At 37.1% G+C, this 228,049-nt stretch overlaps 2 protein-coding genes across 5 annotated transcripts; one reads left to right on the forward strand and one right to left on the reverse strand.

Annotated features, from left to right (window-relative positions):
- The first annotated feature begins 4,996 nt into the window (after positions 1-4,996).
- On the forward strand, positions 4,997-52,396 carry LOC120527740. Of its 2 annotated transcripts, XM_039751502.1 has the most exons (9): positions 4,997-5,045; positions 27,663-27,906; positions 29,018-29,112; positions 37,063-37,182; positions 38,247-38,360; positions 46,325-46,369; positions 47,002-47,274; positions 48,554-48,605; positions 51,157-52,395. In XM_039751502.1, the coding sequence occupies exons 3-8, from the start codon at positions 29,037-29,039 to the stop codon at positions 48,592-48,594; spliced, it is 669 nt and encodes a 222-aa protein (XP_039607436.1). In that variant the 5' UTR covers positions 4,997-5,045; positions 27,663-27,906; positions 29,018-29,036; the 3' UTR covers positions 48,595-48,605; positions 51,157-52,395. The 2 variants fall into 2 exon arrangements, with proteins under 2 accessions (XP_039607436.1, XP_039607437.1); XM_039751503.1 differs by lacking the exon at positions 46,325-46,369 and having other exon boundaries at positions 51,157-52,396.
- A 9,954-nt stretch (positions 52,397-62,350) lies between these two features.
- On the reverse strand, positions 62,351-215,511 carry bod1l1 (biorientation of chromosomes in cell division 1-like 1). 3 transcript variants are annotated; one of them, XM_039751506.1, is made up of 45 exons: positions 215,236-215,511; positions 214,940-215,064; positions 207,581-207,771; positions 205,532-206,077; positions 203,432-203,581; positions 193,541-193,707; positions 185,170-185,293; positions 184,346-184,439; positions 177,817-177,898; positions 169,304-171,896; positions 169,028-169,107; positions 168,441-168,540; positions 166,550-166,623; positions 165,511-165,571; positions 158,170-158,222; positions 157,745-157,802; positions 154,396-154,463; positions 146,520-146,580; positions 146,312-146,358; positions 127,054-127,120; positions 126,884-126,942; positions 126,718-126,796; positions 126,500-126,531; positions 125,605-125,686; positions 113,139-113,197; positions 106,380-106,455; positions 106,227-106,276; positions 105,395-105,485; positions 105,213-105,271; positions 102,241-102,325; positions 101,497-101,552; positions 98,793-98,862; positions 98,661-98,707; positions 91,978-92,050; positions 91,723-91,787; positions 90,953-91,037; positions 85,229-85,284; positions 83,995-84,073; positions 83,686-83,738; positions 81,478-81,550; positions 81,334-81,398; positions 81,046-81,124; positions 79,284-79,437; positions 67,752-67,865; positions 62,351-62,840 (listed from the first exon to the last, which is right to left on the reverse strand). In XM_039751506.1, the coding sequence occupies exons 1-45, from the start codon at positions 215,350-215,352 to the stop codon at positions 62,717-62,719; spliced, it is 6,723 nt and encodes a 2,240-aa protein (XP_039607440.1). In that variant the 5' UTR covers positions 215,353-215,511; the 3' UTR covers positions 62,351-62,716. The 3 variants fall into 3 exon arrangements, with proteins under 3 accessions (XP_039607440.1, XP_039607439.1, XP_039607438.1); XM_039751505.1 differs by having other exon boundaries at positions 127,054-127,117; positions 169,028-169,110; positions 215,236-215,510; XM_039751504.1 differs by having other exon boundaries at positions 169,028-169,110; positions 215,236-215,510.
- Between the last annotated feature and the right edge of the window lie 12,538 nt (positions 215,512-228,049).

The following is a 228,049-nucleotide window of genomic DNA, read 5'->3' on the forward strand; positions in this document are numbered from 1 at the left end:
CACAGGTTGAGTTTGGCATAACTTTGTTTGGTGGATGCCGCAGGGACTGTGAAGCCCTACTCCCTGGGGTTTACGACTCACCCAGAAGTTCTTCTGGACCACGCTAACGGCCACCGGAAGTACTTCCAAGTGTTGGATAAAAGAAGCCTACTGTCACTGCTATGGGAAACAAAGTTGGGAGGTAAATGACAAGGCTTGCTGGAGGAGGAGTGGAGGTGGAAGGACACAGAGATGGAGATAAAGGCAAAGAGGAAGAAAGAAGAAAAGGCTTGCTTTATTATTATGTGTGGTTGTAACTGTACTCTGCAGGTGGCAAATGATTTAAGAAGCGTTTCCCACAGAAAAATAAAAACTTATGTTGCTGAATTTGTGGCTGTCTATATGTGTCAGTTTTCGGGAGCTGGTGCACCCCCTGCAGGCCACATGATGAACAAATGATAACAGTTTTGTGAAATACTAATGGCTTCACGATTTTAAAAGGACTCTTGATGCATACAATCATCCAGGCTAAGGTTTTCTTCATATGTTAGTATCCTGCCTACTATAAATTAAATATTTCTGTTTTATCCACATATTAGGGACATTTTAATATCTATATTCGTATCCTGCCTAATATAAATTAAATATTCTCTTTTGTCCATCTATTAAAAACATCTTTAAAGCCTGAACCAATTTTATATTCAAAGAACCCTTCCCGGAATGAAACAATTCTTTGCCAAGCGATAGGTCCATGATGAATCATGCAGCCCAGTAAAGTGCCATTAGAGAACCATTATTTTTAAAAGTGTAGTTTTTTTTTACACTTTTTTCAGTAAACCCTTGACATGGGTACATGTGAAAAGCTCACGAAGAAATCCATTGCCGGATGCTAGGACTTGCATGCCTAGCGCCAACTACCATGTTGAAAGTCACAAAGGCCGCTCATTTGCCCATCCTAATGACAGCTGAACACTAACTGATCCTAGAAATGCTAGCCTGCCCGGTTTATACCACACACTGTTATCATGTGATGCATGACTTGTTTGAATGTTGAATTTGTGTGAAGTTGGGGAGTGAACCTAATAAGTTAGCAACTTGGTGTATAATTGCTGCCTCTATTATTATCTATCACTCATTTCAGCCCATGAAATGTATCTTTTTATGAACATTAGGCCATGGACAAGAAATATGTCAGTTTAACAAAATGAGGAATAACAGCTTATTTCTAAAACAACACACTTTTGCTTCTTTACTTTTGATTGAATTGTTTCATAGAGTTCAAAACTGGACTTCTTTAAAAATAAGAACTCTACAGATATTCAGAAAGGTGAATATAAGACTAATGTTAATAGGGATGTTTGTAAATAATAGAAGAATTTTAAGGAAGTGTATTGGTTTCTTTTGCCACCTCCAAAAGTATTCAGTGTGTACAGTACATTTGATTATTAACTTTAATGCAACATCCAGATTTGCCATCAAAGTCTTTACAATCTCATGAGAAATACAATGATTTGACTGTAATTAAAAATAAATTTTATTTATGTTATTTAAAGGTGATTCAATAGAAAAATCAGCTAGGGTGAAAATCAAGAGGAACTTTATGTCATTATCTGTGGTGGGGATCCTAATGCGTGGTGTGCCTACCTGAGCACACAAATTTTAGTCCTTTGATTTTTATCCTGCACGCTGGCTCCCATCATGGCCCCATAGTGATGTCCAGCCTACAATCCACTAAGGATGTCTATGGTAAACCTGCTAACTTCCAACACACCTCTGAGTCAGAAAGATCATTTGTCCAGTGACCAGAAAGGGTACATATAAAACGAAAGAAATCCCAGTGCTAGTGTGTATAATTGACTTCTGAGTATTGAGTTTTCATACTATACAGTAGACATTTTAACTTGAAATCAAGTGCCATTTTAAGGTGTTAATTAAATGCACAACTTTAAAAAAACTACTCCCATATTTTGGTTGTTCATTAAAATGGCAGCTAATCTCCTGGGATGGTTGAAGTTTTGTGTTTTTCATGCATTAATTTCTGTTGGGATACTTGAGTTATTATTACCACACTTATTTTAATTTCACCTGCTTGTTGTCTGGTACAAATTTTTGTAATCGATATTTAACCCACTTCCTATTGTCCAAATGACTGGATATTTTGCACACTTCCGATGACAATACATGAATCAATAATCAGTTTCACTAATTAATCAATGAATCCATGTTAATTAAGAAATGAAATTTTCATATGAAGAATAGTTAAAGATTTCACCAATAGATGGCGCTCGTATAGGATAGAAATATTAAAGGAAGTGTTAAAATATTGATTACAAAATTATACTAAAACAAACCCAAGACTAAAAAGTAATGATATTCTTACTTGTATGTCATTTCTGGTATTAGAAAACATGATCAGCTCTCCTGCTGTACTCCGTTCTCCTGTTTCCATACCACATGCTCAGTTATGCTTTCAGTTCCTGAAACCTGCGTGGAAAAAAACGCTGACAGCACAGTATTATATGCCTCTTCTGAAAGTGCAACACAATATCATTTGTTTAAGTTTAGGACAATTGTCAAATAAAAAATAATTCAAACTTGTATATCGCCAAAGGACAGTTGACATAAATAAAATAAAGTCAATAACTAAAAAGTATACATAACATGCGACATATATATGTGCAGTGCATACATATTATAGTGTAGTATACGTATACAAGTATTATATACACACCGTTTGTTATATTACAATATTTGTTCTTATGATTGACCGTAGAGCAGCCTTACATCTTGTGGGAAGAAACTGTCCCTGAATCTACTTGTGCGAGTGTCAGTGGTCCTGTATCATCTGCCAGGAGGGAGGAATCAGAAAAGACAATGGTACAGGATGGCTAAGGTGTTTAATTATACTATTAGCAGTCAATTTGAAAGAAATTTAAAGGGACATTAGGGAAAGGATTTACAAAAGTATTTATTGTATCAAAAATGTATATATTTTATATTTAATCAATCACATTTTAATTTATTGAAATCCTTTCCCAATGCACCTCAAAAATGACTGAAGAACACAGTTCAGAGCAACACTTAGATTATGTTGCACAGTATTTGAAAGTACCATTCATATTAAAAAGTAATTGTTCCCAGAAAATAACATGTGTAACATGATCCATTATCGTCTTGGCATATCAACATTTGGAATAAACATAACCCTTATCAAGAGTAGATTAGATTTGTGATGCAAATTAGTTTCATTCAAAAGCAGACTTGTCCACACAGATACACAGAAGCAGAACTAAAGATTAAAATCCGAAAAAATCTACAGTGCGCCGGGGAAAAAACGCAGGTTTAGAAAGTGGAAATTCCTAAAACTGAAAAGTTTTATAGAAGCTTACTATGGATCAGTAGAACTCCGTTCTTCAAACAAACGTATCTACGGTTATAATCTGCCCCTAATGCTTTTATATATATATATATATATATATATATATATATATATATATATATATATATATATATATATATATATATATATATATATATACTGTATGTGAGTGTTGTCAATGCATATACTATATATATGCAGTATAGGTACTGTACACTGTATACAGAATATATGAGAAACGGAAATGGCAGGTAAAGAGTCCATCCGAAAGACAGAAGGCAGTCAGAAAAGGGTGGGGCGACACTTTACAGAATCGCACGTGACGTTTATCATCTTAGAAAGTAAATACTTTTTAAAATGTATTACAGTCATGGATTTTCCGATTAACTTTTAAAAAAAAAAAAAACACAATAATATCACGTTGAAACTTTTACTGTTTTGGACATAACGAGTTAACAGCCTCGCATTCATTTGTGGGTTCACTTGCCGTCATTGACATGGGTGAAAACAGCAATATGTTTTAGGGTAATTGGCAGCTGCAGATTGGCGCGACATAGTTAAGTTTGCCCAGTGCCAGTTCAGTTATTTAGAGATGGGCGGCTTAAATTGACTCCGCATTCGGATTGTAATGGAAACAGGTGTTATGAATGCGGTTCAGTTAGTATGGCAATGACCTCCAATCATGAAGTAACTGGACTCGATTCTTTTCAGTCGGGCGACTCTCAATTCATTGTAGTGCTTCCAGAACACGAAGTCTTGGCCACATCATGCAGCTTTATGCCAGTGGAGCGAAATGAGAATTCCGTCGGCTGAACAGACTCGTTGGCCTTTTGACTGCGGGCTTCTCTCCTTCGAGCCTATACGTGGTTACTGTAGCTGCTCACTGATTATGAAGAATTTCTGCGCGTTGTTTTACGTGAGGTTTCTTCCAGTTCTCAAATAGTCCTTCCCAAGTGCTTGAAAAAGTCAAATGCCGCCGCCCCTCGCAAGTGGACCGGGGTGAACGACACCGCTATGCTTAGTATTGGTTCGTGCTTTGAATGGCATGTTGCTTGGATACAATCCGGGCATAGCTGCGACATTGAATTCTGTTAAGTGGAATACATATGAAGCACATTGGGATTCCAACTTACACTCACATCCCTTAAACTCAGACCTGATCTATCTAAATCGGCCGTGCCTGTATCCTTTGGAGTGCCTCTTCGACCAGGGTATACTCGGCGAGCTTGTAATGTGCTAGTCCGCTTTAACAAATGGAGCTGAGGGATCAGAAAATGTGCTGTTGTTGAATTCATGTTTTAACTTTATGTTCTCCTGCCCATCAACACTTTTTACATTCACAAACAGAATATCGTTATGTGCAAGTCACCTCATTATTGTAGCTAGCAACTCATTTATAATGAATACAGGTTTGAGAGTGCTTTGTAGCACCTTCTCCATTTTTGTTTCAACTAGTATTTATTTGCGTTTACCTTTTTTATTGTCATATTTTGCTTTACTGTCGTGTTGGCTGCGTTCTTTCATTGTGGATTTCGGTGAATTTTTCAAGCAAAACGTCTTATTATGAAAAATGACTCATCAATCTCAAAAACATCCTGCCTGCCGATTGTGTTAACTTCCCTCTTCTGCTGTAGGTCGCTAAAATGGGAAGCTCAGCACTGATTCATTCGGGCAGGAGCTACGTGAGGTAAGACAACTGTTTGAACCTTCTTTTGTTAAAAGCTGTCATTAAAAATACGGGGTTAAATCGAACTGTCACAGGTCATGATCACATATGCAAGGTTGTTTTGTGTTGCCGCAGAGATGTTTGATACTTCAGCGCTCGTATTAGAAGGTTTCTTCGCTTTCTCAAGTTCTTGAGCTGAGTCACAGCAGACGGCTGATTTTAAAAGTTCCTGGTTCAGGCTGAATGTTCGCGCATGTTTCAAATATTTTATGTTATGCGCAGTTTGTACAAGACACAGATGTCGTGACTGAATTAGCCTTATTAAAACGAGCCAACACTGAATCATTTAACTGCGTAGACCAACAAAAACGGCAGGTATGATATAAAAGGTAGGCTATACGAAAAGTCTTACCAAAATAAAAATGCCAGGAATGAAGAACCTTATTCTGGTCATACTTTACAACAGGTCGATATTCTGCCATTGATTTGTCATCTGCCCAGGGTGCTACCCTGTATATGTAAGCTTTCTCTTTTTTGAGTAGCCTGTGGCTCCATCCACCACCTATATGAGACATGGAAGAATTGAGACAACACCTAGCAATATATACATTTGTTCAATCATTAAGAAACAACAATAGAAATTCATCTGCCTATTTAAGAGCCTTTAATTCTAGCCAGTGCCTGGGGTCTGGTGCCTATTGAATACAATTTAAGGCAGAAGACCTGCCCAGGATATTGTTACTCTTGCTCACACACTCTCACTTGTGTTCACTCCTACATGACCAATTTAAAGTTGGATCTTTGGCTTTCAGTGTTTGTCAGCACACAGATGGTGAGTTGGTTAGGATTTTAAAATTCAATCTCCTGAAACTGTGAGCTAGCACTACTAACCATTACACCACCAAGCTGCCTATAATAATAATAATAATAATACTAATAATAGTAGTAGTAGGGTGGCACAGTGGTAAGCACTGCAACAAAAAGAACAGACTTCATGTACTGTGTGCTCCCTGTGTTAAGTTTACATGTTCTCTGTGTGTCAGCGTTTCTTCACAGCAGGTGTACTAGTTTCTGCCAAGAATTCTAAGAAATTCTGACTTGGTGAATTGGCATTGTTAAATTGGTCCACAGCGTGTGTGTGTCTATGTGTTCACCCAATAATGGGATGGTGCCCAGAACCCTTTGCTCGCTAGATGGATAGGCTGCAGCGGCCCTGTGACCCAGCTCTGGGTAACCAAGTTAGGAAAATGGATGGATAATAATATTATTATAGCTAGTAGCAGTATGTTAAGGCCTATGAATTGGCAGTGCTCGTTCAATTGGTATTGTAATGCCTGTTTTGCAATAATTATTCATCTGTCTTCTTTTAGTCATCAGTGCAACTTATCAATCCATTCATCAATTTTAATAATTTTCTGAACCTGCTTAATTAAAAAAATCTGTCAAAACAAGATGACAGTGAAGTCCAAAATAAGGTAGACAAATTAAACATATGTTATTACATTCACTGTATTAACAGTTCTGTGCTTTTTGGAAGTCCAAAGAGACTTATATGCCACTGGTTCCCAGATGGGTTTATCTTCTAACCAGTTTCACAAGGGTCAGTCTATCTCTGGTTGAACTTGTTGTTTAATTAGCTGTTTTTTTTTTTTTTTTGTGTGTGTGTGTTTTTTGGACACCTCGATGGCCAGCAGGAAGGCATGGTGGGCCAGCTGCCTGGGTGTCTTCGCACAGCAGGTGGGCGGTGGTGGGAGTTGCAGTGTGACACAATATGGTTTGTACTTCATGTCATCATAAGTGGTGGTCCTCCCAGGCAAACGCTGTGGAAGGCGTATCAGGTACACAAATATGTTCGGGAACCCCGATCAGCTGGGGACCAATCAGCCGATGCTGGTCCCTCACTTTTGTTTCTGACCGCCATCTCCAGATCACTTGCATCAAATTCCAAGTCCGGTTCAACGATAATGTGTGAAACATCCATGGAGTATTTTAATTTGCACATTCGCTTTAGTCTCTCGCCAGATGTCAATGTCATTTTAGAGGATGTTTGCTCTTCGCTACTCATGAACATGCAGGGAATCGAGGTTAAATCAGCAAAGGCTTCTTAACTTTCCTTCTAGCAAAGAGAGCTGAACTAAAAGGTAAGGGCAAGTTTTGTTGCAGTTTACAGATGATTACCGTTCTCTACCCCTGAATTTCGACAAAGGTCAACACCAGCCCAGGAAAATAAAGAAAAACTCCTGACAATGATAACGATGCCAAAAATCTTAAAAACCAAGATAAAACATGTTATTCCCATGTAATATACATCAATGCTTGTAACCTACCAGTATACATATAGCCAGTGGCGTAGCGTAGTGGGGGCGGCAGGGGCGGCACTGTTAGGGGGTGGCAAAGAATTACTGTATATTTTAGTCTTTTAAATTGAAATACCTAAATAAGGGGGCGGCTGACACCCACGCTACGCCATTGCATATAGCAAATGCAGTTGTGTAATTTGTGTATTGACACCAAAACATAAAAAATGGCAAATAACAGATTGTTCAGAATGCAATTAAAAGCAGAAGTTGATTGGAAAAATGAAGATGTAGCCATGGGTTTCCTTAGGACTACATTCCAGAACCACTGTTATATGTCATTTCTTACTAGACACTAGCTCACTATTCCTCATTATATGCTGCTCTGTTTAACTTTGCTCTTACTTTGCTTATGTTGTCATGATGGTATATTTTTTTACCTAAATAGAAGATTGTAGAATGTTGTGAAACCTTGAGAGCTTCTAGCATAGTAACAATACTGAGCGAGTCACTGTACAGTTTGAAAAAGAAGTATGTAACACGAAGCATCTAATGACCAGTTTCCTCTTCTCAATATGATTTCTTCTGCTTATTCTCCAGATATCCAACATTAGAGCACTTACATATTCAAATTCTCAGATAATGCATTGCATTTTCTTAGATTTTTTTTCATTCGTCTTCCAACATTTTGTTTTAACAGTTGTTGAATTAAGCAGTTATAGAAAATGGATGGATGGATGGATTTAAAGATGGAAGAAGAAGAAAAATAGCTACCTGAGCATAACATATCAATTTAGTTTAGTTCCTCTGGTACAGTGTACGTAACCCTTGTATTTATAGTAATAGTAGCTGTTATCATCAGTGATATCATTGTCAAGGTGGCATAGTGGTGCAACAATTCAAGCCACTGCTTCACGATTGCAGATTTCTGGATTCAAATCCTTACCCTGAGCATTGTCTGTATGGCATTCTTTATGACTACTTTGATTTTTGTCATATTTGCCATCTCTAAATTAGCAAGAGGTGAGTCAGTGTAGGCAAGTGCATTGGTATGTCTGGGTGGTTTCCTGGCCTGCACCCATTGCTGATGGAATAAGCTATCACCCTATTACTCCAAACTACAGCAAGCAGGTTTGATAATGGATAGACATTATTATTATTATTATTATTATTAGGGGGCTCCTCCCCCTGCTCACTTTGCTCGCCTACCCCCAGGTTTGGTTTACTGGATATACAATTTAAAGAGATTGTTATTTCCATGGGAATTGTTACATATGCATTATTTTCACTTTTACTTTAAAACTTTTGTAAAAACAATACTTGTCCTTTATTTCCGGCCCTGGGCGTGGTTATATCCCTTTCTCACAGGACGTATAATGCTGCTCATGTTGTGAAGAGGGGGTGGCTGAACACACGCTAAGAAGATGCCGTCGGATCAGCCGCTTCCTTGCTGCAGCTGTTGCTGGCGAGCAGCGTGTTCGGTTTGTCACTCTGTGCATCGATCATGTAAAAGCCTGTACAGAAGCTGGTTTTTTTTGCCACTTTGCGTCTCTGCCGCTCACGTTGTGAAGGAGGGATTTGGGCTGAACGCATGCTAAGGAGATGTGGTCGGATCATCTGCTGGCTTGCTGCTGCTGGGGAGCTGTGTGTTCTGCTTGTCGTTGTTTTAAGGGCTGGAGCACATGAAGCGTGTCTGCCAAAAGCATTCCAACAACTGCTAAGTTAGATGTCCGTGAACTTGTTTTAAATGTTGTCTCACTGACTTGTCTCGCGGGACGTCAGATTGTCTTCTGAGAAGATCACGTCTCGTCTCCCTCCCTCCCAAGATATATATATTTTTTTCTTTCTATAATAGAGAGATTATTTTGGCAGTATGGTGGCGCAGCTGTGTGAAGGTAGACAGGTCTCTGAGTTTGGGTACAGATTTTCTCTGAGAACTACATTGTTTCTCCCACAGGCCAAAAACTTGCATGTTATGTCAAATGGTAACCTAAAATTGGCAAATAATGTGGTAAACAGGGATATTTTGGTCAGTAAAGATGTACTAATTATATTTAGTTTGGGCTGTCAATGTCATTAACAGGTCTAAGCGATGGATGGATGCTTTAATTTTAGAAATTAATTATAGTTTTCTTGTCCTGTCATTAACTTAAATTGACAAAAGTGGTGTATGCAAATTTTTAAGTGATACTTGTTAGGTTTTGTAAATTTGTGAATTGTACATGGCTAACATTTTGTTTTGAACTTATCACTTGAGGAAATCGATTATGTACCTTTGTTCTATAACTCTTGTTCCCAAACAGACTCCAGACTGATGTTACTTGATTATGTTGACCTATTTTGTAAGTCACTTTGGATAAAAGCATCTGCTAGGCAAAATAAATGTAAATGAACCTGATCTTGCGATTAAGTAATATTTCTCATTTTAGTGTAATTAATAGGCAAGGGAATGCCTTTAAGAGCAATCTCTTACATTATATCAGTGCTTGTTCTATATACTGTCCACTTGTTTTTTTCTGTATTTACATTCTAATTTTGCCATTCTGAATCAGAATTGAGGAGGTGTTTTCATGATTTACATGTTCAGTTTTAGGTTAGACCAGCAGTCTTACATTGTTATCTTCAAGAAGAAGGAAGAAGAGTGATATATTTTTTTTAATCTGCGTAAAAGCAAAAACGCTAATTTATTTGGTCTCCAAGACATATAATCTACAGTGTGGTGATTCATTAACTGAAGCATCTTTTCCTATCTGTCAGGAGAAGAAGAATGCCAGCTGCGAAGCCTATGAAAATGCATACACCTAATCTACTCCAGTATTCTAAAAAGTACAGATTGACACATGCCAGAGTACAGCCATGTTCTCTAGCTCTAATCAGTTCTGCCACTTCGTTCATGTCACAAACGTGCCTGCTAGTCATTTTTGTTTGAAAGATTAAATCCTTTTTGTTAAAAGAATGATGGGACACAAAATTATTTTTTGATATACAGTACAGTACATGATGTTGGAATGCTTTGAAACAGGAGAGGCAAAGAACACTGAAAGATGTTGCTGTTTGCTTGCTCAGTTCTAGTTTTTATCGTCTTGGCTTTATGTTAAAGAAGTGATGTGTGGTACTTTGACATATATTATAGTTCTTATATGTAAATTGTTTTCATGGTGCTACAGATATTATAAGAACCTTAAATAATCTGACAAAAGAGAGGAGACCATTCAGTCCATTAGTCTTGCTTGTTTAGCTAATAGCCAAGCTGTGCCACTATCTCATCAGATTTGCCATAAAGGATGTTGAGATTTCTACTTCAACTTCACGTCTGGGTAGTTTTGATCCAAATACCCACAAGTATAATTTCGAGTAAAGTGCTTCCTGGCTTCAGTTTAAATGCACTCCCCCTTAATTCCCACTGGTTCTGCTTGATCTACAGTACTTTATCAAATAACACTGAGGATTAGGACTCCTCGCAGTATCCTGTTTGCAAAACTAAACAGGCTTGATTCCCTTAGTCATATGAGAGTAGGACATGTCCTTAAGTCCTGAGATGCACTTGGTTACTGTCCTCTGCACAGCTTCAAGTGGTGCTTCAACTTTTTATAGTGTCACTCCAGATACGGTCTTGCTAATGTATTTTAAAGTCTGAGCATAACGCCCCTCGTTTTATATTCAACAGTTTTTACACTATAATCTAACACTTAATTTGCTGTGTTAAATGCTTTTGTGCATTGTTTAGATGATGAAAACATTATGCCAACATAAACCTTTAAATCCTTTTCAGAGGTTGCTTCCTGTAGACAGTGTCTTTTGCCTTTGTATTTGTAATTGATATTCATTTTGCCCACATGTAGCATTTTGCATTTTTCTGCATCAAACTGCATTTTCTAAGTGCTCGCCCAGTTACGAAGCTTGTCCAAGTCTTTCTAAATTGTTTTTGTCCAGTGTCTGTGATTCTTTCAAATTTAGTATCATTTTTGAAGTTCACAAGTCTACTAAAGAATAAATTCCCTTCCCAGTGTACTTTATAGATACATAGAAATGCCTGAACTATGAGTTGAGATATATACATTTTTAGGAGCTTAACGGTTATGGAAGAGAACAATCCAAAGCAATGCAAGATGACAAAACAGTTAAAGAAAACATCTTAGTGATGCGTAACAGGCTAGACTGTTGTGTGGCTTAAGCAAATACTGTATGCATAAGTATTTGGCTGCCTGGGTTTCTTTGTACGTCAGTACTTTACAAAGTGGGAAGTTGGAGTCAGTAAACATATTTCTTAATAGTTTTTGCAATACATAAGATTTGCTGAGTGTGTTGTTCTGTATTAATACTCTGTTTCACTTGCTGTGGTTGATAAAATAAGACTAGTGTTAGTATTTTGAATTCTTGACTGCGCTAGTTGCCACATTAGAGTACTTTTTGCATTTGACCCCAAAATCTTGAAGATGGGTGACTACATTTGTATTTGTTACTGCATTAGAGTTTTCAGAATTGATTCATCTTTCTTGGGGTACAACATAATTAAATAGTAGTATAATAATAATTACTGACAATGGAGCAGATACAGTCACTGCCCTGTAGTGATTCACAAGAAATGCAACAAGAATGGCCACATAATAAACGTGATCCTCTACTGCCTTCTTTTTGGCAGTAATGGAAAGGGAACCCACAGATGTCCACCTGTGGACCGACGTGTAAAAAGTGGTCACTTATTTCAAAGACTACTGGAAAGAATGTTGAAAAAATGCCTTAAGCAATCTAGTGAAACTTATTACTCTTATGAAAATGTGGGACAAAACTTCTAAACCCCTGTAAATGCTTTACTGTCAGAGAGAGAGTCCTATTGACTTTTTAGATCTAAATAACTTTCTTATTGTGTGTGTATATTAGTAAGTATATACGTTAAGTGTTTCAAATGTAGAGGCAGAAAACTTTAAAAGGAGGTCATGGAAATATGTACTAATAAATAAATGTGGGGATTATGGGTTTAAGTTACCAATGATTTTCACTTCAGATTCTAAGTATTGGGAAAAAAAATATCAGTTGCATATAGTTTCTCCTGACATGTGTTCAACAAGTATCTTTCCACCACCATACTGCATTTCCCAGCAACATTTTGAAATGGAATTCTCAAATGATCAGACATAATTTAATTTCATAACAGAACTGATGCTTGATTTATTGATTTCCTGCCTGTGGATGACATCAACTTAATGATTTATGAAAACTTGAACTGAACCCATAGGTTAGTGTGGTTACTCAAAATGGTGTTTTTCAAAACCGGAGTACTGTATAGGTTTTGAAAACTTTGAATTATGCAAGAGTCAATTTAGCTGATCTTTGAAACACTTCATGAACTGATAAATCTGTCAATAAAAGAACCGTCTTGACATTGAAATCAGAGGCAGGGCAAAGCAGAGCTTAAAATGGAAACGCAGTCAGTGCCAGCTACTATATATATCTTTTGCAATTTTTAAAGAGCAAAACAAACTGAAAGTTGAAGCATAAGTTATAAGTGGAATTCTTGCTTTCCTTAATTTTATTTAGTCACGTCAATACAAGATTTAGTCTACTTTTTTTTTTTTTTTTGCAAGGTTTATACAATAAAGGTATGCGGCTCTCATCCTTATATAATGGGGACAGTATTGGCTTCATGATTTAATGAGAACAACCTAAAACACAAAATAAATAATCAAAAAACTGATTTCCTAGAATCTAGTTATAGTAAGGTAATGACAGAAAAATCGCGCTACAAACATCAGGATCCTGACACAAATAGTATTTATTTTCAGTGTATAAATCTGTCAATCAACACATCAAATTCTCCAGTCCACACATTTTCAGATGTAGTTCATTTTTCAATACACAAAAGAGTGGAAAGTGCTGTCACAGAATAGAATGCCTTCCTGAGAGCTTCACTTACTGTGGATTAAACCACATCAGCTATGGAAATAACCACAACACTGTAGGTGCTCAGTGGTGTAGAGTGTATCCGTCCATTCATCCATTTTCCAAAACTGATCTATCTTAAGCATGAGCCCTTGATTTCTGATGGCTTATGCTGCTTTAGTGGTATGTTGGTGTCCCTAGGTGTTCTCTACATACCTTAGTTAGGAAATAATGTTGGATTAGAGCTGCTATAGTAATGTTCAGTGAGCTTCCACCTTCATTTTGTACTTCAGGATTGTGGAAAGAAAACTAAATGTCAGGAGAGTCTTGGCTTTGAAGCATTCGTACACCTGGGTGTGTTAGGAGGGAAAGCTAGGGAAGTCTGCCACTTATCACCAGAGTACTGAGAAATCATGAGATGTAACTGAAAACCATTAAGTCATTTTTGTTAATTTGTCCATTCACATTGTGAAAGGATCAGACTCCACACACTTAAAAAGGTTTGGGGCAGCCACCCGTATATTACTGTATCCCTAGCTGCAATGGGTTTGGTTTTGTGGACAGAATTGTCTCTGTTGGAGTCCAGACATGAACTGTTTAAAGTTTGGAAAGATGGTGGTTTTAACTGATAAAAACCGGATGTGACGTAGGGGAACCGGAAGTGACCTCCTTCTGATGTCCTCCTACGTGCCGGAACCGGAAGTAATGTTAGCCTGGGTGTTGAAACCGGAAGTGGCGTCAGCCTGGGCACCAGAACTGGAAGTGACGTCTTCAGTGATGAGTCAGACAGGTTTTCCCGTGGCTGGTCTGCAGAGATAACAGGAGAACGTTTAGTGCACCCCGCCACCTCCTGGCCTGACATGGAATTACCTTTGCTTGGTCCATACAACGTCCTCCTACTCGCACTTGCATGACAACATCCCATTTCTCACAACACCATCCTGGTGATATCATCTTCGAAGTTCACTATGCATGTCACACATTGTCAAATAGACAATGTTTGCGCTTATCAGAAATGTAATGGGAAACTCCCTGCACTCAGATTTAGAACAATGGACAAAAGTTATATAAAAACAACTAAAATGAAAAAGTAAAAAATTAGATTTTTATTTTATTTTGATTTCTGTTGTTAGAAATCTGGCACGTCCAGAAAAATGCTTTCTTACAAATATGTAATTATGTATCACAAACTGTATATGTAACCTGCGGCATACAAGTAAAGAGTGCATATCAAAAGAATATTCATTTTCAACTTGGGATTAACCAGTCTTAACAATATTTCATAACAATATAAAATAATATAAAGATAAAGTAAGCAAAGGTCACACAGTAATTGTAGTCTCGCCCCCTTTTGTGATCTTTTCCTGGTTTGGATTTGTCAGTTTCTTGTTGCTGCAGAGTCTAGAAGAACAAACAAGAAAAACAACAGAAACTGACCATGAGCCCTAACTTTTCTGAAATATATCAAAGTACATGTCACAGAGGCACAGTCAGAACGATTTCAACCTTACCTTGCCAATATAAAATCAATTTCTTTAATCATATTTTCTTTTCTGGTTATCTAAGATTTCTTTAAGATTATTTATTTAAAGTTGATTTTAATAAAATAAAATGTTTTTTGAAAATGACAATAAATAGCTGTTGCCTGAGAGGAAAATATTAAATGTAATTAACCAGCTTTTTTTCTTTTTTTTTAATTTACGTGATGGTTGTGGTTGCTTTAATGATTTCCAGAAATTATTTACATGCACACTGCACAACTCCTTAAATCCACGTAATCCAAATTAGGGATGTGCCAGAACCTATCCTGCAGAACTCAGTCAAGGAATAAAACAAGAGTGGAGAGGAATCCAGTCCACAACAGGACCTACACATGCGCATACACACACTCACCCACTCATTCCATTTAGAACCTCCAGTTAACCTAACCTGCATAAATTTGGGAATGTAGGGATAAAACCAAAGCCACCAGAGAAATCCACAAGCATTCCAAAAGAGAACAAACCAACTCCACAAAGGCAGTGCCAGGGCATAACATTTGAACCCAGGATGCTCAATCAGTAAGGTAATAGATTATCTTTACTTCTAAGACATGCCTACTCAAATGAGCCTATTTATCTTAAGCTTTGTGGTTTGTCATTGTGGGGTCCTATCCTTCATTTCAAACTCTTTTTATCATGTAGACCTAAACGGAATGCTCCATATCCCACCTATAGCCCTTGTATGCATGTTCTTACTAACCTGGTCATTGTCAGGATTGACTGCTATTGTAGTTAAATGCTTCACTCTGCATCTTATGTCTATAACCCCAGGCAGTTAGACCGAGTTCCTGAACAGACAGAAGAGGAAAGTTACACATTTTAATCATACATACTGTAGACTACAAAATCCTTAGCTGTAACCTTGTTAAGGGTTTATGTGGCCACATAACCAGGTAACTCTGTGTGTGTTAATCCTGATGTTTAACTGAAATAAGGGTTTTAGAAGCCAGGTTTCTGTGAATAACCTGATTATTAAAGCACATATGAAAAGAATGCATGTTATCAAACTGCCATCACTGTTCTTCTGAACCTTTACACAAGTTCTCAAAGGACCTTGTTCAAGAGTTTGTTCAGGAGTGCCATGGCTGAGGTATTTACAGTAAAGTGAATCTATTTAGCATAAATGTTACTTTTCATTTTCACCTGCCATTTACCTCATGCTTGCACACTTTTCTGGGTGTTTTGGTTTCCTTCATTATCTAAAGATGTGTTTGTTAGGTTAGTTGAGAACTTTAGACTGACCATGTGTGGGTGAGTATTGCTATGTGTAGTGAACTGGTTTCTGTTTTGTGCTTGATGCAGCGGTCCTGTTTTGGAAGTTGGGTTTGGAAAGGGGATGACTGGGTGGAAAGACTATTTTCTTTCATTGACATTACACTATGATTGACTAAATGTTTCCATTTCAATGGGTCTATTTAATATGGAATTTAAGATTATTTAATAAGGATTAAAAATGCAAGATTACTTAATGTTTATAAACCTGTTTTAGGAAAAGCATTGTTCACAAAAGTGACAACTGTGTATGCTTTTCATTAAAAAAAAATTTCACCAAAGCACAGAATTACCACATCTGACCGGTAACCATAGGACCACTTCTCTATGGAGTTCCCAGAATATAAACACTACTTCCTCATTATGTAAACTCTTTTCAAGATTGCAGCTGATATGAGTCTTTTTTTTGTGTATGGCCTTTTTTTTTGCACTTATTATTTTCATCTTATTCTGATTAGTGAACTTATGTTATTGTAAAATGTCAAGTTTATTTTTTAGTTCTAGGTGTCTATGAAAGTGATCAGAACTTGAAATCTTTTGGCTGTTCTCTTGCTAAAAATGTTTGCAATTTTGATCTCTCTATGGAGAGGATATCATGTCCAAAGCTTCATCACATTGCACATTGTGCATTATGGTATAGAGGTCAAGGTATAGACTTTTAAAATGCAAGGTAATCACGTTTAATTTGTGAGGCATGATTGAGAAAGGCTCTTAAATTCCTCTTGTACCGATTCATCAATCCATTTACTGAACCGAATCATGGAGAGTTGGCATCCATCTGGAATTTCAGTGGAAGAAAGGCAAGAAGTAACTTCGATGTGAGGCTGGTGGACCACAAAGGACACTCAGAGACACACACACATATACATATACACACACCCAAGCCATGACTCTGTTGTGGTTTACATATGAAGCTGCAGGCTTGGATCATTTCCTGCTGGTTCCTTTCTTGTTGTCATCACTTTAGTACAGGTTTATCTTTGTCTCTTCTTTATTTGTCAGTTCATTCTTTTCTAAAGGTTCTAATATATTTTTGGTGATGATGGGAAGTATGCATCTTGAGGGGGTAGTTTTTATAATTTATAAATATTTTGTGTCTTGATCAAAAATTACAAAGACTTCATTCCCTTTATCAATATTATTGTATGGTATGGTAATGATGTAGCTGGAATATTTGCTGTGCTATATTTGCTGAGTAAATAGTTGTATGAAAAAATAACTGCTAATAAAAAAAAAATAATGTTTATGGAATTTTTACTTTTCCTTTGTTTTTTTTCTCTTCTTTAATAATCATTTACATTAAATTTCAAAAGATCAGTATAAAATGTAACTATAAATAATATTACATTATCAAACTTGTTTTATCCAATTCATGATTGAATTGCCTAACCTGGCAATGCTATGCATCAGGCGATTGTTGGGCACACTTGTGCTTTACCCAATTCAGATATACATGGACTGGAGTGAATTCGAGCAGTAGTGTGGGTAAGGCATGAACCAACCCTACACTGGGTGACTAGCTCATCACAAGTTACTCACACACACAGAGGGCCAACTTAGAATTGGCAATAAAAATAATCTGCACATCTTTGGGGTTATGGAAGGAAAAGCCACCATAAGAACATGCAGACTCCTCACAGAAAATGATCAGATGCAGAATTCCAACACAAGACACTGAAAGAGTGAGATAGCAGTGCTAACCACTGTGCCACCATGCCTGCCTCATGCTAATTAGAAATACAATTACTAGATAACTGTGCCTGTTACAAGTCATGTGGTAGTTAGCGTTGCCATTTCACAGCTGTGTTAGTCACATTCCAATCTCTTTACCCCATCAAAATAAGCAAATAAATAAATAAAATACATAAATGAAAATAATCTGTATATTTTTGGAATTTGTTATATAAATATAGTTGAAACTGAATGTCTGTGATTTACTTAAAAACATATTCTGCATTACACAAATACTGATCAAAAACAGCAATTTGCAGAATTATTGTTCATAAATGTGTTGTAAGGTATGTTTATTCCCTGCTTATGCCAGTGATATGCTAAATTTGTTTTTGGTACACTATATTACTCCCCAAGAGGAAATTGTCTTTTTGTTTAAAATCTGCATTTTTAAATGCTCTGTCCACACTAGTGTTTTGTCATAATTTATTAAATTATCTCTGCCCTGACTTAAACGACTGGCTATAATATACACATTGCCTACACCATTAACACTGAAACTGTGGTTACCGGGTTGCCTCATATGCACATATGCAGCAAATTGTACAAAACGTAATTTAGATGTGTACAAGTAAACACAATATACATTATAAAAATAAAACTCCTCAGTGTTTACCATGTTGCAATATACCTGTAGTTTTCTGCTGTGAAGTGTGACCAATCAAGGAATTAGATATAACTGGCAGGATCCAATCAGAGAAGGAGGAGGAGGAGATTGCACATTGTCACACCCACCACACAACAAACCACTTCAGTTGGAATCCGGCTACATAATAATCACAAACAAATGAGAGTGAGATTAGAGTCTGTGTATTAAAAACTCTAAATTTTCACCCATCCACATCTGAACCGGAGGGGCACCAATGTATTGGGGAGGCGTATGTGTAGGCTAGTCGAGGATTGTTTAAACTAGGGAATGGGGGGGCAGGGAGTTTAGGACAGGCCAGATTTAGATCTATACATGGAAGAACAAACAATGGTGTAGAAATAAAAATGCATAGTAATGTAAATTTTAAGCAAACACGTAAAGATAGAAGGATTAACACTTTAAAAATAGCTTGCCTTAATGCTAGAAGTATCAAAAATAAGGTAAGTGAGTTGGAGTTGTATGTAGCAGAGCACAATTATGATATTATAGCAATAACGGAAACCTGGCTAAATAACAAAGATGGGGATGAGTGTAACATAGAGGGATACACATTTTTTAGGAAGGATAGAGAGAACAGAAAAGGAGGTGGGGTTGCTGTTTATGCCAAACAGGAATTAAATGTAAGTCATCTTCAGTTGGATGATGAGCCCCATCTTAGTGAGGACATGTGGCTTCGCCTGGAAAATATTAGGGAAAAAGGTCTCATTTTAGGAGTGTGTTATAGACCACCCAATTCAGACAGTAATTTCAACACACATCTTTTAGTAATATCAAAAAGGCAAGTTTACAGGGGATATTATAGTCATGGGGACTTTAATTATCCAAATATTAACTGGGATAACCTTACAGATGGAGGAGCACAAGAGCAGGAGTTTTTAGAAGTAATCAGCGACTGTTTTTAACACAGCATGTTAAAGCACCAACAAGGGGTGAAGCCTATCTGGATTTAGTATTCTGTAATAATCAGGATAGAATTGAGGGTGTAGAGGTGATTGAACCACTAGGGTCAAGTGACCATAATGTAATACAATTCTCAGTATTTTGTAAGAGTACAGATGCAAAGACTAAAATTGTTAAGTTGAACTTTAGTAGGGCTAATTTTGAGCAGATGCGACAAAGTCTAAGTAGGATAGACTGGGATAAGCTTTTAAATGTGGAGACAGTCGAGGAGCAGTGGAACAGGTTTAAAAATGTTTTACATGTAATGCAGGACAGATACATACCTAAATTTGGAAGTAATAGGAAACTAAAAAAAACTCCACGATGGATTAATAAAGATTTAAAAAAGAAGTTGCAAAGGAAAAAACTGCTGTATAAGGCATATAAGACTAATGACTGCAAAGAGAACCGTAGCGCGTATGAGAAATGAGGGCAACCATTAAGAAGGATATCAGAGAGGCTAAAAGACAGTTGGAGAGGAATATAGCAGATAAGGTGAAAGAAGACCCCAAGAGATTCTTTCAGTATTTTAGTAGTAAAAGAACAGTTAAGGAGGAGGTCAAGTTCATCAGGAATAGTAAAGGGGAATTAAAAGATACAGACAATGAAATAGCAGATGCCCTAAACTTACATTTTTCTGAGGTGTTTACAAGTGAGCAAGTGGATAACCTGCCAGAGGTAAACACAACTACTAAGGAGGTACTGAGGGATTTGGAAATTGTAGAGGGAGAAGTGCTGCTCAGATTAAATAAGATGAAATCAAACAAATCACCAGGCCCAGATAATATTTATCCTCGTGTTCTTAAGGAGGCTAGTGAGTACATATATAAACCCTTGACACATATTTTTAGGAAGTCACTGTGCACTGGAGAGATTCCAAAGGACTGGAAAATGGCAAATATCATCCCATTATATAAAAAGGGTGACAGGGCAGATCCAAGCAACTATAGGCCAGTAAGCTTAACAAGCATCACAGGAAAATTAATGGAAGGAATTATTAAGGATAAGATTGAGCAACACATGACAAGGACAGGAGTTATTCTGAACAGTCAGCATGGGTTCAGAAGGGGAGGTCGTGTTTTACTAACATGTTGGAATTCTATGAGGAGGCAACAAAAGGATACGATCAAAGTGGAGCTTATGATATTATTTATCTGGACTTTCAGAAAGCATTTGATAAGGTGCCACATGAGAGGTTGGGCATCAAGTTAAAAGAAGTGGGAATTCAGGGTGATGTTTTTAGATGGGTGCAGAATTGGCTCAGACACAGGAAGCAGAGGGTGATGGTGCGAGGAACCTCATCAGAACTGGCGATGTTAAGAGTGGTGTTCCACAGGGGTCAGTGCTAGGGCCGCTGCTATTTTTAATATATATAAATGATTTAGATAGGAATATAAGTAACAAGCTGGTTAAGTTTGCAGATGATACCAAGATAGGTGGATTAGCAGATAATTTGGAATCCGTTATATCATTACAGAAGGACTTGGATAGCATACAGGCTTGGGCAGATTTGTGGCAGATGAAATTTAATGTCAGTAAATGTAAAGTATTACACATAGGAAGTAAAAATATTAGGTTTGAATACACAATGGGCGGTCGAAAAATCGAGAGTACACCTTATGAGAAGGATTTAGGAGTCATAGTGGACTCCAAGCTATCAACTTCCAAACAGTGTTCAGAAGCCATTAAGAAGGCTAACAGAATGTTAGGATATATAGCACGATGTGTGGAGTACAAGTCCAAGGAGGTTCTGCTCAACCTTTATAATGCACTGGTGAGGCCTCATCTTGAGTACTGTGTGCAGTTTTGGTCTCCAGGCTACAAAAGGACATAGCAGCACTAGAAAAGGTCCAGATAAGAGCAACTAGGCTGATTCCAGGTCTACAGGGGTTGAATTATGAGGAAAGATTAAAAGAGCTGAGCCTTTACAGTTTAAGCAAAAGAAGATTAAGAGGTGACATGATTGAAGTGTTTAAAATTCTGAAGGGAATTAGTACAGTGGATCGAGACTTGTATTTTAAAATGAGCTCATCAAGAACACGGGGACACAGTTGGAAAATTGTTAAGGGTAAATTTCGCACAAACATTAGGAAGTTTTTCTTTACACAAAGAACGATAGACACTTGGAATAAGTTACCAAGTAGTGTGGTAGACAGTAAGACGTTAGGGACTTTCAAAACTCGACTTGATGTTTTCTTGGAGGAAACAAGTGGATAGGACTGGCGAGCTTTGTTGGGCTGAATGGCCTGTTCTCGTCTAGATTGTTCTAATTCTAATTCTAATTCTAATTCTACAACAGCAACCCGGCATTTTCAGATGTATAACATCTGAATGTCTTAAGAAGTCTCCATTTTAGGGAAAAAAAACACAGAATTAGTGTGGGGGAAAAAGACGAAAAATATTTTTTTACAGAAAAATATAGTAGCGTGGACGTATCATAATTTCATAGCTTGTGTTAGAGACATGCATAATGTGCACAGAGATGGTTCGCTACTTTTCAAAACTGATTATGGGAGAACCTGTGCTACGATGTTATAAATGAACACAGGAAAATGCAAACTCAATCCTCAGAAAATACTAAACTATACAAAAAAAATACTGCCGACCAGTAAGACATGAATAATTGTAACATATATTTTTGAAGAACAAACTTATAAAATTCATTCTGTCAGTAACAGTTGTCGTTTTACAAAGTGCTATTCATAATCTCAATCCAGATTTTTCTTCTTACATCATTTTTGTTGATACACTGCGTAGAAAGTATTTTTGTTAATTATTAACTACTGTTACTGACATTTTAGTACTGGCTAAAGAAAATACTCTGTCTCTTTTTGGGATTCACCTCTGTGTATATTCATTTGAAATTCTCTATCACATCTGATTTATCTATATAAATAAAATAGGATGTCTATTTATTTGTTCACCTGTCACACAAAAACAAATGAACTTTTTTTTTTGCACAAAATTTTGCATGTGCATTGCCATTGGTAAACTTAAACCTAAACTGTAGACAATATGCTATATCGAGAAAAGGGACGGAATGCAAAAACCAGTGCTGAAATGAAGAGTACAGATCCCATTAGGCAGCAGGAGTGTACTGGGGCTTATGGTGGGATACCTTTAACATACACAATGTTCTGTAGCGTAGTCTCATCAAAGACCTCTGGTAGTGTTTTCCTCTTAACTAAATTAAATAACAGTTTCATTTATTTGCATGATTATAGCTTTTGTTTAAGACTTTTCCTTTTTGTCTCATCATGGGATGGTTTTAGCCATGTTGAACTTCCAAAACACAGTTGTCCCCCATTTGTTTAGTAAGGGGTAATGCTGGGTTCTTTGGTTACTATCTTATAAATTAAGGTTTAATTTATTTAGAATAGGCTAAAACATGAAATCACAATGAGTCTATCTTTTTTTGTCACTTCTTTTTCTGTAGATGAATATGAAAATAACAGTTATGTCTGGTTCATTTCTTATTAATTAATGTTCAATTTATTTACTACCCATTCATAAATCCATTTTCTAACCTGCTTATCCAGTTCAGCATCTAAGGGAGCCAGTGCCAATCCTGTCAGCATAAGGTGCAAGGCAAGAAGCAACCCTGAGTAGGGCACCGAACAGACTGGGAAAATGCAAGCACACCCCTACAGAACATTCACTCATACTGGAACTGCCTCACCTGCATGCAGATATCTCACTGGCTGAAATTTCAGCCCACTGTCCCAGTATGACACCCTAATTCCTATAATAACATTAATAATAAAGATATCTTTCTTTTGAATGTATTTGGATTTTTATATTGATACATGAGATACTTTAAGGGAAAATGTACTTTTAATTGTTGCTTTCCATTGTTTCTAGCAATCCAGACACAGTCCTTAACAGAGAATTCCAGAACATGTCTTTTACACTTTAACATTTTACAGTGTATGGATGCTAACTAATTTACCATATTCTTAACATTTGTACAGTAATACAATTGGCCCTGCTCCTACTACTACTAGTAATAATTCCCAATTAAGCCAGAAATCTAACACAGCAAGTTGTAGATCTGAAAATTGGACACCTTCTGAAATGTACCTGTTCTCCCATTGTTGGCATAGTAATTCATTGCAGACTGAGTTGCACTGGCAGACCAAATTCATGAAGATCTATCTCTTTAAAAACAATAGCTCGAGACTTGTAAGTGCAGGTGTGGATCAGCAGAATGTGACAATGTGGGTTCTGGCTCCACACTCCCATTGCTATTGGAAGCACTTGAACCCAACACCTTTGGTAATGTTACCGTTGAGCTAGTCAATGGAGGCAAATAATTCGAGCAAGGGGTGGTGCAAAAAGTGCAACAGTGCTTTTATTAAAAACAGTCCATCAAAACAAAAGTGTCCACAAATAAATAGTGCAGTGCTTTCAAGTTCAAATAAATAATCCTTAAAATGAAAACGTGGAGGTTAAAACACTAGAAAAAAACACAATCCTTTAAAACCAGAGGTAAAATCTTCTTTAGGAAGCAGCCTTTTAAAAACTAACAAATCCGGTGCTCTTCTATGTTAGCGTCTCACCTGCTTCTCCCAATTGGGCTTTGCAGCAGGCGAGACGCTCTCTGCAGCTGCCCTCTTGTAACACTCACACGAGACTGGAGACCCCCTGATCTCTGGTATGGCGTTATTTCAGTGCCACTATTCTGAGCACACGTAAAAAAATATTGAGCGCGTAAAAAAAGATTGCAAGTGCAAGTGTTGCATTTTGAAGAGAAATTTATTTTGAGCGTACAAAAGCTGAATTTGAGTGAACAAAATTCATTGCTGCGCAAAAATGTATTTCAGTGTTTGCACTTATCCATATACACACACACAATAGCACCCCCTCTCGCTCAGTTTTTTCATTTGCGCTTGCTCGCAATGTGTTGCTTGCGCTCACAACATTCTCTGCTGCGAGCGCTCAACTCTCTGTACACCGTTATAAGTGTGCCACAAAACCAACCAATCACAGACTTGGTTTCAAAAATTCTGATTGGCTCTTACGGTCTCCAATCAGCTCGCTAGCTGCTGCATTCCGGAAACAGTCAGTTGGCATGGTTGTATAATGCAACTACATTATACTACACCAACGATACAAATAATATATTTTAAAATAAAATAATTAAAGATATTATCCGCAAATTGGGGTTTAATTGAGTTTAGCTGGATTTAGCTACATTTCGGACTGTTTCCGGAATGCAGCAGCTAGCGAGCTGATTGGAGACCGTAAGAGCCAATCAGAATTTTTGAAACCAAGTCTGTGATTGGTTGGTTTTGTGGCACACTTATAACGGTGTACAGAGAGTTGAGCGCTTGCAGCAGAGAATTTTGTGAGCGCAAGCAACACATTGCGAGCAAGCGCAAATGAAAAAACTGAGCGAGAGGGGATGCTATTGTGTGTGTGTATATGGATAAGTGCAAACACTGAAATACATTTTTTGCACGCAGCAATGAATTTTGTTCACTCAAATTCAGCTTTTGTACGCTCAAAATAAATTTCTCCTCAAAATGCAACACTTGCACTTGCAATATTTTTTTACGTGCGCTCAGAATAGTGGCACTGAAATAACGCCATACTCTGGCTTCAGTTGGCACTCATCCCAGTCTCCGAGAACTTGGTTTCCTACAACGGCCAGGTCGCCCACGTTGGGGATTCCAGCACCAAGTCTCCCGACTTCCACTGCCTTTCAATGGCCTCTCTGCGGCCAGTCGCCTTCCATTGGTCACTCCCGCTACCTGATCGCTCAGCGGGAGCGACATCCAACTCAACCCCAGGCCCTCGCAGCTGCCCGTGAGCGCTCGTTCGCTCGCCCTTCGCGGCTCTCACTCTCACCGACCTGCTCCCTCGATCGCTCCCTGTAACCTCCGTCCTCTTTCCTTTCATTCTTTTCTTTCGATCTCCCCAAAACCGACTCGCGCTTCTTTTAAAATGACGAGGGCCACAGCAGCTGCAGCATTAGCCACGGGACAATCACGAATGTGGGCAGTTCCTCACCTGTGCACTAGGTGAGAAACGCCCACCCTACGGAATGCCCCGCGGCCCACTATGGCCCAATGTCCCCTCGCTAAGTCGCTAGCGCGGCGATCATTTATTTAAAACTAATGGCTTTTGCTCAACGAGCTGTGGACCCATAACACCACACAGGGATGGAGGTACTTTCAAGGGTGCCTTCCTTGCCTGGCACACTTATTCACGCATTTCCGCTTGACCTTACCTGTAGTTCAGTGCATGTAGGAAATAGATTAATTAGCATTGTATGCAAAGTTGTGTAAAGGGAAATAAAAACTCTGAGTCATTTAGCAATAAGGAAGTCATTCATATAGATGTATAAGGAAACTTGGAAACTCCGCCTTTTGGCCACAGAATAGGATAAGGATGTAAGATGGTTTGGTGAATTACTGTTTTTACAGTATGGACAAGTGTTCATGTGTTATTATTACAGTTTGCTTTACATCTTGGCAATATACACTGATATTTGATGGGTGTCTACATTGCTACTCTTTTTGTATGTAGAGGACTATTCTTCCAAGCTGTTCAAACTGTTATATTGTGCTAATAAAACCAAAAGTTTAGTCTCTTTTCTCCATTCTTCCATCTCTTTGACCATTTAGTGTGTATTGTTAACCCAGTTACCACAATAAAATGTCACAGGAAGGTGGATCACATCTTGACAACTAAAAGTTGGAGGGCTCAGACAAACTCCATTGCCCCAAGCTAGAGTCTGCAGTCAACCTAACTTAAATATTTTTGGCATGTGAGAGCTGGAACACCAAGAGATAAGTGAGACAGTCAGAGGAGGACATGAACTCCACACTGACATTATCTAAACCAGGCTGTGATTCTTTGAATGTATGACAAACTACAGGTAATATATTTAAAGCAGCAATAGGAAGTAAGATGGACATCAAATACGGTGGTTTATTCTAATAATAATAATGAACATTACCTTTAGTAATGTTAGTCTTTGTTAGATGTGTTTCCAAATAATTACTTAAAGTAAGAATTCATAACATCATTGCCATTGTTTTTTCCACTCTAGCTGATGTCACTTGCAGTGTTCTCTTCTGTACCATCCACAGCTTGTTCATATAAAGAATTATTAAAAATTGGGTTTAGACATCTTTCAGTTATATATTTTAGAAAACAACATGTTCCTTGTACCTTCATCAATAAACTTTAACTGTATTCTTCTATTTCTTTTCTGAACATTCTCATCCTATGTAAGGTCACAACCCAGTTGCACTGGGCAGAAGGCAGGAACAAACAATGACAGATACTATTCTGTTCATTATAATTTATGGCAGATAAAAATAGTAATAATAATATGCTCTACCTGTGACATATAAAAGAATGTTCTATGTCATTTTTTGGCATTATCTCCACAACATGCCTTTTTCCAATCAGTGCTCTAGAGCTTACGATCCTACGCTAACAAAATGTTTGCACTGTTCCCCAGACTATGACTCCACAGCATCCATCACCTCAGAATCTCTGCTGAAACTCTTCCTATGCAGATGGATCTTTAGACTTGAAAGTAAAAGATTGGTACTGGGGAGCCCAGTCAGGATAAATAGGTGGGCATCTAACGAGTTGATATTTCCCATTCTGGATAGCAGCCACTGCAGTGTGGGATGTGTAAGCAGGAGCACAGTCATCATGAAAGAGGAGCCCACAGGTCTTTCACACCCTTTAGTTTTTAGAATATCCTGTACAAAATCAAAATACATGCTGCAACTTTATGGATATTCATGATTGGGTTTGACAAAGCTACATACTGTATAAGATGCTAAGTTACACTATGTAGGCAGAATGTTGATAAACCCTCTTAAAATACAGTGATAGATTATTACATTTAAGCTAAATTTTACATTAATATATACAGTACATGACAACTGACATGAAAAAACAGAACTAACATGTCTTTTTAACTTATTTAAAGAATCTTCAGAATTCATATATCTTTTGTTTTGTTTGTTGTACTCTTGTTCTTACATTCAATGGTTTCCATTGCATGATACAATTTGGAAGCTCTGTTTATGATTCCTATTAGTAGGTTAAAGTAAAGCAATATAACCACAGAAATGCTGGTTTTATAAAAGTGCACACGTCACAGAACTGAATATAATTACTAAATATCGTGAAACTAGTCAATTGTTAGCCCAAAGTGGTTTCAATTGAATTTCAAATTTTACTTTGTCCAGACAAGAAAAAAAATGTATATTTCACGACAGGTGCAATATGTGAAAATACATACTAGTTGCATAGTGACGAGTAAATTGTCTCATTGTTTGAAAACTATTTTGTTTTACAGAGGCAAAGATTTCGGCTTCATTCTGCAAGCTGAGTTTTCCTATTTGATGACCCCTGAGGTTTTTTATTCAGAAAATTTCAGCCACACCCTGAGGGCAACTTTAGAGAATTTCGGGTTTCTTCACTTCCCAGCCTTATTATCAGCAACATTCAACGCATTGCCATTCAAACAACTCAACATATGGCTGTGTGGCTCCATCTCTGAGCACCTGACAACACTTTGCAGTGTTGAATATATGAGTCAAGTATCCTTTTTTTTTTTTTTGGCCAATCACTATAATGTACTGTACATCAATGTGAAGGTATAGAAAAAACATATTTAATTTCCATTTTAATGCAAATGCTGTTTAATGATTTTCCTTGAAAACAAGTAACCTTGTGCTGTTTTATTATATTCTCATATTCTATTAATGGTTGTATTCTATTTAAAAAGTTAGATGGCTTATCTGGGGGTCAAATCTAATTTAGCTTTTTTGTTTTACCTCGTATTACTTTGTATTTCTGTTTTTTCTTTGCTTTTTTCTGTATTGATTTTAAAGTAAATGGCTGTATCTATTACAGCACTGTTATTTGGTTGCTTGAGTAGGATGCCATTGCGATGTTCTGCTTTTCGAAAAAAAAAAAAATATATATATATATATATATAAATCTATGCTCACTTGTGCTCAGTTAGGCCTTGACTCTCAGCGAACCGATATTAGGTAAAGGGAATTTAGAAAATGTATAGAGGGAACTGATTTCATGCCATTTCAGACTGAAATATTATGAAGCAATAAGGCCATTAGACTAAAATTATTCCTTACACAAAACTTATGATGTTATTCAAAGAATACTTACAAGATTTTTTTTTTTATATACGTAAAAAAATATTTTATGGTCGTCACTTTCTAACCTTCAGATGACAATGGCATGCCTGGAAGTACAACATGTCATGAAATTTCTGCCTAAAAATTAAAAAATTTACAAATCTAGTAAAAAGTAAACCCTTACAAGGTATTATGTATTCTTTCAGTTATCAAACTTTTAAAAAGTTTAATTTCTAAATACACAACCAATTTACTCGTTTTGTAAAAATATTTATTTTCTTTAATAACCATTTTGCTAGGATTTAAAAAGTTGATTGAATGGAAAAAAAATGTAGCGATAAATCGTTTACATGACATTTTGAAAAGCAATATAATACAGAGTTTTTTAAATGCTTGCTTAGACTACCTTAGTTTTCTTTCTAAAGGGGATAACACTGAGACTTACTATAAGAGAAGATATGAAGAAGACTACGGTTTCATTCTGGCAATATTAATTAAATTACTACTTTAAAAGTTATCACTAAAAATTTCCTTAAAAACACTATCAAAGAGTGGAAAGGCGGCATATAATGCTCAGTGGCTGTCTAGTAAAAATGGCAAATAAGGAACAGTTTTCTTTTCCTGATTCATCACTTAATTCAACAGGTAAATAATTACTTTTTTGGTATATACTTGAATGGTAAAATTATTCTGAAACAACACATTACAAATAGGTTGAATATAATGCATTATTGTTATTGGGTTAGTTCAAGGGAATGTAATTCTTAAGAATTCCCCATTTTCCATGATGAAAAACCCTATGACTTTTTTTTTTTATATTTAAAAAGACTTTTGTTTGAAAGTAAGGTGGGAAATTTTAGATGAAATAATTTATATTGTTGTTAGATTTGGCTCCTATTTGGAAATGTTTACTTTCAGTCCCAGCATAGCTTACTATGGTTACAAGACATTATGATAGAAAATGTTATGTTCTTGTAATTTTCTTCTGCTAGTATGGAAGGTCATTTGTGCCAAAATTAACTGAAATCCAACCAGTTAATTACATTGAAATGCAATACATTTGCAAGTTGGACATTTGATTTTGGTGTAATATTATCGTGTCATAATTAGAACATCAACCAAATGATCAATGCTTCTCACTATGGTATGCAATTTCATTGTCAGTTTAAAATGCAACACAAAAGTGTATTGTATTGTAATTCATGTTCATAGACCACCAAGTCATAACTAAACGCATAGAAGACGTATTGTATTTCACTTAGCAGCAGCTCCATGCGTAATGCATTACGATCTATAAACCACGTTTTAAGTGTCCCAAAACTAAAAGTAATCAGATGACCAATTGGCGACAGAAGTTGGCACAAGGGGCTTCAACAGTTGGGGAAAGAGACATTCCTCGTCTAAAACTTGTGTTCTGGCGGTGGGCTTAAGTTTAGTCAATGTGGACTGTGGAGTGGTTAACTGGAATGGCGAAAAGAATGTTTTGGGTCTCACTGAAAAAGTTTAGTCTTGTGTTAAGATTCCTAAAGTTGTTTTCTTTTTATACATATTAAGCAATGTTTTTAAATTTTAGAGGTGTGAGTTCTTAGCGATTTTAACTAAATACTGAATATAGTGGATACTTATTAGCATCACTGAGCTTAGTTTCTCCATAGCTTTTTATACATACCCTCTTGATAACTAGATATTATATAATTTTCCCCTTCTTTCAACACACAAGAGAATGAAACGGTCATTTAGATCATCAGGTTCCACCTGTTTAATGGCTCCTAGTACAACACACTCATGACTGGAACACCTCTGCTCCCAACTGTTGAAGCCCCTTGCCCCACTTTTTGCCGTTGATTGGTCATTTGATTATATTTAGTTTTGGTGTGATTAAAGTGTAGTCTCAATTTAAAGCAGCTGCAAAGAGAAATGCGATATGGCTGATTTTGTCTTAGTTATGACACATAATGTGGACATAAATTAAAATACAATGTTCTATTGTATTGCATTTTAAACTGACATGAAAATTGTGTGCCAAAGTTAAAATCAATCAATCATTTGGTTGATATATTTATATTTTTAGTTATGATACGATAAAACCATGCCAAAATGAAATGTCCCACTTACATAAGTACTGCATTTCAGCACAGTTAACATGTTGGATCGCATTTAATTTTGGCACGACTAACCTTGTGTTGCTAATCAGACCTCTTCCAACTTACTTTACAGAACTATAATGCTCAAATTAAGGCCCCATTTCCTCACCACAATAATTTCCAGAAGATCTATGGACAAATTGAAAGTGTTTTTTTTTTTATTATTTTTTAATTGTTGTTAGGAAATCAAAAACATTTTCAAGTGGTTGCTACTGCTGCTTCATGAATCAACAGTCTTCTTCTCAAATCCAACACATTTCTCTTTGTGTCTTTCTGGGTTTTTCATCGAGCACTCGGTTCTCCCACCCCATAGACAATTTTGGTAGTTTGATTTGTGCTTCTAAATTAGACCTGTGCGAGTGTACATGATTGGGCCTTGCAATGGACTTGCATGTTGCACATGGCTGGTTGTAGCCTTATACCTGATGCTGCTGGACAAGACTCCAAGTACCCCTGCAATGCTGAATTTAGTTAAGTAGGTATGACAATGTTGCATTACGCCATGTGAGCCATTCATCCCAACATGGCTTATCAATTCCTAGTCATCTACTGAACCATGTTTAAATGTAAGGGGAGATTTGAAGCTATTGCACTACTTGCTAACTAGATACATATATCTACAATGACATGAGTTTAGTTTTTTCAAAATGGGAGAAACATTTTTCTTCATCAACTTTCATTTCTGTGCCATCATCCATATTAAAGTCTAAAGATACAGCTGACACTTATTTTCTAATTCATGTAAAAATGAATGCACTTACATCATGTCCAATTCTATTATTCTGCAAACATTTAACTCAAAATTATCTGTATCTACATATATAAAATGCCAAGGGTTGCCTGTCTGTTACACAAAAGCTTGCAACCCCCTGGGCCTTCAGGCTTGATATCAGTCTCATTTGGCAGCTTGTGCCACGATAAGCATAACACAACCCTTGAATTGCACGTGTGGGTTACTTCACCCATTAGACTGAGCTTTGTGACTTTCTCACGGCAGGCAGCAATGCGACCATGCACTTCACGGCAAACAGCAACACAGATGAGTGTCATGACTGACATCCTTCTCATGGCAGGCAGCCTTGTGGATGCATTCTTCATCACAAGAAGTGACACACACACACACTGTTTCTGATAGGAAAAGCACCACGACGAGCTCTGGTGACAGTGAAACACATTGCACAGGCCAAGTGATCATTTTCAGTTCAAGCACCAGTCATAAACTCCAAAAGCAACAGGAAATCTTACATGACCAAAGAACCGAAGGCGCTGAAGTATTGGATGGCAGTGAAGGTCACTGTAGCAGCCTCAGCGGAGTGGCCTGGGGAGCTGCGTTTCATGAGACATGCATGCACGACCTTTCTTCGAGGACCAGAGGTCCAAGAGTTACCAGGTTCAGTAGTAAAATGATCAAAATCACAGGTTGATATCCAAGGTATTATACTTTTACCTGATGCTTTTTTGCACACATTTTCTGTGTGTGTCTCTTTTTGTTTGTGTTATGTTCTACTGTCAAATGTGACCTTTTGTCTTTTGTTTTTCCTGCCTTCCCTGTAATGTATGGAGGAATATTTCGGACAAAATTAAATAAATAAATAAATGCGCAAATAAATAAAAGTACTGTGAAATGTGAGCATAAATAAATATATGTCATGAAATGAATGCCTAAATAAATAAATATGTCATGAAATGAGAGCATAAATAAATAAATGTGTCACGAAATATGTTTTTTGTTGCTTATTTATTTATTTATTTCATTTTGTCTGTAACATTCCTCCAAACCATCATGAAATACGACTTGAAATAAAACTGCCACTTTCACTCATCAAAGTTGAGAGGGTGGGCTCTAACACGCCCTCTAGTTATTGATTGGTGAATCGATAGCTCAAGAATTAATTAGAAAAATGTTTACTACTGCTGATGAAATGGATTCTGCCGAAGATATTACGCATTTCCTAGAGAGAACTGAAGATTTATCGGAAGAAATTGCAATTGCAATTACTTTTATTAATTTGCGCATTTCTTTATTTATTTATTTAATTTTGTCTGAAATATTCCTCCATAGTAATGTGCTGTTTTGGGTTCATTTTGGTTACTTGGTTTACTTTAGTGTTTTGCTTCATGTTTATCAATAGCTAGCTAAAATACCAAGAGTTGCCGGGGAAGAAAATAAAGTGTTGTTTTTTTTAATTGTTTGAGAAAAATATAATAAAAAAAAACACAACTTTAAAAATAAATTAACAAACAATGAAGACTCACTAATGTGCTTGTCTTTTGCGGTCTTGTATGTATGGTATCATCCAGTTGACACTCAGAACCGGCTGACTCTATTTAATTTCAAAAGCAACAGGGGTGCAGTGGCGCTCAAACATAAAGAATGCTGGCTCGCCCTCTGGTGGTCATTCAGAGTATCAACTGGTTAATAACATGCATACAAGACCGTTAAGATCACCCCCCACCTTATCAAGAAGGGGGTGGGTTTGGGCCGATTTCATCATACAGTATTTTTAGTCGACCAATGAGAAACACCGTGTATCAAGTTTCATGAAAATCACTCCAGCCATTTGGAAGTGATGCTGGAACATACATACATACACACATTGACTTATATATATATATACACAGTAGATGTAATTAAGCCATGGAATAATTTCTTTAATTAGGCAACTGCCATTAGGCAATGAAGTCAGGGTACTGCATGTGAGGGCCATATATATTGGGTCTGTCACTTTTCCAACACAGCGGCATTATTTAACTTTCAGTCCATAATGTTTTTGTTCACCTCCTTGAAAATGTGTTTATTTATTGTGCTTTGGTTATGTTGTTCTCTTATTTTCTAATTGTTATTTAGTTTTCCACATTAGATTCTGGACTTGCTTGGTTGTTTTTTGATTTTTGTTTGTATTTTATTATCTTTTTTTAGTTTTCTTTGTAATTTGTGTACCCATTTGTATTGCTTCTTTTTAGAAATTATTAGTTTACTGTATTTCCATTTTCGTTTTAAATAATATAATTTCTTATAAAAAAATTTAAGATTTAGTTCAGCATTTTGTTCTTAATTCCTTTTCCTTCTGTATCATTTTTGCTTTGATATAACAATTCTTAATCCTTTTTTAACCTCCTTTTCCATTTTAATTTTGCATTTATTTTATTTTATTATATTTTTGCCCCTTGTGATTTTGATTCCCTTTTAAATATTTGGTATTAGTCCTGAATTTAACTTTCTGTCTTTTAACACTTTCCCTTTTTTTTTTATTTAGTACTTTTATTTAATTAAATACATTTCAACAAATATATTACTTGAGTGACCTGGGGCCTCATGTATAACGCCGTGCGTAGAACTGGCACTATAACATGGCGTAAGCACAAAAGCCGAAATGTGCTTACGCACAGAAAAATCCAGATGCAGGAATCTGTGCGTACTCCAACTTCCACGTTCTTCCGCTACATAAATCCCGATCAGCGTGAAAACTAACGCTCATGCACGTGCTTTATGTAACGCCCCTACTCCTCCCAGAATTACGCCTCTTTGAATATGCAAATCAATATAAATCGCCCTTAAGCGCAGCCTTCTGTGAAAAGACAATGGGAAAAGCACGGGGAAAATATAAGAATTTCAGCGAATACCAAGTGGAGGCAAAGGAAAAACATACTATTTGTGTAATTAAACCGTGGTATTATCAACAAAAGGAAGTTGATCGCGTGACATAGCGTGTTGGAGAAACTTGAAAGCTCACATTCACAAAATCGCATAGTGCCGGAAATAAAAAAGAAGTCACATATCAAAGTCGCCATGAAAAGTCGAGTTGTAGCCCACTGTCTGAGTGTCATATGAAAGCTTATTAGGGTACAGAGAAAAAAGGCACACAGTGGGGAAAAAGCACGAAATGTCAACTTCAATCTCAACATTTCCACTTTAATCACATAGTTTATTTTGTCATTAAAGTAGAACATCATAAACTTCATCTTAAAATCGTTTAATTAACCAGTTTCTCAAATCACATCGTAATTAAAGTAGCACGTTAAATGCTTTGTTTTGCATTTGATCTTCTATGTGCCTATGTGTGTGAATCACTACTTGCTTCTTAAACCGGCTCTCTTCCTCCAACTGGACACAGAATCCATGACATTCGTGATATTACAGCTCTCTGAATAACTCAAACACTGAGATGTATACGTGATGTCATTTTCATGATAATAGGAGTTAAAGCACGTTATTAAACATGTGTTTCACTTCGATGAAATAATTTTTTGCAGCAGTACATCAGGGGCGGCTCTAGGCTTGTGGTGGCACTGGGCAGAGGAAGAATCGGTGGCTCCTTCGCCCGCCCGTCAGTAAGGTAGCTTATGCATGGTGGATGGCCTCGTCCGTTGCAGACACTGCTTAGCTGCCTCGTGCTCATGACACAAGCATTTAACTTTTGCCGAAATTTGTCGCTGCGTTTTTAGCTGTGCTGTTATTTTCTCTTTCTGTTTTATATTTAATATATATTGGCGTAGCCGTCACTGCAGTCAGTGCTTTTCTTTCCCCAAGTAACCGATCGCCATACAATCAGCTCTGCAATAGAAGTTAAGCCATCTGTAAGCTTAGCGCCGATTCTTCAAAACGTTTAAAGAACATTGAAATATCTTTGTAGTACATGTTTAATTATTCTATCCTTAACGACACTCCCAGTGAAGAATATAGATTATTTAAATGAAGTTAAAGTTTTATCTGTATAATTTAATAAACATATTTTGCTGCATTTCATCTTAAAAATGATATCGTCATCATATGTAAATACGCGCTTTATAAAGTGGCTCAGGTTGTGCGATATTATAATTAGTGCAAGTTAACAGTGGGGTGATTGTATTTATAAGTACAAACAGTTCTACAAGGTGCAATTGATTGAGTGCATTTAAAGTTCTTGGGATGAAACTGTTTCTGAACCGCGAGGTCCGTACAGGAAAGGCTTTAAAACGTTTTGCAGTGGCTGAGACAGCATGTCCATGAAGCTGTATACCGATAATTCTCTTTCCGATCAGTTGCTGCTGTGATTCACACTCAGATACAGTGATATAAATACTCCGAGTTGTGCAGTGAGAGTAATATGGAAAAAGATGATCAGCTGTGGCAACTCCTAACGGGAGGAGCTGAAAGAAGAAGAAGAAGAAAAATAAGAAGAGGAAGGTGCAGTGAGAGTAACAACGCTAAATCAGTTATGGTATTTGGAATACTATGGCTGTTCCCTGGACCATTATATTGTTACAAGTTAATTACAATCAGATGCGTTACACTAATAAACAATATGCAGTTAGTTTCGGTGTATTTATAAAGCCGCGTCATGAAAATAAGGTGTAACCACACAGGAACAGTAGCACTGCTTTGACGCTGGGTGCCGCCAGTCTGCAAAACTGAGCGGAGAACTTGCGTACGACAAGGTATGTGGTACCGTGGAAAAATGCGTGGCTTTACGCCAAGTGTAGGTTTTATACATCGCGATTTGAACGTGGAAAAGTTCTTACGCAACATTTCTGTGCGTACGCACCGTTTATACATGAGGCCCCTGGGTATTACTCCACAGTTTTGTTATTTTTTTGTATTTTTGGTTTCAGATCACAATAGTTTGTGAGTTTACTTTAGGCTTCCATTTTTTGTACTCTCTAAGAGAAAGCTACAGTAAATTAGGCATGCATCTTCGCTAACTTTGCAGAGTTGGTGAGTAAAACATGTGCTTCCTAGGCCAAAGGAATACTACCAGACATATCACATTTGATTTTTAGGTTCTGGGTGTATTTCATTGCATTCTCACCTTAGACTTTATATAACCATTTTTAGACTTTAAGAGGATTCTAGATGTGACAATTACATCAGTCAAGATTACCTACTGACTCTGTAAACCGAAAATCTGCATCTCTTTTAAAACTTGGCATTCAAGGTGTGCAAATTTCTAACAAAATAAAACAGTGTTTCTAAAATCCATCCATCCATCCTCTTATCCGAGATAAGGTCACGGGGGGCAGCAGCTTGAGCAGAGATGCCCAGACTTCCCTCTCCCTGGCCACTTCTTCTAGCTCTTCCAGGGGAATCCAGAGTCGTTCCAGGCCAGCCGAGAGATAGTCCAACCAGCGTGTCCTGGGTCTTCCCTGGGGCCTCCTCTCCGGTTAGATATGCCCGGAACACCTCACCAGGGAGACTCCAGGAGACATCCTGATCAGATGCCCAAGCCACCTCATCGGACTCCTCTTGATGTGGAGAGCTTCTCACCCTGTCTTTAAGGGAAAGCCCAGACACCCTGCAGAGGAAACTCATTTCAGCCGCTTGTATTCGCGATCTCGTTCTTTTGGTCACTACTGTTTCTAAAATATATTCTTTTATTATATATTATTACACTGCCATGAAAGAAGTGAGATACATTTGGTCATGGGTGCTAAATGCAATCAATATAGGCTTTTCTGTTTTTATTTTATACAGACAGTTGCAGTAGCAATACAGATAAAAATAAAATTACACAGGAGCTGCTAATCATACTCAAGATGGCGGAATGCATCCTAAAGAACTTATGTCAGAAGAAAGAGTTTCCCCTTCAGGAAGGTAAAATGTTTTGTCTTGTTCATGTCTCCAAAGCATATAGTAAACATATATGTTAAACTTAGGAGGTTGTCATCAGGGCCACGTTGATTGATACAAGTTCAACTATTTTCTAAGTAAATTACGGGTACTAAATAAAACATAGATTTTATTTGTTTCTTATTGTGCTTAGGCAGCTTACTGTGCTGGTTGCATTCCACGATGAAAAGGCCATGAATAGATCATTTAAAAAAGGACTAGAACAAATCAAAACTGGTGTTAAGCTTCTCAAATGTGTTTCTTATGTCAGAAGTATAAACAATTTCTGTTATATGCTTAAACAAACAAACTACAGCTTTAAATTAAAAAAATAACTTCCATGCATCAATCTATTTTTTATAAAATGATTAGTTAATTTCAGAGCCTATGCCTGCAGCACTGGACTCATAGCAGAAGGAAACCCTCAACAGAGGGGGCACATTCTTTGGCACCCAACCACTTAGCAGTCAACCAAACCTGCCTATCTTTGGGATGAAATTGAAGATCCAAATATCTGTAGAAAAACAACATTTCTGATATTAGAGGTTTTTGGAGCCTAAACCGTTTATTCCTAATGCTGCAAAGCTGTCAAGATATCAAAACTAAAAATCTTGAATGATATGATTTGGTGGATTCACTGCGTTATGCTCTATTTTCTGCAATGACAACAATTGAATTTTTTTTCTGTTTGTGTCATCAAGTTTCAAGAACACTTTTATCTATAAATGACCTGCTTGTCCATTTTGAATTTGACAATTAAAAATACACACCACCGATGGATACACTGAGTCACAGTTTGTGATGAACACTCCAAAAGCCATTAATATGGATTTTTTTTATATTTCACCTTAGGCATTAAAGGTATATTTAATTCATAATCTGTTTATTAGAAAATTGCAATATTTGTCCTTCAATAAGTGATTGACCATTTTGATATATTTGTTTAAAACAACAAAATCCTTCTGTTAAAACATCCATTATATGGTATTGGGCTACTTTTGCTTGGTTACAATAGGATTAAGTGCTAACTTTTTCCCTTTATTTTACAGATGGTAGACTTTCTTTTTGTGAAGAAAATGGAACTCCATCAGTTCAGAACATTTTATATCTTATTACGATGATTAAAAATATAATAAGTAGCATCAATGTGTGTCTATCAAAAGGTATGATTTAAAGTATGATTACATTCAATGGATAATTCTTAGTATATGCTTGCCTTTACTTTCACTGTGTGTTTTAGTCAAAGATGCATAAAGGTCTTAAGTGCAAATGATATAAAATTAAATATTTATTGTAATCTACAACATAGTTGCTTTGAAACCATTTGTCATATTATTCAGTTTCAGTGACAATTTTTCACTTTCATTCTGATCGAACACACTGTAAAATGCATAACAATTGTAAAGGGGCTGAATCGGATTAGTTAAAAACAATCACTCTAGAACTGATGACAAACCAACATTTTCAGTTTGCAACTGGAGTTTTTTTGAATATTAGGATACAAAGCTCTACATGCACCATATGCTTTGGCACATAGTTTTCTACGCCGATTCAGTTTGTATGCTAGCAGTTAGACTGTATATACGGTATAGTAAAATGGTACAGTCTTACTTGTATTTTTAATGTTTTTTAATAAATGCCACAGTTTGGATGGGCAGTAAAGTTTATTCATTTTATCTTGAGCTCTGCATTATACTGATGGGGCTTTAGATGCAAATGTTTGTCTATTTTTTCACATAATACACCTGTCTGGGCCCTGCGGTGGGCTAATTTCCTGCCTTGCTCTCTGTGTTGTTTGGGATTGGCTCCAGCAGACCCCCATGACCCTGTAGTTAGGATATAGCGGGTTGGATAATGGATAATTGGACATCTGTCTGGACCAGACAGGACCAGGGACTCAGAATCATTTCAGGTGGCTGCAGGTTTGTGTTTCTGCCAGTTTCTAAATTAGAGGCAGATAATTGCTGCTGAAGTAGCACATCATTTTTTCACATGTGTATTAAGATTTAGAACCCCTGAATGTTCCTTTTGCTTTTAAATAAGTAGGTTGCATCTGTATTTCTTAACCAAGGTTCAATTATCACATATTAAACATGCTAATAACACCTGTATGAGTTCATCATTAAGTATTATATAACAAAAAATAAATAAATTAAAAGGAAATACAGAAAAAGGTACTGAGCTTGTGCTTTGATTTTTAGGAAAGGAAAATCTACCATCATTACAAAAATAAAATACTTCCAAAATACAATTATAAAAGATGTATTAGTATCAATATGAATACAGTATATTTTGAAAAAGTTATAAAATCCTTGAAACCTAAACATATTACAATGTCTTGACTGGCACCCTTGTCCAGGGTTTGTTCCTGCTTTGCGTCCTGTGCTAGCTGGGATAGGCTCCAGCACCCCCTGTGACTCTGTTCAGGATTAGGGGGTCAAGGGGGTTAAAAAATGACTGAAAGTGAAATGTTTTTTAAAAAAGAAGATTACGGTTATTTTTGTATATTGCAAATTTTCCACAATATAAAATTATATTCTTAATATTTTTAAATACTAGGAATAATATATTGCACAATATATTCTAGAGTTCATATTTCAAGATACTTGACTTATTTATACATTGCAGTAAATTTTAAAGACCAAGCATTCCAAATATCATCATACATTATAAACTTATTATCAACGGAGTACAAGTAACTAATAAAGCTGTACATTGATGCCTATGTATGATACCGACTGAAGAGTTCAGTTTGGTATTTTATATATTAGTTTGCCACGTGAAACTGAATTTTGTACTGAAGCATATTTTATAAATTAAAATAAAAACCTCTGACTACTACTTTATAATGTAGTTTATTAATACTATGGTGGCATTATAAAGAAAAGCCTTAAAATTTAACAAATACATCAATTTTTCAAAATATAAAAAATACTTTGCTATGAGAATCATTAATTTTAAAAGGAGACCTGCTGTGCACTTCACTTTTCCCCCTACAATGTCCGTCATCCTATGGAACACGAAGGAGGTAAATGGCCCTAAAGACATGGATTCACCTTGAAAAGCCATCACCCAACTCCGTTATTGATGTTATTGAATATTGATAGCCAGTTGTGAATTACTGCTTCTGTTCTGTAGACAACAAGTCAATAATAACTGAAAAGGCACACTTACGATTGCTTAAATTCTTTCAATATGTGGATGTTTATTTATTTTGCAAATTCTGTCTTCTGCCTCTGGATTGACAGTGCACGTGTGAACTTAGAAAGTACACGCACATAGCATGCAATCATGTGTCAAGAACTAAACAGACGTTACAGGCATACATCCATCCATCCATCTTCCTAACCCACATATCCAGGGTTGGGTCGCGGGGCAGCTAGAGCCTATGCCAGCAAACATTGGGCGCAAGGCAGGAACAATACCTGGATGGGGTGCCAGTCCATCCAGTCCAAGGCCAACACACACAGGCTAGGGACAATTTAGCAATGCCAGTTCACCCAAGTTTAATCAGGTTGAAGTTTAGTATGTTTAGTAGAGATGATTAAGCATAGGCAAAAGGGTTTTGCAGAACTGTCATTCCCACCTCACAGTACCACGGTCTCTCTGTGTATTTACAGACAGAATGATATCAGTGAGTGTCAGTGAATTTTCTCAAATCAAATATGTTGTGCTAAGCTCTTTTATTACTATATCTCCAGCAACAGCAAGTCATCATACATTAAAAATTTGATAATGAGTTTGTGGTGCTTCAGTCTGCACTCTACTTTTTCCTTTTTTTATCATTCATCCACACAACACACCATGGAAAATGTGACATGGCTTTTATTAAAAATACAATGCATTGTAATCAGTTCACTGCAGATTTATTGTCATTTGTGACAAGTACAATGAAGCTCTTAAGTGTTCTTTTGACTATGCTGCCAGTCGGCATGAATCTTGTTGTGTATGCTATGTATAATGACAGCATAGACTGTAATGGGTGAAAGGTTGGTGCTATTTAGATAAAAAGATAAGACACAAATGATCTGCCATGGGTTTGGACACTAAGTATATTGCATGTCTCGTACATGATATACTTGGAAATTTGCTATAATCTATTAAGTGAAATATACTTTATGTTTCTTTGTTACAATCTATTAAAGGAAATATGTTTCTTTATATTTCAGCTGTAATATTAAAAATATATACTGTATTTGAACTATATATGCACTATATTATACTGACAGATATAGCCACATAATTTTTGGATATATAGGAATATGCTTAACTTTTTTAGGGGTGAAGCCATATAATTAAATTATTCATTAATAGTGAAAATTGACTTTAAGTTACCAAAACAGAGCATTGTGAGACCGCAGAACCCGAATTTGAGACCCCCAGGTCTAACTGCACAAAAATAATGATTTGGGGTTAATAAATTATTGCACAGAAAACCTAACAAACCTGGTATTTCATTATTACTAATTCAGCATTTCTCAACCTTTAAGTATTTGCGACCCAAGTTTTCATAACAGTTTTAATTGCGCTTCTCTAACTTTTTTTGAAAGGATCTCACTAATACCAATTTGTTCTTTTTTAATTAATGATATATCACAGATACATATTTTATTATATCTACTTACCTTTTATCGACATTTATCTAACTCTATATTTATTTTTCTATTATCAAAATGTAGTTTAAGTTACTTTGTTTTGGTTTCAATAGATGTATTTTTCATATTTTTGATTCTTGTTTTGTTTTTTTCACATCTTCACGCCCCGCAGTTTGTGAACCACTATACTAATTTATCCAGACACTCTAGATCAGGGGTCTCCAAACTTTCAGCCTGAGGGCCGCATTAACTATCAAACAGCAGTTTGGGGGCCGACTACACACTCGAGGTCCAAATAAAAAAGAATCAAAACATAGATGTTGTTTTTATTTACTTATTTAATATTATTTTATTCAGTTATTATTTAATAACACATTGATACACTACACATGAACACCTGTATTAGTGGGAATGGTGAAATTGTTTCCTGGATACCAAAATAGCAGACATTTCTGGCTTTAGATTTGATGTCCCTAACATCAACAGTGACCTGAGATTATCATCAGACAAGTTTGTTCTCAAATTGTTCTCCACGTATTTCATTCTTGAAAATGTTTGTTCACACAGGTATGTTGTTCCAAAGATTGAAAGGTACCTTGATGCAAAAGTTTTGACATTAGGAAAGTCTTCCTTAGGCAAAAACTGGTAAAAACCCACCAGTCCTTCTTTGAACTTGTCCCTAAGGAAGTCATTTGCTTGCAACTCAATGACCTCCAGCTGCAGTTCATCTGGGCAACTGGCCACATCTGCTTCAAATGGGTTTTAAAACGTTCTCACTTCTTCTGCCTTCAAATCCAAGTCAGAAAACCGCTCCTGAAACTGCAGCTAGAGGTCTTTGATGATCTCGCATGCAAATGACGTGGGGAACTCAGCCGTTGCTTCAGCCATGAAGACCTTGCACTGCTGAAAGTGCGTCAAGCCGTTGGCCTGTACTTGTTCCAAAAACAAAACAAGTTTAGATCTGAAGGCCTTTAGGTGGGTGTATAGATCAGAAAATAGATTTTTCTCTCCTTGTAGTTTTAGGTTCAGAAAATTTAAATGAGTAGTTATGTCTGCAACAAAGGCCAATTTCCATACCCACTCTTCATCAGATAGTAATGGCTGTGGCTTGCCTTTACTTTCCAGGAAGTCACCTATTTCCTTTCTTAATTCAAATACTCTGCTCATAACTTTCTCACAACTTAGCCATCTTACTGCTGTGTAATATGGTAAATCTTGCGATTCTGTGTCAGTATCTTTCAACATGTCTCTGAACTGTCTATGGTTGAGCCCATGTGACCTTATTAAATTCACCATCTTCACCACAGGATTCAGTACACTGCTAATGTCCACATATTTAGCACACAACGCTTGCTGGTGAATAATACAGTGCAGGAACATTGGTTGTGGAATGTGTTTCTCATTACACATCTGCTTCACTTGTCCAACCAAGCCTTTCTTTATGCCACTCATGTTCTTACCTCCATCAACAGTCAGGCAACTGAGGTTAGTCCAGTCCAAGTTATAATCAGCAAATGTTTTTTTCAATTCGTTGAATATATCCTTTCCGGTAACAGTGCCATACATGCTGTGTAGGGAAGCCAGCTCTTGTGTTATGTTCATGTCTTCATCCACACCTCTAATGAACACAAGCAGTTGAAAGGTGCAACAGCTGTCCAGCGATTCATCCATTGCAATTGAAAATGGCGAAACTTGCTTGCATTTTTCACTATTTGAGTTACAATGTTTTCACCCATGTCTGCAATACAGCGGGCAATGGTATTTGCACCCAAAGCTACATTTTTAAATTGTTTCGACTTTTCTGGGCAAAGTTCCTCAGCCACCTCCAACAAACATTCCTTCACTACTTCACTATCTGTAAACGGTTTGCCACTTTTAGCCAGGACGTAGGCAACTTTATAACTGGCCTTAGTTAAGGATTCATTTTCATTTGAGGATTTACTGAACAATGCCCTCTGAGATGTGATTTGATAATTTAGAAATTTTTTCGGCACGAACTTTACCTTCCAACTGTGCATATTTCTCCTGATGTTTGCTTCGATGATGACGGCGCAGGTTGTATTCTTTCATCACAGCCACGGTTTCGTTGCAAATCACACACAATGCTTTCTCGCCGGATTTGATGAAGTATTTCAAACTCCATTCTTCTTGAAATTACCGACACTCATCGTCTATTTTTCTTTTCCTCTTCTCGGCCATCGTTGGGCACTAAAATAAAGTGACTTCAACATGAATAAATAGTGAAACTGAAAGTATCTTGCACACAATATCGCTCAAAAAACCTGATTATGCGAACTAATTTTGTCGCAATTATAGCTGCAAATGACCCAAAACAATTTTTAAAAATCTTACGATTTCTTAAGTTAAACTTACCTGAATATAGTCTGTAAATATATCCACTTATGGTAGAGAGATTGTTGCTTTTAATGTTTCCTCTTCAGAATATTCGGAAAATTCTTGTTAAACTAACGACATTCCCAATACTTTATACACACTGGTAAGTAATTATGCGAAGGAAATTATCACTAAATAAAATAGAGTGCAACATGTTTCGCAATTAGACGCTAACTGACACCAACACCTCCTCATCGCAGCAGTCAACTGCAACTGGCAAACTGTTATCAAAAAAATCAAGTCTTGAACAAGCAGCAAACCATTTAAAAACTCTGCCACTAGATGGCGTTGTATCATCTCATTGACTGTGAACAGAAGTAGAAAAAGTAAGCAGTGAATAAGGTTTTGCAATGTAGTGATCGGTTGAAAAACATAACACACTACTGCGCACTTCTATTTTAATTCGGTAAAAATGTAACGTCCACGTAAGCGGCGGCTGATCTTGGCAGGATACACGTAAAATTCCGTAATTTTTTTCCGTAGATAAAAAAGTCTCCATGGGCCGGATGAGAGGGCCGTAAGTTTGGAGACCCCTGCTCTAGATAATTTGTGAATGACAATGTGAAACCATTTTCTTAAACTAGTAATAGTTTTTAGATTTTGTTAAAATAGTTATAGAAACTCAAGTATGTTTAAAACATTTTTTGTGACCATTTATTAAAAACAACCATTTTCAAAAAATAAAATAAAAACAAATACTGAATAAAATGAAAGAAGAATAAAAAAAAGTCTCCAATTCTATTTCTCTAAATGTTGTTAGCAAAGGATGGCAAATTAAATTTGCCTGAGTTTCACATTAACAACTACCCCTGTCCTTCCCATGTAATTGATGGCTCTGCTGACAACAGTATCTTGTCGGAGACAAGGATGTTTAAAGCAAGAAGACAGGCAGGCAACAATGGATTAGATGGGTGTGCAGTTCAAAAGCAGAAGGAACAAAAGTGAAGACTCCACTGCTTTTGCCATTGTAAGAGGCACAGGATCTGTCTGGACTAATCTCTGTGTATATACATATAAAATACAACGCCTGTCTGCCTGTCTACTTTTCATGAAAGAACTACTTAACAGATTTAGATCAGGTTTTTTCTAGAATTTGCTTGAACATTCTGGTTGATTTTGCGACTTCTCTCATCAATCACGCTAAATATCATAGTTTGCTTGCAGTACCAATTTATTTCTTTCTATCCGAGACAGAGGCTGCAGGTCAAGGTGATGGGGAAGCATGACGTCTAGGGGGGATTAGCGGGGGGGAGTCAATCTACCTCTGCATTTTGGAGTGTACCTTGCCTTCACTTAGCTAGCAATACCTTTTTGTTTATTGATTTTTAAAGCTTGTCCTGTTTCACTACTACGCAGGTGGAGCCACAGGGGATGGCTAGTGTATTATAAGTGGAACCTCCACTGATGTTTTGACAAAATAAGGTGCAAGTGTACTGAGCTAAAGACCACCAAACCAAACATGTGAAGTGAATGGATACAAACCATCAAGTCTATGAATTCCATTTGCTGATTTTTACATTAGAAGGGCAAGGATATGGTGAATCTGCCAGGAATCAGCACATCCATCCTATTGGGCAAAGTGAAGACGTGTGGTAATGGTGTAATGGTGTGGGATGTTCTTTCATGGCACATAGTGTGTCCCTTGACATAAGTAAAGCATCAATATTTAAACACTGTGCCAATGAGGCGAAACTGTTCATGGCAGAAGGATATCAGTCAGCATTTGAACTTTTCAGGAGAATAATGGTCCATTCTTCAATGGAATACAAAGGTTTCAGGAACAAGTCAGAGAAATCGCCCTACTGCTGTGGCCTTGTAGCTAATCACCAGATCCCAAACAAATGCACACTTATGGAGTGAGGTATTCCAGGTCGAGATCCATCATCACCTTGTTTGCATTACCTAAAGTACTCATTGGTGTCAACATGGACAAACATTTCCTGTTCTGCACTCTCAGCACATGTTGATCGTATGTCTCAAAAAATTTTTTCTGTTCTGAGTGTAAATGGCATGAACATTCTTCTATGTGGTGCACCTAATAAAGTGGCACATGTACAGTATAGTTTTATATTAGTGCACCAAGAATTTAAATATTCATTAATGAAGAGTATAAACTAATATTTTTTTTTTCTTTCTAGATATAAATGCATGTATACCCAATACCTCAATACTACAAAATCAGGGTAAGATGAGAGACAGGTCCCACTCGGGCCGTTCATTTTTAATCTCACTTCATCCAGTTTAATGTGAAGATATGCTAAACCTCTCCTAGAAACATTAGGTGCAAGACACAATCAAGCTATGGACAGGGTTCCAGTATACATTGTAGAATGTCTCTTTTCTCTTTAACCCACAATGGAACAAGTGCCATTACAGCTTATATATTACAACTCACTGGCAAACCAGATGACTGCATGAGACGACTGATCTTTAAATAGTGTGTGAGGTCAAACATGGCCAATCGGCGTTGTGCATTCTCTCTCAACCGAGGACAAGACAAGTCTTATATGAATTTAGAAGCTCTTTCAGTCTGCAGGTTTATATCCTCAGTCTAAACACAAAATGACTGAAAGGCGTAAAAAATGACAGCTAACCTTTGATACTTTCTACCTACAGATGTATTTATACCTGAGATATCTGTCTGATGGCACAATCTGAGGGTGAAATTTGTTCAATAACCTACCATTCGGTATATTGTACATATACCCCGGTTGTGACATTTATATTCATATAGTTAGCTGACACCTAGAAATTGTACAAAATGCTTACCATATATCAGTCGATAATTACGTTTTTTTCCATCTCCTTGTAAAAGATGCCAGCAACAAATTTCTGTATTCAGTGATTGGAAATCTTACTGATGTAGACTGGAAGCACTTCATCAGAATTCTTGGTCTAAGTGATTCAGAGATAGAAAGCATCAAGCAAAAATACGTGCTGGATGTGAAAGAACAGAAATATCAAATGCTACAGGCAATCAAACGAAAGAATGGACAAAACCTTTCAGAGTCCAAAATCAAGGAGGCATTGAACATTCTCAAGCTTACAGATGTGCTGTCCTGTACGGAAGCTGGAAGTCATGTATCAGGTAATACCCACCTCATCTCACAGTGTGTGCATTAGCGTAATTGTTCTGTAGAAAGCTACTGCACAGAGATGTGTGATAAACAAAAAGTGGTAATATCAAATCGTGCATCCAATCATTTTCAGACCCGAACTTTTCTTTGTCTAGCTTATTATTTCTGGGGCCCACATCTGCCATAACAGATTCCCAACAGTCTATTACATAAGTTCAATTTAAATATCACAGCACATTCTGTACACTCACCTTGGACAATCCAGATGAGCAGTCAGGATAGAAGCGAGGAAATTGGGGTGGTGAGTGGTTACCCCTACTGCCTTAAAACTCCAGGAAGCAGGCAATAGATTCCAGCTAGTCACTACCTGTGAAAACCTTAAACTTTGATAAATGGAATTATACAAAATGGGAGAGCTTGGAAAATCCCAATCCCTATAAATATAGGAACTTCCTGCAAAATAGAGCAAACATACACAAAGTGGGAATGTCATGTATAAGTTAGAACTGGGTTCAAATTTTGAATTTTGCACTTCACATATAAAGGTTGCATATCCTGCCCCAATGGTCAGGCTTCTTCTTACAATCTGAAGAGGCCTGGTTACTTGGCAACTCTCAGCAGGCCCTGTAAATCTACAAGTGTGTGTGCAATAGTGTAACTGCAGAGACTCATGTTTCTCACAACCAAGACATACAGAAATTTCTTTCACATTATAATACGAACTCGTCACGGGGAACGCGGCAATCCAGTCCTCTGGCCACTGTGGTGAGTGATTCAGTAGTTTGTGAATCATAACTAGGGCACTTTAGAGAACTGATATTGGTTTATGTTATCATCTTTTAATGATGACATTTTGCACCCGTCCAAGCCATAACGACATGGAAGTTTCTCTTACTTTAATGAATCTGAATCTTTATGACTGCGGGAGATATCCCTAAGTAGATGCTTTAGGTAGTTTCCTAGCAAGCCTTGGTTTCCAAAAACATCAAAGAAAATGAAGATCAAAAATCAGATGGGCCTCTTAAAATCAATTATGAGAAGTCCCAGAAACTAAGATATTAACATTTGGAACACAACTATTTATTATTAATTTGATTAAATTAGATAAACCCAAGGGAAAATTTAGATGCATGTAGTAGTAGAAACATAAAAAAACAAAAAAAAGGTACAGACTCAGATGAATAATATTATCAGTTAATCAATCAATAATGTACATTTCAATCTTAATTATGTAATATCAACCATATAATTCATGTTTAAAACAGCAACATATATTTTTTCTTCATTCAGCTCCAGCTGCTTTAGGATCATCAAGAGGAGAAATCTCTTAACAGTGGCAAAGGTAAGGTTAACAAGATTATTTCCAAAATGCTTTTCAGCATCTTGATTATAATATACGTAAACTGTGACTGCTTGTGTGTATTTTTCTCTGTTATGAAGTTACGTCTCAGTTGAATCAGTCATACACTTCATATGGACAACTTTAATAAATGGCTGTACTCAGAACATGCAATACAATACAAGTTATTCAAGGAGTGCCACAATGGGCTTTAACAGGTCCTGTCTTTTGAGAGCACCCTAGCCATGACTCTCTAAGAAGATAAGGAAATACTCCCATCCCCACAAAAAAAAAAAAAAAAAAAACCCTTGTAGGGAAAAAAATGAAACAAACCGTGGGAAAGGTAGTTCAAAGAGAGACCCCTTTCCAGGTAGGTTGGGCGTGCAGTGGGTGTCAAAAAGAAGGGGGTCAATACAATACGATACACAGAACACAAGTAATCCTCAATACAATAATACAATAGTAATATTACAAGTACATAGGAAAATTCAATAGTAAATAATATAACATAATACGATTTGGATTTGTTCAGAGTCCTGGAGACCTCGGCCTTCAAGCTGCCTACCCCTATTGGCCATTCCACAGCTGAGTCAGTGCTGGGCTGGCCAATCTGATGAAAGGACCTTTTTACCCGGCGATTCCAGTGCTCCCCCATCAGAGATGACTTTTCCTTAGGCAGGCAAAACAACTTGACAGTAGGGTGGTGCCACATTTGAGTACAGAGATGCAGTCTGCACAGTTAATCAGCAGCTCTAGTCAGGATATGCTAAACTGAAGTAGTGAGTCTTCAGCCGGGATTTAAAAGCTGAGACCGAAGGGGCATCTCTTATAGTAGCAGGCAGACCATTCCACAGTTTAGGGGCCCTGTAACTAAAAGCTCGACCTCCTATTGTTATTTTATTATTCCCTGGAATCATAAGCAGACCAACATCTTGAGATCTTAATGTGCGCTCTGGTTTGTAAGTCATGATAAGTTCAGATAAGTAAGCTGGACCTTGGCCATTTAAGGCTTTATATGTAAAAAGGAGCAGTTATCAAACAAGAAAATGAAATTAACCATGAAATGAATACAAATAGTGCAACTGTATCAATAATCAGATATAGATATGCTGGCTTGAGCACTAGTCTGTCTGCTGTCATGGGTTAAGTATGAATGTAAAATATAAGATTTTGAATTTGTTTATATATGCATAATGTTTTTTCCACTGTTATTCTAAAAATCTAAAAAATAGTATAAATAAACAAAAATTCATATTCAACAAGAAGGTGAATCCAAAAGCTTGTTGGTGTTATGTTCAACCTAGTGGCTAGATGTATTCTGTGTGAGATGCTGCCAACTTAGTTAGTTCAGTCTACTCTGCGTTAGGATCCAATTCTGGGCAGATCCCATAAACACGGGGAAAGTGTTACATTACAGTTGGCCCCAGGCACCATCTGGAAGTAATGGAATGCAGTATTGTTTAGTAACAAAGTAGAAATAATTTAATGTACTTGAGTATGTTTAGAGAACATTTTAACATTGTCTGCTTTCACTTTTACTTCACTACATTTTAAATGCAAATGGCTACTTATAGTCCGATATATTTTGATAATATTACTGTAACATTAAACCCAAAAACAAAAAGGTGATGCAAAAATACACACAATTGCAAATCCACTTTGCTATAGCCTGCGATACAGGGCATGGCTTGCTGTTGGTGGTTATTATTATTATATAAGTTATTCCATAGCTGATGCTACCACCTTCATACATTGTCCTCACAGCAGCCTGCTAAATGTGGTGGGGCTGATTAGCAGTTCTGCAGCAAGCTGTACACAAGTGTGCACGTGCGGTGGTTCACTTACCTTGTCATGTGTGTTGTTCACATGTCGTCTTTCATTATCTTGGGAACAGTGACTCTTAAACTGATCACGAGCTAGTTGGAAAAGCCAAAGAAAAACTGAAAGGCCATTCCTTTGAATGTGAAACAAGAAGTGATAGTCTATATAAAGCATTTATCAAATGTTACAAAATGAAAGGCAATGCCTTATTAGGGTTTGTTTTGATAACTAATGTTACTATTAAACTAATTCTGTCAATATTCATGTAGTTCAGTCTTATTTGAATAAGAATGAAGGCCATTTTGTGTTCCAGGGAATGCTTGTATCTACACAGTTGTTTCAGAAAGTTCATTTTGTTGTGTTGTAGCCTTGTGCTGGAATCATTTATTTGTCCTCTCATCAAGCAACACTCCCTACCCAAGAATGACAAAGCAAAGCAGGGTTATAGAAATGTTTGCAAATTTATTAAAAATAACAAATGGAACATTTTCTGTTCATGTTCCTATATTTTGTGAGCATCATGTAAATGCAGTAGATGTGCACCTGAGTCCAAGTGTGGCATATGACTGTTAATCCCAAACATGTCCTAAGTCCCGAAGTCATTTTTGCGATTAGATCACCTAACAAAAAAGAAACTGTTCTCAAACTACATTAACCAGTTAACCATTAACCAATTTCTGATCTATCGATGTTTCTAGAAATTAAGTTTTCTTTTTATTTTTCTTCTTAACAGACCCTGATCATCACCATTCAAGTTTTCAAGAATATAAATGAGCAAAAGTATGCCAATGAACAGCATAATTTTGCTTATCTCATTCCTCTCTGAAATATAAGGAAAAAACGGAACAGGAATCTCTATTTCAAACTATTACCTTAAGACCTTCAGAACAATTGTTTTTAGTTTTTTAGTGATAAGGTACCAAGTGGCTTTTTATTTCAGATTATCTACTCAATCCTTAACAACTACTAAATATGAATTTTGAGCAAGCTAAAATCTGTCTTGTTTCTGCTCAGATCTCATATTCACTGATAAATCTGATAAATTCTAAATATTTTGTCAAAGAGACAGAAACATACCATTATTATTATATAAAGTATTAGCTATTTTTAATAAGTTTAATATTCACAGGCTGAGCAAAGTGACATAAGGGCATTATGTTTCAACAGACCTGAAACAATATTTATGTTAGATAGAGGAGTCAGTACAGAATGATTTGTTTAAAAATGCAGTATCCTTACCAATTATAATTACATATTTTAGGATTCACCTGTATAATCATGATTTAATTTTTTTAAATACAGTAACATTGATAGAATCCTAATGAAACCCTAAGAAATCTTTAACTGACCCCTAACTGAACAAGCTCAATGAACTCCGTGACCTACTCTTATTTGTTTAACTTCTTACTTTCTTATGTTCAAAGATGGTGAGGTCATTTTGAAAAAGAAAGTAAAACATCCTTCTTGCATATAATTCATTAATGAGAGTGTAATATGCATTTTTTTCTCCTTTTTGTTATCATATGAATTTCAAATTGCAAGGACGCATCATTACTTGATTTCTTCAGGACTTTACAGAAACAATTCATATTTGCACACTTCAGATGGAGCTGTCCAAATGTAAGCCTCCTAAACCACCGCTGTATTTGGGAAGAAGACAGAATATGTAAGTTAAAAGGGGTATAAAACAAAACCGCAGACATAATACTTCACCTAAAATAGCTTGGTATGACAACAGTTATGTTTGGAGGAGTTTTTGTATATTTTTCATCCAGGCTCATAAGCATGAACTGCCAGCATTTTAACAGCTGATAAGATAATTCAGACACTTCATGTTATAAACTGTATCATAAACGTATGTAATATATTTCTGTATTGTATAAATGATCGACTGTATTATTTGACATATTCGTTTATTATATTTCTAACAAATTACTATTAATAAACTAACTTATGCTGAACAAAGTATTCAGTTTACTTCATTTTAATGCTTACTTATCATAATACCACCAGTGTACGGTCAAGTTAGCACATTCCCACAATGCATTTATGCCTCCCAAACCTTTCAACACTGATGGCTGCTGTGGATGATGCACTGTAAGCTTTCATTTGACAAGCCAGCTCATCCATAAATTTTCTTAACCTGCAGACTTCCCACATGTAAACTGCAGACTTATTTTACTGGCTACATCTGTACTTTTTCCATGTAATTGACGGCTCAATCTGAAGGTGTTAGTGGATTGTGTTGGGTGTGTAATGACTCAAAAAAGACCCTCTCTCTGGGTGAAAAGAAAAAAGATCTGCCCTGTAAGCTGGAGAAGTTGTTGTAAGGGTGTGAATTCTCATTTTGAGGACATAACTGGAGTCTCTAGATGATGATAATATTAATAATACATTTTTATTTAAGGCACCTTTATGACACTTAAGATCACCTCTCACAATAAAACTGACCATTAATAAAATCTGCAGTAATAAAATGATGGTAAATATTTAAAAAAATAAGTAAACATTACGCCAGTAAGTAAACATGAATGCACAGTGTAATTGACATGAAAAGTTATGACATAATAAAATTGTTTTCATGTTAAATATTGTAATTAGCACATTACTTACTTCAGAACTACAATTATGCATGGTCTTCGGATTTTGTGAGATGATTTCACTGTAAAGCTTGCAATATGGAGATGAAAAGATTAAAATCATGTGAATTAAACACAATCGAAGTGAGAAGTATTCTATCGATCAAAGTGGCTACAGCTATGAAGGTCAAAGAATTGTGGGAAATTGAGGTACAAAACCCTATCCATTGACCCACACTATTTGTATTTTGAAAATGAAAATTCAATGAGCTGCAGGTGGCACCAGTGCTTATTTGCATTTTACTTTTCATTTTTGCAGCTTCATTGCTGTTCAAGCTGAAAATGAAATTGCAAATGGTGTTTAAATTGATGAATTCATGAATTAATTAATGAATTAAATTGAGAATGAAATTGCAAAAGATAAAATTTACATTTTATAATTTTAATTTTCATTTAAATTTCCTTTTTTTGCAGGAAATAACTCTCAGTAGACTGTTAACTTCAGCCATGTAGAGTCATCTGTTTGCTGACAGTTTAACACTGAGGTTGTTAACCAAAAGGGCTTTATTAGTGAGAGAACTATCCATCCATCCATCCATTTTCTAACCCGCTGAATCCGAATACAGGGTCACGGGGGTCTGCTGGAGCCAATCCCAGCCAACACAGGGCACAAGACAGGAACCAATCCTGGGCAGGGTGCCAACCCACCGCAGGACACACACAAACACACCCACACACCAAGCCCAATTTAAAATCGCCAATCCACCTAACCTGCATGTCTTTGGATTGTGGGAGGAAACCGAGCGCCGGAGGAAACCCATGCAGACACGGGGAGAACATGCAAACTCCACGCAGGGAGGACCTGGGAAGCGAACCCGGGTCTCCTAACTGCGAGGCAGCAGCGCTACCACTGCGCCACCGTGCCACCCGTGAGAGAACTAATGTTAGTAAAACCAAGTTTGAGGCAGTTCAAATGCATCTAGGCAACTGACTTGATAAAGTGGCATAACACATTCTTAATTGAATTTTCTCAAGTTGTGACCCTTTACAGACAAAAAAAGAGTAAATAGACTTACCCCCATCCTCACTGTAGCGGAAATTATGGTGAGATCCTTGATGAAAACAGTCTGATGGTCGATGAATCTCTTCATGAGGCAGGTTTACTAAAGTTCTTCTGGTGAATACCTCAAATGAGGAGTCATCCATGACAGGTTAAAGCTTTCCATGATTTAAGAATGATTTGTCATCTGCTATACAAAAGCCGCAGGTTACGCCAGCTACTGTAACATGGAAAGCTATCACTGTAGCAAATAGTTCTTTACTCCATCAGAGCAGAATAAAATATTTTCAGCAATCTACAAACAGATGTTATTTCTCAGTGTAATGTCCATCTGTTCAATGCTGAGATTAAAAACAAATAAAAACAAACAATCAGCATTCAGTGAGCAGTGGTGACCGCAACACCCCAGTGTTCACTCATGCTCATGCTAGACCAGTCACTTGATTGGCACAGGATATTGGAATACTGCTGCTGGTCACGTGAATCCATTCTTAGGAGAATGGTACCCATTTCCAAATTGGACTTTTTAAGCATGATATTGTTTAATGTCAAAAGGCTATGGGAACCTTGAAATGGTATCATGAAATTACTACTAAATTCTAATTTACACAGTGCGCTTTCTAGATGCCAGATCTCAATCAATGCCAGCATATATTCAGAACAGACATTAACCAACAGCTAATCTGCAAGAACTATGGGAAAACTAGAGATGACAGGGGCCAACAGCTCTGTGCTTGATGGTCATTGAACGTGCGGCACTAAAATTCCAGCTGCACTAACAGTATATGAGGATCAACACTCTATTAGGTAGGTGCACCTAATAAAGCTATAACCATAGTTTCTAAGAGATGGCATTTGTTGAACATCATGAAGATAATAAAATGATAATAACTACAAGTACAAAGGACAGTCAAAATGACTAAGTAAACAATCATAAAATGAAACACATAATGCATCAATAAATATCAAAGGCAGGCTACACTAAAATAATGCGTCTATCAACCTTCTTATTTTAAAATGTTAGGACTGACTGGATATCCATTTTATTTGCTGGTTGACCTTTCTAAACCAGTGGTTCTCAAACTCAGTCCTGGAATCCCTGCGTAGCTACAGGTTTTTTTTTCAACTAGTGGAGCCCTGGCCATGATCTGAACCCTGGACTCAAGAGCTACAAGGCAGTAGTATTAATTAAGGAAAGCCCTAGGTCTTCTAAAACAGTATATATTAATGCCTTGTGCACTAAGGGATTTTTAGCATTGCTGCACCTAAAACACATACCCCAAAGTAAATGGCTTTCACTCTGCTTACATAATAAAGGAATTGCAAATGATGGAACAGCAGCAAGTACAACACTTCAAATTTTTAAAAGAAAGTATTTACATCATTAAGAACTTTTGTTTACACCAATATTGACTAAATAAATCATCATAAAATTGGGGTTTATGATATAACTCCGGGAAACGATTTTCTTTTGTGTTCCAATCTGCCAGCTATTATTGCACCAAGTACCCCATTTGAAAACATTTAGCCTCTGGCACCTACAGGTGCTGGTCATAAAATTAGAATATCGAGACAAGGTTGATTTATTTCAGTAATTCCATTCAAAAAGTGAAACTTGTATATTACATTCATTCATTACACACAGACTGATGTATTTCAAATGTTTATTTCTTTTAATTTTGATGATTATAACTGACAACTAATGAAAGTCCCAAATTCAGTATCTCGGAAAATTAGAATATTGTGAAAAGGTTCAATATTGAAGACCCCTGGTGCCACACTCTAATCAGTTAATTAACTCAAAACACCTGCAAAAGCCTTTAAATGGTCTCTCAGTCTAGTTCTGTAGGCTACACAATCATGGGGAAGACTGCTGACTTAACAGTTGTCCAAAAGACGACCATTGACACCTTGCACAAGGAGGGCAAGACACAAAAGGTCATTGCTAAAGAGGCTGGCTGTTCACAGAGCTCTGTGTCCAAGCACATTAATAGAGAGGCGAAGGAAGGACAAGATGTCGTAGAAAAAAGTGTACAAGCAATAGGGATAACCACACCCTGGAGAGGATTGTGATATAAAACCCATTCAAAACTGTGGGGGAGATTCACAAAGAGTGGACTGCAGCTGGAGTCAGTGCTTCAAGAACCACCACGCACAGACGTATGCAAGACATGGGTTTCAGCTGTCGCATTCCTTGTCTGTGTGTAATGAATGAATCTAATACACAAGTTTCACTTTTTGAATGGAATTACTGAAATAAATCAACTTTGTCATGATATTCTAATTTTATGACCGGCACCTGTAAACAATCTCACAAAACAAGTACTGCAGAAGCAGTTAAAATTTTAAATTATTTTAGAAAGAAAAAATAATATGTAAATAAAATACATAAATACATATATATATAAATAAACACTGTGGAAACCATGGGTGTTCCAGCTGCCCCCACCCCAACACACACAGGCAGAGACATGAGTTCAGCACAACACCTGTGTAGTGCACCTCCCTTGCTCCCCACAACAGCACAGTTGCACCAAATACACAGTCCTTCTTCTCTTTGTTGTCCGCCTCCACTCCGCCTCTTGGCAAACTTCGTCCCTCTTCCTCCCAACTCTGGCTCCCCGAAAGGGGTGAGGCGGCTCCTTTCAAGCAGATCCTGGGGGTGTTTCAGATGGCTCATTAATCAGAACTGGAATCACCCCCAAGGTGTGGTACAGTACTGTATATGCCTCCTGTAGGGCTCTGCAGCACCCCACAGAAACCAATAGGGCTGTGCCACACTCCAACTTCCAGCATGCCCTGCTGGAATCCATGTTGCCACGGCTGCCCAGGAGGGCTACCATCTAGCTTCCTGGGGAGGTAGTGCCCTGCCAATACTCTCTCCCTCCATCCTTCCATCCAGCTGGCATCCCAGCTAGGTACTGGCCATGGCCGCCAGTCACAACACACATACACTATATAGCACTCTAAAGCAACAAATACATTTGTAACTATATACTGTACATGTAATGATGTACTAATCTAAACCATTAAAATGGTTTTGCACTAGATTTTTTTTTTGTGCTGAAATTCCTCCTTCTCCTGCACACTGTTGCAGTTGTCCCACAGAAGTTAAGTGTGATTTTAAATTTTTTCTTGCATCTCACATCTAGAATAAACTAAGTACACATGTTTTCATACCTGCTTCTATTAGTGCTGATAAGAATTTGGAGGGATTTACTGACAATTCTGACAGCTCTGGGCAAATGGCACAAAACAGGCAGAGTTAGACATACAGATAAACTGTATTTACCTAAACCAGAGTTTCTCTGTCACTTTTGAGGTCACAAGTTGCAGTGGCTGGGTCACAAGCACATGAGGCTTGTTTACAGAATTATCCCCCTACAGACTCCACTGACACCGAAGGGAACAACAGACCTGTCAAGGATTTTTTTTTATCCTGATTCTATTAGTGCTCAGGTCTGACTTCCCAGGTTTCAGCGGTGATAGCGATTAAAAATAAATAAATTAAACAGCACAGTTGATCCCTTTGGTGGGGGAGTGCATGTGCGGCAGAGGAATTATACTTTGAACAAGACACCAGCTGAAACACCTTTTTTGCGCTCATTTGCTCATGACACAGTAACATTCGATCTAATGGGAGTCCTCCCATGAAACTGTACACAAGTACAGTGTAACACAATTTACAGTTATGCTAAGAAACAGTGCCTGTACTCTAAATTAAAACTGAAACAGAACTGCTCAGTAAATTAATATAAGGAGAATGTTTGGCAGACAGTGTTTGGGTATGGTAATTGAACAGATGACGAATGAACTGAAAAACTACATGTTGCAATGCTTTAAAGTTATACTAAAAGCAGTACTTACAAATCAAGTACTTCAAACAAGTCTCTCAATAGAGTCAAAACTGTGCTCAGAATCCTACTCAAGCTTTGCATACAATAAAGCATAAAAATAAGCATTCATAGAATCCATTTATTTTGTGCTTTATATGCACAGCTAGGACATGCAATATGAATGACCAATCACAGACAACTATACAACACTAACAGGGGCTAGCTCAAGCTATCCAATGGTAATGAGCATTTCACTATATGTGCCTTGACATAGATGAGATCTTTGATAAAAGCAGATTCACTCAGTTGTGACATGCTGCTCACCTCGGAATACAATATGTGTGTACATCATATATTTTGATAATGGAAGAGAGCAGACAACATTGAAACCTATGATTTATTTGGAAAGTAACACCCATGGGTATGTAAAAATATCATTATTACTTTTAAAAGACTTGTGGATTTCCAGCAATGTACGCACACAACAGTGAAATATGGCTGCACCCCGCTGGCGGAACACAGTGCATAAGTGATTAACCCTGATTTTTTTATCTTTAGTGATTATACATTTTTATGTTCACTTTCTTCCATGTTTTACAATTTTTGCTATATTCTTAATGAGACAAAAACACACATATACAGTATGTTTAATTACAGAAAGCAGACAAACTGCGTCTGAATGCTGGTTACTAGTTTAAAGAGTAATCATAAAATGTCATTGTCATTTGCTTTTCAAAAAAACAAAACTTAAAGGTGAATCAACTCATGACAACAAGAACTCATCACACATCATCAGGCAGCAACAAAGCAGCCAGTACTGGTACATTTTTTCCCCACTTCTCCTCACCCATTAAACCATTTGGAATATTCACAAAACTGATACATTTCCATTCAGGTAACTTCAAAAGATACATTTTAAGATGGATATTAATCCATCTTGTTAACAGACAGATATTAAAATTTATTCAAGGAATTCGCAAGAGACTTCACAAATGTTAATTACATCAAAAGTTTCAATTACAGAATATTAATCCGAAGGAAACCGGAGCGAACTGAAATATTAGGAAAGTTGCAAGACACTTTGAGCAAGGTGATGAAGCTTCAAAAAAATATGAAAAATGTTTATCGTTCAAATCATATCACAATAGTTTTAATAAAAAAGCAAATATTGTTCTTGACATACCCCCTTACATATTATTTGTGTCACTCCCTCTATTGTGGAAGCATAAAATGCTCCATACAAGAATTTGCTATATATGACTGAGTGCATAATTATGCAAATATAAGCGTTTAAAGCCTACATGACACCAAAGCATTAACAACTTCATAATAAACATGTGCGACATACTATTTAGAAATTAATCAGACAAGTAAAAATGTATGGAGACGGACTAAAGATTCACTGACCAAGCAACACTTACTAGGTTACAATGCTAGCAAAAAGTTTACTCTACAGTGCCCATCATTAATACTGGCAAAATAAATAAAAGCAAAATGGGCTGTGAAAAGACATTTTTGTTTATCCTCTATTTTTAATTTAAAATATTAACAAAAACATTACCTTAAATTGAGGAGAAATAACTGAAAGGAAAAACAAACTCTTACTGTACACAAAATAATATTTCTCAGATATACAGTGCACAAATACACAGGTTAAAATTACAAATTAAACAATTCAGATGTTCTAGCAAGCCTCTGATGAAGACATCATCAGCTCCTGCTTGTTTCAGGGGCTTGTCCACTTACATTTTGTTTTCAGCATATGGAAGGCAAGCTCAATTGGATTGAAATCAGGTAAATAGCTTAGCCATTCAAGAATTGTCAGGTTTTTAGCTTTGAAAAACATCTGTGTTGCCTTAGCTGTATGTTTGGGATCACTGTTAGGATGAAGCACAACCCAGTGAATTTGGAGGGATTTACTGGAACTTGAACAGGTTAAGATATTTCTATACACCTCAGAATTCATTTGCAACTGGCATTAGCACTTACATTATCAATGAAGTTAATTGTGCCAGTACCTTTGGCAGCCATACATGTCCAAGCTATTATCATCCCCAACCACTACCACATTTAACAGATGAGGTGGTCATGCTTTTGATCTTGGGTAGTTCCTTTTCAATTCCACTTTGCTCTTGCCATCACTATGATACAGGCTTATTTCATCTGTCCACAAGACCTTTTCCCAGAATTCTGCAATCTCTTTCAAGTCCCTTTTCACAAAATGAAATCTGTCCATTCTCTGTACTTCTGTTCAAAAACTTGAACGGGTAGCAGTCTCCGACACATACACGTCTGACTCCTGAATAATGTTTGGGATCTGTCAGACAGGCATTTGTAGCTTTTTCTTTACCATAGTGTGGGTTCCTCTGTCATCGGCAGCGGAGGCCTTTCTTGGCCAACCAGTCCTTTTGCGATTACTAAGCTTTCCAGTGCATTCTTTCTTTTTAATAATATTCCAGACAGTTGATTTAGGTAATACTAAGGTTTTACTGATGTCTCTAATGGTTTTATTTTTGTTTTTCAGCTTCACAATGGCTTCTTTGACTTTCATTGGCAATGCACTGGTCCTCACGTTGAACAATGGCAACTAGAGACTCCAAACAGTAGAAGTTGTCATTTGTACATGCAGTGACCAAAATGTATGCAAATACCCTTACATAAAAATCTTCAATGAGCTCTTTAATCACATCTGAACTGTTTGATTTGTAACTTTAAGCAGTGAAGCAGTGGGTTAAATCAAGGAAAAATGCGTCTTTGTCCCAAATATTATGGAGGGCACTGTATGTCCCATAATTACTAACACCCCTTTATTTAATACCCTGTACAGAACTCTTCTGTCCACATAATAGCCAAGTCTTCTCCTATAATGCTTATTGAGTCTGGAGAGCATATGGCAAGGGATCGGAGATTCAAGGGCTCTCACCTCTTCAGCTTAAATAATTTTTGAGCAGTGCATAGGGAGCTAATGTCTTTCTTGTCCTTGGTCACAATCATTTTGCTGTTTTGTCACGTAGCTTCACATGGCCAAATTCAATTGGGCATATTACTGCAGACCAGTCATAAAGTGTCATATCATGTATCAGTTTCAATGTCCATGTCAACGTCTGATGACAATGTTCTGTTTCATTTTCTTATAAAACTGCCTGTACGCCACTTCATTTGCCATTCTCTTTTTTCATTAGTGGCTCCGTTCCACTCATGAATATCGATGAGCTACCTTAAGAGTTACCATAAAGTCCCAGAAAGCACAGAAATATTAATCTTAATTTGCAGCATGATGTTATTTTATCCAGTAGATGGCAGTAGAATACTGTCCTGAGAGTTATTCAGGCTTAACACTGTAAAGCATATCACTGCATGTCAGCCTGAGTGTGACTTAAAGTTCGCCTTATTTGCACAGAATTCCCAGTTAACCTTAATTGCGCAGTCATGCTCAGGATTAACATCAAGGAGGCTAATAAAGATATAAAAAATAATATCTTACATCATGGTCAGTGGAGAGGAGAAAAGCTAAAAAACATAAGCTGCACAATCACAATTAATATCAAATTAACTTAAACTAAATATTATGATCAGCAAGTTAGTAAACAGCTGCATTAAGAGTGGTGTATTGCCACTCACTAACAAGTGCTATACAAAGAAAGGAAACTTTAATGAGTTTACAGCATACAGGTGAAGTAGAATTATTTCCTATACTGCTACATTGCTTGCTGTTTTGATGCTTAAAATAATCAGTTTCACCTTAAAGGAAAGCACTAAGCGTAAAAGTTTAGAAAGTCCTCTTCTCTTCTTCAAACAGGCTATTCTTCATGGAGACTTTGGCTTTAGCTAAAGCTCACTTCTTTGTTGTGAACAGCTGGGCTTAGTAAAAGTAGTAACGTGTGTGCTTAGCTTATGTCTGAACAGCAAAGTAAGGGTAACTCAAAATGCTACTGATACTTCATAAATCTCAATCTTATGTAACTCATAAAACCTGATAATCTTGAATATCCAAATGAATCTATTAATTAGATGTAACATACAGTTCATAAAACACTCCGGAGAAATACAAAACGCACAATAAAATTACTTTTCTTTAGTACATTAAGACAGAAAAAGACTGCTTTAATGATATATGCATGATAAACACTGAAAGAAAAAAAGACTAGTTCACAAGTTATTCTTTTTTACATGTAAAAATTAATCAAAGGCCAAAGAAAACACTGTGTACATAATTTTATAAAATTTTGTCAAACTAATGAAGCATGGTAAAAATGTAAAATTATATGCACACATACAAAACAAATATTTTCGGCTAAAAATGTCTTGCACAGTACCATTTAAAGTATGAACATGTCTATCCTGTGTATAATACAATACTGAATGTGTAATTTATACATGTACATGTATGTATGTATGTATGTATGTATATATATATATATATATATATATATATATATATATATATGTGTGTACAGATTTAACATCACACATTTAAAAATGTTTATAATAACAGCACCATTAAATGTGTATAGTCACAACAGCATATAGTAAGTATATTAAAAAAAAAATCACTGAAATAGGTAAATGTACAAGGGTTAACAACAATAATGATGCAGATTACAGTAAACAACACAAGTGCATGTTGATAGCTTAAATCAGAATTTAAACAATATTTACATTTACAGAAAAATGTATATAAAAATATCACATATGGTTTGTAAAATTGATAAAAGTATTACAACTTAAATATCATTCACATCAAATATATTTAAAAACGTCTCTCAAATCAAAATTTAATCGGGACAACAATTCAATCACTATCATTACTTTTAAACTTTATCGCTTTGCTTTTTTGGCAGGTGTTTCTTCAAGTTTTGGAGCTCCTCTTCCTCTGGGCATAGTAGGACTGATTTCATTTTTCCGCCACTGCTTATTTGATTGACTAGACTGTACTCTTGATCTGAGGGAAAAATTTAAAAAAAAAAAAATTACATTTTTTTAGGCCAAAACACCTAATAATGTGGTATGTTTTGCAAAACCTAAAACTGAAGTGAAACATCTGCCCATTCACTGAAACACAAAGAGGAAGCATACCTCCTGCACCTTTTTAGAAAGTCTTTCAAAACTGCATATATTCATTACATTGAGTAACATTAAAGTATAACATAAATGATAGACTGTGCTCACCAAAATGGATAAAATGCAGACCTGAATTACACAAAATTAACAAATACAAAAATATACAGTAGTGCTAAAAAAAATAAAAGGACACTTTTTAACCAGAGTATAGCATCAAGTCAATGAAATTTCTGGGCTATTAATCTGGTCAGTTACAGTGCATCCGGAAAGTATTCACATGCACTCTGTCAGAGCTCCAGAGGTCCTCTGTGAGCAGAGGAGAAACTTCCAGAAGGACAACCATCTCTGCAGCAATCCACCAATCAGGCCTGTATGGTAGAGTGGCCAGACAGAAGCCACTCCTTAGTAAAAGGCACATGGCAGCCCACCTGGAGTTTGCCAAAAGGCACCTGAAGGACTCACAGACCATGAGAAACAAAATTCTCTGGTCTGATGAGACAAAGATTGAACTCTTTGGTGTGAATGCCAGGCATCACGTTTGGAGGAAACCAGGCACCGCTCATCACCAGTGGCCCAGCCAGAGCCCAGACTTGAATCTGATTGAACATCTCTGGAGAGATCTTAAAATGGCTGTGCACCGACACTTTCCATCCAACCTGATGGAGCTTGAGAGGTGCTGCAAAGAGGAATGGGCGAAACTGGCCAGGGATAGGTGTGCCAAGCTTGTGGCATCATATTCAAAAAGACTTGAGGCTGTAATTGCTGCCAAAGGTGCATCGACAAAGTATTGAGCAAAGGCTGTGAATACTTATGTACATGTGCTTTCTCAGTTTTTTTATTTTTAATAAATTTGCAAAAACCTCAAGTAAACTTTTTTCACATTGTCATTATGGGGTGTTGTGTGTAGAATTCTGAAAAAAATAAATTTAATCCATTTTGGAATAAGGCTGTAACATAACAAAATCTGGAAAAAGTGATGCGCTGTGAATACTTTCCGGATGCACTGTAAGTACCAGAGTGGATTGTTAATCAGTTTCAGCTACTTTGGTGTTAATGAAATTAACAACAGGTGCACTAGAGGAACAACAATGAGACAAACCCCAAAACAGGAATGGTTTAAAAGGTGGAGGCCATTGACATTTTTCCCTCCTCGTCTTTTCTGACTGTTTTTTCACTAGTTTTGCATTTGGCTATGGTCAGTGTCACTACTGGTAGCATGAGGCGATACCTGGACCCTACAGAGGTTACACAAGTAGTACAACTACGTCCTCTAGTGGGCCCTGTGCTCACTGCCTTACACCGTAGAGCTCGATTGGCATTTGCCACAGAACACTAGAATTGGCAGGTGCACCACTGGCACCCTGTGCTTTTCACAGATGAAAGTAGGTTCACCCTGAGCACATATGACACACATGAAAGGATCTGGAAAACATTGTTCACCATGATTGGTTTGGTGGTAGGTTAGTGATGGTCTGGGGAGGCATATCCATGAACGGACACACAGAACTCTACAGGCTAGACAACGGGACCTTGACTGCCATTAGGTATCGGGATGAAATCCTTGGATCCATTGTCAGACTCTATGCTGGTGCAGGGGATCCTGGGTTCCTCCTGGTGCATGACAATGCCCAGCCTCATGTGGCGAGAGTATGCAGGCAGTTCCTGGAGGAAAAAGGAATTAATACCATTGACTGGCCCACATGCTCACCTAAACTAAATCCAATAGAACACCTCTGGAACATTATGTTTCGGTCCATCCGATGCTGCCAGGTTGCACCTCAGACTGTCCAGGATCTCAGTGATGCCCTGGTCAAGATCTGGAGGAGATCCCCAGGACACCATCCATTGTCTCATTAGGAGCATGCCCCGACATTGTCAGGAATGCATACAAGCATGTGGGGGCCATACAAACTACTTTTAATCAATTGAATTTCGGCAAAATGGACTAGCCTGCTGCATCATTTTTTCACTTTGATTTTCGGGGTGTCTTTGAATTCAGCCTTCTGTTAAGTTGATAATTTTCATTTCCATCAAATGATGCGGAATCCTTTTGTTCTTAACACATTACTCATTCCATATCAGTATAGATATCCATCATGATTTTTTCCCATTGAGATCTGATGTGTTTTCAAAGTGTTCTTAACTGGCTTTGGATTAGTAAACAATATTTTAAAAACTGAAATATATGGAAATGTATTAGAGCTGCTGATTAATCGACGTTAATATATGTGATTAAAGCATTAAAAATCTTTGCAATTTAATTTAATGATGCAACACCTAAATGTGTTGATTTAATCTGGTCAATTTGACAATGCTTCACACTTAATGAAACTGTGTCTATTAATAGTGCTTGACCATTTTCTGTGCTGTTTCTTGATAATGGTCTTCATTCGAATCTCATATTGGAACATAAAATACAGCATACCATAGTGAATCAATAAGGAACATGATTAAACCCATATTTTCATAAACATCATTTTGCACATTGTTTCATATACAGTTGTGTTCAGAATAATAGCAGTGTGTTTAAAAAAGTGAATAAAGCTCAAAATCCTTATAATAGCTTTTATTTCCAGACATGTAAATGCATTGGGAACACTGCATATTTTTCCAAATCAAAACATGATGAAAAGTTTGCCAAATTTGTGTTATTCCTTTACAGAAAGTGAAGAAAATAAAATATTAGCCTTTTCAAAAAAAATATCAGTGTCTGCATTCTTCTTTACAAACTCAAATATTCACTGTATAAACTGAAAAATGTTTCAAGATTTTGCTTTCCTTTGAATTACTGAACTAATATTTAGTTGAATAACCACGGTTTCTGAGAACTGCTGCACATCTGTGTTGCATGGAGTCGACTAACTTCTGGCACCTGTGTCCAGGTATTCCAGCCCAGGATGATCGAACTACATTTACAATTCTCCTGCATTTCTTGGTTTTTCCTCAGAAAGAGCATTTTTGATGTCACCCCAGAGGGTTTCTGTTGGATAAAAGGGGGATTGGGCTGGCCACTCCTAAACGTTAATCTTGTTGGTCTGGAACCAAGATGTTGCTTGTTTACTGGCGTGTTTGGGGTTGTTGTCTTGTTGAAACACCCACTTCAAGGGCATTTCTTCTTTGGCATAAGGCAACGTGACCTATTCAAACTGATCCATGATCCCTGGTATGCGATAAATAGGCCCAACATAACAGTATGAAAAAGATCCCCATATCATGATGCTTGTGCTACCATGCTTCACAGTGTACTGTGGCTTGAATTCAGTGTTTGGGGGTTGTATGACAAACTGCCTGCAGCCCCTAGACCCAAAAAGAACAATCTTGCTTTTATCAGTCCACAAAATGTTGCACCATTTCTCTTTAGGCCAGTCAATGTGTTTTTTAGCAAATTGTAACCTCTTTAGCAACAATGGAACTTTGCGGGGGTTTCTTGCTGATAGCTTGGCTTCACATAGGCATCTTCTAATTGTAACAGTACTCACAGGCAACTTTAGACCTTGTTTGATCTTCCTGGAGCTGATCATTGGCTGAGTCTTTGCCATTTTGGCTATTCTTTGATCCATTCGAATGGTAGATTTCAGTTTTCTTCCACGTCTTTCAGGTTTTGGTTGACACTTTAAAACATTTGTGATAATTTTAGCTTAGCAGCCTATAATGTTCTGCACTTCTTTATATGTTTTTCCCTCTCCAATCAACTTTTTAATCAAAGTACGCTGTTCTTCTGAACAGTGTCTGGAACGACCCATTTCACTCAAATTTTCAGACAGAAATTCACTATAACCAGCATGCACAACATTTGCTGCCTTTCTTAAATAAGGACTGTAATTGACACTTGTTTTTTCACAGAATAAATGACCTCACTAATTCAACTCCACACTGCTATTATTTTGAACATGCCCCTTTCAGTTAATGATTCAATTACACAGAATCAGCAGCATGCATGTCATGACTGTTGGGTTTATTGGTTTATTACTCTACTACACCTACTAGTAAATGATTTGCTATGTAGAAAAATAATTTTTACCAAAAAAAGTGATTGATCACGTTAGTGATGTCGGACTGCTATTATTTTGAATATCGCACAGTATAGTGGAATGTCCAGAACAAGACACTGCTTGAAGTCTGCTAATGCAAGTTTGCCCATGAAATGTATGAATCTGTTGAGATATAGGTCTGAATGGTACAAGACATAATGTCAGGTGGTCAACCCTATCCCTGGAGACGAAAACGGATTTCACTGAGATTTTACTGGATACACAACAAGGGATATCTGACCAGAAGGGGCACAGTGCAGGTGCTACACAAGTCTCAGCAGCTAAACAGCAGAGGACACAGAGTGGAATTGCTCACACTCTCCTCAGTGCCAACATAGAATGTTGTTGCTTAATTAATTGAATATTACCTACTATACCTAACATTATAACTTACATTAGCCTCTATGGTTGGATGATGGATGGATATACTGTAACCAACAACACTAAGCAGGAATCAGTGCAAATTGCTCATACTAATATTCCATCCTTACTTTACCTAAGAGGTACAACTAAATCCAATATTTTTCAGTTTTGTATGTATCATTTTAAAAACTTGGCAGTCTTGACATATTATATATAGTCAATGTTACCTGAACTTAAAAAAAGTAAGAAAACACAACATGAAGCATGCGATAAGAATTGTAATCAAACACTATAAGTGTAAGAAGGCTTATACTAGTTGAAATGTAACAGAGTAAACAATATTTAAAGCAAGCAAACAAAAAAATTGGACATTGAAAAAATCAAAATTATTTTCCTACTGTGCACTTGCAGGTGAGACAGAAGATGAAGCAGAAAGCTTTCTTTTCCGAGTGGGTGTTGACTCTGGGCTCACCAACTTTCTCATATCCTTTGCAGATTTACCAGGCTTTTGTCTAAGGGGCAGAAAGTTGTATTAGATTCATCTAACTTTGCAATTTCTGTGCTGGCCATATGTAGTACAGGGTTGAAGAAGTCTAAACATATTTCAGCACAATCTGGTGCAAGGTACAAACCAGACTCAGGGAAAATTCCAGTTCAACACAGGACAAACCCATTTATTCAATGACAAAGGGACAATTAAAATTTGCCAATCAATCTGACTGCATATCTTTGGATTGTGGGGTGTAAGAAAAATATAATGTATTTTAAAAGTGTAAAATTACTTTAATTCGCTTTATAAACTATGATACTACAGGAAAGTTGTTCGCAGTGTTTCATATTGAAAGCCACCTTTGCAAAATATGGCAAACTGATTATAGCAAAAAGTCACTTAAAATAAATTACTGTGTTTATGTATTTGGCATGATGACAGAATGCAGTGTTTAGCATTTACTAAATAGATTTTACATTCTAGGCTCGAGTTTGGAGCCCATTTCTTTTCTGTGTGGAGTTTGCAAGCTCTCTCTGTCTCTGCATTGGTTTTGCTCCAACATTTCAAAGATGTGCATGCCAGGTTGAAAATCTCTTTTATAGTGGACCTCTACAGCTGTGACTATTGGTGTTCACATAAGTGGGTTTTGTGATGGATCTCCTGTGATCCTGAATTGGATTAAACAGGTTTGTAAATGTCATATTATATACAGTGGGATGCAAAAGATTGGGCAACCTTGTTAATAGTCATTATTTTCCTGTATAAATCGTTGGTTGTTACGATAAAAAATGTCAGTTAAATATATCATATAGGAGACACACACAGTGATATTTGAGAAGTGAAATGAAGTTTATTGGATTTACAGAAAGCGTGCAATAATTGTTCAAACAAAATCAGGCAGGTGCATAAATTTGGGCACCGTTGTCATTTTATTGATTCCAAAACTTTTAGAACTAATTATTGGAACTCAAATTGGCTTGGTAAGCTCAGTGACCCCGACCTACATACACAGGTGAATCCTATAATGAGAAAGAGTATTTAAGGGGGTCAATTGTAAGTTTCCCTCCTCCTTTAATTTTCTCTGAAGAGTAGCAACATGGGGGTCACAAAACAACTCTCAAATGACCTGAAGACAAAGATTGTTCACCATCATGGTTTAGGGAAGGATACAGAAAGCTGTCCCAGAGATTTAAGCTGTCTGTTTCCACAGTTAGGAACATATTGAGGAAATGGAAGACCACAGGCTCAGTTCAAGTTAAGGCTCGAAGTGGCAGACCAAGAAAGATTTCGGATAGACAGAAGCGACGAATGGTGAGAACAGTCAGAGTCAACCCAGAGACCAGCACCAAAGACCTACAATATCATCTTGCAGCAGATGGAGTCACTGTGCATCGTTCAACCATTCAGCGCACTTTACACAAGGAGATGCTGTATGTGAGAGTGATGCAGAGGAAGCCTTTCCTCCGCCCACAGCACAAACAGAGCCGCTTGAGGTATGCTCAAGTACATTTGGACAAGCCAGCTTCATTTTGGAATAAGGTGCTGTGGACTGATGAAACTAAAATTGAGTTATTTGGGCATAACAAGGGGCGTTATGCATGGAGGAAAAAGAACACAGCATTCCAAGAAAAACACCTGCTACCTACAGTAAAATATGGTGGTGGTTCCATCATGCTGTGGGGCTGTGTGGCCAGTGCAGGGACTGGGAATCTTGTCAAAGTTGAGGGACGCATGGATTCCACTCAGTATCAGCAGATTCTGGAGACCAATGTCAGGGAATCAGTGACAAAGCTGAAGCTGCGCCGGGGCTGGATCTTTCAACAAGACAACGACCCGAAACACTAAGGCATTCATGCAGAGGAACAAGTACAACGTTCTGGAATGGCCATCTCAGTCCCCAGACCTGAATATAATTGAAAATCTGTGGTGTGAGTTAAAGAGAGCTGTCCATGCTCGGAAGCCATCAAACCTGAATGAACTAGAGATGTTTTGTAAAGAGGAATGGTCCAAAATACCTTCAACCACAATCCAGACTCTCATTGGAACCTACAGGAAGCGTTTAGAAGCTGTAATTTCTTCAAAAGGCGGATCTACTAAATATTGATTTCATTTCTTTTTTGTGGTGCCAAAATTTATACACCTGCCTGATTTTGTTTGAACAATTATTGCACACTTTCTGTAAATCCAATAAACTTCATTTCACTTCTCAAATATCACTGTGTGTGTCTCCTATATGATATATTTAACTGACATTTTTTATCGTAACAACCAACGATTTCTACAGGAAAATAATGACTATTAACAAGGTTGCCCAAACTTTTGCATCCCACTGTACTTACATGAACAAAAATATAATTCAAAACCAATGTTGCTACATTTGCTTCCAGTGATCCATAATAGGATTTTGGCCTTAAAGATATTGTAAGAGTAGACAAAAGACATGACTAGCCATATGGATATAATAAGAGTTGCATCATGTCCTGCAATGAGTCTTTTACATTCTATTTCCTCCCCCTCAATACTTTAACATTTTAATTACAGTTATAGAGAAAAGCCAAGCAAAATGACACCTTTTATTGACTAACTAAAAAGATTACAGTATGCAAGCTTTCGAGGCAACTCAGGCCCCTTCTTCAGGCAAGATGTTACAGTTATAGATATATATATTAAACACACACATATGTAAATATATGTATACATTCCTCCCCTCCATCAAATGTTTAACATCACACCCTTGATGTATTGTATTAGGATTGTACTATCATAAGGTTATCTGCTTCTCCAATGGGTACTGTTTAACCTGGGTTTATTCTTTTGGACCTGTTCAAGATTATATTCTAGGTTTACGGTATTTGGACTGTATTGCCAATAGATATTTTTAATTTATTCCTTCTACACTGCTGCTTGGGAGCTTGTTTTGTTCTGGACGTGCTCTGTTTCTAGTGGTCTAGCCTCACTTGGGGAGGCAAAATGTGGAAGGGATGGGGGTCTGAAGGAGTCGAGGAAGACAGCAAGCTATTTCTGATCTAGCTTTTTTATCCCCACAATTATAAGTGGCAACACAACAATTTCTGTAACTTCTAGCAGTATTGGAAATTGTGGTTAAAGCTATCATATGTAATAATTTACTGCCTTCATTTAAGACTATAAAATTACAACAAAAATTCTAAAACAATGCCTCTATGACCAAACAGTGAACTTTGTGAGCTAGATTGTCAAAGGTCTCAATAACAAATCAAAGAGGAAGAAAGTATTCTCCCACCTAATGGGTGTAAATGCCAAGATAGTATTTTTACAATAGACTCACTTAATCGGCAAGGATCAGTTTCATTTGCAAAGAGATTGGACTGGCCAAATATTCCACTCCAGCTATAGAAAGATAACTAGAGGTGTAGGAGTATTAATTCAAAGAACAATTTCATTTATGGTATCAGGTGTAGTATCTGATACTGAACAGCGAAATGTGATGGTGATGGGTGATTTATTTCATTGTAAAGTAATTTTGATAAATATCTATGCATCCAATGTGCATGATAGAGACTTCATCCAAAATGTATTTACATCCAGTCCTTACTTGAACACTCATAAAATTATAATGGCTGGAAACTTTGTGTTTTAAATCCAGACCAGCATAGGTCTTCAACTACTGGGGCGATAACATCTAGCACTGCAAAAATAATCATACAGTTTTAATTGATCAAAACATATTACAGCCATGAAGATTTCTAACTCCAAACTTAACAGCAAATTCCTTCTGCTCATCAGTACATCATTATATTCTGGAATTGATTATTTCTTTATAGATAACTTCTTGCCTACGATCAAATCTTGCAAGTACGATGTTATTGTTATCTCTGACCATGAAGCTCAAATTATTATGCCCCATATAGTCATCTCGCAGCTGTTGTCTTAACCCCCTGTTATTAGCTAATGAGAACTATACAGAATTTATATCCAAGAAAATTGATTTGTTTTTTTAGAAACAAATGCATCCTCAGAGGTTTTTGCAGGAATACTCTAGGAAACTCTGAAGGCATTTTTAAGAGAACAGATTATCTCATATCTCTCTCACAAAAATAAATTGTAAACTAAGAAGGCCTCAGAGTTCATCAGTAAAATTACCAGAATTGATCAAAAACACGTCAGGTGTCCAAATGAAGCACTTTTTAGGAAAAGACAGGTTTTGCAATCTGAACTTAATCTCTTGACAACAAAAGAAACAGAACAACTCATTTTTAATCACAACATCATTACTATGAACACAGAGAAGAGGCTAACAAGTTCTTAGTTAAAAAAACGACAAGCAGGAAGTTTGCAATGCAATATCAGTAATCACCAACACAGATGGAGATAAAATCATTGACCATAAAAATACAATGCACACATTTAAAGACTACAGTATTATAAGTCCTTATAGTCTACTCAGTTTAAAGAATATAAGACACAATCTAATGCATTTTTTGATAAAGTATGGATACCACAGTTAGATACCCTAAATGCAGAGGAATTGGATAAACCTCAGACACTACCAGAATTACTAGACACTATAAACTCACTTCAGAGTGGGAAAGCACCTGGTTGGTACCTGGCTGAATTTTATAAAACATTTTCAATTAAGTTAGCTCTACTTTTATTAGCAACATTTCCAGAAGCCAGAGACAATAAAATTCTACCTCAAACTTTTTGCCAAGCATTAATTACCATTTTTCCTAAGAAAAATAAGGACGTATTTCAATGTGCATAATACACACCAATATCACTTCTGAATAATGATGTTGTGATACTCTCCAAAGTTCTAACTAGAAGAATTGAGAAAGTGTTCCCTTCGGTAATGTCACAAAACTAAACCAGATTTGTTAAAGTTTGACACTTAGCTTCGAATCTTTGATGCCTATTTAATATAATATATTCACCTATGAAGTCCAATACTCCAGAGATCTTATGCTTGGATGCAGGAAAAACATTTGACATGGTTGAAAGGTACTACCTATTCACCACATTGCATACATTTGGGTTTTGCCTGAACATAAGTGCATGGATCATACTACTGTATACCAGTCAAGATGTTTTAGTTTGAAGTGGTCTGAAATAATGTTGTTAATACAAACTGAAATGTGATACTAGACAAGGATGCCCCCTGTCACCATGTACAATCGCCATAGACTATTCAATTTCAAAATGTATCAGATATAAAGGGAATTTATATATCACACCCATAAAATTCTGTGCCTGAAGCCCTAACTGTACTAGCATAATTTCAAAATATATCTGGACTCAAAATTAATTTGAACAGAAGTGTGGTTTTTCTGGGGAATTCCCCAGAAAACAACATTAGACTGGACACCTTCCCTTTTATCATTCATTTGGAATCAAAATATCCACACATTCAAAAGGTGACCCTACAACAACCTACATCAGAAGGTGGCATGGCTCTACCTAATTTTCAGTTTTGTTACTGGGTGTCAAATATACAAGCTACAAAAACCTGGAGATTGATGCAAATAGATAAACAAACACTATCTTGGTCTGCGGTAGAAATGAAATCCTGTAGTACTTCTATAAACTCCTTGCTTTGTACACCAGTAAATACAAGGTATCGTCAATAAACTAACAACCCAATTGTCTTTCACTGACTCAGAATATGGAACCAATGTAGGAAGCACTTCAACTTAAAGAAGCTTTTATCTATGGCTCCTCTACATGATAACCACCTTTTTCCACCCTCTCAAACTTGCAGTTTTTAATGTATGGAAAACGTACGGGATTAAATCATTTAGAGATTTGAATATAATGTCTTTGCATCCTACAAAAAATTATACTCCAAATTTAGCTTCCCATCAACACAATTTCTTTTATCTCCAAATTAGAAATTTTGCTAAACGAAATCTGCTCAATTTTCCCCACCTCCTACCTATTTCTATTCCAAAGAAACACTGATCATTCTTGAAGACTCAGACAGCTTTTCTATAATATTTAAAACCTTTTTAAAGTCCATTCCTTTCAAAGATCCCAGAGTACATTGCAGAAAGAATCTCTTACTCAAAATTTCAGAAAAGGATAGGAAGGCAGCCATACGCAGAACTCACTCTAGCTCTATACGAGCAAAATATTCAATTGTTCAACTTAAAATCTTTTATCGAGCACATCCATCTTGTTTAAAATTGTCCAAAATGTTTCCTGGGCAAGATCCAACCTGCAAACGTTGCAATCTTGAAAACAATCATTGAAAACTTTTTAAAAACCTGGCAGGATCTAATCAATAACATTTCAGAATAAGCACTTATATTGGGGAGAAGGACTCCTTCCTCACTTTACTAATCTCAAAGTTTTACTCTGGCTGTTGGCCCTCATCTCTTTCTCATGGGTGGGGAGTTGAAATTAATTTAGTTTTGTTAAGTTTGATTTTTTTGTATGGAATGTTACATGCTTTTAATAAATGCAATAAAATATTAAAACAATCAAATAAAAGAGTGTCAGAGGTTGGATGGATAAAGGACAGACAACAATGGAGCTGAATATCAATTACAAAGTATAAGAAAATCTCACAGAGCACTTTGTGGTGATTGTTTTTGAGTTGTTGCAGAGGGAAATTTCGCTTTGGTGTAGAGGATGGCCACAGCCTAACAATTATTATTAAATAAAAAACAAATGAGTAACAGATGCGTAATCTAAAATTATCATGTGGCTTCACAGTTGCTTATCTCTATTCTCAGTAGAATTTTGTTAAGTTTCATGAACTTGTAAAGTTGGAGTTTACAAAAGCATTAACCACAACTATACATATAGAAGTTATATGCAACTGTCAAAACTTAGCAAATTAAGGCTCAAACCTAAGCAAATCAGGAAACTGACAGACGAGATTCCACTGTGTTGGGATAAGATATTGGCCATGACTCGAACTAATGCCACCTAATTACATTATACTGTGACAAACCTGTAGCAGATTAACACAAAATATTAATTTGTCAAACAATTTAGCGGTAAGCAATCTAATACATTTTGAGAATTTGAAACTGCAGTTTTTTCTAACCAGAAAGACTGCTCTAACAATTTATTGACTTATTTGAGTTTGACACAAACCTAAATAACTAACTTATAAACATTTCCTGGTTCCTCCCTGTGTGGAAAGCACTTTGAGTACTGAGAAAGGCGCTATATAAATGTAATGAATTATTATTATTATTATTTCAGATGGATTCTACATGGCTAAAAATGGAGAAGCTCCAACAGGGGTTCAGCTGCTAGGGAGTAACTTGATTTTAATAAAAGCACAAATATTCCTGAATATTGGAAAGCAGTAATTGAAAATTATGCTTACACTTTTTTCTCCATCTTAGGGTTTTTGCAATGTTTTGGGACGATGCAAAGAAATTACAACAAGAACACTGTATATGTCCTGATGAAAATAAACTGCAATGGCTTTAAAGTCGAGATGGATAAGGTGCTTCAATGACGTAATTTTCATACTGTGATATACTGCTGATCAGTAAACAAGAGTATTGCAAACAGTAGGCTTCATATGTTTTAAAGTATTTCTTTTTGAGTGACTTGCTACGATACAATGACTGCTACCTTAGTTCACTGTTTGCTTCATGCTCCTAAATTATAGCTGAAGCCTCATGCTTCTAAATTACAGCTGAAGCCTCATGTTTAAAACCTTAACTTGGGTTCCACACTAAAATTTTGCATATGCTCAAAAGACATAAACAGTGTCACACACAGAAACCATGCGCATGCCATATACACATGTTCCTGCTGTCATCTCCTCCCTAGGTAAATAACGTACATACAGCTGGCCATCCAAATGATCTAAAAGAAAATGTGATTCATAAGACAAAGCCACCTTCTTCCATTGCTCCATGGTCTAGTTCTGATGTTCATGTGCCCATTTGTATGGTGGTTTTAGTAGTGGACTTGGATTCATCATGGGTACTCTGACTAGTCTATTGCAACGTAACCCCATACACAGCATGCTGCAACTGCACTTTGCAATCTGACACCATTCGAACATGCCCAGCATGCAATTTTTCACCAATTTGTGCTAAAGTAGCTCTTTTGGGGGAATCAGACCAGACGGGTTAACCTTTTCACCCCATGCACATCAATGAACCTGGGTTGATCATGACCCTTGTTGCTGGTTCACCAGTTGTCCTTTCTTGGAACACTTTTAAAACGTGCTAACCACTACATACTGTGAATGCTCCTCATCACAATTTGTCTCTTGCCAAAGTCACCCAGAACCTTATGCTTGTTCATTATATTTGCTTCCAAGACTTTACCTTCAATAACTGTCTGTTCACTTGCTGACTGATGTATCACACCCCTTGACAGGTGCCACTGTAACAAGATAATCAATGTTACTCACTTCACCTGTCAGTGGTTTTAATGTTGTTGCTGATCAGTGTAAATGGCTTCAAAAAAGCCTTTTTTGAAAATTCATAATCTAACCACAGTATAAATTTACCCATGTTTCTAAATCACATTTTCACTACAAACCATGGGAGAACACAGAAAATGAAATTTCAGTGAATGTGAACTTGAGGTATTACTGACTGTAGTAGGGAACATAAAAAAACATTCTTTTTGCTGGTCTGTCTGTGGAAGTCATAAATAAAAGAAAAAAGAATGGGAAAAAGTGCCAGCAGCTAAGTGCCATGATGCAGTGCTCAGACCACTGCCAGTACACAGCGTGAACTGACATAAGCTGTAAGCACAAAACAGAGATATTAAGAACATTCTTACTGAACTTGTGAAAAATAAAATCATTTAGTCAAGTAAATGTCAATGCTACAATACATACAAGTCTCTTTGCATACAAAGTATAACATCTTTTCTTTGAAATGCTATTGCATTAATGCCCTTAGGAGCAGGGTCTTGGTCATCCATGTGGTTTACCTTGGTCTATCTTAGGTGATGCAGGCAATTCATGTTCGGTGAGTGGTGTGAGGAGGCAGTCTGTGAAGGGGTACTCATTATAACCTGAACAACAGATGTTACAATTGGTGCCATTTGTTGTACGACATACAATGGCATGCAAAAGTTTAGGCACCTCAGCTTAAAATGTCTGTTATTGTTAATAGTTAAGTAAGCAGAAGATAAACTGATCACCCAAAGGCATAAAGTTAAAGATGACACAATTCTTTAATATTTTAAGCAAAATTACATTTTTATTTTCATCATTCAGAAGTACAAAATACCAAAAAAATAAAAAGGGTCTGAAGCAAAAGTTTTGGCACCCGACAGGGTCAATACTTAATAACACGCCCTTATAGCAAGTACCACAGCTTGTAAATGCTTTTTGCAGCCAGCTAAGAGGCTTTCAGTTCTTATTTTTTCCCATTCATCTTTGCAAAAGGCTTCTAATTCTGCAAGAAACTTAAGCTGTATTGCATGCACTGCTCCTCTGAGATATATCCACAGATTTTCAATAATGTTTAGGTCAGAGGACTGTGAAGTACATTGCAAAACCGTCAGCTTGTGCCTACATGTAAATTTTGAGGTGTGTTTCATAATTATCTTATTATTATTACCGTTTTTTTAACTTCAACTTTTTTTTCCCCAGATGGCGTGATGTTCAAAATTTTCTGCCATTTATTTGAATCTATTCTTCCCTCTACCAATGACATGTTCCGTGGGCCACTGGGTACAACACAAACCCAAAGCATGATCAATCCATCCCCATGCTTAATAGTTGGAGAGATGTTCTTTCGCTGAAATTCTGCACCCTTTTTTCCAAACATATCTTTGTACATTATGGCCAAAAATATTCCAATTTGACTTCATCAGTATACAAGAATGGTTTCCAAAATGCATCACGCTTGTTTAGATGTTCATTTGCATACTTCAGGCTCTGACGTTTGTGGCTACGATGAAGGAAATGTTTTCTTCTGCTGACTCTACCATGAAGGTCATACTTGTTCAGGTTCATTCATTCTCCTGCTTCGAAAGCATCAATTATTTTATTTTTCAGAGTGTTAGGCAGCTGCTTAGAGGAGCCCATAGCTGCTGATTGTTGGGACAAGAGTTGAGGATTCAGAGAATTTATATAGCTTTGCAATTTGCATCACCTGGGTTTCCTAATGATGGCAGTGAAAAAGCCATAGCGCTAACAAGCTAAATAAGGTCTGAGACCTTGGTAAAAATTATCTGAGACCTCAAATTTCTTGCATGGTGCTTCTTTCCTTTTTTAAATGTATAATTGTACAAAACAAAAACAATACATTAATCTTGCATAAAATGCTGAAAAGAAGTGTCATCTTTAACTTTATGCCTTTTCATGATCAGTTCATCATTTGCTTATTTAACAGACATTTTAAGCAAGGATGCCCAAACCTTTGCATGCCACTGTAACCGGCACTGGTAGCATACGCTCTTTTGGAGTATATCGGCAATAGCAGGCAATGTTTTCAGGGATCTTAATGATTTTCTGGCTCATGATGATGACTGACTTATAAGTCTTGGAGTTGTTGCTGAATTGAAGCCTTAATTATGGAGACCATCACTGCTAAATCACACAATCCATGTTTCATTACAAGTTTTAACAACTGGGTGAATGGCACTTTTCAGGATGAGCTGGCTGCCCAGTCAGGGAGCTCACAGTCATACCTAAGCCATCTTTTATGGAATGGTATAATGCTTTCCACATACGTTTAATTTCCTTTATGGTCAAGGTGAGCAGGCTGAGATCAGAAGGTAATTTGCAGTGATTGCTGATTTTTCTAATGTAATCAGTGTAATTGACTGCACATATATTGCGATAAAGGTCATGCTACAGAATTAATTTTCCTTTGTAAAGAGAAAGCACTTTCATTCAATATACAACTAATATGTGATTCTGAAATGTACCTGATTAAAGTTGCTGCAATGTGGGCAAGTTCAATACATAAATACTTTATTTTATCAAATAGCAGTGTGAAAAGCAGACTTTAGGGTCATTCTGTATGTGATGGATAGCTTCTTGGTAATGCTAGTACTGCCAAATATGTCATAAAACACACTGCACACCTATTTTGAATTAAGACACTTAACATTAAGCATATGATTCAGGCGTTACAACCAGCATTAAAGACAGCTGTACTGACAGAACATCTCAGTTAACTGAGATGTAAGAACACTGGAATGTGACTGACGCATTATTGAAATGTACAGTGAAATGAGATGTTCTGTTTACTTCAATGCCTTACTGGCTGGAGTTGCCTACATGCCAACCTGCCAACACCAAAAAAAAGTCTACATAGGAGTTATAGATGGTGTAAATTTTTGGTAATGTTAAGCCAATTTTCTTGTCAAGTTCATGTTTATAAATCACAACTTTTGCATAAGAAATTGCTTACACATGTTTCTGAGCAGACGTATGTTTTATACTTGTGGCCCCAGGTTCATGGACAACACTTTTTAGAATAAAAGTACTAAAAAATCGATACAGTTAGTATCAACTTACTTCTCAACGTCTAACTGGGAAGTAGAAATTGATGTTTTTTGTTTTTCCTCCTTATTCTTCTCTTCAAGATTATGCTCATGATCTACTTTCTTACATATATCTTCACTTTCTTGGGTTTCAGTTTTTTTTTCTTTTTTGAATGACTCTTGTTTTTCTAAAATAATAAAGAGGGTGAACATTTTTATGCATATACGTAATCCTTGTTTAAACTATTTTTTATTTAATAAATAAAAAGCATTTAATTGAAAATTAAAGTTAAGCCATGTTAAACAGAACACATTAAATTATGCATTCTACAATACTACTGCATAATAAATGCTCCCAAATAAACTAAATTTGAAAGCTATTAATTCATAAATTAAGGAAATTAATTATCAAACAAATTAAAATGTTTGCAGCTTTTGTGGAGAAAAAAAAAACAGTGAACAAACTTTAGAAATAGCTAAAGCTAGCCCATAAAAGCTTTGTTGGCACATAGTCTGCTGGTATAAAAAGGGCACAAAGATTGCTGAGAATGGCAAAGTGAATAACATGAAACATATTATTGCATTAAGCATTTTGGCTCATCTTTAAATAACATCCCCAATGTGAACACATCTTTGCTTGACAGTCTGAGCAGCTTAATCTGTGCTGACTTTGATCCACTGTCTGGCTTTCTCTCAAGAGGACCAGATGCAAGCTGAGGCAAAAAGGGAAGAAAGCCTGCCTTTGAATCCATCAGAATTTGCCAGATGCAAATATTACAAAAAAAGTATTTCCTTATGTCAGTTAAACAAGAAAGCAGCACAGATGCTCAGGGGAAATGCAGACTTTCCTGAAAAAATGGTAAGAGAATATGGAAGACAAATAGAGAATTTACCAGAAATCAATTAAACAGCGTCATATTATCTGCCAAAAAATCTTGCTTGATATGTCCTGTATCTGCCAGTACATACAGATGACAAGGCCCTCAGGTTAGTTAAGGATACAAAAGTACAGTAATCTTTGACTTTCGCAGTTTCACTCTATCGCGGATTTTAAATGTAAGCATATGCAAATATATATCACAGATTTTTTGCTGGTTCACGGATTTCTGCGGAAGATGGGTCTTTTAATTTATGGTACATGCTTCCTCAGTTTGTTTGCCCAGTTGATTTCATACAAGGGACGCTATTGGCGGATGGCTTAGAAGCTACCCAATCAGAGCATGTATTACATATTAAATAAAACTCCTCAATGATATAAGATATGCTTCCCGTGTGGTGCTTGATTGTTTGCTTTTCTCTGTCTCTCACTCTCTCTGCCTGACCGAGGGGGTATGAGCAGAGGGGCTGTTTGCACAGAGGCTGTTTGCCTAGAGGATACAGGCGCTCCTCTACAAAATGCCGCTTTATCGCCGTGCTTCGGCATACTTAAAAGCACGTATTGATTTTTTGATTGTTTGCTTTTATCTCGCTCTCTCTCTCTGACATTCTCTGCTCCTGACGGCGCTCCTTTGAAGAGAAGATATCTTTGCACTCTTTTAATTGTGAGAAAGAACTGTCATCTCTGTCTTGTCATGGAGCACAGTTTAAACTTTTGACTAAAGGGTGTTATTTCATGTCTAGAGGGCTCTAATAATGTTAACAGTGTGGGAGAGTTTATAAGGGCTTAAAATATATAAAAATAACCATACAAACATATGGTTTCTACTTCGCGGATTTTCATCTATCGCAGGGGGTTCTGGAATGCAGCCCCTGCGATCGAGGAGGGATTACTGCAGTACCAAAAAAAAAAAATGTACCAGCATTATCTCCTGAAGCTTTGGCAGGTCTTCCTCTTCGAGCTGGCTTCTTTTCAACTGATTTTTCTTTATCTTCATCCTGTAAAATGATATATTTTTACATGAAACCTGTTAATAAAATCTTAAATAAGGACTGAAGGCAACATTCTTTCTATAATTATAATTTTCACTTATTAGATCAGAGGACTCTGACAAAAATATAAAAAAAAACAAAAAAAGAGAATATTTTAGTTATGGTTATTATAAATATTTCACATTCCACATGTATATTAATGGTAAAATACTTACTGGTTTAACTTTTGCTTCTTCTGTGATATGGTCACACACTTTAATTGGGATCCCTAAATTAGAAACTACAAACAAACAATAAAAAGGACTACTACATAAAGCAAAGCAAACTATAAAAATGTAAATATTAAAGTATTTTCTTACCACGGTCTTCACGAGGGTACTTAGGTGGTCTTCCTCTTCGTTTTTTTCCTTCTTCCTTAACATGTGACTTTTCCTAAACCAGCCAATGGCCGAATAGCAATGATATAGCATCACATGGTAGCCAAATAAATCATTATTATACCTACCTGTGTATATCTGGCCACAGTAAAAATGATAAATGACTAAAATGATAAACAAAACTATAAAATTATCATATTAGAAAATTGTAAACAGTTAACATTTTTGATACAGCTATGAAAATAAATGAGAGTGATACACAGTAATATTACATAGCCAATTTAATCCACAGCCTTTCAAGGTATGGTCAACTTTTTAAGATGAAGATAGAATTCCATGTTCCTTTGACGGCTTTTTACTCAAGTCAGCTAATGGGTGAATTATTATCAATGACAGACCCAGGTTTGCTTCCTGGGTCCTCCCTGCATGGAGTTTGCATGTTCTACACCTGTGTCTGTGTGGGTTTCCTCCCATGGTCCAAAAACATGCAGGTTAGGTGCATTGGCGATTCTAAATTGTCCCTAGTGTGTGCTTGGTGTGTGTGCGCACCCTGTGGTGTTGGTTCCAGTAGACCCCCGTGACCCTGTAGTTAGGATATAGCGGGTTGGATAATGGATGGATGGATGGGACAGGACATCCTCCTCAATATATTTTTGGTTGCATATATGGTTTAGCATTGATGCAGCAGCAGGTGTGATGGCCACCTCTTCAGGCAATGCTGATATAAACTGGAAAGTATGAACAGCTTCATTGTGCTTTTGATCCATGCCATATTGTAACAGTACCTTTTTTCTATATGTACCATAAGGAAACTCCTTACAACTCACAGTGCATAAACAAGCACCAGATTATTTCATGACACCAAGAGTTAAGGCATTATCCTTCAACCAAGCCTATCACCATTTATTTTTCACATCTTGCTCTACTGCATGTATGTCTTCTCTAGCTTTAACCAAATTGAATTCTATCTTGAGCGGACACTGTCACTACATTCACGTGCTATAGGAGATTTTGAAGTGTTTACTTCTGAAGGTCCCCCTTCCCACTTTATTGTGTTTACATCAATTTCTGTTCATATTTTTGGAAGAAATGCATGCACTGTTTAGTTGAGGACAAACAGAGCTGCTAGGCTTGCACTTATTGAAAAATAAATATAATTATCAAGCAGTCGTTGTAATGTGGAGTCTAGTCTATATACCTTAAAAAGCCAAATATTTACTGAAAGCTGACAAGATAGGGCATTTAAAAAAATCATATTAAATAATGTCCTGCACTGCATGACATTTTAGGAAGAAAACAAACGCTGGAATAGTGGTGAATGCTTATCTGAAAACTCTCACAGTATAAGTGGCTCTATAAAGGAATTGCTCAGCCATACAGAGACAAAGATGTCACAGTTTGAAAGCAAAACTTATGAATGACTTCATAAACCCTCTGTAAAAATGTGCCTTATTGACGGTCCCAGGGATGATGAATGTGGGCGAAGGTTAGAATTGTTTAAAATTTACATTGTTAGGGCTGAATTTGTTTACTGTCACTGTAAATAAAAATAACACAATATGCCTTGCTTCAGAAAGTATGACCAACATAATAACGGTGCATGTTCAATCGATACCAATGCATATGTAGAGATCAAATATTGGCATGATGTATATGTTGGTGACCGACATATTTGGTCAAGTCCTAATAATGATCCTAGAAACCTGTAAGAAATAGGTGAAAAACATATGGCCTAATCTAATAAATTTATCTGAAAAAAAAATACTCCCTTTACAGGTGTCCAAGTTGCAAAATGTAACACAAGTTTTTAAGACTGAACTACGTCTGGCCAGAAGCATTTTTTTTTCCCTGAGACATCTTTTCCCAATGGGGAGGCAGACCCATTATGTAGCTGAGCAAACTCCATGAACCACATAAAAATTCTTAATGGAATGTTGGCTCATTGCAGGGCACACTCCTTTATAATGTGATAATTTCAACAGAGTAAGCAAGCAGTCTAACAGCAGTTTTTGTAGCAAGAGAGGAAATCCAGACTAAAAATGAAAAAAAAAAAAAAAACATGCGCACTTCACACAGAAAACCTCCTGCATAGGAAAAGGTTCAAGGTGAAAGCTCTATGATGTGAAGAAGCTTCAATGCCACTTTATCTCCAAGAATGATCTCATTTTTAGTGTGATAATTAATACTAACCTCTTCAGAGTCTCCGGACTCTGATTCACGTTTTCTTTTTCCAGATATTTTATCTGCAAGACAGAAAAGAAAACATATGGTTTTATAGATTGTTACTTAAAACCAACTGGAATTTGCACTAAGAAATGTTTACCATCTATAAATGTAGTTTCATGAGTATTACCAATGTGAAAGACTGAGAAAAAAGTATGTACTTATATAAAACCTACAGTATTTCTGAAACATTACCTTTAAAGAGCAAAACTATAAAGTAATGGAGGCCAAACCTAATAGAACTGACAAGAGTTCATTGCTGTTTTAATGACTCACTTGACTCTCTGGATAATGAGGGTGAGCTTGCTATATTTCCATGTTTAACACTTCTTTCTTCTGCAACAAGATTTTCTTCCTATGATGAAACAGTAGTTATTTCAGTAAATTACTATAATTTTAGATTCTTGGTTACAAACAGATGACAAGCATGATATAATGTTTCAAGTACTCCATACAAAGTTTGTTTTTCTAATATTGAATATGTTTTCACAATAACAATTTAAATGGTACTCCGTTACTAATACTGTACATGAATTATATTAGTTTGAATAGCTATTCATGCAAAAGCATGGGTTTATGCCTCAGCATTTCAAAAAGATATATTGTGTATTTTGAGTTAAAAAAAGCTCTCCAACTTGAATGAATCCTCTATCAGATAAGCTCCTAGCACTCAGACAACTGACATATGATGTGGAGTAAAACAGTCTAGAGAATTTCTTCTTATAAACTGGCCCAGCATTCTACAATCATGATGTTCTTATATTACATCCTCATTTGGTATTTAGAATTAGGTTAAAGCAATGTACCAATGTACAAAATCGTGACACAAATAAGTCTTACAACTAACGTGCAAAATTGTGGATACCATATAATTGTGGATACCATAATCAGATATAAACTAGAAAAATTCTTGTATGAAAAAACATACTAAATAAAAGCTAGCAAAGCACAATATTATGGGAATGTGCCCTTACTGTTTATATTGTACATTGCTTCTTCTGGAAATAATATTTTAGCAAGAAATCAGTGCATTTTGCACGTTTTGAGCATAAAAGTGGATAATGAATGAGTAAATTATATGACACAAGTTGCATGAGAATCTTTTTTTCATGGACGATTTTCACATTGTTTGCCATTGCCAGTACTGGTCACTATCGATCCCATTCCATTAGAATCTTTGTGTAGTTTCTCCACAAAAACATGAGATTAAAATTCTTCCTCAGGCCACCACTACAAACTACATATGGTAAATGATATATAAAGAAAAATATTTTTAGGTGGGGTAGTACTTTAAGGATGGCTCCTGTCTTGCTCCTAATTCTGTCAAGAGAGGCTCAGGTTATCCAAATCATGACTTGGGTTAGGCAGGACTAAGACGTTATAATATAAGAACTGACAGACAACAACAACACATGCCATTTAACAAAAAATAAGAAGGTAATTTAACTTAAAACATTGCAAAACCTTTGTTAAAGCTTGTAAAAATAGTTAAGTGTCAAAATAAATATACCTTATTTGTGTTTGCGTCAGAAAACTGTAACACAATCTGTTCCTTATTCATATTACCTTATTGGGAAAAAAAAATCATTAGACATCTCTCGTGCCACTATCACAAAAATACTTTTAAAATTCATTGCTTTGGTGACAGATTTGATAATACAAAGGCTGCATATATTTACTAGTTAAACAAATATATTTTCATGTTAAACATGGAAAACTATGAAGCTGTCTTCATCTTCATTCTATCTTCATTCATGAATTCACTATTTTCTTGCCACTGACACTATCTTATGCATCAATCATTCAGTCTTTTCTCTTCTGAACTTCAAGTGCGTCCATATTACTAAATAGTTTTAAAAAACATACATAAGAAAGAATCGTGTATATCTCATTAACATAATATACGTTTCAGTGTTTGCCTAATGAAAACAAGTAGCGAACAAACATTAAAAGAAAGACACGACCGTGGTAATTTATAATCTATTTCCTGTAGTAGAACGTGAATTACACTTGTATATCTTGAACATAATATCTTCAACAACATCCATTATTCTGACAAGCTAAAACAACACAAAATTAACACAAATTTTACACAAAAAACCTGTAGAAATTTAATTTAATTGGTTTAGCTAATGCTGCAGTTTATGTGGATGCAACTTTAACTGCTAAAACAAACACAATGTGGTAGAGTAAAGATGACTGATATGACTGATTACCAATACATTTTCTACCAACATTGCTAGTGTATTTAAGTATTAGGTTTTCCAAGAAGATTAAAGAAAAAAATCTGAACGAAAAGAAAAAATATTAGCTGTATAAAATCTTCACATGAACATGTTTTAATTTAACATTATACAAGTTAAATGACAGATGTTTCTTTTTAACCTAGAGTTATGTTTATCCCCAGTCAAAAACACTTACATTTTTTTAACAAGAAAAAATGTTATGTATGACAGACACATGCAAATATCAAAAAGACAACATAAATGTAACAAATGTTGCATTTAGAGAATAGAAGCATTTTCTTTCAATCACAATCACTTTACCATTTTTACCACATACCTACCTACATGCACAGTGAACCTTCACACAACCAAATTCACCAAGCATATGACAGTTGTCCAGTCATACAGTGACTTAAGCATCAGAGTAACTATCCATGTCAATGTCTGTTGACCAATACTCATTATCATCACTTTCACTTGATTTAAGTAATGATTCGGTTCCAGTTTGTTTTAAAACTGGCTTTACAGCTTCTTGTTTACTCAGAATTGTGTTTTGGATGAAGGGACACTCCATATAGGAAAACCTTGCAGTGGCAAAATGCAAAGAAATATTATGATTTTTTTTTTGCAGCATAATGTTATTTTATCCACTAGATATCAGCAGAGAGGTATCTGGGAATGTCCTGATAGTTATTTTAGCTTAACACTGTAAAAGCAGATCATTACCATCACCCTGAATTTGAGTTTAAACATAATTATGTACAACTCTGAGTTAAGCTATGGTTAACACCAAGGAGATTAATGATCAAAAAGCACAGAGACACATAACTATGTACAATTCTGACCTCACATTACGCTTGGGGTTAACACCAAGGAGGTAAATGATCCCAAAGAATAGAGACATCTGCTGTATTTCATTATCTCTCAAGTCTGCAAAGCAGCTGCCATGAGTACCAGTATCTTAATAGGGTTGACTGGTGAAATTCACGAAAGTGTTTATTGCAGTGAATTTGCTGGGTTCACAAGCAAACTTTGTTCATGGAATTATTTCCACTGTGTGGCTGGCATTGGCAAACTTTTTTTTCAAGAGCTACAATGAAGCCTTGTGAGGCCAGCATGACATCACAGAACTGTAGAAGCCATGTTGAATGGGTACGTTAGTACTTGATTGTGCATGCGCAGATGTACTTCACTTCATACTTTATGGTGCCACTACTCAATTAGTACTGCAACCGGATTTGTAGCTCGGATGTATTTAAAAGAAAACATGCACTATTTTCTTTTGAGGAGTACATTAGCTGACCATAATGAAAGTATAGTTAAAATACTGCATTCTTCTGCTTAAATTCACTGCCTGGTGTGTCTTCACTGATAGCTCCTTGCTATGTAAGCAGATCAAGTACCGACAGAGACAGCGCCCTAAGTAAATAACACTCATCACTTGCATCACCGGCACTGCAGGTGTGCTGGTATGTACTGGTAGGCATGAATTTACTGTTGGTATAATGCTGATGCCAGTACGCACACTTACTCACAACCACACTCCTCAACCTTAGACCCCAAAGATTAGAAAAATAAACACTAAGCACTGTGTAACCCGATCTCTGTATCGACACATCTAAAGCAAATAGCTGAAAAGAATCCAAACCGAAAGTTTATTAACATGCTTCTGTTACTGGATTGCACTGAACAAACTCTTTTCTGCTTGGCTGTGTGATTAAGCCCTGCAAAGGAGCGCATTTGCTTCTTGCCTTATACCCAGAACTACTGGCATAATTATAACCAAGATATTTTACATCAATAGAGATATTATTGCATTACGTAATTTGTTGATGTAAAAAATAAGCGGACTATGTCATACACATTACATTTAACGTGTTACCCTACTGCCCGAGAGTAAGCTGTTGAGCTTAGCATTGTACATTCACCCCATCAACATAAATTCAGTGAACTCTGAAATATTGAGACTGATTATTTCAGCCAGGAGAAGGAATAATATAATTGCCTGAGCATTTTCCTGAAGAAGCTGATCTTTGTGGCTGCTTGCATGTGCGACGCTAACAGAGTGCAGTGGACATATGCTGACTAAAAATTATTAACAGAAACCTGGTTACAAGGTTACATGGCCAAGTAACTGGGTTATTCCCAGAGAAATCTATGCATGTTAACCTGGTTTCTCAAAGGGTTTACATGGAATTTTAAAAACACTTTCCGTGACTAATTGGGTTATTAAAGTGCCTATAAACACACTAATTGGGTTATTAAAGTACCTATAAACACACTTATTGTGACACCTTTCAGCAGGTAATTAGGGTTTTGCCTACGAGCCTAAACATGTGAAATATAGAAGGGTGAGATGAAAGTCAGTCCATTGTTAAAATATGTATTGGCCTTGATGTGTCAAGTATGCATATGTATTATTGTTTAGAGCAGATGCTTGAGAATTGGATTCGCTTTTGCTTGATTTGATTGGCTTTGGCTAGCTCTAAATGCCTTGTTTTACAAGTAAACCCTGGTGTTTGCATGTAGCTAAAATATCAAAATATGAAACAGAAAAAAAAAGTATGAACTATATCAGTGATTAGCACTAAGGTTAGTACAAAACTCTTTGTCTATAAAACAATTTCAATTATAATTTACCTGGTATTATAAACTAATGTCAATAATTGGGATTAACTCAAAATTGAGTGTGAAAAGCATCATACAATACCAATAACTGAGATTAACTTTCCCTCGTATAATTGAGCATGAAAAACTTTGTGGACTACAGCTTGAATTGGTCAGTGAAAATTAATTTATTCGGATTGGAATATAAACTGCACAAATTTTTCTCTGTGTTATCAGTTCAGATAGTATAACTAAACAAAAACAATACAACATTAATCAATTGTATATCCGTTTAAACAATAATGTAATAACAGACAACCCAATTTCTGTATGGCTTTTTTGCAATGCTTTTTATTTTTACTTGAGCATTATCACTCTTATGGTGCCTTAAATCTTAAAATATACTCACGATTAAGGTCATCTGCGAATAATGCCAAACCTTAAATTTTTTACCAAAGTACATGAAAAATGCCACCCATGGACAGGCCAAATGCAAAAATTTAAAACAAAACAGGTTTTGGAAAACAAAATATTAATTTTAAAGTAATGAGTAAACTAATGCAATTTTTATTTTATAGATGTTAAAACACCAGCATTATTTAAAAAATGCATTACAGGTAGTCCCCAGGTTACGGACATCCGACCTACGACTTACGAACGGAGCCGCAGCTGCGACGCATGCACCTCAGTAGCTGCCGCTCGATCATCTTCGGCCTGGGGACGCTGCAAGCAGTTGCTGGACGGAGGCGATTTCACTGCCCACGCAGTGCAGTGTCCCTTGGGCGGCTCAAAGCGACAAGCAGTTTCACTGCCTGCCCACCACACATGGCTGCCCCATTTGTTCTTGGTGGGTGGCTGGGAATGTGAGGGGGTAGCATTGTAGTGTGCATCGGATGGCTGCCTATTGAATGGGGCCGATTCATTACCCGCCTTTGGCCACACCGTGTTCGGTGGGCAGACGCTGCAGGCAGCTTACTGTAGTGGAGGTGACTGTGAGGTGGGCAGGTGATGAACCGCCCGTCGAAGCCCCCATTCATTCTCAATAGCAAGCCTGCTTGTACGGTTACGTACATAGCAGGAAGTTGTCTCTTGTCAGTACATCAGACATGCTGACGACGTGTGCCTTCCTGCTATGATAGCGTGTACAGTGCTGTGCAGAAGAGCTCATCTTAATCTTTTGTCTTCACCTTTCAACAATGTCTCTGAAACACAAAACTGATACAAGTGTTCAGGGATACAGTGAAGAAGAGAAAAACCATCACCATTGAAAATAAAGTAGAAATAATAAAAAAAAAGAGAGAGGTGAAACTCCATCATTCATTGACAGAGCACTTGGTTACTGTCGGTCAACAATAGCATTTATTAAATTTATATACCTGTTCCAACTTACATACAAATTCAACTCAAGTACAAACACATAGTCCCTTTTCTCGTACGTGACCCGGGGACTGCCTGTATTATGAAAGCTTATAAAAAATGCTGAGTTATTTTGCACAGATATTGCCTTTTTAAGGTACTGTCTGATGCTGTATAACTTTGTGCATGTGTGTTCCAGTGGTGACAGCAAATAAGGAAGAAGAGAAGTTCTTGCATAGAGTGCAATCAAGTAAAAAGAACCGAATAAAAATTATAGGCCGCATTTGAGTATGCTTTAATAATATAATGACTTGTCTATGAACTACAGTGCATGCGGAGGCACAGAGCTAAGACAGGGATTTTACAGTACCTAACCAAGGCAATTTATGATGCACTTCCCTGGAATCAATTTTCTTTTATGCCCCAATCTTCCAGCTATCACTGTGCCAAGTATCCATATCCCATAGCACTGCAAACTTATACTGTTTGGCACAAGGTGTCGTGTTTTATGAAATAACATGTTACTTTAAAAAAAAAAAAAATTCAGTCTCTTGCACCTAATCTCTAAAAAAAAAAAAGTACCGCAGTAGAATTAAATGTGTAAAAAAAAATTATATACTGTACATATATACACACACTTTAAATATTACTCTGAAACAAAAAGTAAAACAATTTGTAACTATGTATAATTATGTACTCAATCAAAACTTTTTTCATGCCAATCCTTGAAGCAACACTAGACAAAGAAAAACATTACATTTTGTACAAAGAGGTTTTTGTACTGCAATTCACACAAAAAGATAGCATTTTCATTTATTACATTTGTTTGTGTTAATGATTTTTTTCTTGCATTTCATATCTGGATTAAACTAAGTACATGCATACATTTTCATACTAGCTTCTTTCAGTGCTGAGGCAATGCCTTTCTCTGTGAGCAGGGCAGGAAACAGCCCTTAACATGGCACACACATACACCTATACTATTCAGTGTCTAACCAACCTAAACATCAGCTGCACATGAATGAATTATAATTTTATAGCCTCACCTTTTGTTTCCTCTGAGATGGGACTTTTTGGAGGTCTTCCTCTCCGCCCAGGCTTCTTAATCTCCACTTTCTCAGCATTAGTATTCTAAATTAAGTGAAATATTTAAACATTACATTCTCAGTTTCATTGTCAAATTATTCTTTCAAGCTTTCAGTTAGCTTTACAGTGTCAAAAAAGTATTCACCCATTAGATGTTTTTCCTATTTTATTATTATAAAAAATTAAATTACACTGGTTTAATTTTGAATTTTTCACACTGATCAACAGAATAAGACTCTTTAATATCAAAGTGAAAACAGATCCCTGCAAAGTGGAATTTTAAGCTCTTTATAGGCACCGTACAATCAAGACGAAAAGGAAAAACATCTGTGGGCAAGGTGAGAACACTGTTATGAAAAAAACATCATGCTACACACTAACTCAATGTTTATTTGTGATATGTAATAACCAACTATGAAGCTTTACCTACAGTAAAAAGTAAAATTCTGCCAATGTTACTCATAAAAACAAAAACAAAATAGAAGGAGAACACTGCATTTAATTTAATCGTTTAGAATCATAGCCTAATCTTGTACATGCTATCAACAATGATTTAATCAGTGGATCAAAACATAATGATAAAGGCAGAGCAATGCACAAGACAAAAGAAATATACTCTTTCCAGCCACACAAGTCAAAGATGAAAAGTTTTTATAGAGACTCACAGACATCTAAAAACAAACCAACTTGATAAGAGACAGTAATTTTAGATTCCATTCACACATCTTGCCTCATTCGGTCCCTGACTTGTACTGTGTTCTTTTTTCTGATCAGCTTCATTATTTTGTTGGTTTCCTAATTGAATATAAGAAATACATGACAGTTAGAATGCAATATATTAGTACTATTTGTTTGTGATTTGTAATTATTCTTTTTATTTTTAAATAATATAACCAAAACATTAACACAACTACATGCCAGTTCCTAAAAAGCAGTTTCTGAACTGAGCTAAAACAAACAAAAAAAAAAACCAAAACAAACTTGCCTGCCTCTTTAAATTGAACTGCAGAATGTTGCCCATTCCGGAGTGTTTTGTCAGTTTTTTCCAAATTTTCCACCTAAACCAGCAAGTCATACACAATTAAAATACTTAAAAACAAATTGATAACAGAGTTTTATCACAAAGAAACAACTGAAACACTTCTGCACTACACTGAATAATGAGATATAATAAATAATAAAATAAAATATACTGTAATATAATGTCAATATACTTTTTTCTGTATGTCATTTATTAAAGTTCTGCTAAAAAAAAACACATCATCTACATGGCTAAATGTTGGAAACCAGAAACACATACTTGCAACTGTATATAGGAGTATTGAAAACCAGAAACACATATTTGCAATTGTATATATGAGTATGAGCAAGTGTGTTTGTGTGGCCTCCAATAGAATGGCATTTAGTATGATGCATAGAAAAGGCTCTTGCTATCTATAATCTTGTAACAGATGAACCAACTTCCAGAAAATGGATGGAAATCACAGTAATGACACATTAAAGAAGTCACAGAATATCCCTGCACAAAATTCAAAGACTTACAGGTCTCTCTAACCTCAGGTAAAGTCAGTTTTCTTTATTTCAAGATAAAAATAAACTGAATAAAAACTGAATTCATGGGAGAGTACTTTATCATCCAAAGTAACACCAATGCTCTGCTCTAATTTGTAAAGAAACGTGTGTACAACAGACAAGTCAAATGTAAAGCTCTTTGGACGACACAGGTTTCACTGAGCTTAGCATAAAGCTAATGCAGTGTTCAATAGTAAAAACAACATGTGGGTCGTAATGAGATGGTATGGGAAGATTTGCCATCATTGAAGGAACCGTTAATTCTTTACCACTTTACCAGAATATTCTTAAGGAGAATGTCCAGTCATCTCTGAATGGCCTCAAGCTGAAGTGTAACTGGGTTACACAACAGGATTATGACCCTAAACAAAAAAGTAAATCTACAACTAAATAGTCAAGAGGTTTTGGAGTGGCTTAGTGAAAGTCCCAAATCTGAAAAGAACAGCTCACTCTCAAAAACTTACGAATATATATGAATTAACGCAGTTCTACAAAGAAGAGTTGGTTACAATTCCTCAACACTGATGTTAATGACCAATATTATAGGATATATTTAGTACTGAAACTATGAGGAAAAATACTCTTTCATACAGAGGTTTTCTGGAAAACTTTATTTCTTGAATCTATACTGATAAAAGGCAAAGCCCGCCCTCCCTCCCTCCCTCACTCACTCACTCACTCATCACTAATTCTCCAACTTCCCGTGTGGGTGGAAGGCTGAAATTTGGCAGGTTCATTCCTTACAGCTTCCTTACAAAAGTTGGGCAGGTTTCATTTCGAAATTCTACGCGTAATGGTCATAACTGGAAGCAGTTTTTCTCCATTTACTGTAATGGAGATGAGCTTCAACGCCGTGGGGGAGTTTCGTGTGACATCATCACGCCTCCCACGTAATCACGCAGTACATAGAAAACCAGGAAGACCTCAAAAAAGCGCTCAAGAAAACATGCATTATATAATTGAGAAGGCAGAGAAACAATAAGAAGCGAGCGAGTGACATATACAACTATATTCATGAGTTCTGCTACTTCGGAAACAAAGCACGATGTAAACCTACACTTTAAATTAAGTTCATAGACAGACTGCCGCTGGCGTTTGTAATTTAGTGCCTGCCCATATAAGGCCGTCCGTCAGCGGCAATCCAATAGCAAACTGCCACGGGTAAATATTCACGGGTGAAGGACTGTGCTTATGGAGAGGAAGATGAGATGGTCAGGGTAGTGTTTGACACAAACTCAGCGAAACTGCGAGAGAAAGTTTTAAGTGCCAGGACTAAGGTAACATTAAATAAAGCTATGGACATAGCGAGATGGCACCAGCACAGCTGGGAACCTTCGATGCAAGTACACCGAGTGGCTCACGTGAACTGGCGCGTGCACAGATAAAAGCAACAGTTCCAAAGAGCTGAACAAAACCGAATTACACAATTGAAAAGGCAGCAAAAAATATGAAGCGTCTGATAAGCATATTCATAAATGCAGCTACTGTGGAAACAAAGCACACTGTGGAAAAAGTCAATGTCCGCTAAAGGAAGACAGTGTAAAAAACCCGTGCATGCAGTGTGTCAGGTCTCAGATAAAGAAGAAGACGAGCTGTTTATTGATGCAGTAAGAAACGAATCGATGAATGAAACCTGTCATCTTTACAACGATTGACAAACACGGAATGTAACTTGAACACAACACATCCTACAAATACGAACCTGATTGAAAGAAATAATGATAATCAAATCCTTGATGACAGCAACACTCATAACACTCACAAAACAAATACTGTATATTGACAGTCATGTTACGTTATTTTTAAAATGTTCCCTTTTCTTTTCTACCTTTTTAACACACTACTTCTCCGCTGCGATACGCGGGTATATATATATGTATATATATATGTCCCGCTCTACATACTCGAATAATGGATACTTTATTCGCCATCAATGATTGTTTTGGTAAAGCCATACTCAGTGTATTCATTAGCTGAACGGTAAAAAGTAAGAGCGAGGGGAGGATGACTCATTGAGGCATGCAGGCTGTAGTCTTGCGTCAACTCTATCTGAATTGCGCGATCACATTTGAAAAATATATCTTTTCAAGTTCTATTTAGTCCATATGTGTCAAACTCAAGGGCGCGGGCCACATCCGCCCGGCGTGTAATTATATCCGCCCGAGATCATTTTATATACTGTATTATTGTTATTAAAGCCGGGTATATGAAGCGCTGGTAACACAATAAACTACAGATCCCATAATGCAGCGCTTCAGCTGCCTTGCGAACACTTACCGCTTACTAGAGTTATTGCGCACTGAGTTTGCACGGCGCTTTGGTGACTTTGAAGAACAAAAAAAGTCTGTCTACATGCGGTTCGAACCTTGTGCATGTTTGGTAGCACATATCTGTGTGAGAAGCTCTTCTCAGTGATAAAGACTAACAAAACAGCACACAGGAGTCGCCTCACTGATGAGCACCTGCAATCCATCCTGAGAATCTCCACAACACAGAACCTCACACCAAACAGAAACAAACTTGTGGACAAAAAAAGATGCCAGGCGTCCAGCTCTAAAATGACATATGAGCAAAGACAACTGAATGATTTGATTTGTTATTGCACGTAAGAGCGGAGTCAACCGTTTTAACAAACAGCGTATTGCACTGATACGAAATAGCTGTGTGTGTATATATGTAGATATGTATGTATATGTATATATATGTTTATATATGTGTGTGTGTATGTATGTATATATATATATATATATGTATTTGTGTGTATATATGTGTGTGTATGTATGTATATGTGTGTATATATGTGTGTGTGTATATGTAGATATATATGTATGTATATATGTGTATATGTATAGATATGTATATATATATATGTTTATGTGTGTGTGTGTAAATATATATATATGACAACAACACTCATCACTCACAACAGTGACAAAACAATTACATTGACAATCAGGTTACGTTATTTTCAAAATGTTTCCTTTTCTTTTCATTGCTTCTTTAACACACTACTTCTCCGCTGCGAAGCGCGGGTATTTTGCTAGTAAACAATAAAAACAGCATTATGTATTCACTCATGTTCCTCTTCTTTAACATTGCATTTTGTCTAAAATTATGACTCCATTCATTGAGTAAAATATATAAAAACCAAAGTATGTTTGGAAATGGGTATATGTTTTTAACAGTACTAAGAAAGATGAAGATGAACTCATTTTTGTAAGCCAAATTTTTGCTTCCTTGAAACTTCATATGTGGTCCACTGTGGTCAAGGACTGTAGTTTTTTCTTTCCTTTTAGAGCATGTGTTCAAGAAGCAATAAAATGAATACATACATCCATCCATCCTCTTCCGCTTATCCGAGGTCGGGTCGCGGGGGTAGCAGATTAAGCAGAGAAGCCCAGACTTCCCTCTCCTCGGCCACTTCTTCCCGGAGAATCCCAAGGCATTCCCAGGCCAGCCGGGAGACATAGTCCCCCCAGTGTGTCCTGAGTCTTCCCTGGGGCCTCCTCCCGGTTGGACGTCCCGGAACACCTCACCAGGGAGGCGTCCAGGAGGCATCCTGATCAGATGCCCGAGCCACCTCATCTGACTCCTCTCGATGCGGAGGAGCAGCGGCTCTACTCTGAGCCCCTCCCGGATGACTGAGCTCCTCACCCTATCTTTAAGGGAAAGCCCAGACACCCTGCGGAGGAAACTCATTTCAGCCGCTTGTATTTGCGATCTCGTTCTTTCAGTCACTACCCATAGCTCATGACCATAGGTGAGGGTAGGAACGTAGATCGAAATTAATTAATTAACATTAAATTAAATTAATACATTTGAATTAAAAATCTAATATTTCCTAAAGCTGCTGCAAATACAATGCATTTTGGAATTCTCTTGTATCCATTTTGTTAACTACAGTACTTGTGCAAAATAGTTATCATTATTATTATGGTGTTACTGCAATCAGCATGAACAGGCAACAAACAGTCTGCAGTTTAACTATAAAAATAGAAAAGTTAAAACTTTAATATAAACCACAAGAGATCTATGCATTTGGTTATAGAGGAGCTTAGTGCATGTATTTATTTTTAAAAGAGATCAAGAAAGCAAAAAAATCGGAACTTACCAATCCTATAAAATGAAACTGATTGATATTGGTTCTAAAAAACCTAATTGGAGCTTCCCTGCTGTGTATGTTAATAAATTTGAGCTGAGTGAGTACAGATATTCAGTATGGGTCCAGTAAGGTATTGATGCTCTGGTCATAACTGGCACAGAGACCCTTAACTGCACAGGCTGGTTAGAAAACTGATGGATGGGTGAATAAAATGTGTTTACTCAGATCAACAGATGGACAAAAAGCAGTAAGAAAGTTTACAAACAAGTTGTAGCAAGGACCTTAACCTTTGCTGCACTGTAAATCATTGTTTGAGAAGACCATGTAAAAGCAAATTATCAAGATAATTTGTGCTTTAAAGACAAGAATCATGTTCACTATTTTGTGCCAATATGATGAATCCTGTCTGTGCATGCAGTAAAATTATTTTATTTTTTTTTTAAACATTAAACATTAAGTTAAACTCTAGTGTAATATCACTTACACTACTCTAAGAGCTGCCATTATCTTTACTGCTTGATAGTAAAGGTAGAAAACACAATATCAAGTTCAGCAATGTTGTTTCTAGAGGATTTTGTTAATTGACACATTGAAATTTGAAAAAAGTTGTATTAAGCTATTTGCATTTTATAATAGAAGTACTATTAAAAAAAAAAAAAAATAGTGGTCTGTCATTTCAAGCAATGTGAAGACTGACCAAAGTTGAAGGGAAATATAAACAATATACTTACAAATGAAAAAGTAATAACATGCACTTAAATCAGATATACTATATTACAGAATATCAAAAGAAGTAACCTCAATAACAAAGTTTGCTTATGGGAAACCAGCAAATAGCTAGTAATAAATACAGTATATGCTAAGTAAGTTAAAGTAGCAGGACAAGAAAATAGTAGTATAATAATTTCTTTGTACTTGTTTGACTGGCTTTATATTTACCAGTAATTATATGTGGGTTAGAATTAAAAGCATAACTCAGCAGTTATGAATTGTTAGAAAAAAGTCACTGAAATATGGGCTAGTAATAAAAGCTCTCAACTCCAGAGATATGGGTTCAAATTCTGACACAACCAATATCTATGTGGAGCCGACAAGCTCTCTTTGTTTGCATGGGATTTTCTTCATAACTGCTTAAACACAAGTCAAAAGCCATGTGTCTGCTTGCAATGGGTCCTTTTTTGCACAAAATACCTTTGAGACTGGCTCTGGCCTCATGCAAATCTGTATTAGACTAAGCAAAATGAGAAAATTATGATGGGTAGATGAATATAATATGGTGATGTCATTACAGAATTAAGCTTGTACAATTGTACAGTTTATTTAATTAAATATACATCATCAAGAGAGGTTGGGAACATATCATCAAAATTTAAATAAATTACATTTTTAAAATAGATTAAAATATCACAGTTTTTAGTGCTGCTGACCTTTATCTAATTTCCAGCCTAGTCACTGCGAAAAGTGACATTTCTAATTTTCTCAGTACTTACATGGTCTGGAATCCCTACCTTTTATTTTTTTCTCCAGCTGTCTGGAGTTTTTTTTTTTTTCTGTCCCCCCTGGCCATTGGACCTTACTCTTATTCGATGTTAATTAATGTTGATTTATTTTGTTTTCTTAATGTGCTATACAAATAAATGTTGTTGTTGTTACATGAACTTCTCTGAGTACTGCAGTTTCCTACCATGACAGAGACATGCATGTTGTCCAAACTGGCAAAAACAAATTGGCACAGTGTGAGTCTGGGTGTATATATGAGTAAGTGCACAGTGGCTGCTTCAGTGTCGAGTCCAACCATGTGCCCAAAGCTGTACAGCCCTAAGTCACACGTTCAAGAGATTCCGGACATTATTTTTGAAAAATTCAAGGAATTGATTTAATCAGTGGTAATATTTTCACCACTGTAAACAATGAATAATTTAAAGAAGATTACTAAAAAAGAAACATTTTAACAATTCATAATTTTAAAAGTAAACTTTTTTTTTATTACTTACATCTCCTAATCTGTCAACTGACTCCACTTCTTCCTTTGTTAATTTATCTATAAAATATAAACACACAAATGAATGTCCATGATTAAAACATTAAAAACAGCTTTAAAAAGTACAACTAAATTATGAACATACTTGTTTCTTTCAAGGGTGTGCTGCGATTTTTTGGTGGTCGCCCTCTGCGAGGCTTTTCAAATTCTTCTTCCTACATTCAAAGACAGCCAATTATTAAATTAAAACAATAAATTGCGAATTGAAAAAAAGAAAAATTGTAAGCATTATTACTACTATTCCTTTTAAATTAAAAGTCAAGGTGTCAACATCTTATGTAATTTTCATTAACATGACAATAAATTAATAATTTAGCAAAAAACTATAAATATATAAGAAATGTAATTGAAGAGTAAATGAATATTAATTCTCTTTTCTTTTTCTAATAGTTCAAACAATAGGGTTAAGCTTATTTTATTGCTAAAGTTTAAGTCATTTGTTACAAACTCCCAAAATATTACACTTCAAAAAAACAAAACAAACCATTCTGGATCAGAGTGAACTTTGCAGCCAACAGGTTTAGAGACAATCAATTCTGCCAAAACAACATCCCTGAAAAGCTGTGAGGAAGTAAAAGGGTAGCCACCTGGCCAACAATCTGACAAACCTGGCCAACAATCTGACAGAGTCAAAAGGTCACACTATGTCACAAAAAAAAAAAATATCAGCATTATTGATATACGGGACAATCACAGAAAGAACTTCTTCATCTTTTCCCAATTCAATGTGGAGCTGATGTGCTTGATCAACCCTCTGTATACAGCTTGGCCCTGCACCTCTTTCCTCTGTCAAACCATTTCCCCTCAAATCTTCTTACTTTATCCATTCATCTCCACTTTGGCTTTCCTCACTTTCACTTCCCCTGTATTTCCTTTCCCGTCACTCCTTTTTTTGTTTTTAATCCCATGACTCAAAACATCCATAACCAGTTGAAAGAGGTAAGGACTTAAAGATGATCCCTGGCGCAGACTTACTCTAACTGTGGTCTTGTCTGTTATCCCTATACTGTATTTAACTCAAGTCCTCACTACCTCAAACATATCTTGGACAATTCTCACATACTTCTCAGTAATCCTCTCTCCCCCATGTGCCTCCAGCCCTCTTAATATGGCATAAGCATTCTCCAAATCAGTGATGATGCCTTGTGCTGCAGGTTTGACAGGGTGAGTGGCAGTAAAAAAGCCATTCCTTAAAGGACAAAATAGCTGCTTGAAATACTGGCTGTGGACTACTGCAGAGTGAACTGGAAGTCTCCTCTTCACATTAGAAACTGAGACTTGCTATGTTTGACAACTGTTAAGCTGAGCTTGAAGCTGTTGTGTTATGAGGCACCCATCACGCAAGCTGGTGACCCTCAGAAACTTGTCTTCTGATTGGGTTGTGACTTTGGGTTTGCCTGATCTTTTTGTATCAGAGTTTCTTCCAGTTTCCAATTGCCTGTGGATTGTGTATGACACCATATTCACTGACAATTTCAATTTTTTATTGCAATTTCTCTAAATGAAAGGGCTGCAGCACTACGGGTAATAATGTTCTGTCATTTTCTTGCCATTATCACTGGAATATTGTCCAAGTAGTACTTCAAAGGGTATAGGAACACAGTCTGTTCCAACTCTGCTTTAAGTCAGACAGAGGGTTTTTAAGTAATCAACAGAGGTTGGGACACTTGGGTAAACTGTTTGCTTCAAATTGCAAGGCTTAATTTACTTTAATCGCTACAGAACATCTGCATGTTGTAACCCATTAGATGTTCCCTGAAGAAGGCCCTTTTGTAATATTCTGATATTTCCTTTACTTCAGTTTTTGCTAACCTAAACTCTAAATTTAAACTTCTGGCAGTTTACTGCTTACCTTTTCAACATTATAGATCATTCATTGCATTTTAAATGACTAAATTTGAAGACAAACTGGAAATATTGAGGCATTATAAAACTTTTGACCGGTAGAGTATATTCCATTAATTTTTTTATATGTAATACCATTCTCAGTACCACTTCTAATCTAATTCCTGGCCTGCTGGCTCAAGGAGGTGTGATGGGTGCATTTGAGTATACAGTGTATGCATTTTAGTGTATAAGCAATTCAAATATTTAATTTATTGGATGGGAGGGCTAAATTTGAAGCCTGTATACATCATTGCTATTGGTAATAAGTTAAAGTAAAACATAATTCAGCATTAACACTTTATTGTCTAGCTATGGAAAAAAATTTGAAGCTTGAACATGAACTGAACTGAAAAGTAATGCTAGTAATGAACAAGGTAAACAAAAGAAAACTGTTAACATATTATTGTTATTATTATTATTATAATGCTTTCTCCTGAGCAGTGTTACTGGGAGACTGGAACCTATCCCAGCAGGTATAGGGTGCAAGGTTGGTTGATATAAATACTCAAAATTTCCATTACTACTACTACTGAAAACCCATATCAGTTTAAAAGTTTCCTGTAAAACTATGTTTTGCATCAATTGTCAACAAAAGACCAAGTCAGTTACTAAGAAAAACAGAAATTGATCAGCAGGAATATTTTATTACTCATGGGCAATTGTATGTAACATGTTCAAAACTAAGCAGCTCCAGTGAACTACAGTAATATTATGCCCTGGCTAGAATAAAAAAAAAAAATAATAAAAAAAGTACAACACAAATATTGCACATAAAGTAACACCGCTATGTACAACACACAAGTCCTTTTCTTTTACTTTAGATACTGTAACATTATAAAAAAACATTACTCTATTATTGTAGCAAAAAATTTAAATATTAAACTTAAAAACTGTGTACTTACACTTTCTGACTTATGGTCTAATTTACGTCCTTCACTCTCTACCACAGTAATTTTGCCTAAAAAAAAAAAAAAAAAATAGTGTGGTGGTAAAATACCAGACTAAAGACTTATTAATGCATCTGTCCTAAATTACAAATAAACCAGAGATGGCAAAGTAGTAGGATTATAAAGAATACATTTTTAAATGTGCTTAACTTCCATGTTGATTTTAAATAAAAATGTGTTTTGATTTTATTTACATATTAACACATATCAATATGTACATTTTACATTTGCCTTTTTTAAACTAAAGCCTTATATAATTCAAACAAGCACCAGACAATATAGAGAAAGTGTGGTGTGTGCTAACAGTGGTGTGCACTACATACTTTCTCTTTAGAGAAACAGCCAAACTGATACATAGACCCTTCTCTTTTTTTGGGTAGTTTAATATATAGAAGGTTTTTGTGTTCTTGAAAATATACTGTACTTAATTTTACAATTCTAAATGAAATCTGTGGATCTAATCTTAACTAAATTAATTTATCTTAAGCTAATTTTCCACAAAGCTTGACTAATGCAGGTTTAGCTTAATTTATAGGTCAACAGTGATCCACCTAAACTTCCCCTTATAAGCAAGGATTGACTATACATTAGTTCATCTATTTCAAATGATTTAGACATAACAGTTTGTTTTGCAATTTAAGCCAGTTAAAAATAAATAATTAATATATGCAATTTGAGAAACACATTTTAGAACCTTACTAATTTCATCAGAAACTGTTCGTGGGTGTTTGGGTGGTCTTCCCTTGCGTGGTTTTGCTTCTTTTCCTTTTTCACATTCATCCTCCTATTTGTATAAAAAAAAAAATAAATTAAAACATTAATTCATTGTTTTATTTTAACAGTAATTTTCATATTTAAAGGCATGAAAATTTAAAATGTATGATCTTTACGGAAAGAGATGTTGCAAGTGCCAGCTAGAGTATATGACCTTATTAATATTTGTCTAAACAAAATTAACCAGGGACAGTGCAATTGTTCATGACCTTGAACACAAAGTCAATACATCCGATGAATTAATCCTTCTCAGTTTTCCATTATCAATGCAAACAGGTATGCCATTTCAAATAAGTTAAAAAATTCAAATAAAATGTGCATAAACATATAATATATGGTAGCCTTATCATCAATCCATGTCTTTTTCTTTTTATTGTTGTAGCTTTGCTGTATTCCATACATTTTGTGGCACTTTCCATAGAAATAGTATAAAAAAAAGTGCAAAACCCTGAATCTGCATTTTTTTTTAAGAAACGGATTGCCCTTCATATGCTTTATTTTATGTATTGTTTTTGATTACACATGTGCAGCCCCATATTCTTGAAATCACTTTTGAATTTACTAGACCATCTTTACACTTAAAATAATATATCTGAATTGTTTTGTTAGTACAGATATCAACATTGCAGATATTTGCATTCAGGCTCTTTAATATAAATTCAATCTGAGCAATGAGGAGGGCGATTTGTTGTGAGTGTAGAAGCTGACATATTTAACTACTGTAGTTATAACTGAAACTAGTTAAAAAGGTGGTAGTGATGCAGACAAATACTCATAGGCCCATCTGAACTGTAGACAGTTTTGATTGGAAAAGATACGTCTTCTGTATAAAATGGACCAAAGTATGCCCTACTATTTGAGAAGGGTGTGATCTTTTTACAAACTGCTACCAGTGTAATGTTTTATTTAGCCTATATACATCACCTACTATCCCGGAAGAGCTGGAAGAAGTGGCCGGGGAGAGGGAAGTCTGGGCCTCTCTGCTTAAGCTGCTGCCCCCGCAACCCGACCTCGGATAAGCGGAAGAGGATGGATGGATGGATGGACATCACCTACTATCAGTAAAATGGGTGTCTGCTTTTTATATTTATGTTTTGGAGTTGAGATGCCCTCTTGAGTATGCTAAAAGCCCCTCTTCAGTTCATGGTGTAGTATTTATATAAGTGGTTCAAATGAGTAATCAGCAGGCTCATATCCTGCAGTCTAAACATCGAAAAGTTAATCTACTTCAGTAATTCAATTCAAATAGTGAAACTCAAATATTATATAGATTCATTACACACACAGAAATATTTCAAACATTTATTTCTTTTCATATATGTTTGGTATAGAACAGTTAAACAGCTATGTGTATAGTTTACCATCATTCCTAGTAGAAACTGACCACAAACCTTTAATAGCCATAATCATGAACTTAAATGAAATGTCTCCAAGAATACAGAGACAAATGATGAACCTTCAACTCTAAGATTTTGAGCTGATTTATACTCTAGGCAAGTAGACTATGTTAGCTGATGCTCTGTCATGTGAATCAATGCAGCAAAATTAGAGTTCTACAAAAACTGATGATGACGTTCATGTTAACTTACTACTGGAAAACCTTCCGGTGTCAGACATTAAATCCAAAAAGATTATAGCAGAAGCAAAAAAAGAAAGAGTTACAAAAGGTAATTGAACATCTGGTTGATCTAAAGGTTTTTGCAAACAAGATTTTAACATCAGAAGTGAACTGAGTATTGTAAATGAACCGCTGTTAATACAATGTAAAATGGTTGTTCCTCAGTTTTTAAGGCAAGATATGCTTAGGAGAATACATGAACGGAGTACATATCGTTACGCAGTTAATGTAAAAACCAAGACTGCAAATTCAGATCTTTATTTAGTTTTGTTAAGTTACAAATCTTCCACTAAAGAAGATGGAATTTTACCACCTGAGATTTCAATGGGTATAAGTTAAGCACTACACTACCATATACTTTCAAGCCAAAGGAACACCGATAGAAGAAAAAACAGGAGCTCTTGAGAAACAGGCAAAAGAGAAATTATGATAAAATAGCCAATACATTGAAACCTTTAACAAAATATGATATGGTAAGAATCCAAGGGGTAAATACATGGAATCAAACAGGTACAGTTCAAGAGGAGACAAGTCCAAGGTCTTTTTACAATTCCAACAGAGTCTGGGCATATTCTCAGGAGGAATCGAAAAAGTCTTCTGAAAATAAAACAGCAACAACAAGAACAAAACAACGAGGAAGTTGTGTCTGAATTCAACAGCTAATTCAACAACTGAGGCAGATGATGCTAGTACAGTTCAGCAAACACCATTGTCAGTACTAAGAAGATCTACTCTAATTGTGAAAGCACCTGAATGACCAAATTGTTAAAACATTAAAAATGTAAAAACTTGTATTCAAAATGTGTGTAAGTAATGTTAATGTATATTAAGAGGAAGTGCTCAGATTTAGTATGTAATGGAATATACTGCACTTGTTTATCTGAAAGGAAAGGGGATATCTTGATAATGTAAATAAGCATGATAATTCTACAGAGGGCAGTAGAGTACACGTTATGAATAAACTATGTATATACAGAACCCATAGCAGTAGGGCAGTTGCCACCAGTACCTGCACAGAGTAGCATACAGTTGCAATGTTTTGTAATGGTTTAGAATTATAACAAAGTTCACTTAAAGAACCCACATTTTGTTCTTATTTAAGAAAACAAATAATCTCAATCATTAATCGTGCAAAGGTCTTCTATATGATACCTCATTTTTAAAGCCATTATAACCAGAATAGAAATATCTTATAGTTAAGTAAAAAGTAATTTCTTTATTATACTCTGTTGCTAAACTTTAATGAATATATAAAAAAACAAACCCAAAAATAACTTACATTTTGTGCAGGATCATTTTTCTGCTCTTTAATGTCTTTTTCATCCACAGGGAGACTATCTGGAATGTTAATGTAAAATATTTTAAATACACATCTTTATAACATTATACATAATTTATTTATACACACAACTACAAAGATTTGAGAAATAGAACATTTGGGATATCATAATCCCAATGGACCTTTATTTTGGTTCTTAGCAAAGCCAGAATGTTTGGGTGGTCTTCCTTTGCTAACTGCTTGTGCCTGTTCAATCCTTCCAGGTTTATGATCCTAAAATGCAAGGTAAAAGGAAAAACAATTTTAAAAATGTCTTTTCCTAAAAATAATTATCCAAAAACAAAAGATAAGCATAATGGAATAATTAAGTATCATGGTAAAACTAACAATGTGATATGTGTATTTTAGCCTGACTACTGTCATGAGCTGCCCAATTGGCAAAGTGATTTAATGAGCAGCAGCACTAACTGGATGGCAGAGTCTGAAAGAAAACTTCCAGTGAAAAAGTTCCAGAAGGCAAGGTACTGCTGAGAAGAAATGCTATACTTGTGCTAGAGTAAGGAGGCTGGGATGGCAAAATACATTTAAATTACTTAAATGATGTCTGAAAACTAGCTCAGTGTGGGTTGTGTGGGTGAGTATATCACTGCACTCTGCGATAAACTGGTGTTCAATCCAGGGCTGGTTACCTCCATTATGCTGCCATGACAGACCCAAGACCAAGGACTCTCAGGTTGGAACATGGACAGATTAATGACATAAAAAATGCAATTAGGACTTTGCAATCACTTAAAAATAAAATTAATATTATAAATAACTTATTAAAAGGTTACGAATATCAAAAACAGAATTCAGTTTTGGCCAATATGCTTTTAATGAAAAATCTTTTTTTCTCGGGGTTTCCTTGTAAATGGTATGCTACTGACATGCACATTAGTACATATTTTAAAGTAAATAACTGATGATACTGGAAAAAGTACTGGAAAACCTTGAAGGCAGACAGCACTTCCTTACATTTTCTGACTCATTAAAGAAAACTTCATTTTCTTTCTTCAAAGATTCATCTGCAAGAGAAGTAAAAATTCTTCCATTTCTTAAAGCAACATTACAAACACACACAAGAATATTCTCTGAAAGGCAGCTGATCCTCCTTTCCTTAGAACTTACGTATTAATTTTTCTGGAGTTGGGTGTTTTTTTGGCCTTCCCCTCCGTGCAGGCTTTTTCTCCTCAACACATCCTGCCTGAAATATAAATGTTACATTTCTTTATGTTCCACAGAATATATGAGATTCTGCACAGTGATTTAAATGAGGCAAGATATTATTCTAAAATGTAAACTAATCTCAAGTATCTTAAATAAATATTAGTGCTGTCAAATGATTAATCACATTTTTATAACTTGCCCAAATGAAGCAAAGGCAAAGACAGATGTTAATTCAAATAACACAGCTGCAACAAGACAGTACCATCTCAGGTAGTGATGGGAGACAATGACACCTGAAGTGTGTTCCATATGTCTGGTCTACTCCAGAATTTCATTTTGGTTACTTACTGTAACTGCAGAGAGATATTGGACTGTTTCCCGAGCACATGCGATTCCCGGCTTATTAGTGCGCTAGGAGGGATTGTGATCTTAGTCCAATTGTCAAGATAAGTATCATGACTAAAAACAACTAGTCTGTAAAAAGTTACAACTGGAGGATGGGGATAAGCATAGTGCTGGCTGTGGCATTTTTGCTGCCTTAGCTGAAATTGTAAACCACACCTCCAAACTCATTCAAGTTGCCCAATTGTATAATCATTTCTATGATGTAAAGAGTTTAAAAAAATGCATGATTACTGTGTTTTACCCTTTGATTTTGTATTTCCCATATAACAATTTGTATGTAACCTACACTGATTTCTTTATTTACATTAATGTATGATTTTCATGAGAATTATAGATATATGGTTCTTATAATGAATTTCATAATTCTTGATAAGTTATATCAAAGAAAACTAGCAGTTTACTACAGACATTGTCACATTTTTTATGTTACAGCCTTATGCTAAAATAGTTTAAATTTACTTTTCCCCCAAATCAAGCAGCACCCAATACCCCAAAAGGACAGTTTATAACCTAAAAAAGGAAAACGATACCAAGATCAAATATCTTAAGCAAAGACATCCACCATAAGGATAGTCAGCCAACCAAAATGTTTAATGTCACATGTCCTGGAACCCCATGTGTGCTTTTTACATTAATAAGGCTCATCTGTGGAACCAAAAGAAGCATGTGACCATTTAATCTGGATGCTGGAAAACCAAACCTATGAATAATATCTATCATTAAATCAAAACACCATCCAGCATAACATCCACACCTGATGCTGATAATTTTTCAGTAAGCTTTTCTAGGATTATATAAATCCAGAATTTGCAATTGATTTTATTTTCTGTTACAGTATATGCTCTTCTATTTGGTATTTCTTATACAGTAAAGCATCGATTATATGTCAGGGGTTGGGGACGAGGTCATGGCAGATAAGAGAAAAGAAGGATAACAGAACAGCTACTTTAAAAATGATACACAGTAGATTAGTTGAGCAAAAAAATATTAACAAAATATAGTATTAACAAAATTAATTAGTTTATATCAGAGGTCTCCAACCTTTTTTACTCTGAGAGCTACTTTTACAAAATGAAAATGGCCGAGAGCTCCTCAGGTTTTCTAATGTTTATTCTCATGGCTTATTTCAACCTCAACAAACTGAATAAGCTTGTTGTGCCCAAATATTTATAAAATTTCGGTGTCCACAACTCAAATTTTGCATTAAAACGTCACAAAAAATATTTTTACTCTGAGAGCTACTTTTACAAAATGAAAATGGCCGAGAGCTCCTCAGGTTTTCTAATGTTTATTCTCATGGCTTATTTCAACCTCAACAAACTGAATAAGCTTGTTGTGCCCAAATATTTATAAAATTTCGGTGTCCACAACTCAAATTTTGCATTAAAACGTCACAAAAAATATTGACTTCACCTGCAAGTGCGTTTTGTATGCCTGTATGCATTTTCTAGTGGATCTCACACTGTTGAATTAAAAATGAATGCTGTCAAAACAAAATAATGCAATTTCAAATCCACATATATGACTTACTCACGTGTCATTTTGTCACATGTCACTGTGTCACTTTATTCACAGGTCCAGTTGCATATGTGATGTGTTTTTTAGTTAGTCAGATGACTGGCACGGAGGTATATGGTGGAGTGGAGCGACTCAGGTTCACGGTCATGGAGTCATTTAAATGTTCGTCTGTCAGTCTTGTTCTGAACTTTGATTTCATGACATTCATGTCAGATTCACAGAGGTATGGAGACCCAAACAAAGCTGACATTTTCAGAGTTGCTTGATGAAGATTCTTATAGTTATCTGGCTCTACTAAGCTCCAGAAATGCTGAGAATGCTGTTGAGACTTTAACTGAACATTACTTTGAAGGTTCACTAATATATAATACCAGTAACGGCGCACTGCACGATAATGTGCCATAAATCCACTTGACTTGATCATTCCTAGTTTTCATCCTCTTTCTCTGTACGTTTATCATTTGTTTGCTCAGAGATTAATGCGCTTGCTGCTTCCAGAGCAGCTCTTCTTTTCTCTACCTTAGCGGCCTGCTTCTTCTCTTTCTTTCGTCGGCATCTTTTCACATTAAAACTGATTAAGTCAGAGTTTGTGTTGCAATTACTTAGTATGTTTTCTTTAATTTTTCACTTAAGCTGGCACTTAAGTGTTCAATCTGCCTGAAGAATGATTTAAGATATGAAGAGGTAGGGTAAGAGACAGCGAAGGTGGTAGGGATGAGAATGGCTCCCGTACGTATGCGCTGCACAGCTGCCCTGTTGGCCACTGCTGAGAGTTGATTCTACAATAAAATAAAAACAAAAAGAGGAATAACCTTAGAGGTCAATCATCACCCTGAAAGTGGACAGTAGACGTCACATAGTATATGTGTACCAAATTTCAGGTCAAACGGTTTGTGAGCTACAGGTAATTTAAAATCTTGGACAGACAAACGAACAGCCACAGTAACGCAGATATAAAATCCAATGTCTGTCTGTCTGTATGTCTGTCCGCTTTTCAAGATAGAACTACTTAACGGATTTCGATCGACGTTTTTTTCTATAATCTGCTTGAACATTCCAGTTGATTTTGCGACTTCTCTCATTTCGCTATGTATCATAGTTCGCTTGCGTTACCAATTTATTTGCGCAACTCCTGCCTTCCTCACTCACTTGCCAGCTTCGGGGCGTGTGCCTTAACTCCGTTTAGCTAGTGAACGAGAGAACAATTGAATTTAACTTTGTTTGATATTTAAAATAAAGTGTTACTGAGGTCTTCACGAGTTTGAGTCCAGATATTCTCTTAAGTGTCTGCCACACTGAAAAGAGAGATTGCAATTCAGATTGTGGATCATGATTTGGTGTTAAAAGGATCATATGATATGATTTTTTGGAAAGATCGCTCACCCCTAATTTGACTAATCAAGTTTTCAAATTTATGTAGGACTCATTAACCCTTTGACGAGCTACTTGGAAAGGGGTGGTGAGCTACCAGTAGCTCGAGAGTGACGTTTTGGCACTACATTACTGTCAGCGGTTTCCATTTTCAACATGTTTTTCAAATTTGTCAGCATCATGGTTTATATCATTACCTTTTGTTCTTCCTACTCCGTAAATTGAAGCAACAGTTGAAGTGCTTTTGCCATTTCGTAAATGTTTAACAATTTAAATTTTTTGTGACAATTCAAACCACGCGTTTATCGGCAATAGATAAACAAAAGTAAGATAACAAAAAGAGAAAAGCTGCGAAACACTAATAAAGTTTAAGGTATGTAACTGACACTGTGTTTTCAAAATGTTGCATGACAAATAGTGCTGGATAAAAAACACTATGTAGTGACAAAAAGAAGAGTTGCTCCAATGTGCATAGCTCGCAGCATATCGTGTGGCAGTAGTAATAGATACACGCTGGCGTGCACAATGTCTGTTTATTTATTTATTTGCCCTGACGGTTAATGGAGACTGATAGTTAATCGAGTGATCGATAATCAAAGTTTTACCGCACTTTAATAAATGCCATGCTTGTTTTACATTTCTATAATTTGCCTTCATATCTTGAGTGACTGAAGAAACTGTTAGGGCACCTATTTAGGTAAGATTGTCGCTTTCTTGCCAACAGGATTGTCAAGGCAGTTCCTTGATATTTACTGTAGAACAAGTACAGTAAAAAAAAGACGCTCTCGGTTAGAAGGTAGCCCTATAACCAAAGTAACAGTGTTTTTATTCATTATGAGGACACCTGTATTTTCACTAGTATAAAGTACAAGCATCTTGCATTCCTCTTATATGTACTTATGTGGAATATTGCAGGGCCACTGGAAATTGGAATTCCCTGGGACTTTGCCTGGATGGGACCTATATGTGAATGTTTGTGTAGCTGTGTCCTATGTGGAATAATGTCAGGTGACTGGCAATTAGCATTACCCAATTCTTTGTCTGGATTGGATATCTATGTGTATGTGTGTGTATCTGTGTGTGCATTAATTTTGAAAGTGCAAGAGTATGCCATGTGGCAACATACCTCATAAGTCTCACAAATTTCATGATAATCCCAGAATAATAAAGGCAGTATTCAGTAAATGCAGAAATCCATTTTCTTTGGTTTGTCTTTATATATTTTTATTTTGAATACTTATTTTTCATTGTCAATCTTGTTTCATCTTTTACTGTACAGACCATACCAGTATTTCTTAAACTATAGGTTGCGACCCAAATTGCTGATATTTGCACATGTTTGTGATGGGTCACCACATGATTGTGCAGTAACATCTGCATAGTTCACCCAAGTGCAGATTCTGTACTGAATGATTCGCCTCCCTCTCTGTAGGGTTGTATTTTTTGCAGTAGTATGCAAAAACAATGACACTGACAGCCTTCACCGCATTCCCTTTTATAACCAGTAAAACAATCAAAATGAGATTATTGACAACAAAAGCACAAATAAGAAAGGGGGAGAAATGGAGAATGACAGAAGGTCTAAATATACTGAATGCTACACAAGAATGTGACAATTTCCAAGGTGTTATGAAGAGCGAGTGAATAGGCTGGAGGTGTGCATTAATAATGTCATAGCAGTGTTGTATGCTAAATTCAATTTCAGTTGCCATGGACAACTGCTCAATGTTTGATTGCATATTCTCTATTCCTTCATAAACAGAGTCTAACTCTGTAGCAAAGGTGCAAAGAAGATATCACATGTTGGTGCTGATTGGGGTGCTTGGCTGATCAGGTATACATGAGCAAATGCAAGTGGATAAGTCAGGTGCCTCGTTCACAGGTCTGAGTGGGCAAAGCACCAGACCTGTGCCCAAACAGGAAGGATAAAAAGGAGCCTGCACGGCAGGAGAACATAACAACAGAAAGACATGGAGTTTAAAGGAAGGCCAGGGGAAAGGAATCAGGATTTGGAGGAATTAAATTTCAGTGCAGCGCCCTGTACACGCCGATGGACTGGCAACAGGGGCCTGAGTGGGACCAAATAGTTGTATAAGCCTGCTGGTTGACGTCTCCTCATGCTGCGGAAACTGAAGAAAGCAAGCTGTGGAAATACTGGATTTTAGAAAGCAGCACTGTGATTTGTGATTTTAGAAGAAAATGTTCGCCCTTAGATATTAACCTTATTTTAATGGAATATTATGCATTTTTTTACCACAATTTTCACTTGATTTTATGGAAATTTGATGCACTGCACTAATTGTACTTTATTTTTGGCTATATTTTAATAAAAGCACTACACAAACCCCTTGCTGAATGTGGGTATCCTCATTTCCCTGGCTCATACTGGTACATGACTTTCAACAGTTACGGGTTGAACAGGCTGCTGGCACTGACCAGTGCATGGAGCCAGCCCGGATCACCATAGTCAATAATATTAAACATTTCAAATTGGAATGTTCACTAAATTATTCAGGATTTATTCTATCACTTGTATAAACAAATAATGCATAATTTAGCTACTCTTTACATTTACATCTATTTAATTGTGAACTCATTTAGATCAATTTTTAGTTATATTAAAGGTGGAGCTCACTTAAAAAAAATAATGTTATTTAAGACAAGTAAATTGTATCTTTTTCTTTTCACTAATTTTTTCTTATCCGGTGAGATGAGTCAGGTGACTATGTTAAGTATTACTTGATACCATAATTTCAAAAATGATCACATCCTTGTGCTTCATCCTAAAAATGTATTTCTGTCAGCTTTACTTAGCTAAAACCAAGCAGTAACACTGGCAGTAATATACCTCAGAAATCCATTCCTTATTTTGAATAATTGTTGTTCCAACAATACCTTTGCTTTCCACTTTTCTCTTTAAGTAACACTGATATGAGAGAAATGCTTAAAGAAACAAAAATGTATACTGTTTTATTATTGTATGGCCACTTTTTAATCTGTAACTAATTATGATGATAATCCTTGTCTGTGATGCCAGTATGGTATCAGTTTTCTCATCCGGGTCATCAAGATTAAAACACTTAAGAATCCCAGGGCATATAAAATATAGTTGACTAATTTCTTGCTCAGTTCTTATGAACCCCAAAGATTATGCAAAAAGTAAACTAACGTATATCAACTCAAAAATCCAACTCAATTATTTTATTATTTTGAACAATACAGGTTTTGGAATACCTTTAACTGATTAAAATGGTCCTCAAGAAAAGAAACATCACAGTAAACTATACACTGTTAACCTATGAAATTGGGCCAACCTAAACTAGTATATTATTTTTAATTATATTGTGATACAAATTTTTGGCCATTAAGTCATGACACAACAACAAATAAGCACCTAAGAAAGAAGTGAGAAAAAAAATAACTTACACTTTCTGATTTTTGCACAGAAGCATCCTTTTCTTCCTTATCAGACTTTGGAGATTTGCCTTTAAAATTGTTAAAGTAAGCAGCATGAAAAACAGCACAGTAAGCAATCAAAAAGTCAGCACAGTAATAACAAATAAAAAGATTTATGGGGACACAACATTCTTAAAACATGAAGATTAAAGGCAACAAGATTAAATTATTTTTTGACATTACTAATAATGTCAACAATATTTCATTTCTTGATTAATTTACACTCTATACATTTTCAAATGACGGACTGATCTTTTTAAGTCTGCTACCACATGCTTGCTAAAGGATCTCCCTCTGCTCTCTAGCACCCAAGTTCTACTCAGCTGAGTTGGCAGCACATGTTTTGGGTAAAAACAAAACTCCTGTGAACTAATAAGCACATGAAATGCCTGTCATTATGTTTTGATTATAATATCAGTCATCACTTTTTTAGAGGAGCCAAGGAAATGTTTAAAGGAGAGAATGTTGCTGTCAGAAAGTTAATTTGTGATGTAATTATGTTTTAAGAAGTAGTGAAGACTGCAAACATATTTCACAGAAATATAACCAGGTACTGACTGAATTAATTTAATCATGAAGTAAATCATACTTACTATTTGTGCATGTATAATGCCTACAAAAGTACGAAGGACTCTGATTTAAAACAGCTGTGAATTTGTAAACACCAAGCACAAAAAGAGAAGCAACTCTGGATGAGTCTGTGTAAAATTCCCTACTTAAAATTCGAACTAAGCAAGATACCCCCAGTTGGTCTACTGCACATGTACAGCATTTTGTTTACTTCATGAACAGTATGCTTACTTGTTTGTGCTTTCTTGTTCAGTGTCTGATTATAAACCTGATAACTGTGTGTTGTGCATTGCTGACAATGTTAGTTCTCTTTCTCTTTTAATAATTAACATGTTCAGTGTACTTTGTTTATAACCAACATTTCCATTTTTAATAACATTTAGATCTTGTATAAGTAAATGCACATAAATAACTGTTTCTGTTTTGCGAATGTGCAAATTATTAGGATTACTCATTGTTAACACTTTAGAATGATGTGCTGTTCTGAGTGCAGAGAAATGTATTAAAATGTATGGCGTTTCTTCTTCTAACACTGTTCATCACGCTGAGTATGTATTTGGAAACTGTAATAGTGCCATCTGTTGATTGGTTTAAAGAATAGTTCTAGTTTAAAGAAAGTGATATTTTGGTGGTTGTAATTAAGTTTCCTGGGTAGTCTATAATGTTTCAGTTTTGACATTTTGATTGTTTATGCCTGTACGTATATATTTCTGTTTGGATACCACACACACACATATACAGTCATATGAAAAAAGTTTGGGAACCCCCCTTAATTCTTTGGATTTTTGTTTATCATTGGCTGAGCTTTCAAAATAGCAACTTCCATTTAATATATGACATGCCTTATGGAAACAGTAGTATTTCAGCAGTGACATTAAGTTTATTGGATTAACAGAAAATATGCATCATAACAAAATTAGACAGGTGCATAAATTTGGGCACCCCAACAGAGATATTACATCAATACTTAGTTGAGCCTCCTTTTGTAAATATAACAGCCTCTAGACACCTCCTATAGCCTTTGATGAGTGTCTGGATTATGGATGGAGGAATTTTTTACAATTCTTCCATACAAAACCTCTCCAGTTCAGTTAAATTTGATGACTGCCAAACATGGACAGCCTGCTTCAAATCATCCCAAAGATTTTCAATGATATTCAGGTCAGGGGACTGTGACGGCCATTCCAGAACACTGTACTTCTCCTTCTGCATGAATGCCTTTGTAGATTTCGAACTGTGTTTTGAGTCATTGTCTTGTTGGAATATCCAACCCCTGCGTAACTTCAACTTTGTGACTGATGCTTGAACATTATCCTGAAGAATTTGTTGATATTGGGTTCAATTCATCTAACCCTCGACAGTAACAAGGGCCCCAGTCACTGAACTAGCCACACAACCCCACAGCGTGTGCCTGTGGCCTTCCATTTCCTGATTATATTCCTTACAGTTGAAACTCAGTTTAAACCTCTGCGATAGCTTTTTGTAGCCTTCCACTAAACCATGATACTGAACAATCTTTGTTTTCAGATCTTTTGAGAGTTGCTTTGAGGATCTCATGCTGTCACTCTTCAGAGGAGAGTCAAAGGAAAGCACAACTTGCAATTGACCACCTTAAATACCTTTTCTCATGATTGGACACACCTGTCTATGAAGTTCAAGACTTAACAAGCTAATTGAACCAATTTGGTGTTGCAAGTAATCAGTACTGAGCAGTTACATGCATTCAAATCAGAAAAATTACAAGGGTACCAAAATTTTTGCACAGCCAGTTTTCACATTTGATTTAATTTCATACAACTAAATACTGCTTCACTTAAAATTTTTGTTCGGAAAAACACCCCAGCACTCGGATGTTCCTAGGAAAGAGATACCTCTATTATCTTTTTTGTTGAAAGTGGAGTAAATTATTATGCAGGATGACTGAGGATCTCAGAATTTGTCATATGACTGTATCTTTTATTATTATTACTTGAAATATGTGTTTAGACAAATATAGCACTGCATGTTGGCTACTGATTATGTATGGTGTCAAAATAAAATCACTTTTAAGACAATGCACTTGTTGTTTTTGCAAAATATAGCACACTTCTACATTATGCATGGAAGGAATGCATCTTTTTTTTTAAAATGGAGCTGTCTGTTGCTACATTTTATACCTTTAGACAAATATACATTAATTCAGTCACAACAATACTTGGCTAGTGGCAGATTTACATGTCATGGTGGCCTATGTGTATACGAAAAAAATGCGACCAAAAAAAATTTAATAATTTAACAGTCAATTTACTGGTAGCTGTGCAGCCAATCATTAAGCCTTAAAAAAGGGCCAGAAGCATTGACAATTATATGTTTTAAATCAGTAAAACTAATGCAGTAAACAATTATATTCTATCATCATTCACTAGATTAAATTATTTTAATTAGCGACTGATACACTGGGTTAGAAGCCATTAAACCCAACTATAATAAACAATTTATAACATTTTTCTTTTATTTATAGACCAATTCATCAAAATATAGCAAAGAGTTTAGTGGTAGAGTGTATCCTCTTTAATAAAACCCCTGTGTGCGTCTTCCGGTGAAGTGCGCATGTGCAGGGCCGCACATGTTCAGTCTCTCCCTGTGCAGAGAGAGAGAGAGAGAGACGCACAGGCGCGTGTGCGAGAGAGAGACACACACAAGAGAGAGACACACAGGCGTGTGAGAAAGACACACACACACACACACACAGGCGCACAAGAGAGACACACACACACACACACACAGGCGTGCGAGAGAGAGAGAGACACACACACCAGGCGCATGCGTGCATTGTTGTAAGGTTACTTTTCTTGGTTGTTAATTAAATTACGGATTTTTCAAATGTTCATTTTTTTTCCCTGTGCTTAAAACTCGTTAAAAAAGTGTTTTTAGCAAGCACACTTGCAGTGTTACTTTTCTCTGTTGTTCAAGGTTTTGTCAGTGTTATTCAATGTTTTTACATTTAGTTTACTATTACACTGTGCATTCTATGGTATAATTAACTATATTTGTGCTTAAAAACTTAAAAAAATATGTATTTACATACAGTTCGTACGGTCTGGAATGGATTAATTGTATTTAATTAATCATACATTTTACATACAGTCCTATGGAGGAAATTACTTCGGTTCACGACCAAATCAGGTTTCGACCAGGGTTTTGGAACAAATTATGGTTGTGAACCGAGGTTCCACTGTATAATAGGCTTAGTGTCTAGTTTTTTAATATTATAAAAACTAAATGAGGTCGAGAAGAATTTTTTAAAGTAAAAAAAAGGCAAAGCACACACACAGGTTTTTGTTATTTCCACTTTTATCCCATTATGGAGTTAGGTCAGAGATGGATTTTTGATTTGAGAGTGCAGTGATATGATTAATAACGTAATATTATTTTTTTTAACTAATTTTGTTATGAATTTCTAAGAGGAGATAAAATGATAGTATGATTAATAGCTTTTTGAAACATCCATCCATCCATCTTCTTCCACTTATCCGAGGTCGGGTACAGGGGCAGCAGCTTGAGCAGATAGGCCCAGACTTCCGTCTCCCCAGCCACTTCTTCTAGCTCTTCCGGGAGAATCCCAAGGCGTTCCCAGGCCAGCCAGGAGACACAGACCCTCCAGCGTGTCCTGGGTCTTCCCCAGGGCCTCCTCCCGGTTGGACGTGCCCGGAACACCTCACCAGGGAGGCGTCCAGGGGGCATCCTGATCAGATGCCCGAGCCACTTCACCTGACCCCTCTCAATGCGGAGGAGCAGTGACTCTACTCTGAGCCCCTCTCAGATGACTGAGCTTCTCACCCTATCTTTAAGGGAAAGCCCAGACACCCTGCGGATGAAACTCATTTCAGCTGCTTGTGTTCGCGATCTCGTTCTTTTGGTCACTACCCATAGCTCATGACCATAGGTGAGGGTAGTAAAGTAGATCGACTGGTAAATTGAGAGCTTTGCCTTACGGCTCAGCTCCTTTTTCACCACGACAGACCAATGCAGAGCCCGCATCACTGTGGATGCCGCACCAATCCGCCTGTCGATCTCATGCTCCGTTCTTCCCTCACTCGTAAACAAGACCCCGAGATACTTGAACTCCTCCACTTGGGGCAGGATCTCGCCTCCAACCCTGAGAGGGCACTCCACCCTTTTCCGGTTGAGGACCATGGTCTCGGATTTGGAGGTGCCGATTCCCATCCCAGCCATTTGACACTCAGTTGCGAACCGATTCAGAGGGATCTGAAGATCACGGCCTGATGAAGCAAACAGGACATCATCATCTGCAAAACGCAGTGACCCATTTCTGAGTCCACCAAACCGGACCCCTTCAACATCCTAGCTGTGCCTAGAAATTCTGTCCTTAAAAGTTCTGAATAGAATCGGTGACAAAGGGCAGCCCTGGCGGAGTCCAACTCTCACTGGAAACGGGTTCGACTTACTGCCGGCAAAGCTGAGCAAGCTCTGACACCAGTTGTACAGGGACCAAACAGCCCTTATCATGGGGTCCGGTACCCCATACTCCCAGAGCACCCCCCAGAAGATTCCCAGAGGGACACGAATGCCTTTTCCAAGTCCACAAAACACATTTAGACTGGTTGGGCAAACTCCCATGCACCCTTCAGGAGTCTGCTAAGGGTGTAGAGCTGTTCTGCGACCAGGACGAAAAGCACACTGTTCCTCCTGAATCCGAGGTTTGACTATCTGACGGACCCTCCTCTCCAGAACCCCCAAATAGACTTTTCCAGGGAGGCTGAGGAGTGTGATCCCTCTGTAGTTGGAAAACACCCTCCGGTCCCCCTTCTTAAAGAGGGAGATCACCACCTGCCAAACCAGAGGCACTGTCCCCGATGTCTATGCAATGTTGCAGAGACGTGTCAATCAAGACAGTCCTACAACATCCAGAGCCTTGAGGAACTCCAGGTGTATCTCATACATATAGTCAGCAGGACTAATTGCTGTATTTGTGTAATTCTTTTGGCTTTTGAAGGAAAACTAATGTAGAAGGGGCCTTGAGTTGCCTCGAAAGCTTGCATATTGTAATCTTTTTAGTTAGCCAATAAAAGGTGTCATTTTTCTTGACTTTTCACTACATTTATAATGGCTAACACGGTATAACATCATAGTACTATATGTCTTACAGAAGTTACAATTTATTATTGCTCATATCTTTGATGGTCAACTCAGGGCGGATGACAAAGCAGTTGTGATCCACTGGCTACTTTGAGTAGCTGTTTAAAGCTGATTCTCCAGCTAGGACTTTGGATATCTTTGGGTCCACGGTTCTTCAGGCTGATCCTTCAATTAGCTGTGAACAACTCAATCTCACTGAGATTGCACAGGCAGCGAACCAGCTAAGGGTAGGGAAGGCTGCAGTGATCTGTGGTATCCGGAATGAACTTCTCCAGGCTGGTGGTAAGGCTGTCCTCCTGGCATTGCATGCAATCTTTGTTTCCATTCATGTGACGGGTGTTATCCCAACTGACTGGAAAACGTAACTTGTCTTCCCTATCTGGTAAAGGAAGGATGATCACCAGGATTGCAGCAACTACAGAGGAATAACACTACTCTCAGTGCCGGGTAAGGTCCTTGCTACGGTCACCCTCATTAGGATCACCTGCTCACCTACCAGCGACCAGAGCAGTGTGGTTTTACACCTAAGAAGTCTACCATAGACTGCATCCTGGCACTGAGAGTTCTCAGATAGCAAACACGAATATCGGCAAGAGTTTCTTTCGTTGGACTCAGTGGGACATCCTGAGACTTCATGGGATCCCCTCAAGGTTGCTGGATATCATGGAGAGCCTGCACAGTGGTACTATGAGTGCTGTGCTGAGTGGAGGTAGAACCTCAGTGTTTTTCCCAGTTAATTCTGGGACTTGTCAAGGGTGTGTTGTTGTTCCTACTGTGTTCACTGCTTGCATGGACTGGGTGTTGGGCAAAGTCGTGGGGTCCAGCAGCAGTGGGGCGTCTGTTGGTAAAGAAAGATTCACTTATCTTCAGATTGCTGACGATGCTGTGATCTTCACAGAGCCAACAGAGGCTCTGATTGGGGCTCTCAAGAGACTGAGCAAGGAGTGTCTGGGCTTGTGAACGACCCCAATAAAAAACAAGATCCAGGCCTTTAATGACCTGTTAGGGACAGCCACCAGCAACCATGTGGAGAGGTTTATTTGTCTCGGCAGCAATATTCATGTCTCTGGTGACTCTTCCTATGAAGTCAGTAGACAGATTGGGAGGAGCATGGTGGTTCATGAAGTCACTGGAAAGGGGTGTGCAGCACTCCTAATATCTATGCAAAAGGACAAAAGTCCAAGTTTTTAGAGTCATGGTGCTTCCTGTCTTACTACATGGTTGCGAGACATGGACGCTATCTAGTTACCTGAGATGAAGACTGGACTCCTTCAGTACTGTGTCTCTTTGGAGAATCCTTGGGTCCTGATGGTTTGACTTTGTGTCGAATAAGCAGTTGCTCATGGAGTCCTGAAGGAGGCATATTACCTGCATTGTGGGGGAGCATCAGTTACGGCACTACGATCATGTGGCGCGATTCCCCAAGGGTGATCCACCTCACAGAATCTTAATCGTTAAGGACCCGAGCAGCTGGGCCAGGCCATGGGGACATCCACGTAACACCTGGCCACGTAACACCTGGATGCAGCAGAGAGATGGTAATTTCCGGTACCAGTGCATGCTCCCCAACCTGACCTGACAAAAGTCTTTGTACATATCCAGAATTAAAAAACTGACATCGACTAACACTGCTTATATTCAGTGACTCTTGAGATACAGCATACCATTTGCCAATGTACAACTCAAATACATATATGCCTTTTACTAAGTTTGCCATTTTTTGGGATTACACTCACAAACTTTAGTTTTCCTTCAAAAGCCAAAAGAATTATACCAATACAGCAATTAGTCCTGCTATGTGTATGTCTATGCAATTATGCATTTCTATTAACCCAGCAAATGAAGTATCAATAGTGAGATGTACCTAGTGCTCTGAAATACTGAAATGCTAAATATATTTTATTTTGGTATTCACAAATGGATTAGTTTATTTTACCACCATTGTTGATAAGCCAAACAACTGCTTAGTTCAAAACTTGTTATTACCTTTCCTTGATACAACTGTTGGAAGCATAGCCAGTGTGGTTCCCCCCACTCCTCAATTCCCACAGTCTTATATTTATAATTCTTCATGTTTGCAGGGTTACCCCCAATGACCCTGAACTGTACACTTTCGTTAGAAAATGGATTGATCCTTGGATGGACACATACAACTTGAATATGAAGAATCTAATCCTTTATCAGGACATTTTATTATATTGTTTCAAAAATCTATTAATCATGCTATCATTTTATCTCCTCTTAGAAATTCGTAACACAATTAGTTAAAAAAAAATTACATTACGTTATTAATCATATCACTGCACTCTCAAATCAAAAATCCATCTCTGAGCTAACTCCATAATGGGATAAAAGTGAAAATAACAAAAACCTGTGTGTGTGTGCTTTGACTTTTTTTAACTTTCATTTAAATGGAAGTTTGATAAAGGGGTCAAAAATATGCAATACAGTTATACACAGGTTATGTTTCTGCGATGTTCAAAAACATTGAGAAAAATTGATTTTAGAATGCATGAATATGTCTGCGAAAAATCTAAATTAACTGCCACATATTAAAATGACAATTTTAATCAGAAAATTATGTTTTTATTGTATTATGTAGAGCTCCTGGATGATTACATCCCAGAATATAACATTTTAGACCAAGCAGTTTCTGAGATATCCATTTTAAACCCTAAACCAATTTACAACAATAATTTCTGAAGGAAGACCTCATTTCTATACAAAAGTGACATAATATCTGTCTTGTTACAGGCTTATCTCAATATACTTCTAAAACAGTTTAACTTATGTCCAATGATAACTACCATAGAAACTGTTCATCTACCAGGATTTCTATTCTGAAGTCTGCTCTGTTTAGTCTTGGGACCAGGCCCATTGATTCGGAGTAACATGCATAATAACATATATTAATTATTTTAATAAACATAATTACACACACAAGTGCACAATGCATTAATACACTCTCACAGACTTATAGAAATTTATAAGTGAGGAGAGTTGACACAGTTTGTTTACCCTACCAGAACATATGCTTAATAATGAAGAGAAATAAAATGAACACACATTAACACACACACCACAATAGATCAGTAAAGGTTCACGTGAACAGAGACATTAAGCCACCACTATACAAATCTACCTATGCAGCTGGCTTATTTCATTTTACACAATGTGTTTAGTTTCAAAATTTTAAATTGTCCACTTGACTTAACTATCTATCTATCTATCTATCTATCTAATTTCCTGTTCATTTTAATCTACATTTATTTGTGCAAATAATAAATATATGTTACTGTACAGGAATACTATTGCATAATATAATTGGTTGTACTGTATTGCAAAATTTTCTGTTGAGTGATTTCCTGAAGTTCATTAACATGAAATTTACATGGAAGCATTGTATGGACCATTCATTCCATGTCAAAATTTTCTTTTTTTTGCTTTAAATAGCATTCCCACGGTTGCATGCTGAAACTTCCCTGCCTTAAACTGAAAGCATTTGCAGATGTGATGTCTGCTGTTTTTTTATCGTCATGTATTAATACAATACTGTAATATCACTAGGGATGCACCGAAATTTCGGCCGAAATAGCATTATCGGTTTCGGCCGAAACGTAAGAAAGCGCCGAATTGTCGCCACGCTCTCCCATCCTCCCGCCTCGCTCGCTGTCATTACGCATCAAACACGGAGTATGTCGGCGGTTTGGAAGCACTTCAAAGTTTCAGATGAGGACAGCAAAGTTGCAATATGCAACATTTGCTCTGCAAAAGTTTCAAGAGGGGGTTCAACAGCAAAGACATTTTCGACTACAGGTTTAATACACCACCTTAAGTCAAGACACGCAATTGAATTTGAGGAATACCGTCAAACAACGTTGGTTAAAACTAAGCCACCTAGCACATCAACACCCTCGGTTGCCACATTTTTCGAAAAAATTAAGAAATTTGCAAATGACAGTGCTAAAGCACGTGAAATAACAGAGAAAGTAATGGAATTCATTGCTTTAGATGACGAGCCGTTTTCAGTCGTGGAGGACATCGGATTTCGTAGGCTAATACACCACATTGAGCCTCGTTACACACTGCCAAGCAGACGGTATTTTGCAGAGACCTCTCTACCTGAAATGTATGACCATGTTGCAAAACATGTTCATGAGCTCATGACCACAGATATCTCTGCTCTAAGTTTTACCACAGACATATGGAGCTCTGACGTTAGTCCAACTAGCATGCTCAGTTTGACAGCGCAGTGGATAAACGCGGAGTTTAAATTGCAAAACATTCTGCTTCATGCACAGGAGTTTGTCGGCTCACACACTGCAGCAGCAATATCCGATGCTTTGGCTAACATGTTTGAAACTTGGAACAGACAAGTCTAAAGTGCATGTGATTGTGAGAGATAATGCACGGAACATGATAAAGGCTATGGATGACAGTGGATTAAAGAGCATACCTTGCATGGCACACACGCTGCAGTTGGCTGTGAATGAGGGAGTGCTTAGTCAGCGGAGCATATCAGAAATCACAGCAACTGGGAGAAAAATTGTGGGACATTTTAAGCATTCTCCGCTTGTTTATTCCAGACTACAAGATTTGCAAAAACAGTTTGGGATGCCAACAAAACGACTACAGCAAGATGTGGCCACTCGCTGGAACAGTACATACTATATGTTGCAAGGATTACTTGAACAGAAGCGGGTTTTAGCTGCATACATCATGACAGATCACGACCTGCCAGCAACTTTGAGTGCACATCAGTGGATGTTGGTGGAAAACATTGTCTCTCTTCTCGCCTCGTTCAACAGTTAACCAAGGAAATAAGCTCAGCTCAAGCGTCTGTTGCTGAAGTTATTCCACTGATCGCAGCACTGAAGCGCCTGCTTGGAAAAGAGGCGGAAACAGATCATGACGTAAAAACAGCTAAAAAAACTCTACTGGAGGCTGTTGACAAACGCTTCCAAGACATTGAGTCCAACCCTCTTTACGGCATTGCAACAATATTAGATCCACGCTTTAAAGACCATTACTTTGACGATGAGAAAAGGCAGGATGTACGCGAAATGGTGCAAACAGAGCTTACGGCTCTTGAAACCTCTGGTGAAGCACAAGCCGCGACGGGGAGAACAGAGCAAACTGTGCCTGAGAAACGGTCACGTACAAGTGATGAGGCGCACATTCCTTCGCTTTCTGATATGTTTGACGAAATTTTACAGGAAAGCGTCCCAACCCACAGCGGTGTAAGAGCAAGCGCAGCAACCTATCTAGCTGAACTACCCATTGGCAGAAGTGACAATCCACTTGAATACTGGCGCGCGAACAAAGATCGCTTTCCTTTGCTTGCATGGACTGCACGCAAGTACTTATCTGCCCCAAGCACCAGCACAGACAGTGAGAGATTATTCAGTGCAGCATCTCATGTTCTTGATGAGAACAGAAATCGTCTCTCCAGCCAGAAAGCTGAACAACTTTTGTTCATAAAGAGAAATCTGCCACTTTTGCTAAAATAAAAGCAGCCTAATTTGATGTTGTTTACAGTTAAATGTTTGATTTATTTATTCTGTTATTGCAATGTTGTTTTGCACAGTAATTTAAAATTGAAGTAAAACGTTTAATGCAGGTAATATTTTGCACAATTCGTAAAGGCACTAAAAGCTAGCACAGACTGAGTGATTTTATTCAGTGCAGTATGTTCTTCATGAGAAGAGGAACTGTGTCTTCAGCCAGAAAACTGAAAAACTTTTGTTCATAAAGATAAACCTGCTTCTTTTGCTTAAATTAAAAGCAGACCAATTTAGTGTGTATAGTTATGTTGTTTACAGTAAGAGGTTGGATTTATTTATTTTTCTTCTGTTTGTGCACTGTTGTTTGGTACAGTAATTTAAAATTGAAGTAAAAAAGCAGCTAGCATTTTTTTTGCACAATTTTGTTACAGAAAGAAATTTTATTTAGTTTTGTTATTGTTAAATAGCCTTATTACTGTTATTTATTATCAATAAAAGTTTGATTGCTTAATTAATTTGTAGTTTTAATACAAACAAAAAGAAAATATTTTAAACATGTTTTTTAATGAAGCCATTTTCGGTTTCGGTATCGGTTTTCGGCCAAGTGCATCCAAAAATTTCGGTTTCGTTTTCGGCCCAGAATTTTCATTTCGGTGCATCCCTAAATATCACCACTTCAAGCTTTTTCATAGGTGCCCATTACTGCCATAAATACACCCCTACACACTTTGTGGCTGCTGTAAATGTGAATTTAGTTTGGCCCTTAACAAATATATATTAACCACAATGAAAAATGACTGCCATATACAAGATTCTCATTTGTTTGTTTTAATTACATTAAGATGACCATTTTTAAGAGCATATTGTTAACATAGTATTAATTATAGTCATCTTAGGGAACACAGAATTTCACAGTAGGTTATAGGAACTGAGACAACATGAAGCCATAAATAAAGTTCTAATATTCACCAAAATAATCAATTATCAAAATATTATTTTTTTATTCTGTCCTAATAGTCAAACATGATATTAACATAAATTAAGATGTGCATTCTATACAAAATGTGAATATTTATATATATTTGCACAGAAATAAAATAAATACAATTTTACGTAGTTATGGGGAAATGGTGGAGATATGAAAAACTTCTTATTTGAAAACTTATTTTATTAAAAACACAACTTGTATGAAGAAAACAATAACAACAAAAATAAATACTTACTAATAACATTCTGGGCCTTGAGCTTTGGGGGTCTTCCTCTCCGGGGTGTCTTTATACATTCAGAAGCCTCTGTTGCAGACACCTGACAATTAACGGCAAGTTAAGCACACCATTGCAAACAACATGGAATTCTAAAGAACAGCTATTTCTCTATTACCCATTTGTGTGCTTATTTGTACGTAACAGGTTAAATAACTAGAGCATTCAAAAGTAACAAAATATTAAAAAGCAAAAAGAATTAATTCTATCCCATTTAATACAAACATGGTTGCTCATTCCACAACAATTTAAGAAATCCTGTTTTTTTAGGTGTAGGACATACATACATTCATACATAAATACATGCACACATAAATTGGGAACTAAGAACTTGCTTAATTAAGGCTGGAGTCAAATTTTAAAACAAAAGCTGGTTGAGGTGAAAACGTGCAGCCATAGGACGACACCCTGGACTGAAATTGAACCACTGTTTTAAGCCACATCTTTTTATTTCTCTAGCCTTGCATCCCAACATTATTAGTGCTGTTAAATAAACACTTGTCTAACAATGAGCCTAATATATATGATAAATAAACATAACAACTAGCCTATAAACATACGTTCAAGAAGTATAATTTATTGTAAGAAATATTGATTAACAATGAAATGCTAGAACATTAACTCAGCCACTTAAATATTTTGCCATATTGAAATTCTATACAAGTTCTCCAAAGAAAACTAAAGCAGCAACAAGTTAATAAAATTAACAATATAAACCTGTATTTTAAAAGTGAAAGTACTTAATTTATACACATAGAACTTTGTAACATATATTTACATATTATAAAATGTCACAACAAAAACATATTTCAAACTAATAATTAAACATTTAATTAGTAACAAAAAATGTATTCACCATTTCCAATTCTTTTTCATTTATGTATTTGCCTGAAAGAGAGAAAAAGATAGGTAAAAGATAGAAAGGTCCTGTATTTTACACGTCTGAAATAACTTTGCGTTCTTGTTTCATTATGAAAACTCATTCAGGTAACTGTTCTTCTAACATTTATTTGATCAACAACAGAATACTCTAATAAAATATGAAATTTTATTAAAAATAACGACTTTACGTACATTCTTCAAAACCTGAAGCAGACTGGAGTTTTGGTGTTCTGCCTCTGCGACCTTGTTTTTTTTCCTTCTTATCCTCTGCCTATTTTGAAGGAATTGCTTAGTAAATTTTATAACATTAATAAAATACACAAAAAATAAAAAGAATAAAAATAAATATGCAACATACCTCCGAGTTTTGACAGCTTGTTTGTTTGGTTGCATTTTCCACTTCCACATTCAGTTCAGCTTTATGGAATGGAAGAAGAAAGAAGAAAAAAAACACACATTTTTAACTTAAATATAAAGATTAGTGCTATATTTAGTTTTTCTATAGTAGGTAAAACTGTTCTTGCTTACAAAATTTCATCAATGATTGTGCTGCTGTTGAAGAGTTATCTGCACTGTTTGCAGTTTCTTCATCCTGCTGTACAAAAAAAAATAGAAAAAAAGATTACCTCTATTCCTGAAGATAAAAGGCAATCCTATAGCCAAAAATCACCAATTAATCTAGTGTAAGAGTCTTTCAAAGTAACAAATCATATCAAACTGAATTAACTGACCAGCCACTTCATTTCATATTGTACAGTATGTATGTCATTCCCATTTAATTCACTTTTCAATCTGTGACAATATCAACTATGCAGGTAATGGTTTTTAAAGCAGCAAGTAATGGACCTTGTTCATGTTTACAATTCAGAGGCAGAACAGAAAATGCTAAAGATTTATAGTAGTAGGTCTTGAATATAGCATAAAAGTGAAGGCTAGACATGCCAATACAGGTTCATCACAGACAGGGGTCTTTCTGGGCCTTTCAAGTATCACATGTGCCACAAGTGCATAAATGATATGAACACCAGAAGAAAAAAAAAAAAATCAGAGAAGGGGCTTATGGTCAAAAAAAAAGACTGTTTATAAAAGAACCTGATGGAGGCCAATGCTGCTTGCTTGTAATTAAAGAAGGAATACATATAGTCAACCAAGAGTACAACAATGATGCCACAACGGGCTTATCAGAACATTTAATCTGTCATGCTTTGTAACAAACAGAATAAGGTAGTCGATAGTCCAAAATTGTTCTATTTGTTTAAGTGAAAATCAAGATGGTACAGATATAATGTGAATATTGCTGCAGTTCAGCTTATCTGTTCATGGCAGAAATATACCCATCTACATATAGGCTTCTTCAGCATAACACTGCTTCATGGGGGGGAAAAAAATACTTCAGAGTATTCAAATTAATGCACTACCCATCCCAAGTACCACTGTTCAGCTTATTGGTCAACTGTGGGTTGGGATGAAATAAAAGTATTTAATTGGGACAGACAGAATGTACCAACATATGTGTGCCACATTCCAGAGGCTGTGCTCATTCCAGTCTCCATGAATTCAGGCTCCTTTGAGAGCAAATAGGAAAACAATTTGCTATTAGGAAGGTGATTCTAATAAACTGACCGCTCATTGAATTATACCCAGTACATTTTAAGAGCAACTTGCATTCTGACTGTAGATAAAATAACACTTAATACAGTAACAATTTAAAATACTAAATGTATTCATAAACTCACTTTTAAGTGTATTAAGTTACATTTGTACTACTACGTAACCTAAAATTTGTAATCTGTGACTTATTTAACATACAGGTGTGACTAGCAATTTTATTATTTTTTTTTATTATTTATTTTTATAAGTGCTTTCTGAATAATGAATATATAAATGAACAGTCAACACTACTAAATTAACTTTACTGTTTTCACACTAAAAAAAATAAATAAAAATGCATTTTGACTGTATAGTCATCATCAAGTATGTGACTAGAAAAGGAAGAACAAGTTAGATATATAGGAGAAAAAGAAAATAATTGAGCCAGGAAAAAATAAATGAGAGTAGGAGCACAAAGCAGTCATTATAGTATATGAAAGAAGAAGTTAAAAGGAAAGGTGGATGTCAATTTCTGGAGAAATGTATGATTCAAGTTTGAAAACAAACTCATAGCATCTTCTATTTTTATTGATATGCATTCTGAAACAATTTGCAAGATCACAAATAGAAAGATCAGTATGGGGATGATCATAAGATGTACAATTCTATACAAACAGTTTTAGTTATGTCTTTGATCTTCATGGCTCCAATGTCTTTGCTAAAACAACCTGAATTGATCTGCAAGCTACATCCCTGTTTTGCTTTGACAACTTAATAAAACCAGTGTTGCTTCTTCCTGTTTAAGCTTTCGGCTTCAGGGCTCGCAACTTCTTTGTGGATATGCCCTATTGAATGTTAAAAAAAAAATTAAAAATCCGAACTCACCAGCACACAACCAGATACTGTATCTCATTGCTTTCACTTTTGATAGTGGTCATTATCACCGTGTACTATGATATTTGAATAGGGCCAAGAGATGCTAAAAAAGTAGAATATCATTTGTGCCTAACCTGAACAAAAGATACTGAGGAATGTGTTGTTGCTGCCATATGCCACAGAAACTACAGTACCTTCAGTAAGTCATTAACTGCTCTACCAGTTTCCATTTGACTCTTCTGTTTAAAGTCACAGAGTTTACCACTACTCTATCATTTCATTACATTAATCTATTTACTTTACAAGGCTTAAAATGTCTGTGCGAGTCAGTGAGTTTGTAATAAGCAGTCATTCTTCCCTACAAGTCATTTTACGCCAGGTAAATTACAGCTTTGTTTTACAACATCTGTTCCATCAGAGGATACATTCTTCCATCTACAGATGATAATCTTGTGTTGTTGACAGAGCTTTCAGCAAACCAGATACAAGACACTACAACTACAACCGCATTCTACTCATCCTAGCCTGTAATCCTCACATCTTCTCACTTTCTTTCTCTCTGGCATTCCAATAGCTCACTATACACAATCTTTTAAACACTCCACTGCATACTTCTATCAAACACCTATACAAAGTATCTTAAGTTAACCTTCTCCTGTAAATGTAGTACTATGCAAATTGTTGTAAAAGATGCCACTGATATTTCACATTAGAATGCAGAAGCAGAAAGGGCCGCGATGCTTTTTGCAACTGCTAAAGAGTCCCAGGTGATCAGTCTTTCAAAAAAGTAAGGGATAAAGGAAATCACATTAATAAGATGCATCTTTCTGTGCTGACATGCCATTGCACATAACTAACTTAAATGTATCATAACCAATTATATAGTATAAAATCTATTGAACAGTTTTATTGGATCCATCTTGCAAGTTATACTAAATTAGTTATTTTTATGAGACAGTCAACAAATGGTAATCTAACAGTTACAGTTAATATCAAAGAAGTTAGTAGGTGGTCATCTCCTCAGCTGTTTTTATTTGGCAGGATTAATTTTGTGAAAATAAACAAAGCCAAGGGAAGCACAGCATCATTCAACTTTCAGTTTAATTAATGAGTTGAAAAATGTTTCTACTTTGAGACTATGCAGGAAACGTAAAATAAACAGAACCTGCTTGGTAAATTTTAGAAAGAAAATCTTCTTCAGCTCATCTCCACCTGTTTTGAACTCTAGGTGTCAATAACTATAACCAATTTAATAGCAATCTGGTTATGTATGACTTGGTTAACACTTTTGAGGCAGAATATTTTTTCTTCTTCATGACTGTAAGATAAATTTCTTTTCAGGAAAATAAGTTTTTGTGACAACCGTCAACAACCTTTTTCATTACTCAAATTCTGAAAACATCCAACTAACAACTGGATGAACACTCCAGTGATATTTCAGTTCTGATATTAATTGTAGTTTTAGTTTTTATTTTATTAAAAATTTTTACTTTTTCAATTTTTACTTTTATTTCATTGTAGTTTTCAGTGGAGCCAACAATTTCTATTTTTATTTACTTCTGTGTTTAAAATTTTATTTTTATTTTATTTAGTTTTGGCTTTTTTACATATTAGTATAATTTTAGTTTTTTTTCTGTTGTAAGACCACAAATGCTGGCCTACACATATTTCAATGCAAGTTATGTTTCAGTCAACAAAATACACTCACAGTTCATAAGGTTGTTAAGCACAGATTGACTATCAATGATCAAACAGATTAAGTGGCCTAATGAATACAGTCAGCAAGATCAAATGTTTCAACCCAAGAAACCAGTCTGTGCAGGCATGTTGCTGTTAAGCTTTAATCAAGCACGCATTTCAAGAGATTTTTTCATGTTGCAACGACATCCATGGCACAGACAGCCACACAGTGAAAATATTTGCTTGACAAGCCCCTATAATGCAGGTGCACAGACAAGGTCCTCGGCCACTGATGCCAGCAGACTCTGTTGACGATTTCTGCTGCCAGTACTGAAGCAGTGACGTGTGGTGAGGTTCATGGCTGGTGAAGTATTGACTCCTTCAGTGTCAGATTTACAAATATATGAACCCAAAAGAGTAGCTTATTCACTATTCAACTGGCAGTATGCTACGGGTCATGATTCATATCTCATCAGCATTCTTAACACACATATAGGTAAAGTACATATTTGGCTAAAAAAAAGAACCTTATATTTATAGCGGCAAGAGAGAGCGCATTTGCTATGAACCCGTCATGTGTCCTAAATTTGCTGGTGCAATTTCACAATTCATACTCATTCAATACAAATGAAAGTATAGAGTGGTGTACAAATAAAAATGGATTTTTATTTTGACCTTAATTGAAATACAGTATATAGTTGTTTTTAAAAGCTTTTAATTCCGATGCTTTAATTGGTTTTACTTCAGACTATTCAACAAAAGGATAACAAGAAAAACAAAAGAATATTTTAAGGTCAAATTATATTTAAATAATGGAATTTTTTTTGTTAGTCTGATCCAATTTTTTTTTAATAAAACTGAAAACCGTTTATGGACTTCCCTTTATTTGTAAATAAAGTTCACGCGCCTATTCTTCTCCAAGAAAATCTCCGTCACTGTCTTGTAAAAGTCCTAATTATTTTCCATTAGTTTTAAAAGTCTTAATCTTCTATTTTGGCAGTCAGTCCAATCAGCAAGACTAAATGTGTCACACACATTCATTAAAGATATTAGCTAGACTGTGGAAAGTCAGAGTGTATAATAAACATGTGTGTAAACATTATATTGGCGACATACAGAGAGACAGTAATAGGCACACATCAATTGCATGCATCAATCCAGTGTGTGAGGGATAGCGCAATACAAGGTGAGGCTGGACTCGTCGCTGCCGCACCTCACATTTCTTCCCTATATTTGATCAGGAAATGCGGAAATTCAGTGATTTTGACTATAAAAATAATCAAAATAATTGGAATCATACAGGAAACAAATTTATAGCACAGACCATTGGACAAATTTATTTTATGTTACCATTATTAGTTTTTTTACTTTTCATGATGACAGGTGAGACCGTACATCCCTGTATGAAGTACAGTCATGGTGCCAGAGAAGTGCTGAACTTCCACTAAGTACTGATCCAGCTGGTCCTGTACTGAAACTTCAAGACTCCTTTCTTCTTCTTGCACGCTACATTTGCTTTTATTATCATCTGCGATGTAATTAAAGTATTTCTACACATTGCTTTCTCCCAACAAACATCTGTGCAAAACACGCCATTGTCCACCACAAGTGTTTACTGCTTCAACCCAACGAGCAAAATGTGTTCAACAAACAAACAGTGGTTCTTTATGGAAGTTGCGCTACGTGACTATAGTAAGCCCAAGTTACAAGATCACCGCATAGTAAACAGTGCAACATAACTGAACGCTCATGGTGACCTACAAACAACCCCTCTGCACGACTGAACTGGATTGAATAAAAATGCAAATGCTGTTTTTTTCATTTTTACTCAATTTTCATTTTGTTTAAGTTCGTTCACATATCACTAGTTTTTATTTTTAATTTAGTTTTAATTTCTCTGTTTGCCTTAATTTCATTTCTTGTCTTGATGCATGCTCAATAATCCAGGTAAGGAAATTCTAGAAAGTTGATTCAGTTCATCAGGACATAGTTCTTTTCCAGGGAGATACGTTACATCGCTCATCCAAAGTGACTTCCTCAGTCTCAGTTGACTGCAAGTTTCTCCAACCTTATCAATAGTACCTTGGCCTTGACTCCTCGCTCAAACCAGCATTCTTCCCTGTCCATGATGTGCACATCTTCATCACTGAAAGAGCTGGCTTGACGACGTAGCTCTTCTGTGTTGTGCCATCCACTTCACCAGTGGTTGTTTGGTTTTCCCAATGTATAATTCATGGCAATCCTCAGGAAAACGTTGGGGAAACCAAACAACCACTGGCGAACCGGATGGCACAACACAGAAGAGCTACCTCGTCAGACCAGGACTCCACTGTCTATTTACACCTACAGGACAGTGGTCATTCTTTCAGTGACGAAGATGTTCACATCCGGGACAGGGAGGAACGCTGGTTTGAGCAAGGAGTCAAGGAGGCCATTTACATGAAAAAGGAATGACCATCTCTGAACCGAGGAGGGCGCCTAAGGGTACATCTTTCAATGCTGTGTTTGCAGCCATTCCCCAACTCTCTATGAATGATACTCATGGCCTTTGATCAATGGACAGTTTGCATATCATTGATCACACAGCCCACTGTTAGTCAATGATGCTAGTTTCGGTCATTAGGCCAAGGTACTGTTTATAAGGTTGGAGAAACCTGTAGTCAACTGAGACTGAGGAAGTCACTTGGATGAGTGATGTAACGTATCTCCCTGGAAAATAACTATGTTCTTGTAAAACGAAAAATATTTTTAGCTCTAGTTCTCATTTTCATTATGAAAATATCACTGGAACACCCTACATTAAGGATGTTACAATACCAGAATTTTTGCATTTAATTCCAATACCAGTGAAATTTCATGAAACTTGATACCTATTTGACATCATAACAAAAACAAAAATCCCATTCAATTACTTATTAAAAGTACTTCCATTACTCAAGTGAACAACATTGTGCCTTCTTCTGCCACAGAATACAATTTTTATATATATTATATAATATATATATATATATATATATATATATATATATATTATATATATATTATATATATAATATCACCTCAGGGTGAGGTGTAATGATCCATATAAATTTTTAAGATCAAAAAATGGTTGGGACAGTATTCCGCTGCCATCCAATAGATGAAAAAACATGCTTCAAAAAATCATTAATATTTCTATGCATTTTAAATCCACTTTTAGATAAGAGTTCCTCCACAGGGGGAACGGCAACTAACACCGCAAAGATAATTACAAAGTTTATAACTGATCACAACTTATCTGATCCCTGGAGGTTTTTAAACCCAAATTCAAGAACATATTCTTTCTACTCACCAGTACATCATTGCTACTCAAGGATTGATTACTTCTTTATAGATAATAACTTCTTGCCTAAGATTAAATCTTGTAAATACGATGCTATTGTTATTTCATTCCATGCTCCGATGATCTTGGAGCTGAAATTACTAAGCCCCATACACTCACCCCGCAGATGGCGTCTCAATCCGCTTCTATTAGCTGACGAGAATTGTACTGAATTTATATCCAAACAAATTGAATTCTTTCTAGAGACAAATACATCCCCTGAGATCTCTGCAGGAATACTCTGGGAAACTCTTAAGGCCTTCTTAAGAGGACAGATTATCTCATATCTTTCCCACAGAAATAAATCCGCGAAGAAATTAGCAGAGATAAAAAGCTAAATTACTAAAATAGATGAAGAACATGCCAGACTACCAAGCGAGACTCTACATAAGAGGAGGCAGGCTCTACATTCAGAATTAAACCTCTTGACAACTAAAGAAACCGAACAACTAATTTACAAATCCAGACATCATTATTATGAACATGGAGAGAAAGCTAATAAGCTTTTAGCGCAACAAATTCACAAGCAAGATGTACGCGCAATCTCGTAATTACTAACACTAACGGAGATAAAATCATCGAACACAAAAATATAATGTACACTTTTAGAGACTACTATAAATCCCTATATACTACTGAGTTTAAAGAAGACAATATACAATCTAATGCATTTCTGGATAAATTACAGATACCACAAATTGACGCTTATTAGTGTGGAGGAGCTCGATAAACCTCTGTCATTATCAGAATTACTGGATGCTATAAAGTCACCCAAGGTGGAAAAGCAGCAGGCCCTGATGGCTACCCTGCAGAGTTTTACAAGAAATTCTCCGCTCAGCTAGCTCCCTCCTATTAGCAACATTTACAGAAGCCAGAGATAACCAATCTCTTCCACAAACCTTTAAGCCAAGCACTAATCACTGTCTTTCCAAAACAAAATAAGGACTTATTACAATGTGCATCATACAGACCAATTTCACTTCTGAATAACGACGTTAAAATACTCTCTAAAATCATAGCTAGAAGGATGGAGAAAGTGCTCCCTCAGTAATATCACAAGACCAAACTGGATTTATTAGGGGCCGACACTTATCTTCAAATCTTCGCCTGTTTAATGTAATATACTCACCAACTAAATCAAACACCCCAGAAATATTATTATCATTGGATGCAGAAAAGCATTCGACATGATTGAATGGAAATACCTTTTACTATTTTGGAGAAGTTTGGGTTTGGCCCAACATTTGTGCATGGATTAAATTACTGTATACTAACCCAGAAGCTTCAGTTTGCATCAATAACATTTGCTCAGACTACTTTAAACTAGAACGTGGCACAAGACAAGGATGCCCTTTGTCACCACTGCTGTTTGCAATTGCCATTGAACCACTGGCAATACATTGTCGAAATACTGATCAGATAAAGGGGATTAGCAGAGAAGGACTGGAACAGAAAATCTCATTATATGCAGATGACATGGTACTGTATATATCGGACCCAGAAAATTCTGTGCCTGCAGTCTTAGCAGCACTCACAGAATTTCAAAAGCTCTCTGGTCTCAGAATTAATCTGAATAAAAGTGTACTCTTTCCGTGAATTCGCAAGCATATAATATTAGATTAGACACCCTTCCTTTTATCATTGCAGAACAGTTTAAATACCTCGGGGTAAACATCACAAGTAAACATAAAGCTCTTTATCAACAAAATTTCGTGTCTGTATGGAAAAAATTAAACAAGACTTGCATAGATGGTCAACCCTTCATCTCACACTAGCTGGAAGAATTAACACTGTTAAGATGAATATTCTTCCTAAGCTCCTTTTTATTTCAAAACATACCAATATACATTAATAAATCGTTCTTTAAGCAATTAGATTCAACAATAACCTCATTTATTTGGAATTCTAAACATCCACGCATCAAAAGAGCGACCCTACAAAGACAAAAGGCAGAAGGTGGCATGGCTCTACCTAACTTCCAGTTTTATTACTGGGCAAATATACAGTCGATAAGAACCTGGACACAAATAGAAGAACATACACAGGCATGGACCGCAATAGAAGTAAAATCCTGCAGTACTTCTTTGTATTCCTTGCTTTGTGCTCCAATAAACACACGCTATCGGCAATACACTAATAACCCAATTGTGCTCCACTCACTTAGAATCTGGAACCAATGTAGAAAGCATTTTAAGACGGAGAAGCTTCTTTCTGTGGCACCCTGCAAAAGAACCACCTCTTTCAACCCTCACAAACATATGCAGTTTTTAATATCTGGAAAAATTTGGAATTAACTTGCTTAGAGATCTTTATATAGACAACGTCTTTGCATCCTATGAACAATTACATTCCAAATTTAACATTCCAGCTACAAATTTCTTTCACTATCTTCAAATCAGGAACTTTGTTAAACAGAACCTTCCAGATTTTCCTCATCTTGCACCCTCATCCACGCTGGAAAAATTATTGCTCAATTTCAAGGAGTTAGACTCCATCTCTACAATATATAAAATCCTTTTACAATCCCTTCCTTTCAAAGATCCAAGAGGACACTGGGAAAATGACCTCTCAATTAATATATCAGAAAAGGAGTGGAAAGTAGCAATGCAGAGAATTCACTCAAGCTCCATATGCGCAAAGCATACAATTATACAACTCAAAATTATATATCGAGCACATCTGTCTCGACTAAAACTCTCCAAAATGTTTCCAGGGCATGATCCAACCTGCGAACGTTGCAACCAAGCCCCAGCCTCACTAGGTCACATGTTCTGGGCCTGCTCCAAATTAACATTATTCTGGACAAAAATTTTAATTACCTCTCAGACAGTCTTGGACTCACAATCCCTCCTAACCCATTAACAGCTGTGTTTGGGGTTCTTCCAGAGGGTCTTAAAGTGGAGAAAGACAAACAAATTGTGATTGCATTCACTACACTGTTGGCACGCAGACTTATTCTGATAAACTGGAAGAACCCAAACTCTCCTCTTTTAAGTCAGTGGGAAACTGATGTGTTATATTATTTAAAATTGGAAAAAATCAAATACTCAGTTAGAGGATCTGTGCAAACTTTTTTCAAAACATGGCAGGATCTAATCAGTAATATTTTGAAATGATTTTATAAAGCACAGAGAATTTGTTGATTTAGGTATTTTTAAAAGCCTTAAATTTTACACCGTTTGGCTTGCTCTCTCTCTCAAGGGTGGGGATCGATCTGTTCTTAGCATAATTCTTTTTTTTTGTAAAAACTTGATTGCTATGTATTGATTGTAATAAAATTAATAAAAAAAAAAATATTTCTATGCATTTTGCCTAAGTTAACTCATCATTATTTAGGAGCGGAGCAGAGTCTCCAACTAACTGAACAATGTTCAGATCAAGTGATACTGATAACATTATGAATCAGTCATCAGACATTGACACGAAAAGTTAAACTAATGCAAGATAAACTACTGCACGACCAAATCACCATGATATGGCCAATGAAATCAGTTGTGTGAAGCTTTAGCATCCTAGGCACTGCTCATTGTGGCAACTGTCAACATCCATGGCTGGGGAAATTTGTAAGTCACTAAGGCTTGTGCTGTGATAGCCTACAATGACATAAGAGGCACATCAATCGTGCAGAGCAGTCACTGACATTCTATTCTCATATGTGCATGCAACAAAAAAAATCTAAGAAAATTGTGCAAAGAAACACGTTTCTAATTGTTCCAAAGTTGGGCTGTGCGTTGGTAACTGTTTTAAAAAAAATGTGTATTAAATCTGTCAGTACTGCAGTGGACACTAGTCATAACTTTCACAGTGTATTTATACTAACGTTTTGGTATTTACATGTTTTTGTTACACATAATGATTTTTTTTCGCTCATTTTTACTGGGATAAACTTAATGCCAATAAGGTTAAAGTGGCTTTGTTAACAACTTGCTAATAAAATCTGGTTTGTCAGAGATTCAGTCTGTTAGGTATTTAACATTTGCCATTGTAAGATTTACAGTGCATGCAAAAGTTTTGGTACCCTTGTTTAAAATGTCTGTTACTTTGAAAAGTTAAATGAGCAGAAGATGAACTGATCACCAAAAGGCATAAAGTTAAAGATGACACATTTCTTTTCAGCATTTTATGCAAGATTAGTGTATTGTTTTTGCTTTGTACAATTGTACAGTGAAAAGGTAAAGGAGTACTGTGCGAAAGTTTGGGTACCCCAAGATATTTGAGGTCTCAGACCTCAATTAGATCATTAGTGCTAGGACTTGTTCACAGGCATTGTTAGGAAACCCCAGGTGATGCAAATTGCAGAGCTGTATAAATTCTCTAAATCCATAAACTCTGCCCCAACAATAGGCAGCCATGGACTCCTCTAAGCACCTGCCTAGCACTCTGAAAAATAAAATAACTGATGCTCTCAAAGCAGGAGAAAGCTACAAGAAGATAGCAAAGCATTTTCTGGTAGCCGTTCCCTCTGTTCGTAATGTTATTAAGAAATGGCAGTTCATAGGAACAGCGGAGGTCAGGCTGAGGTCAGGAAAAACATGAAAACTTTCTGAAAGAAATGTTCATTGGATTGCTAGACAGGCAAGTAAACCTTCATGGTAGAATCAGCAGAGGAAAACCTTTTCTGCTTCCTAGCCACAAAATTCAGTGCCTGAAGTTTGCAAAAGAACATCTAATCAAGCCTAATTAATTTTGGAAACAATTCCTATAGACTGAAGAAGTCAAAATTGAACTTTTTCTCCACAATGTGCTATGGTATACTTAGAGGAAAAAGGGTGCTGAATCTCAGGAAAAGAACACCTGTCCAACTATTAAGTGATCGATCATGCTTTGGGCTTATGTTGCTGCCAATGGCACCGAGAACCTGATATTAGTAGAGGGAATAATGGATTCAAATAAATACCAGCAAATTCTGGAAGCAAACATCATACCATCTGTAAAAAAAACGTTAAAGTTAAAAAGAGGATGGGTCCTACAACAAGATAATGATCCGAAACAAACTTCAAAATCTACAGTGGAATATCTCAAGAGGCACAAGCTGACATTTTTGCCATGGCCGTCAGAGTCCTCTGACCTAAACATCATTTGATAGATCTCTTAAGAGCAAGTTAAGCCAAGAGTTTTTAAGAATTGGAAACCTTTTGCAAGGATGAATAGGCGAAAATACCCCAATCAAGAAGTGAAAGACTCTTAGCTAGCTGCAAAATGCATACTTTCCAAAGGAGGGTGTCCATTTTGGTGCCCAAACTTTTACTTCAGGCCCTTTTCATTTTTTTTTTAGTGTTTTTTACCTGTGAAAAATGTAAATAAAAATGCAACCTTTCTTAAAATATTAAAGAAATGTGTCATCTTTAACTTTATGCCTCTTCGTGATTAGTTCATCTTCTACTCACTTAAGTATACAAAGTAGCAGGCATTTTAAGCTGGGCTGCTCACATTTTTTATATGCCACTATTTATTTGCATCATTGGCTGGTTAAACTACTTACTAAACAGTAATATTTAATGGATGAGCCAAACTGAATTGGTTTTCAACTGTCACAAAATCCTGGTGCTTTTTTTGTTTGAACTCAGACTGAATAGTTTTACATTAATTCAGTATTTCAGAATTCTTGTGAAAAACTGTTTTGCCCTGCTTTCAAAGTGGTTATGTTATATGAATGATCAGGCTTTGTTACTGTTTATCTACTTGTACTAGTCCAGAAGTAGAATATTGATGGGACATGCAGTAAATGGCAGAATGCATTATATTCATCAATGTACCTTTCAAATATATGATACGGTGTACTTTCACTATACTAATATTTTACAGGTTATACAAATGAATATTAGTTTGGCTTCTAAAACCATAACAAATGACACAAATTAAACATTTGCATATTGTTATTTTGCAAACAAGGAAAGTGTTGTTTTTTCCCATTATGCCAAATGTCAAAATAATAGTGCTTTGTGCTTCGAAGAAATAAATAAAATTTTAGTATTAAGAAATGCAGCAAACGTTATTACCAGTGTACACTAGAACAATAGCTGCTTCCAATGAAACATGCCTGTTTTGATTTGCTAAAACATTTGTTAGCACTTCCAGTACTTACAAAGCACACACAACATCTATTTCTGAACTAAATCCACAATGGGGTAAAAGTGTAAACAATTAAACCCTCTGTGAGTGTTTTGCATTTATTTAATAATTTAACAATATTTAGCACAATTATTGCAGTTGTGTGCTGAAAGTCTCCTGTCTGGAACCCAAAGCACCTCCAGACATGACTTCTTAAGTTTTTATTTTCAACATGTGTTGATGCAGTGTAGTATCATAAGCCACATTTGTGAATAAGTAGTTACTTTCAACCTTGTGTTTTTACTCAGATTTTATTTACTTGTAGTCATACACGAGTACAGTACTGACTTTCACTTAGAGTAACGATACTGTAAAAGCTAGTACCATTCTGTTTTCTCAACTTAGGTATCGGCTTGATACTGAAGTACTGGTTCTTGTGACATCCCTGCTCTATACATGATTATTTTGAAGCATACAACAGTATTCAATGCAACCAAATATATCCAATCCTAAATCGCAATCCTTGCAAGTTATCAACAATACGCAAAACATTTTGTGCAGATGACTGTTGGAAAAAAAATTACTTTTACCCTGCACAAAGTAGATGTTTTAAAGGATATGAAAATAATCCTTAATCTATACTAATAAAAGGCAAAGCCCTCACTGACTCACTCAATGACTAACTGACTGACTCACTCACTCACTGACTCATCACTAATTCTCCAACTTCCCGTGTGGGTGAAAGGCTGAAATTTGGCAGGCTCATTCCTTAAAGCTTCCTTACAAAAGTTGGTCAGTTTTCATTTCGAAATTCCACGCGTAATGGTCATAACTGGAACCTATTTTTCTCCATATACTGTAATGGAGTTAAGCTCGAAAGCCGTGGGTGGGCAGAGTTTCGTGTGACATCATCACACCTCCCACATAATCATGTGAACTGACTATCAACACAGTACGTAGAAAACCAGGAAGAGCTCCAAAAAGCGCTGAAGAAAACATGCATTATATGATTAAGAAGGCAGCGAAACAATAAGAACCGAGCGAGTGACATATACAACCATATTCATGAGTGCTGCTATTTCGGAAACAAAGCACGGTGTAAACCTGAAGTTTAAATTAAGTTCATAGACAGGCTGCCGCTGGCGTTTGTCATGCCCACGGGTAATGCGGGATACAAGTTTAATGAGAGGACGCAGGATATAAACGAGAGTTTTCATCACTTTGTAACTAAGTTAAAATTGCAGGTCAAGGGCTGTGCTTATGCAAATTCCGAGAGACTGTGTTTGTGGGGGATTGACAGTTAAGGCGGGTGGGGAGTCACGTCATCATCTCCCCTCCCATTCACCTCATTTCACTGTGAGCTGAGCTCTGCAGCTAACGCCGTCTTGAGGAACCAACTTTGTGGTGCTGCCACCAAATACTCACAGAAAAATCCACAAGTTAATACACACGCTGTCTCTAGAGTTTCTCCACACTGAATCCTCCAGGCACTACTTACAAAATGTTACATTGACAATCGTGTTACATTATTTTTAAAATGTTTCCTTTTCTTAGCACAAGCACAGCTGAGAAGCTTCGATGCATGTGCTCCATAACGCATTAAAAATAATGCATTTAATCACACTTTGCATTCCAAACAAAGGGGAACTTCTGTCAATGCATGATTTCCTGGTACACCGATTACATTGATCAGCACTTCCTGATTCATTTTACCCTCGCACCCCCATTTCAATTCAGATGCCTCCAATTTCCAGTAAGGCTCTGCTGTGCGATGACAAGTAAGAAGTCTCAGGGACAGACTCTACAAAACGATGCCATTGATTTCAGGCAAGATTGCTTTTCTCCTGGACAACTATACTTGCATTCTCAAAAGTGAGCTCGCGCAGCTTCGTCATATTACAACCGGAGTGCAGCCAGAAACTTAAGTGCCGGGTCTTAGCTAATATTAAATTAAGCTGTGGACATCGCAACATCACACAAGAGAGCAGCTCACGTGAACTTACTGAACGCAATACGAGTGATCACTTCCATGAATCAAACCTGTTCAAAAAATGCATTACACAATTGACAAGATGATGGCTTTATATGGCATTCTTTATAAAGCAGCGGAGAGGCTGTGTGAAGACAGCTACACAAAAAAACAGCAGAGCGCCACACTCTGAATGTATTCCTGGCATCACCGTTATACCCTCTGATCTCCCATTTCAATTGAAATGCCTCAAATTTCCAGTAAGGCTCTGCTTTGCGATGACAATTAATAAGTCTCAGCGACACACCCTACAAAAGGTTGCCATTGATTTGAGGCAACAATGCTTTCCTCCTGGACAAAACTATACGTTGCATTCTCAAAAGTAATATATATATATATATATATATATATATATATATATATATATATATATACACACACACACCCCGATCTACATACTGTCAAACAAACGAACCACACACCCTAGCACAACATGAGAGGCTTCGCCTTTAGCGCTGACGTCTGAGGTTCGATTCCCGAGAGTGGATGCAGTGAGTGTGTACTGCCTGATGAGCCCAGAATTAGGGCAAAGCACGTGCCGCGTACTGTTTGCATTATTTGATAGTAAAACTATTTCAATATATATATATCAGCGCTTCCCAATTCATTTTACCCTCGCACCCCCTTGGTTTGGGAAGAAGTATGAAAAAATATGAGGTTAACGCAGAAAAACAGATCACCAATTGAAGCTTTATGACTAATGGATACTTTATTCGCCATCAATAATTGTTTTGGTAAAGCCATACTCAGTGTAATCCTCCTTCCATGTTCAGCGAAGCGAGGGTGACTTATTCAGGCAGGCAGGCGACAGCTCAATAGCTCGAATTTGGATATAAGTAGGTTCTATTTAGTCGCCAGAAATATCTTTGGTAGGAATGAAAGTTGGATTTAGTCTTTAAATTTCTATGGTGAAGAAAAATGTATGCAATGATGATTAAATTTAACTTTCAATCCTACTAAACATATTTCTGTCGACCACATAAAAATTACTTATATTTAAAATTTAAATAGAACTTGAAGAAATACGATAGTTCATAGTACCCACGCAGCACTAAGTGCATGTAAGATTAGGAGTCATTCGTTTTAACAAGCAGCGTATTGCACTGATACGAAATAGCCTGCCTATTTAATTATTTAGAAATGGATAGATAAATTAAGATTTTGTACAAATAATGTTTTGAATTTTTCTTCCTCAATGGACTCTGGCACCCCCAGCAACTGCTGCTCGCACCCCAAAGGGGAGATCTCTCTCTCTCTATATATATATATATATAGATAGATATAGCTATAGATAGATAGATATACATATATAGATATATATATATAGGTGTTTGTATATGTGTGTGTGTGTGTATATATATATATATATATATATGCAAGCAACACTTATGACAATGACAAAACAATTACATTGTCAATCATGTTACATTATTATTAAAATGTTTCCTTTTCTTTTCATTACTTCTTTAACACACTACTTCTCCGCTGCATATATGTATATCTATATATATTTATCTATATATATATATATATATATCTATATATATATATCTATATATATATATATATATATATATGTACTATATATCTATATATCTAAATCTATATATATCTAAATCTATATATATCTATATCTCTATCTCTACCTCTATATTTATATATATATATATATATATATATATATATATATATATATATATGTGTGTGTGTGTGTGTGTCTGTGTCTATATATATATGACAGCAACACTCATATCAGTGACAAAACAATTACATTAACAATCATCTTACGCTATTTTTAAAATGTTTCCTTTTCTTTGTCATAACTTCTTTAACACACTTCTTCTCCGCTGCGAAGCGCGGGTATTCTGCTAGTTTGTTAGTATAAAATCTGTGGAGAGGTTATAAAGTGAACTTTAAAGAATTCACCCTAAGTATATGTAAACATCTGACTTCAACTGTACTTCTAAAGACTTCTGTATTCGCACTGTGTATGCTGTCTTTGATCAATTACACATCATGTATAAACTTTCAGAAACACACTACTTTATGTAAATGTTATAAATTTTCTCAAAAGGAAGTTGCTGAACCTTAATCTTTATTTAATATCAGTTCTTGAATAAATTTAAGCTACTAATTATCAAGTTGGTAGTATTTCCTGGCTTTACCAACTAATTTCAACATGGTACACCTGGGCAATTTAAGGTGATAAAAGGAAAGGGTGCTTTTAATATCTTAAACAAGGAATTGAAAAATCATTGTGTAATTCACCTTAAAATTGTGAACAGCACACAGTAAAAGTTATCTAACACATATCAAGAACAGAGTACTAACTGTGAACAATGTCATCAACATAGGTCCTATATTAAGACCATTTCAAGAAAAAGCTTATTTATTAATCAAAAAGTGTTGAACTCACAATTACTTCTAATACACTAATAGAACTATTTGGAATAACACCAAACTGGCGAGGCTAAAACTATGCAAAGATAAATTTATTGTTAAAAAGGATTGTACTGTTTAGAAAGATATTAAGAAACATTGGATAAAAAAACAGAAAAAAAGAAGTCTCACCTTACCACAATAAACAGACCTTTACAGGTATGTTCCATTTTATTGGTATTTTACTCTTAAGGAAAAAAGTTAAAACTTGACCACAATATTTAAAGCCTATGATTTATGAGAGTAACAGTTTACTATGAAGTGTCTATTTATGGCTGATCATGTGTCCTAAGTTCATATCAGATTTGACATAATGGAAGTAAGTAAGGGGAAGAGGATAGCAGAGTCACTTCATTGAGTTAAATCATAGAAAACACATAAGCCTCATCTAAATTATGGGTAAATAGTCTTTGAGTTTGAAAATCCAACGAGCTTCTACACAGAGTAGAAGATTATACTAAAAGTATTACTCCAATAAAATGAAAAAATGTTAATAGTGGTCAACAGCAAACTGCTGAATCTAAATAATTTAAACCAAGTTAAAGGCTTATTTATGGTAAATTAACTATAAACAGAAAAATTAGCAAGAAGCTGTTGTGCAAATTTATTTAAGGGCAGTATGATACACACCACACTAAGTATAATTATGCTCACTCACAAGTCAGACTATAGTATAAAATGGGTAGTTTATTTACTTTGATGTCCTCCTTAGCTACTTTATGCTGGGGAAAACAAAATGTACTGTTAGAATAGGATCATCCAACTCAAGAGCACTATAACAGCATGCTCATTAAAACAATCGTTGTCTAGACATTTCCTTATGGCACAACATTCTCTTAAAATATTTATAAAGAGTAAAATGCTGAAGAAAAAATGTAATATTTCTTACACTATCCTTCATAGTTTTTATCAATTATAGCTTACTCCATCAGTCTAGGTATTATTTATAAATACTGCTTATTTGGATAGTGGTGTAAGAACTAACCTAATGTTTACATTATGCACATTTGTTCTTTTTCATGGTTTCTTTTCAAATATACAGTAAATGAGCATGTACAAGAACACCAATACTGTTAGGTGTGAGGAATGGATGGAAACAATTTATATTGCGAAGGTGAAAATATGTGGACCGGGTAATATGTTGTTTTAATTTAAATGTATATTATTATTTTTTGTTGTATTGTCTTCTTTTTATCTATTGTTTATTTACTTTAGTATTTACATTATCTTATTAATTCTTTGATTTGGCAAGTTTTCTTTTGACTTTTTGTAAGGTGTCCTTGTGTGCCTTGAAACGCACCTTTAAATAAAATGAATTATTATTATTATTATTAATTCTGTAGATGAACAACTGGAAAGTAAACTGGTATAGGACGCTATTAATCTAGTAAAATTCTCTGGATGAACGTTTTTAATGCTATAAAATGAAATGAAACACTCACACCTTGATTTTTTGAGAGGCAGGTAGTTGTCAAATAGCACTTTATAAATAAAGTTTATTTACACTCGGCCATTTTAAGTAAGACAGTAAATTCTATTCATAGTATATAAGTGAAGAGTTTCTTATGATTTCAATTGGCTGAATTCTTACATTTTCATATTTGCAGTTTCTTTAAGAATAGAACTTTAAACAAAGGTAAGAAATCAATGTTAGAAATGTCACATGCAACAAACTGTAAGGTTTAAAATAATGTCCATTCCACAGATGACTGTGCAAATGTTTTTAAGAATTGGTACATAGAAGAAAAATAACTGATTACCTCTACTGATGTGTCTGCTTCATTGGCTTTTCCAGTTAGTGCTTTATCTATAATTGAATCATTAAAAAGGAAACCAAATTGTAAATTTTTTTTGTAAACTGATTGGCAACACTACTGGGATATTATTATATCACAATTACTACTTTTAACAAAATATACCATGAAGAAAAAGGCATTACTTTAGGAAATTAAAAGAAATATTGCTCACTTGAATCAGAAGTAACAATATTCTTTGGACGGCCCCTTTTCCTTTTTTCTGGGGTTTGTACCTAAAAATAAAAAGTTAAATTAAATACTTAATTTTATTCTTACCTATGCTCCCAATCCCCATAGCACCCACTCCTAATTTAAAACTAATAAATATCCAGTAAAAAAGAAAAAAATTATAATTCCAACAAAACAATGTCAGGCAGTTTTGTCTCGTGTTCAAGGATTCAAAATTTCTAGTGCTTTAAAACAAGGAGTAGTATTTAATTAGTTAACAGGAGAGATTTGAAGATTGGTCAATAGATGAAAAAAACTAATTGATGATACATTTTACTTGATGCAGTTCTTGAAAGTATATTATATATATATATATATACATATATATATATGCACAGTCTGCATTAACAAGTCATGTAAGCAGCCTATTGCAGATTTTAGAAAAATAATTACATTTATTATATTACTGAAATTACTGCTGCAGGTTTTAATTGTTCCATTTAAAGACAAGATATTGTCTGCCTGAAATTACCATATTCTGCCAATGTTTGCATTAGATTTTCTCAGGGTATCTTGTTTTTTTTCCTCATACATTTCAAAAATATATGTTAGCAAAGTGGCCGCTAATTAGCCAAATTGGTTTGTGCATGCATTTGTTCTGACTAGGTCTGCTTTATACAAAGTAGGCTGTGACCCCCTAAACGACTTTTTATCTTAAATTCACCTATGGTGTTCAAACCTTAACTTTATATATGTGCTGCTGTCCATAAGAGTAGTCAATATATCTACTATAGATTGTGTCTAATTCTTTCTTGAACTGGAAGGAGGTGAAAAAACTTGGCTAAAACAATCAAGCAGCAGAAAAGGAACATGAATGGCGACTGCCCAATGACCAGGGATGACAGCATTAACAATTACTGCACACACAATACTGGAAGGTGTTGTGTGGCAGCATTAAGAGGTGACACCCCTTAAATACAGGAAGCTGCAGTAACAGTCAACTGAAAACTCAAAAAGTTAATAAATGCAGTACTTCTAATATCCTCCTCAATTATCAATGAATCAAAATTGAACATGCTTCTCTAAATCTACGTGCAAGTCACAGAAAAGACTGAATATTAACATAAGGTTAATTTTGTTCTGTTAATACATTATTGCAAACGGTTCTTTTTTAAATAAATAAATCACAGGACTCATTGATTTTTCAAAATGACTGACTGTAATTTCCAATCAGTATAATTTTTTGTTTTTACTTTGGTGACGTCATCATTTTTTTTAATATTTGCAAAGCACAGGCAAAATCAGTAATCAGGGAATAAAGAGGTCAATACCAGATTAGAACAAAGATCGCACATACAGTGCATCCGGAAAATATTCACAGCGCATCACTTTTTCCACATTTTGTTATGTTACAGCCTTATTCCAAAATGGATTAAATTCATTTTTTTCCTCAGAATTCTACACAAAACACCCCATAATGACAACGTGAAAAAAGTTTACTTGAGGTTTTTGCAAATTTATTTAAAATAAAAAAATTGAGAAAGCACATGTACATAAGTATTCACAGCCTTTGCTCAATACTTTGTCAATGCACCTTTGGCAGCAATTACAGCCTCAAGTCTTTTTGAATATGAAGCCACAAGCTTGGCACACCTATCCTTTCCAGTTTCGCCCATTCCTCTTTGCAGCACGTCTCAAGCTCCATCAGGATGGATGGGAAGCATCAGTGCACAGCCATTTTGAGATCTCTCCAGAGATGTTCAATCGGATTCAAGTCTGGGCTCTGGCTGGGCCACTCAAGGAGATTCACAGAGTTGTCCTGAAGCCACTCCTTTGAAATCTTGGCTGTGTGCTTAGGGCCGTTGTCCTGCTGACAGATGAACCGTTGTCCCAGTCTGAGGTCAAGAGCATTCTGGAGCAGGTTTTTCATCCAGGATGTCTCTGTACATTGCTGCAGTCATCTTTCCCTTTGTCCTGACTAGTCTCCGAGTTCCTGCCGCTGAAAAACATTCCCACAACATGATGCTGCCACCACCATGCTTCACTGTAGGGATGGTATTGGCCTGGTGATGAGTGTTGCCTGGTTTCCTCCAAACGTGACGCCTGGCATTCACACCAAAGAGTTCAATCTTTGTCTCATCTGGCCACAGAATTTTCTCTCTCATGGTCTGAGAGTCCTTCAGGTGCCTTTTGGCAAACTCCAGGCGGGCTGCCATGTGCCTTTTACTAAGGAGCGGCTTCTGTCTGGCCACTCTACCATACAGGCCTGATTTGTGGATTGCTGCAGAGATGGTTGTCCTTCTGGAAGGTTCTCCTCTCTCAACAGAGGACCTCTGGAGCTCTGACAGAGTGACCATCGGGTTCTTGCTCACCTCCCTGACTAAGGCCCTTCTCCCCCGATCGCTCAGTTTAGATGGCCAGCCAGCTCTAGGAAGAGTCCTGGTGGTTTCGAACTTCTTCCACTTGCGGATGATGGAGGCCACTGTGCTCATTGGGACCTTCAAAGCAGCAGAAATTTTTCTGTAACCTACCCCAGATTTGTGCCTTGAGACAATCCTGTCTCAGAGGTCTACATACAATTCCTTTGAATTCATGCTTGGTTTGTGCTCTGACATGAACTGTCAACTGTGGGACCTTATATAGACAGGTGTGTGCCTTCCCAAATCATGTCCAATCAACCGAATTTACCACAGGTGGACTCCAATTAAGCTGCAGAAGCATCTCAAGGATGATCAGGGGAAACAGGATGCACCTGAGCTCAATTTTGAGCATCACGGCAAAGGCTGTGAATACTTATGTACATGTGCTTTCTTAATTTTTTTATTTTTAATAAATTTGCAAAAATCTCAAGTAAACTTTTTTCACGTTGTCATTATGGGGTGTTGTGTGTAGAAGTCTGAGGAAAAAATTAATTTAATCCGTTTTGGAATAAGGCTGTAACATAACAAAATGCTGGAAAAAGTGATGCACTGTATGTTTGGGAACACTAATGTGCTCGTTAATTATGACAGAAACATCCAAAAACACATCATACAACTCTAGTCATTAACATGTTCTCTCTTAATTTATATCCATCCATTCAAGTAATTAATAGTAAAGGGAGGACAAAAGGAATATGAAAGGAAGGGGGAACTTAAATTGATAAGAGTCACTTAAGTTTTTTTTTTAACATTACAATAAAGTTCATTTATTTACTGCATGCAATGGATGAGGGAGCAGGAAGAAGCCTATCCTCTTTAATAAAACCCTTGTGTACATCCAGGTGTCCGTGTGTGTGTGTCTTCTGGTGAAGTGCGCATACGCGGGGCTACACAGCACGTGTTCAGGCTCTTCCTGTGCATTCCCTGTGCAGAGAGAGAGACAGACACACACACAGGCGCGTGCGAGTCATGCACACACACACACACACACACACACACACACACGCACACAGACAGACACAGAGGCGCGCGCTTAAGAGACACACACGCGAGAGACAGACACACGCAGGCCCGAGAGAGAGAGACACACACACACACAGGCGCGCGCGTGCATTGTTGCAATGTTACTTTTCTTGGTTGTTTATTAAATTACAGATTTTTCAAATGTTCATTTTTTCCCTGTGCTTAAAACTCATTAAAAAAAGAGTTTTTAGCGAGCGGGTCATAAGGCTATAGCACAAATTCTTGCAGTGTTAGTTTTCTCTGTTGTTCAAGGTTTTCTTAGTGTTATTCAATGTTATTCAATGTCTCCCCATGGGCTCACCACCTATGGGAGGGGCCAAGGAGGTTGGGTGCAATGTGAGTTGGGTGGTGGCCGAAGGCGGGGACCTTGGCGGTCTGATCCTCGGCTACAGAAACTGGCTCTTGGGACGTGGAATGTCACCTCTCTGAAGGGAAGGAGCCTGAGCTAGTGCGCGAGGTCGAGAGGTTCCGGCTAGATATAGTCGGACTCACCTCGACGCACAGCTTGGACTCTGGAACCAATCTCCTTGAGAGGGGCTGGACTCTCTACCACTCTGGAGTTGCCCCCGTGAGAGGCCGAGCAGGTGTGGGCATACTTATTGCCCCCCGACTCGGAGCCTGTGCATTGGGGTTTACCCCGGTGGACGAGAGGGTGGCCTCCCTCCGCCTTCGGGTGGGGAAGGGTCCTGACTGTTGTTTGTGCGTATGCGCCGAACAGCAGTTTGGAGTATCCACCCTTTTTGGAGTCTCTGGAGGGTTGCTAGAGGGCATACCTTCTGGGATTCCCTCGCTTTGCTGGGAGACTTCAATGCTCACGTGGGCAATGACAGTGAGACCTGGAAGGGCGTGATTGGGAGGAATGGCCCCGATCTGAACCCGGCGGTGTTTTGTTATTGGACTTCTGTGCTCGCCACGGATTGTCCATAACGAACACCATGTTCAAGCATAAGGGTGTTCATATGTGCACTTGGCACCAGGACACCCTAGGCCTCAGGTCGATGATCGACTTTGTGGTCGTGTCGCCGGACTTGCGCCATATGTCTTGGACACTCGGGTGAAGAGAGGGCGGAGCTGTCAACTGATCACCACCTGGTGGTGAGTTGGCTTCATGGTGGGGAAGATGCCGGTCAGACCTGGTAGGCCCAAGCGTGTTGTGAGGGTCTGCTGGGAACGGCTGGCAGAGTCCCCTGTCAGAAGTAGCTTCAACTCCCACCTCCGGCAGAACTTCAACCACGCCCCGAGGGAGGTGGGGACATTGAGTCCAATGGGCCATGTTCCGTGCCTCTATTGTTGAGGCGGCTGACCGGAGCTGTGGCCGCAAGGTGGTCGGTGCCTGTCGTGGCGGCAATCCCGAACCCGTTGGTGGACACCGCGTGAGGGATGCTGTCAAGCTGAAGAAGGAGTCCTATAGGACTTTTTGTCCTGTGGGTCTCTGGAGGCAGCTGATAGGTACCGCAGGCCAAGCGAACGCGGCTTCGTTGTTGCTGAGGCAAAACTCGGGCATGGGAGGAGTTTGAGAGGCCATGGAGAGCGACTTTGGACGGCTTCGAGGAGATTCTGGTCCACCGTCCGCGTCTCAGGAGGGGAAGCAGTGCAGTGTCAACACCGTATATAGTGGGGATGGTGCGCTGCTGACCTCACTTCGACGTTAGGGTCGGTGGGAGGAGTACTTGAAGACCTCCTCAATCCCACTAACATGCCTTCCAATGAGGAAGCAGAGCCTGGGGACTCTGAGGTGGGCTCTCCCATCTCTGGGACTGAAGTCACCGAGGTGGTCAAAAACTCCTTGGTGGCAGGGCCCGGGGTGGATGAGATACGCCCGAGTTCCTTAAGGCTCTGGATGTTGTAGGACTGTCTTGGTTGACACGCCTCTGCAACATCGCATGGACATCGGGACAGTGCCTCTGGATTGGCAGACCGGGGTGGTGGTCCCCTCTTTAAAAGGGGACCGGAGGGTGTGTTCCAACTATAGAGGGATCACACTCCTCAGCCTCCCTGGAAAAGTCTATTCGGGGTTCTGGAGAGGAGGGTCCGTCGGATAGTCAACCTCGGATTCAGGAGGAACAGTGTGGTTTTCGTCCTGGTCGCGAACAGTGGACCAGCTCTTCACCCTTAGCAGAGTCCTGGAGGGTGCATGGGAGTTTGCCCGACCGGTCTACATGTGTTTTGTGGACTTGGAAAAGGCATTCGACCGTGTCCCTCGGGAATCCTGTGGGGGTGCTCGGGAGTATGGGGTACGGACCCCTGATAAGAGCTGTTCGGTCTCTGTACAACCGTGTCAGAGCTTGGTCCGCATTGCCGCAGTAAGTCGAGCCCGCTTCCAGTGAGAGTTGGACTCCGCCAGGGCTGCCCTTTGTCACCGATTCTGTTCATAACTTTTATGGACAGAATTTCTAGGCGCAGCCAGGGTGTTGAAGGGGTCCGGTTTGGTGGACTCAGGATTGGGTCACTGCTTTTTGCAGATGATGTTGTCTTGTTTGCTTCATCAGGCCGTGATCTTCAGCTCTCTCTGGATCGGTTCGCAGCTGAGTGTGAAGCGGCTGGGATGAGAATCAGCACCTCCAAATCCGAGAGCATGGTCCTCAGCCGGAAAAGGGTGGAGTGCCCTCTCAGGGTTGGGGGAGAGATCCTGCCCCAAGTGGAGGAGTTCAAGTATCTCGGGTCTTGTTCACGAGTGAGGGAAGAATGGAGCGTGAGATCGACAGGCGGATCGGTGCGGCATCCGCAGTGATGCGGGCTCTGCATCGGTGTGTCGTGGTGAAAAGGAGCTGAGCCGTAAGGCAAAGCTCTCAATTTACCAGTCGATCTACCTTCCTACCCTCACCTATGGTCATGAGCTATGGGTAGTGACCGAAAGAACGAGATCGCGAATACAAGCGGCTGAAATGAGTTTCCTCCGCAGGGTGTCTGGGCTTTCCCTTAAAGATAGGGTGAGAAGCTCAGTCATCCGGGAGGGGCTCAGAGTAGAGCCGCTGCTCCTCCGCATCGAGAGGAGTCAGATGAGGTGGCTCGGGCATCTGATCAGGATGCCTCCTGGGCGCCTCCCTGGTGAGGTGTTCGGGCACGTCCCAACCGGAGGAGGCCCGGGGAAGACCCAGGACACGCTGGAGGGACTATGTCTCCGGCTGGCCTGGGAACGCCTTTGGGATTCTCCCGAAGAGCTGGAAGAAGTGGCGGGAGAGGGAAGTCTGGGCCTCTCTGCTTAAGCTGCTGCCCCCGCGACCCGACCTCGGATAAGCGGAAGAGAATGGATGGATGGATGGATGTTTTTACATTTAGTTTACTATTATGCTGTGCTTTCTATGGTATAGTTAACTATATTTGTGCTTAAAAACAAAAAAAATATATATTTAAATACAGTTCATACGGTCTGGAATGGATTAATTGTATTTACATACAATCCTATGGGGGAAATTACTTCGGTTCACGACCAAATCGGGTTACAACCAGAGTTTTGGAACGAATTATGGTTGTGAACCGAGGTTCCACTGTATTACTGTCAAGACAAAATTACAGGCATTTTACGAAAATACAAATCAGTATTACTGAGAGATAAAATTAAAGGCACACAATACAGTGACACATATTACAGCCACATACAAGGTCCCTTGCCATTTAATACAGACTGTTCATACAAATGCTTATGCACCACTGTTCTAGCTCCCGTTATTTTAACGGGCTTAATGTCTAGTAATAAAAATAATATTAATGCATGCAGTTACCACATCCTCCCTTTTTAAGGCCCCACCACCAGGTTTTCCATACACTATTTTTACAAGTATAACTTATGAATTTATTTCATGTGATTATTAAAAGTTGTAGCTAAACTCGTACCTGACTTACACAAAGTTGTGTGCTCTGTTCAAATCATAGGGTGCAACTTGTGTTCAGTTTATGAGATCTAATTCAGACACTGCCAAATAAGTATCTTGTGACAAAAGACAGGATTTTAAATACTTTAGTATTTAAAGTAGTATTTACTTTTACTGTGTCATCCTTTAATGACACAGTAAAATATTACCACACAGTACACTGAACAATTTTATATGCTCCGCATAGCTATCTTGCATTTCAACTCTACAGTTCTCCCTTTACTTTGAGAACTCAATTATAAAATGAAAATTCCATACACTGAAGACATGGCAACAGCTTTAACCAAATAAAAGAAACTACACAGAAAGAAAAGTCAGATCAGTAATTTGCAAATTAACCTAAGCATTGGAAAAACTCTTTTTATTAATGTTAAGATTATTTCCCAATTTTCTATCTTTGGTTCATTACTTCAATGTTAATACAAATTTGAAAACAAAAAAGTAATTTTCAAATTAAATTCAATTCCAAATGCTAATAATTATTCAATTTAATATCAGCTAAAACAAAACCTTCAAAAGGCCAGTATTGCCAACTTGCCAACTGATGATAACAACAACAACTTACATCACTTTTTTTTTCATGCATAGAAGATTCTTCTTGCTCTTTCTGTTCCATATTCAGACTTTGAATATCTAATTGAAATAACAATAAAATTCAGTTTTCAAAAATGTAAATACTTTTCATATACACTGTATAACTTTGACAAATATAGCACTGTAAGCCAGACACGTCAATTAATTGAAAATAAGTAGAATGTAAGATCAGTATCAGAGAAGGACTTCATAGTATACATAATTCTAAAGCAAATGTCAAATCTCTGTTAAATTCAGAAAGACAATATGAAAGTATAGATAAAATGCTTGTGTCACCTCACAGTTAAATATGCTGGGGGAGGGTCAGAAAAACAAAATTGAATGAAATGTTATTTAAATTAGGTGGTCAGCATGGAGTGAGGAAGACAAATGCAGAGTTAACAGCAAGACCTGGTGAGCAGCTTATAAATGTTCACTAGATACAAGTAACCTTATAAAGAGAAAAAAGTAAACTAAAGAGTACTATGTACCAATATTATGGCAACTGAAGAAAATCTTACACTTAAAATGGTGTGCATCTTCCTGCAGCTAACTTTATCTATTATAGTGCATATTTTGGACGTAATTGTGCCATCGTGTACTTTAGTTAAGCAATCCTAATACTATAGGTGACATGCACTTTTTCAGTTTTCATCAGATTTTCCGGCGGATGGATGGATGGATACTTTAATAATCCCAAGGGGAAATTCACATGTAGTAGTAAAAGTAGTAAAAAGCGTCCAGGGAACGAGTCCACGTAAAAGAAAGTGATAGGAGTGATCAGTAAAATAGAGAAAAAGGTAGAAAAATGAAAGTTGTACACAGAGCTGCTGAAAAAGCTGACACTCGTGGAGGCACTGGATGTATGGTGCATGCAATAATCATGTGTTGTGAAGCCAAAACATGACATTTTATAATAAATATGCCTCATTTTGAAAATAACAACAACAACATTTATTTATATAGCACATTTTCATACAAAAAGTAGCTCAAAGTGCTTTACACAATGAAGAATAGAAAAATAAAAGACACAGTAACAAAATAAAATAAGTCAACATTAATTAACATAGAATAAGAATAAGGTCCAATGGCCAGGGTGGACAGAAAAAACAAACAAAAAACTCCAGATGGCTGGAGAAAAAAATAAAATCTGTAGGGATTCCAGACCATTAGACTGCCCAGTCCCCTCTGGGCATTCTACCTAACATAAATGAAACAGTCCTCTTTGGATTTAGGGTCAGAAGAACAGAAACAGCGATGACAGAAGAGCGATGTCAGAGAAGAAAACAAAGACACATATGACCAGTTTTCATCCAATCATCAGTTACCAGCATTTTCATGAACATCGATTGCTAAATGAAACGCCGTCTGGGACATTCATCCTTGTCATCTGTAACTTTTTCTAAAGACTATATATATACCCAGACTATATATCCAAACTTTTCTATCAGTCTTATTTTCTATTATTCGTTGTTTCAGTAGTATTATCATTATTCCTGTAATAAATACCATGCTGCTTTCTACTTTCTATGCTTTGTCTTAATGTCTATAGAGTGACTGAAATAATAAGGCACATTCCTTTGAGCACCTGGTGTAGCCAGAGATTTGCCATTACCTCTGTGCTGCGAGTGAGAGCTCCACTCAAAAGTAGGGAACAGTACGTAAAGTAAGGTATTCTTGGCTGATTAATGGCCTATAGTCAAGAGTGCTGAGCCTTTGTATGTTTAAATGTATTCTTGTAGACCAAAAGTAAAATTTAGGTCTGAGATATCATTAAAATATCGTATGTTGTTTGTGCTGATAATAAGTAAGTCTCTTGAAGTGCTGAGTGACAGGCTGTGTTATTCCTAAAGCACTTGTGTGGTTTAAAGTGCTAGAGGTTAATCAGCGTGTGTGTAATATTCATGGAGCACTGCTGTGGTTAGGGTCTGTGAGTATGCGTATAGCTATGTATGTGTGTATTCATCTTAAAGTGCAACAGTAGACCAACCCGATAACAAACTTGACTAGTGCACTTACCCTTGAGAAAACAGGTAAAGGGTAAGTAGAGGGAAATACTACGATTATACAAATACATATACACAATGTGTGCATAAGATCAATATTGTTACATGCACACAGAACAAAGAAAATCAAGTTCTAATCAATCTGCTACACTTTGGCACTCTCTGGAACTATGTATTACTTTACCTCAAAACCTCTGCCTTCATACCTGGATATTTCTATTTTCCTTACCTCCAAGGTTTAATCAAGCAAATCTATTTTTTTTTGTTCTTAACTTGCCTTATACAATTTCTTGCATTAGGCAGCGGCCCTGGAGCAATTGAAGGTTAAGGGCCTTGCTCAAGGGCCCAGCAGAGTAGGATTTCTTTTGGCAGTGATGGAGATTCAAACCGGCAACCTTCGGGATACCAGCGCAGATCCTTAGCCTCAGAGCCACCCAATTGAGTCAATACCTCCATCAGTATTCACAGAGTACCTGTGGCTCAACCATTCTCATAATTATTTTTGAAAGAAGGAAATTCTATAAGTGGTCAGTGTCTTACTCAGGTGTTTACATTACATATGGCATGAGGGCCACAGCGTTATTAGTAAAATATTGATTATTCAGTGTTACAGAGTCTTACCAAGTCACATTAAGCACTTACTTTAAAATAACTGAATACAAGATTGATTTTAAATTATTTTATCTTGAACACTATTTTGAAAATTATTATCAGCAGCGTTTGAACAAATCATGTTATTCAAGGCATTTTACAGCATCAGTAAGACTTGTACTAATTAAAAAAAAAAACAATTTAAGAAATTTGCGGAAAAACAAAAGAAATCTAAGAAAATACAGAAAAGAAACAAAACATTTAATGCTTATTACAACTGTAGAATATTGCCTATTTGCAGAAAAAAGTAGAATGCTGCATATCCATAGGATGAAATCTCAATGTTTTCACAGAGCCCTCAAATAGACACCATGAATAAAGAATAAAAACAGATGGATGCATAAGTATATAAAATACTGTTGCTAAGCATCGTGTTAACTTGTTAATATGAATATTTCTTTTATTTGTATACACAACCAAACTCAGTAAAACAATTATAATAGAGTATTAGTAAGACCACTGTAGTATAGCTACAGATTGAGCAGTAAAGGTGTGTCAACACACTGGAAAAACATTCATCTATATTATAAGATATATAAATGGATGTCATGGGAAACCAATTCCTGATCCTGAGGTACAGAAACCAAGACAAGAGCCAATCATAGATAAGCCACTAATTTTGTGAAAACCACACAATTATGCTAAAACTTTAAATAAATATAACACATGTAAGGCTTTTCTTACCGGTGTGTTTAATTATCTGCATCTGAATGGTCTCTGCTGGCTGAGGTGCTTCATTAAACTGAAACAGATAAATACAACATTAAGGCAATCTCTGATTACAGCAAGTGATTATCAACATGTTTGAATTTCTCTGAATGTGTGGATTAGTTGTGTTGATACTGACAAATTTTGAAAATTTCAGGTTGATAGCCCCATTAGAAACATATTTACTAAGAAAAACATTGACACATTCAATACTTATTTTCCCCACTGTATACATATACACACACACATACAGATAGATAGATAGATAGATAGATAGATAGATAGATAGATAGATAGATAGATAGATAGATAGATAGATAGATAGATAGATAGATAGATAGATAGATAGATAGATAGATAGATAGATAGATAGATAGATATAAATAAGTTAAAAAACTGACCTCTGCAGAAGCTTCAGAATATAGAACATTAACTTCTGCTTGTTTATTAGTTTCTAGAAATAAAAAAAATATATATATTCAACACAATATATTGAAAACACTTCCTTACAATTTGCAAAACTAGTTATTTATATTAAACATTTGACCAATGGATCAATGAAATGCACTGGCAATCATAAAAATTCACATTCTCTTATAGTGTCCCTTTCTAATAAACTCTATTACAGTATTAAAAATGTTTTACACTGAATATTTTCAGGTCTTCAAATTAAATCTAATATTAGAAAAAGGGCTGAGCTGAACTAATAAGACATTTTTTAAAAGTTATTTCACTAAATCTTACTTATTTACAGAACACATGGACAACTTGCCATAACTGAAAGATTCATGCAGTTTGTTCTGTATCAGGTAACTGTTAAGGAGAATATTCGCTTATTCAGCTACAAGCTGAAGCTGAGTTATGTAGCAAAACAATAGTCCAAAACACAAAAGAAAAACCACATCAGAATGTTAAAAAGAAGCAAAATTAAATGCTGGGCTGGCATATTCCAATTGTAGACTCAAATTCCGACAAGCCATAGCAAGAACTGAAACCTAAGTTTGCTTGAAAAACTACCAATGTTTCTGAATGAAAGTAGTTACATATGGAATTCCTCCGCAGCCATGTAAAAAAAGACACGTCGAACTGGACTGATTGCAGTCATTGCAGCTAATGGTGGCCAAACACATTAACAAGCATAAAGGTGCAATCAATTTTTAACCAAGACCCAGCTGATGTTGGGTAATGGTAAAAAAGTGTTAATTAAAGTGGCCTTTATCTATTATAAGGGTCTAAAATCCTTTATGTCTGGACCCTTTTGTTACTTTTCTGCTGCTTGCTCTTTGGATTGGAGTATTTGTCCGATAATTGGGAGAAGTCACGTTATGAAGTGAATACCAAGTACAAATGCACAGTGCAGCACAGACAAAATATGAATACACACAAAATAGTGTTAGCACATGGTTAGTACTCAACAGACCCATGCTGCATTTCCTACTGTATATACTGGTCTCTAAAATGGTTTTAAGCTGTAGAAAAAATATTTTGATTGAAAATGCCATGAAATGTTTGCACCAATATTGGTGAAATATAATATTTTTCATTAATGTTTAATTTCACTCAAATTAAGCATTTGTCCATTCTTTGTTTAAAATACCATGAATTTAATTTCTGATAAAAACACATCATTGAAATAACTTGAAATAGATATAAAAAAAGATACCAGTATGATTTTGTGATTGAAAGGATACCACCTACTGAGACATTCACTAATCCTACTCAGCTAGATTATCCAAAATAACAAGAAGTCAAGGTACATGGAGGAGTGTTATTTGGAAGTACTGCCTACCTTATTTGGCTAGTTAATTTCTGTCCTAGTTATGGATTATCCATAACAAAAATCATCTTTGAACAAAAGATTGCTTGTAAGTGTATCAAAGTAACTTGTGTCAAAGGTCAGTGAAAATTTTGTGGTGATGTCATCTGATCCTAGGCTGTTTGTTCTGGGTACTTTGGGCTAAAGAGGCGCTAAGAGGTCTACTAATGCTGACACAGATGGATGGAAAGCCAGCTAAACAGATCTAAAAGACCCAATCATGTAGTGAGGAGTAGTGGAAATGACAAACAGATGCCTCTGTTAACAATGTGCTAAACTCTCTCTTCTGTAGGAGCTTCTCTCATGTCTATGGGAATGTAGGGGTTCAAATGGATCCTTTTAAAAACCTCAGTATTAGAGTAAGATTCAAGGAGTTATTGTCAAAAGGTTGCAGCAATGAAAGTGAAGCAGTTGATTGCCAGTGAATGGTGAAAGCCTGAATGAAAGGGTCTCAGAGGAAACTAACTAAACTCAGAAGGCACCAAAGTAACTGCAAACACAATGATTAAGATGAACTCAATGCTTAACGTAAGTTCAATTTGTTCTCTGCCCATCAGGGGTACATTTATATATTGCATGTTCTGAAGTATACACAGATTAGGTTTTCTATCCTACAACACAGACAGCTTCACTTGACAAAAATGCACAGTTAACCTTAAGGGTTGGCTGGGAAAATACATGCTTTGGAGGACCACATTAGGGACTTGAAAGTGATTAAGCAAACCAAAAATTGGACTGACTCCATTGGTTTGCTCAGACAATTCGGCAAATTCTGATTCAGCTTCAGTTTCTCCAGACCCCACTGTAGTCAGTGCACGGCCAAAACCAGCAGCACTAATTCAGCCACTGGGTGAGCGGGCAACAGTGAGAAGGGTGTCTAAGAAGTCAAAATTTAGTCCCTTGGCACCTAGGTCACAGCGCTCAGCAGCATGCATGACAGCAACAAAGTGAACATAATTAGTAATAACATAGTACAGAATGTTAGATTCCCAAATTATGTTTATCCAGCAGTTAAAGTTAAATACTTTCAGAAGGTATCTGAGGACCTCCTGGCTGACAATGAAGTGTCTACCATAGGGCTGGTTTATATTTCACGCTCAGAACACATATGTGCATGCATCATGGCTGCCACACGTTCCCAGAGTTTCTGGGGGGCGCAGTGTGTTCAAGTTGGAATGCGACGTCAGAGTCTTTGTTTACTATCAAACATATGACAGCAAGCCACTCTGCAGATGGATCAATATGTGTGCTTTGATGTTTGATGAATGGTTCTATGTGGTGAAGCAAATCATCTTAATCAACTTAAATGCTGACATACAAATGTATTCGTGGTGCTTTTCTTCATCTCTTTCTCGTATAGACAATAGAAGCGTCGCATATTCCCCATTGTAATGACGCAATACATTTTAAAGGTCTCATATACCATCTTCTGTGACATTTTTTTTTTTGGAACTTCACAATAGCATCAGAATATATGGAAGCGTATTTAAGCATAGGGACAGTGTGACAAAAAAGGTCTAGTGGAAATTTCAACTTTCAAACTGTATAGTTTACTTGTCAATAAAGTAGAACATCATAAACGTCATCTTAAAACCAACCCAGTTGTTAATTGCTATATGCTTCTGGTAACCCAGTGCAGCAGCAGGCAGCTACTGCCACACAGAACACACTAAATTTATGATATTCCAGCTCTCTGGACATTTAAAATGCTTACATTTATAGATATCACTTTCATGATTAAATGTGTTAAAGAATGTTTGTTACATTTTGATGGATGTAATCATTAAACATCCATCCTTTTTTGAGATATTGTGGAGTTTAAAATGCCGCATACTGAATAGTTACTGTTGGAAATAAAGTTGCTTTTGGTAAATGATATGTATTTATTAGAAAATCTGATTTGTTTTTTTCTCATTGAAACCTGGCTTAGTAAATCTGACAATATTCATTTAGCCAATGCTTTACCAAATTGTTACACATTCCTTCATGAATCAAGACATACTGGCTGAGGAGATGGCCTTGGAATAGTTCTATTTGACAAACTGCAAACCACCTCTGAAAATTAAGCCAAATTTACATCCTTTAAGACACTTGTATTAACAGATTCCAGCACAATTGTTGTACTACTCTACAAACCACCAGGGCCATATTCAATGTTCATAACTGAATCTGGCAGCCTTTTATCTGAGTTAGACACAAATTATGAACGTGTTGTGATGATGGAGGATTTTAATATACAGTGGTGTGAAAAACTATTTGCCCCCTTCATGATTTCTTATTCTTTTGCATGTTTGTCACACAAAATGTTTCTGATCATCAAACACATTTAACCATTAGTCAAATATAACACAAGTAAACACAAAATGTAGTTTTTAAATGATGGTTTTTATTATTTAGGGAGAAAAAAAATCCAAACCTACATGGCCCTGTGTGAAAAAGTAATTGCCCCCTTGTTAAAAAATAACCTAACTGTGGTGTATCACACGTGAGTTCAATTTCCGTAGCCACCCCCAGGCCTGATTACTGCCACACCTGTTTCAATCAAGAAATCAAATAAATAGGAGCTGCCTGACACAGAGAAGTAGACCAAAAGCACCTCAAAAGCTAGACATCATGCCAAGATCCAAAGAAATTCAGGAACAAATGAGAACAGAAGTAATTGAGATCTATCAGTCTGGTAAAGGTTATAAAGCCATTTGTAAAGCTTTGGGACTCCAGCGAACCACAGTGAGAGCCATTATACACAAATGGCAAAAACATGGAACAGTGGTGAACCTTCCCAGGAGTGGCCAGCCGACCAAAATTACCCCAAGAGCGCAGAGACGACTCATCCGAGAGGTCACAAAGACCCCAGGACAACGTCTAAAGAACTGCAGGCCTCACTTGCCTCAATTAAGGTCAGTGTTCACGACTCCACCATAAGAAAGAGAATGGGCAAAAACGGCCTGCATGGCAGATTTCCAAGACGCAAACCACTGTTAAGCAAAAAGAACATTAGGGCTCGTCTCAATTTTGCTAAGAAACATCTCAATGATTGCCAAGACTTTTGGGAAAATACCTTGTGGACTGATAAGACAAAAGTTGAACTTTTTGGAAGGCAAATGTCCCGTTACATTTGGCGTAAAAGGAACACAGCATTTCAAAAAAAGAACATCATACCAACAGTAAAATATGGTGGAGGTAGTGTGATGGTCTGGGGTTGTTTTGCTGCTTCAGGACCTGGAAGGCTTGCTGTGATAGATGGAACCATGAATTCTACTGTCTACCAAAAATCCTGAAGGAGAATGTCCGCCATCTGTTCGTCAACTCAAGCTGAAGCGATCTTGGGTGCTGCAACAGGACAATGACCCAAAACACACCAACAAATCCACCTCTGAATGACCGAAGAAAAAACAAAATGAAGACTTTGGAGTGGCCTAGTCAAAGTTCTGACCTGAATCCAATTGAGATGCTATGGCATGACCTTAAAAAGGCGGTTCATGCTAGAAAACTCTCAAATAAAGCTGAATTACAACAATTCTGCAAAGATGAATGGGCCAAAATTCCTCCAGAGCGCTGTAAAAGACTCATTGCAAGTTATCGCAAACCCTTGATTGCAGTTATTACTGCTAAGGGTGGCCCAACCAGTTATTAGGTTCAGGGGGCAATTACTTTTTCACACAGGGCCATGTAGGTTTGGATTTTTTTTCTCCCTAAATAATAAAACCATCATTTAAAAACTGCATTTTGTGTTTACTTGTGTTATATTTGACTAATGGTTAAATGTGTTTGATGATCAGAAACATTTTGTGTGACAAACATGCAAAAGAATAAGAAATCATGAAGGGGGCAAATAGTTTTTCACACCACTGTACACATTTATGTGGAGTCCAACACTTTTAGCAAATGTTTAACTTATTTGTTAAATTTAGTAGCATTTTGCCAGATTGCCAATGGCCTGATTCATAGTTATAATAACACATTAGATCTAATTATTACTTATGAAGTTAAGACTGAAAATGTAAATATTACACATTTAAATTATTTCTGATCACTACTAAATTACATTTGACTTGGTTCTGCCCATAGCACTACAGTCTGCATCAAGATTTGGAGAGACTGTGAGAAATTCAACCATAACTGTTGAAAGCGATTTGGATCAACTAATAACAAATAATAATAAAATTCTGAAAGAGGCTTTGGATACAGTAGCTCCAATTCAAACAAAACTGATTTAAGCACATAGAAACTCAGCCTGGTTTAATGAAAATGCTGGAGCACAGATGGAGAGCAACAAAGCTTGCAGATTTTGCAAATTGCAGGGACACAAGTGCTACAAAGTACAAAAAAGCTTTCTTTATAGCCTGCTCGGAATACTATTCTAAATAAATATATAACAACAGTAATATTTCTTATGAACTGTTTACAACAGTGGATATTCTAAAAATGGGAATTCTAAAATACAATGCAAAATACAGTCATTACCAGTGCAGAATTAATGAACTTGTTTAATGACAAAATTGACAATATACTATCCTATGTCACCTCGCAAACTCAATATTAGATTAGCAAAACTGGTCTCATCTTGTGCACACCACTAAGGTAATTTTAATTTAGTAATAGAACAGGAAGTCATAACTATAATTTCTAAAATGAAATCTACTACTTGTTCTTTAGATATAGTACCAACCAAACTAGTAAAACATTTAATAGATGTTCTGGCTTTTTCAATAGTTGATTACTGAGTTCCTGATTAACTAAAAGTGTCACAGATCAAACCAATAATTAAAAACTTGAGATGGACCACATATTTAAGAAAATGTACCCTCTGTTTCTTAAAAAAAAAAGTATGACGCCACCAACGTTCAGTCTCAATTTATCTGATGAATTCCATTCTGGCTTCTACTCTGGTCATAGTACAGAAACAGCAAAAACCCGTGGTGTGAACAAAATTCTGATATCCTCTGATGAAGGATATTCTACAGCAATTATGTTTTGTTACATTTAAACATAATGTTTGACACCACTGACCATTATATTATATTACAAAGGCTGGAAAATTACATTCGGCCCACACGCACTGTGCTTGCCTTGTTTAGCCCATCTGGAGACTTGTGTCTATACAATGATTTCTTTTGCTTTTTGTATGAATTCTGAACAAACATTTTCTTTACATTATACTAGGTTTGCCTTTGGTTGTTCCAAAGATTCTTAATCTCTGTCTATTTTGTTACAACACATTACAGCATAATAATGGTTTAACACCAATAAAGATTAAAATGGTGTTCAACTTAAACTCCATAATTTAAGAAGCAATTGATGCTGATCCTTGACCTGAATTTAAATGGATGTTGTTGTAGACAGCACTACATTTTCGCCTTTCACTACTCCATTTTCTGGATTGTCTACAGTAGCATGCCATTTACACATGTCGTTGACCTACTGAACATTTCTGAAACAGTACAATTGCCTGTGGTGCAGTACAAGGAAGGTACATCAAGATAAAGCAGTATTCCTCACTAATTCTGCTTAGCTGCATCAGTAGCTTATTTTGTGCCATGCATGATATGACTGCCTAAAATTAATGCATAGCAAGATTTAACCTGCCAGCCATGTCACTAAGCACCTACAACGCTAGGTGCCAGATTTTAAGAATGTTTTACACTTATATAAATATTGTTTTCCCAAAATATATATTTCTAAGATAACCTTGAATTCAAAATCAGTGCTATCACATCAGGAGCAATTGGTTGTACTGTCCTATACCACAAAATATTTTTTGCTCACCTGGAAGAATTCCAAACTACCCTGTATAACTCAATAGGAAAGCAATGTTCTATATTACCACAAAAATAAATTCTCTTTATGAGGATTTGTGCAGAATTGTATTCAGTTTTTGCCAAGAACACGTGAATTTAACTCCAAGTACAGTACTTTAAATGCTTACCTTGCTCTCCTTCACTGTTCTGAAAATGTATTTCTTCTTCTTTAGAAATTTCATTTTTTTCCTAGTTATTCAGAATAGAAGGAAATTTAAATAAAGTTTAAATACAAGAGAGAAAAACATAACAGATGAATGTATTCATTCAGTCATTTATTGAAGCGACATACATCATTGGGGTCATAGTCCTTCCCAAGAACATCAAGCACAAAGCAAACTTTAAAATCTCAAGATGTGGCAAGCACAATGCAGGACATGTGCTCACATCAGTGTAAGTCACATTGGGTTTACCTTGCAGCACTGGCTACAGTAAGAAAGACAGTTTCACTTTTCCAGAGAAGAAAGATAATTTCATTGAACACTGGGGTGTTGCATTTCTCATGAAAGGGTCTTAGTCTAGCTCACACAAAATGATTAAGTTCAAATTTCTATTATGAAATGGGTTAGACAGTATTTACTATTAAAAATCTGAGAACAGGCTGCATGTAAACACCTTGTGTTTTAAATAAAGAAATGTAACACCCATGTGCATGAGCTAAAAGCACATGACTTAACAGATGGTTTAATTGTACAGAAACACCTCAGTACTTATCAAGTAAAAATAGTAAGTAATCACTAACTGACTCCACAAATTGCGCATGCATATCTTAAATACAAAACTAATTAACTAGCAGACAGCATGCACAACAAGGACCTCATTCATAAAGTTCAAGCATGACTTGCATGACAGGGGCTATATTTGCCTGTACCTTGAGATCTGAAGGTTTCATCACAGGTTGCACAACTTTCTGAATGGTACAAAGGGCATGTGGAAATTCTGTCTCTTGTCTCTATACTTAAATTTTAGCGCATTTTACTAGCAACAATCCTGACTGCATACTTTCAAGCAAATCAGAGGGCCCATGGAATATTCTGCCACACATCTTAAGATTAAAAAGTATTTTGGAATAATAATAGATATTGTTTTTTTACATGTTTTAGGAAAGGCATTTGGAAAACATTTGACTTTATTTTTTAAATATAAGAAATAAAAAAGAGAGCTCACAGTGTATGGCATCAGAGGGGATCCTTCAAGATGTCCTAAAGCACCTTTTTTTTGTAGATTACTGCTTTCTGTTGCTACAATTTAAGAAAAATGTAAAGTTCACCAAATACAAGTTATTAAAAAGAACTACAATAGACCAAAGCAAGATTTTAAATGCATATTAACTTTAGCTTATTTTAGAAGGTCACTTTAAGCAGCAATATATATATATAAATAATGTTTCAAAAGAATGAAATTTGAATAAATAATATTTGTTAGTTCATCCTTTTTCCATATCTACTTACTCAATATAGGGGGAGGGTGGCCAGAATCTACTCTTTAATCATCCAACATAGAGTAGTATCAGTCCTGGATTAGTGCAACTACATTAAGGAATGTGTAGGTCATCTGACCACGTACCAAACCCAAAACAGAATATGACAGCAAGATTCTAAGAGTTAACAGCTTGCGTGATAGGTGTCTCACAGAACAGTTGGTGAAGTAATCAAGTAACACTTTCAAATGCAAACAGTAGATTTCAAGCTGCAGGTTTGACCGGTCAAGTGGCAATAATAAAGCCATTACTAAAACTGAAAAATGCTAGAGTCAATGTATTCTGAAATTAAAGCACTGAACAAATAAATGATTGGAGATAAGATTTTGCACAGCTGTTAAGCTATGCTTAAAGCTGCTGTCCTTTGAGGAACCTGTCACACAAGTGGTTGACTCTCATAAGCAAGTCTTCTAATTCTGTTGAGGCTTTGAGTCTGTCGGATGTCTTTATGTTAGAGATTCCTACAGTTTCTAAGATTCTTTTGGTGATGTACAAAGCTGTACTCAATGACACCTTAGCTTTCTTAGTAATTTCTGTTAAGACCCACACTTAAGGGTTATAATGGTCTGTCTGCCTTTAATTGCTCTTTTCTTGTCTTTTTCTTGTCATTATGATAGCAGTATATACAGTATTGTCCAAATAATGCTCCAGTGTGTTCTAACACTGCTTTTATACAGACAGATGGTTTGTAAGTAATCACAAAAATTGGGAGACTGCAGGAATTTTGCTCTAAAGGCTTATTTACCTTCCAATGCTACTGAAATTCTGTAAGTTGTTAAGTATTACATGTTCCCGGAAAAAGACCTTTTTGTGTAACTCTGAAAATTAATTTTCAGTTTCTGGTAGCCCAGACTTTTTAAAAAACACCTCTGCCAGTTTATTGCTTACCTTTGTACCATTTAAGGTTATTCGCTGGACTTGGGCTGCTTAAATTACAATAAAAACTAGAAAAAATGTAGGTGTTTAAAAAAGTTTGACCAGTGGTATATGTGCACACACACACAGATATCTACTGTTTATGTAAATTTACATGAAGAATTTTGAGAACTAATTTTCCACTTTAAAATACCTGATACAGAAATATTACACATTTTTGACATAATTAAAACACAATTGCAAAATTCCTTAATCTATAAACTCAAAACATCATTCAAATGAACCCATCCCTATAAAGAAATAGATCCAGTAAATTGATGATGTAGAATTTTGAGTGCTTTGATTTGTTTACTTTGACAAATCCCATAGAATTTACTATGTATTTCTTTTTTTTTCCCCTGCATTTAATGACATTATTCTAGAAAGTACATTTACTTATCTTGTCATGTTGAAGTACCAAGATTTTTTTTTTGGGAACATGAACATATACTCGTATATTTAGGCATGTACCTGCTGTATTCTGGCTCCAAGGGAGTTGTAATGATTACTATAAGGTCATTTGCTTTATAAAATGATAGTAGTTTTCTTTCATTTAAATAAGATCTTTTAATGTTATTAATACAGAAATATAAGTAACACTGTATTTTTCAATGTTGGTGACTTTGCCACATACAGGAGTGATTTACTTATTTGTATACATACCACACTCAACTTTCAGGAGAGATTTAGTAAGTTTAGGTGATCCTGATCTGTGAGAGCTCTTCTTTCCATCAGCATTATCCTTTACTGTGTCCTTAATTGACTGCACAGGGTTAGAAAAAGATGTTTTAAACACACACACTTGTCTTTTAAATATACGTTTAATATGCACAAATAAAGCATTAAAATATTAATAAGGAAAAAAGTTAATACAACTTAAATATGTATTATTTTCAAAACAAATCACTAAGAATGAATTCTGAAAAAATATAATTAATACATCATTCTTGCACTGCAAATTTAACCAAGTCTCCGTGATCAAACCTTTGATCCAGTTTTCCATATTTGATCCATTTACCTTAATCTAAATAATAGTATTTAATTAGAATCTAATATGGTCATTTTTTTGAGTATCAAAAATAAATGTAACCACGTACCATTTACTTTATTAATATCAAGTTAAACTTTCATGTTTAATACTATTTGTAACCTACCAAAACACACCGTGTATATGATGGTACTGCTACAATTTTATAAAATTAGCTACTATTGGAAAATGTATGAAATATTAGCCAACAATCCCTTCAAACCTCTGTGTCTTTTTGGTCCTGTGGTGATGGTTTAAATATTTCAACTGGGACTTCTGCAAACTCGGTTTCACCCAATGCATCTTCTAAGGAAAATTCAAAATAAAGCATATTACAACAAAATCAGGGCAAGAAAGCTTTCCATTTTCTGGATTTTTTTAAGATAACATAGAGAAGTAGATGGAACAAGATTAATTATATTTACAATAACTAGCTATTAAACAAATAAATATTATGTGAAAATAAAAAAAAATTGCAAAGTATAAAAACATTAATTACCATTGTCAATAGTCCATTCAGTAGCATTGTCCTCATTTGTGAACTCTTTTATTCGTAATTCCTCTTCTTGCACTTTGGTGTCCTTAAATTTATGTTCAACAAGTAACACATTGGGATCTTTAAAAGACATGTTTTCATCTGATACTGATTTAGTATTGTACAACTGTTCTGTTAAACATCCTGGTGACAAACAAGTTTTGTTATAGTCTTGTTTCAAACTAAAATCACTTTGTTTTTCTGAAAATTGGCTTACTGAACTGTCATTAGACACTAATATAGTACTTTCCTCATGGGTACCACCAAGATCCACTGGCTGAGAAGGAACACAAAAATATGCTTGAGAAACTGACTTCTGAGCTGGAATTTCTGTGTCCATTGAAAGCAGAGTTAATGCAGCTTCTTTAGTCTTTTGATCAGCACCTTCAAAAGATGATTCAGAAAATTCTTCAGTGTCTTCCTTGATCACTGTGTTATCTATACTCTCAGAAATATAACTGCTTTCATTTTCTCTGTAGCTATTTTCAGAATCCATTACATTTATAGCTGTATCTTGCTGATCCTCTTGTTCATTTACCACTTGTGAAGAAACTTCAAGTGTCTTTTCAAATTCCATTTCTAAAGAAACATCTTTAATAGTATATTCAATGTCCCTTTTATCTATTTGGCTCAAACTGCTACACTCAGCTGCAGCATCTTTGGCAATCAAAATAGAATCTGTTTCATTTGAAACACTACTTTTAGTTTCTTGTAAATCTATATATAAAAAGCCATCTTCTCCAGTTTTCTTCTCCTGTGTCAGATTAGATTCAGTAACCATCATAGCTTCTGAGTGAACGGTCAAACCTCTCTCAGACTCAACAGCTGCTAAATTACTTGCCAAATAAGTTGTGCCAATTTCAGGTTCCACAGAACAGTTCCCATCTGGTGTTTTGATAGAAACATTGTCCAGCTGGTCAGGTTTTGACGGAATAACTAGTTCAGAGCTTCTAAAGTCTGTGTCAACAATCACAGACTGATCAGCATCATGAGAAAGAGTATCTGATGTTTCCTTCAAAGGAGCTACAGTGAGAAATTCAGTACTACTCTTAAACGAGTTTGCCTTGTCTGACTGATCAACAGAAACTATTAATTCCACTTCATGGTCTTTCCTTTCACAGTCTTCCATACCGAATTTCACATCTACTGATGTGTTGTTAAACTGACAGTCAAGTCCAGTTTCTTCACTATCCAATTTAAATTCAATCGATTTCTCTGCACCACCTTTTTTATATTCTTTTAGAATGTCCTTTCTTTCTTTGAATGTATCAATTTTGTGGCCAGGTTTAGTACCTTTAACTTTTGACTCTACAATTGATAACTTTTTTTCTGTCTTGAAATCTGATGGAGATTTGGAATCTAGTTTATGTTTTATTTTGAATACAGACTTCTCAGTTTTAAATCTTTGGCTACTATCTTTCTGTAAACTACTAGATGATGGCTTCCCCGTAATATCAGTTTCAGTTTCTGAAGCAGATTTTCTTTCTGTAAAAAGGTCACAATTTTTGGATTTTCGCTCTAGATCAGAGACTGAATAGGTTTTTGATTTGCAAATGTCTTGTGAAAACTGATCACCCTTTGATCTATATTCAGGACTTGCACAATCTCTTTCATTTGCTTTGGATTCTTTCACATCATGCCTAGGTTTAAATCTTTCAGAGTGTTTATCATCTGAGTAACTCTTTGATCGCTTTTTGATAAATTTCTCCATTTTGTTCTTTTTTTTCCAGTTTTCAGATACGAAGTCCATTTTGGAATGTTCTTCTAAAACACTTTCACTTTTGGTCTGGTAGTTATATCCAATCTCTGTATTGACCAGAGACTTGCCATCACTTTTTACTAATGGCTTACTGTTTTTTGCTCTATATTCTGTTTTAGTGTGCTCAGGAAAAACAACTTTCACTTTTTTTGTTCCTTCTCTATGTATAACCTCTTCAGATTGATCTTCAGAAGTTGCAGCTTTCACATCTTTAATCAATATTGATTTTTTTTCTGCTTTAGCTCTGCTCTTCAAATCAGATTTATCATCTAATGACAATCTAGACAAATGATTGACGTCTTTCTGAACAATCTCTTGATCTTTATTTTCCAATGTAAAATATTCATTAGTACCCTCCACAACTTTTGATACTTTTTCACTCTTGAATTTATGTTTACCTTTATCATCTGTCAAAAATTTTTCCTTTTCATTTTTTTCCTTTGAAACTTTAAAGTCTTTCTTTTTTCCAAGGTCCGTTTCTGCATCACTATCTTTTTTTAGATATTTCTCAGACTTGCGCTGTCTGAAAAGGTCTTCTGAACCAGATTCCAGATCTAATGCAAATGCATGGACCTTGACTCTTTCCACTACCTTTTTAAGGTCTTTTAATTCTACTGAGTCAACTGCCAACTCATCTGCTTGCGAGGAAGATGAAATGTTGCTTCCTGACCTCTTTCTCCGGTGTTCATGCTTGCTTTCATCTGTAGGCAGGATGGACTCTGACAGCCTTCGCAAAGGCTTAAGAAGCTGTGATTTTGAACAAAAAGGCTTTGGATCTCTACATGGCGTTACATTTTCCTGTAAAACAAATAAATGACATAACATTAAAACGGAGAAAACTGCCAGAATTAATGTTATTTTTAGATCTGGCTATGTATACAGTATTTTTACAATATCACTTCTTTCTCATTCCAATTCTTTTTTTGCCACATGGACAGATAAGTGCCCTTCCAATCTGTACTAAAAATATTAAAATTGCTTACAGCCATTATCATTTTGGTCTTCAACACAGATTCCAGTTGTATACCTGCATGTTTTTGTCCTAAAGAATTTATCAATCCAAAGCCAATTGTTATCTTTAGATGGAATCCATTAAAAACATGCTTAGAATTTTCTATATAAGGTGTCAAAGAACTAGTGCTAGAAAGACCGGTCTAAATTCAGTGCTTCTCAAACTGTGGTAGGCTCCCTCTAGTGGTACGCTGGGAGTCTGAGATGTTTTATAAAGCTGTTTAGAATTATTTTTTTTTTTACATAAAGATTACATGAACAAGCCTAACAATTGGGAGAATTAGCTAAAATTGTTGACAAGTTGTGATGGCAAGCACAGGAAGCAAAAATGTTGGTTCAAAAACATTATAATTGTGACTGCAAATAGGAATTATCAGAAGTGGTGTGAATATGTTGCACAGCACAGAAGAAACTTAAGTTCATGACAGTGAACCTAACACAAGTGTTAGTAGCAATATTAGCAGTGCCAGTGAAGCTTTCACTGCACTAAATAGCAAACGATGCAAAACAATAAGGAAATATGACTCCAGGTACATCAAGTTTTGATTCTTTTGAAGTGGGACAGAAGATGAGCTCAGGCCGTAGTGTGCCAAGTGTGATGATGTTCTTAGTAATGAATGTACGAAACCACCACAACTCAAACGGCATCTTACAACCAAGCACACAGTGCTGAAAGACAAACCAGTCAATCTTTTTGTAAGAAAATGCGAGGATATAAAGCAGTCCAAGTCAGCGATTTGTTTTTCTGCTACACTCATAGCTAAAGCAAAAGAAGCTTCATATTGTGCCAGTCTAATCATAGCGTAAGCCATACGCAATTGGCGAACAACTCTGTCTACCATTAGCCAAAGAGATAACACATCATGTGTAGGGAGAAGGCTGCCAAACAGGTAATCTTGCTACCGCTTTCCAATGATACAGTGTCGCTGAGAACAGGAGCCATAGCAGATGATATTAAAAACATACTGAATGAACACATTAAAAGTAGTTGCTATTTTTCCATTCAGCTCGACGATACTGTAGATATGCCAAGTGGCTTGTTTATAGCAGATATGAATATCAAAGCGCAGCTAAAGAGAATTTTCTGTTCTGTCAGTCAATTCAGATGAGAACTAAAGGTGAACATATTTTCTAGCTCCAGAATGCATCTGTTCATGAGAATGGACTTGATTGGAAAAAGTATATTGGAGCCTGCAGGTATGGCATTGGGACTGTGACAGGTCGCGACAGTGAAGTAGTATCCCATATTCACGAGTTGGCACTAGAGATATGATGGACTCGATGCAGCATCCATCGTGAGGCCCTCAGACTGAAGAAAATGCCCAAAGAACTTACATATGTACTAGACTCAGCTGTTTAAATTGCATAGGTGATGCATTCCCACCTATTTCATGTGCTCTATGATGAGATGGGCAGCAAACATGTTCAACTTCTGCTCCATACAGAATTAAGGCAGCTTTCAAGAGGAAAGGTGCTTTTGAGGCTTTTCAAATTGCACAGAGATGTCCAAATATTCTTACAGGACAACAGCTTGCTCTTATCAGATGTTTTGACAACACTGTGTGGCTCAGTCAGCTGGCTTATTTGTTGGACATTTTCTCTTGTTTAAACGAGCTGAATTTGGGACTATAGGGACGCACCATCAATGTCTTTTATGTGCTAGAAAAAGTCAACACAATCCTGAAAAAGATGCAGTTATTTGAAACCAAGGACAAGACAGGTGAAGTTTCAGCTTTCCCAAATTTAGAGAATTTCCTGCGCGACAACGACCTGACCCTCGCTCATGAAGTCAGGGACAACATCATTGTGCACCTTGTCTCTCTCAGACAAGAGTTCAGTGAACATTTCTCAGCAATCACAGAAGTGAACAACTGGATGAGAAACCCATTTATCACATGTTCCAAATTATTAAAAAATAAAAGAAGGAAAAAAGGGGGTCAATTTTCAACCTGCTTTCCACGATTTCAAGGATTTCTTCATGACTTTTAAAATTGAAATCACATAACGCACATTCCAGAGCCTAAACAGAATGCTCAGAAATCAAGACTGTTTGATTAAGTAAAGAGTATACCTACAATGGAAAATAAAATGATTAAGTACAGTTTTAAAACAAAATCTAGAATACCTTATATTATACTCTGATAAGGTAACAAATCCCAGCAGAAGTTGATTTCATTTCCGCCGCCGCATCCGAGTGGCAGCCTTTCCAGCAGCTCCGTATATGACTTTATCTTTTTACCTTTTTATCTCTATTTTTCTCTATTTCACTGATCACTTCTACCACTTTCTTTTATGTGGAATTGCTCCCTGGACACTTTTACACATTTTTACTATTTTACTATTTGACATGGATTGTTACACTCCGAGAATCGCCTATTCAAGTAGTCAGCTTAAAGCACTGAGAAGAAATGCTTATGCCGGTGTGGTTCCTTATTTACCTGACGAGGTAAGAAGACGATATCGGGCAGCCGAGCGGCAAAGATAAAAATAAGATTAAATGAGACAACTTGAGAGAAAATGGCGTTATAAACCGTGGGTGCCTTCTGTGATCCTGGGAAATGTAAACTCACTACCAAATAAGATCACGAACTGGCTGTGCTGGTGAAAAATGTCAGAACCTACAGAGAATGCAGCTTGCTGTGTTTTAGTGAAACGTGGCTAACGTATATCATCCCAGATGCTAACGTGGAGCTACCCGGGTTTAGCACAGTTAGAGCGGACAGAGACGCAAGTACCTGTGGAAAGAAGAAAGGAGGAGGACTCGCTCTCTATGTCAATACAAAGTGGTGCAACTCAGGACATGTAAGCGTTAAAATCTCCACTTGCTGCAGGGACATCGAACTGTTGGCCGTAAGTCTGCGCCCTATTACTTGCCCAGAGAGTTTGGACACGTGATTGTTATTGTTTACATCCCCTCAAGCGAACGCGGAGATGGCGAGTGACATCATCCATTCCGCAGTTGCTAAGTTACAAACGCAGCACCCTGAGGCACTTGTGCTAATCGCTGGAGACTTTAACCATGTAACGCTGGATAAAACATTACCTGCCTTCTCCCAGTATGTGGATTGTAACACTCGGGGAAACAGGACTATTGACCTACTGTATGCAAGCGTTAAAGGCGCATACAGGCCACCCCACTGCCTGCGCTTGGGAAAGCAGATCATAACCTGGTTCTGCTTCAGCCTCAATACAAACCAAGAGTGAGGCGCTACCTACAACACACGCTCATTCAGGAAGTGGTCCCTGAGGCAGAGCAGGCTCTGAGAGACTGCTTTGGAACTACAGACTGGGATATATTGCTGAGTCACATAGTGAGAACATTGAAGAGGCTGTTGAATGCACAACTGATTACATCAACTTCTGTATGGACATTGTAGTTCCAGTAAGAACAGTATGCTGCTATGCTAACAACAAGCCATGGATTACAAGTGACATCAAGGGCCTTTTGAACCAGAAGAAAAGGGCTTTTAAAGGTGGTGATAAGCATGAGCTGAAGTGCGTGCAGAAGGAACTCCGAGTCCAGCTCAGGGCGGCGAAAGAGCAGTACAGGAGAAAGCTGGAGCAGAAGTTGCAGAACAACAGTATGAAGGAAGTGTGGGATGGGATGAAGATTATCACTGGCTGCAGCTCGCGGGTGCCGCCATCGAGACAGGCGTGGAGAGAGCAAACCAAATGAACAACTTCTTTAATAGGTTTGATCACAGTAACCCACTCTCACCTCGAGTACTGCATCCTCCAACCATCCTTCTGCTGATACCAGCATAGGTGAGACATCCCCACCCACAATTACAGCAGCCCAGGTGAGCAGAGAGCTGAAAAGACTTTGTGCCAGCAAAGCAGCGGGTCCAGATGGTGTATCGCCACATTGCTGAAGGCCTGTGCGTTGGAACTGGGGAGTCCTCTACAGCGCATCTTCAACCTGAGCCTGGAACATGGGAGAGGCTTTGGAAAACATCTTGTATCACTCCTGTCCCAAAGGTATCACGTCCTAGTGAGCTGAATGACTTCCGGCCTGTTGCTCTGGCGTCACATCTGATGAAGACCATGGAGCGGCTGCTGCTTCACCACCTGAGGCCACAGGTCCGTCAAGCCCTCGACCCTCTGCAGTTCGCATACCAGGAGAAGGTGGGAGCGGAGGATGCCATCATCTATATGCTTCATCGATCCCTCTCCCACCTGGACAGAGGCAGTGGTGCTGTAAGAATTATGTTTTGGACTTCTCTAGCGCCTTCAACACCATCCAACCTCTGCTCCTTAGGGATAAGCTGACTGAGATGGGAGTAGATTCACACCTGTGGCATGGATTGTGGACTATCTTACAGACAGACCTCAATATGTGCGTCTTGGGAACTGCAGGTCTGACATTGTGTGCAGCAATACAGGGCACCGCAGGGGACTGTACTTTCTCGGTCCTGTTCAATCTATATACATCAGACTTCCAATATGACTCGAGTCCTGCCACGTGCAAAAGTTCGCTGATGACGCTGCTATTGTGGGCTGCATCAGGAGTGGGCAGGAGGAGGAGTACAGAAAGTTAATCAAAGACTTTGTTAAATGGTGCGACTCAAACCACTTACACCTTAACACCAGCAAGACCAAGGAGCTGGTGGTGGATTTTAGGAGGCCCAGGCCCCTCATGGACCCTGTGATCATCAGAGGTGACTGTGTGCAGAGGGTACAGACCTTAAATATCTGGGAGTGCAGCTGGATGACAAATTGGACTGGACTGCCAATACTGATGCTCTATGTAAGAAAGCTCAGAGCAGACTATACTTTCTGAGAAGGTTGGCATCCTTCAACATCTGCAGTAAGATGCTGCAGATGTTCTACCAGACGGTTGTGGCGAGTGCCCTCTTCTACGCGGTGGTGTGCTGGGGTGGCAGCATAAAGATGAAAGACGCCTCACGCCTGGACAAACTTGTTAAGAAGGCAGGCTCCATTGTAGGATTAAAGTTGGACAGTTTAACATCTGTGGCAGAGCGACGGGCACTAAGCAAACTCCTGTCAATCATGAAGAATCCACTGCATCCACTTAACAGTGATCATCTCCAGGCAGAGGAGTAGCTTCAGTGACAGACTTTTGTCACTGTCCTGTTCCACTGACAGACTGAGGAGATCGTTCCTCCCCCACACTATGCGACTCTTCAATTCCACCCGGAGTAAATGCTAACATTAATTTTATTTTAATTTTTTCATTTTATTACTATTTAATTTAATATTGTTTCTTTGTATCAGTATACTGCTGCTGGATTATGTGAATTTCCCCTTGGGATTAATAAAGTATCTATCTATCTATCTATCACTATTAATATTAAATCTGTTGTAATCTTCATTTTACTTTGTGTAAAAACCAAGCATTAACTGTTTAAAGTTACTTGAGTGTGCATGACAAAGCCAATATAATTATTGATTACAATATCAAGTAAGTACAATTACATGGAATACAAATTGGTACCAAAAATGCAACACAAATATTGTTAGTCCTGCCAAAACTATGCTTATTCTGAATCTGTTCATAAAGAAAATGCAAAGTCAACAATGCTAACATATCTACGAATGAAAAACAGCAGGACTTTTTGTAAAAAAAATATATATATATATATATATTCAATGATTATACATTACACAAATTAAAGAGCAACATGCAACAACAGATTCTTCACACATGTAAAGAATTTTGCATGCAGAGCAAGGATTTTAAGATTACCTCAGTTTTCTTAGGAGTTTCTTTAGAGTCTTCATCTGCATCATACTTCCTTCTTCTACTGAAATCATCCTCCTCTTCTTTTCTAAAATATTCAATACAAAGTTTGACTACTTTGAATACATTTCATATATAAGGAAATATGACTTCAGATTTAAAAATTATGATAAATCATTTCATAAACTGTCAAAAGCTAACTTGTTTTTCCTAATAACATACAATAGTCTACCTTAATTCTACAATGGGAAAGTCATGCTCAGAAAATTGATGGATTGATCACAAATTTAAAAATTACAGCATTACATTAATCATCACAGTCTAGCACCAGATCAATTAAGATTCAGGGATAGCAATCTGTCCAGTTCAACTTCTGTTTTGGTGCAGTTGAAAGTGACAACAGGTGCACTGGAGAAGCAACTGCAAGACAACCACCAAAAAAGGAATGGTTTTGCAGGTGGTGGGCCACAGACAATTAATCTCTCCTTATCCTTCAGACTGATTCTTCTCTAGTTTTGCATTTTGCCATTGTCGTTGTCACTACTGATAGCATGAAGTCATTTTGCACAGGTAGTCCAGCTCCTCATCACTACATACCTCATCCATACATGTCACCGCAAGAAGGTTTGCCGAGTATCCCATCACAGTCTCAACAGCATGGAGGAAATACCAAAAGACAGGCCGTTACATGAGGAGAGCTGGGCAGGGCCATGGAAAGGTACCAACCCGGCAGCAGGCCCGGTATCTCCTCCTTTGTGTAAGGATGAACAGAAGGAGTAGTGCCAGAGCCCTACAAAAAATGACCTCCTGCTGGCTACCGGTGTGTATGTTTCTGACCAAACTGTCAGAAACAGACTTTATGAGGGCCTGACATCCTCTAGTGGGACCTGTGTTCACAGCTCATCACCTTGCAGAGTGATTGGCATGCGGCAGAGAATACCACAATTGGCAGCTCTGGCAATCTCTTTACAGATCAGAGCAGGTTCACACTGTATACATGTGACAGATGTGAAAGATCTGGAGAGACCATGGTGAACATTATGCAGCCTCCAACATCATCCAGCATGACCAGTTTGGCGGTGTGTGGTATAGTGGGTGTGCGGCTTCAAAAAAAAAAAAAATAAATAAATAAATAAATAGCCGTGTCATTCTCTGTGGGCGCGATCGCACGACCGCAGGCAGTTAATGAGGTAGTTGGAGCAAGTCACACCTGCACGTGTGGGTGTGATTGTTCTTGAGTGTATATATACGGGTCGACACCAGGAAAGGGAATATAGATGGAAATGGGGAGAGATGAATAGATGGATAGATGCATCAAGGTAGAGAAGAGGGGAGAGAATAAGCTGGGGCCCAGAAGGAGCGTTTGTTGGTGGTACTCTATGGGCTAATCTACCCCACTGAATGTTCGAGTGAGTGGGGTGAGCAAGGCAGGTGTCCTCCCGAGGAGCGACTATGGGAGTGAGAAGGATGAAGGGAGGAGAAACGACCTCGACGGTCTGGCAGTGATGTCCGTAGGGAAGCCAAGACAGAGGGCGGCTGAAGGAGCTCGCTGCTGCTGAGTCTCCGCCGGAGAAAGATGAGGTGGAGGTGGACTGATGTCGTGATGAGAGAGACGGCATTTTAATTTCTGCATTTTTAACCTCGGAATTTTACCGGATTTACCTGTTGTTTTTTTCTCCTCTGAACAGTCATTTTTATGGATTTATTGAACTTGATGCACTGCACTTTGGACACTTTGTTTTTGATTGTTGTTGGTTTTTAATAAATGCACTTTACCACTTTTTAGAAATATCCCCTGGCTTCATGTGAGATTTGTCCTCATTTGTCAGCTCAACTCGGTTATAATTATCAATGGTGTCGGGTTCAAGAGCTCCCAGAGGCTGGATGGGAGTCTGGAGCGGACCTGCATCGTCACACGGTGGGCAAGCGATGGTCTGGGGAAGCTTGTCCTTGTAGGGTCATGCAGTCCTCCAAAGCTAAGAAATGGTACCCTGACTGCTGTAAGGTGCTAGGATGAAATCCACAGAGCCACTGTCAGACCTTCCGCTGGTACAGTGGGCCCTGGGTTCCTCCTGGCAGAGGACATTGCCCAGCCTCACGTGGCTAGATTGTGAAGGCAGTACCTGAATGATGAAGGCATTGATGCCACTGACTGGCCTGCACATTTCCTACACCCATATCCAATTGGGATCTTCTGGGATATTAGACTGTCCAGCAGCTCACCATTGCCTTGACCAAGGTCTGGGTTAAGATCCCCAAGGACATCTTTCTGTGTCGCATCAGAAGCAGGCCCAGTCATTGTTGGGAGTGCATAAAGGCTTGACATTAAGTTTATTTTAGCAGAATTCAAAAATATTGTGACTGAGAAAATTACTCTGGATTAGCAACAGTCATAAATTTACTATATCCAAAAGAAAACCTTAAGTCCAGAAGGGTACTCAAGAACAATGTGGCTTAAATTATATAAAGTTAGGGATTCAGTCATCAGAAGAAAAACCACAGGTAAAGACAAGGAAAGCAAATGCCTTGAACCTAACATAATTGGTAATTCCAGTAACATAAAATATTAACACTAGAATTACCAAAGCCTATGAAAAAACGTGTAAATCCGGCCAACCTTAAATCCCTTTGCACCTCACTGTCAGCATCTTTTGTCTTGTAAATGTGCAGATCAAGACAAGCAGCAAGCAGCCTAGTATTCCATCCCCCCACCGCATAACAGGCACAAAGTTCTCAGAATTCCGGTCTTGATTATCTGGGAGTGAAGTGCTGGAGTTTTAGAATGGAAATAGATTGTTATTTGGAACACATGCATCTTATGTGTGTTCCGTTTCTACAATAATTTATATAAACACATTGTTAAAACAGAAATGTTTTTCATATTAAGTAATAAATGACAAAATGTAAACATAAACTATGTAATGTATAAAGCCTGAAGTCCAAAGATCAAATAAACACTTTCACAAAAGGTTCAAGGATGATGCAACAGTTTCTGTGGCACGGTGGTAAGAATTGCATGAGTGGATGTTAACCACGTTTTCCACTGCAAATACTGCAGTAGACTGGCTAAGAATAACCTATTCCACTGTCATGAGAATTGTACATTGTACAAAAAACATTTTAATGTGCACACAAGTATTAATACAGGATTGCATGGCCCCATAAAGTGATAGTTTTCAAGGGGGTGGCACTAATGAAGAGAAGGAATCCCATTGCATGACAGTTGCAGTCAAAATATAGAACTTTTTTATTGAACAAATTTTGAAAACAACTAAACTATCATTTTGACAAAATATTTCAACCATCGCATTTAGACTTAGCAAAATATCCATAGGTGTGTGTCAAAAGTTGCATTGCACTGAACATGTCTTAGAAAAGGAATGAATCGTAAATAGTTTCTGTAAACCAACTACACTTTCTGTTAATGTTAACAATCTCTGTCCACTGACACGTTAGCTATGTGGATTGTAATGGCATTGATTACCATGATCCACCGCTTGCTTTTTTTATCGTAGGCAGTACCTATGGAAAATGTGTTTACAAGCGACGTCTGACTCAAGTGTCCTCTAGTTTTTTCAGTTTTACCTGAGGACGTGGAGGGAGCCAATCTTAGTTTGCGGCTAAGGTGGTGCAGCAAATTGCTCGTGTTGTTGCCTCCGGCGACAACTTTAGCTCGCCAGCATTTGCAGTAACTAGTTGTTTGGTCCACATCCAACCTTTTAAAACTAAAACTCCAGCACTCCACTTCCAGATAATCAAGGCATGAGCTGGGAGAACTTTGTGTCCGTTCTGCGGGGGCAGGGTGATGGAATAGCAGGCTGCTTGTCTTGATCGGCACATTTACAAGACAAAAGACACTGAAGGAGAGGTGTGAAGGGATTTAAGGTGGGCCAGATTTACAAGTTTTTTTCGTAGGCTTTGGTAATTCTAGTGTTAAACGGCTAAAATAATTATTTCTGCTTTTCCTTGTTTGCCAGAGGTCAGTATTTAGAAGATCATCAGCCTCACTTAGAAGATACAGTATTGGAATAGACAGAGGTTACATGGTAAAACAAGGCTCAACAATTCATTAGCAAACAAAAAAAAACTATTGATAAATAATCTGTCACATTTTCACCCACTGATTGACAGAATCAAAGAGCAAATTAAAACACAACAACAGTAAATGTAAATGTGAAGTAATTATAATAAAGATGAACAACTGAGATCAGGTTAGTTCAATATACAGTAGATCCCCGCAGAGACACGGTTCATGGTTCGCGGCCTCAGTCCTTTGCGGATTTTTCCTTAGAACCTAACTAATAATTGTTATCGGAAACCGCAAATATCCTCTGCAATTTTTTATGCCTTTTTTTCGTGGCAATACTGCACTGTAGACAGAACAGGAAGCAACCGTAGAGGAAAATGAGGCTTGGGATGGTGAAAGTTGCCAATAGAATTTGAAACTGTAACTCCCAGCAGTTCCTGCGGTGGCTGCGATTCGTTTCTGCTGAGGGTGCAGGGGCTGTTGGGGTCAAGGGACGTCAGCACAGCTTTTGGGGGCCGGTGACCAAAAGAAAAAAAAAAGTTTTTGTAATTTGTGCTTCAAGTTCCTGTCTCTCTGCCTGCCTTCTGTTGGGTTACCTGTACTTATTCGTTTTGTCCTGGATTGTTTCGTGGTTGGGGTCTGGATTATATGCCGTCTGCCCGTCTACATGAGGACTGTAAGTGAATTCATTGCTATCCTGCAAAGAAAGGAATGCTCCTGAACCCATCCACCCGTCTTCACCATTTCAGGAACTACCAGTAGGACTATCTTTACATTCTCATTCAACATCCAGATCTCTGGACTATCTATCTTCATCATTACATTTCATCCGTTGCTGTTTTTCATTGACTTTACTGTGTGTGTTTTGTTGGTGCTTTGTTGTATTTAATGTATAATCGCCGTAAGGGGAACAGAGGTGGTATCGTTTTCATATGTTTTTATTACACTCTTTACTTGCTATTAGATTACCAGTTTGCTTTGTTTATGTCTCGGTTTGGAAGTGCATGCGGGTCGGGTCAAGGCAGGGTGTGCCCCATAAAAATAAATAAATCACTGTCTTCGACGGTGTGAATCTTAGCGGCACCGAACCGCTACATCGTTATTCATTTCTCCTTACTGCTGATTGACTGCTGCCCTGTGATGCTTCGCCAGCTGAGTGTTCTTGTGCTTTCCGTTTTGTTCTTCTTAATCCTTAAATTGCCGCAACTGGCTATAATTGTTTCCCAGTGCCATTTGCCAGCACGTAAGAGCTGATCAGTAAATGCCGTACATTAGTTGAGCAGCCAGCTCATGACCACTGCCGGCCCCTGCAGCACTGCAGCGTCACTGTCTCTGGTATTGAGCCGCTGCACTAGACTAGCCTGCCAGCATCAGCGATTACCTGTGTGTGTTTGCATGGAGCCAGTACAAGCGCAATTGGCTCGGTGATTTACTGAATTTCATCAATGACATCAGTTGCACCTTGTACATATTGTTCCAATAGTTTTTACAGTTCATTGGCAGTGTATAACATGATTAGCGCTGCGGTAATTGTGATGCTCTTTGCATGAAAAAAAAAGTGTTCCGTTAAAATTTCACTTTTTCTTTGTGCGTTGTGACGTCTAATTAAAAAGTGCAGCAAAAAAGTATTTGGTGTCCAGGGATGCATTAAATCCAAGTATGTGGCAGTATAAGGGTTAAAGCCCCAAGATGCCGTCAAAATGCCCTGCACTTTTCTAAGGCTTCTGGCAATGAAAACATGCTTGCATGAATTACAGTACATATAGCGGTAACATTGGTATTTTACATTCAAGCACTGTGGGTGACATATCAGTACAGTACTGTACAGTATATGGATTTACCTTTACATTCTTTTTTTTGGTAATATATTAAGCTGAGGTTAAAATGAAATTAAAATGTTTTGGGGCATATTTAGGGTTTAAACTATAAAAATAGGCATTTTTTTAACCACATCCATAATTCATGGTTTTTCACAACTCGCGTGATCTATGAACATAGGCCCTGCAAATTTTGAGGGTGTACTGTATTGTAAAGTTAATGACTCTTTAGTAAATGTGCATACTAGTTACACTGCATTTAACAGAAAATGACAAATTAAACAAACAACATAGACGATTATCAGACAATGGTTACGAAGGGATATTTATTGGATATTTATGTCTAAAAACAACTAGAAAATATACTTAGAATTGATTGATAGAGGTTCAATGAATTTGATTTGTGTTTTTATTGTAAAACATGTTTTGTACCAAGATATTAGAAAGAATTTTAAAAACCTTTGCTTGAACAATCCAAGGAAATTATAGGTTCATCAGTAGGTGGAAATTTAACAAAGTTTGGAAATACATACTAATATAATTTCAAGGTTTTCAACCTTAACAGGAAACCTAGACTAGGTTAAGCCAGTTCGATTTTTTTAAACTGAGTAAAGCAACATAAATTAAATATTTTTCATCTCAAATAAAATGCAAACGAAGTCTCTCATTTATATATACAGATATACATTACCTTGAGTCTCTTTTTCTTCTTTGATTGATAGCAACTTTCTTTTCCAACACTTTCTGTTCTTTTCGAGTTTCCTTAAAACTCTGAGGCTGAATATCTGAACATGGCGACATAGTCACTCTTATTTTACATTGCACTTTGAAAGGTGAAACAAGCACAATTTCTAGGAGAATAACAGCTTACTATGGTGAACATAACATCATTATAACTTTAAAATACATTACAAGTATGATTATCAAGGCAGTTTATTATTATTTTAATACCTGGTCAAAATTACTCTCGACAATATCCACTTGTAAACTATTTGACATTAACTATGTGTTCATTCTCTGTGAGAAGCTTTCATTGCTCTACTTTTCTGAATGGGTTTTCCTCTTCATACTTGGATCTTACTCCCACTTGTGTTAATTGGTGATTCAAAATTGAAACTGCATTAGTGAGTGTGCACTGCATGAAGACTGGTCAGTACTGCCAGGATACAGCAGAGGCAACAGAGAAAAAGAAGTTCTGAGATTGTTATCTGCAGCTATGAGCATACTAAACCCAATTTAACTGGTGACAATTTCAAAAGAACCAGTATTTAGCATATTGCTATAATCTTATAATCACCTCTTTAAACATGTTTTCACTTTAATATTATGGGTTATTGAGTGAAGATTTATGGGCAAATTTGCAAAAATATCTATTTAAAATCAAATCTACAACACAATAAAGTGTGCAGAAAGTGGGTCGGTGTAATCCAAATCATACATTTTGTTTCATATTAGCCTAGTATATTCATATCCGTGCATAACACAAAATATATTTTAGTAATTATCAACAAATACCTTGTTCTTCCATACGCTGAATTTCCAGAAGTTTTGCCTTTTCCACTGATTTCTGTTTCCGCTTGTCTTCTAATCGTTCACGGTTTTGTTGCCTTTTTAAAAGCCTTTCCTCTTTGTCTTTAGCCTGTTTAAAAAAATAAGTAAAACAAAAGGAAATAAAGTACTATGTGAAGATATTAATGTTGATTTAATATTAGATTATCTACAGGTATATCTATGTGCACACCCATTGTAGCAGAAACCAAGATCATGCATTTGGGAAACTGTCTTGGCAGGCTTGGTTTTGCCCAGTCATTAGTAAGAAAACAACTACAGTAATTACATTATTGTAAGCCTATAGAGCAGGCAAAGGCACATAAAAATAGGGAATTCATTATTACAAGTTGTCCATCATGACCATATACAAGCAGTCCCCGGGTTACGTACAATATAGGGACTGTAGGTTTGTACTTAAGTTGAATTTGTATGTAAGTCAGAACAGGTACATTATTTTAATAAATGCTATTGTTGACCAACTGTAACCATGTGCTCTGCCAATGAATGATGGAGTTTCACCTCTCTCTGGCCTTTTTATCATTTCTACTTTATTTCTAATGGTGGTTTTTTCTCTTCTTTACTGTATCATCAGCACTTGCATCAGATTTGTATTTCAGAGGCATCTTGAAGGGTGAAGACAAAAGGTTAAGATGAGCTCTTCTGCACAGCACTGTACACGCTATCACAGCAGGAAGGCACCCATCGTCAACACGTCTGATGTATTTATAAGAGACAACTTCCTGCTATGTGTGTAACAGTACAAGCAGGCTTACTATTGAGAATGAACAGAGGCAGCGAGAGGCGGTTCATCACCAGCCCACCTCACAGTCACCTCCACTACAGTATGCTGCCTGCAGCGCCCACTAACTGAAAACGAACACGGTGCGGCCAAAGGCGGGTAGTGAATCGCCCACCATTCAACAGGAAGCCATCCGAGGCACACTACAATGCTACACCCTGCCATCCCGTTCACCCTCAATGGCCTCCGTTCAGCCACAACCGGGTCACCGCTTGCAGCATTACCAGCCGCCCATTGAGAACGAACGGGGCAGCCAGGTGTGGTGGGCGGGCAGTGAAACCACTTGCCGCCGGGAGCCGCCCGAGGGACACTACACTGCGCAAGCAGCAAAATCGCCTCCCTCCAGCCTGCATTCAGCCACCGCTTGCAGCGTCCCCAGGCCTAAGATGACAGAGCGGCAGTTACTGAGGCGCATTCGTCGTAGGTCAGATGTCCATAACCTGGGGACTACCTGAATAAGAATATAAGCAATGAATGACTTTTGTTGCAAACCTGTACAAAGTGAAACACAACATTCAAGTAAGACTGGCTTAGAGGTATGTGTAATTGGTTAAAATCACAAACTGAAGCTGGCTGAGGTGCTCTTCCATCCTTACTCTGATGTGGGACAGAAGAGTTTGGGACATGCAACAGAGATTTAGTTGTCATTTTCAAAGATCAAATTAAAAAACATCAGGGCATCAGTGCAATTCATAAATGATCTGAATCAACAACGTATAAATTTGTGAAAACTGCATGTGAAACCAAAATTGGGGCAGATACTGAGAAAGGTGCCAAAGAAATTTTAAACATACCATGGAAAATGAAGATGTAGACAAATGATGTATGCTGTGAAACAAAACATTAAATATAAATGTAAGAAGGATAACAATAACCTACAAGGACCAAACTTTAAAAATTATATACAGGCAGTCCCCGGGTTACGTATGAGATAAGGACTGTAGGTTTGTACTTAAGTTGAATTTGTATGCAAGTCGGAAAAGGTACATTATTTTAATAAATGCTATTGTTGACCGACTGTAACCAAGTGCTCTGCCAATGAATGACGGAGTTTCACCTCTCTCTGACCTTTTAATTATTTCTACTTTATTTCACCGCTCGTCAGCACGTCTGGTGTACTGATGACAGACAACTTCCTGCTATGCATGTAACAGTTCAAGCAGGCTTGCTATTGAGAATGAATGCGGGCAGCGAGAGGCGATATACCACACAGTCACCTCCACTTGCATACCTTATGCTGCCTGCAGCGTCAGCCCACCAAGAGCGAACAGGGTGCGGCCAAAGGCATGTAGTGAATCGCCCACCACCGCCCCCTTTCAACAGGCAGCCACCCGAGGCTCACTACAATGCTGCCCCCTGCCGCCCCATTTCCCCTCAATGGCCTCCGTTCAGCCACAGCCGGGTCACCGCTTGCAGCATCACCAGCTGCCCACCGAGAACGAACAGGTCAGCCGTTCGAGGGATACTGCAAGGCTGTGTGGTGGGCGGGCAGTGAAACACTCCCCCCTCTGCCGCATCCAGTCAGGAGCAGTAGCTGCAGCGGCATGGTGGGCGGGCAGCAAACCACACCCCTCCACCCCACAAGCCTCCGTCCTGCACACGAGTGCTTGCCTTGCACTCAGTCACGCAGTGGGAATGAATGGGGTGCAGCCCCCACCGTTCCATTCATCAATTGGAGCTGCCCGAGGGACACTACACTGCGTAAGCAGCGAAACCACTCCCCTCCAGCCACCGCTTGCAGTGCCCCCAGTCTGGATAAGGCGGAGTTGCAGTTACTGAGGAGCCTGCATCGCATCCCCCAGACAGATGAAGGAGCAGCTATGGCCCTGTTTGTAAGTCGTATGTCAGATGTCCATAACTTGGGGACTGCCTGTAGTGGTTTATGTTGATGCAAATGATTCTACTGGTAATGCACAGAAAAAACTAAAAATCAATATAACTTTAGGAGCTGCCTGACAAATCCATTGTTAAAAGTATAAATCCTACTGAGGATATGTGTGCAACTCTGGGAAATAAGTTAAACAAAAGTCATGGCAGCACCGTGTGAAGACATGCAAATATCATCATCCCTGGATCACAGGGTATCACATACTAGGGTAAGCTAATTAAACTGAACATCTTTAGTCCAGAATACAAGTGACTATATGTTGACTTAATTGAAGTCTTCAAAATTCTCAAACCTCAGTTTTCTTTTACTTTTCATTGGAAAATATCAATCCATTTCTCAGGTATAAAGAAACTCCCTGAGAAAGGAAAATGCAATGTGACCAGCTCCATCTCTCATTTTAAATCCATAGCTTTTGATTCACCTAAATCCCTTAACACAAATGCTGTGCAACATTAACATGACTCAATCCTGGAGATTATTTTTCAGTTAAACTACTCTATTTTAGCATTGACTGCAGGAATCATAGTTTTCTTTGGTGCTCTCAGTGAAAACACTAAAAGAAAGGTAGTATCATTACATGGCAAAGTTACTGAAAGGCAGCAAATCATCGACATGGCACAATGCCACCTTCTGTCTGAACTAAACACATTTTACAACCCCAATTCCAAAAAAGTTGTGACTCTGTGTAAAATGTAAATAAAAAACATAAAGCCATATTTTATTCACAATAGAACATAGAAAACACTCACTTTCAACCTTTGATATTTCATGTAAAATATTACCTCACATTGAATTTGATGTCAATAACATGCCTCAAGAAAGTTAGAATGGGGGAAAATTGGCACTGAAAAGAAACAGCTGGAGGAACATTTTGCAACTTATTAAATTAACTAGACATTAAGCCTGTTACAATAACAGGCGCTAGAACAGTAGTGCATAAACATTAGTAGGAACAGTCTATATTAAATGGCAAGGGACCTTGACCTGATTCTGTTTGTTGTCTTAAATTTTTTTTTGTCAAAAATATTTTTGCAAGAAGCCTAAAGTAAAATAATAATAAAAATAAAATATAAATGTATATGACAATACAGTAAGTATAATTGATATTGCCTTAGTGTAAAACTTTGTAACAATCTGTAATACACAATATCTGAAGAAGATATTTAGGAAAATTTTTCTATTTTTTTTACCTCATGAAATGTTTCTATAAAATTTCATTACAGACATTTCTTGTAAATATTCTGTCTTGAGTTTGGCAACAGTTTGCCTTGTTCAGGACCATCTACAACCTTGACAACAACATCTGAAAAACTTCTAACTCTTGATAATGCAACACATAACTGACCGTGGGTGAATACTGGTTCTGGCAAGTAAATGCCAACTTTTTCTAAGGTTTGCTCTTCTGAATCTTTCTCTTTTAGCGTTTTTCTGACGCTCATTTTCTTTTTCTTCAATTGATCTATTTGCTCGTATTTTTCTTTGTCTTTCAGCCTTTCTTTTGTTGCTGTTTACTTGTTGAGCTGACTGTTCTTCCAAGAGATGTTGCTTATTTAGGATTTGATTGTCTGTGTTGTTTGTCCTACTTGACGTTTCTTTTTTTTTGGGTGGCATGTTGTTAGTAGATACATCCGTAATATTTTCTCTTACAGTAATTCTGGCTTGTATGTGGCTGTAATATGCATCACTGTATTGTGTGCCTTTAATTTTCTCTCGCAGTAATACTGGTTTGTATTTCCGTAAAATGCCTGTAATTTTCTCTGACAGTAATACTGGCTTTGATGGCCATAATATGACTTTAATTTTCTGTCACAACAGTGGGCAATCAGCAGTGTGTCCCCAGCAACTGATGTAATGTGTGGCGTGCAGCTGATAATCGTGCCTGTGGCGTCTCCCCAGCAAGTACTGTGCAGTTCCCCAGCAAGTATTTTAATCTGTGGTGGCGTGCAGCTGATTATTGTATGTGTGGTGTCTCCCCAGCAACGGATCTTATGTACGCGGTCACGACTACCCAATCAGCACTCTCCCCAGCAATGATGTCCTTTATTTGCTTATCATGTGCGGCCATGGCTAGGCCATTCACTGTGTGCCCAGCTTCCAGTGTGTTTGCTTTATTTGCTTATCATGCGCGGCCGCGGCTAGGCCATTCACTGTGTGTGCGTCCATGGTGCCATGCGCAGCCCCGGGCATGCACACTTCACCAGAAGACACACACACACAGAGACACCTGGATGCACATAGGGGTTTTATTAAAGAGGATTGGCAAAAGGTCAGTAACATGACTGTGTATAAAAACAGTATCTTAGAGATGCAGAGTCTCTCAGAAGTAAAGACGGGCAGAGGTTCACCCATCTGCAAAAACATGCGCCTACAAATTGTGGAATAATTTCAGAATTATGTTCCTCAACATAAATTGCAAAGACTTTGAATATCTCATCATATACAGTACACAATATCATCACAAGATTCCAAGAATCTGGAGAAATCTCCATGCACAAGGGACAAGGCTGAAAATTAATATTGGATGCCCATGATCTTTAGGCCTTTAGGCCACAACTGCATTAAAAACAAGACATGATTCTGTCATGAAAATCACTGCACAGACTCGGAACAATTCCAGAAATCATTGTCTGTGAACAACAGTTCGCCATGCATCTACAAATGCAGGTTAAAGCTGTATCATTCAAAGAAGAAGCCATATGTTTACATGATCCAGAAACGCTGCCATCTTCACTGGGCCAAAGTTCATTTAAAATGAACAGAGGCAAATTGGAAAACTATTCTGTGGTTAAGCAAATCGAAATTTGAAATTCTTTTTGTAAAACATGGGTGATGAGTCCTCTATACTAAACAGAAGAGGGGCCATCTGGCTTGTTAATAGCACACAGTTCAAAAGCCTGCATCTCTGATAGTATGGAGGTGCATTAGTGCCTATTGAATTGGCAGCATGCACATCTGGAAAGGCATCATGAATGCTGAAAGGTATATACAGGTTTTAGAGCAACAATGCTCCCATCCAGACAGTATCTTTTACAGAGAAGACCTTGCATATTTAACCAAGACAATGCTAAACCTCATACTGCATCTATTATAACAGCAAGGCTTCATAGTAGAAGAGTTTGGGTGCTGAATGGTCCAGACCTTTCACCAATTGAAAACATCTAGCACATCATGAAACGGAAAATACGACAAAGATGGCTCTGGACTGTTGAGTAGCCAGAATCCTATATTAGACAAGAATGGGAAAACATGCCTCTTCTAAGTCCACAAACTGGTCTCCTCAGTTCCCAGATGTTTATAGACTGTTGTTAAAAGAAGAGGGATGCTACACAGTGGTAAACATGGCCTGTCCCAAATTTTTTGAGACATGTTGCAGATATCAAATTCAAAATTACCTTATTCTTTTCTTAAAATCGTACATTTTCTCAGTTTAAACATTTGATGTTTTCTATTTTCTATTGTGAATACAACATTGGTTTTTGAGATTTACAAATCATTGCATTTTGTTTTTATTTAAATTTTACACAGCATTCCAACGGTTTTGGAATTGGGGTTGTAAAAAAAAAAGTAAGAAATGTAGAAGACTATTTAGGAAAAGATACTGCAGAGTTATCTGGAGGGATACGGGACAATGGCTAACTCATCCTTGTGAGACTGTTACTTGTACAAGTTTCAAGCCACATCAAAGCAGACAACCTTACGGCATTTATAGGCTGGTACATCATAATCTCCAGAGACAAGCGCCAGGCATGTTAGATGAAACATTAAGTTTATGGATCACTTTGCAGTATAAGAAAATTAGTTTATACCAAATGCAAATTCATGGAATTCACATGGAAACATTGAATGTGCATTATATCAATTCACATGAGGACAAAGCTTGATGCAATTTTATTATACCTCTACTAAGGAACAAAATAAAACATATGGAATACTAAAATTAACAATTTAGTCTTGGCATTGACAGAGATTCTGTTTAAATACTCTTGAAGTACAGTCATTGGAGCTTTATAAATGTTTTGTGGGGGAGTGGGGAGTGCCGGCGGAAGACTGTCGGGAGGCACCTGGAGCACATCCAGGTGATTATAAAAGGGGCCGCCTCCCTCTGTTCAATGGCTGGAGTCGGGTGGAAGAGGACGGAGCTCGGAGGAGAGGAGTAGAGGTGGCGAAGAAAGGCATTGTGTAAGGGCCTGGACTTGTGGGTGCTGCGGCACTGGGTTTGTGCATGTTCATCAGTGTAAATATTCTGTAAATAAACATGTGGTGGTGCATATAATCATGTCTAGCCATAATACCTGCAATGGAACTGTAGACCAGCAGTGCAAAGGAAATTTTGTTCTCTCTGTTGTTAATTGTTACAATTTTTTTGTTTACCCTTAATAAAATATATATTAAACATTTACAGCATGGTCTTTAATTTCTAAAACTACTTACTTTGAATTGCTCTACCTGAATTAGCAGTGCACTGGCTTACTTCAACTCACAATGTAGTGGGTAACCTTTGTACCCTTTCATCTACATTAGGATTTACCAGTTTCCTTTGAACAGAATTAAATCAGCCTCAAATAAATACACTGATTAGTTTGGGTTCATTGTAGCTAATGTAATTAGCTTACCACGTAATGACTAGAGTAAAGTATTACTAAAAACACAATATTTTGGTCATCAGTATACTCGGTCTTTAACGTGATATTTTGTTTGTATTGTATGTTGTAATGGGCACGTGTTTAACATCAATACATCTATATGTTTTCTGAAAAGTATTACAATAATACAGAATCTTTCTAGCAGCTTTCAATTTAATATCACATATGTATACTGAAGACAACAGCACCAACTGACTGGTGACTTTTCTGAGATTGTTAGGTTAGACTCTGATCCCAACCTCACCGTGATCATGAACTGGATTAATTGGGTTTAAGAATGATGTACTTTGTACAGTAAGGCAACATGCAAATGTGGATTATATTTCCCATATGACAAACAGCAGGTAAAATTAATCAACAAAAACTGAACAACAGCTGTTTTGTTGTACATTCTACATACAATAAAATAAACACAGGAGGTATTCCATAGTACAATGCATATTAATCATGAACTAGGTATACACCCACAGCTCATAACAACAGCAAATAAGTATCCACTCTTGCCTGGACCTTATAATTTTGAGTTTTCTATACAGTATTATTAATCTAAACACATTAAAAATGAATAAATCAAATGAAACATATGTCTTTAGTTAGTCCTCAGCTTTATTCCAAGTTACTGCACAGTTTAGTTAGTACATTATGTTTTTTAGGAGATCATCTCATAATGTGTCACGAGTTATTCCAAAAACAGCTCCTTAAACTAGTGGAAGAGGAAGTATCAGATAACTTCTTCTAATGTCTCAAGTGAAACAGCCTTTGCTCTGGGTTAAAAGCAGTTGAAAACAGAAATAGTACAATATTGTTGACAAAGCACAGAAGCAAAGTTTGTCATATTTGGGCTTAAGACTTACCATAAGCTTAGCCTGCACCTGTGTACTAAAAAGAGGGCTAAACTACTGTTAGTACACTTCAACGAGTTGGTTGAATTTGACCTAATAAACACTAAAATCATACTGTATACTGTAAAGTATTATTTCTTAGCATCAAGTCAACGGAACTTACAATTGACCGTCTTCGCTGTTCCACAGTCACTTCATCATCAGAATCACTGTAATACTTGGAATAAAGAAAAGGCTTGTGAACATATGCTTGTCGTCCTGCTCTTGGTTTGCGCTCTGGATTCTCTTCTTTTGTTGTGCACAGGGTTTTATTTGTTTGACTTCCTTCATCTATATTTAAAAAAAGATTAACAAATATAAAAGAATTAAGAAAATATTCAATTATCATTCATGCCACCTGTAAAATTGATCAATACAGTGAATTTCAAATTGCTGTTAATTTTAATTAACAGTACCAAGTAATTGTTGCTTCTCCAACTTATGCAGATACATGAAAACATCAATACAATACAAGGAAACATAATAAGGTGCAGGAGACAAAAGATCACTTGGGGAAAAAAACAAACACCCCCCATAAATATCTACAGGCAGTCCCCGGGTTACGTACGAGATAGGGACTGTAGGTTTGTACTTAAGTTGAATTTGTATGTAAGTCAGAACAGGTACATTATTTTAATCAGTGCTATTGTTGACCGACTATAACCACGTGCTCTGCCAATGAATGATGGAGTTTCACCTCTCTCTGATCTTTTTATTTCTACTTTATTTTCAATGGTGATTGTTTTTCTCTTCTTCACCGTATCGCCAGCACTTGCATCGGATTTGTGTTTCAGAGACATTCTTGAAGGGTGAAGACAAAAGGTTAAGATGAGCTGAGCTCTTCTGCACAGCACTGTACATGTTATCACAGCAGGAATGCACCCGTCGTCAACACATCTGATGTACTGACAAGAGACAACTTCCTGCTATGTGCGTAACAGTACAAGCAGGCTTGCTATTGAGAATGAATGGGGGCGGCAAGAGGCAGATCACCATCCGCTCAAAACACCGTCGCCTCCACTACAGTATGCTGCCTACAGCCTCCGCCCACAGAGAACGAATATGGTGCGGCCAAAGGCGGGTAGTGAATCGCCCACCACTGCCCCCATTTAATAGGCAGCCATTCAACGCACACTACAATGCTACCCCTCGCCGCCCCATTCACCCTCAATGGCCTCCGTTCAGCCACAACCAGGTCACCACTTGCAGCATCACCAGAGAACGAACGGGGCAGCCATATGTGGTGGGCGGGCAGTGAAACGCCCCCCCTCCGCTCCATCAAGCCTATGTCCAGTCAGGACAAGCAGCTAGAGCAGTGTGGTGGGCAGGCAGCAAACCAACCCTTCAAGCCATCGTCCTGTGCACGAGCAATAGTTGTGGCCCCAGTGACAATGGACCATGGGTTACCGTTTGATGCTGGGAGCCGCCCAAGGGTCACTACACTGCACAAGCAGCGAAATCGCCCCCCTCCAGCCACTGCTTCTAGCGTCCCCAGGCCGAAGATGACGAAGCGGCAGTTACTGAGGCGCATGCATCGCAGTTGCAGCCCCATTCGCAGGTCGGATGTCCGTAACTTGGGGACTACCTACAGTGGGTACGGAAAGTATTCAGACCCCCTTCAATTTTTCACTCTTTGTTATATTGCAGCCATTTGCTAAAATCATTTAAATTATTTTTTCCCTCATTAATGTAAACACAGCACCCCATATTGACAGACAAAAAAAAGAATTTTTAAAATTGTTGCATATTTATTAAAAAAGAAAAACTGAAATATCACATGGTCCTAAGTATTCAGACCCTTTGCTCAGTATTTAGTAGAAGCACCATTTTGAGCTAATACAACCATGAGTCTTCTTGGGAAAGATGCAACAAGTTTTTCACACCTGGATTTGGGGATCCTCTGCCATTCCTCCTTGCAGATCCTCTCCAGTTCTGTCAGGTTGGATGGTAAACTTTGGTGGACAGCCATTTTTAGGTCTGGCAAATATTACAGTAAGTTCTGTTTTTAGCTGAGACAGATCAAAAAGCGCTCCGTGGCTCTTGTGTTAAACTGGAGAAGGCTGCATGCGTGAAATTTTCTTGTATTCCTGAAACTTCTGGGGCTCAAGGAGCGTGACAAACATCAGGTTTTCGTGGTCTTGAAATCTGGTCTGTGTCTGGCAAATAATATTGTCCAGAATAATGCCATGGAGTTGGCCGTAGTGCGCGCGACGATCTTTCACTCGGAGCGTTTGCGGTGTGTTCAGTGGCCTCGTAGAGTTGCTCATATCGGCTTCTGAATACGGTGACGTTGCCGTATGCCTGCCAAAGGGCCCTACTGACACCAACTCAAAATCTGACTGGTTGAAGCTACAGGTTAATCGACATTTATTCTGTGTTAGAGTGCCTGCACAAAGGATTGTGAAAGCCTCTCTGCCTGGCAACAAATGATGACTGAAATGTGATTGGTTAAATGCTTTAATATGAAACTCCACCTCCCACGGCTATCGAGCTGCAGTCTATTACAGTATATGGACGAAAATACGTTCCAGTTATGACCATTACACATAGAATTTCGAAATGAAACCTGCCCAACTTTTGTAAGTAAGCTGTAAGGAATGAGCCTGCCAAATTTCAGCCTTCTACCTACACGGGAAGTTGGAGAATTAGTGACATTGGAAACTTCAATATGGCAGCCGACAGTGGCATCATACCACTGAAATAAGTACGTACATCGGTTTTGGTTAGCACAGGGAAGCCACCTATCAAATTTCGCGAAGATGGGGCCATAAATAAGAAAGTTCAACATGGTGAACGTTGTCAAACGTTATGACCGTTAAGCAGGTTTCATTTCGAAATGTTACGAGTAACTTTTGTAAGTAAGTTGTAAGGAATGAGCCTGTCAAATTTCAGCCTTCTACCTACACGGGAAGTTGGAGAATTAGTGACGTTGGAAAGTTCAATATGGCGGCTGACAGTGGCGTCATACCACCGAAATAAGTACGTACATCGGTTTCGGTTAGCGCAGGGAAGCCACCTACCAAATTTTGTGAAGATGGGGCCTTAAATAAGAATGTTCAACATGGCGGATGTTGTCGACCGTTACGTGTAGAATGTCGAAATGAAACCTGCTTAAAGTTTGTAAGTAAGCTGTAAGGAATACGCCTGCCAAATTTCAGCCTTCTACCTACACGGGAAGGTGGAGAATTAGTGATGAGTGAGTCAGTGAGTGAGGGCTTTGCCTTTTATTGGTATAGATACAGTAATCCCTCCTCGATCGCGGGGGTTGCATTCCAGATAGATGAAAATCCGCGAAGTAGAAACCATATGTTTGTATGGTTATTTTTATATATTTCAAGCCCTTATAAACTCTCCCACACTATTAACTCTAGACATGAAATAACACCCTTTAGTCAAAAGTTTAAACTGTGCTCCCTGACAAGACAGAGATGACAGTTCTTTCTCACAATTAAAAGAATGCAAACATATCTTCCTCTTCAAAGAATGCGTGTCAGGAGCAGAGAATGTCAGAGAGAGAGCGAGATAAAAGCAAACAATCAAAAAATCAATACGTGCTTTTGGGCTTTTAAGTATGCCGAAGCACCGTGATAAAGCAGCATTTTGTAGAGGTGCGTCCGTATCCTCTAGGCAAACAGCTACTGTGAAAACAGCTCCTCTGCTCACACCCCCTCCGTCAGGCAGAGAGAGTTAGAGAAAGAGAAAAACAAACAATCAAGCACCGCGCGGGAAGCATATCGTATATCATTGAGGAGTTTTATTTAATAAATGTTCTGATTGGGTAGCTTCTAAGCCATCCGCCAATAGCGTCCCTTGTATTAAATCAACTGGGCAAACAAACTGAGGAAGCATGTACCATAAATTAAAAGACCCACTGTCCGCAGAAATCCACAAACCTGCGAAAAATCCGTGATATCTACAAACCGGATTCCAAAAAAGTTGGGACACTAAACAAATTGTGAATAAAAACTGAATGTAATGATGTGGAGATGGCAAATGTCAATATTTTATTTGTAATAGAACGTAGATGACAGATCAAACGTTTAATCCGAGTAAATGTATCATTTTAAAGGAAAAATATGTTGATTCAAAATTTCACGGTGTCAACAAATCCCAAAAAAGTTGGGAAAAGTACAAATAAGAAGCTGGAAAAAGTAAATTTGAGCATAACGAAGAGCTGGAAGACCAATAAACACTAATTAGGTCAATTGGCAACATGATTGGGTATAAAAAGAGCTTCTCAGAGTGGCACTGTCTCTCAGAAGCCAAGATGGGTAGAGGATCACCAATTCCCACAATGTTGCAGAAAGATAGTGGAGCAATATCAGAAAGGTGTTACCCAGCGAAAATTGCAAAGACTTTGCATCTATCATCATCAACTGTGCATAACATCATCCGAAGATTCAGAGAATCTGGAACAATCTCTGTGCGTAAGGGTCAAGGCCGTAAAACCATACTGGATGCCCGTGATCTCCGGGCCCTTAAACGACACTGCACCACTAACAGGAATGCTACTGTAAAGGAAATCACAGAATGGGCTCAGGAATACTTCCAGAAACCATTGTCAGTGAACACAATCCACCGTGCCATCCGCTGTTGCCAGCTGAAACTCTACAGTGCAAAGAAGAAGCCATTTCTAAGCAAGATCCACAAGCTCAGGCGTTGTCACTGGGCCAGGGATCATTTAAAATGGAGTGTGGCAAAATGGAAGACTGTTCTGTGGTCAGACGAGTCACGATTCGAAGTTCTTTTGGAAATCTGGGGCGCCATGTCATCCGGACCAAAGAGGACAAGGACAACCCAAGTTGTTATCAGCGCTCAGTTCAGAAGCCTGCATCTCTGATGGTATGGGGTTGCATGAGTGCGTGTGGCATGGGCAGCTTGCATGTCTGGAAAGGCACCATCAATGCAGAAAAATATATTCAGGTTCTAGAACAACATATGCTCCCATCCAGACGTCATCTCTTTCAGGGAAGACCCTGCATTTTGCAACAAGATAATGCCAGACCACATTCTGCATCAATCACAACATCATGGCTGCATAGGAGAAGGATCCGGGTACTGAAATGGCCAGTCTGCAGTCCAGATCTTTCACCTATAGAGAACATTTGGCGCATCATAAAGAGGAAGGTGCGACAAAGAAGGCCCAAGACGATTGAACAGTTAGAGGCCTGTATTAGACAAGAATGGGAGAGCATTCAAATTTCTAAACTTGAGAAACTGGTGTCCTCGGTCCCCAGACGTCTGTTGAGTGTTGTAAGAAGAAGGGGAGATGCCACACAGTGGTGAAAATGGCCTTGTCCCAACTTTTTTGGGATTTGTTGACACCATGAAATTCTGAATCAACATATTTTTCCTTTAAAATGATACATTTTCTCAGTTTAAACTTTTGTTCCGTGATTTATGTTCTGTTCTGAATAAAATATTAGAAGTTGGCACCTCCACATCATTGCATTCAGTTTTAATTCACGATTTGTATAGTGTCCCAACTTTTTCCGAATATACATATCTATATATATTTGTATATATACATATCTATATATATATATATATATATATATATATATATATATATATATATATATATATATATATATATATATATATATATATATATATATCTATATATATATATATCTATATCTATACCTCCTTTGGGGAGCGAGCAGCTGTTGCTGGGGGTGCCAGAATCCATTGAGGAAGAAAAAATAAAAACATTATTTGTACAAAATCTTAATTTATCTATCCATTCCTAAATAATTAAATGGGCAGGCTATTTCGTATCAGTGCAATACGCTGCTTGTTAAAACGGATGACTCCTGCTCTAACGTGCACTTAGTTCATAATACCCACGCAGCACTATCGTATCTGTTCAAGTTCTATTTAAATTTTAAATACTAGCCAACCCACGGTGTACCATACGCCGCATAATCAGGCCGGTTTTTTAATGATTTTTAAGCACAGGGAGAAAATTAACATTTGAAAAATCGGTAATGTAATAAATCAGCAAGAAATGCAACATTATAACAATGCACAGAACAAACCAACACACAAACGTCCGTGACTGAAAACTGGCGGACCAATCTAGTTGATGTGAGTGAAGGAAATGTAGACGCGCGCCTTCTGTTCTGACAGATGCATCGACGATGTATTGCTGGAAGAGTATGCCACTGGAATGCAGGACACTAAATGAAGATCTCATGGCAAGCCTGAAAGCATAAAATTGGAGCTGTGTGACTCGCGTTCTTTTCGCGGTTCGCTTTTACTCAACATGGGTTAATTTTATGTGCCAGCCTGGATCTCCGAAAGGGAATAGCAGTGGAAAAACCATGGGTCACAGTTCATATTGAGAACAGAGACACGCTTGCAAGCATCTCCCCTTGGACGTGTGGTGACGTGTCAGGATTGTTATATAAAGGAGAGACCTGGTGATAAATTTGACCGTGGATTCTGAAAGCATACGGTCCTTGTCCAGATGGTTGAGCGATGTGTGCGCCATTGTGCCGAAAGCTAAAGCAGAGTTGTATTCCCTGATATGATCACAGTAATTTCGGGACAGCGGGTTCTTGCCAGTAAAGAGGTCTTCCAATAAAAGAGGGGGCTTGGATAGCGGTGGCAAAGACACCTTGCCGGCATGGCAACACTTAGAGTAATGTCCGGATTTGTTGACCTCTGCTGGCCAATGAAGAGCATTGCAAGAAGCACATAGTGCGGTAGGTAGGCCAATTTAATGTTCTTGGACGTGAAAGGCGGTATCTTCTTGAAAAGCCGCAGATGAGAGAATGCGATGTTTGTGCATGAACGATTTAGTGTCGTGTTGACACTGAAGGGAATTGGAATGAGTTGTGTCGAAGCATTGCTGGCAATGTTCACATTGCATAATTCGTTCAGTGGAGTGTGTTTTTAAATGCATGTTGAGAAATCTCTGCACTCAGAATGTTTTTGAAAAAATCGTGCATTCAAAGATCTTTTTGGAATGCGTTTGTTCAGTGGAGTGGGTGTGTAAATGTGCTTTGAGATATTTCTGGCGTTTGAAGGTTTTGGAGCAGTGTTGACACTGAAAAGAATTCATCAGGGAATGTGTTTTGAGATGGTTAGTAAAGTATCTGCGTGCGTGAAAGCGTTTGTCGCAAATTTTGCATACAAATCTTTGCGTTGAATGGATCTGCAAATGGTTGTGGAGATCCATCTCACCTGTGAAGTCCTCGTTACAAAATGTGCAATTGAAGGTGAGAGTGTAATGAGTTCGTAAGTGTTTTTGAGGCGAGAGTTTTCTCGAAGCATTGTTGGCAATGTTCACATTGCATCATTTGGTTAGTGTTGTGTTTTTTCAAATGTGCATTCAGATATCTGTGCACTCTGAAGCTTTTGGAACAAAAGGTGCATTGAAAGTCCTGCGTGGAATGCGTGTGTTCAGGAGAGGGTGTCTTTAAATGTTTTTCAGGAAGAGGAGAGTGGGCAGGTGACGTCACATTAGTGTGGCGAGCAAGTGGGTGTGCGCTGTGTGCACATACCGACAGAGTCAAAAGATGTCACCAGAAGGTAATCACATGGGTATTTGAGAGGCATGAGAACCTCATAATGCCCAAGATCCAAAGGACCGCTAAAGAGCAGGGATATGAAGAGACGCTGGGCCGGATTGTAAACTCAAGGAGAGGCATGAGGACGTTCTTGGAAGTAAATGCTGATAGTAGCTGGAAGGATTTGGGACATTGCCACAATTTCTGCCTCGCCACCATAGACTCCGGACATATTCATGTAATCAGTGTATTGTTGAGCAGACTGTATAACAATGCCCCTGTGACTAAGAACAACGGACACCACGTCACCGAAGTTATCCCAATGTTGGCAAATAAAGCTAACAGCCATGTTACGAAGTTTGAGAGCAACAGTTTCGTCAATGACATTTCTCCAAAAAAACCCGACTGACAAAAACAAACAGTTACGTGAAGCAGGAATTTCTATAACATTGAAAGAAGTGTTGTTTCCATGAAATACATTTGAAGCGGTAGCCATGGAGGGCAAAAGAATAGTCAACGTGGCTCACAGCTGGGTTTGGACAGCAGCACAGACCAAAGTGAGTGAGTATGTATTTGATGAGCTGTTTGATATGGCGGGCAGTGGTCTGAGGTGTGTTCCTGAGTACGTGGGAGGAGGGGTAGAGTTTCTGGGTGGGGCTTCGTTGTTCCTTTCGCATGGTTTTTCATGGTGGACGCGGTCGGGTGTCGAAACCGAAAAGAATAATGAAAAGTCAACGTGGCTTAGACGTGCATGTGGACTCCTAGCACAGACGAAAGGGGCTAACTGGGTGGTCGGTCAGTTTTTGCGTCCGGGCACATGGGCAGGCAGTGTAAATGCCTAGAGGGTAGAAGCGGGCCGGTGAAAAAGGAGTGTTAGAGGGCAGGGAAACGTCTTCCGTATTTCTACAGGAGCATCTAAGAAGATGCATGTTTTTCACAGATGCGAATTACTACATATGGCATGTAAAACAGTTTGCTATGGTTCACGCGGTTGTGCGTCGTAACCGAAAACTCGGTTTTTAAAGACTGCTTACTTCATTCTGTTTTAACCTCAGTTGTAAAGGATTGTTTTAAAGATCCCATGGGATACCCCTCGCAAACTGTTTTACACGCTGCATATGGCGATTTACCTCTGCGAGAAACATGCCTTTATGAACAATCAACGTGCAGGTGCATGTGGCCTCTACGACAGACGAATATAAATGACGCCGTTTCTTCTGTGTCGTCGCGTCCGAGTTGGTGGGTGTGGCTCCACGAGTTATCGTCGTATCCAATGGTCTTGGAGTTGGTGGGCGTGGCTCCTTCCTGCGTGCGCCATCGGTGTCTTACTTGTCAGAGGCTCAGTGAATATTAATGTCTTTCATAGTCATAGCTTATGGTATAGTCTTTTCCCCCTATAGTTAACAAGAGATAGAACCTTCTTACTATAACTGAATAACAGTGTGATAAGAAGCTCAGTTTGTTTGGAACAAGTCCCAGTAAAGAGGGACTTGAAAGACCCATTTTAAGCTTAGAAATGGGATAAGCATACAGTTTTCTGACCGTCTTGAAATGGTTCAGAAATGTTAAGTAAATAGTAAAGATTTGAGATGTAACAAGATTAAGTTTAGAATTGAACTTTTCTTACATTCATTTTTCCTTTTTTGCTATTTCAATTTTCCTTTTTTGTGTGTAAACTGTTTTACTTTAAAACTTAACTAAACTTCAAAAAACGAAGATATTTTGTCTGTGGAATCATTTCTGCGCGTCAGGCTTTTGTTGAATCCCATTTTTTGAGCTGAAGCTGCAGAACTTTGGTAATTTTCGAAAAACGCAACTATGTACTTCTGATACATCAGATTAACTGAGGCCCATAGTCTTGTGAAAATTTCCGAGGCAAAGCTGAGCAACACAGCTAGTTAAATACAGTATATAGATTAAGATACCTCACTCTGAAAATACTAAATGTATCTTTAATCTACAGAAAGTTTTGAAATTGAAACACTGTCAACATACAGTACAATTAAATGTGTTTTAAAATAAAGAAACCCCTCTCTTTTCAGATTTCAAACTGCATTTTTTAATTTTATTAGCAATTTAAGTTTTTATTCAAAGGAGTACAAAAGAAAAAAAAACTAAGACCACAAATTGTAAAAGTGCTTCCAAAACATTATTAAAAATTAGTTGTTCAAGGAAAATAAATGATTTTAGTGTTTAGGAGGGAGAGATTGAGAATTTAAGTTTGGTATGTTGGGTAGAAGCAAACGTAAAGAATGTATTGGCAAAATATTAAAAAAGAATATTTAAAACTGAGACCTTGGCCAACTGACATCAATGGGACATCGGAAAACATCATGCACAGCAATTAGAGAAAATACAGCTCTACTGTATAGGATAATACTTTGGATAAGGAGTAAAACAAACATGGCAAGATGGATGTTCAACTGCAAAAATAATGTAATTATTTTTTTAAAACAAATTTTCACAATGAAGAATGTAATTTTTAATATCTTTATTACCTTCAGAAGTGATTTCTCCTTCCTCTGTGGTATCTGAAAAGAGAATCTCTTCTTCACTTTCTTCTTCAAATGATGACAGGTCACTGGTGTGAACTGAACTCACAGATATATCACTTAGACCTTCAAGATCAGAGTCTTCCAAGGAATATTCTAACATGAGAAAGCAGATATGCAAAAACTGAGTTTTTCTTTGAATTGTAATGGATTTTTAAATATTAACCTTTCAATGTTTTTAAATTGTCTGATATACACTTTTCTGTGGTTAATAAAACTAGCCTTAATATGACTGTTAAATACCTCAAATGTTTTCCTTCAAAATAATGAACACTTTTTTGTTACTTTATAGAATACTTGCAGTTGCTTTCAAATGGGTTTTAACCAGGGACTCTAATTACCTCCATCTTTTCAAATACACGCTGTTATATGGATTTACAACTCTAAAATTAAAATGGTGTATGTAAAAATGTGAACAATGAGGACTTTACATCCATTTAGTGCTAGTTTCTTCCACGTGAAAAAAAAAAATCTTAGAGACACTTGAAATAGGCCAAAATGTCTCAGTGAGAAAATACAAATGTAAACATCCATCCATCCATTATCCAACCCGCTATAATCTAACTACAGGGTCACAGGAGTCTGCTGGAGCCAATCCCAGCCAACACAGGGTACAAGGCAGGAAACAAACCACGGGTAGGGCACCTGCCCACCGCAGCAAATGTAAACAGTAATTACAAATTATGCTGTACATTATCAAACCTAAAAAAATAATTTTTTTTACAATCATGGTTTACATAAATTTGCCGAGTGAAACTGTATTTTAAAGTAAAGCATGTTTTATAAATTTGAACAAATACAACGTGCATGTTTTGCACATTAAAACGTGGTCAAAAAGACACCATTTAAAGAGTAAAACAAATCCAGAGATCTCCAAGACTGCGATTTTGTCTTTCACTATTTTAATCTCCTCCATTGTCAACTGGTCATAAATCAATAAAGAATATATGACACCAAGTTTTGGTTTCAAACAACATCACAATCAGGTATATTTTTTCTATCAGTAGATTACACTGTAGTATTTCTTGTGTCTTGCTCTAACCCTGAGCTCCGACTGTCGTCATGGGGATGGGAACAAAGCTAAAAGTTATAAGTCAACAACCTGAATTGCTACCTGCAAAGCTACTAGGCAATAAAAACCAGCTCCCAGCAGTTCCTACAGTTGATCTGATTGGATGTCTGTTAAGGGTGCAGGGGCTGCTGGGGACAAGAAGGCTGATTAGAGTTTTAAAAGGAGCCCAGTTATACAGAGAGAGACTTGGTGTTGTGTCTGGAGTTACCCATCGGTTTTGTCTTCCTGTTCTTTGCCTGTAGATTATTGTTCTTGTCCTGGATTATGTTCTGTTCGTGTATATGGGCTGTCTGGTGTTTGCCTGCTGTGTGAGGGCTGAAATGAATTGTTTGTCGACCTTAAGAGAAGGAGCGCTCCAATCCCATTACTCTTCATCATCAGGATATACCGATACGACTGTTCTTTACATATACTTACAGAGAGCTGATCTCTGGATTATTCAAACTTCATCATTTCACTACGTTGGTTGTCATTTCCTGTGGACTGTGTTATGAACTTCATCGTGTGTAGTTTCTGTCAGTTGTTTATGGTTGCTTAATTTGTGTTTATTGTATATTGCCAGAAAGAGAACTGTGGTGGGATTGTTTTGATTTGTGTCGTTAGGCTTCCTTTATTATTGTTCAATACATTTCTAAATTTCTGTTTTAATTCTATTTGCTTTTTTCTCTGTGAGGGAGGGTGTGTGAGTCGGGCCAAGGCTGGGTGCGTTCCTGGGATTCCTACCGAAAAAAGAAATAAAATCAACGTCTTTAGGTGGTACAAATCTTTGCTGGGTTTTAGACTGCTGGCAAGAAGTACCAATGTCCAATCTTTCAAGTCTTGAAAAACAAAGGTGTGGCATAAAAACAATCAAAAAACAGAGATGATACTTTACAGATATAAAGGTGTACACTGCATTACAGAATGTTAAAGATTCTGAGTATCATAATGTTTAAAGTTTTGATTTACATAATAAAACATTTCCAAAATATTACCTTCTTTTAACCTCTCTCTGGCTTTCTGTTTGATGTGGTGCTTCTCGTTTTGTGTTTTTGAGTCTTCAGCCTCTTGTTGCTGTACATCCTCGTCTTCTTTTACTTTAGGGATCTGCTTTTCACTTACTTTAATTTTTCCCTCTTCCTGCTTTTCTGGTGTGCTGGTTTCATCTTCATTCACCTCAATCAGCTGTTTTCCAGGCTCTGTCAAGTTACTAATATCTTCAGCAGTATTATTCACCTCTTCCAGGTCAATAGTAGTTTCACCTGTGTTCTCATTTTCTTGAAAGTAGGTTTCATCACTCATGACAAACTCAGGGCTTGTTTTTTCTTTGTCAACTAATTCTTCTTGAGGTCTATCTTTCTCTGAGGCCCCATCACTTATCTGCAATGAATTGCTTCTCTTAGCCATTCGGTCACCTGTTTTGCACACTGAGCTTTCAGTTGATGCCCAGGCAGCACTTGCTTCTTGATTTAAAGAAGTTATTGTATCCAAAATGGACATAGCATCATTAGCCACTGTGGCAACTGGTCCAGAGGATAAACCTGTATTAAAAACACTGGTGTTAATAAATAAAACAATGGATCTTTAGGAATCGATCTTAACTCCTCAAAACAGTCAAGTGGAACAAACTTTTGTAATATTTATATTTAAAAAATATGCCAGTTATTATTTCCAAAGATGACATTTAAAAAATGGTTTAGGCTAAAACTACTACATAAATGATAGTTACACAACTCTCGGCATATTCAAAATCTCATTACTAGCTGTTAAAACTTCAGTGCCTAGCATTAAATTCTCATTACAAAGGACAAGCAAGCTCAGAGACATCGAGACCAACATTAATGAAGCATGTACGCTATCTTGACAATTACTACAATTTCCTGATATTATGCTGAAAAAGATAATGAGTAACATCCACTCTTTTCCTTGTAACACACAGGTGCTTGCTGAGGATTTTCACCAAATCACCGGATATGCGTTCAGAATGTGTTCTGGAGGCATACTGTATGTGAAAAATTCATCACAGTGTCAGCATGTGAAATGTCAAAAATCTGATAACAAATATGAAAACAACAGGGCAAAATTAATTGTGAGTTGCCAAGTGATGCGCGGAATGACTCAAGTTGAACTCAATCCATAGCCGATGATAAAGACATAAACCAACAAAACCACCGGTTTTGGTCAAAAAATCATCACCCACTCAGGTGATGATATTCCTGATGTTGCCAACAAGGTAATTTTACATTAACAGTGTTCAATAATGAGTTCATAAACAGAAGTTAAAGAGTATTACAGCAATGACTTCAATAGTTTTTGACACACAAAATATCACCATTAACAGTGTTAATCTGTCATACTGCCTTATCTTCTAAAAAGACGTTTAAGCTTTCATCATGCTTTTGATCAAACTAGATCCCCAAAAAGGCATGTATATTGGGACTTGCCGAGGTAAAAGGGCATAAGATCAACAGTACTAACACAGGAAGCAACAAACAATAGCAATGACACAGGAAGCAACAAACAGTAGCACAACTTGATTCCTTACCAAACAAGGCATCACAGCTATTTCAAAATGAATCATCATGAGTTCCCCACAATCCCCAGATTTGCCATGACCACCAACACATCTCAAGGACATTCTTTCACTCACATTGGTGTTTATCTTCCTGATCCAGTCTTTGATCCTGAGAAACTACACATGGCTTTCACCAGAGGACAGCACAAATAAACCATCCCCATCCACATAACCAACATAAAGGAGCATAGCAATATCTTTCCCTACCATTTTACCTTTACTAATAAAGTTATGCTAAAAGATACCCTAAACAACTAAAAGTTAATTCAAAGCAAATCAAATTAAATTAAAACTCCCCAATAAATGACATAATATTTAATTTTGGCCTGGCATTTTTCATATTTTTCCATTTTTTACACTTTGGCATCTTTAAAATGCACTGTTACAACAAAAAGTCTGAAGATTATATACAAGGCAATCTATATGAAAAAGTGTTAATATAGTCATTTTTTAACACTTAAAATACTACCTGGAGTTGCTGTTATGTAAGGTTGCAAATCTTCACACTGATCAGAACCAAAATGGGACTCATCTTTTTGGTTTACTGAGGCAAGATATTCATGAACCACTCTTTCCACTTGAGGTCTAAAAATCCGGTGAATTTTAGGATCTACAACCTGAGTTATTATCCGATCAACTCCAGCCTCAAGCATTCCTGATCTGAAAGAAACATTAAGAACATCAAAACCTTTGGATATAAATGCCTTATTCTTGTCTTTAAATTAAAATACAGATGTTAAGTCTTCAAATGTTATGTAAGATATGAGTGTTTAATTGCTGGCGAAGACATTGGTAATAATGCATCTTTAAAATAAAGTCAAAAAACTAGATTAGTAGGAAAAATAGGATGGTAAAAGCATAATTAGCAAGAAATAAAATCATTTCAGTTTTCACTTACTGCACAGTAAGGTGCATTCTAATACTAATGAATTTACAAGTTATTCTCAAGTTTCCTTCCTTATTTACATATTTCCTTATTTAGGAAACAGGTTTCAAATGTACTCTCTCATATGGAAGTTTTGTGTAAAGAAAAAAAAAAATCACTGAAACAATCACCAGGAATTAGTGACATTTACTAGAAAACGACTGAGCGAGTAACATCACTGGTGTAGTACTGAGCTGGTGGAAGAACTCAGATTCTAAGAATCAACAAGGTGGTACGAACTATGACATGTTTGGCCAGCCAGTTCTTTAAAACTGTTGGTCTTTCATTTAAGAAATTACAAAAAAAAAAAAAAAGCCAAGGTGTCAGTGAGTAGTTTCCTATATCATCAAAAAGAACTTAATAGAAATACTGAGCCACACTTTTAAAGCTTACTAGCTGAAATACCCGGCATTGCCCAGGAGGAAAATAAAGTGTTTTTTTTTTTTTTTTTTAAATAATTAAAAAAAACACAACTTTAAAAATAAAAATAAATTAACAAACAATAAAGACTCACTAATGTGCTTGTGTTGCGGTCTTGTATGTATGTTATCATCCTGTTGACGCTTGGAACCAGCCAACTCTATTCAATTTCAAAAGCAACAGGGGTGCGGTGGTGCTCAAACATAAAAAACTAGCCAACCCGCGGCGTACCATACGCCGCATAATCAGGCCGTTTTTTTAATGATTTTTAAGCACAGGGAGAAAATTAACATTTGAAAAATCGGTAATGTAATAAATCAGCAAGAAAAGCAACATTGTAACAATGCACAGAACGAACCAACACACAATCGTCCGTGACTGAAAACTGGCAGACCGCAATCGCGCCTTCTCTTGCCAGATGGAGGGATGGGGGTGCACAGAGCGGAGTGTGGAATGGGAGGAGAGGAGAAGGACGTCCATTCAGCTCCCCCTGTCATGCTAGTCTGCTGAATTCTCGTTCAGAATTGTACTGCCCACTCATGTGCCCACCTCCAACTCGTCACTTGAGACGTTGGCTGCTTTTCTTAATATAATCCACCAAGACACCCGACCACGGTAGTAGCGAGGTGGGAGGGGGGTGTGCACAAAGGGTAAGGACGCAACCAGTGGGAGCGTATGAGTCGCACTTGGTGGGAATTCCACGGTTTGCAGCCTAAATGGGGTTCAACGGCTTACCCACAACCTCTCTTACCCAGGTAGACACACGCTCAATCTCATGCATAATTATTTATTGAATGCTAAACACTTCTGGAAAGACACGGTTGTCTAAAACATGTGGTTTGTGAGAATACAACAGTAAGTGAATGAAAAGATGGAACTCTGGAGAGAGCAAAGTACAACACAATAGTGAACCCGCGGCATAACAAACGCTGCATAATTGTTTATTGATGGTTTAACACTTCTGGAAAGACACAGTTGTCTAAAAAGGGAGGGTTTGAGGATACAACAGAAAGTGAATGAAAAGATGGAACTATGGAGAGAGCAACATATAATTGTCCATGAGTGAAGAAGACGGTCTTGGAGTTGGGGGGCGTGGCTCCTCCCTGCGTGCGCCATAGGTGTCTTACTTGTCGGCTTAGTGAATCCACACCCCTTCCGGCGTGCTTTCCATGGTTGTCTTGTCTTAGTGAATTTTATATATACAGTAATCCCTCCTCGATCGCGGGGGTTGCGTTCCAGACCCCCCCGCGATAGGTGAAAATCCGCGAAGTAGAAACCATATGTTTGTATGTTTATTTTTATATATTTTAAGCCCTTATAAACTCTCCCACACTGTTAACATTATTAGAGACCTCTAGACATGAAATAACACCCTTTAGTCAAACGTTTAAACTGTGCTCCATTACAAGACAGAGATGACAGTTCTTTCTCACAATTAAAAGAAAGCAAATATATCTTATCTTTAAAGGAGCGCCGTCAGGAGCAGAAAATGTCAGAGAGAGCGCTCGCAAAGAAAAGCAAACAATCAAAAAATCAATACATGCTTTTAAGTATACAGAAGCACCGCGATAAAGCCGCATTTTGTAGAAGAGCGTCCGTGTCCTCTGTGCAAACAAGCGCCACGCGGGAAGCATATCTTATAGCATTGAGGAGTTTTAGTTAATATGCAATACATGCTCTGATTGGGTAGCTTTTAAGCCAACCGCCAATAGCATCCCTTGTATGAAATCAACTGGGTAATCAAACTGAGGAAGCATGTAACCTAAATTAAAAGACCCATTGTCCATGAAAGCGTAACCAGCAAAAATCCATGATATATATTTAGATATGCTTACATTTAAAATCCAGCGATAGACTGAAACCGCTGAAAGTCAAAGCGATACAGCGAGGATTACTATATATATAGATATATATAGATATAGATATATATAGATATAGATATATATAGATATAGATATATATATAGATATATATATATATATATATATATATATAGATATAGATATAGATATAGATATATATATATATATATATATATATATAGATATATAGATATATATATATATATATATATCTATACTAATAAAAGGCAAAGCCCTCACTCACTCACTCACTCATCACTAATTCTCCAACTTCCCGTGTGGGTGGAAGGCTGAAATTTGGCAGGTTCATTCCTTACAGCTTCCTTACAAAAGTTGGGCGGTTTTATATCGAAATTCTACGCGTAATGGTCATAACTAGAAGCTGTTTTTCTCCATTTACTGTAATGGAGATGAGCTTCAACGCCGTGGGGGGAGTTTAGTGTGACATCATCACGCCTCCCACGTAATCACGCAGTACATAGAAAACCAGGAAGACCTCCAAAAGCGCTGAAGAAAACATGCATTATATAATTGAGAAGGCAGCGAAACAATAAGAAGCGGCGAGTGACATATACAACCATATTCATGACTTCTGCTACTTCGGAAACAAAGCACGATGTAAACCTACACTTTAGATTAAGTTCATAGACAGGCTGCCGCTGGCGTTTGTAATTTAGTGCCTGCCCATATAACGCCGTCCGTCAGCGGCAATCCAATAGCAAACTCCCACTAAATATTCACGGGTGAAGGACTGTGCTTATGGAGAGGAAGATGAGATGGTCAGGGTGGTATTTGACACAAACTCAGCGAAACTGCGAGAGAAAGTTTTAAGTGCCAGGACTAAGGTAACATTAAATACAGCCATGGACACAGCACGAGATGGCACCAGCACAGCTGGGAACCTTCGATGCATGTACACCGAGCGGCTCACGTGAACTGGCGCAGTGCACAGATAAAAGCAACAGTTCCAAAGAGCGCTGAACAAAAACCGAATTACACAATTGATAGATAGATAGATAATTTATTAATCCCAAGGGGAAATTCACATTCAATTGAAAAGGCAGCAAAAAATATGAAGCGTCTGATAAGCATATTCATAAATCCAGCTACTGCGGAAACAAAGCACACGGTGGAAAAAGTCAATGTCCCGCTAAAGGAAGACAGTGTTAAAAAAAAAAACCCGTGCATGCAGTGTGTCAGGTCTCAGATAAAGAAGAAGACGAGCTGTTTATTGATGCAGTAAGAAACGAATCGATGAAAGAAACCTGTCATCTTTACAACGATTGACAAACACGGAATGTAACTTGAACACAACACATCCTACAAATACGAACCTGATTGAAAGAAATAATGATAATCAAATCCTTGATGACAGCAACACTCAGTAACACTCACAAAACAAATACTGTATATTGACAGTCATGTTACGTTATTTTTAAAATGTTCCCTTTTCTTTTTCTAGCTTTTTTAACACACTACTTCTCCGCTGCGATACGCGGGTATATATATATGTATATATATATCCCGATCTACATACTCGAATAATGGATACTTTATTCGCCATCAATGATTGTTTTGGTAAAGCCATACTTAGTGTATTCATTAGATGAACGGTAAAAAAGTAAGAGCGAGGGGAGGATGACTTATTGAGGCATGCAGGCTGTAGTGCGTCAACTCTATCTGAATTGCGCGATCACATTTGAAAAAATATATCTTTTCAAGTTCTATTTAGTCCATATGTGTCAAACTCAAGGGCCACGGGCCACATCCGGCCCGGCGTGTAATTATATCCGGCCCACGAGATCATTTTATATACTGTATTATTGTTATTAATGGCCCGGGTATATGAAGCGCTGGTAACACAATAAACTACAGATCCCATAGTGCAGCGCTTCCTTTTCTTTTTCATTGCTTCTTTAACACACTACTTCTCCGCTGCGAAGCGCGGGTATTTTGCTAGTAGATATATATAGATATATAGATATATATAGATATATATAGAGAACTTTGGGGAGAACTTTGTGCCCGTTCCGAGGCGGTGGGGGGATGGAATAGTAGACTGCTTGCTGCTTGTCCTGATCAGCACATTTAGAAGACAAAACATGCTGACGGAGAGGTACGAAGGGATTTAAGGTGGACCAGATTTATGAGTTTTTTCGTAGGCTTTGGTAATTCTAGTGTTAATAGCATTACAAACTGAGGAAACAGCTACATGAAAATGCTTTGTTATCTTCTTGTAGCCTTCTCCTGATTTGAGAACAATTACAATTATTTTATTTTTCTTAGTGGTAGGCAGCTGCTTAGAGGAACCCAAGACTTTAGATTTTTGGGACAGATAATTAATACAGCTTTGCAATTTGTGTTTCCTAATGAGGACTATGAACAAGCCATAGCTCAAAAAAGCTAATTAAGGTAGGAGACCTTGGTAAAAGTTATGTGAGACCTCAAATATCTTGGGGTGCTCAAACATTTGCATGGTGCTCCTTTCCTTTTTAAAATGTAAAATTGTACAAAACAAAAACAATACACTAATCTTGATTAAAATACTGAAAAGAAATGTACCATCTTTAACTTTATACCTTTGGAGATCAGTTCATCTTCTGCTTATTTAATTATTCACAGTAACAGATACTTTAAGCAAGGGTGCACACATTTTTGCATGCCACTTTACCTCTACGAGAGGCACTTGCTGTGGTTTCATAATACAAAACAGACAGGAAAATAGAATTTACGAGTTACAATGTAACATTCACATTTCATCTCATTCATGAACTGAAGAATAATAACCAACATAAATTTTGTGGTCAAACTACGTTTGGAGATAGGTACAAATTTAATGTGTTTATTTTGCCTTTAAAGAGAAAAAAAAAGTAATTTTATGCTTGATTGCTTTTTGTGCAAACAAAGTAGCAAATCAGTGCCATCTTCACATTACTTCCAAAAGAGGGGTGCTAAGTGTGCTACAGCACCGCCAACCAGTGGACACAGCAACAAAAGCATATGATAATATTATGTTTAAAATATATAACACTGGTTATGACAAATGTGCTCTCAGATTACTCCTGTGAGGAAGTCGGATATTTACAGATAAGCTAGTTCTACTAGCTAATAATAGTGCAAATGAGGAGCAAAGTGCTGCATGTTGATTGGCAGGTAAGAATTAAACTGTACTCTCTGTATATGACAATTATGACCCTATAATCCTATAAACCTATAAAAGGCTGAAAACAAATGCACATGAACACAATAACGTCGAAAAGTGAATTAGCTTCGGTACAGTAGTTGCAACAGAAAGACAAAACATTTGGGATGCATTTCAAATCTTTGTAAATGTTATAAACAGTGTTTGCAAGGATTATGTTTAAAAATAAAATCAGTTTAAATAAATGGTATTTCTCTAAAAGGCTGAGTTCAAAATGTTTTGATCACCCATTATAAAGAAGGTTCACTGTAAAAGAATAAAATTTAAAAACACCTTAAACGTAATTGCACATGCTGTTATTTCCCAAGTTTCTGTTTTTAAGGAATTCTTACAAAGAGAAAAAAAGGTAATTTACTGTACATACTGGTTATTTATTAAAATTTCCTGATTAAATGGGTATTTGAGTCCAAGGCATATAACGTGATGGATGCACATTCCACTTACAGTTGGTTGTTGCCTTGAATGTTGTATTCCCCTAAACTATGTACTGCATAAAGTAGATTTAAAAACTCCAAAAATACTCCTTTCAAGCAGTACCCGCCTAATGAGCACAAATTTAGAATGACATTCCGCTATCAGTGTCACTTTGAATTGAAATACCGGTGTTTGTTTCATTGATTGTAAAATTAAATGAGAACAAGGGTAGACAAAAAGTTTCTAAGAACTAAGAAAATTCCACTAAGAAGTTGTAAATTAAAAGAAAAGAGGTCTAAGGGAATAAAATGATTCCATATGAAGAAAGCACAAAAACAGACATAATTATCTATTCTAACAAAAATGTTAAGTGAAGAATCAGACCAGTTAATTAAACAAAGATTTATTCTAGGAATCTGCTTGTGGAACTGATTGTGTATAAAACCTGTAACCAGAGATATTGGCCAGGCTTTCATTTTTGGAAACAACATCAAACAGAAACAAATAATCTTTGCTGTGGTGTAGTTATTTTGAGCTCTGACTAAATATGCAATCAATAAGGCTGTAAGGTAAATTATGGAAAAATGAAAAACAGAAACTACCTTCAGATGTATTTGAAGTAGGTGTAATATTGTGAAAAGGTGTGCAGGTATTCATTAGGGAAAAGAGCTAAAGTGGGAATAATTTTACTGCATATTTGATACAGCTGGTTTAGAAAATGAATGTATAGATGGATGTAAACTGCGTGATAATGGGCATTGCAAACAACGAAAAGTACATTTGCCATACTGCTTATAACAGGTATTATACAGATGATTAACCTAGGCTTATGTTAACGTAACTGATTCCGAAACCTTAGACAGATGCTCTATAAAACATTTAGTACGTAGTGCCCCCATTCTACAATATGCAAAAGCAACATTTTAAGATGATCTAAAGATGAAAACAAATCGTCTCCAAGATAATAAAAAAAAAAATCATATAAAACTGAAGTATAAAACTTACTGTAGAACAAGCTGTCGGATGTTGTTCCTCAACTGGTTCTTATTCAAGTGGGGACTCCAAGTATGATTAGAAAGATGATTGGATACAAAATTGTCAACGCGCTGCCTTAAGTTCAAATAGGCAGGCTACAAGAAGCAGAAAATAGATATAAATCGTCATCACCATGGAAAATGACATACATACGCATCGTCACACACTAGCTTTGGCCAGTTTCGGAGTCAAATTAACACCTACAATTCTTACCACAAGCCAAATTACTGCAGCCTCCGTTACAATGCTAAAGTGTTTATACAAACCTTAGTGTCCACATCAGCCAAGCAGTCTCTTCTAAACTGGTCGAACAGTCCCTGACTCTTCAAATGATTTACAATCATGGAAACTAGCTTCGGGTCTCCAGGTGGTAAACCAGCCATGATGCCTTTTTTGTTTCTTACAGCTTGCTTGGGTTTTTGATTAAAAATTAAATTAGCTGAAAAATTCCAGCACACAAACAAATATGCAAAAACGGTTCAGTCGACCATCGTATAGCTGTTATGATTCCCTGTGTCCCTGGAACCGCACGAGCCGGAAGTTGACAGAAGCTAACAAATGACGAAGCGCAAAAAGAAAACAAGATGAGGGCTCGAACTGTCGGCTTCGCTTGGGATCGACGGCGACAGCGACCTCTGCTGATTCTCAATTCGGAATGTAGTGGACTGAGCAGCGTTTCGTCTTTTGACAAGCATCTAAGTTTCCACATTTGACAATACAAATCTCTTCACATTATTAAACAAAATCCTCTAAAACAAAGCCATTCTAATTAAAAAAAATAGAAACTTTGTATAAGAAGTACCTGGATATAGGATTTTGTGAAGATAGAAAACAATACATCTGTGGATACATTTGTCGGTCAGTCATTTAAGAGATTTTTTTTTTTGCGTGATAGAATGGCGTCATGGCCGCCTCAGATCCTTAACAGCTGATTCGAGTTACAATGGAGAAGTCCTCTTTGGATTGGGCATGGCATCCAGTTTCCTTTGGAAACTTCAGCTTTCTGACACTTTTGAAAACCATGCAGTTAACGTTATATTGAACCCTTTTAAGTGCATGTGTGTGCATGTGTATAAGGATGCCTGGATATTGACTGGCATTCCAAAATGAGTTGGTTCTTGCCATATTCCTAGCCTTAGTAGTAGAAGATCCAGTTCCAAATGCATTTTTAACAGAAAACATAGGCTGAGATAATTGATGAATGGATGGATTCCATCTTGATGGATGTACGATTATAAAAAAGAGAACTGAAGGAAAAATCTTGAAAAAGCATTGTAGGACTAAATGAATAAAGGATATGAAATTGTCATGTCTTTTTCCTAATGTTGTTCTTTATGGCATTCTCTTTCGGGTACCACTTAATCTCTCTCAGATGCAAAACAACACCATGTAGTAGCTAGCATTACCAGATCTCGTGAGATAAAGAAAATAAGCCAAACCACTTCAAGGCAGAAGTAAGGAATGGGCACTGAGAGTCAGGCGGGGGAGTGTGGCATTTACAGTTTGGATCATTTAGAGATGAGTGTGGATATATGTGAATTTAAACCTCAGTGTACAAAAGATATTATGACACACTAATTCCAAAACAATCTCTTTCATTCATTAAGCAATTTCCATTTCCTTCTTTACGAATCTGGGAGCTCTACTACTTTCTGGATTATTTTTAGGCCAGGAAAACTTTCATATTAAGTATTTAATCAAGAAGCAAGCTTATCTAAATACACTAAATTATCTTAGTCTATGGAGGAAGCCTACATAAATATGAGGGTGTGCTAATCATTCTTTATATTACTGTACAATCAGAGAAATGGTATCTCATATATAGGCTGATTGAGAAACTCTTGCCAAGGAATTTTGGTTAGAACTTGCACAAAAGGATACTGTACATGTTTAAATTGAGCAATAAAAAAAATAAAAAATAAAATAATCATAAAAAAATCAGTAATGAGAGCCCCTGATGGCCTTTACAAATCAATGAAGGTATAGTATAAAACTATAAAGAAACTATTTGCTGGAAAACTTAAGTCATATACAGTGATAAAGATAATTTCTAAATAATGTACCAATTCAACAAAATGTTAAGGTATTTTACTATTATCTATAGAACTTTTCCTGTCATGACCTAATACATCAAGATACAGTATATAGAAAGTAATTTTTAACCTAATAGACTGATTTTGAATGTCAGAGACTTTCTATTATAATGCAGGAAAAAAGGGCACAAACAAAGTCTTAACCAAAGAAAATTAATCAAATGACCAAATTTGAAAATCAAAAACAATATGGAATCTAAAATGTCAGTTCCTGATTTTTTTATTTTTAAATGTGCTCAGAAAAGTTTATTCCACAGGTAATGTAACCTTCCCCTTGTAAACAAAGTTCTGATGCATGCATTCCAGAATACTATTGTAGAACTATATACTTCTGCAAGATGCTTAAAAGTACATCTAATATGAATTTGCAAGTAGTTTATTGATTCATAATGCTGAAATTGTATTATTAATTTGAAAAAAATCTAATTTTATACATATAAAATGTCTTTTGGTTTAAAAAAAATAGCTAGCATGGTCTCATATTTCAGTGAATAGACCTTTATCTGCAATAATGGTATAACTGTGCCTAGCAGTGACATAATTATATTGAAGTTCTGAATATATGATTATTATGTAACAACTGAAATGTGTAACATAAATAAGGAAAAAAATAATAATTTTCTTTTTTTTAATAATTACTTTCTTCTCAATAGGTTTGTCCACTATACATAACTTAAAATCATCATTTTGGAACAATAGAGAAACATAAATCAAGACTGGAAACAGTGTTTGAGGTGTACAGTTAACACTTGTGAGACCAGATGAAAGGAGATTTTGCTACTTGCTGCTTTTTATGTAAATATACTAGTAACCAAAACTACAAAGATGACACATTTTGAAGTTCTTCATGGATTTACACTATCATTACTTTGCATAGATTTTACCTTTCCTCAGGCCCCAGCTCCAGGGGTTCATTGCAAGTCCAACCAAAATATCATGTTGAGTTCTCCCCCAACCCACTTTGAAGTGTACACTGTTGCACCCTAGTATTTCAGATGCCTCCCTTATCATTTTGGGCTGAGCTGCCTCTACTTCTCTCCCAAGCATGAGTGAATACCTAACCTATTTATAAAATAAATATATACTAGTGCGGGAGATGCTATTGATGCCTGAAATCTCTTGATAGACGATAAAAGAACTTGCTGCAGATCCTAATGATGAGGGGGTGTGGTTCCTAACCAAGACATTAATTTTGTACTGACTCAGAGCAAGACAGTAAAGGGTTTTAATGATAAGGATCAGGAAATGAAAAATAGAGAACAAGCCAAAATCAGGACTGAAAGTCAAGCCAATCAGTCACTTAGTTTAAATAACTAACTAAAAATTAAAGTACCAAAAACAAGAGCAGAGTTCTAAAGCCAAGAAGTTAATTATCGCCAAATGAATTGCCCTCCAACACATGTGTTATCTGCAAACTTGCTGACTTTTTAACCTGTCACACTGATGATGTTACATGAGATGGTCTGCAAATGGGTGCTGCATCTTGGCAATGGTAGTCATGAAATGGCAGCACCCACATACAAAATAAGATGTTAAGTAAAATTACAACTTACTTAACATGTCTTGTAGAAAAAAATAAATGTTATTTTTCACAATCATTGGGTTCCAAAACCCCTGAAGGGAATCCACAAAAATAATTACAACTCCTAATCATTATACACTTGAGGATTTTGTAATGTAAATTAACCCTATGGTACATTGGCCTGCACACAATTTTAAAATAGATTGTTCAAGTATTTTCTAAGTTAGCTGTAACTTGTCACTTCAAAGCAGATACCACCTTTCACATTTCACAGCTTAAGCTGCTCTGCTAATGTTTCTTCTCAAGAAAAGCTGCTGACCTTGTGTGGTAGAGACTGGTCAAGTTCAGGAACATGCTGTGAAGAAAATATTGTATATTACCAGGTTTGTTGGAAAAGTTATTGGAAAGGTTATTGGCCTAAAGACTGCTCTGTCAAGAATATTCAGACCACAAGTCTCTTGTTATAATTTCATCAGTGGTATTCAAATAAGCCCAATGTTCAGAGCCCATAACTTAGGAAGAAAGCTTTGTCATTAGTATTTTTTAAGACTATTATGCAGCACGAATTTGATATGTCTTATGTTGTTGTTACAATTTATGTTATTGATGCTGTCTATTGTGATTTAATTTTGTTATTGATTTTCTTGGTTGTAGCCACATTGTTGAGAGTGATGCTGTCAATTGTTATGCACATGACCTGACGTTGATAATACATGTGAAATCAGCATGCAAAGGCTATTTAAGATGGCAGTACTCATTTCTAGGAATCCAAGCTTTTGAAAAAAAAATGCAACTGTTGAAGAATGTTAGGTGTAATTAAATAAATAACTCCTGGTAATAGTTAGCACCCTTTTGACGATGTTTTTTCAACTTTGATTTTTGTATTTTATTTCTTGTTTTGTATCCTTTTTTTCAAGTAGACTCTCTTGACTCTTGACAACTGTTTTTTCTCCAGACAATACTTTGCATGCACACTATCAGCATAGTTTTCAACTGCTTACCTTTGCAAATATTTATTTTGCCACTTTTGTACCTGGCCACTATAATACCACACATTGATGAAAACCTATATCATTAAAGGAACATGTCAGCCTTCTTTACCCCTGAGATGAGTGGGCAGCTTTGCAGCATCCAAGCTTGAAACAAATTAATTTAATTTATAAAATCACTCTGAATTTTTGAAGCAGACATCCTCTGACCACGTTGATTATGTTTGTGTATTTTTGTGCAGTTTCTGTTCACATTCCAGTGTTCTTTGTTTTGAATGTCTTCCAAAATTTCATTCACTTTGTGCTGCATGTGTAATGCAATGAAAATATTATAATCAGTGTGAAAAATCAGAAATAAATCTTGTAATTAGTCATGCACTGTCATTCACAACAGGCAGTAAATGTGATGTATCTTCCATGTAAAGCTCATTGTGAGGTGTTTTGAGATGTAAATGTGACAACTGTAAACAAAACACTCTTCTGACCTCTCACTTATAACAAGTTAGAAAATGAAATGTGATTCAACTTATATTTTGGATGCCTGTATTTTGGGCATGCCTTTTATGAATGTGAAATAATTTTAAACTTGTATGTACTATATGTATTTTTGTGTGTATATGTTTTTGTAATTTAACTTAAGATTTGCTTGTATTCCTTTTAGTTAAAAAAAAATATTTGCACTATTTATTTATTTCTACAATTATTTAAATATTTATTAGTGCCACCGCTCTAAGAAGTGACCCCCAACTGCACTGTCAGCAACCAGTGTCATCCACTAATAAAACTTTTCTTACCAGTACTGAAGGATTAACATGCTGTAATCAAAATTTTATTTTCCTTCTTCTTCCTCTTCATCTTTTTCCACTTCTATGTGGGTTCGATGTTTTGATGAACCTTCTTCAAACAGCTCAGTCCTGCACCTCCACCAGTCAAGCTCTTTTCCTTTAGATTTTCTTTTACTTTATCCATCCACCTCTGCATTGGCCTCCATTGCTTTCTTTTACCCTGCACTTTTGTCCATATATTAATTGTTCCTCCTCATCACATGTCCATACCACTTCACCACACTTTCCTGTATTTCCTTAGATATTTCTCCCACTTTTGTTGTGCCTCTGATTGTCAAATTTCTTATTCTGTACTTTTTTGTAACTCTACACATGCATCTCAACATTTTCATTGTTGCCACATCTATCCTTTTCTCCCCTTTACTGGCCATGTCTTGGCCTTACCACTGTCTTAAAAACCTTATCATTAATCCTTGCCTTAATTCTTTGATCACACAATATTCTTGATACATTGCTCCAATTGTTCCAGCCACACTGGACTCTGTGGGTTATTTCTGCATCTAGTTTTCCATCTTGGGTCACCGCTGGTCCTAGATATTTAAATGTATCCATTCTTTTGAATAGCCCTCCCTGCATGCAAATGTCTGAATCCTGATCATCATTAAACCTCATATATTCTGTGTTTTCCTGTTTATCATCAACCCTCTATCTTCCAATATACTATGCCATTCATCCAATGTCTTCTCCACTTGCTTTTTTCTAGTGCTACACAGCACAATGTCATCAGCAAAAAGCATGCAGCACGGGAAATTGGTCTTATCTAACGTTTCAACACATCCATAACCAGATCAAACAAGTAAATATTTAAAGGAGATCCCTGGTGCAGACTTACTTTAACTGGCATCTTGTCTGTTATCCCAACACTGCTTTTAACCAGAGTCCTCATTCCCTCATACATATCCTGGACAATCCTTACAAACTTCTCTGGTACTCCTTTCTCTCTCATGCACCTCCAGACCTCTTGAAGTGGCACACTATTATGCCTCCAAATTAATAAACACCATATGCAAACCTTTCTGTTTTTCTCAATGGTTCTCTGTGAGCTGTCTCAATGTAAAAAGTGCATCAGTTGTTCCTCTCCCTGGCAGAAAAACCAAACTGGTAATCTGAATGCTAATTTGTGATTACTGTCTATCTCTATAACCCAGTTATTCTAGAATCAAAATGCTGCTGCTACTTTTGGCTACTCACTTACTATAGAGTGATCCCTGGAAGACACTACTTGCAAATGAGAAGTGGATTAATTATCTCAGCAAACTAAGCAGAGTTAATTTTTATTTTTTTTGATGACCATATTGATAGTGTGTGTCTACAAATAAACTGTAAGATAATCTAACATATGGATCACCTACAACTATTTTCAATATTAATGAAAGAGGTAAAGTTGAAGGTAGTTGGATTGTTCTGAGAATAAAATCACATAAATTATTAGCTGCAAAGGTGCATAACGTTGTTCTGATGAGGAGTAGGAGTGAATTATATTATCATACTATTGACCTACAGACATCTTAATGGATCAGTACTGTACTTTTTCAGTCAATGGGGTAGATGGATACAATGGTGCTTTCTTTTTACATCTTGTAACTAGCTGTGCTACTTGTCTAACACAGATTGAAATCTAATCAACGTAGACCGCAGCATTAACATTTGCAGTGCACCATGCAATGCATTTATCTCTGTTAGATGCCATTTGGTATGGGACTTGTAAAAGCAGTATTAATGTTTGTGATGCACCATCTGTGGGAATGTATTTTATTACTAAAAATGTTTCTGATGCATTATACCTTTTGGAATGACAGAGACATAGCAACTGAACAAACACAAACGGACACAGACAATTGTCCTAATAAGGTGGATATTTTTAAATACTGCAAAATTGCATTTGTTAGAGTGCAATTTTAAAATAGTTTAGTATATTTCAAATGTTGTTCAGTGTTCTTTGTCTGGGAATTTTTTTCCAGAAGCTGAGCTTTTCCAATAGATAATAAGTCCTGAAGGTACAGCAACAAAGGTTAGCCAATGTCACATAGTGAAAACTGGTTTCAATGCATATATTCATCCATTCTATGACCATGAGGATGTTACTTAAAACAGAGGTTGGAAGCATGCACAGGTAGCACATTGCCACACCATCCACACAACACACCACCTTGATTGGAACCCAAGCGTAGCAGGTGGCACCTCACAACACTTAAACAGTATGAGTTTTTTTACAGTGGCTAGAGTGCCAATCCTACCACCATCTCCCAAGTTTTCCCTGTAAGTTAGAAGACCTGCTTACAGGGCTGGATACAGATTAATGTCATACCCAGGACAAAACAATTGCAGGTTAAGGACCATGCTCAAGGACCCAACACAGCAGAGTCTGATTGCTGGTGCAGATCCCCAGCCTCAGAGCACTTGAGTATATGTACAACATTTTTCACTGGAATGTAAATTGATTTAAAATGGTATACACATTGAAAGCTCTGTCTATCAAATTGCAAACCTCCTAGAGTCTATTTTGGTAGAATCAAGCACAACAGAGGAACTAATGATGAACAGGGTCACCTGGAAAGTGGTTGTATAAAAGGAAGAATGAATCATTTACTGTACATCGTGAATAAATTATTTTTCTGTTTGTAGATACACATTGCAGAAAACTTCCAGCAGGAGGAGGTAATGATATAAGAATCGTATGCAGTTTTAGCTTACTTTTGTAAATGGTTTTAAATTTTCCTTTAGCTTTTTCATCAAGAGAAAAGAGAAAGAGTTAACTTAGACCATAATTGAGTACTTCAAATAATACATATATTTACTGCAAGTAGCTGCATGAAGGACTTATTCAGATCTAAACAGACTTTTTCCATTTTCTTAGAAAAGGCTACTTCTGTAACACAAAAGCAATGCTTAAGTCATTATTCATGCAAAGCTGAGTGAAGGTGTAGGAGAAGCTGTTTGGAGACTGGATACTGAAAGGATTTTCAGAAAAAAATTAACCTTTAGCTAGTCAAATCTTGGTGCAAGAAAAAATAGACGGTAGACAACTCATCTAACATAGACACACAAAAATGTTTTTTATTGCAAGCATTACCCCTTTACTTGTTATCTTGAAATGTGGACCAGCAACAGTAACAAATCCTTTGAAGATTATGTTTCTCATTTCAGGAAGCAAACAAAGCTGTTCTTGTTAGACTATTTATTGTCATAAAGGAAAGAGGTAAAATAGTTTACTTACAAAGCCTGCTTGGAATTTTGACTATGTTAACATTCATTTGGAATTGAAAATGGTGTGAGGATGACTTGCAATGTATCTTCACTGTGTAAATGAGGGTCAGGAGCTATTGAGTTGTAACAAGTTCTACATACTGTAAGTGAAAACAGTTTTTCAGTTAAACACATACTGATATACATTCCCTCCTATATTAGTTCCTACTTTGGTTATTTACTTTGTTCCTCATAACCCTATGTTATATGTTGGCATAATGTCACAGTAAAATGCTAATACAGGTACCATTAATTAAAATTGAAAATATTTTTATTTTCCTTTATGTCTTATTAAATAAAAAAGTTAAAACAGTTAGATGTTAAATAAAGGGGATGTAGAACCCAGCATTATGTGGATGCCATGTAATGCGTATCATGTAAGTGAGGAGTGTAAAAGGTCAGTTATGAACAACTGTAACAATATTCATTTGCATGTTGTTGTCTATTTAAATGATAAATTCAAGGAGTATGACTGCCACTCTTTTGGTTATGCCTATTATTTTGATTTTGTCCACAGTTGTGCTATGTAGTCTGTTTTTAACCATTGTCAGGGATGCCTGGGGCGACGACCCGGTCGGGACACCTTGGAGGACCAGAAGAGGGAGTGCACCCATTTTAGACCACGTGGGGGCAGCCGCCCTGGTTCCTTTGGGGGCCACGGGTACAGAGCTTTGAAGCTCCACCCTGTAGGGGCCCGTGGTCACTGCCAGGGGGTGCACCCATGCCTTTGGAGCCCTGGACCTCAGTACCTCCACCACACCAGGAAGTGCTGGGGGGGAAGAGGAGCAGGGACACCTGGAGTGCTTCCGGAGATACAGCCAGCACTTCCGCCACACTGGGGTATGTCGGCGGGAGATTGCCGGGAAGCACCTGGAGCACATCTGGGTGTGGATAAAAGGGGCCACCTCCCTTCATTCAGGGCGAGAGTCAGGAGCAGAGTGGACTGAGCTTACTGGAGGAGGCAAGGAGGCGGCCTGAAGAGGAAAGTAAGCCATTGTGTGGCCAGGACTTTGGGGATTTGTGGGGTTTGTGTGGCACTTATGAACTTTGTAAATAGTGTAAATAAACATGTGTTGGGTGAAATGAACATGTCTGCCTGTCTGTGTCTGGACCAGCCTCCACACCATGTATTTGGCTATTTACGACTAAGTCAACTAGCTGTTATGAGACAGCAATGTGATGCTTGGCAGTTACATATGCAGGATGCCAAATTGTATTGATTCTTTTTACAACCATTGAGTTCTTGGGCACATCTAACTGTTTTCTAAATCTGTTCCAGCTCCATGTATTTCTGTGGGATATTTTGAATTATACCCTTATTTTCCACCATTGGTGTTACTTGCTTTTGGATTTTACTTTCCACTATTTTAAAGAACACCGCTCCTGCCTCTCATTTGTTCTCTATTTTGTCTGCCATGAAGTGGTACTCTTTTGTCACAACTTTCTCTCTCTCTCTTTAACTGTGTTTGCATTTACTAATTTGGGTTGTGACTAATCCTTGTACCATCGTGTGGCTGTGGCTTCTTATTATGAAATAGGAAAATTTGTTAAATTGGCACTATCCAAGTACCGCATAGCCCTACACTCAATTAAAATGCTTCAATTGTAATGGTAATAAGATTTTAACAGTAAGATAACAAGCATAAACACAGTTGAAGGAACAGCTTAAAGTGATCTAATGCTTAGAAAAAGTAGATATTTAGAATGACAAAAAAACAGGTTAGCATATTTAATTTGATTTTACTGAATGCAATAAATTAATGTTGAGATATATAAAGCCAGTCTTTAGACATGAACGCAAGAAAAAAGTATTGCAGATCCCACTTTAATATTTGTTACGTGAACATTTTAACTTCTGAATGTCAGGCTTTATAAGGCTGTCTCTGTAGAACTCTGTAATAGGTAGGGTTTGTTAAAAAGTTTTTTTCGACTTAGATACATTTTTAAAAAAAATTTTCTGACCTACATCTATGACTTATTGTTGGTCTGGATGACCCAAACATTTTAGAATGGTTAATTCCTTCATGTTTTTTTACTGGAATGCCATTTTGTTTTAGTTATGTTTGCACTACCATTTCATTGACAAACTGCTGATTGCTGGGGGCATGTCTTTGGCGGTCAAGCTTTAGATGCTATATAAGCCAGCATTTTGGAAAAGGCCCTGCTGCGGGCTGGCGCCCTACCTTGTGCCCTAGGTTGGCTGTGATTGGCTCCAGCAGACCCCTGTGACCCTGTAGTTAGGATATAGCGGGTTGGATAATGGATGGATGGATCATCTAAGTTTGTGAATAACTGAAAGTATTTCTGTGTGTATTTCTAGGTAACTCTTTGGTATTTAGACTCCTGCACTTCTTTATATTTCAAATTTGAATTATGTTCTGGCTTTGTATGGTTAAATTTTGACCTCTGACTTTGTTATTGACTGTGTTTTTGACTTATTTTTTTCCTGATCCCAGCCCCTTTTTCAGGTTGGCAATAAAAATCAACAATTTAAAAATTAAACTAATGACAAAAAATATAGAGCACCTTAGTGGAGAAATAGAATCTAGACCCTGAATGACTATGCTAAACATCCATTAGTAGTAGAGCATATGTAAAATAAAGCACAGAAAAAAGATAATCAGTTCAGGTCCCAAGTGTAAAAAAATGCATTTAATACAAAGAAATATCATAGGAAAAAGTTCATGCCCAACATTGCCAAATTTTCTTTCTACTCTTAATGATCAGATATGTGGTCCTTGAGTCAGGTGGATGTCCATTTAAAGGATGGTCGAGTAAGAGTGACTGAGATTTCTGCTAGGGAAAGTTTACTTGGGGATTATAAGCCTTCTTATGGGTCAGTGACTTCAGAGCTGATGAGATACAGAGAAACAGAATCAGCCTTTATGGTAATTGAGTTACAGTACTTTGAAAAGGACATTTTGGCCTCTTCAGTGGCTGCTTCCAACACATAGCTCCATGCACTCGCAGCTGTTTCATCCGCCCAGCTCCACCTCACACCACTCACCTGGCATCAGAGGCAATCCATATGCTACAATATCGCTTGGGTTGGTGAGTCGATTCAAGACCAGGCTCCATATCCGAGGCTCATTGATGATCACATATCAGGGCAGATGGGCTTCTGCTGCCAGAAGATGTGATCAAAGTACTTTCCAAATGCTGTTTTGCTTCCTCCCCAAAGCTGTTTGTTGGGCTATTTCATTCTGGTTTCTCAAAGTATTCATGGCCCCTCAGATAGGCCTTAGCCACCCGAGGAGCCTGTCTCTCCCAGATCTAGACCTAGAGGCACTTCAGTATGCTTTAAGTGATATTTTAGGCTTCAAGCAGAGTTTTATGATTTGGTCTTGATGGTCTGCGCATCTCAAAATTACTTCTAGGAATTGCATTAAAAGTCTGACTTGGATAAGGATTTGTCCTACCCCAGGGTAGAAAATGAATTCACGTTTTATAATGCCATAAAATAGCATTCATGAATTTTTTTTGTAGCTTCCTTAGAAAAAATGAAGACATTTTGTAGTTTTCCGTTACTAACAGTAAGGCTTCACAACAAAGATAATAATACTAATAAAAATATTTAAAGTTGAAGGAGTAGTAGTAGAAGAAGAAAAGCATGACAAGGTAGAATATTGTGCAAAGCTGCACATATTTGTTTCTACTTCACCACAATTGTAGCCAGCATATCCTGGATTGGTGACCAACAACAAAATGTCACATAGATATGCTGAACTCTTCATTACATAAAACCCTAGAACATTCGTATTACACTTTACATGTCCAGTAAGGTTAATGTAGGCAGACAGAGATTGTCAGGGCTTTGTATAAATAGAGACTTGCAAAAGTTAAGGGGAAATTATGAAGAGAGACACAGCACAAGGATTTTGGAAGATGAACAGGAACACTAGAAGAGTGAATTCAACTATAGAAACAGCACCAGAATAGCCATGGCTAGTTTCAGTAACTTGTTACTTTACAAGGCATTTCCTGTGGCCATAACTGCGGGAAGGTCATTCTTCTGAAAGGACAGCTGCGGATAATTCATTGTTAAATTAATGCACCCATTAGCGAGCTTAACTGCCATTTCGTGTGTTCCTCAGACTTTCTATTTCAGTGCTCATTACCATACAGTTTGCATCTATGACCACCTGTGTGTTGGTACTGCAATGTCACTTTCGATTCACATGTGCATGCTAATTCACACCTGGGGCAATGATCTTTATGTTCAATCACACCAACAACTCCAGGAAAACTAATTTGCATGATTGCAGCTTGCTTTAACATTAGCTCACATTGAGTGGTGGGAAAATGTATAAATCTGTGTACCTCACACTTTGTAAGTTTGTTCAAAAGTTGATGCAAAATTTAAGAAATTGTTAGTTGTGACATAT

Source organism: Polypterus senegalus, chromosome 4 (assembly GCF_016835505.1).
Source record: "Polypterus senegalus isolate Bchr_013 chromosome 4, ASM1683550v1, whole genome shotgun sequence".
In the NCBI taxonomy this organism is placed as follows: Eukaryota; Metazoa; Chordata; class Cladistia; order Polypteriformes; family Polypteridae; genus Polypterus; species Polypterus senegalus.

Excerpts from the sequence above, each read along its gene's own strand:
- LOC120527740 (XM_039751502.1), top strand. The coding sequence starts at position 29,037 with ATGCTCAGTGGCTGTCTAGTAAAAATGGCAAATAAGGAACAGTTTTCT. Across the intron at positions 38,361-46,324 it reads CAATGTGTGTCTATCAAAAG|ATATAAATGCATGTATACCC; the intron begins GTATGATTTAAA and ends TTTTCTTTCTAG. Across the intron at positions 47,275-48,553 it reads AGCTGGAAGTCATGTATCAG|CTCCAGCTGCTTTAGGATCA; the intron begins GTAATACCCACC and ends TTCTTCATTCAG.
- bod1l1 (XM_039751504.1), bottom strand. The coding sequence starts at position 215,352 with ATGGCTGGTTTACCACCTGGAGACCCGAAGCTAGTTTCCATGATTGTA. Across the intron at positions 127,121-146,311 it reads AAGCAGACACATCAGTAGAG|CAGGATGAAGAAACTGCAAA; the intron begins GTAATCAGTTAT and ends TTTTTTGTACAG. Across the intron at positions 113,198-125,604 it reads CAAGGCCCAGAATGTTATTA|GCAAATCTCCAAAGTCTGAT; the intron begins GTAAGTATTTAT and ends ACAATTTTAAAG.